The 232,983-nt window shown below is 38.2% G+C and overlaps 1 protein-coding gene and 1 long non-coding RNA gene across 3 annotated transcripts; one reads left to right on the forward strand and one right to left on the reverse strand.

Annotated features, from left to right (window-relative positions):
* Positions 1 to 4,386: 4,386 nt before the first annotated feature.
* On the forward strand, positions 4,387 to 156,609 carry LOC126818818 (uncharacterized). Of its 2 annotated transcripts, XR_007679340.1 has the most exons (6): positions 4,387 to 4,725; positions 72,483 to 72,664; positions 118,460 to 118,581; positions 136,182 to 136,395; positions 147,775 to 147,804; positions 156,336 to 156,609. It is a non-coding gene; the product is annotated as an uncharacterized LOC126818818 (long non-coding RNA). The 2 variants fall into 2 exon arrangements; XR_007679339.1 differs by lacking the exon at positions 4,387 to 4,725 and having other exon boundaries at positions 72,269 to 72,664.
* Positions 156,610 to 205,773: 49,164 nt separating this feature from the next.
* Positions 205,774 to 231,651, reverse strand: LOC126818809 (tyrosine-protein kinase JAK2). The gene is made up of 16 exons (XM_050546395.2): positions 231,330 to 231,651; positions 229,805 to 230,842; positions 228,827 to 228,937; positions 227,460 to 227,611; positions 226,368 to 226,666; positions 221,575 to 221,724; positions 220,952 to 221,067; positions 219,590 to 219,817; positions 218,639 to 218,790; positions 217,522 to 217,669; positions 215,990 to 216,173; positions 213,403 to 213,578; positions 212,102 to 212,306; positions 209,779 to 209,906; positions 209,344 to 209,519; positions 205,774 to 208,685 (listed from the first exon to the last, which is right to left on the reverse strand). The coding sequence occupies exons 2-16, from the start codon at positions 230,834 to 230,836 to the stop codon at positions 208,394 to 208,396; spliced, it is 3,549 nt and encodes a 1,182-aa protein (XP_050402352.1). The 5' UTR covers positions 230,837 to 230,842; positions 231,330 to 231,651; the 3' UTR covers positions 205,774 to 208,393.
* Between the last annotated feature and the right edge of the window lie 1,332 nt (positions 231,652 to 232,983).

Here is a 232,983-nt window from a genome sequence, read left to right on the forward strand (position 1 = left end):
CCCCAACAACCGAATACAACTCTATAGATCTAACTATCACCATGGATATAAGTTTATAACTAACACCATGGATATAAGTCTATAACTATCACCATGGATATAAGTTTATAACTACCACCATGGGTATAAGTCTATAACTATCACCATGGATACAAGTGTATCCAGAAAGAACTTGTGTACTAATTGACATGGATGATAATAAAATATAACAACAATTGACAATTACATCATCAATGGGTTGCACGTTTTACCATCATTATTAAATTTGATGAACGAGAAGTTTTTTTGTGTTTAATATGACTTTGATCTTTAGAACTCTCTGTCTTCCTCGCCATCATAGTTGATATAAAACTCAATGGTTTATTGTCATATCACGTGTAACTTTCTGATAGAAAAGGCGCTATTCACGTTTTTATTTTCTTTGTGGCCATATTGAGATAAACGACTTCATGATTATTTTCTAATTTGCCATGAAATTTTCTCTTTATGCAATTTCTCTGTTGTTACTTTTATCGTGTGTAAATTTTTCTTTGGTAATTTTTAACAACTCTTTTCATTTTAGCTAGAAAGAAATTGAATTTGCACCAACTTGGAAATCACTCACCGTGATAACTATCTTTAACGGAATGAAAGGCTATAAAATTATAAATAAGGGTCTTTGTTTTGAAGTTTCTTGATTTTTATCAATTAAAAAATGGATCTTATTATTTTGAACTATACGCAGCAATCACCTGATGTAAAAGTTGTGCTCTGTTAAATGAACAAGGGCCATATACTTAGAACTATATGACGACGCAATCACCTGGCGTCAAACACATGCTTTGTTAAACGTGGAGAATAAAAGGAAGTGAATTATCTGACTGAAAGTACTAGAGATAAAACGATAATGGACAGGCAGCATCCGTATTTCATTTAAAAGCCGGCCATTGCTAAAAGTCAAAACATTGAAAACGTTTTAGTTCCAAGGGCGATAACTGCGTAATTGAACAAAGCACGAGATTCAGTCTAAGCGGTCTTCACTTCAGAATGATTTTAACGGGAGCTCTAATAATCCTCGCTTAAAGGACAATATTGGTGTCATCCATTATTACATGTGATAGAACTGGTTAAACACATTCCAGATATAATTTTAACACATAGATGACTGCTACGGTAGATGCGTAACGAACAGTTGAAGAAACGGGAAGTGAGCGATTACAGACACACGGTCGAATTTCATTTCACTGATAATTCCATTGACGATGAAAAGTTGTTATATGAGACTGTGTGAGGATATCTGACAATTCAAAAAAAAGAATTGGCTGTCACTAGATAAGAGAAAACGAGAAAAATAGAAGAGGCCCGTACATTCCCTTGTTTTAATTCATTCTGTAATGCACCGACTGTTTTCTAATTTTTTTCAATTATATTTGTTTCGTGATCAATAGTTCGAAAACTGCCAGATGCATACGTGTACGGATAATCTTGTCTATAAGCTTACACAATGTAGTTGTCGAGATTATCATGTCTTTCATTTCATGTAAACAATATAACATTAATTATCTGAGCTACGTCAAGTCGGTGGTAGTCATTTTAAAATCTCTTGTAAACTACAAATGAAATGAAATGGGGTTTAACGTCCTACTGTTATGCTCCTGCTAATGAAGACGGGCATACGCCATACAGTGTAAGGGAAATTTTGCCCAGGCAGCGGCGATACGGCTTACTCTTATATCGAATTCCAACTGCTAAGGGATCTTTTACGTGCACGCCAATGTGTACACGGGACCTCCGTTTGTCGTCCCATCCGTACGACTAGACAGCTGTCCTCCGTCCTACATCACTGACAAGGGGAAACCACGCCGGAAAATCTGGATGAACTTTCTCGGCTAATGCAGGGATCGAACACCCGACCTCCGGGCTAGCGAGCCAGCGTCTTACCCACTTAGCCACCGTCACCCCCTTGTAAACTGCAATATTATAAACGTTGAATCTATTATCAGTCCACTCAATGTGTAAAATTCATTCAGTATTTACTCTTGTCTTTCGCTAAATCTAAATGTTGAGCCTGCTTTTAATCCGCTCGAATCCGGGGAGAAGGGTGTGTGTGTGTGAAGGGGGGAGGGGGTATCTAGCGTTGATATTTTTAGTTTGTTTTCTTAATTAAATGTTAAATAATTAATCTGAGTATACATATTAGAGTGGATTAAGCTGTGAGAATTTTGATATGTTCTGAAATATGTAAATCACGCACAATTGCTTTAACCTCGGTTTAACAATTTTGGCATTCTTCTTATTTTTAGGGGGGTGGAGTTCTAGTTGTTTAATGCGTGCGCGTGAAATCGCAAGGTCCATCGCCAAGTGTCCAATCTCGTCGGTTTCCTCCAGGCCTCCGGTTTCCCACTGCTAAAGACCCCAACGCGCACGCGAATTATTGAAATGACCTAGTTTGTGTCGAATGGACGTTAAATCCCATTCTTCCCACCCTCTCTCCCTATTATAGGCCTATAAATACATTTATATGGCTAGACTCACAGTGAAGTTTGCTGCTTTCACCATTAGCATATTTGTTGGTGATAAGTTTTAAAAAGGATGAAGATATCTATGTCTTATAGATGGAATATTTGGCACGTGTTAATATTATTGAATGATGGAAATACATTAAGATGTGTAATGTTAGATTCCACGATAAACTTAAAGCTGTCATTCCACCTTCTTCTGTAAATCTAGAGCAGTGATTCTCAACCAGTGTACCGTGAGATCTTTCTAAGTGTGCCGCGAAATTTTGAACGAAACCCTTAGAAAATTTCTCACTAAAGAAATCCTTTATTTGACTGATGATAATTCGAAACACCGCAATAAAGTAAGTTCATAACCGTGTTTTTCTTAATTTAGTTAGGGTTATTCTATGTGGCTATGGCTAATCTGTGTCTACGGTTGTATGCCGTCTAGGACTTGCCATGTTTTTATTTTGCAAAATACAAATATTTTTTGTATATACTTGACTAGGTGTGCCGCTATTTTTTTCATGTGTTCCAAGGTGTGCCGTTGGCAAAACAAAAAAATGTTGAGAACCACTGTATCTAGAGTAATACTTGTGAGTGGGATTACCTCGATTAAAACGTTTGTCTTGAGAGAGAGCGAGGAAAATGGGGTTTAACGTCCACTCAACACAAACCGGGTCATTTCGGGACGAACAAATGGTTCAATTTCATTACAATAATTCGCTTGCGCGTAGGGGTCTTTAGCAATGGGAGGAAACCGAAGTACCCGGAGAAAACCCACGAGGTTGGACAGGCGACCCTTCTCCTTGTCACGTACAACCGGGGAATCGAAACCCCGCCAGTTGACTCAATGACAGGACCGTTTGTCTTGAGACTTGAACCGCGGATCAGTGAGTAAATTCTCTGTCTCAATAAATAGGGGATCCCGGTTTCAAGTATCATCACATGCCCGGTGATTTCGATGCCGGTGAGGAAAGAGAAAGTTCCTCATTCGTTTTATGGTTTGTTTTTCTTTTGCAGCGTGCTTTCCCTTGTCAGTGATGTGGTGCAACAACTTCTAGTGTACGAATGGGACGACAGTTCACATAAAAAATGTGAAATTTAATGACAAGTAGGCGGAAATAACAATGTTCTGGTAAAATGTCTCTCTTAACACACTGCATGGTGCACGATCATCTTCATTAGCCCGGTTGGTAAAGAGAGTGGTGCGCTAAACTTCATTTGCCTAAATGCATCGTCATTATCTGATATACAACTGGACTAGTATGGTGTTTACAACCTAGGGTTAGAGTTAGGGCTAGAAAATACTTGCTCAAATTCCAACTGTCAAGGGTTCTTGTACATGGACGCCAAAGTGTATTCGGGTGGACAACGGGTTTTCATACCATCCGACCGACTAGGTTCCCATAGAAATCAAGAAATCAACATTAACATAAGTTTATCTCCACGTGACCGGCGTTTTAACGAGACGTTACATCACTTACTAATTAAATTTAACTTTAAATTAAACGTTTTGTTAAGATAAAGATATACAATTTATTGAATGCCACGTGTTAATTAGATAAACAAACCAAATAAACACTTCATATACACCTCAAAGCTCTATCATAAAAACCCTTCCGCTTTCTCCACGGGAGAAGAAAAATTCACTCAAATTTTACCACCATTTCGAGTAGAGAGAACGGCGTGATATGCCTTTGATGCGAGAAGAACAAGGCGATGGAATCGTAGCGGATGTCGATATACAAGTCTATAGCAAGCTATCCGCATGTCATTTTACTGGTTTGAGAACCCCATCCAACACAGTCTAACTTTAATACTCCTATACATACCATCCAACGTGCTCAAACTTCAATAGTCACACAGAAGCCACAGCTGCTACTAGATTTCTTAACAAGCTCGCTCAACCGACACCACAATATAGTTGACGAACAAATTTAACTATTGATACACCTATATTAATTAAACAGTGGAATAAGTCGGCTGGTTTTAAAAGAGTCTGTCGTTAGGTAGTTTTACTCGACTATATATAACGTACTGCTGGTGCAATTCCTAAAAATACGTGGCACTCAAATTGTCTATAAGGGTGGATTTATGGGTTAAAGTGCGTGGAATAACGACAGAACTTAACTTCCAAACATATTTGTGTTAATATTGTGTACTTCGTCACTTATCTTGTGTGTTATTTATTTGTGGGATACGTCAGCATAATTGATGATTACGTCAAAGGATATCTTAGTATGTAAGTTATATTTATTTTTGGAATCATCTTTAAAATATTTAAATTATTCGGTGATAAACTTGTTACATCAAACCCCTAGCCAGGTATGTTTGTCGTCCACCCCACCGGCCATTAATAGCAAGTATGTATCCATTATACCGAAAACAAATCATACACCTTCAGAAGCAATTAGTAACTCGATAGAGTGATAAACTACAACGCATACTTACGGAAGAACAATTACTAAATTATTTTGATAGTGGTTCGAAAAGTCCCTCAACGGTTACAAGGTAGAGAATACATCGTTCATATCGACTAAGTATAATACTTTTTAAAATGAAATTAGCAAGGCTAACAAGAACCTTTAATACCCCTTGATATCGTTTTTCCCAAGAAAGGTCTAAGGAACTTTAATACACTTCAGCACAAAGAGTCTCAAATACCTTGAATATCTTTCGAACTCACACGGGTGAGACAAGAGTCTAAAATACCTTTAATACCCCCGGACTCGGATCTCTTATCGGCCAAACAAGAGCCTAGAAAACAACCATTAATACCCTCCAATCTCGACAATACCCTCTGATCTCTTATGTACCAAACAACAACCATTAATACTCCCCAATCTCGACAATACCTCCGATCTCTTATGGGCTAAACAAGGAGGCTAAAAACAACCATTAATACCCTCCAATCTCGACAATACCCCCCGAACTCTTATGGGTTAAACAAGGAGGCTAAAAAAAACAACCATTAATACCCTCCTATCTCGACAGTACCCTCGGATCTCTTATGGGCTAAACAAGGAGGCTAAAACAACCATTAATACCCTCCAATCTCGACAATACCCTCGGATCTCTTATGGGCCAAACAAGAGCCTAAAAACCAACCTTTAATACCCTCCAATCTCGACAATACCCTGTCGCCTGTCCAACCTCGTGGGTTTTCTCCGGGTCCTCCGGTTTCCTCCCACTGCTAAAGACCCCTACGCGCAAGCGAATTATTGAAATAAAATTAAAACCATATGTTAGTCCCGAAATGATCTAGTTTGTGTCGAGTGGACGTTAAACCCCATTTCTCTCTCTCTCTCTCGACAATACCCTCTAACAAAACAATCATTAATCACCTTTTAGCCTCCGTGTACGGCCAATATCACATATTGTCAGCTTTATAATATTGTGTAATATTTACTGTAAAAATACATCGCTGGGTTTATAGGTTGGATTTGATTACAAATAGAGAAAGCTGTTGCACATTGACTTAGTAATAAAATTAGTCAGAAAAGTTTTTAGAAGTTAATGGGCCGTGAGATTATATGACATTGCTTTGAAGTTATTAGTCTGTCTTTATGAACGCCTTTCTCTTCAGGGAACTTTATGGCTTATACGATTCGATAACATGGGGAATATAACGAATCGGTGAAGTAGAGCATATTGTAATAAGTATCAACATTCCCGAGATCTGAAATAATTATTTTAAAATTGGTATTAATAATTCCATATGTTGGAAAATCGACAGGTTGCTGGGTTGGATTGGGGTTCTTTTCTGGTTGTTTTTAGATACCTTTATTACAATATCTATGCATAGAATATATATACGCATTTACAATTAAATTACAAAATATTCATTCACAGATAATATACACGATTAGCAGGGAGGGGAAATCGGAGGACCGGGAGAAACACCGCGACGTTTGACAGGTGACCCTACTCATTGTCACTTACAATTAAATTACAAAAAAATGCATTCACAATTAAAATACACGATTAGCAGTGGGAGGAAACCGGAGGACGGAGAGAAAACCCACGAGGTTTGACAGGTGACCCTCCTCATTGTCACTTACAATTTGACCCAATGGCAGACCTTATGCTCTAACCGCATAGGTGTCTTCAGCAGTGGGAGTAAACCGGGGGACAAGGAGAAAACCCACAAGGCCGAGCAGGTGACCCTACTCCTTGACAAACCTTATGATCTAACCGCGTAGGTATCTTAAGTAGTGGGAGTAAACCGGAGGACCAGTAGAAAACCCACAAGGTCGAGCAGGCGACTCTACTCCTTGACAAACCTTATGATCTTAGTGCACACACTAGACTACTCGACCACCCACCACCTCTCTCCGGATACTTCTTGTATATTATCTCGATATGAATTGTTTGTTCACGCTATGATTTGTTGAGCAGCCTTCCTTCTTTGTATATTGTATTACTAGAAGAACCCCCTTTTAACAAAATGTGAAACATGTGTAGGGAATAGAACTTGTTGTTTAATAGAAATAGATAATTATTTTTAAATTGGAGAATTTTCTTTTTTATCAACATTTCCATCGATTTTCATTATAATATATATTTGCCAAACAATAAGAAACTGAATATTTAATGAGGTACATTTCTCTATAATCATCATTCCTGCTTATTATTTATGTCTTTTTTGTTTTTTAATAATCTCATTTGAAATTGTTTTCTCGAAACAATGGTGTTCATAAGGAGCTTGCGTGAAATATCGCAGGTTCTTATTATTATGGTCGTTGAAAGAAAACATTTATTATCCCGTTTTTCTGTTCCATCCGAAAGAAGAATTTTCTGGGCACAAGGGTATCGTACGTAGGACGTGCTACTTCGCGGGCCAACCCAGAACTTACTGTGCCATCATGCCTCTACAGTACAATTATGGAATTATAATATAGGCCAGAATTATATATAGGCCAGAATTATATACGCCAGAGAATTATATATAGGTCATAATTATATTGACCAGAATTATATATAGGCCAGAATTATAATTATGGTCTAGAATTATATAGGCCAGAATTATAATATAGGCCATGATTAGTTACTATAATAATCATAAAGTTCTGAATTTCCAACATCAATTCTACTTATCTCTATTTACATGACTGTACAGGCACCAATCTTTATTGAAAAGGCTCTGGGACATATTGAAATTTATACGCATCTCGACTCCTCTTCAGCATCGGGAATTAGTTGGATATTTCAGAGAAAAAAAAGAGTATTTCGATTCGCTTAAATCAAACATGGTTTAGCTAAAGATTCCTTATTCGTTCGTGTAGTGGTTACATTTATAGAAAAACAAAACAACATTGGAGATCGATTAATGATTAACAAATTGGTGAATAAAATTAAAGAAAACAATTTCTCTTTACATGTATAAATATAAAACCACGCGAACTTGTTAAAATTCAAAATTTGAAAGTAACCACCGACACCGGTAATTAAAAAAAAATCTTTGTGTAAGTATATCCTTGTCTTGAAATTTGAAACATAATTATTAACGAAACAAAAAATAACCCACATAACGGAAATATATTTTCTGTTTTAGCCTAACATGCGTGGACCAGATGTCGCGTTCTCTCTACAAAATATTGTATAGTAAGCCACAATGATGAACACAGAATTCATAATAATTACACCAACAAAACAAACAATCGCATATTGAACTGTGACCAGTCATAACTCATAGGAATTATTCTACATAATCACGACTCAAGTATTTCTTATAAAAAGGCTCTATAAAAATACAATAATGGTCTTTGTGTAAGTTCAAATCCAACGTATTTATGATATCGACATTGATAATACGCTAGTTTTTATAAAGATTACCGATATACGGTTTTAACCTCGTTTTAAATCTCTTTGAACAAGTTTTAACGGCTACAATATGGAGAGTGTCTAATTTCATTAGCCCGGCTTGTGCAGTGGTACGTTAAAGGAAATGAAATGAAATGGGGTTTAACGTCCTACTGTTCTGCTCCTATACTGGGCTAATGAAGACGGGCATACGCCATACAGTGTGCTATGAGGGAAATTTTGCCCGGGCAGCGGCACTTTCGCCTACTCTTATATCGAATTCCAACTGCTAAGGGATCTTTTACGTGCATTCCAATGTATACACGGGACCTCGGTTTTTCGTCTCATCCGAAGGACAAGACAGCTGTCCTTGTCAGGCCCTCCGTCCTGCATCACTGACAAGGGGAAACCACGCCGGAAAATCTGGATGAACTTTCTCGGCCAATGCAGGGATCGAACGTACGTTAAAGGAACTATCCCGATTTGAACAGAATCTCGAAAATAAAAGTCCGAGTATGTATGACATTTAAGAGCCAAAATTTAGAGGAGTGGTGTATTTACCTTGTCTCAAAATTTCAGCTCAAAATATTGAGTCGTTTGGACGTGTACGCCAAAACTGCTTATCCGGCCGGACACTAACCCTTTTAAGATTTCGGGTCAATTTCTTCTTTGGGTGACCTGATATTCGATTCCCGTTCCTTTAGAGGTCTATACAGTGAATGACCTATGTGCTGTACTTGATAACGAAGGACAGGTTTAAAGCGATAATTTCGTATTTTTAAGTTATATTTTTAAAATGTATTAAAATAAAGCCTTAAAATAGATGGTTATAAACAGCCCTACCTTGTTAAAGAATAATCCTATAATTACTATTGCCAGTTAGGAAATTGGCAAAAATATCATTTTTAACTTCAAATTCAAACATTTGAAGATAGCTATTCCATGGGGTGGGGGGATAGGAAAACAAGGGAGGTAATTGTGTTATTATTTCCGGGGTGAATGATTTTTAAGTGTGAGAATGATACCTATGATCGTATAATAGTGAGTTGATAACCTATTGAGCAAAAGACATAGAAATAATTATGTTTTGACGTTTTTTTAGAAAATATGAAATTCTCGCTTTAAGTAGTTTGAAAACGTATCCCATATATTGAGTTAGTTGCTCGGCCCTAAGGTAGAGGAAGTTTTATTTTCCAAAATATTATCGGGACTGGCGCTTTAAACCCCATTTAATTTCATTGATAAGAAACTTACTATAAGAATAAAATATAATTTGACATAAATGGTATCGTGACCCGAGTCCATCAGTTTTTAGAGAAAGTAGGAAATTCCATATGTTAGTAAATGTTTTCTAGTTCCCAGCATTAATGGAAATGGTGGTGATAAAAATAAAATAAAACCAAGTACGAACAATCCAAACCATAAGACAGAATTCGAAGTCCTAAAAAACGTTATAGACAAAATAGTGTATTCAAGAAAAATAGTGTAATCAGCAAATGGACTGCTCCTCGTGTACAAATTACACGACAAACGGGTGACTAATATTATAAGCTGTCTCCTATAGAAGTGAAATGAAATGGGGTTTAACGTCCTCCTGTTCTGTCCCGACAGAACTAATGAAGACGGCCATTTCGAGACTAAAATACGATTCTATTTTATTTCAATAATTCGCTTGCGCGTAGGGGTCTTTAGCAGTGGAAGGAAACCGGAGGGCGCGAAGAAAACCGGAGGACGCGGAGAAAACATAAGAGGTGGACAGGCGACCCTACTCCTTGTCGCGTTGTCCTTGCTAGGCCCTCCGTCCTGCTCCATTCTCAAGGAGGAAACCACGCCGGAACATCCCGATGAACTTTCTCGGTCAACACCGGGATCGAACCCGCGACCTCCAATCTAGCGAACCAGCGTCTTACCCACATAGCTAATTAACTTGATCGTATCGGGTTCGGTCGGGATTATCATAGTATGATGAGGAGGAGGAAGACGATGATGATGATGATGATGATGACGATGATATTTTATATTGTTTTTGAGGCCCTATTTAGACGTTATGTTTATGAAGGTTATATAACAGAGTAGCTGCAGCTCTCAGTTTGTCATTTATTGTAGTTTAATATTATTCAATCATCCAGTATTATTGGCTCTATTGTAAACTTTATTGTAAACTAATATTCATGTTATTTATAAATAACGATCAATGTTATGTAAAGCAGAACATACCAATGACAATTCTGCTTCGAGTCAGCGTATAAATTTAATTTAGTTTGTTGAAATGTAATAAATGCTAGTCGACTAATTACAATGATCAATTTTCTGAATGGCATAAATGACAATGTAAATTAGTTTCCTTATTAGGTATGGAACATATTATAGACTAAACTCCACGTGACATGTAATAAATAATATTACTGAATTAAAATGACCTCTTTCTATTCTGACTATGACGAGCATATGTCATGCAATGTGCTATGGGCCTTTTCGTTTACCCCGACAGCGGCGCTACAGTAGGCCTATACTTTTATTTCGAATTTCACCTGTTAAGGGTTCATTTTTGTACACGTCAACGTGTAGACGGGATCTCAGGTTGTCAACCCATTCAAAAAGCCCACCCATCGACCTGTACCACTGTCCGATTCGAACGGAGAACTCGGAGAAAACCCACGAGGTTGGACAAGCGACCCTACTCCTTGTCAAATACAATCTGTGAATCGAAACCATGCCATTTGACTAAACAATAGACCTAAAGATTTAACATACACGCGTTAAACCAATAGACCACCTAGCCCAGTCCAGCCCACCCCACCCCATCTTAAAGGCACACAATATAAACAGATGGTAGCTAACTGTAACACACCACCGTACCCCACTAACTGCCCCATTCCACATCACCCTACCCCACTAACTGCCCCACCCCACACCACCAACTAACTGCCCCACCCCACACCACCCCACTAACTGTCCCACTCCACCCCACTAACTGTCCCACTCCACACCATTAACACACTTTGATCATTTTGTTTCAAACAACAATCTTCAAATCTAATCATCGAGTCTATCTAGTACGGGGGGGGGGGGGCTTAATGATTAGCATGTGCGCACTGTAACATAAAGTCTGTCATTGAGTCAACTGGCATGGTTTCGATTCCCCGGTTGTACGTGACAAGGAGTAGGGTTGCCTGTCCAACCGCTTGGGTTGTCTCCGGCCCTCCGGTTTCCTCCCACTGCTAAAGCGAATTATTGAAATAAAATTGAACCATGTGTTAGTTCCGAAATGACCTAGTTTGTGTTAAGTGGACATTAACCCCCATTACAAATCTTGCTAAACTTGTCAATAGTCATTACAAACTAAAACAAAAAACCCAATACTGGTAACAATGATGGTGGTATAATACTATGACGTAATGTAAATTAATCCAGTACATGTCTACCTACTCTGTTGTTTTAACATCTTGAATTCCTGCTAAACGTTTCTCTTGGCTAGACGTTAAATAGAAACATGCTAACGACTATTAATATACTTCAAAAAACATAAAAAAAAACATAAAAAATACATCATTTTCTTACTTGGTACACATGCACCACATCCGTGGTTTTCAAATATTTTAAACCATTCCTCGCTTTCAGTCCTGCTTGCCATCTACCCCCTCCCCCTCGCCCTTCCCCAACCTGCAGCCCACCATCGCCATGTTCCACTATCGAATAACATAAACGATCTCGTAATATTTTATTTCTACGGACACACGGAGCAAGCAATCGTGGCAAATTTGCAATTTTTAAAAGAAAACAAATTCTTTATTTTACAGTGATTTTCAAATCGATATGTCCTGAATCCACTGATCCCCATTTGAATAATTTTTAGTTCCCTGCAAATTGGAATATTGTGGAAGTTGGGTCTACAAAATGAACAATCTGATTACAATACAGATCTATATTTCGTTTCGGTTTTTTATACTTTCGATGGCCTACACTACATGAAGATCTGGCCGGTTGTAGCGATAGTTCGCGTCTGCGGTCATAGGAGCAACTTTTGACCCTATGACGTCAGACATTTGATTAACCAATCAGCATTGATGTTTCTAATTGATTACCCAACAGTTCCGTGCAAAACAAGTCTAAAGCTCGCCGTAACAGACAGTTTCATTGGCTTATCCCCAACACCATCAAGAAAACGTCGATGATAACAACTCTTCCAGATCCTAGTGTAGTAAAGAGAAGTAAAACGAAATTTTGAACTATAAAAAACGAAACGAAATAGGATCTATATTTTAATCAGATTGCAAAAATCGTTCAGTTCCGTTGAGTATTTACAACTAATATCATCAGTTGAAATTTGTCAACATACGTTCAAAACAACCAAGTGCCACACATAATCTTCACAAAAGATTTTTTAAACCGATTAAGTCCAAGTCGGGAAACTATCAATCTGATTAAAACACAGGTGCTTTTTCGTTTCGTATTTATAGTTCAAAATTTCGTTGTACTTGTCTTTACTACACCAGGATCTGGACGACTTGTTATCATTGACGTCTGAGGGATTAGCAAATGACACGGTCTGTTACGGCGAGCTTTAGGCGTGTTTTGCACGGAACTGTGGGTAATCCACTAGTAACATCAATGCTGATTGGTTAATCAAATAACTGACGTCATAGAGTTAAAAGCCGCTCGTATGACCTCTGAAGCGACTTGTCGCTACAACCGGTCAGATCTTCATGTAGTGTAGGCCATCGAAAATATAAAAAAAACGAAACGAAATATAGATCTGGATAATAATCAGATTGAGAAATTATCTACCGTTCAGATTGTTTTCTTAATTAAATGTTAAATAACCAACATTTTAAGTTGGATTATGTCGGGAAAAATTACATATTGTCAGAAAAATGACAATCAGCGATCACTGAATAACAAATAAGTTAAGGATATTTTTTCTCTGCCGTTGCAGTAAGGTGTTTTTGTTCGTCATTTCAATAGAAGAAGAAATACAATCCTCTGGTGTATGAATAAACTCGACTCTATTGATTCCCTGCGGGGCCTACGGTGGCTAGGTGGTTAAGACACTGGCTCGCTAGCCTGTAGGTCGGGTGTTCGATCCCTGCATTGGCCGAGAAAGTTTATCCAGATTTTCCGACGTGGTTTCCCCTTGTCAGTGCAGAACGGAGGGCCTGACAAGGACAGCTGTCTAGTCTTTCGGATGAGACGAAACACCGAGGTCCCGTGTATACATTAGAATGCACGTAAAAGATCCCTTGGCAGTTGGAATTCGATATAAGAGTAGGCGATAGTTCCGCTACCCGGGCAAAATTTCTCTCATAGCACACTGTATGGCGTATGCCCGTCTTCATTAGCCCAGTATAGGAGCAGAACAGTAGGACGTTAAACCCCATTTCATTTCATTTCATTTCTGATTCCATGTGTCTCACTTAAAACAGGATATTATCTCAAGGATCATCTGATAGAATTTAATTTCAAAACAGCCTTCTATGGAAATTCACTATGGAGAATATATCCCGATGTTTTATTAAACTTTTAATTTTTAATTTGCGATTTGAAGATTTTTAGGTTTTATATAATAAAGTCTCTTATTTTCTGTCGATATTATCAGAGTTCATATTATGCATGAGAGAGTATGTATTGTATATAATAACCCAGTATATCCAATATCCAAATAACTTGGTATGAGTTTATCATTCTATATATTAATCAGTCCCATCCGAAGGACTAGACATCCGTCTTTCTTGTCAGGCCCGTGGTCCTGAACCATTGAAAAGGGGGTGGAGTGAAGCCAGGCTAACACAGGGATCGTGGAAGGGACTTCCAGTTTAGCGAGTTAACGTCTTACTGCACATAATTTAAGGAACTCCCGTGGCTCCAAAACTATTAGGACTATTGTCTACTTTATGTCATGGTTAATTTTGTAAAAAGTAAATTGATACTAATAATTGATGACTTATAATTCAATTATACTTTTTTTTTCTCGCGTGTTCCCTTCCATTATTGAGTTATGTTTGACATATTTCACAGTGTATTAATTCTTGGACCAGGAGCTGGGTATCAAGCGCTACTCATCGTTCGTGTTGTTCTTTACTCGTCGAAAAAAGGTCCAGGACTCTCTCTCTCTCTCTCTCTCTCTCTCCAGGACTCCGCCCATTCAAGTAACTTGGAAAATTGCACATCGATTTGCGGATGTCAGTTTTTGAATTCCCAGATGACTGCTATTACTCGGTTCACTGTCCACAGTATAGTTGGACTTGGTATTTTACTAATTCAAATAAAAACTGTTTCTTAAAGGGACAATAACACCTGTTGTGTAAATTATCCATTTTACTTGTCCAGAGGGTTCAAAAATATTTTTAAATCCAAGTCACATTTGAAAAGTTTTACGTCAGGCTTTTCAAATCATTTAGTTAAATTTTTCCAATTATTTAAATTAGGTGTGTTAAGATGAAATTTGTATCATCAATTAATTGGAATATTGTAAAATAGTGCAATTGGTTGACCAGAATAAAGATTAGGACATATTATTCAGTTACAACATGAGTGGTATTGAGCCTTTAAACATATTTCACATTATATACTAATATTATTTATTTATTTTACTCATATAAAAAATGCTTGTTATATAAACAATGTTAGGTTTGCGTGCGTGTGAAACAGGGCATATCGTGGTAAAACTTTTAGGTGGTGATAATTGGTAATTTATTGATAATTAACTAGTAATTAAAATCTATAAAACAGACAAATTAAATAAATGAATGTTCTCGTGCATCCTACATCAATTTGATTTTGACAGGGTCGATTTCTACTATACGACAGATGGTCTGATAAACTTTGATTTTACCATGAAAATCCAGTTGTTTACTCTGCGTGCGAAAAACGTAGTACATAAAGAATATTGCACGTTCTTTGGCGTAGAGGATCCGTGGTGGGTCAGTGCGTAGGATTCGTGGTGGTTTAGAGAGTATGGTTCTCGGTATTTCAGCAGGGTTCTCGGTCAGTGAGTAGGGTTCTCGGTCAGTCAGTAGGATTCTGGCTCACTATCCAGGACGTTCTGGGTTTGAACACGGTGTTAATCAGCGTTGTTTCTGCTTGACAGTGGCGCAGCGTTTAGTCGTGCGGATAGAACGAACAAAAACGAGGGTCCGAATACGTAAAAGAGGCCTTGGCAGTTGGAATTCGAGCACAATTTCCCTCACAGCAAACTGTATGACGTAGAAAAGGTACCGGTGTACATGATTCACGTCCAACAACGGGATCGAACCCGGCATTTTGTGGTAAATAAGCCAGCATCGTATTACTCACCGACGTAAATAGAATCAGATACTAGCTGACAAAGTGAATTTAAACAGCATTTATTCAATTTTAAATAATTTATCATGATGAACGTTAAAATAAGTCTCTGCTTCTACTCAGGCAGTTGGTTTGAAGGGTCAGAAAGTAAACGATTACAGACTAATAAAGAAAAGGCTATTATATCATTGGTCGGTCTAGACTCGATCAGGTGTCCTCACCGTTAATCCCGTTATAAAGACAAAAATAAATATGAACGGTTAGTAAGCTTATAGACATGGCGCACACCTCAAGTGATAAAACTATCGCTTACCCACCAGCTAAACGACGCGAGTAATAATCACCATCTGAGACCAAGCCACATTAAGACAAGTCAAGATAATAGAACAAGACTATTATTTAACCATTAAAGCTCACTGCTTAGACAATTTTGACTGGAGATGAACTTTTGCTTTTAGAAACAGCTACTGAGAATTCCCCACGGTGACAATTAACCAACTTGTTAAATGCAGTTAAAGATATTCTATAGGAATCTAATGTTTCACATGACCTACTCGAAACTGTAATTTTTGAGTTACTAGTGTTGGGGAACATTGCAATTGATGATAAAATGAAATAAGCGGGTTTCAACTGATCAATGGGTTTCAGTGTACTGTAAAACGGAAGATCAGATCCTAGGTTAGTTGCGTCAAGTTTTTAAATTGAGGCAATGTGATATCTTGCAGAACAATTCATAGAAATCTAATTTAAAAAATGAGGCTATGTTTGTTTCGGAGAAAATCATATCAAACCCAGAATGTATTCTACGATGCGATAATAATTGAGACGTCAAAGTTTTCTATACGATGACGGAATGACTTTTTTTTTTTTTTTAAAAAAACAGAAGGAAAAGCTTGCAGTATTGTTACAGACAGCCCGAATTGCAAATCAAAAAAAAAATCCACAAATATATAAATTGAGAAATGAGGTTTTGATGAGCAAATAAGAATACAATTAGACCGGTTCATTTGGAATACAATCACATCTCATCCAAAAAAAACCCAAACAAATAAACATTTCAAACAGAAAATCAAAACTATTAGAACGTAATTACTGCTAGAAAATAGTCTCAATTATCGCCACACACAACAACGTCCGGGTTTGTAAACGTAGCCAGAATTAAAGATACATTCCCACGAAAGTATTTTTATGTAATTATTTCAAAATAAGTTTTCTAGCGATTAAAATGTTTTGAGATAGATTTGAAGCCTACGTTTGACAGAGAAATCAATTTGGATGTGTTTTTCGTCCAATTATACCATCAAAGCACGTAGTGTATAGGTAGGAAGTCATCTATTATTCTACATTAAAATCACCATAATGAATAAATTCAGTGATAGTTTGCGGCTCTCGGGAATTACAGAGAACAATTTGTGCCTGATATTTGAATTGAAAACAGTATTGCCATTAATCTACATATGACAACTCTGCTTTCAAACCACCTTTGAACAACAACAAAATAAGTTCAGACATTTGCAAATTTCCATTCACAGATATAAATAAATAAAATCTCTTGGCACTATTTGAATTGTTCGGACAATATCTAATAGTTCACGGTTTAATTTACACACTTGATTAATACTACTTCTGAATTTTATTAACATGCTACGTTTCAATACACATACAGGTATCGTTATCACGCAAACGTTTCAATACACATACAGGTATCGTTATCAAGCAAACATTTCAATACACATACAGGTATCGTTATCAAGCAAATAATGATACCTGTATGTGTATTGAAACGTAGCATGTTAATAAAATTCAGAAGTAGTATATCCATATAAGTGTGTTAATGATAAGATACAAATACTTGTATCTTTCTGTGAACATATAGCATTAGTGAAAAACCCCCAAAAAACGCCGTTTTCCTATTCCCACCATAGCCATCCTCTAATTAAGATAAGACATCTTGAAACATCCTTTTTATCTGATTTCTGTGATTTGTCATGCGCATCATTTCCTAATAAGGTAATTGCTAGATAATAATTATATTTCTCTGTGTTTGTGTAGTCGATCAAGTTGAACATTACACAAAAGATCGTTACACTAGACAGGTTTTTATTTGTTCAACATTCCTCGAGGATCGGACGTAAGATGCATGATCAAGTGATTCAATGCTAGAATAATAAATGTTTTATAAACTATTCAAATTAATTCTATTCTCGCCGAATTATCGTCGTTCAAATTATTGGTCTATCACTTGGTAAGAGCGTTCGCTTCTATCCACGGTGCTTAAACCTGAAATTGGAATGCCTATATCTTAGTAACTAGCCAGTTAATGGATCACACCCACGGTTTCGAACAAGTTTTTGTTTGGTGAGCCACGTCAAGCCAACTAATCTCAGTTATTTAACAATTTATTTTTCATTAAACAGCAGCGTAAGAATATGTTTTCTCGTAGAATTAGTCATTATAGAGAGAGGCGCGTGAATACAATATTATTGAGCGCATTGAATTAACAATGACGTCACATGACGATATGGCGTCACTGAAAAAAAACCGTAACGTCATCTAACACTATTCCACACTATTTTGATATTCAACAGCATTTTTATATTCAATAATTTTAAAGATACTATGGGAGATTTTAATAGGGAGTTGGCCATTCTTGCTATAACAGTTCAAAAATAGATGATGAAAGAAGAATATATAGAAAATTTCAGTTAAATTACTTTATTCTGAACAAAGTTATCAACATTTTAATTTTTGACTAGAAATAGGAAACAAACCCTCTCATCACCATCTCCGACAATGGCCGATCGTTAACTCCACCTACATAATTCCTATTATCAAGTAACGTTTTCAATGAATGTGGTACCGTTAGCCTATACGGTTTGAGACGGGGTTGCAATTCAATTCGTATCACATTTATTTTTACTACAAATTAAAAATAAGACTTTTAATATATAGATAAGAAGCGAAAGTTTGAAAGGAATGGATCAAATCAATGAGACATAATTATAGCCGACTTCTTGTTAGCCTGCGTGTATTCTTGTGCTGTAACTGGTAGGCCTACGTAACTCCTGAAGCAGACAAATAGGAAACAGTGATCCAATGGAACTGCAATTCAACTGGGGTGATGTTAGCTGCGATGTTTATCAATTTCCATAATTTTTCTGTAAACGCAAGTGACAATAGAGCGTATAATACCGACATCCAAACTCTCATTTTAACCACAACTAAACATAATATCAAGGCCGTGTATATCGAACTTTCAATCAAATTGACTGACATGCGGCCTCGCTCAATAGCGGCATCGCTTCGTACACTCTATCATTCAGCCTCGATTTAAAATTTTCGGTTAATCTCCGCTTACGACGTCATTTAAAAATCAATCAATGAAATCATATTTAAATCCAAGCCGAATCCAAGCCATCCGTGGGACTACAGAGTTGATTTTGTGCTTGTTGTGTAAAGAAAGATCTAATTTATAATGTCTATGACATCTGAAGCCTAAACAATTTCAACATTTTTATATTCAACAGTATTGTTTTTATTCAACAGTATTGTTTTTATTCAACAGTATTTTAACAATCAACAGTATATTTCATAATCAACAGGGGGCTGTGGATGGCTGAATGGTTAGCACGTGCGCGCTGTATCGTAGGGCCTGTCATTGAGTCAACTGGCGTGGTATGGAATCCCCGTTTGTACGTAACAAGGAGTAGGGTCGCCTGTCCAACCTCGTGGGTTTTCTTCGGGTCCTCCAGTTTCCTCCCTCTGCTAAAGACCCCTACGTGCAAGCGAATTATTGAAATAAAATTGAACCATATGTTAGTAACGAAATGACCTAGTTTGTGTCGAGTGGACGTTAAACCCATCTCTCTCTCCCTCTCTCTCTCTCTCTCTCTCTCATAATCAACAGTATTTCTAGATTCAATAGTATTTATAGATTTTATTCAACAGTATTTTAAGAAGAGAAATATGATTAATGATTTAATTTTTCTGATTATTCTATAAATAATGATGCGTTTCTCGTCAACAGTTTTGTGTGTGTTTAACTAGATAAAATCATCTTAAATATTTATTGTTGAACATTCAATAAAACAAACGAAGCGTCTTCTTTTTAACTTTGTGAGTAATTATTGATTGGATAATTACATGTAAATATTTTGTTGATTTCATGGGCCTGAAATTTGAGATCTCGTTCACGCAAACGAACTCGTGCCAGTCTGAAGATTAGGCGGTAACGCGGTTGTCCGGGCAAATATATACAACCGTATAGCACACTGTATGGCGCATGCCCATATTTCTTACCCGATTGTTGCAGCAAATTAGGACGTTAAACCCCACTTCAGTTTGTTTGTTTTCTTGAATTCACGTGTGTAGATATCTCTGATATTTTTTTTTATTTTTCATCAAGGGTGGGGGGGGAATGGTTAGCACGTGCGCGCTATTATAAGGTCTGTCAATGAGTCAACTGGTGTGGTTTCGATTCCCTGGTTGTACGTGACAAGGAGTACGGTATAGAAATAAAATTAAACCATATGTTAGTCCCGAAATGTCCTGGTTTGTGTCGAGTGGACGTTAAACCCCATCTCTCTCTCTCTCTCTCTCTCTCTCTCTCTCTCTCTCTCTCTCTATCTCTCTTATTTTTCATTAAAAAAATTAAAACTCCCTTTAGCATATATCCAGTGATATAAGGTCATTAAAATGTAAACCATGCATTCTAAGAAAACCAAGCTCGTCACTTTAAAGTATTTGAGTTATTTATTAGTTATTCACAGGTAAAGGCGTTGTTGGTGTTTCACCTGTATTAGGTACAACATGTTGATTAGTTATTTATTGTGTTGAATGTCGACCTGGCCAACAGGTTGTCACAGGTGTGACAATACAACATTCACTTGACTCATATCCAATATATTTATATCAATACAGTTAATTTATTGCTTTAAGTCAAATCTGGCGACCGCCATTATCAGTCGAATACGATTAGAATTTAAAGACAAATCCGTTATAATAAGAATAATTCGAACTATCTGAAGGAATTGGCTAATAATTATTTATTGAAATAAGGACGAACCAAAATGAAGCCGAGTTTTATGCTTTTCTTATTAAACAGGCATACACAATCTACATGTTTTTTGCTATGCGGGAAAATCCTTTATCGCATTTAAACTCCGCTGGTGGTTTTACGTGCACGAGGCCTCGGATTTTTGTCCCATCCGAACAACAAGACTATTTTCCGTGCACAACTGACCAGGGGACACGAGGTTATACAAGCATGAGGGAATTTCTCGTCAAACACCGCGGCGCCTAGAACTACTGTTACTACCACTACTCTATTTGTGCCCTTTGGTCTCGCCAGTGCACCTCAATGATTTTATCGAACCATACTAACAATTTCTGATACCTACGTACATACGGTCACCGATATTAAACAAGTGTACATATAAAAATTATCAATTCTGTACAAACAAAAACACCATTCGAAGCGTCTCAGACAATGAAATATTTTAGAAATGACATCTTGAGGTCCGGGAATCGACTATAACATGCACGATTGGTATAATATGATTTGTACCTTTCAATTATATATTTATTTTGATGTATTCCTCCCTTGATGAAGTAATAGTATCATAAGATATGATACATAATACATCAGTTGATCAAACCTGATTACATTCTCGTATAATTCATTATATTACACATGGTTCTTGGTAAACCCTGCGATGCAGGACGGAGGGCCTGACAAGAACGGCTGTCTAGTCGTTCGGATGGGTCGAAAAACCGAGGTCCCGTGTACATATTGGCGTGCACGTAAAAGATCCCTTGACAGTTGGAATTCGATATAAGAGTAGGCCATAGTGCCGCTGTCCAGGCAAAATTTCCCTCATAGGACACTGTATGGCGTATGCCCCTCTTCATTAGCCCAGTTCGGAGCAGAACAGTAGGACGTTAAGCCCCATTTCATTTCATTTCATTTATAAAACGCCGCTTACGTACATATATTTTTTAAAATTAATACTCAGTTTTGTTTAACTTTTTATTGGTTGTTGTATCTATTGCGTAGAGATGGGTTTACCCTCCAAATATCACTGAAATTATCCCGAATATTCTTCCTCATATTTTTCCCAAACATTTCTACCAAATGGTCTTGAAAGTAGACATTGCAGGGGCCGGGCGTAAAGCGTCCACTGTGCTGTCATTGTCTCTTCTACATCAGGTATCCCTTACTTTTTTCTTACCAAATATGTTTTCTTTTTTCGGTCTCATTCTTACGGGGGTTGGATGGCTGAATGGTTAGCGTGCACGCGCTGTATCATAAAGTCTGTCATTGAGTCGACTGGCGTGGTTTCGAATCCCCGGTTGTACGTGACAAGGAGTAGGGTCGCCTGTCCAACCTCGTGGGTTTTCTCCGGGGCCTCCGGTTTTCTCCCACTGCTAAAGACCCCTACGCGCAAACGAATTATGTAAATAAAATTAAACCATATGTTAGTCCCGAAATGACCTAGTTTGTGTCGAGTGGACGTTAAACCCCATCTCTCTCTCTCTCTCTCTCTCTCTCTCTCTCTCTCATTCTTACAAAGTGAAGAGAAAACAGTTATACTCTTGTCGCGGACGAATTGATACTAAGATCAATTCAATTGAACTTCGACCCGTTAAAACGCCACATGTTCTAAATGTCAATAGATTTGACTAGCCATTGTTCATTTAATGGTTTTATACCAACTGAACTCAGTATACAAAAATACAAATATCTCTATATGGATTGAATTTATTTATAAGGAATCGAATGCAAGGGAAGACGCCATCCCACCCCAACATTTATTCGTTTGTAGTTAATGGGAACATCTACAAGACACTGGTATTCATACATATCGAAAGGTAATTTTTTGTCGTTAGCGCATTCACAGGGTTCTACAAAGTGAAACAAGGAACATAACTAAAAATTATCAGATAAAAAAACAATGTAGTCTGTAGAGCTTTCACAAGAAATTGTATTCGACGGACAGGCGGGCGTAGTTGACGGCAATATACGACCATATTTCCATGTAGGCATATAAAAACAGTCAAAAGAATTAACTAATTATCGAGAAGCCGCATACACATTATCCTGCACGTATATAAAATTGACGTAGATATTCAATGACGAGTAGGCCGAAATTCACTGTACGGTCGACATTTTACTCATAGTTCAGCGAGGGCCACGGTGGCTAAGTGGGTAAGACGCTGGCTCGCTAGCCCGGAGGTCGGGTGTTCGGTCCCTGCATTGGCCGAGAAAGTTCATCCAGATTTTCAGGCGTGGTTCCCCCTTGTCAGTGATGCAGGACGGAGGGCCCGACGAGGACAAATGTCTAATCGTTCGGATGGGACGAAAAACCGAGGTCTCGTATAAACATTGGCGTGCACGTAAAAGATCCCTTGGCAGTTGGAATTCGATATAAGAGTAGGCCGTAGTGCCACTGTCTGAGCATAATTTTCCTCATAGCACACTGTGTGGCGTATGCCCGTCTTCATTAGCCCAGTTCGGAGCAGAACAGTGGGACGTTAAACCCCTTTTTATTTCATTTCATAGAACAGTGTATGGTGAGTCTTAATTAGCCGTGGTTAAACCCTATTTCATTTCATTCCATTGTTACAGAAACAATCCATGGAATAAACGTATTCATACTTGTCAGTCATGTCCTGCTCTTTTCTACCATTGATGACGAAACGTGCCTAATTTATAAATGTTTTGAAAGAAGTAACACAAATCGATATCAACTAACACCTGTGACTTCAACCACTCGAGTTTTAACCAAAAAAAAGTTTCTTTGTGCCATAATCGTGTCTGAAGTAATATCATACAAAAATCTACATATTTAATTTCTCTTACTCTACAACTAAAATCAATTTTACTACAAACCCAGAAAACAACACATTGAATTAACTCTCTACAAACTAGAAAACTCGATTGGATTTCCTGACAAATTTATTAACTTTCATAACATTTGGTGGAGCTGCTTCTATAAATATAATATTAGGTTGATTATATTTGTTTTTCAAAATTTTTCGTAAAATCGGTAATATCGATGATAGTTGGACGATAAATAGAAATAGAGGTTATTATTCCAGGGTTACTATGTCGCCGTAGATTAATTTAGAGACGGTTCAAGCCAATAATGTAGGATTTTTATTGGTGATATTTTAACTTTTATCAAACCCAATCTTAATAATACCCAGTTTTATTGATATAAATATTTCTATATTTATATACCCAGTTTTAGAAACTAATTTAAATACTAGAACTGATCTTGGATCAGTCTTATATTTTAGATAATTAAAACCAGAAATCGATTTGTGGATGTCGCAATTAGAAGTTCTGGATGTCGCGATTAGAATATGTAAATTTCACCATTAGGAGTTGTAGATATCGCGATTTGGTGTTGTAGATATCGCGATTTGGAGTTACAGATGTCGCAATTAGGAGTTGTAGATATCGCGATTAGGTGTTGTAAATATCGCGATAAGGTGTTGTAGATATCGCGATTAGGTGTTGTAAATATCGCGATAAGGTGTTGTAAATATCGCGATTAGGTGTTGTAAATATCGCGATTTGGAGTTACAGATGTCGCAATTAGGAGTTGTAGATATCCGATTAGGTGTTGTAAATATCGCGATTTGGAGTTACAGATGTCGCAATTAGGAGTTGTAGATATCCGATTAGGTGTTGTAAATATCGCGATTTGGAGTTACAGATGTCGCAATTAGGAGTTGTAGATATCCGATTAGGTGTTGTAAATATCGCGATTTGGAGTTGTAGATGTCGCGATTCAGAGTTCTGGGTGCCGCCATTAGTTGTTCTGGGTGTCGCGATTAGGAGTTCTAGATGTAGCGATTAGGACTTCTGGACGCCACGCTTTCCAGCTGTAGGTATCGCGATTAGGAGTTGTAGATGTCGCGATTAGGAGTTGTGGATGTCGCGATTAGTACGTCGTAGGAGATGTATTGTTCGCTGTTTCAACGTTTAACACATTTCATAGACATGTATCATAAGAGCAAACTAGTCATCAATATCCATTGACTTGATCTGATATGGCCGGTCTTTAGTTATTGCTTACATAATGTGGTTTTTGTGTTTTTGGTTTTCACATACTCTAGTATACCAAAATGTCAAATTTGGAAAGTTTGAATGTACAGAGTTTTGCCATATTAAACGGTTTATGAGATATACTTTGTAAACAAAATTGTAAATGAACAGCGAATCCGAGTCACATGTCGATCATGCTGCTAAAGAAGTGAATAATAAAGAACTTGTGACGTTGTTCTAACAGAGGATTAAACAGATCGTTTATTTTGTTCCAGACTGGAGTAGATTAATGATACCATTCACATAGTTTATAATGGAATATGATATCCCACGGGACTCCCACATCAAATAATGATGGCCCCTTTCTGTCTCGATGTTCAGCAACGGTCGACGTAGTTTTCTTGTCTTGCTCAATTAGTTCTGTGGTTAACAGGGGAGTAAGCTATGAACTTATTTTACTTATATAGTCCTGTGACCGGGAGTATTGCCATCAGACATTCTGCGTAGATTTCGATTCTGGGTTGTAAATAGGCGTTTGAGGAGGCCTCTCCGAGATTCAGGGGATCTTGTACCTACAATTGTCGGAAATGTGATAATATTGTTACAAACAATGGTTGTCTTACCAATTAGTAATTTCTAGCACTGGACAACTGTTTGATTTTTTAGGGGAGTGCAGGAAGTTTAACGTTCACTTGATACAAACTAGGTTATTTATGGACTAACATATTGTTCAATTTGATGGGGATAATTCATTTGCCTGTAGGGGCCTTTAACAGTGCGAGGAAATTGGAGGACCCTGGAAATGGAAACCACGCCACTTGGCCCAATAATAAACCAGATGATCTAAATCACACGCGTTAAACCATTCGAACACCCAAGCCCCACAAACAACAAGATAAGAAACGATTGGGACCCAGTTCCAGTTCCTATACTTTAAAAATCTAGTTTCGTTAATCAGTTTTGGTTCGGGTAAGGCATATTACACGGCAACGTTTCAACAAGTTGACCCGGAAGTAGCATAACTCAGAAACCGGAAGCGGTAGTCCATCACCACCAGGCCCATGTTACTACCCGGCCCGAGCTACTCCTATACACCACATTTCAGCCTCGGGACAGTTCTAGTATAGCCGCCATCACTGACCAGACATACAGACAGACAGACAGACAGACAGACAAACAAACGACAGTCTAAAATATAAGTATAGATATCAGTTCTGAGTCGAGTATTTTTCCATGATATAAATGACATCAAACTAACAAGGTCGTGTGTTTAATCGCTTTGTACTGTTATAGTCCATAGCCAGTTTTCTTTTAGAACATTAACAATAGACATATTACCATTTTGATATTGTCCGTCTGTGGTTTTATATACAGTTTTATCATCTATAACCAGACATAATAATTATTGTCTTTATCAATAAAGTCACCATAACCATCATAGAATATCAAACAGTTTGATCGTAACCCTCCTCCAAAATGTTTTATTTTCGTCTGTGTGGTTTTTTTTTTTGGGGGGGGGGGGGGGTTGGGGGGGGGGGGGCAGTAAACCATGTCTCCGGCCATTGGTCTCTGGAACCCCTCTCAATGCCCCTGTCACTTTAAATATCATGTTCCGTTGAATGTGTGTAGCGTGCGAGTAACGTCCCTTCTAGGTATTTAAAATAGAACTTAATGCATTAATTCTTCCTTTACAATTTAAATCAAGGTAGGTTTCTACCTGAAAAAGAGACTACCGAAAGAGCGTTGACTTTCTGTAAGCAACCCTGTCAAAACTGGAAGAATTCCATGAAAAACAATGTTTTATAATGTTAGACTATATGGTTTTTATCCTCTCTAGCTCAACAATCACTGATAAAAGTTGGAATTAATTTCACTAGTTAATGTGTAGCGAGATAGGTGAGGAGGAAGGCTTTTTCTTTCACTTAACACCTGACAAGACCTATTACAGCCGCCATGATAAACAGTAGCGTGTGCACATTCCAATACGATTTGCATTTCACGTACAAGTTGAAAGATAAGTATACACTGGAATGCATGACAAAGTGAAACAAATGCATTGTGCTAAGTCTCGTGATAGCAGACCAAATATTTGCTGTCGTATATCGCTTGTAAATAACAGTAAACGTATTTATATGTTTATCTGGGTGCACGTAAAAGAACCCTTGGTAGTCGGAATTCAATTGTATGCCCGCCTCCATTAGTCCTGTTGGGAAAGAAAAGTAAAACGCCATTCCATTCAATGTTTAAAGGAAGCAATGAAACGATTTGAAATGGTGTTTAATGACACAAAACCTGAGAATTATCCGAAGTTTAACCACCTACAATGTGTTGTGTCACTACAGACAATTACAAATGACGCAAAATCAATCACTATTGATGGTTATAAATTTTAAAATAGATATTAAATGGCTTTATCCGGCTTATTCCGTACGACATCGCAATGAATGAACCAACCGATTCGCATGGTGTAGATGGGGCTTTATCAGTTATTCAGAGTCAAACAACAAACATGTAATAACTAAATCTAGACTACAGGTATCCATTATAATGGAATGTCCTACTTAGTCCGTTATTAATTGTAATGGATGAGGCAATGTGGTAGCATAGTGTGGACTGGGCTTTACACGACAGTTATTAGGCCTACAAAGCTGCTAAATATGACTATATAAAACTTCAAACACAGTAACGTCACAAAGCTGGTTATTACCATTGTTTCACTTTATCAAGCATTCCGCAATACAAGTAATCCACGAACTCATCGGAGAGAAGCCAGGGATTTTTGATGGAGCAATCTAAAAACACAAAAACAACCCCACGAAAATAAAACTGCATAATGAATGACGGATTCACTCAGCATTAAGATAGCCTTGATTAACCAGGTGATTCATCGTGGTATCATCAATTCCTGAAATCCTGGGTTTCAAATGTCATCTAAATATCACTTAAAAACGCATCCTTCTTTTTTGAATTCAACGTGTCCATTTTGCCATATCGCTTGTCAAATTAGATGACTCCCGTTCCGTCTCCAATCTGTAAATTACGACATTTCTTTGCGTCTAGTTATTTTAATGAGGTTGATCATTTGACTCATCTCAAACCATCTCGAACCATCTGCCAATCGCGCGGGTAATTAATTTTTTAATCTGATAAAAATGTCACTTGGGTATGATTTTTATAATTATACGTCTGGATGTACACAGCTATAAAGTGGCTGATGTCTGACAATGGTATCGGATTTGGTCTTGGGAGCCACGGTGGCTAAGTGGTTAAGACGCTGGTTCGTTAGCCTGGGGGTTGCGTGTTCGGTCCTTGCATTGGCCGAGAAAGTGTCAGTGGTGCAGAACGGAGGACCTGACAGCTGTCTAGGTGTACGGATGGGACGAAAACCCGAGGTCCCGTGTATACATGAACGTGCACGTAAAAGATCCCTTGGCAGTTGGATTCGATATAAGAGTAGGTCATAGTGCCGCTGCCCGGACAAACTTTCCCTCATAGTACACTATATGGCGTATGCCGGTCTTCATTAGCCCAAATTCGGAGCAGAACAGTAGGTCGTTCAACCCCACATCATTTCATTTCATTTCTGATTTGTTCTTAAGGCTTGAATTTAAATTCGTAATATATTTCGTCGGATATGTCATTCCCTAGCGTCCTGTTGTTTCACTAAAAAAAACGTCCAAAGCGATGAAATGAAAAATTCACTCCTCCAGACAGAATATTTATTTGGCTATGTGATGTTCTTCGTGAATGATTGGTTTGGCCTCAGGCAATGTCTGACATCACAGATAAACTTTAGAACATTAAAAAAAAAAATACGAATCTTATTTGGACTAAATTCTCAGATTTACTGCCAGATTCACGTTCCATTATTTAAAATGTCGGATATCAGTATGACTTTAATACGGTTGACCCAGGTCATATTTGGCAGACGACAAAACGTGTTTGGTCAATTAAGTTTGGTTCCCTATGAAACTTTTCTTTTAAAAATCCACCCAGCTAGAATTACAAAGCTTGTTTGATAATTTTAAGCGAGATTGGCTTAACTTTCGAAAAGGCACGTATGTCAGCTGGCTTCGCTATTTAGATCTTCTTGCAAAAACAATGAAATGAAATGAAATGGGGTTTAACGTCCTACTGTTCTGCTCCAAACTGGGCTAATGAAGACGGGCATACGCCATACAGTGTGCTATGAGGGAAATTTTGCCCGGGCAGCGGCGCTAGGGCCTACTCTTTTATCGAATTCCAACTGCCAAGGGATCTTTTACGTGCACGCCAATGTGTACACGGGACCTCGGTTTTTCGTCCCATCCGAACGACTAGACAGCTGTCCTTGTCAGGCCCTCCGTCCTGCATCATTGACTTTTTTACATAAAATTTTGAACTTTAAGCGCATACATAACAATTTAAACGTTTAGCGAATGCACAACAATTTGAACTTTTAGGCAAACTTTACAATTTGAACTTGCCAACCCTAGTTTGTGTCGGGTGGACGTTAAACCCAGCATCTCTCTCTCTCTCTCTCTCTCTCTCTCTCTCAATTGACCATGTTAAATTATATATTATATCAACTGTGGGCAATACAACATGTTCTCATTATTTTTTTACTCGGTTTATTAAGATATCAAATAATGAAATAATGTGACGTTAATGTCAAACGATATAACCTCTAACGAAAACGGCTAACAAGAAGAACCCTATGGTTCCACGAGATAATAAAACATTTGTTTTTCAATGTTGGATATATTTCTTCACGAACCTGATTTTACTCATCAGAATGTCAGTTCTAAATGTAAATGAAGCACTAGGTTTTTTGTTTACTATTTTTATATTTTATTTATCATGTATTGTCCCCCGCCGTCTGCTTCGTTCACATAAGAGTAAATAACATACGATATTTAATCAGTCTTGTTAAGTGAATCGATAAAATGTTGGCAATATTTCTTAGTGTATATAGGACAGCAGATCTTGTATAAATATGACTCATTAATTAAAGATACATTATGGGAGATTCGATAACGAGCTGGCAGTTCTCACTATAATAGTTAAAAACTAGATAATGTAAAGGCAATTTGCTGAAAATTTCATTCAAATTGATCCACTATGAACCGGCAACTAAGTGATTGAATTTTCCGCCTAGCCTCGAACATCATTACTAAAGTAAGTACGATAAACAGCATAGTCTCGATTATCCAGTTAATCGTTAAATCGTGAAGGAAAGTTATGCAGTAAATCGGCTCATAATCCACTAAAGATCGCAGGCTAGCGATGCCATCGAGAGTTGATTATGCTCTGGATAGGTTAATTTATGTCTAATTAATAATTTAGAAAACATTTCCGGCCTAAAGAAAGACCTGCAATAGGCAGATTTAACTCTTGCATAATGTATTTTTAATAATGTACATTTATACTCTAATGATTTCCGCCGTTTAATAATTCCTCGATTATTTTACCCTGACAGTGTAGGTGGAAACAGGGGGCTCACCCTGACAGCAGGGCGTATATCGGTACTACCCGCACAGCAGGGCGTATATCGGTATTATCTTCACAATAGGGCGAGGGCGTATGTATTACCCCCACAGCAGCAGGGCGTATATCGGTATTACCCTCACAGGGCGGAGTATGTCGGTATCCTTTATCTTAGTTAGTAGGAATGCTTTATCTTGGCTAACAATAGTTTTAGTCAGTCACATTGATAAAGAACTAATTAATGGGAACTTACAAGAAGGAAATGAAATGAAAAATGAGGTTTAACGTCCTACTGTTCTGTCCCCACCCGGCTAATGAAGACGGGCATACGCCATACAGTGCTCGGGCAGCTGCACTATGGCCGACTCTTATATCGAACGTCTACCAAGGCATCGTTTACGCGCACGCCAATGTGTACACCAAACCTTGGTTGTTTGTCCCATCCAACCGGCTATAGGTTGTCCCTTGCCAGGCTCTCTGTCCTGCACCAGGGGGAACTACGCCGGAAAATTCCGATGAACTTTCTCGACCAACGCAGGGATGGAACACGGGACCTCCAAGCTAGACACCGTGGCCCCACTTAGAAGAATTCAATACAGCGTAATATTTATTGGAACTAGGGAGCCACAGGCCAGGGTTCGATCGAGAAAGTTCCTAACGTGGCTTTCTCTTGTTATCGGTTTGGTTCAGCGGTGTACACAGCTCCCGTCAAAAGGCAACACCTATAGTAACTCACGTTTTTCTTATTCTGACAAAGCAAAGGAAAACGTAATGAATGAATATTAAACCCCAGCTTATCCATTGATTTGACTATTGAGTTATTAGATTTATCTGTGGCATACTAGGCAAATGAAGGAAGTTGCTAGGTTGTGTCATGAGTGTAACTGCTTACAAAATCAAAAGATTGGAATATCTAGTACAGAAACAGGAAGCACATACCCTAGTAACTACAAATTTGATCATAACTCAATTTTGATTTGAAAAAAAGTGAGTTACTAGGTTTTGATATTTGACGGGAGAAATATAAAAGCCCCCCCCCCCACACACACACACACACACTCACACACTCACACTCAAAGCCGTTTCATTTTCCCTGTTGATGCAGAAAGTTAGGACGCTGAACCCGATTTCATTTGTACATGAAACAGAACTGATGTAAATCAGTAGTAGTATGTGGTAGACGAACCACCTGATTCCTCGATGTTTTTATATACACGATGTAATCAGTTTTTGTATGATAAAACTTGGTGTTAAACATATTTAGATAAACACCAACATTATAAAACACTTTATATCTTGATAAACACTGAATAAAAAAACTTAAATATTAGAAATACCCTGGGAATCTTTAAATGAATACATTCACACGTCACATCGATCAGCCGCCATTATATAATATACTCTACTGTTGTCTCTAAAATCATCAGTGGAATATTTTATTCTGGAGAGAGAGAGAGAGAGAGAGGGTGAGAGAGAGAGAGAGAGAAATGGGTTTAACGTCAACTCGACACAAACTAGGTCATTTCGGGACTAACATATGGTTTAATTTTATTTCAATAATTCGCTTGCGCGTAGGGGTCTTTAGCAGTGGGAGGAAACCGGAGGACCCGGAGAAAACCCACGAGGCTGGAAGGCGACCCTACTCCTTGCCACGTACAACCGGGGATTCGAAACCACGCTAGTCGACTCAATGACAGACTTTATGATACAGCGCGCGCACGCTAACCATTCAGCCATCCAACCCCCCGAGAAAGAGATAGAGAGGGAGAGAGAGAGATGAGATCAACTTCTACTCGTCACATTATAGGTCATATCGGGGCTAAATTATGATTCAATTTTTGTCATAGGGCTCATTAGCAGTGGGAAGGGGGACGGGGGCGGAGGACCTGGAGAAAATTCACAAGGTTCAACAGGCGATCCCTCTTCTTGCCACGTACACGCGGGGAATCGAAACCACCTCATTTGACTCGTTGACAGACCTTATGAGCTAACGACTTAGGCCATTGCCAGCCCCCACCCCCTCTGTTTGATTCTGGACACGCTTCCGTGGCAAATTAATTGTTGCTACGTCATTAATTGTTCTCGTCGTGTCTGGTATGACTAACGTTCGTTTGAAATGAGGTCGTCTAGATCCAGTAACGTTACACGCTAGTTTATTCCGTTAAAATCGCCACCACCGTCATGTGACCGAAACTCGTTTCAATTATCTTGTCTGGAACGAATGATCTCCTGAGAACCACTGAAGCGAGAGTCTTGTTACGAACTGGTATTCTCATGTGGCCTATCGTTAGCATTATGACCGACTTCGTTACGCCTCCTTGATCTTACTCTATTGAATAACGAGACCAAAACCCAAGAAAGCGAGCGTGACTCACATGCCATGTACGGACGAAATAATCATAGAAAAAGTTTGCAAGAAGAAAACAAACAATCCATGGGGGAATTTCAAACTACAAGATTCGTTGATGAAGTTGATCAACCCTTGCGTGACCTAATATCGCCAATCTACAAATTCTGGGAACCGGATTGACACATTTCTAATTGAGGCGGACTCGGATATAATTGGTTATTCCTGTTGGTTATAATCAGTGATAGACTACGATATGCTAAGTCGGGGGGTCGACTTGGTTATTTGAGGATATGATTAGCCGAGTTGTCCCACCGGAGTATCTGCAGATAAGACAGTTAGCTTCCATGTCTCGTTCGCTCTTCATCTGTGTGATTGGATTTCCACTTAAAGCCAAGGAATGACTTTCAACTGGGTAAGCTGATTGATTATCCGCTGTGAGCAAACAGTTAAACATCAGTGAACCTAATACCCTAGATAGAGATTAAACCGAGCAACCACGGGGAACAGAATCCATTACTCACAAAAAGTAGACCTAACTCAAAGAATTAAATGATAACAAATATTAACGATTACTGCCTTAGAAAACGTTGAAAATGTGCATTTTCTTAACATTAAAATGTCCATTTAAGTACAAAAGTACAACACTAGCTTACCAGTTATGTGAACCCCTTGTGATGTGACCAATCAACTGGTTAAACTCGTATATTGATTCTAGAACCGTCACCATGAAGATCTAAGTTTCACACCCGTTCATCTCTTTGCCTTGTTATGATACATGCAGGTCATTTCAGTTACACTTACACCCGCACTGCCTGTGTGGGGCGAGGGGATTGGGTGTGTGTGTGTGTGAGAGAGAGAGAGAGAGAGAGAGAGAGAGAGAGGGAGACGGGGGGGGGGGGGGCTAGTGGTCTGACGCTTGTGCTTTAGATTATAACTCATAAGCTCTGTGATGACAAGGAATAGAGACGCGTGTCAGACACTATCATCACCTGGCCACACACCCTCATCTTTTTTATAGAGTTAATTTGAATGTTGCTGTTGCTTTATCTATTAAGTTACCTCCCCCGGGGAACAAAAAGCGGAGAGCAGTATAAATTTACTGTGATATAAGTCAAATCACCAGTACACGTTATATTTCAACTACTCCTTCTTTTATTTGTTTATTGAGAACATTATAAATAATTTCTGCAGTAAATGTGGTTATCTTTTTCAATTTTAAACCAATCAATGCAAATATTACCCCGCCTTAACTTATATTAATATAACTTTATCTAAATAGATATAGGATAGGTTGCCAGTCTCAGTAGCATGCTAGTTCCATCAGTTAAGGGTGTAGTCGAATGGTTTAACTCGCCTGTCATTGAGTCAAGTGGCGTGGTTTCGATTTTTCTCTTGAACATGACAAGGATCTGTAGGTCGCCCATCCAACCTTGCGTGTTTTCTTAGGGTCGTCCGGTTTTCTCCCACAGCCAATAGGACCTCTATGCGAAAGTGAATTATTGAAATAAAATTGAACCATATATCGGTCACGAAATGACCTAGTTTGAGTCGTGTGAACGTTAAACCCAAGATAAACTGACTTTTTTGTCTTGCTGTTGTTTTGAATGCTTACTTGTTATTAATTCTTATAAAAATACACTGAAAACCATCATCAAAAAATAGTACCAAATAATTGAAAAAAAAGTTGCATCATTCTCCAAGTTTAAGCGTAATAATTTAACACATAATTATGTTATTATATTGTAATCTTTTAAGAAATCTGGTATCAATTTTCAATCCTAAACCTACATTTATTCTTCATTTCTGTAAGTTGAAATAAGAAATCTGAAATGGTTTAATCTTGAGCTATACAAGTCTTTAATTAAAGTTTACGATGGGAATGCAACCGCAGTTGAAATGAGCAATCTGAAAGGTTCATTTTAAATTGCTTCCTTATTATATACGCCCACATTTTAGAACTTTAAGGCTGAAAGTATCCGCTTGAGTAGAAATGTATACACAGTAGTTTTGGTTTTTTTTAATAAATTTATCATCACCAGTAAATTTATATTAGTTTTATAAAAGGTGAAACACATTTTAAACATTTCTGATCATTATTTCACATGCGTTTGTCCTCAATCTTAGTCCCGAAATGACCTAGTTTGTGTCGAGTGGACGTTAAATCCATCTCTCTCTCTCTCTCTCTCTCCGTCTCACTCTCACCCACTATCTCTCTCCCTCTCTCTTTCTCTTCCTATCTCTCCCTCACTCTAGCTCTCTCGCTCTTTCTTTCTCTCTCTCTCTCACTCTCTCTCACCCCTCTCTCTCTCCCTCTCTCTCTCTCCACCCCCTCTCTCTCTCCCTCTCTCTCTCTCTCTCCACCCTCTCTCTCCCTCTCTCTCACCCCCTTTCACCCACTATCTCTCTCACTCTCTTTTTTTCACTCTCTCTCTCTCTCTCTCTCTGTTCGTTGAAAGCAGGTGTAGTAGCTGCCAGTAGTTTTTTTGTAAAGTTAATATCGACCTATTATTGTTTATTTTTAAAACACATGATTTTTTTTCACATCTTGGATTTCGTTTATACCAATACATCTCATCAAAGGTTTCATTGTTTTAATTGACCCAGCAGTTGATTTTAAATTGAGTCTTTTACACCAAGTTTATATTCTGAACCAGATAAACTTGAACCATTCCCATTTCTCTTGGCTAGACAGATAACAAATGGGGTTTAATCTCCAATCGACACAAACTAGATTCATTTTTATTTCAATGCTTTGATCGCGCTTATTGGAGGTAAGGGGTGGTTGGGTGGGTGGTGGGCGGTGAAAACCCAGAAGCTGTATAAAACGGTTATGAGGGCGGACAAACGCTTTTATGTGTGCTATGAGAGATAGTTTGCCGCGACAGCACAGGTCAGTAACTAGTGGGGGGGGGGGGCGCAGCGCGGAAAAATTGTCGACCATAGTAGATATACATTGTCCGTCAATTTTACAACACTTCCCACCCACTCGTTGCTCTGAGCTAGTTGCGTCCCTGAGCTGGCAGCATTCTCGCCAACTCGTCGCCTTCATTAGCCCAGCCGGCTACACTAGGATCTGGAAGAGTTGTTATACAAGCCGCGTTCTGGTTGATGTGAGTGATTAGCCAATGAAACGGTCTGTTACGGTGACTTCTTGTCTTCACAACTCTAGGATCTGAAAGAGTTGTTATATGAGCCGCGTTCTGGTTGATGTGAATGATTAGACAATGAAACGGTCTGTTACGGTGACTTCTTGGAATTTGATGCACGGAACTGTGAGTCAACCACTAGAAACGTTAACGCTGGTTGATTAATCAATGTCTCACGTCATCAGTCAAAAGTCACTCGTATGACCCCTGACACGACCTCCCACTACAACTGGTCAGATTTTCATGTAGTTTAGGCCATCGAAAGAATAAAAAAAACGAAACGAAATATAGACCTGTATTTTACTCAGATTGGCGTTCTTAAGTAAATGGAGCCGCGGTGGCTCAGTGAGTAAGACGTTGGATCGTTAGTCTGGAGTTCTCGTGTTCGATCCCGGTGAAAGTTCATAGTTCCCCCTTTTCAGTGATGTAGGACGGAGGGTCTGACCACGGTGAACGTATAGTCGTTCGGATGGGACGAAAACCCGAGTTGAAGCGATATCAACTTCCACAATGGGTTTGCATGTACCTCAAAAGTTCGCGGCAGAGAAAAATTTCAAAAAACATAAAATCTTTGGAAAAGGTGGATCTTTTACTTTTAGGGATGAATGGAAATTTTCAAATCCGCGTGATATCAATTAGGCATTGCTCACAATTCCTGTGGCAACTGCAGGCTGTAAAATAAGGTTTAGTTGAGAAAAAATTATAAAAAAAAACAAATACAGAAATTCATTAAAAACAAATACACTGTGTAATTTATTGTTACTAAAAGTTGTTACCCCATGTGTTGAAAAAGCTTTTTAAAAAATGGGCTTCTGCAATGCAGAGAAGAATTTTGTAAATTGTAATATCATATGTATATTGTGTGTACTTTATGTAAATGAAAATTACTGAAAAAATCTAATACACATTTTTTCGTTTTCTTTTGGCGGAAAAAATATATGGCTAATAAATTCAAATGAAAAATTGGTATAAAAAATGGAACCCAGAGTGAGCACTGCACGAGTTCCCGTGTACACATTTTCATGCACGTAAATCAACCCTTGACAGTTGGAATTCGAATTAAGAGTAGATCATAGCACCGCCGTCAGGGAAAAATTTCGCTCATAGTCCATGGTACACGGTATGGCGTATGTCTTCATTGGCCCAGTTCAGAGCAGAAAAGTAGGACGTTAAACCCCATTTCATATCATTTCATTCCATGTCCGTCTTCATTAACGTGACAAGGAGTAGGGTCGCCTGTCCAACCTCGTGGGTTTTCTCCGGGTCCCCCGGTTTCCTCCCACTGCTAAAGACCCCTATGCGCAAGCGAATGATTGAAATAAAATTAAACCATATGTTAGTCCCGAAATGACCTAGTTTGTGTCGAGTGGACGTTAAAACCCATCTCTCTCTCTCTCTCTCTCTCCGTCTTCATTAGCCCTGTCGGTAAAGTAGAACATTATGAAACGTTATATTGTGCAGACTGTCTCATGACTAAAAAGAAAACATTATCACGAAAAGCGATATAGAAGAATTAGCGATATCATTTTACAAGTAAACCATTTATTATAAATATAAATATTTCCACTTCTACTTCCTACAGCTTATAACCGAAAATATCTTGATAATATTAGTCCACGATTGACAAATATAGAAAGCTTTTAAGATACCACTTAAACCTATCTGGTGTATCATCAGTAATAATATAGCTTCAAGGTACAGTTATCTTTATTAAATCAAATTAAAAATTAAAGTGACACCAGCTTCAAGGAACATTTATCTTTATTAAATAAAAGCAAGCATTAAAGTGACACCAGACCAGAAAATACACAATTAATAATAATCTTACTAACATAAAACAAAACAATTATTCAAACTGGTGACAACTGGCGTGGTTTCGAATCCCCGGTTGTACGTGACAAGGAGTAGGGTCGCCTGTCCAACCTAATGGGTTTTCTCCGGGTCCTCCGGTTTCCTCCCACTGCTAAAGACCCCTACGCGCAAGCGAATTATTGAAATAAAATTAAACCATATGTTAGTCCCGAAATGACCTAGTTTGTGTCGAGTGGACGTTAAACCCCATTTCTCTCTCTCTCTCTCTCTCTCTCTCTCTCTCTCTTTCAAACTGGTGAATTTTATAGTCGTTTGAAATGAAATGAAATGGGGTTTAACGTCCTACTGTTCTGCTCCGATTAGGCTAATGAAGACGGGCATACGCCATACTCTATAGCCATTTGAAGTTTGCATTAGTTTCGTTTCATCGCCACCTTTATGCGTCATAATAAAGTATATATTTAATTAGCATCACATCGTTGTAGGTTTTAGCCATTTGAAGTTTGCATTATTTATATAATTTAATTTATACCGCCATTATCACGGTTGGTACAGTAGGTTGTTAAACCCCATTTCATTTTCATTCTTCCTCGTCCTTGTTTTAAATCAGTGATTCTCAACCAGTGTGCCGCGGCACGGTGTGTACCGCGAGATCTTTCTAAGTGTGCCGCGAAAATTTGAACGGCACACTAAGAAAATGTGAAAAACCAAGTGATCCCAATTGTGTATTCACTGATGTCTACTGATACATTTATAGCTGTGTATTTCTTTATTTAGTTTGAGTCCTTCTATGTGTCTATGATTATATATTTAGCCAGGTGTGCCGCTATTTGTTCGTGTGTTCCAAGGTGTGCCGTTGGCAAAAAAAGGTTGAGAGCCACTGTTTTAAATATACAGCGCAATAAAAAAACACAGTCCTAATTTATTTTATACAGTCATTTTTATAGGTCATATAAAGTAAATAATAAGTGTAATATGTATTGAGTATCACGTCGTTGTTGGGATTAGGGCCATTTGAAGTTTGTATTAATTTCATTATTTATTTTACACCGGAGCATCACGTTGTTTCTAGAATCCGGGTGCTCTGTAAATAAATTTGTAACATTACATTACACCTTGTCTGTCTAATGTAATGTTTTTGTATGATAATAATGTGATATTTTTGTATGATAGTAATGTGATATTTGTGTATGATAGTAATGTGATATTTGTGTATGATAGTAATGTGATATTTGTGTATGATAGTAATGTGATATTTTTGTATAATAGAAATGTAATATTTTTGTATAATAGAAATGTGATATTTTTGTAATGTGATATTTTTGTAAAATATCTGATGTGTTGCCTCTTTAAAGTCAGTACTTTCTGTATTGAGTGATATTAAACACCAACCTCTGATATACCCCAGCAAGATGAAACACATCAATCAAACCACCAGCTCGTACATGTGTCTTTTATCAATTATATAAAACATTACAAGCGTCAACAATTTAATTTGTCTGCGATATCACCCGCGGTGGAAGCGAACGTTAACTACCAGTTAGATAGAGAAAACAATTGAATTTGTGTGCGATATGATCATCGATGAAAGTGGACGTTATGATTTTATGTATAACATAAAAGGTTTAAATCATATTAATATAAAGAGTAGAAATATCTTGGGTTTCACTGTTAAAAGAATGTATATTATTTATATCGCCTCACCTTGGCCCGGGGATAAAACACTTAACATGACAGACTGTACACGTTTACACGTGTAAAGGGGTTGGTCTTCTCGTCCAGAACCTGAGAAACATGATCAACAAGCCATGAGTGTGTATACAGTAGATTGAACAGTTGAAACGATGAGTCTGAAACACATGAATCTGTAGCTCAATGTGAATATCATGTATCATATTTACATTTACATTTATTTACAAATAACATGTTTCATTTCATATTTACATTTATCAACATTTAATTTACAAATAAAACATGTTTAATTTCATATTTACATGTTTCATTTCGCAATCAAATTTATTTTAATAAATTATATAAAAGTCACCAATCCAGGATAATATCTCACGGCTTTTACTACATGATAAATTGATTATTTAACATTTAATTGTTCTAAAAATATTTATCCTAACACGTTATATATGAGTGGGCTCGGCGAGACTACTGGTGCTGCTGCTCCGAGGTGGTGTCGGCGAAACTGCAGATGATGCTGCTTTGAGGTGGTGTCGACGAGACTGCAGATGATGCTGCTCTGAGGTGGTGTCGGCGAGACTGCATATGATGCTGCTCTGAGGTGGTGTCGGCGAGACTCCATATGCTGCTGCTCTGAGGTGATGTCGACGAGACTGCAGATGATGATGCTCTGAGGTAGTGTCGACGAGACTGCAGATGAAGCTGCAGAGGATGATACAAATGTTGCTAGATTTTCAATTGTAGTTATATATCTTCAAAATGTTTTCAGTCAGTAATATGATTATTCCCTTTTCTATTTTAAGTAAACACATTTCCTCTGAGCAAATGTGGAAATGCTATATTATACACTAAGGGAGGATGGGGAAGGGGAGAGGAACATAGATGGTGGGTGGGTGGGGCGGGGCGGGGCGGGGCGGGGGGGGGGTCTGGATAAGATACTGGGGAACAGAATTAGAATGGAGGTTGGTGCGCTGCCGTAATAGGTGGGGTGCTGGATTAGATACCGAGTGTTTAGAATCATTACCATTGTAAACGAAAACCATGTAATCCAATGTCGGGGTAAGGGGAGGGCAATTCATCAATTTCCCACCTTAATGTAAGCCTCTAGGGCGTTCTTGACTTTGGCTAGAATGACCAATGAGTTATTGAAATATACTATTCAAAAAAAGTAGGGGATATTTGATTTTTAAGTGTTATTAAAGTCACCTAATGAAACTGACGAAGAAACAAATGACAAAATGAAATGAAGTTCACATTCATCGATTTATTCCAAATGATCGTTAGACTAAGTAAGGCACAGACTGACCATTATAAGGGTAAAATGATACCCGGGGTCAAACAGCAAAGTTACCACAGCATCACAACCAAGTCAGTAACGGGTAAATCCTCCTCTGTTTGCCAAACAAGCATTGAACCGACGTGGCATACTCCTAATGCGACGTCTAAGGTCATTTTGGTCCAGATTGTCCCATTCCTGTTGCAACGCAGCAGCAAGTTCTTGGACATTGGCAGGACGTTGTTGACGTTGACGTAACCTCTGTCCAAGTATGTCCCAGACATGTTCGATGGGGGAGAGGTCGGGACTCAGTGCTGGCCAAGGTAATGTGGTGATGTTCTGTTGTTGGAGGTAACCTGTAACGATCCTGGCCCTGTGACATCTTGCGTTGTCATCCTGGAAGATGAAACGGCGGCCATGACGTCGTGCGAACGGCACAACATGGACTCCCAAGATGTTGTCCCGGTGGTACTGGCCTGTAACACGCCCTGCAACCACATGTAAAGCCGTTCTTCCAGCAACAGTGATGCCTCCCCACACCATAACAGAACCACCCCCAAATCGATCATGTCTGATGACGTTAACGTCTTGGAAGCGCTCGTTTCGACGACGCCACACCCTCCTACGTCTGTCCAAAAAATCAACAGTGAACCTTGACTCATCTGAAAACATCACATTGCTCCAGCGTCGATTATCCCAGTGTTGACGATCCCTACACCAACGACGTCTTGCCTGAATGTGATGATCTCTCAAACAAGGGATCACGCGAGGACGTCGGGCGCGAAGGTGACCCCTATGCAGTCGATTCCGAATCGTCTGGCCACTCACTCTCACACCAGTGTCTGTTTGAAGACGAGCGCTGATCTGATTTGCTGTGATGACACGATTTCTCAAGGCCAAGGTACGGATAAATCGATCCTGGGCTTGAGTTGTCGCCCTTGGTCGACCTGAGCGTGGTCTGTCCTGTACAGATTGTGTATCACGGTATCTGGACCATAGCCTGCTTATGACAGACTGAGAAACATTCATCGTCCGCGCCACAACCGCATGTGTTGTGCCGATCTGTAGCATGCCAAGGGCACGTAACCTTTCATTTTGGGTAAGCCGACGCATATCAAAATTTGTTTTCTGGTCACTAAAACAATTAAACTGATGTTTCCACCCTGGAATTCAATGCCAAAATGACTGTAACATTCAAAGTCAGAGTCGTGCAAATCTTGGGTTGGACCCCCATGATGATCCCAAGCATCACCTGCATTCCATGCGGTAGCTATTGGTGCGTTTGGGCGTCACATGTAACTGGAAATGTTTCTTCTGTTAGGTTCTATAGTGACTTTTTTCGTAGTCATTTGCATATTTTAGTATTATGTCCCCAAAATCAAATATCCCCTACTTTTTTTGAATAGTATATGTCACTTTATATGCAGACAAAATTCAAACCAACGATATAAGGCTATAACGTTTATTAATAAGCAATGTGTTTAAAGTATATATCCACGCCTGGCAATGCTCAAAGTCTACAAATATCCCCCCCCCCCCAAAAAAAAAAAAATTTTTAATTATTTAAAACAGAATCCGGTGTATTTGCAAATTTATTAATTTACCCTGGAGGAGGAAGCATGAGTTTTGACTACTCCTTTTTGCTCAGATACCAGATTTGAGCAGAAAATTCAAGACGGTAAAACTTGATTCACGTCAAAATAAAATGTTGAATTGGACTTATCTGCTGTGTTACGCCCCTCCTCACCTCCCCTTCCCCCGTTAGAAATGGGATTATATCTAAACAATTTAGATTTCGGTTCAAATGTTTAGATTTCGGTTAGTGAGTGCAAGTTTAAATTTAATTTGTGCCTTACTTACTAAGCCCCCGTTTCTCCCTTCTATAATTCTAAATATATCCAATTGACGGAGCAATAATCCCCGCCCCCTCGTCTCCACCCCCATATAGAATGTCACGGGGTAGGTAAACTGCTGAGATAGACATGAATGCGATAACAAATCCTTGTATTTGGGTATGTAGTTGTATATGAATAAGATTAAAAGTTTAGAGGGTTCAATGTTATATCAATGTTTGTAATAAACAGATTAGAGTTAATCTGATTTATTTCGACCTACAATAGGATTAGTGGAGATCTCTCTATATATCTATATAGCATGGATTACTCTAGTCGTGAATATACACTCAAGGTCATAGACATACAATTATTTCTACAGAGTGATTTCACATTATGGCTTACTACAGTCTTTATCCGTCATTTGCATTTTTCCTAAAATACCAAATTTTTCCACAGCTTAATTAAGTTAAACATTTAATTAAAGGCGAATTATGCTAAATCTACCAATTGCAGGTCTTTCGTTAGGCCTTGAATAGTATCTATATTATTAATTAGACATTTATTAACTTGTCAAGACCATAATCTACTCTCGATGCCATTTGATTTCCGGTCCAGCTATGAGGTTTCTACTGAAAGAACTCCTTATTTCTACATCAAGTGGATTCTTTTTACCTATGTTTTTTTTTCTACCCGCACGGATGATACCAAACATTAATCAGATGGACCTTCTGTTTTAACTTGATTTTATTATGACAAAAGGAAAAGATGACCCGTGTCTTCACACAACAGCGAATTTTAACACCGTGATTTAAAGTGACAATTTATTATACAAGAACTTGCTTTTTTATCCATTTGCTATTTTATATATATTAGGCCTTCATATGTAAATAACTTAATTAAATCAACCTGTCCATAATATCATATATTATTTATTGGACGTTAATCTCTTAGTCTACACCACTCCAATAATATGGGGGGAGGCGGGAGGGGGAGGGGAGGGGCTTCATGGTCGAATGGTTAGCACGTGCGCGCTGTATCATAAGGCCTGTCTTTGATTCAACTGGCGTGGTTTCGAACCCCCGGTTGTACGTGACAAGGAGTAGGGTTGCCTGTCCAACCTCGTGGGTTTTCTCCTGGTCCTGTTAAAGACCCCTACGTGCAAGCGAATTATTGAAATAAAATTAAACCATATGTTAGCCCCGAAATGACCTCGTCTGTTTCGAGTGGACGTTAAACCCAATCTCTATCTCTCTCTCTCTCCAATAATATAAAATATACGACGTATAAATAGGTACTGTAAGCTCAACAGGTTATATGTAATACAGCTAGAGATTGCGATAAGCCACGAGACACCCATAAAAGTAAATTTGACGGGCTTCGTATGAATAGAAGAAAATTGAATTGCTTTGTTCGATATGAGAATCCGTCGTGTCTTATTGTGTTTGATAGGGGGCGTAATAGTTCTCGTGGTACACTTCTTAATAACAAATCAACTTGACTTATTCAAATTTAATATCTATTCGTCATTTAATCTTGCAGCTTGGAATTAACACAGCAAGTCGAAACTTGAACAAGACATTCCACAATTGATTATTGCTCTGTAACCTTCACTCTCAGTGAAAGAAAATGATCCGACAAAGTGCCTAGTAGATCATTTTCACGTGCCATCAAATGTCTTGGGAAATTGACGTACTGCAGTTTGGCGCAACCACAGATCAACATATTTGCAATTATGATCCTTTATTCGTTCTATGCGTTCTTTATCCTTCGGTCTCTCTATATCCTGATGATTTCCATATGTAATGCATGTTAATACCAAGGGACTGTATTCACATGTTAAACTCTAACGAAAGGCGTGTATAGCTCAAGAATGAAGCTTTCAGATTTCTTATTCCAACTTGGGTTACATTTTACGATGCAAGTTTTTATAGAAATGAATAATAGATGTTGGTTTGTCAGACATTGATACAGACGCCCGAATTTGGAGTAAGCGAAAATTTCTTATAATATCTTAATTATATTATAAAAGTTGGACTCTGATGCAACATGTTTTCTATTATGTACCAAGCTAATACGACATATGTATGTGTGTGTGTGGGGGGGGGGGGGGGTATAGTGTGCCTTTATATAAATTAATAAGTTCAAGAATTTTTACATTTGAACCCCACTGATGCAACCTATATATTCTATTCTGAACCAAAATACGACGGCAAGAATATTATTATTTGAACCAAAAACCGAGTTGTAAAGTGTCATTGAGTTTTTGGTCTATTTTTGCCGGGCTTTGGGATAGGTGTGTTTGTTGGTCGAGGGGGGGGGGGGGGGTCATTAATTGAGGGGATTTTTTTTCACCTGATAAATCCTGCCTAGTTCATCAGACGATACAAAAACCGAGGTCCACCCTTCTACCCGGAAAATTACCTTTGACCCTTGTCACACCCTTGTACAGGAATTACAGTAGAAGAATGATGCGACATGTTTTCCATTCTGTACCAAGCTAAGACGACTGACGTGTGTGTTTAGGGGAGGGGGGGGGGGGTAAGTGTGCCTTCCTTAATATAAATTAATATAAGAATGAGTTTACCATAAATGGTTTCAATGATAGTTAGTATACACAGATCAGGGGCCTGTTTCACGAAATTTTAACTAAGATAAAATCCAAATTTTAGTAATTTGATTGGATAATACTAGATTGATTTTAGTGCTTAGCCAATCAAAATTGAAATATCTACTAAAATTTGGATTTTATCTTTAGTTAAAATTTCGTGAAACAGGGCCCAGTATTAACCAAGTAGTCTCGTTATATTTTATATTTTATCATTGCTTGATAAAGACTAGTTGAAACGTTGCTCAGTAATTGTATTCTATAGAATCGTGACCTGTATATGAGTTAACTATATCCCGTGCCGTGTGGTATAGTATTCCCTCATACATAGAACCATTTACTATAAAAATATAATGGTCATAGAACTATTCACTATAAAAATATACTGGTCATAGAACCATTTACTATAAAAAATATACTGGTCATATAACTATTTACTTATCCTGTATGAAATGTGTAATACAGTATATATAAACACGACAATCAATATGCTTTTGTATATATAAAACACAGGAGTAATTACTGAAACGTTCTTCCACGAATGCCTATTATACTAAACGTTTGTATATCTTATACCAGAATAATTGCCGAAACGTTCTTCCATACAATTCGTGACCACGTGTGCCTATTATACTAAACGTTTGTATATTTTATACCAGAATAATTACCGAAACGTTCTTTCACACAGTTTGTGACCACGTGTGGCTTTCTTGTAGCCTATTCTTTGTACTGTATTTTCCTCCATTGTTAATAAGTGATCAATTTCAAGTGACGTGATCACCTGGTGTTTTTCTACTAAATATTTTCTATATCTACTATATAGGTAATATATAATATAATATATAGATAATGTCTGTTAAATATACCCTAACAGTTCCCGGATTACTTACTATGTCATTAGTATATACATATATTGACATACATCTCATTTGGTCGTTTACTTCACTCTATTAGCATTGAAAAAAAATACAAGACAGCGTTTTTCTGTTCACTTAATGGACGTGTATTGTAAGCCTACACTGTACAGAATATTGGTGAATTATGAATTTTAGTGGTCGTTAGTGGTCAGTTATACCGGCGATCGTTTTGTGTTTTTGTCTCCATGGTCGAATCAAAAAGACAAATAAACACAGGGTTCGAATGTCGCCTTGATTTGAGTTTTCAAGTGAGTGTCTGACAAGTGTTGTGTGTGTTAAATTCAACAAACAGGAATATCAAATGGTTTCTATTTGTCCATAGCGAGGTAAGAATAACAATATTTCTTTCTTACGAAACGCTTATACGTTATTATAAAACAGAAATGTGTTGATATTTTCAATGATTTGTCAATGATATCAGGGATTGTTTGTAAATCAAGATGGCATAAGGGACCCTCGTGCTTCGTCTAAACCTTGTGAAAGAATTTCAAAGATGTATTACGGATCTCGTCTTGCATAATTGGCGCGTTTTCTTCTTTTTCTCCGGGGCCTTTGTGATACAGTATTTGACATTAATAACGTTACATGGTATTCCTTGGCCGACTCAAATAACTTCTGTAAATATTGAAGATTACACACGATGCCTTTTTACCGTTATTATCAACATATGCATACCACTTGCCTACTTTATTCATATTTTGTCCATATTCTCCTTTGTGTTGTTCATAACAAATACTTGAAATGTTTCGGGAAAGACTACAATATTGCTGTTATATAGTTTTTCTGTGCTTTGTATAGCGTGTCTGGCAACAGTCGGTTATTTCTGAAACATGGAGAATTGGTTTATTAGCGGAGAAAGAAACAAGCCGTCTCTTACATAGAACATTGTCGATCAAAGTATTCCTAGGACCAAGTCGCTTTTGATAAAGTTTCATCTTATAAATAAGCTCAGTTCTTTCTTGTAGGAGTTTTTCTTTTCTTCTTTTATTCTTTATCTTGTTGAAATAAAACAGACGAGACATTTATGTCTGCGAGCTGAACTCTGGCTGAATGACGACAAGAAATATCGTCATCGCCTTTATCGGGCAGCAAAACGGAAACTTGAGGAGAATGTTAAACAGTAACAAGAAAAAAAAACAACCGTCCAGTATTTCATTGTTCTATGGTTTGACTTAAAGGGGCATTATTCAAGAGAAAGAGAGAGATAGAGAGAGAGAGATGGGTTTAACGTCCACTCGACACAAACTAGGTCATTTCGGGACTAACATATGGTTTAATTTTATTTCAATAATTCGTTTGCGCGTAGGGGTCTTTAGCAGTGGGAGGAAACCAGAGGACCCAGAGAAAACCCACGAGGTTGGACAGGCGACCCTACTCCTTGTCACGTACAACCGGGGATTCGAAACCAGCTTTATTCAAGAGCTAAATCTGTCTGTTGCAGGTCTGTCTTTATGCTTTAAATGTAATATAAATTATTAATTAGACATTTATAAACATGACAAGACCATAATCAACTCTCTGAGCCATCAGGTTTAAATACGATTGACAGTCAATGATTTAATTTAAAAATGGATAATCAAGACTTTGTTTATTATCTTAACAACGGTAGCATTGACAATCGAGACTATATTGTTTTTCTAATGGTGGCAACTCGACTCCGAATGAAGTAATTTGACTGAAATTTTCAGCATATTCTCTTTGCATTATCTATTTTTGTAACTATTATAGCGAGAACTATCAACTCTTATCTAAGTCTAGATGAAGAAAATCATTCATCATAAGGACACAGATGCAGTCTACTTAGATCTCTTGTAGTTCTAAATACAGCGTCCATTGAATGAATTCCTCCATTCAATATTAATTACGTCTTCATGTTGTACTCCAACCTCGTGGGTTTTCTCCGGGTCCTCCGGGTCCTCCGGTTTCCTCCCACTGCTAAAGACCCCTACGTGCAAGCGAATTGTTGAAATAAAACTGAACCATATGTTAGTCCCGAAATGACCTACTTTGTGTCGAGTGGACGTTAAACCGAATCTCTCTCTCTCTCTCTAGAGAAGTTTTATAATATTCAGCAATGTGTCATAATCTTATAAAATCTGTTCCTGTCACAATCAATCAGACTGCTTCCAGGCTTAATTTATCTTGACACGATGTTAATACTTTCATGATTGTCTCGTCCAGATAATTTTACCAATATGACTTTACAAAACATCACCACTAATATGGTTTCATTTTCAAGGAACATACTGTACAAGATACTACCCTACAGTTATTGTTCTTTTGGTATTCCAGGACGAGGGAGGTGGCGGGTGGGGATCTGGTAATAGCTTTATATATCTAGTAGTTGGGTTGGGAGGAGAGGTGGGGGGGGGGGATAGGCGCCATGTTTGAGTGGCTAACGAACTCTAGAGTGTCTTGTTTAGTAAATTAAATTGGATTTAATTATTCTGCACTTATCAGGCGAATGAAGTCGGGCATGTTGGGTAAGAAATCGTACCAGGCGAATGACGACGGGGATGTTGGATGAGAAATCGTACCAGGCGAATGAAGACGGGCATGTTGGATGAGAAATCTTTCCAGGCGAATGAAGACGGGCATGTTAGGTGGAATCTGTGTATTGTCGACACTGATTGCAACCTGTTTAACTAGTTTCAATAACTGGAGTTCTATGTGTATTAGAATCACAAAGTAACTGGATATTTCTTTGAGAACGGCTGGTTACTTTCTTCCGTCAAACCGTCAGTGATTTGTTCTATAACACCACCATGGAACAATATTTTACTGCACATGATTGACATCAGTTCATTTATAAGTACGTATATATCAGGCTAAACCTGGGCATTATTCTTTTTCGCTTTTTTTGAGAGTGTGTGTGTTGTGGGGGGGGGGGGTGTTCTATCGGGGATTGGGGGATTATTTAATATTGTGATCCGGATATGATCAGCAATTAAAAGGACACGGATATGATCCGCAAGTAAACGGACACGGATAGGACCAGGACGTAAACGGACACGGATATGAGCAGGCAGTAAACGGACACGGATAGGTTCAGCAAGTAAACGGACACGGATAGGATCAGGACCTAAAAGGATACGGATATGAGCAGGCAGTAAACGGACACGGATAGGTTCAGCAAGTAAACGGACACGGATAGCATCAGGACCTAAAAGGACACGGATATGAGCAGGCAGTAAACGGACACGGATAGGCTCAGCAAGTAAACGGACACGGATAGAATCAGCAAGTAAACGGACACGGATCACGGATATGATTAAGATGTAAACGGACACGGATCACGGATATGACCAGGACGTAAACGGACACGGATATGATCAGGACGTAAACGGACACGGATATGATCAGGACGTAAACGGACACGGATATGATCAGGACGTAAACGGACACGGATCACGGATATGACCAGGACGTAAACGGACACGGATATGATCAGGACGTAAACGGACACGGATATGATCAGGCAGTAAACAGAATAGGGAAACCATCTGAGAAAATGGCGTTACATCCTACAGACTTCTTTAACCAGGCCTAAAAAAAACGAGAACATCACTTCCTCAATATTTTTTTTAGATGAAGATCATAGAAATATCTTTTTAAAATGTTATAGGTCAGAAAATGTCACGATCTTAATATGTAACCGGGAAAGAGAATCACTACACTTTATTTAGCTTTTTCCAAAATTATATCCGGATTATCGCCCTTATTAATGTTAAATTTTGTGACGTTCTTACTTAAGACGTTACATTACATCTTTCTTGTAAATTGATAGTGTTTTCATTTAAAGCGAAGCCTGGATTATTACAGGCCCGGGGGCCGGGACTGTACAGCGCAGTGGACGAGTACATCCAGCCCCCGGGACCCATTCACTTGAATTGATAATGTTGTTTATTTTTCTTGCAATGTTTGCGTGTTTCACCAGAATAGAAATATGGCCTGGGAGACAGGAAAATACAAAGCTATTTTTATATTTTTATCATCCAACTATAATTTGTAACTTGACGTGGTATTAATCTCACGTCTGATATACAGTTTAAAAGATTGTCTCGATAATTCATCAATGTTGTATGATTTAATAGAAGTCCAACACTATATTAAAGTTTCAGAACACTTTCAGAGAGAGAGAGAGAGAGAGAGAGAGAGAGAGAGAAATGGGGTTTAACGTCCACTCGACACAATCTAGGTCATTTCGGGACTAACATATGGTTTAATTTTATTTCAATAATGCGCTTGCGCGTAGGAGATATTAAGGAGTAGGAGGAAACCGGAGGACCCGGAGAAAACCCACGAGGTTGGACAGGCGACCCTACTCCTTGTCACGTACAACCGGGGATTCGAAACCACACCAGTTGACTCAATGACAGACTTTATGATACAGCGTGCACACGCTAACCATTCAGCCACCCCCCCCTCTTTATTTTGATTTCCAACTGTCATGGGGTCTTTAACGTGTTGGCATAGTTATACACGTTTCCTGGCCAGGATATCCAATAAAGAGAAAACCAAATTGGAAATCCCCGCAGAACTTGGATTTCCGACGCATGCTCAAACAGCCGTGAAATTATTGTAATTGAACAAGTAGCTTAATAGAGCAGAATTTGTTGGCTGTATGAACTTACTCGAGACAGAATGAAGAATAGAAGCCTAGTCTCGAATAGACATTATTAATATGGCATGGAGGACAATAGCCTAGATGATGGACAATAAATCACAAGAGCCTCTTCCTATTGCTTTACCGATTTTCCAATTATGGATGATAACTACTAGGGTAGCAATTGATTTTTTCATATCGCGGAGACTAAAAGTGATTTTTTTTTTAAGAACCAGTTATGGTAGATCAATATATTTTCATGTTATACATTAGCTTCCGGGATGTGGGTCGCAGACGAAGCATTTAGTGGGGTTTTTATCGTTCGTCTGCAGAAGTCATAACAGAAATATAAGTGTTAATTGTGTGTTGTGAAAACATAGCGGCGTAGGGTTACAATATGACCTTTGACCCTGCTGTAATAGAAGTAATATAACGGCGTAGTGTTACAATGATATGAACTTTAACCTTGCTATAATAGAGCAAATATAACGGCGTAGGGTAACAATGATATGACCTTTGACCCTGCTGTATAGGGGCAATATTATAACGGCGTAGGGTTACAATGATATGAACTTTGACCCTGCTATAAGAGGGGCAATAAGTAAACGGTAAAAGTTGTAATATATTATAAGTTGAAACTGTTAATTGATATATTGTTGCCCTTTAAAACACGTGATTAGATAGACATCTGTCATCACGTGGTAGCTGTGGTGCGGTAGATGAATTTCCCAGCAAGTTACGAGCAAGCCGTTCGGTTCAGTTGCTCTAGTAAAAAAAACGAATACAATATTTTACTCTATTTCTTATGCCTCTTCTGTAAGAGGGTTGTATCTGGAAACACACACATCACACACGATATGGGGTTTCATGTCGAACGTTACTGCACAATCCGAGATAATGAAAACGGGCATGACGTTTGCTGTGAGGGAAATTTTTCTGCCAATCGCAAAGGGTTCTTTATGTGTACACAGCGAACCTCGGTTTGTAGCCCCACCACAACGGCTAGACCCTTCCCCCCCCCCCTTGTGTCATGGGACCACTCGCCGACCCAACCCCCTTGTGTCATGAAACCACTCGGCCACCCAACTTCCTTGTGTCATGGGACCACTCGCCGACCCAACCCCCTTGTGTCATGAAACCACTCGGCCACCCAACTCCCTTGTGTCACGGGACCACTCGCCCACCCAGCCCCGTTGTGTCATGGGACCACTCGCCCACCCAACTCTCTGTGCCATGCGACAACTCGCCCACCCTGCCCCCATGTGTCATGGGACCACTCGCCCACCCAACCCCCAAAGTTTTGTATTTACCAATACAACAATACGTGTATGACTAACAATTACCTACAATGTGATAAGATAAGATAATTGTAGTGAGAATAACGGCTATAAATATATTTCTATTTTATCTTTACCATCTTGTCTTGTTAGACTCAAAAACACAGAGATAAAAAAAAATCGAAGGAAATTTCAGTTTAATCTGGTACACGTCTGTACTGACATCTTATTCACGCCAAAAAGCCTGTTAGCAGAGATTACGTCTCTGTTGCAGGGTATGTAAAACAATTTAGCCTCTTCTTGTCGGCATCATCAACAAAAGTCTAAACTTTGTTTTGACATTTCATGACAAACACTATTGTAAAACGTTTTCTAGAAATAACGGTTAATTAACAAAGTAAACGAAGATTTCTACTGACTGTGAGAGAAGCAAAAATAACGGTGGAACATCAACAAACAGTATTAAAACATGTTGTACAGATTTTACCTTTCTAGCTATTAGACATTTAGTTTAATATACAAGATTCTAGTTAGCTATTGTTTAATGGCATATCAGCGCCAACCGGGATATATTGGACCAGTTGATGTATGGAAACGATGAAGTGAATGTTGTGCACATCAACACCAACCGGGCTATATTGCCCCAGTTGTTGTATGGAAACGATGAAGTGAATGTTTTTAATGGCACCAACTGGTCTATATTGCTCTAGTTGTTGTATGGAAACGATGAAGTAAATGGTGTTTTATAGCAAGTCAGCAACAACTGGGTTATCCAGTTATTGTATGGAAGGGTACGTCATGCAGTCTGCTATATTGCTGCAGTTGTTGTATGGAAAGATACGTCATGCTGTCTGCTATAATGCTGCAGTTGTTGTATGGATAGGTACTGGTTGAAATAAAATGGCTGGCTAAGTTCCCACAGCATCCGCTTGGATAATGACGAGTGCCTGGCATACGTCATGCAGACGGCTATGCGGGGTATTTTGTCTGTCTCCTCTTCGTTGAATTTTAACTGACTAGGTTTCTTTAACGTGCACATTAAATCTCTTTTTTTCGTCCCATTCTAACGACTAGCTGTTGTAACTTGCCAGGCCCTGCAGCACCGACAATGGGAGACCACGCTAAAAATTTCGGAGAAACTTTCTGGGCCAACACCAAGGTAGAAGACTTTGTTAGCGAGTCAGCACCTTACTTATTGAATCAACGTGCAATAAAATTAAATGAAATGGGGTTTAACGTCCTACTGTTTTGCTCCGACTGGGCTAATATAGACGGGCATGCGCCATACAATGTGCTATGAGAGAAATATTGCCCGGACAGCGGCACTACGGCCTAGTCTTATATATCGAATTCCAACTGCCAAGGGATCTTCATGATGTAATGCTAAAGACCCTAATTACGCGTAAGGGGGATTCGATGGTTGAATGGTTAGTACGTACCCGCTGTATCATAAAGTCTGTCATTGAGTCAACTGGCGTGGTTTCGATTCCCCGGTTGTACGTGACAAGGAGTAGGGTCGTCTGTCCAACATCTTGGGTTTTCTCCGGGTCCTCCGGTTTCCCCCCACTACTAAAGACCCCTACGCGCAAGCGAATTATGGAAATAAAATTGAACCATGTGTTAGTCCCGAAATGACCTAGTTTGTGTCGAGTGGACGTTAAACCCCATGTTTCTCTCTCTCTCTCTCTCTCTCTCTCCTTACGCGTAAGCGAATTATTGAAATATAACTGTACCATATGTTAGTCCCGGAATTACTTAGTTTGTTTTCAACGTTAAAACCACACTTCTCTCTTTTTCTGTCTGACTTTGATTCTATTAATTATATGCAATGAAACGAAATGGGGTTTAATGCCGTACTCTTCTACTCCGACGGGAGATTTAAAATTAATCATATGCATTGGTGACTGTTGAGAAACCGAGGAGACAAATCTCTTGCTGATTACTGTTCGAGTAGATCGTCAAGTAGATCGTGTACCAACCAATTAACTGAATCAACAATTGTATCCACCATTTTATAATGATTACCTCGTCGTGAGTCAGCTACAGTCGGATTAACCGATACAACGTGGCTCTTTGAGATACAGATCTGTGATTTTTTAAGGGATTTCCTCATCTATTTCCCTGGAGTTATGTCAGATTACGTGTAGAATAATCCATGGCTTTTATTGGTCAGGAAGTGTTTTGTTTTAGGATGTGCGTTTTTATCTAAAGCTAGTGTATTTGATTTTATTATTATTGACGAATAAATATTTGATGTTCTCTTGGGGATAGTAAAGTTATATAAATGATAAGATATTATCTATCACTAGGTATTTACACGTCGAGTGGTAAACCATGTCAACAGGACAATTTACACAATTTAGACATCGGCTTCCACCGCGTATTGATTTCTACAAGTAGTTAATGATGCTATAGTTAAGGAGGTGGACCGTGGACTTAAAGGTAAAGTGGCACAACAAGTTCGACGCGTTCAGTCGTTAACGTATCTCTGAGAGAGAGAGAGAGAGAGAGAGAGAGAGAGAGAGAGATATTTGGTTTAACGTCCACTCGACACAAACTATATAGGTCATTTCGGGACTAACACATGGTTCAATTTTATTTCATTAATTCGCTTGCGCGTAGGGGTCTTTAGCAGTGGGAGGAAACCGGAGTACCCGGAGAAAACTCACGAGATTGGACAGGTGACCCTACTCCTTGTCACGTACAACCGGGGATTCGAAACCAAGCCAGTTGACTCTATGACAGACCTTATGATACAGCGCACACGTGCTACCCCCCCCCCCCCCCCGTTTACGTTTCTCTATTTAAAGGATTGTCTGTAAGCGGACGTTAAACTTCATGAACGAACCATGCTATACTCAATCGGTGGTTAATCATACTAAAGATACATTATGGGAGATTAGATAAAGATCTGGTAGTTCTCACTATACTAGTTAAAAACTAGAGAATGTAAAGGGGATATGCTGAAAGTTTCAGTGAAATTGCCCCTCTCTGAACCGATAATTTAGCGATTGAAATTTAGGCCTAGCCTCAATCATCATTACTAAAGTCGGTACGATAAAATACATAGTCTCGATTATCCATTGTTTGATTTAATCATCAATGAGCGTTGAGCAGCAGATTGGTCTCCAATCCAGTAAATATTACAGGCTAGCGATGCCATCGAGAGTTGATTATGGTCTGGATAAGCTAATTAATAATTTAGATAACATTTCGGGTCTAAAGAAAGACCTACAATAGACAGATTTAGCTCTCTCTTGCATAATGTATGTTTAATTACAGAATTCTAATTCTAATTGTTTATAGGATTCATACTGTATATAGACAATTCGAACATGCTCAACATATAGCACTATTAATAGCACATTAAAAATATGTTCGATACCTGCATTGGCCGAGAAAGTTCATCCAGATTTTCCAGCGCGATTCCCCCATGATAAGGACAACTGTCTAGTCGTTCGGATGTGACGAAAAACCGAGGTCCCGTATGCACATTGGTGTGCACGTAAAAGATCCCCTGACAGTTGGAATTCGATATAAGAGTAGGCCGTAGTGCTGCTGCCCGGGCAATATTTCCCTCATAGCACACTGTATGGCGTATGCCCGTCTTCATTAGCCCAGTAAAGGAGCAGAACAGTAGGACGTTAAACCCCATTTCATTTCATTTCATATTAAAAAATATACAAATGTTATCATTTTTCAAAATATCTTTAATTATTCAACTTCTCCCATTAACTCAGCATGTATGACGACACAAAATAATAGGTGGGTTAGTCACATCATCGTTATTTACGACACACGTCAAGCGGAATGATCCGGTGTTACAATCAACAAACGAGTGCCAATTTAGCAAGTCGTTTCGAACCATTAAGCTAAATTTTGATAATGGTTACAATCAAGCTATGTTATCAGATTGTGTAATGTAGCTGCCATTATGGACAATTTATGCAAACGAAATAATTAACTTGGATGTTCAAGTTGCCAAACGCACCCGACTAGTAAATGTAATGGTTGTGTTTAATAAGATAGATAGATAAGTGCAACCAACAAAATAACATCCGACAATAAATAGGTTTTTTAAAGTTAGATGGATTCCGAGCATGTAAATGCATTAATTTCATCAGTTTACAAGAGAAATGGTGTCATTTATAGGTGAAATGTACAACTTGGATCTAATCATTAATTTTGTCTCTTTCCAATTTTAAACCTGTTTAACAAATCCAGAGAGAAAGGGCAGTCACCCCCGCCACATAACGAAAACAAGATAGTTTAGTTTATAGTCAAGTTGTTGTTGTTGTTTAAAGATTTAACGTCCAATACAATGAATATGATATTATGGACAGTGTTATAGTATTGGTGGTCATATGTAAATATCAAAAATTGTTATTATGGTTCGATAAAAAGATCGGGGTGCAATGGTGAGACCGAAGGGCATACAACAATTGGCAATCGGATATTTTGCACAGAAATGATTTGGTTCATGCTGTGATAATGAGAGAGAGAGAGGGAGAGGGAGAGAGAGCGATGGCGTTAACAGTCTACTCGAAACAAACCAGGTCGTTCCGGACCATATGGTCCCATTTGACTTCCATAATTGTCTTGCAGATCAATTACAGACAGGAGAAAGAGAGAGAGAGAGGGGGGGGGGGGGGGTAACGTCCACTCAAAACAAACTAGGCCATTGAGGTCTAACATATAATATAGTTTTATTTCAATGATTCGCTGGGATATATAGGTGTCTTTTACACTGGCACATAAATAGTTTAGGTGTCTTTCACTTAGAAGTCGAGTCTAGTGGAATTTAAAAAAGTAACAGAAAGGATCGTAGATAAGTTAAATGTTAATCACAGTTCAGACACATCAAAATACAAGCCTCTTTCTTCCGTTAGACGCGATTTATCTCCTGCTTATCCTAAAACTCATAACCGACCAAATGTCATCTTTTATAGACGAACTCTTTGATAATATATAGATACATAGTTATGTAACAGCAGTGAAAGAAGAAATATTAGTAAGATAATTGTAGTGTCACGAAACGGCGTGACCTTTTTTAACATATTTTTTAAACGTCGAAATGGGGTTGGCATTTTCTTTTGAAGTTTAAATAAAGAAAAGATGTTTATGTCAGGTGAAATATTATGTATCAGTATTTTTAATATTAAAAATGTTTGTGGAGTTTGCTATCTACCTGTATATCTTTTATAAATAATGAGATTTAACAGCAACTTTTCGAAATGTTGGCACCGTTAGAAGAAGTAGATAACAGATAAAAATAGATTTTATTAGCCTGTATTTATGTAATGTTCATTATCGTACTTAGATAAGTATTAATAGTATTCAAATCTACAGCCCAGGTTTAGGTGATATCTCCATTTAAAAATGGAATGACTAAAGTTTCTAAAGTCATCCAGTCTGTGTTAAAGATACATTATGTAAGATTTAGATAAAGATCTGGTCATTCTTGCTATAATAGTTCGAAAATAGATATTGTAAAATTAATAATTTGAAAATTTAATTCAAATTACTCTGTTAGGAGCGAATATATTAGCCTTTAAAGGTTTGACAAGACGTGTGCAATAATTTCAACCATCGTACTGGTTGTTCGAAGCTAAATCTCGCTCCTCCATTTTTAGCTTAAATCAAAATATGGCTGAACTGTTGTAATCTATTTATAATCGGAGAAATCCATTGCCATCGAGAGTTGATTATGGCCTGGATAAGTTAATTAATGTTTAATTAATAATTTAGAAAACATTTCAGGCCTAAAGAAAGACCTGCAATGGATAGATTTAGCTCTTGGATAATGTATGTTTAAATACTAATATCCTTTAAATGTTTGTTTTTATTACGTTAGTATATTCGATATCTATTTTGTATAAAGTAGGGTGGACTAGGGGTTTCTATCATGCCTACCTGCGTGGGTAACATTAACAATAGTAATATCCTTTAAATGTTTGTTTTTAATACGTTACTAGGGGTTTCTATCATGCCTGCCTGCGTGGGTAACATTAACAATTTATATTCGGGGAACTTGTGGGGTCAATATTGCGACTATGTTAGCGCTTCAGGACAATTGCGGCTCTCCTGTCTCTCTTCACCACATGCGGAGTAACCCATCCCATATAGTAAGGAGAAATGCCCTCTCACCCGATCTAAACTCCTTTAATACATAGATGAAGAGACCCGGGGAAGAACGATCTAAGTCACCTTTTCAATGAATCCCAGTTAATGGAGCCATCTGGTAGCAAATTGTATAAGCTTTCTGTGGAACAATCTATTTCACGACCACAAGTCCATCGTATTTATTTGACCTTAATTTGGCTGAAAAGTGGAAGTCAGTTGTTGTACTGGTAATTATGATTTGTATTAAACATCATTTTGAAATTATAATTAAAATCACTCGTTGTTCTGTTCGCGTCAAGCATTCTCGTCCAAAAGTCTGTTTTACCTTTTATGCGAAAAGACAAAAATGTGACTTAGATCGTTCTTCCCCTGGGCTCTTCAGATATTCCGGCGTGGTTCTCCCTTGTCGGTGATGCAGGACGGCGGGGCTGACCAGGAAAGCTGTCTAGTCGTTCGGATGGGACGAAAAACCGAGGTCCCGTGTACACATTGGCGTGCACGTAAAAGATCCCTTGGCAGTTGGAATTCGATATAAGAGTAGGCCTTAGTGTCATTTCCAGGCAAAATTTCCCTCATATCACACTGTATGGCGTATGCCCGTCTTCATTAGCCCAGGTTAGGAGCAGAACAGTAGGACGTTAAACTCCATTTCATTTCTTCAGATACTTGTATAGTTTTATTAACTTACAATATATACCCATGCTTATTAATAGCATTCTCTCTCTATATGTAATAACCATTACTCTACTCGGGTTGAGTCTCAAATTTCAACTTTCAGCGATGCTTGACCAACATTTCATCGAGTTGTTTATCATATATATACTATGTAATATCCATTAAAGCGGCTCGTATGTTTTACTTTTAACCCAAAGTGTTAGATTACATATAGATAGACAGTGATATTTGACCCGAACGTCAACCATAAACAGACGCCTAAGTTAGTCTAACGTTCGATTTTATAACTTACAGTAGAGAAAGAGAGAGAGAGAGAGAGAGAGAGAAAGAGAGAGAGAGAGATAATAATTTTAATGACTTGCCAAAAAAAAAAACTAAAAAGAAAGAAACGAAAAAAAAAAATGCGAGCCAACTAAAATTTCACAAGAGAGAGAGAGAGAGAGAGAGATAGAGAGGGGAGAGAGAGAGAGAGAGAGAGAGAGAGAGAGGTTTAACGTCCACTCGACACAAACTAGATCATTTCGGGACTAACACATGGATCAAATTTATTTCAATAATTCGCTTGTGCATAGGGGGTCTTGAGCAGTGGGAGGAAACTGGAGCACCTGGCGAAAACTCACGAGGTTGGAGAGGCGACCCTACTCCTTGCCACGTACAACCGGGGATTCGAAACCACGCCAGTTGACTCAATGACAAACCTTATGATACAGCGCGCACGTGCAACCATTCGACCCCCGCCCCCCTCCACAATTTACAGTAGAACTTTGTTTATTGTGTGATCACCTCACGTAAGGGTACCGATCAGTGTTCTTCTAAGCATTGTGGTTATTCTGGATATCCCCTCACTCCATCAGTACTCGCTGCTTGTTGTACACCAAGTCGCCATCTAGAATCTTAATTTACTCATTATGTTATGTAATATCCATCATTCCACTCAGATGTGGTTTTCTTTAATCTCATGTTTTAAAGAAGGTGTAAATGTATTTATCTGTGTTCGATTAACCTTCCTCTACTTCACATAGTTTACCTCTTACTAACTTCTTTCTTTACTCCTAGGTAAATACCGCTAAAACAGTGGCCATATTGGATTTCAAAGAACTCTGCAAATAACTTGTTTGCCTCCGTTAATTGACTGAAACCACGGCACGCGCGTTAATAACAACTCGTCTTTTGTAAGTTTGGACAAATGACGAGAATGTCAACAAACAAGTCGATTATTAAAAACATGTTCCTGTTAATCACGCCTATAGCTACTTACTACCAGGTCAATTAGAACTTGGGATCCCTGTTAATCACGCCTATAGCTACTTACTACCAAGTCATTCAGAACCTCAGATCCCCTGATTAATTCGTTGTTTCGACTAACTACGATAAAACAGAGTAAGACGACTGAGGATTAAATTTATAAAGGCGTGAAAAGTATGAAATAATGTCGAAATTAAAGGAGCTAAGCCGCTAATATTTGGGACCTAGAAATTGACACAAATGGGTAGGAACGCATACAATAATGTAATATGAATGTATATAAATTGATTTACATTCAATCGTTTCTGTTTTTACTCTAATTTCTAATCAGTTAGTTTCGGCGACATACGCCAGTATTCTCAATCGAATTTCAATATCTAGCTTCTGGTTATTCCAGTCTACGCCGATAGTATTTATTGGGCATGCTCCCCAGATAAGAATATAGCGTCACCGTTTGACATGACTTGTGGAATATGCCTAGCCTTGTTTTTCGAGTCCCTTATTACACATAGCGCTGAAACGCATTATGGTACACGATTCGTGTACCAATTGTAAAATGTTTATTTTGTCTTAAATATTGGATATCAGAAGGCCATCTTTTCCCGGTAAGATCACAACATCAATGTTGATTTAAACCGACAAATAAATCGTGTTTTCAATGACGAAGATTTTGGATGATATTGAGTTAGAGACTTAGCTACTTTAACATACAGAGTACACATCGTGTTATATAGTATTCTGTGGAATCAGTACACATGGGGGGGTCGGATTGCCGAACGGTTATCACATGCGCGCCGTATCATAAGGCCTGTCATTGAGTCAACTGGCGTGGTTTTGAATCCCCGGTTGTACGTGACAAGGAGTAGGGTGGCATGTCCAACCTCGTGGGTTTTCTCCGGGTCCTCCGGTTTCCTCCCACTGCTAAAGACCCCTACGCGCAAGAGAATTATTGAAATAAAATTAAACAATATGTTAGTCTCGAAATGACCTAGTTTGTGTCGAGTGGACGTTAAACCCCAGTTCTCTCTCTCTCTCTCCCCCCCCCCCCCTCTGCTTTTCATTGTACACGTTCACAGTTGATCGTACCACCCGAAAGACTAGGGGCGTGTTCCTGCATCAGAAGGCCACACTGGAACATCCCGAGGAACCGTCTCAACAGAAATATAGGATGCTAAACCCCATTTCGTGTAGGGAATATTGAATATAACACCTAGAAATATAAAGGGGTTTATCAGGAGAATTAGCCTTTGTGGAATTTTATTAATATTGTAATGTAAAACGTTGTCGTGGTAGAATCCCAAATATTATATCCGTTCTGTAACACGTAACTACATAAACGTCAAATGTAATATAAATTGCATTATATCAGCCATGGGCATATCGTGACAACATGCACGATTTGTGTCTCCACAGACTAATTTAGGATTGCATCCTCTTATTGCGTAGTAGTATTTCTTTTCCTCCAAAGGGAGCCACGGTGCTTCGATGAATAGAACAGGACGGACGGACTGGCGAGGAAAAACAGCTAATAGTCCAGATGATGTCTCATGTATATCATTACTAACACGTTAAAGATCCACGGATAGATGATAGCACGTTAAAGATCCACGGACAGATGGATAACACGTTAAAGATCCACGGACGGGTGGACAGCACGTTAAATATCCACGGACAAGTGGACAGCACATTAAAGATCCACGGACAGATGGATAGCACGTCAATGATCCACGGACAGATGATAGCACGCTAAAGATCCACGGAAAGATGGATAGCACGTTAAAGATCCACGGAAAGATGGATAGCACGTTAAAGATCCACGGACAGGTGGATTGCACGTTAAAGATCCACGGACAGATGGATAGCACGTTAAAGATCCACGGACAGATAGATAGCGCGTTAAAGATCCAATGACAGGTGGATAGCACGTTAAAGATCCACGGACAGATAGGCAGTATGTGAAAGATCCACTGGCAGGTGGATAGCACGTGAAAGATCCACGGGCAGGTGGATAGCACGCTAAAGATCCACGGACAGATGGGCAGCACGTTAAAGATCCACGGACAGATGGGCAGCACGTTAAAGATCCACGGACAGATGGGAATCACGTTAAAGATCCACGGACAGATGGGAAGCACGTTAAAGATCCACGGACAAATGGTGATTGATATAAGAGTTGGCCATTTATCGGAATGTTCAAGAAAATGTTATAAGTCAGGGCATGTCATGGATTTAACATTAACGTCAACAGGGAGAGAAATACGAATTCATGTCCCAGTATATAATCTAAAGACAATGACAAAATGATATAGGGGAGGTTTTAATCCGTTTCCATGCGCAAGGAACCGATTCAAAGTAATGTGCCGAGTCAAACATCAGTTAAAAGACAATTTATTGGTCTCGATAAAGTTAATATTTAACAAATAACTGTTGAAAGGTTTTATAATGATATAAAAACTGTCCTGGTCTGTTGGTCTTTACAACTGTTTTATACCATAATTGACTTAATAATAAATTATAACGGTCTGGTCCAAACACTAATACAATTTCTACAACAATACCCACCCAATTATTAATTATCTCCTGTCTTAATTAGTTCGGGACTAACATATGGTTCAATTTTATTTCAATAGGTGTCTTTAGCAGCGGGAGGAAACCTGAGGACCCGGAGAAAACCCACTAGGTTGGACAGGCGACCCTACTACTTGTCACGTACAAGCAGGGAATCAAAAACAAGCCACTTGACTCAATGACAGACCTTATGATGCACCGCGCACGGGGGATGAGTTATCATAAGGTCTGTCATACATTTCATTTTATAACCCACCCACGTGCGCGTTGTATCATAAGGCCTGTAATACTTCTCATTTTATAACCCACCCACGTGCGCGTTGTATCATAAGGTCTGTCATACCTCTCATTTTATTTCATTTGTTTAACTGTAGTATTAACCAGTTACTCTAGAGTATTCAAATATCCACAAAAACAAATTCAGTAATTTAAAATATGACATTTAAAAGAACGACAACTTATACTAATTCTTGCTTATCCTGACCGATTCAACATTGTGTGCCTTCTTGTAATTTATAAGCTGCTCGTTCTACCGTTTTTAAAACAATTCTTAAATGTCAAAAAAAGGATTAACGATATTCAAAACAGATATTCATGATTTATAATAATTCATTATTAAAGTAGCTAAGACTCTAACTCAATATCATCCAAAATCTTCGACATTGAAAACTCAAATTATTTGTCAATTGAAATCAACATTGATGTTGTGATCTTACCGGGAAAAGATGGGCTTCTGATATCCAATATTTAAGACAAAATAAACATTTTACCATTGGTACACGAATCGTGTACCATAATGCGTTTCAGCGCAATTTGTAGCAAGCGACTCGAAGAACGAGGTTAGACATATTCTACAAGTCATGTCAAATGGTGACACCATATTCCTATCTGCAGAGCATGCGCAACAAATACTATCGGTGTAGACTGGAATAACCAGACGCTAGAGATTGCCATTCGATTGAGACTTCTGGCGTATTTCGCCGAACATAACTGCTTTGAAATTAGAGTAAAAACGGAAACATTGAATGTAAATAGGTTTATTTACATTCATATTAGATTATTATATACGTTGCGACCCATTTGTGTCCATTTCTAGGAACCAAACGATACCGATTTAGTTCCTTAAATGTGTATTTTTATATATGAACCTGTGGTTATTATCGGTCTATAAGATACCAGGGACGGACTAGAGGTCTCGATCATTGCTGGGTTAAGGGTTCCCACACTATGTGGGGAGGGGGAGGGAGTGGATTTCCCTCCAACCGGGGAGGTCCCAAATATCAGAGATTTCGCCCCTTTAAATCTTATGTTTCTTATTTATCTCTTATCGATTAACTCTAATGTTTTTTGGTTTTATCAACAAAGCCCCAGGGGAAGTTGGATCTCTCATATATTACATTCACCTCTGTCTTCCACACCGAGGTTACACAACTATACGGCTATATTTATAAACAATTTAGATTTAAATTGTTTAAATTTCATTATCTTGTTTCATTGATTTGTATAATTATAAGATGAGATAGAAATGAGGTTTAACGTCCACTCGACGTGCTGGGCTAAAGTAATTACTCGGTTAGGGAGGAGACCTCGATACCAGGTTATTTCGGGACTAACATACGGTATAGTTTAATTTTTATTTTAATAATTCTCTAGAGATGGGCGGGTGGGGATGGTATGGGGCTGGGCTTGAATAATTACGTGGTTAGGGAGGAGACCTGACACTTACAAATTAGGGTTGAAATAAAATGGAACAGCGTTTAACGACCTACCCTTCTTCACCAGCGGGGCTAATGGCGACGTGGAAATACTCCTTGCTCTGGGATAAATTTTCCCGCCTGGAGATCGAACCGATGACTGCATAAATAACAAACCATATCATGATTAACTGGAGGTCGGGTGTTCGAACCCTGCATTGGCCGAGAAAGTTCATCCAGATTTTCCCGCGTGGTTTCCCCTTGTCAGTGATGCAGGATGGAGGGTCTGACAAGGACAGCTGTCTAGTCGTTCGGATAGGACGAAAAACCGAGGTCCCGTGTACACATTGGCGTGCACGTAAAAGATCCCTTGGCAGTTGGAATTCGATATAAGAGTAGGCCGTAGGGCCGCTGCCCGGGCAAAATTTCCCTCGTAGCACACTGTATGGCGTATGCCCATATTCATTAGCCCAGGTTAGGAGCAGAACAGTAGGACGTTAAACCCCATTTCATTCATTCATTCCTTATCATGATTAAGGGAATGTTTACGTCACACCTCTATTTTGTAATTTTTTATCTCGAGAATACATCATATTGTGTAAGAGACCAAAACTTTGTATCGTTTTATTTCACAGTTTACTAGACGAATATTATTCATTATTCATTGTTACAGGAATCTGTGATGTAAGTGTTCACGCATGTTTATTTGGTTAGATATAGAAGAAAGAGTAAAATATCTGTTAAATATAGCGGTGGTCAATAAAACAAGTGAAAGACGCATTAGCAGTTAACCGTAAATATAAATAATGTAAAATAGAAACGGAGGAATTATGTCTGCGATGTAGTAAAGTGATATTTATATATTTATATATATATATATATTTCAACTTTATCAATATCATGAATATTATATGATTTAATTATATTACCCAGACGTTAATGTTATAGAACCAGTAGAGGGGGTAACTTACTCTATGTCAGACTTGTACCGATGTCATCTAACTTAAATTACATCCATTGGTTTCTATGTCAGACTTGTACCGACTTAAATATATCCATTGGTTTCTATGTCAGATTTGTACCGATGGCATCTAACTTAAATTATATCCATTGATTTCTATTTAAATCACATCGATATAATAGTAATGATTATTCTATCTCCAACTCTTGATTACACCATAGCAACAATCCTTGATTACACAATAGCAACACTCCTTGATTACACAATAACAGCAATCCTTGATTACACAATAGCAACAATCCTTGATTACACCATAACAACAATCCTTGATTACACCATAGCAACAATCCTTGATTACACCATAACAACAATCCTTGATAACACAATAGCAACACTCCTTGATTACACAACAGCAACAATCCTTGATTACATGATTACACAACAGCAGCAATCCTTGATTACATGATTACACAACAGCAGCAATCCTTGATTACACAATAGCAACAATCCTTGATTACACCATAACAACAACCCTTGATTCACGGAGGCTCACCAGGTATCCAGAAGGTATCGGGTTCGCTCCTGTTGTTGGCCGGTAAAGTTTCTCAAGATTCCCTATTGTGGGTTTCCCCCTTGTCCGTTTTGTAAGACGTTGCCCTGGCAAGCAACATATATATTTATATTTTTAATATATGTTAGAACGATCTGACTTTTTGTATCTGAACAAAATCAATAAATACCTTTTTTTTAGAATTGTTGGTAATTTGAATTGTCTAGAGACTTGTCAACTTCGATCATACCAAAATCTGCAACACAAAATTCACTTATTGTAGATAAAAAAAACCCCACAATAATGTTGAAATAGAATTGATGGAATATTTTATGTACTGAGGGGTTTGCAGGTGCCTCTTTATACCCCGGAGAGATTTTATTGATATTCGTGAAATTAGATCTTACAGCCTTCTATGTCTGGTGTTAGAAGTTACAGTAAAGAACTATTTGAAAGAATAAAGTACTAGTGGCCTAAGGGATGATCCGTTGACTTATCTAACACCTGGGTTTACAGCAGTACATATTATTATCAGTGTCCTGGAATCACTCGAATGTCGACCGGATGACTTCAGCTTATTAGTTAAGCCACCTGCGCACCCTAACGGCTATCCACGCATTTAAGTGGTGAATAGTCATATATGTTTTAGAAATATTTGTAATTTGTTTGCCTGCAGTAGTGCAAACCGTCATTAGGCGACCATCCACTACTAGCCATATCCGGGCTAATACTAACCATAACCAAGTGACATATTATATTAGCACTTAAACTACAAATAAATTAGATTTGATTTTGTTTACATTGTGGACGACCATAGTGTTTGAGATCGAATAAGACACAGTTTGCCCATGGATATGGAAGATGTGATGTCGAGTAATGAAAACGGGAATTGTCAGACTGAATTCATCAAACGGTATTATTGGACACTAGCTACAAGCTACGACACCAATTACAGGAAATCCCAACAAGTATACAACAATTACTTAGAGGTACCTTTTATAAACCCCATAATTTATTGTCCAATTCATCTACATGCCAATGTTAGGTCTCTGTGGTCACGAAATTTTCGATGATGATCAAACTCAGTCAGACAATGAAATGAAATGAAATGAAATGGGGTTTAACGTCCTACTGTTCTGCTCCTAAACTGGGCTAATGAAGACGGGCATACGCCACACACTGTGCTATGAGGGAAATTTTACCCGGGCAGCGGCGCTACGGCCTACTCTTTTATCGAATTCCAACTGCCAAGGGAGCTTTTAGGTTCACGGCAATGTGTATACGGGACCTCGGTTTTTCGTCCCATCCGAACGACTCGCAGCTGTCCTTGTCAGGCCCTCCGTCCTGCACCACTGACAAGGGGAAACCACGCCGGAAAATCTGGATGAACTTGCTCGGCCAATGCAGGGATCGAGAGATAAATGGTAATTATGTTCACTCGACGATTATCATATATATTATCATATTACATTACACCATGATGATATATTATCACATTACATTACACAGTGATGATATATTACATTACATTACACAGTGATTATATATTACATTACACAGTGATGACATATTATCATATTACATTACATATGACGTATCATATTACATTACACAGTGGTGACATGTCATATGACATTACACAGTGATGACATATTATCATGTTACATTTCGCCATGATTAAATTACGGTGGTTACAGTCTATATTTTAACATGGTTATATCACATTACACAGTGGTTACAGTCTGTATTATAACATGGTTATATCACATTACACAGTGGTTATAGTCTATATTTTAACATGGTTATATCACATTACACAGTGGTTATAGTCTGTATTATAACATGGTTATATCACATTACACAGTGGTTATAGTCTGTATTATAACATGGTTATATCACATTACACAGTGGTTATAGTCTGTATCTTAACATGGTTATATCACATTACACAGTGGTTATAGTCTGTATTATAACATGGTTATATCACATTACACAGTGGTTATAGTCTGTATTATAACATGGTTATATCACATTACACAGTGGTTATAGTCTGTATTATAACATGGTTATATCACATCACACAGTGGTTATAGTCTGTATTTTAACATGGTTATAGCACATTATGCCCCGTTCTGTCTATTCATCTTAATATATATGCACCTTGGTATGTGGGGTTTTATTTTAAAATATCTGTATTTTCCTTACCACCTCCGTCTTATGTAAACGTGCCCCGGTGCACAGATATGCTATTATCTTATTTAGGTAATATAAATATGTCTAAAGATCTGACATTAATTGAATAATTTTAAATACTTGGTTACGTCTGCATATAACAGAGTGTTGGTTGTTTATTATAGAAGTATTTAAAAACGTTGACGTGAACATTTACCAGGCCCTGAGTTCAAGAAGCATTCTCAGACTTAAACATACATTATGCAAGAGCAAAATCTGCTTATTACAAGTCTTTCTTTAGGCCTGAAATGTTATCAATTAGACATTGATTAACTTATCCAGACCATAATAAACTCTCGATGTCAAGGCTAGCCTTCGATGTAGGCTGGGTTAGATTCCTATATGCCGCTAACGGCCAAAGATAATTAAATCAGAAAAATTGGATAATCGAAACTATGCTGTTGATATTAATGATTTTAGTAATGATAACCGAGACTATGCAAAAATTTTACCGGCTTCTTTCTCGGCTCATAGTGGATCAATTTGACTGAAATCTTCAGCAAATTACCTTTACACTATCTAGTTTTTAACTATGATAGCGAGAACTGCCATCTCTTTATCTTATCTCCCATAATGTATCTTTAAGTTAAGAATTTACTCAAACTTGTTCACCTTATTATAACTAAAATATAGCCCTTTATAAAACTTTTGTTGTTTTAATGTATCAAATACATCAATAAGAACTATGCGCAAAGTTTTGTGTTTCTGGATCAAAGATATTTCTCATAAACAATGATGGAAAGTTGGGTAAATTCTGAGTCTGAGAATGCTTTGTGAACTCGTGGCCGGGTCCTCTATATTTGTCTTTATCACAATAACCGAAAACATTTATAAGACCGAGAAATCGATTGCTTGGTTGTTGTGGGGGGTTTTGTCAAGTAATAACCGTGAAGTGGTATCGCATGTTCTATGTCTCGTTCACGACACACGACATGGTTGGGAACAATGTATTTTATATTCCGTTTATATACTTCTAACTTTAAAATACACGTTTACATAGTTCTAATTTGAGAAATATGGACAATGTATTTTATATACACCTTTAAAATACACGTTTACATAGTTCTAATTTGAGAAATATGGACAATGTATTTTATATACACCTTTAAATAGATCTAATTTGAGAAATGTGGACATGTATTTTATATACACGTTTAATACGGGAGAGGGGTTTTACATAGGCTAAGCCTGTTCCCCAATCCCATTCAGTCAACCTGAATAAAAATATGGTTTAAAAAAAAATGGGCTTTAAAACACGAACAGAATATCACGAATTTGACATACATTCAGTGCATCTCAAATTATCCCTCTTCTAATAATAATACTAGTGCCATCAACTTTCAAAATATTTCATTCACGTCTTCATTCATCCCATTCAGCTGACAACCATAGAACGGGAGAGAGAAAACCATGTGAAATAATTGAATTGAATTAAGCTAACAAGAAAAGTGACAGAGTTTAAATGAAAGAATGAATGGTGGATTCCGACTCGAGTTTCTCGCCGCAACTCTACAAATTATTCACATTCAGTCTTGTTATGTTATAAGATATTGAATTGAGAATAGAAAGAAATAAAGTTGCAGTGGCTTTTTCGTACTAACATACATGTAATAGTAAATGGCCATTTCATGTAATAGTAAATGGTCATTTCGTACTAACATACATGTAATAGTAAATGGCCATTTCATGTAATAGTAAATGGTCATTTCGTACTAATATACATGTAATAGTAAATGGCCATTGCGTGATAATATTATAGTAAATGGTCATTTCGTACTAACATACATGTAATAGTAAATGGCCATTTCATGTAATAGTAAATGGTCATTTCGTACTAATATACATGTAATAGTAAATGGCCATTGCGTGATAATATTATAGTAAATGGTCATTGCGTGGTAATATACATGAAATAGTAAATGGCCATTGCGTGATAATATACATGTAATAGTAAGTTCAGACGGGGCCGCACTAAACACAAACAAAACAAATAAGACAAATCTCCTTCAAGATAAACTACACAGACATTGTAAGCAATATATACTTGGCCCAGGGTTAGGGTTAGCGCTAGCACTGTTTACATCTCGAGACTTTGACGAAATCTGCAGATCCTAACCCTAACCCACAATCCACATGACGCCCACATATGATGGACGTCATATGTGCTAAAATGTGCAGGACCGTCGCCGATCTAGCGTTCTCCTCATTTACCAGATTGAAGAACAAAAATAGGACGTTAAACTCTATTTTACTTCTGTAGAAATAGTAGACTGGATAACCTGCTCTAAATGACGTCAGGCTGGTTCCTACGTCACTGCGCTATTCTGACTTCAATACGCAAGTCAGAAAAGGAGTGACGCAGGAGCGAGTCTGACGTATTAGAGCAGGTCATCCAGTCTATAGAAATAGCTGTGTAGACTCCCCAATCAAACCATGCTAGGCTCGGCTTCAAACAGTTCTTTATTCTCAAATTAAAAATAATCATAATTGCTAGTCATTTGATGTGTTTTGGTAGGAAGCCATTTTTATTACTGCCAACTCGATTACACAATTCCCTAACCAAATCGGCACGTACTCTTGAGCTTTACATGTATCCCGATCAAACCGATACTATTATCAAATGGACTGTAGTCAAAGTTAACAATACTTTATTACGCTCAACAATCGGGGGATTTTATTTCACATTTTATCTCCAACTATTGCATGTTTATTTGACATAAAAGTTGACACGCCAATTACTTTTGTCTTAAGGCTAATCAACTGGATACACAAGCCAATAAATCAACCAATTTCACTTTTTAACTTGATTAGTTTTTGGGTAATTTACGCGTTAATGGTACTATTATTTGCTATAATTACAACAAAAAAACGTTATATCGCAATTTGAAATATTGTTTTAAAATAGCCCCACAATGTTTTGTTCATCCTATAAGCAGTGTTTTAAGGAAATGTAGAAATAATTGTATTTGGTAAAGCCAGTTAATGTTTTGATATTTGTCTAGATAAAACCGAGATCGATGTTATAGAACATACATTTATTTATGTTATCGACGTGGCGAGAGAGAGAGAGAGAGAGAGAGAGAGAGAGAGAGATGGGGTTTAAAGTCCACTCCACTCGACACAAACTAGGCCATTTCGGGACTAATATATATTTCAATTTATTTTAATAATTCGCTTGCGCGTAGGTGTCTTCATTAGTGGGAGGAAACCGGAGGACCCGGAGAAAACCCACAAGGTTGGACAGGCGACCCTACTCCTTGCTCGCCAGTTGACTCAATGACAGGCCTTATGATACAGCGCGCTCGTGCTAACCATTCGCCCCCACCCCACCCCCACCCCCGATAAAAACTTTGTTGGCTTCTGTCTAATGAGAAACGATGAACTATATAGGTAGTAACTAGATAGTAATTGTTGGAGAAGGAACCAAGCCAACCCGGCGCGAAAGCTGGTTACAATTGAAAAGTGTGCTACCCGCGGGATTAAGACAGGGGTGTGTGTACTAACCAAAAAACCAAGGTTTCGTTTACAAAATCATAGTTTACGCAAAAGATCCCTTATTAAAATGGAGGTTTCAAAAAATCCTAGGTTGATACGATCGTATCTGTACACCCGCAACGCCCCCCCCCCCCCCATCTACAAACACATACCCGCCAACACCCTGTTCTATTCCGATCCCTTTTAGTCATTCGGTATTTAAAATATTGTAATTTGAACAATCCCACAACTTAATGTCAAGCATAAAATACCACAAAAATACAGCTTTAACCAAATCATTATACTGTTTTAATAGCAAATTATTAATATTTTCAAGATTAGTTGTTGTCAGGGATCACATTTTAATTAGAATTGATTTATTATATGGATTTATTTTATATGATTCTTTATTAAAGTTATTCAAATAAATATGTTGATTTCCGTGGATGAGAGTTGTGTGACAGGTGCATGAATACTATATCATATGTATTATACTCGTTACGAGTTTATTGACTTCTATAAATATATTATATACCACATTACATGTATTATATATAATACTATATACCACATTACATGTATCATATATATATATATATATTAACTATATACCATTATTTGGACCATAAAGATTTTAACCATACTCTGTTCATCACCATTATTGATACAATAAAGATATTAAGCATACTCTGCACGACACCCATCGTGATATCGGGATTACCATTAAATCATTCTAACGGATGATGCTGATGTGTGGATGTGAAGTTTAACGTCCTACTGTTCTGCTATGGCTGAGTTGATGAACACGGGCATTCGCCATGTAGTGTGATATGTTGGACATTTTTGCCGGACAGTGACCTACGACCCTATGGCATACTCTTATATCGAATTCAAACTGGCAATACGAAGGAATAAAACCCAGAAAAAATAATAAAAGTTTAAAGTTATGCCCCTTACATGTATAAAAGCCTGAATCGATCCGTTCTACTGTATAGAAAAATATTGGACTGTGGAGTTATCTTTATTTGCCATACATATATAGTGGTGTATATAAAACTACAATAACATTGAATACATAGCTTTCCCTTGACTTAAACGACGATTGAACACTGTTTGTTGCCGCTTATAATACACGGATAATTTGTGCATGTTAAAACGTCTGCTACGTCGATTCCTGGTATTCACCAAGAAATGCCAATCATTCGTCTAGTGGCACTTCACCGTGTAGTTATCTGAGAAAACCGCGCCGCTCTTGTTTTGATGTGCGTGGGGCCCCCGAGATGCTATTCCACTGGATTCGATTCGATTCTATTATTTAACGATTGAATGTTTATAGGATTTGTTCTGTTTCTTTTCGCAGGTTGAATGAAGAAACGATGGAAGTGTTTTAATTTAAATGGGTGGCCTCAGGAGTACAATTATGTGTCATTTGGATTATTATTATCGGTACCAATAACAGTATGGCTATACCTAACTTAGTTTATAGAACATGTGTTACTATATTAACATTACTTAGTGTTTGGATTATAAACGCCCGACCTGGTAAGTTACTTTTTACATAAACTTTTACTTTTATTTTAATACAAAATATAAACAAAACATTCAAAGTTTTAAGTTACTAGCACTATTAGTTAGCACTATTAGTTGTATTTTAGTTTATTATACAAATGCAAAGTCTTGAGGGTGTGCTTAGCCCATATCATAAATGAAACATTCAAAGATTGAAGTTACTAGTACAATACTTTTTGTTTTATTTTAGCAGAAAATATAAACGAAAACAAATGATTCCGATCTGTAGGTTTCTTTTAGCCCATATCCTAAACGCGACATTCAAAGTTCTAGGTTTTTAAATGCTGACACAAACGCAAATTCTTTAGATTTGTGTCAGCCCATATCATAAACCGAAGATTCAAAGTTTGAATTCACAGTGCAATAATATTTGTAGTTTATTTATTCTTTACGTTTGATTTTAGTCCATAGAATAAACTAAATATTCAGTTTTGGGTTACTATTACAATATTTATTGGGATTGGTTTAAAACGCAACGGCTTAATTTAAAGTTCAAATCACTTTAATGTATGTCTTAGCCCATATTATGACATATACGAACGACTCAAAGTTTTAAATCATTTGTACCACATTTTAGGATTTGTAGCTAATGGAAGAAGCGAAATATTCTGAGTTGGAAGTTACTACAACAATATTTATAGTTTTACTTTAGCTCATGGTACAAACTCAGAAATTTAAAGACTTGAAATCTTACGTTACTTCTTTCTACAGTATATACTTTTGGGGGATTTTAGCACAAAATATAACCGAAAAGAACTAAAGTTTTATATCACTTTAATAGAAAGGAATAACGTTCCTTGGTGTTTGTTTTAAACCCCCAAAAGACACGAAAGGCTTTAAGATTTAAGTCACTTTTTACCATATTGTTAGGTTTTTAGCTATTGAACTAAATGGAAGACTCGAAGTTTTATGTTGTTTTGCTAACAAGGAATACAACGATTTTATCATAATAATGTTTTAAGTCATTTTTATCCTATCTTGTTTTATTCATGTTACAAAAGGACAGACTCAAAGTTTTCAGCTACATATATTTATTTTACTTATTTTAAGACTAGTCCGTCGAGAGTACAAATGGAAGATACATAGTGTCGACTCACTGCTGTTTACCGTTTTATTTTAGCACATTATATAAATAAAACACTCACAGTTTGTGTGGATCTATGAATAAGAAATGTGTAATAAATATTAATATTTGTATACCAGATCAAGACGTCGAATTAATAGATATTAAATTTGTGTAATATTAAAGTAGGGTATATATAATAGATATTAAAGTTAGAGTATGTACAATGTTAAAGTTAGAGTGTATATATAATAAATATTAAAGCTAGGGTATACAATATAGATAATAAAGTTGGAGTATATAATATAGATATTAAAGTTAGGGTATATATAATATATATTAAAGTTAGAGTATATATAATAGATATTAAAGTTAGGGTATATATAATAGATATTAAAGTTAGAGTATATATAATAGATATTAAAGTTAGAGTATATATATAGATATTAAAGTTAGGGTATATATAATAGATATGTATAATAGATTTTAAAGTTAGAGTATGTATAAAATATATTAAAGTTAGGGTATATATATAATATTTATTAAAGTTAGAGTATAAATAATAGATATTAAAGTTAGAGTATATATAATATATATTAAAGTTAGAGTATATATAATAGATATTATAATAGATATTAAAGTTATAGTATATATAATAGATATTAAAGTTAGAGTGTATATATAACAGATATTAAAGTTAGAGTGTATATATAAGAAATATTAAAGCTAGGGTATACAATATAGATAATAAAGTTGGAGTATATAATATAGATATTAAAGTTAGGGTATATATAATAGATATTAAAGTTAGAGTATATATAATAGATATTAAAGTTAGGGTATATATATATAATAGATATTAAAATTAGGGTATATATAATAGATATTAAAGTTAGGGTATGTATAATAGATATTAAAGTTAGGGTATGTATAATAAATATATACTAAAGTTAGAGTTCGTTCAATATAAAGTTTAAATATTTTCACTTGATTATATACTCCAATACAGTTACATATTATACTCAGTGTATTTATTTAATATTAAAGACTGTGGGTGTTATTCGAGACATTTTTAATCCCGGGTAAATTAAAAATTAAAAAAAAAATGAAAATTTGATCTCTGAAAGATATATCAATTCAAAAGGGGTTTGATTCCTTTCAGTATTTACAATATTTTGATAAATTAATCATTTTGTCAACATTCGTTATCCTCTATTACAAACGACATAAACGGGATTTGTGATAAATTGATCATTTTGTCAACATTCGTTATCCTCTATTACAAACGATATAAACGGGATTTGGTTAGCAAACGTCAGTACCATCTATGATATCCTCGCTAAACAGATTTTAACAGGTCTCTTTGTAATTCAAGGAATCAAGGCTTGGAGATTATCTACCAATGATAGTATGAAATATTTAATAATCTATTTTGTGGCCGTCATAATTTTAATGGATACGACCATTCGTAGTTTTAGCCTCACCGCGTTATAAAAAAAACAACATTTATTTGGTTCAAGTTTTTCTTTGTTCAATAAATATTTTGCATTTGACATTAAACGAAGTCCTGTAAATGATACTAAACAAGTCAAACACCTTAAATAAGTCCCAACATATCACGTCAAATTAGTCCAACATACCGCCAATTAAATAAATCCAACATATCACGTCAAATAAGTCTAACATATCACGTCAAATAATTCCAACATATCACGTCAAATAAGTCCAACATATCACGTCAAATAAGTCCAACATATCACGCCAAATAAGTCCAACATATCAAATAAGTCCAACATATCACGTCAAATAAGTCCAACATATCACGCCAAATAAGTCCAACATATTACGTCAAATAAGTCCAACATATCACGAAACCATAACCGTATTCCGAGACCGAAGATTAAGAGATTAACTCAAGATGCTTAATTCGGATGTTGCACTCGAACCGCTTGACCGCAAAATTGCCAAAAAACGACTAAGTACTGCATGCAGGAAGGGAGACATTAAGATTAGACCTGTGGAATTTGGTTTCTTATCTACGTTGAACTATGAACGAATTGTACTAAATGTTTGGAATGCGTACGGCAACCCAAAATATCATCTCCAGTAAGTCCAACAAATCATCTTAAATAAGTCCATCATATCACGTCAAATAAGTCCAACACGTCACCTCCAATAACGCCAACAAACTACGTCAAATAAGTCCAATAAAATAAATGCGTTATGCATATAAAAAAATTTGGAGTTTTAAAACTTTTTACAGTAATAAAACGTCTTCTTCGGAACATATATAGGTTTGGATACATTACCTGAGATTGTGTTTTATCTTCAAATTCTGAATACACATCACGTGAGATAGTGTTATATCTCCAAATTCCGAATATACATTACCCGAGATTGTGTTATATCTCCAAATTCTGAATATACATCAAAAGAAAATATGTTTCGCCCGGTTTGTGTTTAATCTACATTCAAAGTTTGTTTCTTTTAAACCTGTATTTTAGTTTTAATTAATATTTATTAGTAATCATAGGTTTTATACAATAACATCTCCCTGTCTGAATTATAAGAAGATTAATAAAGACATGAAGGGAGCGTTTATTGTATATATTCTATAATATTATTTATACGTCTAGACATTGTCAGAGGTTAATCGGAAATTATTTCTTCCACTTTTCTAACAAAGGATATACTCATACACCGATATACTTTATACTGACAGGTTGTGGCGTTAATTATTCTTTTATACCATAACAATACAGTGTCTAGTCGTTTGGATGAGACGAAAAACTGAGATCTACACATTGGGATGCACGTAAAAGTACCCATGGAATTCGAAATATGTGTAAGAGTAGACCGTATGATCGCTGTCTGGAGACAATTTCCCTCAAATTGTATTGCGTACGCCCGTCTCCAAGAGCCCGGTCGGAGCAGAACAGTAGCATTTTAAACAACATTTGATGTGTGTATGATCAATAATAAAAACAGTTATATGCAAGTTTTATTGAAAGGAATAAAACATGTTGCACTCAGTCACTAATATGTCTATAAATTGTCTGTTACACATTTTAACTATGTTAACTCCTCAAATATTAGAACCAAACATTTACCATATATTAGTGGGTTTATTTACCGTCTAGTCTAACAATGTATACAAATTGTTTTAATTATACGTTATTTAATCGCTATGTGTATTAGTTAATATAACTATGACGTATTAATTGATAAATGTGTATTCCCTATTTACCAGTACATAGTGGCTTGTTGTTTAATAATCGGTTCAACTAAGCTTCAAAGTGCTTTACAAATACCGGACGCCATGTCTATTGAATTGGAAACAAACGTTAACCAGCCGGTTTATATACGCTTCAAACCATCATTTTAGTTATTATCTAAATCTTTGTTTCTGGTCGATTCAAATGAATTTATATGTCTTTAGTAATTACCAATGATGTTTTAAGTTGAATCAAATGGTTAGCAACAATAAATCCAACAGTATATTTCAATGTGGTTTCTTTTATTCCACAAACTCAATATATATACATGGGACGGCATCATCACTGTTTTTCCTTTTGGTTCAATATTGCGTATAATATTCATAAGACGGAGTGCTTTTCGTTATTCAATGAATACATGATTGGGAGGATATGATCAAATTTAGATTGCTTCACTTGTTTTCGTGGTTAAAAGGTTATCGTTTTTATACTTCTTAATTAGGAAACTGTCTTTTGGGAATAAATAAGAACACTTGCAGATTTCGCGTTGTTTAAACATGAATCAGTTCTATGTAACTTATAAAGGTTTTAACATTCTGATATTATTTCACTGTGTCCATTTTTTTAATATTGATTGACTGTTAAGCGTGCTCGGTTCGGAAGGCTCAGTGTCTACAGTGGGTTTGATTCTACTGTTGGCCATGAACGTTCCTCCAGATTTTTCCAGCCCGTTTTCCCGTTGTCAGTAGTGTAGGACGGAGGGATCGAGTCATTCACACAGCAGGGGGTTGGATGAACGGAAAACCGTGTATGCATTAGCAATTAGAATCCCCACAGCACCCTGCATGACATATACGTGTCCCTGTCGTATAATGGAAATTGTTTTAGAACTTTTGTGGGTTTTCTTTATTTTGGTTAAATTCTCTGAAGGCCATGAACTGTTTTTCAAATTTTCTCATCACATTGATGTGTGCCCAGGCTGTATTAATGTACAGTTTGTTATGTGTGTTTTTTTGGGGGTTTTTTTTTTGGGGGGGGGGGGGGTGTGAGCAGTTTTCCTTCGTGGTTCATTACAGAAAATTCGCGTCGGATAAGTAAATACTCAACATTCGACAGGCTGGTGACCTGGAATTCCTGACTTCAAGACGAGCACTTGTCCTTATTGGTGGGTTCGTGTTACATATCGCTCCATTTCTTTCAACCTAAATAACTCGCCGCCTAATTCTCGCTGTTTTTATGAAAGTAAAAATATGGCGTCTCAAAAGTTTTTTCGACATTGATAAAGAAGTTGGCTTGGATTCTCAAGAACAAACAATGTGTCAACTAAATAGAGCATTGATAGTACAATTTGAAACATCGGTCTAATTTTTACCCGATCTTCATCGGTAAACCGGAAAACTTACATCTCCAATTCTTAAATAAATATACGACTTTGGATGAATTAATTTTGTTATTTTTGTATTTGTGTGTAAAAAGGTTTCTGTCTAGTACGAATCCCTGAGGGAAATGAGTTCCAATTTTCACATGCGTGTTCACGTTTGTCACTAGCCCATATTGATTCGTCTTGAATTTTTTTTATAACGAGCTCCGGTAAACCGATGGGACCTATATTAACTAGAAGTTGGAAAACCAATTCTAGGAATTTATTTATTTTTTGTTTTCAACTTGTGAAATAGCGTGGGGTGGAGTCCCGTTAGGTTTTAAAGTTGTGAAAGCTGTCGTCCATAACAAATTAACTTTCATCACTTGCTGTATTCAGCTGTGTCGTATAGATGTTATACGATTTGTAGCTCACTGATCGAAGTATAAGACAGTATGTGAAAAATTTGTTTACCATAAAAAAAAAGATACACATTGTCCGTCCATTTTACAGCACCCCCGAGAACACTTCCCGCCCCCCCCCCCCCTCGTTGCGTTGCTCTGAGCTAGTTACGCCCCTGCACGAAACTATGATGAAAGTTAAGTTGAACAAAGACCGATTTTGTAGTTAGATAATGTATCTGGTAGTTGAGCTAAGACCGATTTTTTTGTAGTTAGATAATGTATCTGGTAGTTGAGCTAAGACCGATTTTTTGGTAGTTAGATACCTGTATCTGGTAGTTGAACTAAGAACTATTTGGTAGTTAGATACTTGTATCTGGTAGTTGAATTAAGAACTATTTGGTGATAAGATTCCTGTATCTGGTATGGAATTCGGATAGAGATTTTACTCCTTAAAACTATATATTGTAATAATACAGCATGACGAATGTAGAATTTTACTCTTTAAAACCAAAATACAGTGTTGACTTGAGCTTATGTGATGTTTTAATTTATTGATCAACTTTAATTTTCCTTTCGAAAGATCCCCTTGAAGGTGGTTAGATTTCTAAGTTTACTAAAATAAAATCAACAATATCATATGTTGAAGAAAACCAGAGATGTTTATTCATAGGAACTTAATCCCACTTGCTACTCATCGTATTGTTCTTCTTCTTCTTGGAGCTGATGCTCTTCGTAAGAAACCTAAAGCTTCGACAATCCAAGAGACACGAAACTTGGCATGGTTGTTCCTTGAACAATTGTGCGTCGATCGATATACAATGTTTGATATTGGTAATGAGGTAACAATTCAAAGATACTGGTAATGACGTCACAATTCCAAGATAGTGGCAATGGCGTCACTATTCCAAGATACTGGTAATGACGCCACAATTCCAAGATAGTGGTAATGACGTCACAATTCCAAGAAAATGGTAATGACGTCACAATTCCAAGATAATGGTAATGACGTCACAATTCCAAGATAATGGTAATGACGTCACAATTCCAAGATACTCGTAATGGTCCATAATGCTGTACTTGTGTACATATTAAACGAATGAAAGAGATGTAGTCATTTTTAAGTTATTTTGAAACCGCCCTTACATTATTTCTCTGTATTCAATTATATAATTAAAGTGAAACTGTACACAAGTAAATGTCTAGGGTAATATAATTCTATTGTTGTTAGTCTCGACATTTATTAATCTATTTCAGTTATACCATCGGAAATTACCGTTATTCAGCACAGTGTGTGTCTGACTGGTCGTATAGATCGTGCTTTCAACTAAGTCAATGGATCAGACGAGTCCGCCATTCTGCATGTTCTCTAAGTCACCGGATTTCCTAGGGTAATTTCCCCAATATGGAATTATTGATTCATGAACGGTGCATGGTGGAATTTAACCCTTGCTATAATGTTACTACTGTACAAGCAATTAGTTCATCTCATTTGGTCATTTTGTTAGCAATTTGTCTCGTTGTTATTCCTTTTGAGTATATAACAGTTTTCTAATCTTACTGAGAAAGTCCAATTACAGTCTCGTCATTGTTGCTTTAAAGTTTAATATTTGGTTGCAGATGTTCTAGTTTCTGGTACAATGCGCTGACGTGGCACGTACCTTTATCTAAATAAGGCTTGTACAAATTTCCAGTAATGGAAAGCAGAATTAAGTTCAAACTTCTGTGTCAGAAAAGTGAAGCACCAGACTAGTTGTCGGGAATGCTAATTGATTATGCCCCCCAAAGAAATCTTCGGTCCCAACATGACCTACGTCTGGTGGTACCCAACTATAGACTTAAGAGATTCGGTCATAAATGCTTCACATACACGGTACCAAACCTTGACCATAAAGAATTCACAATCTCTTGGCTGTTTTAAGAATAAAGGCTCATCTTTTTTCGACTGCTTATTAACATTAATTGTGTTTTTATATTGTGATAAGTGAAGAGCTAAATGCACCTTGAGCATTAACCTTGGTGGCTCTTTGCGCAATATAAGAACTGACTATTATTATCATTATTATTATTGGATGTTGGAATTATAAATGTAGACAGAGAAAACTGGAATGGGGTTTATGCTACGTCATGGTGGGTTGGAGCGGGAAACGGGTACTCTTCATTGGTTTATTTGTAGAAACCCAATACCATAACAAAGTTAACTTTATGAAAGGTCTTCGATTTATTGAAGCTAGGTTCCCCCCTGTCAGTGGTACACGACGGTGAAAGCATCTAGTCGCATGCCAGTTGTACATGACGGAAGGTCGGTAAAGGAGAAGTCATTCAGTCGCTTGTATCAGTATTGACGTGCACTTTAAAAAACCTGTGACAGTTGAAATTTGATGAAGAGCAGGTGGTAATGGCGCTTGCTGGGCCAAATGTTCTCCATGGCTCACTGCTTGAAGCGTACCTGTCTTCGTTAGCCCTGTTAGTGAAAAAAGGTAGGATGTCAAACTGCATTTCGTTTCCAATTAAGTTAATTTGAAGGTAAGACATTAAATCCAATTTAATTTAGTTTCATTTTCAATTAAGCTACTTTGAAGGTGTAAGGTAAACGTAAGGTGCGCGCACATGTTTTATTTTTATACGTGGATCAAACACATGTTATCCTGTAGTTGATTTAGTTAATTATTTAACACGTGACTAATTTAACACGTTTTGTTTCAGCAAATTATTGTCTATATAACCCACACTCCACAGAACATTATAATTACACAAACTTTATATATATCTGGCCCCAAGTTCACAAAACATTCTCAGATTTAAGTTAAGAATTTACCCAAAATTGTGGGACATATTTGAACTAATATATAGCCCTTTATAAAACCTTTGTTGTTTTAATGTATCAAATACATCAATAAGAAACTATGTGCAAAGTTTTGTGTTTCTGGATCAAAGACATTTTTCATAAACAGTGATTGAAAGTTGAGTAAATTCTTAACTTAAGTCAGAGAGTGCTTTGTGAACTTGGGGCCTGGCATACTCCTCGCAGTGTTTCGTTTGATTAGAGCTAATCCCACTACTCACTGCTGTAAACAAAGCAAATTCTTTTTCTAAATTATGACTGGGCAATAGTCCGATTAACAACCAATAGCGTACTGCGTAACAATACCAAACAGAGCTCCAAATTGGACCAAATATGTTTACATAACGTTACGTCATGACTCACGATTTCTCGGGCCATTGCTTCAGGAATATGGGGGCCTGGATGATATTATGAGGTGGAAAACTCCGATTTACACCTGTTATCTTATCTTGTATAGTCAGTTTATGGATGTATATGAAAATATATGAAATGAGGTTTAACGTCCTATTGTTCTGCTCCGACTGGACTATCTTATATCAAATTCCAACTGCCAAGGAATCTTTTACGTGCAGGCCAATGTGTACAAGGGACTTCGGTTTTTGGTCGCACCCGAACGACTATACGTTGTCTCTTGTCGGTCACTCTGGCCTACACCACTGGTAAAGGGAAAACCATGCTGGAAAATCCAAATACAGGGATCGAACACGAGACCGCCAGGTTAGCGAGCCAACGTCCTACTCACTGAGCCACCGTGGTTCCCAATATTTGGAAGGCCATGGAATATATTCTATGATTGAATGTTAAATTTTAAAAAATAAAAAAAAAGCATTTCCACAATAAGTCCGGCAACACTGACGGAGTGATCAGACTGGGAAATCACAAAGATATTTTTTCCACCAACCCCAAAATGAAACCCTGTCGGTAACATACGATATAAAAGATATTTTTATTTAAGAGCAAGTTATATACATGTTATTCAATCCAGCATATAAATATCACAGATTTATCTTATTCTTAATTATCTTATGTCTAATTTTATTTGCTGTGACGTGGGCGTCAACAACGGTTTAAAAAATAGACTGATATTTTCTGCAGGAAAAAACTCGTTTTTTACGGTTATTCGTCAGATAAACGTTGCGGGGGTGTTAGATATAAATATATATTAATTCCGCCATTCTAACTGGAAAATGAATTTCAATTATTTCTCTAACGATATTTTATCGTCGACCAACAGCTATTAACAGTGTTTATATATAGCTATGTAACAGTGTTTATATACAGCTATGTAACAGTGTGTTTATATATACATCTATGTAACAGTGTTTATATATACAGGTATGTAACAGTGTTTATATATATATGAAACAGTGTTTATATATATATGAAACAGTGTTTATATATACAGCTATGTAACAGTGTTTGTGTCAACTGGCGTGGTTTTGAATCCCCGGTTGTACGTGACAAGGAGTAGGGTCGCCTGTCCAACCTTGTGGGTTTTCCCTTTGTCCTCCTGTTTCCACCCACTGATGTTATTCCCGAAATGACCTAGTTTGTGTCGAGTGGACGTTAAACTCTCTCTCTCTCTCTCTCTCTCTCTCTCTCTCTGGTTAGGTGTATCCCTCAGAGATAAATTGGCCCTTATAGTGCACAGCATTACGAATGTCCGGTCTTTATTCCCCCGGGTGATGTTAAAATGTATTATTTATTGAAATAAATATATATATATATATATATATTTATTTTAATAAACATTTTAACGTCGATGTGCAATCTGTAAAGCAAATACTTGTTGATTATATTTTGTTACAACCGTCATAAATCTTAAGAGTCTACTTTATTCTAAAAATATTCTCTGTTTTTTATTTCATTTTATTTTACTTATCTTGAATTCGTGTAAAACTATTTTAATGTGTTAAATGTTCTCAATAATACATCCCCGTTTATCATCGCCAACATTATTAACGCTTGTTTCACCACACAACTTCCACATTTCTTTTTCTTCTGTACCGATAAAATGTGAATTCCATTACGATTAACTTGGTAGATCATTCGTTTATTCTCTTAGTGGCGAGCCTATCTCGTAGAACCTGTAGGCCAAATGAAACAAACTTTAACTGTTCGCTTGTGCAGCTTAAATCTGCCAAACGCATTTGCGAGTCAATGAAAAATTGGATGCGTGCCGGATTAATGGTTTTTCCTTTCAGCTTCACACTTGACTTTCCAATCTTATTAAGCGAGTATCAATTTAGGTTTAATTCGCTTACATCACGCTTGTTGATTGGCTCGTGGACGAGTTGCGGCAGGTGCGCGGGGGATAAACACATCACAGCACATCAGTCGTTTCACATAAATTCACTATTTCTTTTCTATATAACGTATATCCTTACAAACATTCATTGCATATTATTGACAATTCGAGTCTTTAAAGAGAAGTTTCAACAAGATTATACCAGAAAATTTTATAGCATATCAATAAGAATAAAATTACTAAACTCCACTCAATATCTGAAATGAAATGAAATTGTGTTTAACGTCCTGCTGTTCTGCTCCGACTGGGCTAATGAAGACGGAAATGAAATGAAATGAAATGAAATGGGATTTAAAGTCCTACTGTTCTGCTCCTATACTGGGCTAATGAAGACGGACATACGCCATACAGTGTGCTATGAGGGAAATTTTGCTGGGGCAGCGGCACTATCGCCTACTCTTATATCGAATTCCAACTGCCAAGGGATCTTTTACATGCACGCCAATGTGTACACGGGACCTCGGTTTTTCGTCCCATCCGAACGACTAGACAGCTGTCCTTGTCAGGCCCTCTATCCTGCATCACTGACAAGAGGAAACCATGCTGGAAAATTTGGATGAACTTTCTCGGCCAATGCAGGGATCGAACACCCGACCTCCAGACTACCCACTTAGCCACGTGATCCCCTAATGAAGACCGGCGACTCAATATCGGAAATACGACCTCTGACGAACAAAGAACGATGCATTTTGCATGAACGTGAAATAAACTCCATGATAACCGCCATAAAATGTGTACATCAATTTGACTTTTAAAACGGCTTTATCTGACGTACCCAGAGAGAGAGAGCGGGGGGGGGGGGGGGCACGTCCACGTGACACAAACAACATCATTTCGGGACTAACATATGGTTTGATTTAATTTCAATAACACGCTTGCACGCATGGGTCTTTAGCAGTGGGAGGAAACCGGAGAACCCGGAGAAAACCCACGAGGTTGGACAGGAGACCTTGTCACGTACAACCGGGGAATCGACCTTGATAGACTAGATGAAGTGTGCGCGGAAACTCCGCTGTAGCACATGAAAAATCGTTTTTCACGAACGTTAGTTGTATTCCTTACAAACCGATATAAAACTTGACTTTTATAAAAACATCGATTAGATTGACAAATGTGAATAAGATTTTACATTTAATCTTATAATAGCTCTTTAAATATATACAGATAGATCACGTTTCCGTTCAGCCATTTTCTTCTTCCTTCTGTTGAATGTCGTCTGAAGTTTTGTTTTTTACAGTTCATCATGAAATGGAGAATGATTTATTCCTCCATTCATTAAGTGCAATGCATTTTAGATTTAAGAAAAAAATGGGTTGTTCTCTTTGTTTTTTTTTATTGATAAAAGAGGATTGTGTACGGATATTCTCCCCATAAATTATACTTGAAAAATCCTATAAATCTCCTCCGTTGTGACATGAATTCCCGTTTAAACGTCTCGCATGTAAGCAATGGTCGTATACTGCAGGCCAATTAAAGACAGTCATTTATTTTCCTTCCCCGGTTGTTGTTTTCTGATGTTACAAAGGTTGCGCGGGTTTTTTATTTAAAGATCTTTTTAAACTGTCTGTCTTCTTCTTAACAATGTCATTGGGCTTGTATACACATCTTCATTCTCTCTCTCTCTCCCTCTCTCTCTCATTCTCTCTTTGTATATATACACCAGTCGATAGTAATACTCCTCTCTCGGTATACATACACCAGTCGAAAGTAATACCCCCTCTTTCGGTATATATACACCAGTTGATAGTAATACTCCCTCTCTCTGTATACATACACCAGTTTACTCCCTCTCTCGGTATATATACACCAGTTGATAGTAATACTCCTTCTCTCGGTGTATATACACCAGTTGATAGTAATACTCCCTCTCTCTGTATACATACACCAGTTTACTCCCTCTCTCGGTATATATACACCAGTTGATAGTAATACTCTCTCTTTCTCTCGGTATATATACACCAGTTTACTCCCTCTCGCGGTGTATATATACCGGTTGATAGTGATACTCCCTCTCTCGGTATATATACACCAGTTGATAGTAATACTCCCTCTCTCGGTATATATACACCAGTCGATAGTAATACCCCCACTCTCGGTATATATACACCAGTTCTCGGTATATCTACACCAGTTGATAGTGATACTCCCTCTCTCGGTATATATACACCAGTTGATAGTAATACTCCCTATCTCGGTATATATATACCAGTCGATATAGATGTATCTCTACATTCTCTACGGCCACCGGAATAACGAAGACGTGACGTGAGGGAAAGATTGTCCAACTGGACGTTTAATTCCCTTCTCAAGTCGTTTGTCCTTGCTTCGCTTGCAGGATTGAAACCAGGACTTTTCTCTGCCAACTCTGGGATGGAAATCCAGGACCCATTAGTTAATGACACAGTGCCATACTGAATGAGCCACCGTGGCTCCCCACAGAAGGGCGTTTAAACCTGTGACTGAGCAGGGTGAGGTGGGAGACACTGGAAGCACAGGCTACAGGACCTAAAGCTTTCGAAGACTCCCAGCTTTGCTATCTTTCTTACCCCTTGCCCGTTAACATCAGCGCTGGTCCATGCGGAAGAAATATATCTCAAACGTTTTTAAAAAGAATAATCCACATAAAAGAAATCACCATTTGCATGAAACTGGTCAAAATAGAATGATTGATGAACATATTGCATTTCTTGTCTTTGTCTGTTATATCGTTTAAATATAGTGAGATATCTCGATTATGGTGTCTTTATTGTCTACTGCGATTTGATTGGTTAGTAATTTACTAAATGACAAATGATTGGCTATTTATCTTTTTTTTCTTGAGTTAAATAGACGCGACAGAAACCAATCAATCACCATCGTATTGAACTACAGATGTTTACCTCTCTAGTGTATCTAGATAAACTATGAGTGGACGAGTTCTCTAGAAATGAAATGAAATGTGGTTTAACGTCCTACTGTTATGCCCCGACTGGGCTAATGAAGACGGGCATACGCCATACAGTGTGCTATGAAGGAAATGGTCCCCGGGAAGCGGTGCTGCGAGCTACTCTTATATCGAATTCCAACTGCCAAGGGATCTTTTACGTACACGAGACCTCGGTTTTTCGTACCATCCCAACGGCTATACGTTGTACATAACAGGTTCACCGACCTGCACCACTTACAAGGAGGAACGACCCCGGAAAATCCCGAAGAACTTTTTCGGTCGGTCAACGTGAGACCTACAGTTTAGCGAGCCACCAAGGTTACCCCAAGTATTTTAGAATTTTAAGGGGGCTTACTCACAAAAATGTAACTAATATATGGGCTGATTACACGTTGGCGTGCACGTAAATGATTCCGTGACAGTTGGAATGTTGTATGCCCCCCTTCTTCATTCGCCCGATTGGGGGGATCACGGTGGCTAAGTGGGTAAGACGCTGGCTCGCTAGTCTGGAGGTCGGGTGTTCGATCCCTGCATTGGCCGAGAAAGTTTATTCAGATTTTTCGGCGTGGTTCCCCCTTGTCAGTGATGCAGGACGGAGGGCCTGACAAGAACAGCTGTCTAGTCCTTCGGATGAGACGAAAAACCGAGGTCCCGTGTATACATTGGATTGCACGTAAAAGATCCCTTGGCAGTTGGAATTCGATATAAGAGTAGGCGATAGTGCCGCTGCCCGGGCAAAATTTCCCTCATAGCACACTGTATGGCGTATGCCCGTCTTCATTAGCCCAGCATAGGAGTAGAACAGTAGGGCGTTAAACCCCATTTCATTTCATTTCATTTCGCCCGATTGTTGGAGTAAAATAGGACGCTAAACCCCATTTCAACCCACAAAAACGTTATTACCCTTCTCTTGTACTAGAAACAATAACCCTAACCCTTCTCGTGTACAAGTCTTGGTCCAGGTAAAGGAACCGAAATAACAACAACTTGTATCACCGCTGTCTGGTCACAATTTCCCACATATATAGCCAACTACATGGCGTATGTCCGTTTTCATTAGACCCGATGATGCAGCAAAGTAGAAGGTGAAACTCCCAGTACATTTCTCGTTCTGGAATCAGCTCCACTGTTCTCTTTCGCCCTGAACATCTTCAAGTGAAATCTTTCTGTCTGTCAATGAAGTCCTGAACATCTTCAAGGAAAATCGGTCTGTCTATAAATGTTCGTCCTGAATATCTTCAAGTGAAATCGTTCTGTCTGGGAATGTTTCGTCCAGAACATCTTCAAGTGAAATCGTTTTGTCTGGGAATGTTTCGTCCTGAACATCTTCAAGTGAAATCGTTCTGTCTGGGAATGTTTCGTCCTGAACATCTTCAAGGAAAATCGGTCTGTCTGTCAATGTTTCGTCCTGAATATCTTCAAGGGAAATCGTTCTGTCTGTCAATGTTTCGTCCTGAATATCTTCAAGGGAAATCGTCCTGTCTGTGTATGTTTAATTCTGTATATTGGATACACCCATACTCGTGGTATAATCACTATCCAATTGAACAGACGCAATCCCTGGAATACGATATCAATGAATAATGAAAAAAAGATAAGACAGATTCTATTGGGAGTGTTTTAATGTGTTCTGGCTGCGGTATAAACAATCTTATAAATCTAATAGCTAGCGGAAATAACTTATTGATAAATGTATATGAACATAGACGGGTTTTATTGTAGAGTTATGTAATGTATTCTTAAACCAACAAATTGTATCTACTACATGTTGTGTCGATTGCAGTCAGATAATATGGATGGACGGATGGATGAATGATGACAATGTCTATAAATATATTGTTAAAATATTAAGCAGACAGATTTATTACGGGGTATTATATTTAGTCTATTGCAGTCCGAAAAGATGGAGAGAGAGAGAGAGAGAGGTTTAACGTCCACTCGACACAAACTAGGTAATTTGGGGACTAACACATGGTTTAATTTTATTTTAATAATTCGCTTGCGCGAAGGGTTCTTTAGCAGTGGGAGGAATCCGGAGGACTAGGAGAAAACTCACGAGGTTGGACAGGCGACCCTACTCCTTGTCACGTACAACCGGGGAAATCAATCGAAACCCTGCCAGTTGATTCAATGACAGAACTTATGATACAGCGCGTATGTGCTAACCATTCGTCTACCCAAGTCTATTGCAGTCCGAAGAGATGAATAGAAATGGAGTTTAACACCTTACTTGTCTTCAACAAGGGTTAGGGTTATAATAAGTAAGCATTAGGGATATTCTGTCCTACCAAGGGTTTTTTTGCGTGCACGCCAATGTGTACACGAGTTTTCGACCCACGTGGAGGACAAAAATCTTTGCTTTATTAGGCAAACAGCTCTGAACCATTTTTGTCGACCCAGTGGCATTTCCCCCTAATCGTTATCGAACTTTCATGGGTTCTTTTGGTTCAGAAGAGTATGACATTAAAACCCCATTTCTTTTCATATTATGGTTAAACAAAACGTGGAATCGGCTTTATGTTGATGTGTTAGTCTGATTTATAATCAAATGAAATCCACAATTTTATTTATGACCCAGAGCGCCATTTTAATTATAGAGAATTGTCAATTAGTGAAAGTTCGGATGTTTTCAAATGACGATTGAATACCAATGATTTATAAACATATTCAGTAATTTTATAATTGAATCTATCTAGACAGAGTTTAACTCGATTATAATAAATCTTGTCAAATAAACAACAACCTAACAAAATGTAAATCATTAATTATCATTGTCTCTAGACTTTCGAGATCCCGGTGTGTAAGTTTCGTAATATACTATACGCGCGTAATAACCCTACCAGTAGTATAGGAAGTGACGTCACGCCACTGCCCCCCCCCCCCCAGTAATAAACACCTGATCTGTTCAACTACTGTTCATCTAGTGTGATTTAAATTGAATTTTTAATGTTCAAGGACGTTTTATTTTGTGTGTTAACCAATTTTAACCAATACGTTTGTATTGTATGCTTTTACCAATTTTCAACCCATTAAGTGTAAATAATTTAATTAAATCAACCTGTCCATAATATCATATTTCATGTATTGAACGTGAAATCTTTAATAAACAACAACAACATCAACTACTTTCTTCACAATCATCATTATAACACGGTGTTGACCAAGAAAGTACCTCGGGAATTTTCGGGCTAGTTTTCTCTTGTCAGTGGTGCAGGGCGTGGTTTGTTTGGGGTATTTTGTTGTTATTTTTTTTTGCAAGGATCACCGTCTAACTATTAGCTTAGTTGGTATAGAAAAGAACTTTTCATTTCTAATAATCTTAATAATCAAGACCTGAAACTGGGAAACAAGAAACATAAAAATAATCCATCAGATTAATTGGTTAACTGGCTGATTGATTGATTGATTGAGTAAACCATTACTATATGACAGAGTGACCCAAATATAAGACTGTCAACTTTGTGTGACAGTTGGACAGTTGGTATGTATATAACCTGGTAGAGTGCGTACTACTAGCCGTGTCTTCATGAATGTGACCATTTTTGTGTTACATAAATAGTGATCTTATAGAACTAACAACACATTAGACCTTCCCCCACCCCACCCCCAAAACCCCAGAGAAATGGGGTTTGACATCCTATGTTATTGCAACAACCGCGAAGAACTTTACAGATCAGAAATATTTAAAGGCTCTACTTTTCTCACCAAACCAGGAAAATCCGGACAACGTCATTTCCGCCCACCTTGCATCGAATTACACCTGACAGGATTATTTTACGTGTAGACCTCGATTTTTACGTGCAGGCCTCGGTTTTTACGTGCAGCCCTCGTTTTTTTGTCAAACGACCAGACGCTGTTACTTGTCAGCTCACTCGTCCTTCACCAGTATCAAAGGAAACCATGGTGACAACAATCTCGAGCAACTTTCATGGTCAACGTCGTGATATAAACCGGAACCTTTTGGTGTTTGAAATTGTGCATCAGCGCCTCGCTGACTGAGCCACCGCCACGTCAATTGTGCACAAGCGCCTCGCTGACCGAGCCACCGTCACGTTAATTGTGCACAAGCGCCTCGCTGACCGAGCCACCGTCATGTAAATCGTGCACCAGCGCCTCGCCGGTGCCAACATCACGTCAATTGTGCGCCAGCGCCTCGCGGACTGAGCCAACATCACGTCAATTGTGCACCTGCCTTACTGGGCCACCGTCACGTTATTAATTGTACACCAGAGCCTTACTGACTGAGCCATCGTCACGTTAATTGCGCACCAGGGCCTTACAGACTGATCCACCGTCACGTTAATTGTACAGCTGCCTTACCGAGCCACCATCATGTTAATTGTGCACCAGTGCTTTATGGGCCATTGTGGAATATATATAACCGATGATAAAAATAGATCTAGTGATGAAATAAGGCGGAATTACAAATTATTATTGTGTTTTTATAGTTCCCGTACAAGAACTTGAGATTAAAACTTCTTTGCTTTCTTTACATAATATCAATAATTGATAATAGTTCCGTGTTACAAACATTGAGCAATTGAATTAGTGTCGTCACTAGGTACGTTTTATTGGTGAATAATGACACGTTCTCGACACTATTTAATTGTACTGCAAGTTGTGTCACAATCAGTTTGTGGTAAAACCTTCATACAGCCGGATCAATAGTATTTAAAGCTTCTAGTCTGTCGTTATTGAAATAATGACGCAAAACAACATGGACGGGTCTTCTATTGGGAATAAGATATAAAACTCCAAGGATGTTATAAAATACAACCCACTCGGCAAACCTCGGCAGATTCCGGTACCCTACATCTAACCTCGGCTGTATGATAGTAATTGATATGTACCTACGCCCATACATTTGCGATGCGGCTACCGGTTTACTTTAACAGGAAAACGTGCCACTTTTACAAAAAAGTAACAAAATGGCGTCTTTTGTCGAGTGTATATAACTAAACGAGCAGAGATATTGTCTCAAGGCTGCTGGTTTGATATAATTCCCTGGCAATTCCCCAAACCCAATGCCAAACTTGACGTTTGTTGATATAATACACTCTCCACAGAAATCTCCATGGGCGCAGCCATTTTGCATCCGGGACCTTTAAAATAGTTTCAATATGGCGGAATACGTCATACAGCCGAGATTAGATGCGTAGGATTTGTCTAGGTTTGCCGTATGAAATACAACCAACACATGATACAGGAAGATTTGGCCTAATAGTTTGGATGCAGCTATGGCGGGTGTGGCGTCAGGCAGGGTAAGCTTACTCTTCCAGACACCTGTTACCACTGTTTATCGTGTATTTTGTACACGGTGAACAGTCTATATGCTGATTACACTATTTTGCCTGATTACACTATTTTGCCTATACCGTTTTTTAGGACTTCGAATTTTGTCTAATGGTTTGGATTGTTCGTACTTGGTTTTATTTTATTATTATCTTGTCATTTAGGTGAAATGATATACCGAGTCATGTAGACGATGCCCTAACAGATGTAATGTAGAATAGAAACATTTGAGGGCTGAATCTACCAGGCCATTGTACATTTTCAACCATAGAAATTTGAACAGTCATTGTGGTATTTTCAAAATGATCGCGGCGCTTTGTTGATGATGCGTCACACCTCACAGATAATCTTAAATCAACTATGTCAAGCAATCCTGGACAGCAACCCTCTCATGTCACGCCATCTATGGACAGAAACCCTCACATGTCACGCATTCCATGGACAGCAACCCTCTCGTGTCACGCTATCTATGGACAGCAACCCTCACATGTCACGCCATCTATGGACAGTAACCATCGTATGTCACGTCATCAATGGACAACAACCTTCTCACGCCCTCCGTGGACAGCAACTCTAACGTGTCAGGCCATCCATTGACAGCAACCCTCTTACGTCACGCCATCTATGGACAGCAACCCACTCACGTCATCCATGAACAGCATATGTCACGCCATCTATGGACAGCAACCTCTCATGTCACGCCATCCACGGACAGCAACCCGCACACGTCTCAATCATCAGCTACGTCACATGTAAGTCTGACTTTTCTGACTGTATGTATATAACAATGACCTAAAGACGGTAGTAAAAACACGAGTATACAGACAAGTGCAATATTTATATTTAACACGAAACACTTTTAAAACGACAGACGGAAATAAATGAAAATAAAACCACAATTTGAAAAAGAACACGTGCAGTGAATTTAATGCTACGTAACTACATATGTTCCAGGAATCAGCAAGCTATGAAATTTGGCACCCATATTTCATAGCAAATGTCACTGATGTGTGAAGAATTTTGACTTTGGTTTACTGATAAACGCTCGAGCATCAATTAACGTGATAGATAAAGTTTAAACATAAGTAAACTAATATTCGTGAATACATAAACAGGCAATTATCTTTATTATGGCGTCAAACTGGTTCATCTCGCGGCCCACATCTAATACATAATATCGTAATGCAACACGACGTTAATTTAAATAAACTTCTAATTCGTCAAGCCGTGAATAAAAACCGTCTTGTTGGAAACCTGTTGATTATTATAGTCATCTTCTGGTTTCAAGGAGGCGTTTTATAATATCAGCAACCACACCCCCACAGTCTTCTATAAGACTGAGAGAGAGAGAGAGAGAGAGAGAGAGATGGGTTTAACGTCCACTCGACACAAACTAGGTCATTTCGGGACTAACACATGGTTCAATTTTATTTTAATAATTCGCTTGCGCGTAGGGTTCTTCAGCAGTGGGAGGAAACCGGAGGACTAGGAGAACACTCACGAGGTTGGACAGGCGACCCTACTCCTTGTCACGTACAACCGGAGAAATCAATCGAAACCCTGCCAGTTGATTCAATGACAGAGATACATACAGACAGTTAGAGACAGAGAGGAATGGGGTTTAACAACCACTCAACACAAACTAGGTCATATGGTTCAATTTTATTTCCATATTTCGCTTGCGCGTAGGAAACCGGAGGACCTGGACAAAACCCATGAGGTTGGACAGGCGACCCTACTTCTTGTCACGTACAATCGGGGAATCGAAACCACGCCAGTTGACTCAGAGACAGAGAGAGAGAGAGAGAGACAGAGACCGACGGGGGGGGGCATGGTGTTTAACGTCCGCTAGGTCCTTTCGAGATATTTTATTCTAAATTTTGAAATTTGGCTCTGTACACAGCGACATCTGGACTTTTCAGTAACTTACCTCTTTTCGGTAACCAAAAATAAAATACAGTTCTGTAAATAATTGTTACTACCTCCCCTGTCCGTTTTTGGCCATGCATGTGTTATTCATTGTTTTGGTCTAAAGTGGTTGACGAGTCATTGTTTTTAGATTCTCTATTTCTGTTTGCTTGACAATCATGGTTGTGATAGGGAGAATGAAAATCAAAGATGTTATGAAAACAAAACTTTTGTCAGACTAGGATCTATGGGCTGATTTCATAAAACAAGACCGAGGGAACCCTATCAAATAGAGCCGAGGGAACCCTATCAAACAGGGCCGAGGGAACCCTATCAAACAGGGCCGAGGGTACTCTGACAAACAGGGCCCAGAGAGAGAGAGAGAGAAAGAGAGAGAGAGGGCTAACACATGGTTCAATTTTATTTCAATAATTCGCTTGCGCGTAGGGATCTTTAGCAGTGGGAGGAACCCACCGGGAAATCAAAACCACACCAGTTGACTCAATGACAGACCTTATGATACAGAGCGCACGTGCTAACCATTCGGCCATCCACCCCGCCTAAGCTTTGAAGAGCATCGCCCCACGACGAGGGAGAAGAAGAACACGATTACCAATTGTATGCAACTATTTTTTAGGTAGTCGCCTGCGTTCAAGATTGTTATTAAAATTTAACATTGAAGAAAAAAGAAAAAGAACTGTGGTCTGATCCCATCAATAAAAGTATGAATGGCCCTGACAAGCGAACAAATAAGATAATTGCCTCGTTATACCCACACCACGGGAACCATCGATGGCAATGAAAACCGACCGTAAGTAATCAGGTCTCCAAACATTACGACCTCTCCTAGCAATAGTTACACGGAGCCGGATGCAAAGAACGAAGTAATCAAATAAAGGGGGAGATGTATTTACACGGCCCATTGTTTACACGTACATGCGATCGATGAACAATTGCTAATTTTATACACAATTCTTGTTTCCTTCGTCATCTACAGCCATCTTTCTTTTCAGTATATCAGTTTTATCAATCGGGTGATCAATTAGGTCAATTGAGTACGTGTTTGACTAAATGCTTCTTTAAATATAGATCTACGCCATTATTACTTATGTCAAATATCGTTCTACGCTATTAATACTTATGTTTGTAGGCCCACGGTATATATTTTACAGTCAATTTGAGTAATTAGTCGATTTGTCTACGATATCACCCTAGGTAGAAGTGGACGTAAAACTCTAGAAACGAACGAAAAATGCGTAATCAGTCATTTCATGTAATGTCTAAACGAATCAGTCATTACGTGAAATGCCTGTGGGCGCAAGGCAATAAAATTCCAGTCATTACACGAAATGACTAAATATCATGGGCAGACATTACGCGAAATGACGGACTAAAGTACTGTCAAACCACAAAAATTCACTGAAATTTTTTTAGTCATTACGCGAAATGACTGATTACATAGATTGACTGTAACATATATACATACACTATGGAATGTAAATGAAATCAAATGAACTTATTGGTACGGTATAAAAATGTACATGAATAAACTTCTTACTCTTCTCGAACAACCGGGCTAATGAAGACGGTCATACACCATGCAGTGTATGTTGTAAGGGACATGCTGCCCTGATAATGACGTAACGACCTTATTTTATTGCCAGGGGATCTTTAACGTGCCACCAGTAGTATACACAGTCGTTCCGTCTGTACGAATAAACGCATTTCCACGCCAGATGGAGAAATAAATTTTCATGGCAAACACAAGGATCGAACTCTGGACCCCTTAGTTAGTGGGCCGGCGACATACTCACCTGGATTCCTTAGTTGGTGGGCCGGCGACATACTCACCTGGATTCCTTAGAATCTAGACACATTATTAAAGATATGACACAATATATCTTAACTTTACGTACAGTGCAGAAAAAGTATTATTGCAAATACCCAAAAAATATTCAAACATTGTTACCTGTATGAACTTAGCAAGCAGTATGATCTAGTCGTCTGGATGGGTTAGGGTTAGGTTTACGCATATTATATCTCCTATACCTTTTAAGATGGGGTGTAAAAGGGTTTCCCATCTCTCAGCAAAAAAAGTCAGTCATTTGCCTACTACCCCTGGAATTGGAACTGTCAAGGTTTCCGAATATCTAGAACAACATTTGTCTGCACAGTGTCGTTTCCATTCCATCGAATTCTAACTCTAAGGGTTCGTCCCATCTGAATAACTAGACACTGTTCCATGCTAGGATCTGCGTCATTCACTATTGACAAGGGGGAGTACCACCTGGAAAACCTTAAGAAACTTTCTCGGACAACACCTTTATGCAACCAGCCCCCCACCCCCACCCCGCCGCTAACAAATTTGTAATGCATACATATACAAAATAATAGCTCGATCGGTCATAATCTAGTAAAGCATGGTCGGGTGTAATCTGTCTAACTTTCTCGGACAACATCTTTATGCAACCCCATCACCCCCCCCCCCCCCACGCTAACAAATTTGTAAAGCATAAGTATACAAAATAATAGCTCGATCGGACATAATCTAGTAATGTGTAGTCGGGTGCAACCAGCCCCCCCCCCCCAACAAATTTGTAATGCTAATATACAAAATAATAGCTCGATCGGACATGATTCTAGTAAAGCGTGGTCGGGTTAGTTCTGTTTCTCGGGCAAAACCTTTATTCAACCAGCCCCCCCCCCCCCTGCCGCTGCTAACAAATTAATAATGCATAAATATACAAAATAATAGCTCGATCGGACATGATCTAGTAAAGCATGGTCGGGTGTAATCTGTCTAATAAGATTTCTTCAAATCGTTTATATCGTATCAGACGCAATGATTCTCATCAATGAGGAGCTTTATTTCCTCTTCTTAAACAACTTCGTCGATTTCTATTCTGTGTATAGCGTGAGTGTGAAATTTTAATTCGCAAGTGATATTTCTGTGAAAATTGTATAATCTGGAAATCCAAATAAATAGTCACGCAAAACAAATGTCGTGAGATCGTGCTGATGATTGGATCTGTCGTGTCGATAATCAGTTTGTGTTTAAACCTCTTCATTATACTAACTGGAAGTGAATGAAATGAAATGAAAAGGGGTTTAACGTCCTACTGTGCTGCTCTTATACTGGGCTAATAAAGATGGGCATACGCCATACAGTGTGCTATGAGGGAAATTTTGCCCGGGCAGCGGCACTATCGCCTACTCTTATATCGAATTCCAACTGCCAAGGGATCTTTTACGTGCACGTCAATGTGTACACGGGACCTCGGTTTTTCGTCTCATCCGAAGGACTAGACAGCTGTCCTTGTCAGACCTTCCGTTCTGCACCACTGACAAGGGGAACCACATCGGAAAATCTTTATGAACTTTCTCGGCCAATGCAGGTTCATTATGCTAACTGGAAGTGAATGGAATGAAATGACACGGGGTTTAACGTCCACTTTGTTCTGCACCGACCGGGATAATGAAGACGTACACACGTCATGTAGTGTGCTATGAGGGAATGTTGCCAAGGCAGCGCTTGAAAGGGGGTCTGATAAGGAACAACATCTATTTGATGGGAGAACAACCGTAAAAAAATTGGAATTCGATGACAAATGGTCGTTTTCATTCATCAAAAACCGTTTGGCGCGAAATGGTATGACGTTAAAACCATTTGATATCAAAAACGTTTAAATATCAGTTACAGTCGGGCACTTTAATTTCGGTATTTTAATATCAGTTACAGTCGGGTATTTTAATATCAGTTACAGTTCGGCATTTTATTGTCAATTATAGTCGGGCATTTTAATATCAATCACAATCGGGTATTTTAATATCAGTCACAGTCGGGCATTTTAATATCAGTCACAGTCTGGTATTTTAATATCAGTCACAGTCGGGCATTTTAATATCAATCACAGTCGGGTATTTTAATATCAGTCACAGTCGGGCATTTTAATATCAATCACAGTCGGGTATTTTAATATCAGTTACAGTCGGGTATTTTATTGTCAGTTACAGTTGGGCATTTTAATATCAATCACAGTCGGGTATTTTATTGTCAGTTACAGTCGGGCATTTTAATATCAATCACAGTCGGGTATTTTATTGTCAGTTACAGTCGGGCATTTTAATATCAATCACAGTCGGGAATTTTAAAATCAGTTACAGTCGGGTATTTTATTGTCAGTTACAGTCGGGAATTCTCCGGTATTGTAGACGTGTAGGTGTGTCCAAAAACAACAAACATGTTGTATGTTGGGTTGGGTGGTAGAGCGGTCTTAACGCGTGTACTTCCATCCCATGGATTAGAGTCGCCTGGTCAACCGCTTATGGTTTTCTTCTGTAGACTGGATAACCTGCTCTAAATGACGTCAGGCTGGTTCCTACGTCACTGCGCTATTCTGACTTCTATAATATGCAAGTCAGAAAAGGAGTGACGTAGGAGCGAGTCTGACGTATTAGAGCAAGTTATCCAGTCTATTTTCTCCTGATCCTATGGTCCTTCCGCTTCTAAGCAAATTATTGAAATTCAATTCATATTTCGGAAATGGTATAGTTCATTGACTAAACCTATTGTTTGCCATATATCTGAAGTCAGTTATTTGGGTCAAGGTATCGGAATGAAATGGGGTTTAACGTCCAACTGTACTGCACCAACTGGGCTAATGAAGATGGATGTAATAAAGGTGACATTGTCGCAATGATCATCAAGAATGAATAGCACCGTGTATAAATGTCTGTCTTCCATCTCTCAAGTCATCAAGTAGTGTATTAATAATTGTCAAGTGATTTATAATCAGGGGATATAGACGCGACTAAACCCAAGCTGTTATATCTTTAAGTATTATTTCATCAGTGAATCACAATACGATCAACTTGTAGTTTTATTAGAAGAAGCCATATACAAACCACATTTCCTTCCCCACTTAACTACTTAGCTGAATATTGAAGATGTTTATCTGCTTGATCGTATATTGGAGAGGTTTGATGGTCTTCACTCCAGTAGAGTAAACCATCAATACATTATTTATATGGGTTAGTATGGGTTTAAAGGCAGGTGTCTTCAGTCCTGTAGTGACCATCAGTACGTTCTTTATATGGGTTAGTATGGGTTTAAAGTGGGGGAGGGGCGACCTTCAGTCCAGTAGAGTACACTATCAGTGCGTTCTTTAAAGGGGTTAGTATGGGTTTAAAGGGGGGGGGGGAATCTCCAATCCAGTAGAGTAAACCATCAATACATTATTTATATGGGTTAGTATGGGTTTAAAGTGGGGGAGGGGCGACCTTCAGTCCAGTATAGTGCACTATCAGTACGTTCTTTATATGAATATGGGTTTAAATGATGCGTCTTCAGCCCAGTACAGTACACTATCAGTACATTATTTATATGCGTTAGTATGGGTTTACAGAGGGGGGGGGGATGTCTTCAGCCCTGTAGGGTAGACCTTCACTACATTCTTTGTATTGGTTAGTATGGAATTTAAAGGATGCATCTTCAGTCGTATGAACTATTAGTTCATTCTGGTCTGCCCTTGTCAGTAGAGCAGGGCGGAGGGTCTGATAAGAAAAAGGCCCAAGTCGGTCGGGTGGGTCTTGTTTGCACTTTAGAGTGCTACTAACATTTCTTGGATGCCGGAATTCGGTCGATAGTGCCCTCATTGTCCACTACATGGTGTACTCCAGTCTCTATTAGCTCGGTTGGTGCAGAAAGGTAGGATATTAACATACTAAAGAAGAAGTATAGTAAACCCAACACAGACGTATCCATCATGTATTTGGGTGTCATACAATATACATAAGTAGTCAATTCATGGAAAATACAATTTATCCTAGCGCTGTAAATATCGACCCTGAATTTGGATGCTCTGTGGTGAATTATAATTTAGATAAAGAGCTGGACGTTCTTGTTATAATAGTTTAAAAATATATAATACAATATGAATACATTCAACATTCATTCAAATTACTTTATTCTGAGCGATGTCACGTGTGTTGGAAGATGTAGCAACGATAGTGGACAATCTAGACTTAGTCTTGTTGGTCTATTTTATCTTTAAATTTTTAAAATCTCGCTGGATTCCTAATCCATTAAAATCTCTGCCATCCGATTGTCTAACAAGTTGATTATGGACTTGTCATGTTATTACATGCCTATATAATAGTGTATATAACATTTGAAGCGAAAATAGAGGGTCACGGTGGCTAAGTGGGTAAGACGTTGGCTCGCTATCCCGGAGGTCAATGAAAGATCTTATGATACAACGCGCACGCGTTAAACATTCGCCCGTCCCAGCCAGTGGCGATCACAACAGCAATGACCAAACTATTTAAAGCTAATCTTAATTTGCTCATTTTAATTTGTCTGTGATACCAATCTAGGTTTTATAGGGATCACGGTGGCTAAGTGTGTAAGGCGCTGGCTCGCTAGCCTGGAGGTCTGGTGTTCGATCACTGCATTGGCCGAGAAAGTTCATCCAGATTTTCCGGCGTGGTTCCCCCTTGTCAGTTATGCAGGAAGGAGGCCTGACAAGAACAGCTGTCTAGTCGTTCGGATGGGACGAAAAACCGAAGTCCCGTGTACACACTGGCGTGCACGTACAAGATCCCTTGACAGTTGTAATTCGATATAAGAGTATGCCGTAGTGCCGCTGTCCGGGCACAAAATTTCCCTCATAGCACACTGTATGGCGTATGCCCGTCTTCGTGGCAGAACAGTAGGACGTTAAACCCCATTTCATTTTGAAGCGAAAATAAAGACATGCTATATGCAGATTGAGCTGTTACCTACTGCATCTTTATATTGAGCTGTTACCTACTGCATCTTTAAAGACACTGTGATTTTCAATAAATTTTGAGTCTTAATTTACGGACACTAGCCTTCCGTGAATAATTTGCATTTTATTACAATCAATTAATAGCTTTAGATTAGTAAAAATATAATCCTCCTCTAGCAATGAGAAAACAAGTGGTGGACTTTATAACCTCATATAGAAGCCTTCTATATTTAATTGACTTAGGGAGATTTTATGTTTTTCGTCTAGAACACGAGCAATAAAAGAAATAAAATTACTTGATTGAAGACGATTTTTCGGTTTTACATATTGTCAAAGTAGTTTTGCGAGAAATAAATTTGGCTGTGTGGTCAATAAATGGGCATACAAGTCGTATTTGGACAATATAATGGTGAGGCATAATAGACATATCCAGGCTGTATACATGGATATATAGATGCTGTATACACGGACATATACAGGCTGTATACATGGACATACAGGCTGTATACATTGACATATACAGGTTGTATACATATACAGGCTGTATACATGGACATATACAGGCTGTATACATGGACATATACAGGTTGATTACCTGGACATATACAGGATGTATACATGGACATACAGGTTGTATACACAGACATGCAGGTTGTATACATGGACATACAGGCTGTATACATGGGCATACACAGGATGTATACATGGACATACAGGCTGTATGTATGGGACCGTCAAAATTTTCCCCATTTTGTGTCGATGCCTATTTTCTTTCTTCCCTCAAGCAGATGTGAATGGAATATTTGTAGTTCCCTGTCCATAAATTAATACCAAAAGTTTGATAGAACGTGGCAATAAGCAGAATATTACATACTGTATTACAACTTTGATAAATAGAACTTCTGTTATTAACAGTCTGTATTTTATAGGGGGGAGGGGGCCGAATGGTTAGCACATGCGCGCTGTATCATAAGACCTGTCATTGAGTCAACTGGCGTGGTTTCGAATCCATCCCTAGTTGTACGTGACAAGGAGTAGGCTCCCCTGTCCAACCTCGTGGGTTTTCTCCGGGTCCTCCGGTTTCCTCCCACTGCTAAAAACCCCTACGTGCAAGTGAATTATTGAAATAAGATTAAACCATATGTTAGTCCCGAAATGACCTAGTTTGTGTCGAGTGGACTTTAAACCCATCTCTCTCTCTCTCTCACTCTCTCTCTCTCTGTATTTTATATTCATCAATTATAGATAGATAGACCGTTCTGTTATAAAATGCTATTTTATTCAGCTTTGATAAAACAAAAAAAAGTGCCCACCATAAAAAGATAAATAATTGGGGAGATTTTTAGTACTAAAAGGTCAAGTCTATAAGAAACTAAATATTGTATGAATCTAACTAGTATTTTGTGTCATGTTTGATGGATTCTTCTGGTTATAAACAAATTCCATAATTACTGATATTTTCAATGATAAAATCAATATCGACATTTAAAATCGTAATTACTGGTTGCTTGTGTTTGAAATATAATGTAATAATGCAATAATGGCTGTTCGCGGGTTTGTTGTATGAGGTTTTTTTTGTGTGTGTGGTGTGGTCCACTTGCACTTACTAATTTCTGGACTGGATAACCTCCGTCACACTCGCTCCTACGTCACACCTTTTCTGACTTGGATTATAATCGTCAATGATGTCCTAAATGAAACGAAATGGAGTTTAACATTTTAATTTTCTGTACAAAGCTGGCTAATGAAGATGTTGCTGTGTGCTATGAGGAAATATCTGCTAGTACAGCGGCGTTTTCACTTACTCGTCGATTCCATGTGTAGTGTTTTCTTTTACGTCCACACCAATGTATACACGAGACCTCGGGTTTTCGTCCCACCGGATTGCTAAGACGCTGTTTCCTTCCAAGAGAAAACCGGCATGAAAAATCCAGAGCAACTTACTTGGCCAACACTGGGTTCGATCATGGGACCTCCTGGCATGAATGATTCAGAGCAACTTACTCGGCCAACACTGGGTTCGATCCTGGAACCTCCTTGTTATTGAGCCAAGATCTATTCGTTTAATTTTCTGCTCAGTATTTTATTATATTAAAATCAGCAAGATACCAATACAATCCACTATGTTGTGGTTATTGAATGATAGCCATACAATGAATTGCGTATTTGAGTGACGTTTTAACAAGCATCTTTATCCAGTCAGAACTATAATGGCCACGCATCATTCACGAAATGAGATTTTACAGAAACACTTTCTGAAGTCCATGACCTTGGGTCCACGACAGTTAATGGCGGTAAATGATTGTCTTAATTGAATTAATTACCATGTTGAGGTAATTAAGGAGGAACGTATAAATAAAATTATAATAATGGTGATACTAATAACGGTATTCATTGACTATAAATAATATGGTAAGGAGATCACTAAACGGTGTATTGACTATAAATGGTGGAGATGTTATTACAAACTGTATTAGGATCTATACATAAAGAGAGGTTGTCAAACTCTGGCCATGGTCGCCATTTGTAAGTTTAATATATTAATATCCATATCTGAACCAAACAAGTATAACATAATTAGTATCAATGAAAATGGACGGAATGATAATTCTGTATAAGATATAATGGATCAGAGACAGGAATGATAGATGTGTATAAGCTATTGTGGGTCAGGGGTTAGACACAGGACATGTTTAAGCAAAAAGGCTACTTTATATTGTTACCTCAGTGGAGGTATCATCGATAGCAAAACAGTGTAGTCACGATTGTCATTGCTACTGTTATCACGATAATAAACAAAATCTCGATTATCCATTTTAAATTAAATCATTAACTGCCAATCGTGCACGGTGTATCATGAGGCAGGTCATTGAGTCAGCTGGCGTGGTTTCGAATCGCCGGTTGTACGTGACAAGGAGTAGGCTGACCTGGCCAACCTCGTGGGTTTTCTCCGGATCCTCCGGTTTCCTCCCACTGCTAAAAACCCCTACGCGCAAGCGAAATATTGAAATAAAATTAAACCATATGGTAGTCCCGAAATGACCGAGTTTGTGTCGAGTGGACGTTAAACCCCATTTCTCTCTATCTCTCTCCCTCTCTCCCTCCCTGTCTCCCCTCTCTCTCTCTCTCTCTCAGATCTGAGTCGTTATTTCCACCACAAATTTACAATTTCCACATTATGATGATATTATGTGCAAATCTTGTAGTTTATAAAACTTGAAGACATTTAAGTCGTCCGATTTGCATTGGTGTGAACATTATATATATATATATTGATAAGGTTAGTAATTGGCTTGCACGTGATATTATGAATGATTGTACTAATTGAACAAAAGTACGGAGTATGATTCATTTAGCACTCAGATTTTTCTACACCAATAATGTTGATAAATAACTCTGTTTACAAAGATTATATAAATTATTGAAACACTATGAAAGTTGTTATAAGCCATCTTATAGATAACTATGTTGATTAGGATATTAGCTTCATTATTATAATTAACTCCCACAACGTCATTATGATGAACTTAGCTCGAGGGGTTAAAGTCAACAATCGGTATTCAATTTCTGTATAATATGATCTGTGTGGGTTATGATAGATGGTTTAGTGTGGATTATAGATGTGATTAAGATTGGTTGAGCGATTAATACCATTACATCCCTCAATTAACATCACTTGTTGGTACATTACCATAAATAGATTTGATCATATGAATAAAACTAATTGCTTGTATTAACTTACTATTATATTATATTCTGATTGATTGGTGTCTACTTGGACAGATGACCCTGGTTCTAGATACATACCCACAGAGAGAGAGAGAGAGAGAGAGAGAGAGAGGATGTATATACAAGCCTAATGACATTGTTAAGAAGAAGACAGAAAGTTTTAAAAGATCTTATAAAAATAATCCCGCACAACCTTTGTAACATCAGAAAACAACAACAGAGAAAGGAAAATAAATGACTATGTCTTTAATTGGCATGCAGTATACGACCTTTGCTTACATGCGAGACGTTTAAACGGGAATTCATGTCACAACGAAGGAGATTTATAGGCTTTTTTCAAGTAGAATTTATGGGGAGAATATCCATAAAAAAACAAAGCGAATAAACCATTTTTTTCTTAAATCTAAAATGCATTGCACTTAATGAATGGGGAATAAATCATTCTCCATTTCATGATGAGTTGTAAAAACTTCAGACGACATTCAACAGAAAATGGCGGAACGGAAACGTGATCTATGTGTATATATTTAAAGGGCGATTATAAGATTAAATGTAAAATCTTATTCACATTTGTCAATCTAATCGATGTTTTTATAAAAGTCAAGTTTTATATCGGTTTGTAAGGAATACAACTAACGTTCGTGAGAAACGATTTTTCATGTGCTACAGCAGAGTTTCCGCCCACACCTCCCACTGCTAAAGACCCCTACGCGCAAGCGAGGTATTGAAATAAAATTCAACCATATGTTAGTCCCGAAATGACCCAGTGTGTGTCGAGTGGACTTTAAACTCCGTATTTGTGTTTTGTTTTAAGCAGGGAGAGGAAACCAAGTCACTTGATTCAATGGCAGATTTTTCGATCTAAAACACAGGTGTTAAACCATTTCGGCCTTTGCACACTTTCCCTTAACCGTCTCAGATTATAGCTAACAGGTGGTTCGGATTTTATGAAAGGGAATTTAATGTCCACCCCGTTTCATGGTTTCGCCTGTTCCTAATAGTTTCACAAATTTCACCTGTATCCACTACGGTTTATATTACAGTGGTGACAGAATATCATTCTCTAGTGATTCTAACCCTTGGACAGTCTTACAGTTTAAAGGTGGCAAGTCTCTAACTCAATATCATCCACAGTCTTCCACATTGAAAACACGACTTACTAGTCAATTTAAATCAACATTGCTGTTGTGATCTTATCGTGAAAAGATGGGCTTGTGATATCTAATATTTAACACAAAATGAACATTTTACCATTGGTACACGAATCGCGTGCCATAATTCTTTCGAGAGCCATTTGTAATGAAGCAAATCGATGAACGTGGCTAAACATATCCACAACAGTGATATCGCAGACAAGAATCGAGAAACGTAGAAACATGGATTGAACAATATCACGAGATACCAAAACAAGATATATAAATGATATAAATATATATTATAATCAACATACATGTATGGAGGAGGTTACAGATAAAAATATAATCAAATCAAATTAAAGTCGATAGGCCTACTCCTCGACTGCATGGTTACAATATGAGTTGCCAATCTTTCCATTTCTTTTAAATAGCTTCTTCTTTTTCTTGGGATCTAAACATCGCAGACCAATAGTATCTTCTACTTCTTCTGTAAATTTACATCCGCTTGCACCTAGGGTGATGATATCACCGACTAAGATTTTCTGCTAAGAGACTTGCAGTAAAAACCAGTCGTGAATGAGAGACTACTCTAGCATGGGGTGAAAAAGTAGAAACATCTAACGTCTCCATTTTAAATGGGTTGATATTTTAGAATGAATCTCGGAATAGATCACATTTGTCACTAACCAGGTAATGGTCAAATTTTGGTTCTATTGGTCTTTATCATGTCCCAGACAATGTCCTATAGTGCTCTGTTAGGGGCATTCACATTTCATGGCTCTTGAATTAGACGAGTAATTCATTACCAACACAGCTCAGCAAAATAACCCAACGTTTTGGTCAAATCCAGCCATATAAGGACAATTAAGTGTTAATCAGTTCCTACGTCATGATATAGCCTATATCATGATTAATACCATACCTCCCACCCCCACACTTCGTTCGTTTACAAGAATTTCAACTTTGTATCTTTATCAAAATAATCAGAATTTGATAATGTTCTATGCACCACGTGTAAAATAATTAATGGCTGCAGTAGTCAAAGTGCACTGAAACCTATCTGAATAATTAATGGCTCCAGTAGTCAAAGTGCACTGAAACCTTTCTGATATTATTGACAGCAGTACAGATTGTTCGGAATTGATTAACTTTTCATCCATGTGAGTAGGTATGGAAATGAATATTTGATCTAATTATTCAACCTTTGATCTAAATTATTTGTACGTTTTAATCTCTTAAAAAGATATCAATTTTACAAATATTATTTTTTAAAAAATAGCAACGTAATAAATCACTAGAAAGGTTAATGACGTTTATAACTTACGCATATATGTTGAAATGAGTTTTAATTGGCTTGACTTGGTGTCGAGCCTAACGTCAACTTCAACCTAGATTGCGGTATCGCAGACAAATTAAAATGGGCAAATTAAGATTAGCTTTAAAAAGTTTGGTCATTGCTGATGTGATCGCCACGGGGTGGGAGGGGGCGAATGGTTAACGCGTGTCGTTGTAGCATAAGGTCTTTTATTGAGTCAACTGGCGTGGTTTCGATTCCCTGGTTGTACGTAGCAAGGAGTAGAGTCGCCTGTCCAACCTCGTGAGTTTCCTCCCAATGTTAAATAACCCTACAGGCCACCGAATTATAAAAATAAAACTGAACCATATTATTATGTTACTCTAAGAACTGAGACTCATTGCTTATCACTAAATAACATCCATGACACCCACACCCCACCCCACACACACCATTTAAACTTATTCGCTATAAGTATGTAGCGCGGGGGCAGTTTCGAAAAGTCAAAATAACGCTGTGACGTAGAAATAATCTTGACTATTGGGATTCGATGACGACTAAGCGGAAATGACGTCATAACAGGCATCATGGTGTAGCCCCCTTTTCATTATCCCCCGTCTTCATTTTACCCAGTCGGTACACATAAGTAAAACGTTCGACGCCATTTCATTTGGCCAGTCGTTGTCGAATAGTAGGACGTTAAATCCCATTCCATTTTATTTCATTATCCCAGTCGGTGCAGACAAGTGTATTAAACAAATGAAATGAAATTAAATGAAATGGGGTTTAACGTCCTACTGTTCTGCTCCTATACTGGGCTAATGAAGACGGGCTTACGCCATACAGTGTGCTATGAGGGACATTTTGCCCGGGCAGCGGCACTATCGCCTACGTGATCCCCCAGTATATTAAACACCATTTCATTTCATAGATATCAATGTTCATTCGTTTCTCTGGGCGGGGAGTTTGGGGGAGGGAGGTTAATTAATATACCTTTTTAATTAAATACACACATCCTTGCTATTCGTGTCAGTATGAGTTATTTCTAGTTTAATTTGTGTCAGCAGGAGTTATATTTCTGGTTGTAATTTAAACTATTTTATTCATAAAGTTATTCTAAATAGTTTATTAATCCCCTCCAATTATTGCTGTCATTCATTTAACTTCAACAGTAAAGGCGGGAAATTAATCCAGTGAGTAATTAGTGTATTTTAATGCGTTATACCTCAGATTATTTCAGATAGCTACTGGGGAAAGAGCATGCTAATATTGTATACAAATATATAGAATATTTAACATCACAGAATATCAAGGTGCCAAACCACGGAATCGTATGCCAACATTTAAATGCCGTGGTGTCAAAACGCCTTTTTCAAATATCGTAATGCCAGAAGCCCTAGCAATTATCAGTTCCTATAATGTGATGCCAAAATCGTCCAAGTTCTCGTAAAATTTACGTGATTTTCATCACCCGATTGCCTGCGGGTCTTGTACATTTAGTAGTGTTTAGTGCGGGGTTCACTTCACAAATCAATTTAGTTTGATGAAGATGATTATCTCACATTCTAGAAAATTTGTCCAACGGACTTTCTCCCATTTTAAATGTACGCTTGCAGTTTGTTTTAAACATTGTATTTACTGTGCCAGATATATCTCAGTCTCAAAGAATAATTTGTAGTGAGTTTATATTAATGGGTGTTAACCAAATCCCCTCCTTACAAAAAAGTACACATATGAATGTGTGTGTGTGAGAGAAAGAGAGAGAGAAATGGGGTTTAACGTCCACTCGACACAAACTAGGTCATTTCGGGACTAACACATGGTTTAATTTTATTTACATAATTCACTTGCGCGTAGGGCTCTTTAGCGGTGGGAGGAAACCGGATTACCCGGAGAAAACCCACGAGGTTGGACAGGCGACCCTACTCCTTGCCACGTACAACTGGGGATTCGAAACCACGCCAGTCGTCTCAATGACAGACTTTATGATACAGCGCGCGCACGCTAACCATTCAGCCATCCACCCCCCCACCCCCCAACATATGAATGTAAATTCAACAATAAATAACCTAATAAAAAAATCAACGCCATGGCCTTTCGGTAATTGTGTGGTAAATAAAACAATCTTAGATGAATGAAAGTAAATATCAAATTTAGTTATAGGTGCAAAGAGGGCGATATGGGGTTTAACCTCCACTCGACATAAGCTAGGTCCTTTCGAGACTAACATATGGTGCAATTTTTAATTTTATTTAAATAATTCTCTTGCTTATATCGTTCTTTGACAGTACAATTTTTAATTCTATTTAAATAATTCGCTAGCTTATATCGTTCTTTGACAGTGCGAGGAAACCGGTAAACTCGGAGAAATTTCCACGAGGTTAGGCTGGGGAACGTACTCAATGTTCATAAGGTCTTGTCAATGAGTCTCTCTCTCTCTCCCTCTCTCTCCCTCTCTCTCTCTCTCTCTCTCCTGTAAATTAGTTTCTGAACTAAAAAACAGAATATAACCAAGAATTAAAATTCAAACATATATAGATATATAGTATGTACATTTGACATTTTTGGTGCTAGAAACGCAATTAAAATTAAATTTGTCTTGAGCAAAAAAAAAACCCGGGTATTTTTTTAAAAAAAAAACAACCTGTATTTGTCTAGTTAGTTTGTTTAAATTACATAGATTCCAATTCTTCAATAGATTAGTTTTACAAGAAATATTTTCACTTTCCCCTAAAGATTACGTCTATATAACAATTCTACTCTTGGTGTTGGCGCGATTATTTTAACAATTTCTCCTTCAATCATCTCCAGGGGGAAAGTTTGTCTGGACCGTTTCCATCTGTATAAAACTGTGTCTGAATACTATCAGTCGATTGTTGTTGATTTGATATTGTAACAACAAAAATTAGATAACTCTTCGAATTATTAAAGTAAGGCTCTGAAATATAAACTGTTACGGCGTTGACTGGTGTCGTGCACATTAAACAGTGAATCCAGTGTTCTTCTTGGTTTTAGCCAACTTCCTTGGGATATTCTGCCGTGACTCCCGAACTTGACACAATAATAGGCATTTTAGCCACCATTTGATGTCAATTGATTTTGCGGGGGGGGGGGGGGGTCACGGTGGCTAAGTGGGTAAGAAGATGGCTCGCTAACCTGGAGGTCGGGTGTTCGATCCCTGCATAAGCCGAGAAAATTCATCCAGATTTTCCGGCGTGGTCCCCTCTTGTCAGTGATGCAGGACGGAGGGCCTGATAAGGACAGTTGTCTAGTCATTTGGATGAGACGAAAAACCGAGGTCCCGTGTACTCATTGGTGTGCACGTAAAAGATCCCTGGACAGTTGGAATTCGATATAAGTGTAGGCCGTAGTGCCGCTGTCCGGGCAAAATGTCCCCCATAGCACACTGTATCGCGTATGTCCGTCTTCATTAGCCCAGTTTGGAGCAAAACAGTAGGACGTTAAACCCCATTTCATTTCTGATTTTGCGGGTGACTTACAGTGTCCGCGATTTGTCTTATCAATGTTCGTGTGCCTATTTGTGATTTTTCCTATTTGAAATATATAAGTTAAAAATACACTATGTTAGATTTTGATAAAGAGCTGGTCGTTTTTGCTAAAATAGTTAAAAAATAGATAATGAAAAATGAATATATTGAAATGAGCGAATTAATCACTGTTTTAGTGTGCATTGATTGTTTATTATCGTAACTACATTGCTGGTTGTTAGAGGCTTGGTCTCGCTTCTCCATTTTAAATCAAATCATTAAATGGACAAACTGTTCTAATCTAGTTAAAATCTGAGCCATCGGATGACATCGAGAGTTGATTATGGTCTTTTCATGTTCATATATATATCTAATTTATATAAAATTTACGGCCTAAAGAAAGACCTGCAATAGGCAGATTTAGCTCTTGAATAGTACCATTTAACCTTGAAAGTAAAAAGTATTTTTTTCAGAAAACATGAATGATATATTATATGGCTTCCATTGATGGAACTGGATGTATAAAATGGACGACTTTATCCCAACTAAAAGCCAATATGCATGAAATAATTCAACCTATTATTAAATTATGCTTGTGTTTAGTTTCTTCAATGACTGGCTATATTTATACGTTAGTGAGATAACAACCAGTAGAGAAATCTATCGAACAAATGATTCAAGGATTTTAGCCTCGTAATCAAATCACCTTCTCCTGTAAACGGTTACGTCACCAATGGCTTTAGGATATTACGTTATTAGCGGAAGTGAGCGTGAAGTGCCAATCGTATTAGAGAATATAAAGATTGGAATGATGGGAGTTATTTAGTTACATCGTTTAAGATAATATTTTGATCTGCTGGCAGTTTGTGGTGGTAATTTGATTAGTTTAAAGTAATACAAGTAATAACAACTTAAACATGACGTTCGTGGCAAAAGTACAACAATACCTAAACGCTGTGTGAACTCGCTGCTTGTGAAAGTGGCATTAAGTGTTCTAGACTAAAACTTAAAATTGCAATTTCATATTTTTAAGTTATATTTTTAAAATTTATTAAAATAAAGCCTTAAAATAGATGGTATCTATAAACAGCCCGGCCTTGTTAAAGAATAATCCTATTGATCCTATAATTCGCTATTGCCAGTTGAGAAATTGGCAAAAATATCATTTTTATCTTCAAATTCCAACGTTTGAAGATAGCTACTCCATGGTGGAGAATAGAAAACAAGGGAGGTAATTGGGAGGTAATTGTGTTAATATTTCCGGTGTAAATTAGTTTTATGTGCGAGAATGACACCTATGATCGTATAATAGTAATTGACAACCTATTGAGCAAAAGACATAGAAATAATTATGTTTTGACTTTCTTAGAAAATATGAAATTGTAACTTTAAACATTGCGTAAAGGTCAAAAGTACAAGAATTAATAGTTATATGGGTTGTTGAAGTGGTATCGGGTGGTCTATACTAAAAACTAAAACATGGTGCTAAAGACAAATATACAAGCTATGTGCATTTAAAGGGTTGTAGATATGGTATCATGTGTTCTATAACCCACTCCCTGCCTCGTATACGACATCCACCATTAAGTAAAGTTAACGAAGTGATAGTTGGACTTTGGATTTCAGAAGATGATGATATGAAAGGAACATAATACGTTGATCATCAGAAGCTAACATGGTCACGTGTGCTACTGGGGAGAATTCTCCTTTGATAGTCGTGCTTCCACCTTCTCTTTATTCCATCGGTAGTCTGGTGGGCCTATAACGTGCACAACCACGCCCCACCCTTCCTAACGACTAGATGACACTGATGCGTGATAGTAGCAGGTGGGGAAACTTCGTTAATTTAATTATCTTCAAATCTAACCTTCATTTTAGGGAGGAATACCTTGTAAAATACAATATTCTGAAAATTAACCATTATTAAAGATTCACATTTACCAATAGTAAGTGCAGGAGGACCGCACTACACGCAAAACAAAAATCTACAAGATAAACCTGAGGACAAGACAGAAAATAGACATTACACCAAATAAACAAATATCAAATCAAGTGAATGGATCCGGGGGCAAGCCGTAAGCGTCCACTGTATAGTCCCGGGTCTGTAGTGGCACAGACTTCACTCAAATTTGAAAACAATCAGAAATACAAAAAAGACGTAACAGAAATAATGCGACCAAATCCTTACAGTGGTCGTCTCCTCTATGGCGATAGTCTGCCAAAGAGATTCGTCAGTGTTGCACGTGACGATCAGCGAATGTATTTATTGTGTCTTTGAATACAAACTACAATAGTACAATAAGAATGTTATGTCTTCGTGAACTCGGCGAATGAATTGAAATGAAATTAAATTAATAAAAAAAAATGAATTGTGAATATTGAAATGTTTAATTATTCAAGTTGGTATGTAACATATGGTTCGTCAGGAAACATGTCGTCGACGATAATAAAATTACAAATATTGATTCTGTAAGAATTTTTAAGACCAGTGACATATTGTTATTAATGAATGCAACAGCAGTAAAACATTAGATGTACGGGACTACATGAGATTAGACGACTGTGAAACACTAGATATACGGGACTACATGAGATTAGGCGACTGTAAAACACTAGATATACGGGACTACATGGGAATAGACGACTGTAAACACTAGATATACGGGACTACATGAGATTAGACGTCTGTAAAACACTAGACGTGCGAGACTACATGAGGTACGAGACTGTATGTGATTAGAGGACTGTAACAATAATAGACGTACGAGACTATATGACGTACGGGTTTACATGAGATTAGAGGACTATAACAATATTGTTTTGCCCCAACTGGGCAAATGAAGATGGGCATACGCCATACAGTGTGCTATGAAGGACATTTTGCCCGGGTAGCGGCACTATGTCCTACTCTTATATCAATTTCCAAATGCCAAGGGATCTTTTATGTGCACGCCAGTGTATACACGGGATCTCGATATAACAGTAGTCCGTAGCGCCGCTGTCCGGGCAAATTTTTACCCATAGCACACTGTATGGTATGCCTGTTTTCATTGGGGGGGGGGGGGGGGGTGTTGGATGGCTGAATGGTTAACGTGTGCGCGCTGTATCATAAAGTCTGTCATTGAGTCAACTGGCGTGGTTTCGATTCCCCGGTTGTACGTGACAAGGAGTAGGGTCGTCTGTCCAACCTCGTGGGTTTTCTCCGGGTCCTCCGGTTTCCTCCCACTGCTAAAGACCACTACGCGCAAGTGAATTATTGAAATAAAATTGAACTATATGTTAGTCCCGAAATGACCTAGTTTTTGTCGAGTGGACGTTAAACTCCATCTCTCTCATGATTTACAGTTTGTGTGTATAATGTAGATGAAATTTGTTAGAATGTGAAATGATTGAAAGGGGTTCCACTTGTATTGATGTGTTTGTTCAAGCATCGTGTTTAATGGCGTCTCTAATTAATTTCTGGTGTAAGGTCAAATCTTTATACAACACTAAATTTAGTGATGTATAATGTCGGGGGATATTTGCTTACACCCCGGATCAAGTCGAACGCGTTCAATCATAATACAACTCGTAGGTAGTGATTAATAACGATATTTTATATCTAAGACCACAACACGCTTTTCTCATCTTAGAAAACATTACAGCGGTTTGTCTTCGTGCATAAATCTGTCGTTTGTTTTAAGGAATAACAGATATGGCGCGGAGAACCGGAAACATTATCGGGAACGATTCGGGGTTATTGTTTGGTTATACTCATTAGTTTTTGTTAACAGCGTTGGTTCGAATAGGGCAAACACATCGCAATACTTTAATATTTTCCTGGTCTCAGTTCTTAGTAATTAAGGAAGTGGTGGCATCGAGTTAATTTGGGCTTACTGTTTACTCATCCTCGTTAGGATTTTTACGCACGCAGTTCGAGAGCGAGAGAGAGAGAGAGATGGGTTTAACGTCCACTTGACACAAACTAGGTTATTTCGGGCCTAACATATGGTTAAATTTTATTTCAATAATTCGCTTGTGCGTAAGGCTCTTTAGCAGTGAGAGGAAACCGGAGGACCTTGAGAAAACCCACGAGGTTGACTCAATGACATGCCTTATGATACAGCGCGCACGTGCTAACAATTCGGCCATCTTCGAAGAGAAAAAAAAACATATCGCAACACTTTAATGGGTCTATTATCTCAGTTGGGGTGACTCGTAATCAAGAAAGCTGTCCCGGATCAGAAGCGCGTGTGTGGTTTTTTTTTTTCTTTATAAATTGTTTTGGGTTACCGTTTACGCATCCTCGTTTTTTTTTTAACAACGCGGGTTCGAAGAGGGCAAAACATATTCCCGAAACGAGTTTGTTAATTTCTCGGTTCATGGTAATCAAGAAAACTATCCCGGGACAGAAACACGCGCGTGTGTGTGTGTTTGTAAGTTGATTGGTTTACCATATTTGATAGTTAAAACAAATCGTTTCTATGTCTATGAATGCTATCTTGTGGATTGGTTTCAAGTCCCTGTGGTGTATGTTAGTCTATATTATTCTGGATAGTACGTGTTTGCCTGTCCCAGATCGCCCTAAAATACAGTTATATATATTTTTTGAAATGAGAGTCTAGATTAATTCTGACATTATCCTTCTCCCCATCCTTTCTTTTCTGATGGTTTTGGGAATAAAAATTAACTTGATTAAGATTAGTGTCTCTTTGATAATTTTCAAGACTGGAAATGGAGATGAGGCCATGGAAGGAATTGGGGGTGGGAGACTACCATAGTGTTATTTTTAACGTCCACGGATTCACAGCTGACGAGTTGGACGTTACTCAGACAGTATTGTTTTCAACCGCAAAGGATTCTTTTACGAATTCCAACTGTCAAGGATTCTTTTACGAATTCCAACCAGCAAGGAACCTTTAACATGCACACATGTATAACTAAAAGAGCCCTCTTGTTCGTCCCATCCGAACGATTAAGCAATCCTTTATTCGTCCACCCCACAGGCGTCACCCCTGATAAATTATAAACATACCGGGATCCTTTCCAAACCCTTCTGGAATTTAAATCAGGACATTCTGGTCTAAAGTTTAGTTCTCTTACCACTCAACCACCGCCACTCCCTTACCACTCAACCACCACCAATCTTTTACCACTCAACCACCGCCACTCTCTTACCACTCAACCACCGCCACTCCCTTACCACTCAACCACCGCCACTCCCTTAACGCTAGAATAATCCTATCACAAAACCCTGACAATGTAAGCCAAAGCAGAAATATGGACTAAAAAAGTAAAATTTGACCGGTCCAGAGAGCCCATTCTGCTATACATTAATATATATATGACTCCGCGAAATATCATTCCTTACGCGTATTTTTGCAAGTACGATGCTGGATGGGGGACGATAATAGATTGAATCCAACGGACTGGGGTTGGGAATTACGCGGTGAAACTCTATTGCCACGCCGCATGGACACACCGTTAGCACCACCGCATCTACTAAAAGTAGTTCGCTGTACATGTAAGGGAGAGTGCGCTACAACAAAATGTTCCTGTCGTCGATATGGACTAGAATGTACGAATGTGTGTGCAAGTTGCAACGGAGAGACAATTCCACAAGCCCTGTCGTACTGGATGAAGATGAACTGGAACAGACAGTTTGGATGGACTTATAGAAATTGGACTCGCTTTTGGGTGTCGATTGACTGTAATAAACTAATTTCTGAATTTTACCGTAGATAAATTCTCTTTAATTTCGCCTCTTTTATTGTCGACATGAGCAAGCTGATGACGTCACAGTGGCATTGTCGTGTCAAGATAAGACCGTATTGAATTATGTTAATTACGGCATTTCGCCTCAGCCGATTTCGGCCGAATTTGGGTATGATGCTGTCTGATATATGTATGATCGAACCCAACTTCATTAGTTTCTTTTGCAATTTGTTTGGGGTCACTCCACATTTCGGTTTTATTTGCCCCGACTAATAATATATGACTGGATAACAATAGTCAGGAATTTGTTTCAAGGGGGTTTAAATACTACGTAACACTACTTTTGGGACCAGATTAACCCTAAGCCTATCCCAAACCCCTAGCATAAGGTAAAATTTTACTTTCATTGATTCGCGGCGGGGAAAACAGGAATAGAGTGAAAACTAACGATAGATGACAATAACGGCTTTGCACTGTTGACAGACATGTAGAACCACAACGCACGAGTAAAACGTGGACTACAGTGGACCCAAAGAACCATATCATCCAGCACAGCCCACGCACGTGCTAGATTATTCTCCACCCCCATCCCGACCTCCTTGTTTCAATATGGACAATTGCCACAGTGTAGACACAACCTATTATCATCAACCAATCCCACGCATTGAAACTCATCAAAATATCATTTTGTTTTTATTGCACGAATAAATGAACAACAATATTTGAATCAAGGGAATTCTATCATAATAACTACACTAGACGTTAAATAGAAGATCGTCCACTTTTATAATCATCAACAGATCATCGCACAACTGGTTTTATTACAGCTATATGATAGAACTCAATCTCATTAAAATACAGATCTATATTTCGTTTCGGTTTTTTTATACTGTCGATGGCCTACACTACATGACGCGATAGGTCGCGTCAAACGTCACACGAGCGGCTTTTGACCCCATGAGGTCAGACATTTGATTAACCCATCAGCATTGATGTTACTAGTGGATTACCCACCGTTCCGTGCAAAATACGCCTAAAGCTCGCCGTAACAGACCGTTTCATTAACTAATAGCTAACATCATTCAGAACACGTTAATTATAACAACTTTTCCAGATCCTAGTGTTGTAAAGACAAGTAAAACGAAACTTTGAACTATAAAAACGAAACGAAAAAGGATCCGTGTTTTAATCAGATTGGATATAACTCTAGTGATGATATACCATGGTTATATTATAGCTATATAACTCTAGTGGTGATATACCATGGTTATATTACAGCTATATAACTCTAGTGATGATATACCATGGTTATATTATAGCTATATAACTCTAGTGATGATATACCATGGTTATATTATAGCTATATAACTCTAGTGGTGATATACCATGGTTATATTACAGCTATATGATATAACTCTAGTGGTGATATACAATGGTTATATTATAGCTATATAACTCTAGTGATGATATACAATGGTTATATTATAGCTATATAACTCTAGTGATGATATACCATGGTTATATTATAGCTATATAACTCTAGTGATGATATACCATGGTTATATTACAGCTATATAACTCTAGTGATGATATACCATGGTTATATTACAGCTATATAACTCTAGTGATGATATACCATGGTTATATTATAGCTATATAACTCTAGTGATGATATACCATGGTTATATTATAGCTATATAACTCTAGTGATGATATACTAGCGATGCTTTCATGGGACCGATTGGTCCATAAAAGTTAAAACCCGTTTATTTCATTAACCAATATATTTAATCACAAGAAGGATTATTTACCACATTCAGCCATGGAATGCATGACCATTCGGACCAAAGTCCACTCGGACCAATTGATAGACCACTCGGACCAAACAAAAAGACTACTGGGACCACAAAAAATATGAATATTAGCTCTTATGTAAGGAAGGGGGACATTTTTAAATTATGTATAGATTCACCTATAAATTATTCGCTCCTTTGTATTGTTATTTTTTAATATTTTTTAATATTGGTCCGAGTGGTCTTCCAACATAAATTGATTGGTTCGAGTGGTCTTCCAACATAAATTGATTGGTTCGAGTGGTCTTTTGGGTTGGTCCGAGTGGTCTTTTAGGTTGGTCCGAGTGGTCTCAGTTTTGGTCCGAGTGGTCTTTTTTTTTTTGGTCCGAGTGGTCTTGGTCCGAGTGGTCTTTGGTCCGAGTGGTCCGGGTACCCAGCCATGATTCTTAGTCGACCATATTCTGGGTGGAGGAGGAGTATATTCGTGTGGTTGTTCTCTTGTTATCAGTTAATCTGTTTTATAATTCCTGTCTCGTATTTTTATAGTTTCAGGAACCAGTACTGGTCATCCTCTACCATCATTCCTCGACACACCCACTAATACAACATTTGGTGTAGGCGAAGAAGCTATATTACAATGTGCTATACAGAATCTAGGAACAAGAACGGTAAAATTATATACTTTTATATAGCAGATCTTTACATAATATTAATCCCATCTTACCCCATTCCCTCTCATCCATGCTCTACTATCCCCAGTCCCCAATTCTCTCTCTCTCTCCCTCTTGTTCTCTCTCTCTCTCTCTCCGACCCTATCTTTCTCAATCCCACCTTATGTGAATTCGAATACGACATACAAAAATACAACAACGTTTCTGATTGGTAGATATGATATTTGTAGAATATAAAAACCAATGAAAAACTCTCTTGCATGTTTCTGGACCTTGTTTGGCAATACTCACAGATTCTACAGTATTATTACGTATGGTACCGCATACATTTAGGTTAGCCAAGTTTTAGCATCGTGGTCTGGAAAAGAATCATCACTGTCTGAGTCGAAGTTTAGAAAAGGATCAATTTACCTAAATTAATCAAATTATAAATGAAGTCGAGTGAGAGTGTGAAACACTAGTGTTGGTCTGCCAAAAGCAAGACATGCTGTCGGATATATAATCTACTTGTAAAATAAAAAGTAAAAGTGATTGATGCTAATTGGACAGGTATCAGACCACTATGACAATATAAACTCTTCTATTAAAGAATTACGACAAAAATACATCTGACTGGATTTAATGATATTAAGATATCATGATGTCATTAATTCTATACCAATCTAAATATTAACATGTCTCGAGACATTTCCCCACGTGTAACGCCTGTCGGAATGACAACACATGTCCCCACTTGTAAAGCTTATTGGGTTGACAACACATGTCCCCACTTGTAACGCCTAGCGGGTTGACAACACATGGCCCCACTTGTAACGCCTGTTGGGTTGACAACACATGCCTCCACTTGTAACGCCTGTCGGGATGACAACACATGATGTCCCCACTTGTAACGCATGGCTGGATGACAACACATGTCCCAACTTGTGACGCTTGTCGTGTTGACAACACATTTAATTTTCGCTGAAATATTTTGAGAGACTTAGTATTAATCCCGCTCCAAAAATGGCGCAAATTCTTCCAATATTTACACAATTATGATAAATTGAAATCCCCTCGATCTTTGCTGCTTGCTATCAACACGAAACCTGATTGAATTCATGCCGAGATATTATCTAGCTTTGGTATTTTGATTTTGTTTTCTTAAAGATGCAAATGAAATGCGAGTAAGACGCAGGTTCGCTAGCCTGTAGGTCGGGTGTTCGATCCCTGCATTGGCCGAGAAAGTTCATCCAGATATTCCGGCGTAGTTCTCCCTTGTCAGTGATACAGGACGGAGGATCTGACAAGGACAACTGTCTAGTTGTTCGGATGGGAAGTAAAACCGAGGCCCCGTGTGCACATTGGCTTGCACGTAAAAGATCCCTTGACAGTTGGAATTCGATATAAGAGTAGGCCGTAGTGCCACTGTACAGGCAAAATTTCTCTCATAGCACACTGTATGGCGTATGCCCGTCTTCATTAGCCCAGTTCGGAGCAGAACAGTAGGACGTTAAACTCCATTTCACATCATTTCATATACCACTAGAATGAACGATGAAATATCTTCAATTTCACTATTTTTGAGAAATACAACTGTCACTACATGTGGTAATATTGTGTACAATACGTAATTTAAGTCATAGCTTTATGTTTATATTGAAAGTAATATTTATGTTTATATGTTGGGGTGTGTTTTGTAAATAAGACATTTGAATGGTGAGTAAAAACCTAGAGACAGGTGCGTGAACATCACGTGTGTGGTCATATGTACAAATAATGTATTGTATATCTTTATTTTGTGCGGAAGTTTGGCACGTGATATAAAGCTATATCTATTCAACACTGCAAACAACCAAAAACAATATGAATTCCGTTTTTAAATCCTTAGTTCCTGAAATTAATAGGGCAAAATCTGTTTCAGTATAACATTTTAATTCGTTTCGGTTTTTATAACATCATCTTATAACATGACGTCATGTAACAAACCTAGCAGCCAATAACATCATCTTATAACATGACGTTATGTAACAAACCTACAATATCACCATCTTATAACATGACGTCATGTAACAAACCTAGCAGCCAATAACACCATCTTATAACATGACGTCATGTAACAAACCTAGCAGCCAATAACACCATCTTATAACATGCCGTTATGTAACAAACCTAGAAGCCAATAACACCATCTTATAACATGACGTCATGTAACAAACCTAGCAGCCAATATCACCATCTTATAACATGACGTCGTGTAACAAACCTAGCAGTCAATATCACCATCTTATAACATGACGTTATGTAACAAACCTAGTAACCAATAACACCATCTTATAACATGACGTCATGTAACTAACCTAGCAGCCAATAACATCATCTTTCAACATGACGTTATGTAACAAACCTAGCAACACTTTTATAAACCGCCAATATCCCCATCTTTTAATATAAGTAATTTAAGCTTGCTATATATTGCGCAACGAATTCATATCAGTGGGAAGAACTTTGAATTAATCTTGTATATAATACAATTTACGCTTCAAAATAGTCCGATTTATCTTTTCTTTAAACAAAAAAAAACATGGCATAATACTGAAAACCATAATATATACAATTTTACACAACACAAAGATGAAATTCAGTTTAATATTTTTATTTAATCAAAATGGGATGTTTTTAGTAAGTTAAACTATAATATAAGTTGATTGATTTCTTCTAACTGAATCTGGATATTTCTTCTAAATTAAATTATATCCGCACACAATCCAGATTATCAATTTTAAACTTTTACAAAATCAGAATCTAAGCCGCTTATCGCTTTTTTACTTTCTTGCCACAAACTGATTTTTGTCAATCTAAAGATGCAAAGAAGTGATTTTATTTGATATATTTTCTTGATTTTCGTCAGTCGAAATAACGTTTTAGATTTTTTTCATAGCGACATGGGTTTTTTCCGGATTCCCACAACAACGCACAATTAAGCGAGTTATGGAAATAAAATTGAACCATGTGTTAGTCCCGAAATGACCTAGTTTGTGTCGAGTGGACGTTAACACTCCCTCTCCCTCCCTCTTTCTCTCTCTCTCTCTCTCTCTCTCTCCATTTAGATACCATAAAATGAATTATTTACATCGTGTCACATAACGACATGTCCTCCCGATCTGAGCGTGTTTTAAAATTGTAATATTCGACAATAAAAGCATTAAGTCTGGTAACATAATCAATAATTGTAATTTTATTATACCATTTATAGCTTCCTGTAGTATGACGAAACACGTGTTGTTTATTAATGGTATCAAAACATAACATTTCAATATTCTTTACTTTCTATTTAATTGGTGACAAAGGGAGTCCAAGTTCTTTGTTTAAACGGAGGGTTGGATGGCCGAATGGTTAGCACGTGCGCGCTGTATCATAAGGCCTATCATTGAGTCAACTGGCGTGGTTTCGAATCCCCGGTCGAATGTCCAACCTCGTGGGTTTTCCCCGGGTCCTCCGGTTTCCTCCCACTGCTAAAGATTGTTTTTTATCGTAGAAACGGTACTGGACAAACGAGACAATGTCTCGATTATGCATTTTATTGATCAATTTATCCAATATCCTGGGCGTTTAAATCCATTTAAATCACTGCCACCCGATGGTATAGAGAGTTGATTATGGCCTAGTGAATAAATGTCTAATTGATAATTTATAAAACACTTTAAGACAAACGAAAGACCTGCAATATGTAGGTTTAGCTCTTACATAATGTGTGTTTAAGTCAAAGACTCATCAGGTTAACATACAATTTATTCACTTGGTCTGATATATAGGCTTACAATGTGTGCGTCTTGTCCGCGATTTTATCTTCCGAATGTTTGTTTATGAAAGCTACGGCCCTCCTACCCCTTACTGATAGAGTTTACCACCAATATATATATATAACAATACGGCCCCCTACCGGTATCAGTATCTATATTATATAGATAGAACTCAATGACCATATTCAATGGTTCAGGAGAATGTATCCCTGCGCAAGTATTCCACGAGCGATATGCAAATGCAAATCTCAAAATACACTGTACTATCCAGATTATCAAAAAATAAATCATCACCAATAACGTTAGAATTCATCATAGTTTCCGTCCTTTTTTCTTACTTTTTTTTTACAAAAATTGTAGTTGCGTAGTGGTGACGTCATTACAGTTTGACGTACTTCTGAAAGTGACGTCATTCTGGACAAAAGTAGTACGTGTCCAAGCCATTGAATACAACTATAGGTTATTCAATGACTGTATTTAATGACTATATTCAATGACATTTGCTTGTATTTGCATGTAGTTGCAGAATAAATAACAATACAGTCCTCCTATCTTAACACCAGTTTATATATAACAATACGGTCCTAGTATCCTAACACCAGTTTATAACAATACGGTCCTAGTATCCTAACACCAGTTTATAACAATACGGTCCTAGTATCCTAACACCAGTTTATAACAATACGGTCCTCCTAACGCCAGTCTATATATAACAATATTATCAAAACCCATTCCTATAATTAAACAAATGGCGACCCGGCTGAGGACACTACACAGTCACCTATCATGACTTCATCAGTATCGAATTCTGACTCAAATAACTCTATTATAAGTTTAGGTCAATGTATTTGTCGATACAACACTTTCTAATAAATACGGCTAATGTGTTTTCTGTCAAATATCGCCATATCTAATGAGTTGCCGGTTTGACATCTAACACAGCAGTCGACTTATTAAAGTCCGGAGTGTATCGACTCAGTTATTGAACAAGGCGTCTGGAAGTTCATCAATATAAAACCCCGATATTTGATAAATGATCTGTCAAGAAGGAGGTCTTCTGTTTGAATAATTCAACAATTCAACTTGTAGCCATATTTTGACTGAGAGGTTAGAAGAGACCATTAAAGTAATTGTGGGGCAGTAGTTGGTTCTGGGTCTATGAGATATTTAGCTAAATGTATCAGGCGCGGATCCAGAGGGGGGGGGGGGGGGGTCCAATCCCCTCCAACCTGTTCAGCTACATTTGTAAAACAACCATTTTTATGAGAAAAGTGTCATAATTGTGCTTTATCCTTTATCGTCAGATGGTGCGACAGGATGGGCACTCAAAGCGCAAGATAATGATATAGACATATCACAATTAATGCTTTGCATCAATACAATTGAATCACAATGTCATCGTATTAATTCATAATAAAAATTGACGTCAAACGAGGTGTTGGATTTCTCTTTTTAAAAAGATCAATGTGTATGTATATACGCCAAAATGAAGATAGAGACCGTGTATTTCTCAAAAAAATTTCAAGTCGAGGGGTGTGGGGATACATTTTCTCAGAAACCAGGCTAACCCCCTCCTGCAAAAATTCCTGGATTCGCCCCTGAGTATGTGCGAGTTTCTTCCTATAAATCATTTGTATTTGAAAAATGTAAATATTGACCATCCTGTTAAGATCTTACAATAACTCACACTGAGTCTCGTGATCGCGAGACGTTAGGGGTAGCACATAGTCATGAAGCAATGGCCTGAGAAATTCCTCTCTAACCATTGCTGTACTGAGAGCGGAAACTTGGGGTTTTTGGTGGGGTGTGTGTATTTTTATTGTCCAATCAAATCTTCCATTGTACTTGATTGAATTCTCTCCATTCTTCGAGGGTGGTAATCGAGTAAACCTGAGAACCCCAGGCGACAAGGCATGCGCAAACTGATTCAATCATCATAGCGGAAACGTATGGTCACGTCACGGTTCTGCTCACACCACTACAGATATATAACCACAACAGGATTGAATTCCGTGTCACTCGGTCGAAGTTCCGTTAATTCGTAACGTTCCGACAATCTGGGACCCCAATAATATCCCCTATGTTATCACTAGTGCAGGGACGGAGTGGGCAGCTCTGGGCCCTCGGACCAATTGGTTTCCTTTGGGTCTTCATCCGTAACAGATGACGCTTCAAGAATGAAAAACAAAACTAGCTTATTTCACCTCTCACACAAACCCCTCACTTAGGCCAATATATATTTCGGAGAGAGAGAGAAGAGAGAGAGAGAGAGAGAGAGAGAGATGGGGTTTAACGTCCACTTGACACAGACTAGGTTATTTTGGGACTAACATATGGTTTAATTGTATTTCAATAATTCGCTTGCGCGTAGGGGTATTTAGCAGCGGGGGGAAACCGGAGAGCCCGGAGAAAACCCACTAGGTTGCACAGGCAACCCTACTCCTTGTCACGTACAACCGGGGATTCGAAACCACGCCAGTTGACTCAATGACAGGTCTTATGATACAGCGCGCACGTGCTAATCAATAGGCTATCCAACAACCCCCTATATATTTCGGTGTGCGAGGATGATGTTTTTGTCATTTTGAAAAAAAAACATATATTACATCATGTTTGCCCCTGACCCGTGTGGACAATCTGAAGGTCGAAACCCACCCCACCCCTTGCACTGGTGAACCGTGTGTGTCGATTAACCAGTAAACTGATAAACCGTGTGTGTCGATTAACCAGTAACCAGAAATGGGAATATGAAAACATCTAATAAATTAGGTAATTAAGAAAGAGTGAAGATTATTAAGAATTATCTGTTTATAGAATCACTATAACAACACGTGCAACACATAGCAACCATTATACCACCCAGTGTTAATTATACATCTATAGTTACCTCCCGTGTAGCACGAGATACCATGGTGATATCTCATCTAGGATGCTGGGTAATCCATGGATAATGATGATGTAACTTAGATATATAACTTGAGGTTCACTCCCTCACTCCATTATAACATACCAAACATAGTTCTCTATAAACGACAAAAGAGATGAAAGAAAAGGTGGGATATGTGCAAAAGGGCACCGATATTTGGCAAGCTGATTGTATACAGAAAGGAATGCGTAAATAAAGTGATAACGACAGAGAAGGGGCGGGGGTTAACGTCCGCTCTAAATGTGGTAAAATTTTATTTCGATTCATTTCTTGCGTTTCTAGGGCCTTTAGGAGTGGGAGGTGAGACGAGGACCCTGAGAGGACCCACGAGGTTAGGCGGGCGACCATGCTCCTTGTCACATGAAAGCCTTGGATCGAAACTTAACTCAATGACAGCCCTTATGATCTAAAGTGCATGCGATAGACCACTCGACCACCAACCCCCTACTACGCTCAGTTTGAGACCTATATATGGTTGACCGATAATGCTGATGTAAGTAAAATACCACATGTAATGTAACTTGGTTTAACGTCTAAGGTATTTAGTGCGCTATTTGGGGGGGGGGGGGGGTCCGCTACTCGTATTTTATTTGTATTGAATATTCAAAGATAACTAACAGGTTTTGTGTGGTTTCTGTGGCTTTGTGTTGTTTCTGGGGTTTCAAGAGTCATCAAGGTTTTGTGTGGTTCCTGGGGCGTCAAGAGTCTATCAAGGTTTTGTGTGGTTAGTGGGCGTCAAGTCTATCAAGGTTGTGTGTGGTTTCTGGGGCGTCAAGACTCTATCAAGGGTTTTGTGTGGTTTCTGGGGCGTCAAGACTCTATCAAGGTTTTATGTGGTTCCTGGAAGTGAGAATGGCACGGGTGCACTAACTACGGGGTCCAGAGTTATATGAAGATTTTGACCGAGAACGTTCTAAGGGAGTCCAGTGCTGCAGGATTGGGGGTGGGGGACAGGGAACGGTGTCTAGTCGGTTACGTGCGGCCACACAAAATAATTCACAGGGCATGCAATTCAAAGAACCCTGGAAAGTTGGAAATCGATAAAGAATAAATGGAAACGCGTCACCTATCACCTACTCAACAATCTCCTTATCCCGAATTAATCCAAACCGGGAGAATAGTTTCCAGATGGAAATTTGTATTTGTGTTTTCATAATTAAATGTTTTTAAAATATTCATTTTACGGTGGATTAAACATAATGATGTCATTGTACTAATCATATTAAACATACATTATTCAAGGGCTAAATCTGCCTATTGCAGGTCTTTCTTTAGGCCTGAAATGTTATCTAAATTATTAATTAGACATTAATTAACTTACCCAGACCATTATCAACTCTCGATGTTTATTGGATTAGGTTCCAATTTGCGGTTCGACTTCTATTTATAATGTAATCATGATATAGATAATCGAGACTATGGTATGTTTTCCATCGTGCTGACTTTAGTAATGATGATCGAGGCTAGGCCAAAATTCAATCGCTAAAATCTCGGTTCAGAGTGGACCAATCAGCTCTTTATCTAATCTCCCGTAATTTTATTTATAGAACAAGTTTAATCATGTTATAAAACAGCACTTCCTCTTTTTTCATTTGTTATAAATAGTGTTCATAATAACACAACTTTATGGATTTACTACTTCTTGGTTTATTACATGCAACGTTTCAATACTCTTACAGGTATCTTTATCAAGCAATAAATAGTGTGTATATAACTTATTTTATATGTTTTCTTCCCCATTATTTTATAGTATGTACATAGCAGATCTGTTTTATATTCTTTGTACGAGGAGAGGAGTAATATAGGCTATGCCTGTTCCCTGATCCCTTTACATAAATTTGAAATAAAATTTTGTTTACAAATAAATAAATGTATTTTTAAGCTGTGAAAATTAGAACAATGCCAATAACAACCAACCCCTTTAATTCAGTGGCTGTTTGACATTTCGACTGTTTATCGAGGTCCTGTAAATCAGAAACGTATTCAACCAAAAACATCATTTTATAAAATAGTTGATGATGGTTTTTTTTATATAAAATAGTTGATGATGGTTTTTTTATATAAAATAGTTGATGACACGTGGAAAGTCTAGTCATAGTAAAACTTGTATTATTTTATTTCAACAAGTTCAATATAAATACTCTAAACTTGTCCAGATTAGTTTTATACTGGGAACACTGAGGTGAACATAAACTGATTTAACAATTACCCATCAACGTCATGTGTTCTTCTCTCGTTTTATTTCATGTGGAAAGTTTCTAAGATAAAGGGTATTTCCCTTGGGGAATCTCTCCTGGTTCATTTCTCCACTTACAGATGACTGAAACATTTCACATAAAATAGACGAAATAATTTGGGTTGTTTGTCGTTTAACAAGATGGCAACATTATTATTTACACATTTACAACTAATAATGCCATTAATACATGTCGGGACACAAATTGAAGTTGTTTCAAAACCTACTAACAGCTATAAGCGAAATATTGTTAGTTAACTTCAGCAAATCAGAAAATAAATTGTTTATTCGGATATGAAATCGATTTAAATGTTAAAAACTACATACAAGGACAGACTGTCTCTAACTGTGTAATTCAGGTAAATCGAGTCGCTTAATTTCAATCTGGTCTCTGGTCCTTTCAATCTGATTAAAATACAGATCTATATTTCGTTTCGTGTTTTTTATACTTTCGATGGCCTACACTACATGAAGATCTGACAAGTTATAGCGATAGGTCACGTCAGGGGTCAAAAGACCGACTTTTGACCTATGACGTCAGACATTTGATTAACCAATCAGCATTGATGTTACTAGTGGATTACCCACAGTTCCGGGCAAAAAAGGTCAAACACTCGATTCGACAGACCATTTGATTGGCTGACCCCTCATTTCAAGCAGAACACGAGTTAAATAACAAGTCTTCCAGGTCAAAGTGTAGTAAAGACAAGTAAAACGAAATTTTGAACTATAAAAACGAAACGAAATAGGATCTGTGTTTTAACCAGATTGTGGTCCTTTTAATCCCCATCGGTAGTCAGCTCATCTGACACAGATATATCAAAACGATATGAAAGACAACCAACGGCTTTTCAGTACACTTTTACGTGTACACGAGTAGAGCCCAGTTTTGCGTACCATCTGAATGACTAGAGACATTTTCTGGTTAGCACCCCCCCCCCCCAACCCCACCCCGTCTTGCAACATTGACAAGGGGAAACCACATTAAAAGATCACGGGGAGAAATCTCGGCCAACACGGGTTCGAGCCCATAACCCGGTACTGTCCTACTGAACCACCACGGCTATCAAGTTTCAAAGACATATAACAGAGTGGGCCTTTAAACTCGACTGACGAACGCATTTTAAACACGTGTACCGTATTTACCTTGGGTTGATCTCGGCGAATCCCGAACCGGAAGTTTATTTTTCTTTAAATTAATCCTACACCTTTTAACTAACACAAATTATTTTTATTCAGTAACCCTGAGCCCCACGTGGTGCCAGTTTGTTTGTAATCATACACCGCCACTACTCCATGTATAATATGAACGATATAAAAACAACGATAACATCTGTTTTTATTATTTTTATAAACACATGAAATAAATTAACATATTTATCAAATGATGTAGGGGGATCAATAAGGCGTAAATACATCAGTAATGATGAAGTTTGAACGAGATAATATTTAAGGGGCGAATCTTGTTAATTTAAATGTTATATTATTATCATCTATAAGTTACTTTTCACACGCCTCTCTCTCTCTCTCTCTCTCTCTCTCTCTTCACTCGCGTGAAATAGGGGTTAACGTCCAGCGGTTCTTATTTAAAGTAGCCAAGTCCGTAACTCAATATCTTCCAAAATCTTCGACATTGAAAACACGATTTTTTGGGCAATTTAAATCAGCATTGGTGTTGTGGTCTTACCTGGAAAAGATCGGCTTCTGATATCCAATATTTAAGACAAAATAAACATTTTACCATTGGTACACGAATCGTGTACCATAATGCGATTCAGCGCCATTTGTAACAAGGTGCTCAAAGAATGAGGCTAGACATATTCCACAAGTCATGTCAAACGGTGATGCCATATTCTTATTTGGAGAGCATGCACAATAAATATACTATCGGTGTTGACTGAAATAACCAGACGCTAGAAACTGTCTTTCGGTTGAGACTTCTGGCGTATTTCGCCGAACATAAATGATGACAATTCACAGTAAAACGGAAACGATTGAATGTAAAAAAGTTTATATAAATTCATATTACATTATTATATGTGTTGCGATCCATATGTGCCAATTTCTAGGCCCAAAATATTAGCGATTTAGCTCCTTTAAACATAATAATTATAATAAAAACTTTATTTAATGAGGAAACGTATTTAGTTTGCAAAAAAAACAACAACAAAAATAATCTTCCATAAGTCTCTCCTAAGCTACAAAGACATATATAGTAATATCAGGATAAATTCAGAGAAAGAGAGAGAAATGGGGTTTAACGTCCACTCGACACAAACTAGGTCATTTCGGGACTAACATATGTTTTTTTTAAACTTTATTTACATAATTTGCTTGCGCGTAGGGGTCTTTAGCAGTGGGAGGAAACCGGAGGACCCGGAGGAAACCTACGAGGTTGGACAGGCGACCCTACTCCTTGCCACGTACAACCGGGGATTCGAAACCACGCCAGTCGACTCAATGACAGACTTTATGATACAGCGCGCGCACGCTAACCATTTAGCCATCCACCCCCCCCCCCCCCCCCAGGATAAATTCAAAATCATTTGAAATGCAATAGCATTTTAAAGTGGGAAGTTTGGGAAGTCACTCACAAACTTAATATAGAGCTAAATCTGCTTATAGCAGCTCATGAAATGTTATATAAACTATTAATTAGACATTTATTAACAAAACAAGACCATAATCAACTCTCGATGGCATCGGATAGTCGAGATTTTAACTGATTAAAACGGTTCGCCATTTAAAAATTTAATTTAAAAATGGGAAAGCGAAGCTAAGTCCCGATTATACCAGTGCCCTCGTTACTACGGTACACACATCTTGTCAAAACTACAAACAATGATAACCTGGCTGAGAATGAAGTAATTTGAATGAAATTTTCAATATTTTCTTTTTTATCATCTATTTTTGAATAATTATAGAAAGAATGACCAACTCTTTTTCAACTCTTAAAGTTACAATTTCATAATTTTTGATTATATTATTAAAATGTATTAAAATAAAGCCCTAAAATAGATGGTATCTATAAACAGTCCTACCTTGTTAAAGAATAATCCTATTAAATTGCCAAAAATATCATTTTCAACTTCAAATTCAAACGTTTGAAGATAGCTATTCTGTGGTGGGGAATAGGAAAACAAAGGAGGAAATTGGGAGGTAATTGTGTTATTATTGCCTGTGTCAATGATTTTTAAGTGTGGGAAATAATACCTATGATCGTATAATAGTGAGTTGACAACCTATTGAGCAAAAGACATAAAAATAATAATGTTTTGACTTTCTTAGAAAATATGAAATTGTAACTTTAACTAATGTATGGTATATCATTTTAAGGTTACTTTCTCACGCCTCTCTCTTCAGCGTGGTTTCCCCTTGTCAGTGATGCAGGAAGGGGGGGGCCTGACAAGGACAGCTGTCGGATGGGACGAAAACCCGAGGTCCAGTGTACACATTGGCGTGCACGTAAAAGATCCCTTGGCAGTTGGAATTCGATATAAGAGTAGGCCGTAGCCCCGCTGCCCGGGCAAAATTTTCCTCATAGCACACTGTATGGCGTATGCCCGTCTTCATTCATTCGCCCAGTTTAGGAGTAGAACAGTAGGACGTTAAACCCCATTTCCTTTCATTTCATTTCGCTGTATATATTATTTACAGTTTATGTTAATTTTACAATAACAGTAGCAATACATAATTTACAAAGCAACAAATTCGGAATATTAGCCATTTGGGTGGGACGAAAAATCGAGGTCCCATGTACACGTTGGCGTGCATGTAAAAGAACCCTTGGAATACGAAATAAGAGTAGGCGATAGTGCCGCTGCCCGGGCAAAATTTCCCTCATAGCACACTGTATGGCGTATGCCCGTCTTCATTCATTCGCCATTTCTTTTCATTTTATTTCTCTCTCCACTCGCTCCTCTGTCACTCACAGGCATAAAATAAGGGTTAACGTCCTGAACTATAACTAAACAGGTACCCGACAACAACGCCCCCTATACACAGAAGCTCACATAACCACGACTTTGTCCTCCTTGGATGGCCGAATGGTTAGCGCGTGCGCGTTGTATCATGAGATCTGTCATTGAGTCAACTGGCGTGGTTTCGATTCCCCGGTTGTACGTGACAAGGAGTAGGGTCGCCTGTCCAACCGCGTGGGTTTTCTCTGGGTCCTACGGTTTCCTCCCACTGCTAAAGACCCCTACGCGCAAGCGAATTCTTGAAATCAACAATTGAACCATATGTTAGTCCCAAAATGACCTAGTTTGTGTCGAGTGGATGTTAAACCCCATTTCTCTCTCTCCCTCTCTTGTCCTGCTTATTGACCTCATTTCAGTGCCTAGGTCTGTTTTGGTCAAAACACTTTCTCCTGTTCAGTCCCAACTAATAAAGAACTGTTCGGATATTGTTGTGTTAGATCCAGACTTGGGTTTAAATAAGCATTTGACAATTATGACCGTTTTTAAACACTGCGTGTTGAGCATGTTCATTATGAATATGTGTAAGACTATCTTAGTGATAACAGAGATCAGTTTAGTAAATATAGGATTTATTTACATCACGTATATAACACAACTACATCAATACTACATAAACTAGACTATACTAGAACTAGGCTACATTGAGGACTAGACTACGACAGAAACACATCTAACAATATTAAATCCACCATTCTGCCCCTCTGCCAAGGCAGTGGCTGAACTCGGGTGAGTCCATGCACTCGGTCAAGCCTCTCTTCTCCGCCCCTCTGTGGTCGTCTCTAGTCGACTGCTTAACTGTCAGCAAACTCCTCGTTATATACCTTCGGACACATGGTCATACATGCAATTGTCTCTTTTATCTCGTCATGGCATGTTTACTGGCCAGGAGCCTGTTTCATGAAATTTTAACTAAGATAAAATCCAAATTTTAGTAATTTGATTGGATAATATTGGATTGAGTTTAGTGCTTAGACAATCAAAATTGAAGTATCTACTAAAATTGGATTTTATCTTTAGTTAAAATTTCGAGAAACAGGGCCCTGTGCGTATTCCTTTGAAGTAAGCGGAACGCGTGCACAGATCACATGTAGTTTGCAAAGGACATATTGAATTAATTACATGTTTAATTACAACACAGACAATCGTGACTTAAGAACAGTGCATACAGAGTTAAAAGGTCAATATTATCAAGAAGCATGGCTGGAGGTCAATAAGTTCAATTTGATAAAAGTTATAGAGTACTTTGTTACATATGGTGCAATAGTCATTTACAGTACGTATATCTGGAAAACCATTTGTATTCGCCCACAATGAAATGTAATCATATATTTTCCGCCCATTTTTCCACAATTCGTGATTTTACTCACAACACTTATTACACGATCTTTGTTTTATTTTTAAATTTGTAAATGTTATCTCGATGAGCAGAGGAAGAATCCTATTGATTTCATCAGATAACTGTACTTTAATATCGTTTAGTTGCTTGTTATTTTTATTTGAACTTGTCGACTTGAAGAGCATGCACATTTTTTAGATGAACTCGTCGACTTCTGAAGGTTACAAATACACATTTTGTCTTGCTTTCAATATGATAACCTTTCTCAATTCGTGGACTTAAATACATTGTTTCAATATTTCTCATATTCACCGCCTTTACCGGTGTTTTTTTTTTTGTATTAATTGAACCGAATGGGTTGATATGAGAGTGAAATTAACCATATGTATTCTATCTGTTCATAAAACAGCTGTTGATTCACCGCCATTAACAATAAATTCCTCTCTTCATTATAATCACCAACAAACTTTCTTTTATTCCCGAATTATTTCTGGTGTGGTTTTTGTTGGGGATCTCGTAATAATTACGTGACATATGTTTTTGTCTGTTTGTATAACGCCATGTGAAGTCAGTCGTTTTCCATCAAGGGTTAGCATATTGAACCTGTTTGACTCGAGGTATGAGGTCCTCGTTTATTTGAAAAAGATTGAATAACAGACCTACAAAGGTAATTTGCTCAGGATATAAGAAAACAAAGTATACATTAGTGGATATGAACACCCAAGCAGGACCCAGTACTATGGTTACCACCCCCTCATGGGTAACAATAATGATAGCTTTACATAAGTCGGGATAATTATGTGTAACAATAATGATATCTTTACATAAGAGGTTATAATTGGAGAGTAACAAATGATATAATAATAATGATATATTATAATGTAACAATAATGATATCTCTACATAAGAGGTTATAGTAACAAATGGGATAATTATGTGTAACAATAATGATATCTTTACATAAGAGGTTATAGTTGTAGAGTAACAAATGCGATAATTGTGTAACGAAATAACAGGAATTCCCGATACCCACCAATCTGAAATAGCCCTCATTAAAATGATCCAAATTACAATTATTAAGTCCAAATCTGCATATGCGGGTATCATCTGAACATTAGTTGAAAGCTGGACGAGGGAGGAGAACGAATCCGGTCGTATCTGAATTCTTGGTATGGTCTGAACAATAATTATTTGAATGTCAACTTCTGGATAAAGATAGGTAGACGGGTATTTGGAGGTTGGGGGCGTGGGTATGTTATTTGTGTGTGTGTGTGTGGGGGGGGGGGGGTAATCCCGGTTCGTCTGTTTTAATTTCTGGCCACTACGGCTATATTGATATAGATGTTTGCTTGTACTCGAGTTAGAACCACACGCCCTGTTTTCGGGGGACAATCTGATTCCTGAAAGTACGGGCAGTTTTTGTACCTGAAAATCAGGGATTTCAAATAAATAAAAATGGCTTCTTGTTAATATTTGTTGATATTTGTTGTTTGTTACTTGCTATATGTTGTTGTTTTTTGTCAGCAAGTTTGTTTTGTCGGTTTATCTTGTCAGCAAGTTTGTCTTGTCGGTTTGTTTTGTCAGCAAGTTTGTCTTGTCGCTTTGTTTTGCTTGTAATCCGGTCCATCAGCACTTACTATTAGCTCCCATCCAGGGCCGTATCTAGTTCTGAGCAACGAGGGGGTGGGAAGTATTCTCAGGGGTGCTGTACAATTGACGGACAATGTATATGTATGGTCGACAATTTTTTCACAGGAGGGGAACTTTTTGCAGGGGGGTTACTCCCCCCCCTCTCCCTAGTTACAGGCCTGCTCCCATCTTAATAATTAGAGCACATTCGATCGTTAAGAATTCTAGATTTAAGTAGCAAAACCATTTTCGCAAAAAAGAGAAATGGCGTGAGGAGGACAATACATTAGGACGAGATGATTGTCTAAGATTTCCATTAAAGTCTTCGCAATATATCGGGTAGCGCAATTATCTATTCGTTTGCCGTGATCTTTACCGCTTCCATTTCTCGACAGATCAACGCTTTCTGACACGGTATACATTTTTAATTGGTACTTACACTAAAACGACCTCTGAAAAGAACATTGTCTGTAAATGGCTTGTGGGTTTCACTTAGAAAAAATATCTTTTTTATCCACGTGGGAGCCCTTTTCATCGCTGAGCACTCATAATAAAGACAGGAATTGTTCAGATCTATTGGATGTATGGGAGCAGGGGGTTGGACAACTGTATATCAACTAGTTACTATGATTTCCCTCGACAGAGATAAACCAACGAATTAAAACTTCATTCTGTTTACATATTAAAACGAACAGTAATTGTCCTTGACTTCTACATCTACTCTCCTAAAAGAATTTGCTGATGACATAAAAACATCATTTTATTTTGTCTACGTTGGGTTTTTTTTTTGTTTTTTTTTTTAGTTTGTTTTGTTTTCTTTTTTTTTGGGGGGGGGGGGTCGTTTCGTCTGTCTATCTGTTGGGTTGTTATCTTTGTTTTTTTGTTTTTTTTATTTGTTGTTTGTTTGCCTGGTTTTTTTTCTGGTTGGGTGGGGCTAGGGTGTCTCTGTTCTTAGCACCAATTTGCATTCTTCCTTTTGATTAACCGAACAAAGCAATTCGAACAGGTATTGTATCTATAGTATTTATTTTCAAAACATTGCTTTATCTCGACGAAATGTCTGATTTGTTCACCATGGAGTAGATTTAAATCCTATTCTTCACAAGAATGCTTCTCACTTGGTTGAAATCTACACAATTTGTTGATGTTGATGCATATATACGCATCACCATGGATACTAGTACACACTAGTGCACTAGAATAAAGGTTAAATATATATTTTAAGATCATACCCTGATGTTCTAAATTGTATAATTTCTATCTAAGAAGCTGAATGAGCAGTCGTGTTGATCAAACTGTTGTTGTTAAGGCTGAACTAATTCGACTATGATCGACACCTAACCTGACATACGTGTTCTTTGCGCATGGATGTTAGATGGCTGCGATGACGTCATAGTCGATTAGTGCGCTCGTATTAGTTTTTGTGATTCGTTTGTTTTTCTTTTTAAAACTCTGAATAATTATAATATTCGAAGATATTTTAAAAAAAAAACCCTGCTCAACAGCGGTTTATTCATCTTTATAACGTTTCAGGTTAAATGATCCTTTATCAAATGATTGTTTTAATGATCTTGTGACGTCATGGGATTTAAATATTTTTATTATGTACAGTAAAAGATTGTTAAATGTATCCATAGTGATTTAAAATATTGCTGATACAATTAAAAAATGGTTGCATACATTATATTATAAAAGTATATTTCTATTGCAGGTGGTTTGGCGACGTGCATCGGATCCCAATCCTTTAACAATAGGTGATAATACCTACGTATCAGACGACAGAATCCGGGTTCTTCACGAAAAATACTCAATGGAATGGAGTTTACATATAAGGGATGTGACGTTTGAGGACGAGGGTGTTTACGAATGTCAGATTAGTTCTAAATCTCGGAGCGTCAGAAGATTAATCATGTTACGAGTTAATGGTAGGTACATCTACTTTAATAATTCATACCTCTAGTTTTATAATGGTAGGTACATATACTTTAATAATTCATACCTCTAGTTTTATAATGATAGGTACATCTACTTTAATGATTCATACCTCTAGTTTTATAATGATAGGTACATCTACTTTAATGATTCATACCTCTAGTTTTATAATGATAGGTACATCTACTTTAATAATTCATACCTCTAGTTTTATAATGATAGGTACATCTACTTTAATGATTCATACCTCTAGTTTTATAATGATAGGTACATCTACTTTAATAATTCATACCTCTAGTTTTATAATGGTAGGTACATCTACTTTAATGATTCATACCTCTAGTTTTATAATGATAGGTACATCTACTTTAATAATTCATACCTCTAGTTTTATAATGGTAGGTACATCTACTTTAATAATTCATACCTCTAGTTTTATAATGATAGGTACGGCTACTTTAATAATTCATACCTCTAGTTTTATAATGGTAGGTACAGCCACTTTAATAATTCATACCTCTAGTTTTATAATGGTAGGTACAGCTACTTTAATAATTCATACTTCTAGTTGTATAATGGTAGGTACTGCTACTTTAATAATTCATACTTCTAGTTTTATAATGGTAGGTACAGCCACTTTAATAATTCATACCTCTAGTTTTACAATGGTAGGTACAGCCACTTTAATAATTCATACCTCTAGTTTTATAATGGTAGGTACATCTACTTTAATAATTCATACCTCTAGTTTTATAATGATAGGTACAGCTACTTTAATGATTCATACCTCTAGTTTTATAATGATAGGTACATCTACTTTAATAATTCATACCTCTAGTTTTATAATGGTAGGTACATCTACTTTAATAATTCATACCTCTAGTTTTATAATGGTAGGTACAGCTACTTTAATAATTCATACTTCTAGTTTTATAATGATAGGTACATCTACTTTAATAATTCATACCTCTAGTTTTATAATGGTAGGTACATCTACTTTAAATATTCTTACCGCTAGTTTTATAATGATAGGTACATCTACTTCAATAATTCATACCGCTAGTTTTATAATGATAGGTACATCTACTTTAATAATTCATACCTCTAGTTTTATAATGGTAGGTACAGCTACTTTAAATATTCTTACCGCTAGTTTTATAATGGTAGGTACAGCCACTTTAATAATTCATACCTCTAGTTTTATAATGGTAGGTACATCTACTTTAATAATTCATACCTCTAGTTTTATAATGGTAGGTACAGCTACTTTAAATATTCTTACCGCTAGTTTTATAATGGTAGGTACAGCCACTTTAATAATTCATACCTCTAGTTTTATAATGGTAGGTACATCTACTTTAATAATTCATACCTCTAGTTTTATAATGGTAGGTACATCTACTTTAATAATTCATACCTCTAGTTTTATAATGGTAGGCACATCTACTTTAATAATTCATACCTCTAGTTTTATAATGGTAGGTACAGCCACTTTAATAATTCATACCTCTAGTTTTATAATGGTAGGTACAGCCACTTTAATAATTCATACCTCTAGTTTTATAATGGTAGGTACATCTACTTTAATAATTCATACCTCTAGTTTTATAATGATAGCAGACTTCTAGTTTTTCTTCTATCGTTGTTTTTCAACTGCAATTCTCTGTGGTTGTTTTTATATTTTGAAATGAAAATGTTTCACATTCGACAAGGTGTTTATTTTCAAGCTTTTGTTTTTTATTTATTTATTTATGTTTGGTCCGAAATCACAGTGCCTAAGTGGGTAAGACGCTGGCTCGTTAGCCTGGAGGTCGTGTGGTCGATCCCTGCATGGGCCGGAAAAGTTCATCCAGATTTTCCGGCATGATTCCACTTTGTCAGTGATGCAGGACAGCTGTCTAGTCATTCGGGTGGGGCGAAAAACCGAGGTCCCGTGTACACATTGGCGTGCACGTAAAAGATCCCTTGGCAGTTGGAATTCGATATAAGAGTAGGCCATAGCGCCGCTGCCCGGGCAAAATTTCCCTCATAGCACACTGTATGGCGTATGCCCGTCTTCATTAGCCCAGTTCGGAGCAGAACAATAGGACGTTAAACCCCATTTCATTTCATTTCATTTCTTTATGCATTGTGCAAGGAGGGAAATTATGTCCGGTCCGTACAATGGCGTTTCCGAGCTAATATAGATGGGTATACCCCATGCGGGGTACTATGGGAGGAGATTTCGCCAGCACAGTGGTGTTTTACCCCCCTCGTCATCCACTTGCCTATAATGCAGGTTGTTAACCTACGTATAACTCAGGTTGACATTAATGCACCTGTCTATAACTCAGGTTGACAAACACCTGTCTATAATACAGGTTGAAATTAATGCATCTGTAACCATTACATCAATGAATTGAAAAGAGTTAATATATTATTTAATGTATACATGGGTATCATGTGAAGAGTATATATTATTTATATATCTTTCAACTAGGTCGATGTAATACACAGCGACCATTGCTATATAGTATTACAGTTAAGGCTGTGGCGTGCAGATTGGGGGCCGGGTCGTTTCAGAGGGGCATGGGTGTAGGGGGAATCAAATCAACAAAGAGAGAAATCGAAATTACGTTTTATGAAATTTGAAATTATCACTGTTACCTTTCCTAAAAGAATGATTATTTTTACATATTCAGATTGCCTTCCTTTCTGGGATCTGTGAGTACTGGGCCCTGTACTTGAGTTCTGAGAACATACACCCACTACACCCCTACATTTGAGTCTTGAGAACATATAATCACCACACCCCTATACTTGAGTGTTGGGAGCGTACAATCACCACGCCCCTGTACTTGAGTCTTGAGAACATATAATCACCAAGCCCCTGCACTTGAGCGTTGGGAGCGTACAATCACAACACCCCTGCACTTGAGCGTTGGGAGCGTACAATCACTACACTTCTATACTCGAGTGATGGAATCATACAATCCCCACACTCTTGTACGTCACTTGTGCGTTGGTAGCATACAATCACCACACCCCTATACGCCGTTTAGTTCAAGTCATTCATCAATATGCCTACAAATATAAACAATAGCAATTTCGGGTTTGGTAGTTTGCTAACGCTATTTAACCGTTCTGTTTCTTGATACTGTGCAGTATTTAACTGTCTAGTTGTTCGGAAGAGACAATAGACCTAAGTCCACCCGTGTACTAGCTGACGTACACATAAAATAATTCGATGATGATTAGACGGAATCGCCACTGTCCGGGCAAAATTACCCTCATAGCACACGTCCATTGCCTTAATGAGTAGCGTTGATATATTGCTTGTTCTATGATTTGTTAATGGTTTTGACTGGACTGTCTCGTACACACGACCAGCTGAATAGTGTACTGCCTAGTACAGGTCTTGTTTCTGGCTCAAATATTAGTCATTTATTCTCATGAAAAGCCCATAGCCAACTCTCTAGACCATCGGATGGCTTGGGTATGAAGTGGATTAGGAAATGTCTGCACTATCTTCCGTAAACGTTAAAATGGAAATTAGAGACTAGGCGTAGCAATGACACTTAACACTCGAGACCATTTACTCTGTTTCTTATCAAAACTTCATACATTTATAACTTTTCTCAGAATAAAGCCATTTGACTTAAATTTTCAATTCAGTTTCATTGGTTTGGACAAGAAATTAGGCCATCTTGTTGTTCTTGAGGGCGTCGCTCTTCGCAAATAGCCTACGGCTCCACTATTCATATATAATCGATGTGAAACTTGGCATGAGTGTTCCTGACACATGACGTCACAGGTCCAATATGGCTGTAATGATGCCATTCTCAATTGCTGGTACGCTTATACTTCTTGAACTATACACCAAGAACAGTCATCTGTTTATCTGTGGGGGGTTGGATGGCTGAATGGTTAGCACGTGCGTGCTGTATCATAAGACCTGTCATTGAGTCAACTGGCGTGGTTTCGAATCCCCGGTTGTACGTGACAAGGAGTAGGGTCGTCTGTCCAGCCTCGTGGGTTTTCTCCGGGTCCTCCGGTTTCCTCCCACTGCTAAAGACCCCTACGCGCAAGCGAATTATTGAAATAAAATTAAAACCACATGTTAGTCCCGAAATGACCTCTTTCTCTCTCTCTCTCTCTCTCTCTGGCTAGGTGGTTAAGACGCTGGATCGCTAGCCTGGAGGTCGGGTGTTCGATCCCTGCATTGGCCGAGAAAGTTCATCCAGATTTTCCGGCGTGGTTCCCCCTTGTCAGTGATGCAGGACGGAGGGCCTGACAAGGACAGCTGTCTAGTCCATCGGATGAGACGAAAAACCGAGGTCCCGTGTATACATTGGAATTCACGTAAAAGATCCCTTGGCAGTTGGAATTCGATATAAGAGTAGGCGATAGTGCCGCTGCCCTGGCAAAATTTTCCTCATAGCACACTGTATGGCGTATGCCCGTCTTCATTAGCCCAGTATAGGAGCAGAACAGTAGGATGTTAAACCCCATTTCATTTCATTTCTCTCTCTCTCTGTTTATCTTTAGGCTATTACACCAAGAACAGTCAGTATTCTATCAGAACAGTCACCTGTTTATCTTTTAACTATTACACCAAGAACAGTCAGTATTCTATCAGAACAGTCACCTGTTTATCTTTTAACTATTACACCAAGAACAGTCAGTATTCTATCAGAACAGTCACCTGTTTATCTTTTAACTATTACACCAAGAACAGTCAGTATTCTATCAGAACAGTCACCTGTTTATCTTTTAACTATTACACCAAGAACAGTGAGTATTCTATCAGAACAGTCAGCCGTTTATCTTTAAACTATTACACCAAGAACGGCCACTCTTTATCGGAATCTTACATAATGTATCTTTAAACTATAAAAAAAATTCAAATAACACAATTACGGGTCCATCGTAAAGATAATGAAGCGATTTAAAACGGAAACAACTTGAATTATTCTGTGCCATCTTGACTTTATTCGACTAACCACCCTCTCACCTCCCGTCTCAAAACAAGGTTAACAGAATCAACAAAAACATGTAATTGTTTGGCTTCCTCAAGGTCGAAATTTAAATATCTGGGAGTCTGTTGACGTGATGCTCTATATTCCCGCGTGGGGAGACATGTTACGTCTTATCTTAGTTGAAGTCCAATATTGACTGTGAGCCAGTAAAAAAAACCTCCCAGGAATCAACACCAACTAAATCTAGCGTTATATCGACTCTACACAATCACTCCTTGCTACATATCGAATTTGTTTTGAAATCATCTTTGTGTTCTGAGATGCAACTGATTCCATGAGTCGACCAGTAACACGATAAATTTAGTGCGGATAGTGATAGTAGTTTCTTTCAGAAATTATTTTAGAGAGATGGGGAGGCGGGGGAGGGTGGAGGGGGGGGATGTACACGTCCATTCAACACGTTTTAGAACCAACATAATATAATATATTTTTATTTTAATAATTTATTTTCGCTTCGGGATCTGTATCAGTGGGGGGAAACCGGGGGAATAGGCAGACAAAACTATTACGTGTAACTTACAGGCGGGAGATCGAAACCATGATTTTTGACTCATTGACAGAGAGAGAGAAATGGGGTTTAACGTCCACTCGACACAAACTAGGTCATTTCGGGACTAACATATGGTTTAATTTTATTTACATAATTCGCTTGCGCGTAGGGGTCTTTAGCAGTGGGAGGAAACCGGAGGACCCGGAGAAAACCACGAGGTTGGACGGCGACCCTACTCCTTGCCACGTACAACCGAGGATTCGAAACCACACCAGTCGACTCAATGACAGACTTTATGATACAGCGCGCGCACGCTAACCATTCAGCCATCCACCCCCCCCCCCCGACTCATTGACAGACCTTCAGTTATACAGCGCAAGTTTTATACTACCCCCCACCCCCACCCGCCCTAACCACAGCTCCATCATAGCCAACGTGCACACGGGATCCAGGGTTTTAGTTCCATCCGAACGACTAGACATTGTTCCTAGCCACACACCCCGTCCTTCACCACTGACAAGGGGATGCAGGACGGACGACCTGACAAGCACAGCTGTGTTCGGATGGGACGAAAAATCAAGCTCCCGTGTACACATTGGCGTGCACGTAAAAGATCCCTTGACAGTTGGAATTCGATATAAGAGTAGGCTATAGTGCCGCTGTCCGGGCAAAATTCCCCTCGTAGCACACTGTATGGCGTATGCCCGTCTTCATTAGGCCAGTTCGGAGCAGACCAGTAGGACGTTAAACCCCATTTTATTTCACTGACAAGGGGAAGCCACGCTGAACAATCGAAAGGAACTTTCTTCACTGGTTAGTGAGCAAGCGCCGTATTCAGTAGCTCTCAAATCAAACCATAGATTTATCCATTGTCTTACTCAGTAGCTCCCAAATTAAACGACAGATTTACCCATCAATAGATCGGATCTGTTCCAACCACGGCATTAACTGAACATAAAAACATGGTAAATGTTGTCCTCCTTGTCCAACCATCAACAAGCAACGTGGTAATGAAAGCTTGTATTTATATCCCATAATGTTCCAATAATTTTCACTTATTCTACGTTTTTAACTAACGAATTATTCTTTATTACTGACATAAAACTCGGTAAATCTATAAACCCGATCACTATGAGCAAACATTATTACTTCTAATATCCCTGAGCTCAGCATAAAATGCAAATGACAACATTTTAAGACACCCAGAAGAATATCTAAGACCTTTTTACCCCGGTCAATGAGCTCCGTATGAGTTTTATACCCCGGTCAATGGGTACCTTGTGAGATTAATGTTGCAATCTTATTGGGGTTTTTTATGTGATTAGAATATCACAATGTTTATTTCATTTCCATGTCGTGCAAATACATTAAAGGGGAAATCATAGTTTGCTCTGGGCCTCCGAAAAATAAATTTTGCGTAATAAAAGCCCATAATGGGACGAAATTGGTTGTTAACCTTCACCTCAAAAGAGTTTATAAAGCTTACTGTAACATTTAGAGCACTCTACTCCAGTTTCGCATTGCTTTCCTGGATAAATACAACTATTTGCGACTGTTCGTAAACATTACCAAGTGGTAATTAAAACGGAGCAATAACCTACTCGCTGGAAAAGAACAAAAACTCGAAACTATCGCGGGAGGTTGTCACGTAGTGAGCGTGTTTGAGTCAAGGGACACGTTTTTCTCGGCACAAAGTGATTGCTGGGCAAGAAGTTCGTCTCCAACTCCAACGGACAACTAGACTGCAATATCACATGGGTGGAAGCGGCTGTTAAATAAATCACTTCGGTTCAGATAGTTGCCGGGGGGTCGAATAAAGAGTTCCACCTAATATTAACAAGCTTAATTTGCGGAAATATGTATGTGATTTCTTACATTAAAATTAAAGCAAAGGTCAATTACGTCATGCGGAGCTTGTTCGTCACCCATAGTTAAACTTTACTGAAACGTTAACAGTCATATTTACAAGCATTGTTAAAAACAAATACATATGTACATACGTCATCACGCAACCATGAAGATAAAAAAAAAACCGACCGTATGACTGTCTCAATGTAAATTTTTTAATTTATTGTTAAAGGAAATGCCAGAAACATGCTGAGCTCACGAGATCATAAAGATTAAAAAAATGACCATATGTCAGTCTCAGAATTACCACCATTTAGTAAGTGCAGGGGGGCTGCACCACACAAAATTTACACAAAAACAAATACACGGACAAGACATCATACTTAGGAAAACACAAATAAACAAACAATTCAAAAAAGTGAATGGATCCGGGGGGCTAGCCGTAAGCGTCCACTGCGCTGTACAGTCCCGAGTCTGTAGTGACACAGACTTCACTCAAATTTGAAAACATATATAGTGTTGGCGAGACTTGAAACCCCATTTCACTCCACTCTATTCTAATAATAAAACTGTAGTCGTCTCTTTAAGAAACAATCCACTGGTTCCTAATGAGTTGACATTTTGAAAGGTGAGAGAGTTTGAAACGATTTACTCCCAGAGTATTGACGAAGTTGTACAGTTTGTGTCAGATTGGTGATTTATTGTTCGAGTCTCCAGAGATTTATTTTTCGATCATCCAGAGATTTAACCATCATCGCCCTCCATTGTTTATATTCTGTAATTTATTTTTGTACTGTATAAAAACCCTAACCCTAACCTGTCATTTCTCACCGTCCCACCATCTCCATAGAATGTTTTATATTCTTTATTGTTACACTGTAAAGAAATCATACAATGATCTAGGATGTTACTTGGCGATTAATAATATATCCTTTTAATCAAGATTTGAAGATTAACAAAGAATCACAAAACACGTTCAACTGTGGGCGAATTCCATCTTTCAGCAGCGGTAACAGCAAATGCTCTTCGTCCAAAGGTTGTAGGTTTCTACTTTGGGATCGCTAACTGATTGAGATTGTTTGAAGGCAACTGTCTTTTTGGAATATACCGTTGAATTAATTCACAGAGGTAATCAGGAGCCTCCCCACTGACCTATTGATATGTTAGAAATGAAATGAAATGAAATGAGGTTTAACGTCCTACTGTTCTGCTCCTAACCTGGGCTAATGAAGACGGGCATACGCCATACAGTGTGCTATGAGGGAAATTTTGCCCGGGCAGCGGCGCTATAGCCTACTCTTATATCGAATTCCAACTGCCAAGGGATCTTTTACGTGCACGCCAATGTGTACATTGGACCTTGGTTTTTCTTCCCATCCGAACGACTAAACAGCTGTCCTTGCTAGGCCCTCCGTCCTGCATCACTGACAAGGGGGAACCACGCCGGAAAATCTGGATGACCTTTCACGGCCAATGCAGGGATCGAATACCCGACTTCCAGGCTGAACATGTTAGCTGGCAAGCGAAGCCTTAAAATAACTCATTTCAACAAAAAGTAAGATTGGCGAGGATCGAAATCCAATTGGTTGATCAATTGCGAAGGCAGTATATTTATTAAAGAAATTCCAACATTTATAGACCTTTCTGCCCACGCTGTGGACAGTTGGCTTATACAGTCTGAAGAGGATGTGGATTTTTGACAGATTTTCAGTTTATAATATTTTTGTAAAATATTGGAATGATATTTCCTTTATAAGCTGACATTTCTTTTAATGATCTTTAATCACTCGATCCCTTTCTTCCGATAAACATGTTTATAAAATCATTATTATTACAGTATAATTTTAACATGAAATAATATTGATGAATTGGTTGGTTATTTTCTCGGAACCATTCGATTGGAAATATGTTGAACCTAAAACAACGATCATCCTGAATAAATGATGTGTTCTAAAAGCATTCAACAAATAGAGAATGAAGCGTTCGATTGGAAACTTGTAATCAACAGACAAAGTGCATCTTAAATTAATGATGTTATCTGATCATGCGCCATTGTTTTATTAACAGATAGACAATCTATATGCAAACATTATTAATAATATATTCAAACAAAAACGTAATTACAAATACAAAATATAAAGGGACTTCGTGTTGATCTACATATTGACTGGGGGCTTGACCAAGAACACAGGAACAGTGTCCAATGATTCATTGAAGAGTAGGTGGAAACGCCACTGTCCGGGCTAAATGTCCCTCACAGCATACTGCATAGGGTATACCCGTCTTCCTGTTAAACTTCACACGGACCCATATAAATGTCCCTCACAGCATACTGCATAGGGTATACCCGTCTTCCTTAGACACGTAGACTGTTAAACCTCATACGGGCCCATATAAATGTCAAACGTTATTGTGCTGTGTTATTCAAATAAAATTGAACCACCATATTTTAGTCCCGTGGACCCAGTTGGTGTCCAGTAGATGTCATGCCCCTCGCCCTCTCTCTCTCTCTCTCTCTCTCTCCCTCTCTCTCTCGATTCCCCTCTCTCTCTATCTCTCTCTCGATTCCCTCGTGGGTTTATTCCTCCTGTTAAATACCCCTACACGCCTCCGAATTATTAAAATAAAATTAAACAATGTTACTCTCTTCTCTCCCCTTCTCTTTCTCTCTCTCTCTCTCTCTCTCTGTTGGACATAATGTCTCTTGAAGTTATGATTGAATACACAGGTTAATTAGAAGACAGTTGATAAAAACACCAATTGATTTTATCATAAAAACGGTTCCAGGTCAGTTTCTTGTAATAATCTATATTATTATGATTGTTACTAATTAAACCATAGTGCCACGTCTGTCTATATTATGATTATTACTAATTAATGCCACGTCAGTCAATATATGAAACGTGTGTTGTAAGATTAAAGGAGATGAACTTCTAACTCCATATTAAACCATAGCCCCATCAGTCAATATATGAAACGTGTGTTGTAAGATTAAAGGAGATGAACTTCTAACTCCATATTAAACCATAGCCCCACCAGTCAATATATGAAACGTGTGTTGTAAGATTAAAGGAGATGAACTTCTTACTCCATATTAAACCATAGCCCCACCAGTCAATATATGAAACGTGTGTTGTAAGATTAAAGGAGATGAACTTCTAACTCCATATTAAACCATAGCCCCATCAGTCAATATATGAAACGTGTGTTGTAAGATTAAAGGAGATGAACTTCTAACTCCATATTAAACCATAGCCCCATCAGTCAATATATGAAACGTGTGTTGTAAGATTAAAGGAGATGAACTTCTAACTCCATATTAAACCATAGCCCCATCAGTCAATATATGAAACGTGTGTTGTAAGATTAAAGGAGATGAACTTCTAACTCCATATTAAACCATAGCCCCACCAGTCAATATATGAAAACGTGTAGTAAGCTAAAGACGAATGTATATATCGACATAACATTTGAAGATGCAATACCCAGAGAACCAATAAGCTTTTTCCTTAATCAGCAGAAATGAAATAAACCAAGATGACCAAGGTATTGTGTTGACGAGAAATTAAACCCCATTCCTGAAGAGTTAAGTTTGAATACAACCTTTGTCTCGATGTTCGTGGATAGTTATCGGTATAAAACAGCGTCGGGTAATTCCAAGTTAATAAATTATACACAAAAGTAACTCGTAACCCACGAGGATGAGGGGGGGGGGGCATCTTAGATCAATATGTGATGGCAACCCACGACGAGTTAAAGGGTATCTTAGAAATGAAAATGTCATGGCAACCAACGAGGGGGTAGAGGGCATCTTAGATCAAGATGTGATGGCAACCAACAAGGATGTAGGGGGAATCTTAGATCAGAATTTCTTGGCAACCAACGACGAGGTAAAAGGTATCTTAGAAATGAAAATGTCATGGCAACCAACGAGGGGGTAGGGGGCATCTTAGCTCAAAATGTAGCCGATTTCTATTCTTACTTCTTATTTTGTCTCCTTTTTTTTCTTCTTTCAGAAAAACCATCCAAAAATTCTAAAGGACCAGGTAAGCTGATTTTACCTATTATAAAACAAAATATGTGGAGTCGTAATGACGGTGAACAAACTGATCTGTCTCAAGCATTAAACCGTTTCTCCCTGTCTTGACATTAATAATCTCATATGATTAGGTCTTGGCAGCGTTAGGAATCACACACGAAGCGGTTTTACTTTCTTAATCTATTAAATTCACGTTTTTTTTTTGTTTTTTGTTTTTTTGACGAAATGACGAAATGTGCAGTTCTCACGTGAAGAAGTGGCTAGGGAATAGCAGTCCTTCAAAACTAATGGATAGCTTTTCTACATTCAGATTCAATGCGGAACTAGTTTTAAGTCAGGCGGATTAGTTTTTTTTATCGACGGAAGTAGTTTTATGTCGGTGTCGATAGATTTATGTCGACGGACGGGTTTAAGGCCAGCGGGACTAGTTCTACGGATTTAAGGCCAGCGGGACTAGTTGTATGTCGGTTTGTTTCCCTGTGTTAAATTTCAACATGAATGTTTGTTTAAACATGTATTATGCAAAACCTAAATCTACCTATTGCAGGTCTTTCTTTAGGACTGAAATGTTACCTAAATTATTAAACATGTATTATGCAAGAGATAAATCTGCCTATCTCAGGTCTTTCTTTAGGCTTCAGATGTTATCTTAATTATTAATTACACATTAATTAACTTATCCAGACCATAATCAACTCTCGATGTCATCGCTAGCCTGCGATGTTTATTGGATTAGGTTCCGATTTGTCGTTCGACTTCCATTCATGATTTAATCATGAAATGGATAATCGAGACTATGTTTTTTTTTATCGTACTGACTTTAGTAATGATGATCGAGGCTAAGCCGAAAATTCAATCGCTAAAATCGCGGTTCAGAGTGGATCAATTTGACTGAAAATTTCAGCAAATTGCCTTTACATTATCTAGTTTTTAACTATTATAGTGAGAACTGCAAGCTCTTTATCTAATCTTCCATAATTTATTTTTGAATGTCCAAAATGATGTCATTTTAAATAGCCCTTGTATTGTTTCTGTTCTTTATACGTACACTTTCGATTCCCCGGTTGTACGTGACAAGGAGTAGGGTCGACTATCCAACCTGGTGGGTTTTCTCCAGGTCCTCCGGTTTCCTCTCACTGCTAACGACCCCTACGCGCAAGCGAATTATTGAAATAAAATTGAACCATGTGTTAGTCCCGAAATGACCTGTCTCTCGCTCTCATACGTACATTCGATTCATTCTCTGTCCATTGAAACTTATGTAAAACACTTGAACGCCATCTTGACTTTAACAATTAGTGTTTTAAACGTCAATTGATTTCACTATGTCATCAGGTCTGGAAACTAATCAAACCCGATCGATCATATATATCGATCTCACCACCCACTGCAACCTTGTCCGTAATCGATAAACTAAAAACACCATGGCGATTTACTCTCATACCATGTTAGAATGAGGAAACTTAATTTTAATGGATTGGTTCCTTACGAAAGTAGGCTAGGAGTTTACAAAACGGTTCCCTGTGTCAGTGTTGTGGACGAAGACCCCGACAGGGTAAAACCGTCTAGTCGTTGGTGTGTACGTAAAAGATCCCTTGACGGTTGGATTCCGATGAAGAACAGTGGAAATGTCACTGCCTGGGTAACATTCCCCTCATATAAATTAGTCTTGTTGTAAGGTGGTTCACAGTCTCAAATATTAATGTTAATAAAAACTGACCTGCCTTGTCAGCCTGTTGCATCTATAATCACAACTACGGGAATGAACAATGTTCAGTCACTGGGTGATCGCAACCACACCACTTAACTCAATGGCAGATCTTACGATTGCAACCACACCACTTAACTCAATAACAGACCTTATGATCTTAACCACACCACTTAACTCAATGACCTAATGATCTAAGTCACGCCCCTTGATTCAGTGACATACCTTATGATCTTAACCGCACCAATTGACTCAATGACAGACCTTATGATGAAAAGCACACCACTTGACTCAGTGACCTAATGATTGAAACCATGCCACTTGACTCAATGACAGACCTAATGATCGAAAGTGCACGCGTTAGACCATTCGGTCACCAAACCCCCGCCTTTCCAAGAGGCAACACACTAGATTACTGGAATAAAAACAAAATAACCAAATTATTGAACTCCCTATACCCACTAGTCGTGTACAACCAACACAGGCAAAGTTTACACAGATAAAATTATACGAATCTACGAGACATGACCCAAGGACTTGTTGAGTGTTGATTAAATCTTTTTCCAATTGATCATGATCAACTTCCGGTTGTTGTCCGTGATGCTCGTTATTATTGTCTACAGGCGGAGTGAGGGGCTGTTCAACAATCTAAATAAAGTTTTATGGTCGGCGTCTCTCTGCCTTATGAATCAGTTTTTATTCGTTTCATTCCGTCGTTTTTATTTCGGTACGAGATGTCCACTTGTCTGGTTGGTATTAAACATACATTATACAAGAGCTAAATCTGCCTATTGCAGGTCTTTCTTTAGGCCTGAAATGTTTTCAAAATTATTAATAAGACATTAATTAACTTATCCAGGCCATAATCAACTCTCGATGGCATAGGATTATTCCGATATTAAATATATTAGAACAGTTCAGCCATATTTTGATTTAAGCTAAAAATGGAGGACCGCGACTTAGCTTCGAACAACCAGTACGGTGGTTGAAATTATTGCACAGGCCTTGTCAAACCTTCAAAGGCTAATATCTTCGCTCGCAATAGAATAATTTGAATGAAATTTTTAATATTTTCATTTTACATTATCTTTTTTCGAACTATTATAGCAAGAAAGGCTAGATCTTTATCTAAATCTTACATAATGTATCTTTAACGATCTGCGTCCATTCTTGTAACCTGCTTGGTCAATAACGAGGAGACACCCGGATTCGCGCCCGGTGTTGGCCCAGAAAGTTCCTCGGGGGTATTCCAGCTTAGTTTACCCTTGTCTCTTGAGCGGAAAAGTAGGATCTTAAAAAACATTTCATTTTCCTTCTAGAAATGAAATGATGAACTGTCTATAATATAGAGAACCCCGTGGGTTTTCTCTGGGTCGTCCAGTTTCCTCCAAATGCTAAAGATCCCTACGCGCAAGCGAATTATTGAAATAAAATTAAATCATATGTTAGTCCCGAAATGACCTAGTTTGTGTCGAGTGGACGTTAAACCCCATTTCTCTCTCTCGCTCTCTCTATAATATAGAGCAGGCGACCTAGGGTCGAAACAACGCCACCTGACTCTCTGACAGACCTTGTGTTCTAAAGCGCACACGTTAGACCACTCGACAAACCCAGCCACTAATCACAATACGCATTTATAAACCTATATATTATCTTCGGTGCCGAAATGTGTATTATTATTAAATGGTGATCACGTGGCTAAGTGGGTAAGACGCTGGCTCGCTAGCCTGGAGGTCTGGTGTTCGATCCCTGCATTGGCCGAGAAAGTTCATCCAGATTTTCCGGCGTGGTTCCCGCTTGTCAGTGATGCATGATGGAGGGCCTGACAAGGACAGCTGTCTAGTCCTTCGGATGAGACGAAAAACCGAGGTCCCGTGTACGCATTGGCGTGCACGTAAAAGATCCCTTGGCAGTTGGAATTCGATATAAGAGTAGGGGATAGTGCCGCTGCCCGGGCAAAATTTCCCTCATAGCACACTGTATGGCGTATGCCCGTCTTCATTAGCCCAGTATAGGTGCAGAACAGTAGGACGTTAAACCCCATTTCATTTCATTTCATTATTATTAATAGAATGATTTATCTATTTCTGTATTAGTTTATCATCTCTAATTTCATTTTTATATCTTGTTTTTGTCAACAAACAAAATATTGGGATTAATCAAATATTAAATCGTAATTCTCAGCTATTGCCCCTGGTCAGTTTAACTTGCTTCATCGACTCTTTCTTCGGCCATGATTGCCTTTAATGTAGCAATGATTACTCCCCCCTCCAGGGAGAGCTCTGTGCACATATATATAATATCATTTTCGACAACCACTTATTAAATGCATTTAGCGTTCATATTCAAACCCCACTATTAACAGGATATAGGATATGTAATTTTCACAGTTGCGTTCGTGACTGGAGCTAAATGAGTTTTTCAAAGCAGAGCTTTTAAATTGATACACGACACAGCTATTTTATATTAAGAAAATAAAGGTCTTTAGCTGCTTTTGTTCGGAAATGATATACATCCGCTGATGGGACTATCTTGGTAATTCTGTCAGGGAGAGGAAAACTTTGCTAGACTTATTTGTAATTTTTGGGCTAGCGTGACAGGGGGAAATGATATTGGTTAAGCTGGCAAGCGGATCGAAGAAGCTGTCTGTGAGATGGGAAGTAATTTCAGAATTAAACAATGGTCCGCTTGACGTTATAATTTAGTTATATTATTGTTGATCGCCGCTAGGGAGCTCCTCAGTAGTTATTGAGGCAATTGGTTCTGTATGACCAAGTAGCGCGTGATTATTGTCGCTCGACACACGATTACGATATGTTCCTCTGAATTAAATTCCGATTGCTATATAACCAAAGATTATATTAAACATACATTATGCAAGAGCTAAATCTGCCTATTGCAGGTCTTCTTTAGGCCTGAAATGTTATCTAAATTATTAAACATTAATTAACTTATCCAGACCATAATTAACTCTCGATGGAATCGCTAGCCTGCGATGTTTATTGAATTAGGTTCCGATTTCCCCTTCGACTTCCATTCATAATTTAATCATTAAATGGATAATCGAGACTTTAGTAATGAAGATCGAGGCTAGGCCGAAAATTCAATCGCTACAATCTCGGTTCAAAGTGGATCAATATGACAGAAATTTTCAGCAAATTACCTTTACGTTATCTAGTTTTTAACTATTATAGTGAGAACTGCCAGCTCTTTATCTAATCTCCCATAAAGTATCTTTAAAATTACTTCTTCAAAGCAAATAAATATTTAGAAGTCTTTACATTTATTTGCCTTGAAGAGCCTTTTTTGTTTGTTATTGTTCAAATAAAAATTACGGGCACATCCATAGTGACTTCCGAGAAAATCACGGGATGAAAGGGACATTTATAAAAATTTTGTTCAGATATATTACGACTGTGAGTGAGGCGATGGTGTTGTATATAATACATTAAGGTTTCCCCAAGGGGCACAATAATCCCACGCATGCAAACCAGATATATTGTAATTTAAGGTTTTCCAAACGGTACTATAATCCCACGCATGTAAATCAGATATATTATAATTTAAGGTTTTCCAAGGGGTACAATAATCCCACGCAAATAAACCAGATATTTCGTAATTTAGGGTTTGCCAAGGGGTACAATAATCTTACGCATGCAAACCAGATTTATTGTAATTTAAGGTTTTCCTAAGGGGCACAATAATCCCACGTTTGCAAACCAGATATATTGTAATTTAAGGTTTTCGAAGGAGTACAATAATCCCACGCATGTAAATCAGGAAAATGATTATTTAACTATACGGCTTATTTATGTGTTATTGTATTCCCTTGGGATATTGGGAAACATGCCAGATTGAAATATGATATCATTCAAGGAGAAATTGTAAAAAAAATAACATCTAAACTAATTGTCGTAATATTTGAAGTGATTATTCTGTAATTCTCTAAGGTACTAACGTGAATCGCCGCCAGAGGGCTCTTTTGTTACCGGTGATTGTGGCACCACTGACGTCAATCTCAGAGCTTAAAATAATGGTTGATTTTGCTTCATGTAAACGTCCTTCTCGGTACACGTAAACGTTTATCTTGGTACATGTAAACGTCCATTTCGGTACATGTAAAGTCCATTTCGGTACATGTAAACGTCCATATCGGTACATGTAAACTCCATTTCGATACATGTAAACGTCCATTTCGGTACATATAAACGTCCATCTCGGTACACGTAAACGTCCATTTCGGTACATGTAAAGTCCATTTCGGTACATGTAAACGTCCATATCGGTACAGGTAAACGTCCATTTCGGTACATGAAAACGTCCATCTTGGTACATGTAAACGTCCATCTCGGTACATGGTTGATTTTGCTACATGTTAACTTCCATCTTGCTACATGTAAACTTCCATCTTGCTACATGTAAACCAAACGTCCATCTTGGTACGTGTAAACCAAACGTCCATCTTGGTACGTGTAAACCAAAAGTCCATCTTGGTACGTCAATGTTGCAGCTTGACAAAGTTTGAAATCAGAATATCTTTAAAAAAAAATTATACATACAAAGCTTGAAATTTGTTATGAAACCATCTGCAAACAGAACTTTGACATTGCATATATTGACAAATTGACAAATAATCTGTTTATGTGGAATTTGTTTAACATTAGAATTAAAATAAATATGCCTTGCCTGAGTTATCTGATAAATGATCACAAATCACAGTTTGCTAGTTTATAATTGTATAATAATATAAATCATTAAGGTAGTATATATAAAACATCCGTTTATTTGCTTCAAGATGAGTTTTTTATTTTCTTCTAGGCGTAAAATCTCTAAAATCATTTGATAAGCCTCCTTTTAAACCGATTAAATCAGAGCCTGGAAATAATCTACCGTTGATTTTAAACATACAATATGACGTCACATTAATAATGATGTCATTGTAATAATCATATTAAACATACATTATACAAGAGCTAAATCTGCCTATCTCAGGTCTTTTTTTAGGTCTGAAATGTTATCTAAATTATTAATTACACATTAATTAACTTATCCAGACCATAATCAACTCTCGATGTCATCGCTAGCCTGCGATGTTTATTGGATTAGGTTCCGATTTGCTGTTCGACTTCCATTCATGATTTAATCATGAAATGCATAATCGAGACTATGTTTTTACCGTACCGACTTTAGTAATGGCGATCAGTTGCTAAAATCTCGGTTCAGAGTGGATCCATTTGACTGAAATTTTCAGCGAATTTCCTTTACATTACCTAGTTTTTAACTATTATAGTGAGAATTGCCAGGTCTTTATTTTATCTCCCATACTTTAATTAAATGTTTTAATAATCAACTTAGGGTGCATTACACAGTGAAACAGTTGATGATTTCTGAAAAATGCAAACGATGGACTGTAAAAAAATATTGTTTTGTTTATCATTTCTGGACTAAAATCACCATTTTATCTTCTGGGCATTTATAAACATCAGTTGTAAGAAATATAACATTCCCAATGAGACTCCGGGTCGACGTTCACAACATTTTGAGCTAGTAAAAGTTTATACGACTGAGAGATGAGACGGTTTATGGTCTATTAATACTGACAATAATTATTCTAGACCTAGCTATGTGGCTCTACAGATTCTCAGGAACAAGTCTGGTATTTTTATATCCGACTTTATAAAGAAAACTAAAAGCGGTGGGGGTGGGGGTAATTTTCTAGTTATATTAAATTGTTCTGTAAATATTACTGTATAAAATAGTCATTGTTTATCGACATGTCCACACGAATTGGTAAATATATTTTATAAAGCGTAATATCTTATTTTATTTTGATACATTTGTTTACTACTTCTTTCTCTATTCATGAGTCCAACCTCGTGGGTTTTCTCCGGGTCCTCCGTTTTCCACCCACTGCTAAAGACCCCTACGCGCAAGCGAATTATTGAAATAAAATTAAAACCATATGTTAGTCCCGAAATGACCAAGTCTGTGCCGAGTGGACGTTAACCCCCCTCTCTCTATATATATATAATATAGAGCAGGCGACCTCTCTCTCTCTCTCTCTCTCTCTCCATGAGAAAAACTGATATAGGCCTTTGTCTGTTGTTCAAAACAAATACTGTTTAAACTATATAATCCAACCATTCTGAACCGCTAATATTGGTGTGTAATATTGGTGTATGATATTGGTGTATGATATTGGTATATGATATTTGTGTATGATATTTTTGTATGATACAGTGTATCGGCTGCAGACGAGTCCTGGGACAAGGGATTACATCGCAGTTCATCTGAATATTTCTCTTGGGTTTTAATATTCTGTTATCAACATTTTCTTACTTCAACTTTCAAACGTCTGTCCATCCATCACGTTATCAGTAATGTCTGCCTCTTAAAATTCAAACTATTTAAATAAATGGGTTGCACTGAGGATAAAATAGGGGTTAACGTCCTACTACACACTACCAACGAGGGTAACGAAAACAGGAGTGTCCTCGTGGGGGGGGGGGTTAAAGCGTACGTGTTGTATCATAAGGTCTGTCATTGAGGCCACTGCCGTGGTTTCGATTCCCCGTGTGTACGTGACAAGGAGCAGGGTCATCTGTCCAACCTCTACGCGCAAGCGAATTATCGAAATAAAATTGAACCATATGTTAGTCCCGAAATGACCTAGTTTGTGTCGAGTGAACGTTAAACCCCATTTCTCTCTCTTTTGTCCTCGTGGGTTTTCCCGAAATCTCATATTATTCTCCCAGATCTAAAGACCTCTAATGCAGAGTGTCGAGTGAATGTTGTTAATTAATTCACATGTGCTATTATTTTTGTTTCAGAAATCGAAATCTCAGGACTGACGTTTGTGGAGAAGGGAAATCCCCTAAAAGTGACGTGTAACGCCACCGGAAATGATTATCCGCCTGAAGGTTTGGATTGGTTCAAAGATGGACTTAAAATAACGCCGAACGATCGAACGTCGATCAACATGGACGTATCGATATCCGATCGAACTATAATCAGTACCCTAGTTATTCTAAGGGCTGATATGTACGATGCCGGAACTTACGTATGTCGTACGTCAGATCTACAAATCACCAGTGCTAAAGTTAATGTTTTAAACAGTAAGTATTGATTTTATTAAATAGTGGGACTGGGGAGGGGGAACGCTAAAGTTTTTGGTTTTGATTTTTTTTTTTTTTTATTAAACGGGTTTAATGTTGCTGGTGAATTGTGCAGGGGTGGTGGTGTTGGGGCTGGGACGTCATTTCCAGTCCTCCAAAATGTTCCCCAAAACCCAAGCGCTATCGTTTATATTTCAAAAATAAAGATATATGTTTTCATAGTCAAATGACCACAAATCACCAGGGGCCTGTTTCACGGAATTTTAACTACGATAAAATCCAAATTTTAGTAACTTGATTGGATAATATAAGACTTATTTTAGTGTTTAGCCAATCAAGATTGAAGTATCTACTAAAATTTTGATTTTATCTTTAGTTAACATTTCGTGAAACAGGGCCCAGTTCTAAATTTATTGTTTAAATCAGTAAGTAATTGTGCTTCATGGTCATTATTAGTTGTTTTTGAACTGGTGTCGAGCAGTCACGACACTAAAGTCCACTCGACAAAACTAGGTCATTTCGGGACTAACATGTGGTTTAATTTTATTTCAATAATTCGCTTGCGCGTAGGGGTCTTTAGCAGTAGGAGGAAACCGGAGGGCCCGGAGAAAACCCACGAGGCTGGACAGGAGACCCTACTCCTTGTCCGTACAACAGGGGAATCGAAACCACGTCCGTTGACTCAATGACAAACCTTATGATACAACGCGCACACGCTAACCATTCGGCCATGCACCACCGCTCCCCTTGTGACACATGGGTTCTCAATTGAATAATAAATCAATGTAGAACATATGTACGCTTTGTTTCTGTTAAATGAATGATAGAATTCGACATGGCGGCCTAATAGATTAAATTACCTAAAGAAAGGAAATATGAATGATTATTTTGTTTATTGATTGTTCCCTATTATTGCCCAATTGGGAAATGTCATGATAAAGTCAAACGTTTGTTCATTTTATTGTTTAGTCTATTTATATTATATAAACCATCAGTCAGTTTGTTACTGGACAATGTTGTTAAAGCACGCGAATTCCGCGTGTCTCAAGTCAAAACGAATTATATATTGTATTGGATGTTATAACGTCTGATGACCAATTCGTGTAGAATTAAAACATTCGTGATAAAAGCCAGCTCGTTTAAGATCAGCCGCCAACATTTTTATAAGTTAAACGTTGAGCTCAGAAAGTTCAAATATTCATAAGACGTGTACTGAGAGAGAGATGGGGTTTAACGTCCACTCGAAACAAACTAGGTCATTTCGGGACTAACACATGGTTTAATTTTATTTCAATAATGCGCTTGCGCGTAGGGGTCTTTAGCAGTGGGAGGAAACCGGAGGACCCGAAGAAAACTCACGAGGCTGGACAGACGACCCTACTCCTTGTCACGTACAACCGGGGATTCGAAACCACGCCAGTTGACTCAATGACAGGTCTTATGATACAGCGCGCACGTGCTAACCATTCGGCCATCCAATCCCCCAAGACGTGTACTGAAGTCAGTAGATTGGTAAGAGTTCAAAATGTGAACAGACGTGTTGCAATCCAGGGTCTTAGACGGGCATATAAAAACGAACTAATCAAATCATTTTACGAATACCATACACTAAATTGAACCATTTGTTAGTCCCGAAATAATCTAGTTGGTGTCGAATGGACGCCCCTCCCTCTCTCACACACACACCCACACACCCACACCTACCACACACACACACTCCCACACCTATCACACACACACACACATACCACACCCACACACGCCCACACCTACCACACACACACACGCCCACACCTACCACACACACACACGCCCACACCTACCACACACACACACACCTACCACACACATACACACACGCCCACACCTACCACACACACACACACACACACGCCCACACCTACCACACACACACCCACACACCCACACCCACTCACACACACACGCCCACACCCAAACACGCACACACACACCCACACACACATCAATTGGTGTAAGTAAACTGATTTTATTTTATACGTTTATTACAAATGTCAAGTCGTCTTATGTCGGATCTTGCTTCATGATAAAAGATAATGTTCCCTGTATTTCTGCGCAATGAACCACTGTGCCGCAATTATGGAGCGAGGTTTCAAGAAGACAAATCATATGTTCAATGAACAACTAACCTATGCCAATATTATGGAACGAAGTCTCAAGAAGATAAATTATGTGTTAGTTAAAATTAGTTAACTGATCGATCATAAGAACTAGAATATATGAATTAGTTGAAGTATAATATATGAATAACTTACATCACTATATATCTCACACATGACAACTCTATCCATTGTGAATAATTCACACCCAATATTGACGTAGTTAACCGTATTCACGAAATAAACGCATTTTATTTGTAATAATTACCAGTAGGCGTTTCTGTTGTATGTTTTATTTTTAACGTTAGCCCTCACATTTCTATGCTGGGGGAGGGGGGCGAATGGTTAGCCTGTGCGCGCTGTATCATAAGGTCTGTCTTTGAGTCAACTGGCGGGGTTTCGATTCCCCGGTTGTACGTGACAAGGAGTAGGGTCGCCTGTCCAACCTCGTGGGTTTTCTCCGGGTCCTCCGGTTTCCTCCCACTGCTAAAGACCCCTACGCGCAAGCGAATTGCTGAAATAAAATTAAACCATATGTTGATCCCGAAATGACCTAGTTTGTGTCGAGTGGACGTTAAACCCCATCTCTCTATCTCTCTCTCTCTCTCTCTCACTCACACACACACACATTTCTGTAAGACTGTGTGTGAAATAGCTTTATTTAACGTCCGCTTCCACCGAGGCGATATCGCAGACCAGACTAGCAATTGCCTCTTTTGATACCAATTCCGGAGGGCCTGACAAGGACAGCTGCCTAGTCCTTCGGATGAGACGAAAAACCGAGGTCCCGTGTAAACATTGGAATGCACGTAAAAGATCCCTTGGCAGTTGGAATTCGATATAAGAGTAGGCGATAGTGCCGCTGCCCGGGCAAAATTTCCCTCATAGCACACTGTATGGCGTATGCCCGTCTTCATTAGCCCAGTATAGGAGCAGAACAGTAGGACGTTAAACCCCATTTTATTTCATTTTTTTGATACCAATTCTCTATTTCTCCCTTTCCCCCTTTTGAATGTCAGTTTTTGTTGACTTTTTGTTCTAGAATCTAATTGCCATTTTTTGTCAGGTTTTGTTGAATATTCATGATCAGTATGTAAACAGACTCCTTTCACCGGAACTAGCCAAAAAGAGAAATGGTCACAGATCACTAATGATTTCCCCATTGACTTTAATGTTAATTCTCGTCTCTTAGACCGGCTCTAACTTTTTCCCAAATATTCGTTGGGTAGATGGAGCAACATGTGGCAAACTCTTGTCTAAAAACATGTATGAGGTTCACCATGAAAAACTTGAGATAAACAAGCTGGAAGTAGAGACAAGTAAACATGCAATTTTCGGCCCTACGTTTCAACCAAACCAACCTCTCAACTCTTGTATCCTTCCGCCCGAAAATCATGAATATTCACAAAACACATGGCAGAAAATGTATTTTCAGACGCTTTTCTTCGATTCTACACCAAAAGGTCAACAAAAATCGCTATGCCAAAGGGGGGGGGGGGAGGAAGACTAGAAATAACTTTCGCCCTACATTCGTGACGGCGTAGAAATATTTGGTGAGCTGTGTCCAAATGGGCAATATTTTTATCTGTTGAGTGTCACGTGTTTAGACTCGTCGTGTTTATAAAGATGGAGATCGTGGGAATGCTAAAAACAATATTATAGACCACGAACTGCTCTAGAATTAATATTGGGGATCAATAAGTCCGTATCACTTTGAGAAACATTTTAGTAAATATTCGATCGGTCGCTACGGTCAATTGTGTTTTGCGCTAGTAATCACTAACTTTCTTGGCCTTATAAATTTCATCCAAACTAATCCAGTGTAAATTTTCTGTCCGGCGCTGCCGTCACTGGAGAAGGATATAATAGGTCTAGATTAATGTCGCGTCATTATAACTTTTTATCTCCACCGATTAAATTCTGAAACTATTTTTAATGTATGAATTAGTGTAGAAAAGTTGAACGTTATAACCAATTTCATTTCATTCCCGGTTTTACTTTACGTTAACGGACAATCAATATAAGGTCTGGATACAGTAGTCTACCGTAAAAAGACCTGTAACTAGAGTCTGGTAGACAGTGAAGCACGCTCTGTCTGTTCTACAATTGATTTTAAAACATGATCTGGTTAGTTAAACCATTATATATTCACCAATAGAAACACTTTTTAGGTTTAGTAAGGTTATTAGAACAGACACTGACCTCTTCCCGTACTATATATTAAGGTCCATATTTGGAAGGGGTTATAATTGGTAATTATACTGATCTCTTCACGTGCATATTATATGGAAGAGGTTATAATTGGTAATTATACTGGACCCTTCACGTGCATATAATATGAAAGAGGTTATAATTGGTAATTATACTGACCTTACGTGCATATAATATGGAAGAGGTTATAATTGGCAGTTATACTGATCTCTTCGCGTGCATATAATATGGAAGAGGTTATAATTGGTAATTATACTGGACCCTTCACGTGCATATAATATGAAAGAGGTTATAATTGGTAATTATACTGACCTCCTTACGTGCATATAATATGGAAGAGGTTATAATTGGCAGTTATACTGACCGCTTCACGTGCATATATGAAAGAGGTTATTTAAAACATGGTATATATGATTTTTGCTATTGAGGCACTCTATATAATAAACAAGCACAAAGACTATTTAGTAGGTAGTTTTAGGATTAGGGTTAGGTCAGCAATGCATCATAAATATTTGGACGCGGTTATTCATAAAAAAAAACTGTTCACGTATTTATGTAAGCGTGTAGTGTAGATTATAAAACGTCATGTGGGTGATCCCTATCTGTACGTTATTAAAACCCTATGTTACTTCAGAAATATAATAAGCTTACTCTTCCGGACACCTGTTACCACTGTTTGTCGTGTTTTTTGTATACGGCGAACGTTCCATTTGCTGATTACACTATTTTGCCTATACCGTTTTTTGGGGTTTTTTTTTGAGGACTTCGATTTTTGTCTATTGGTTTGGATTGTTCGTAGTGTGGTGGGGTGGGGGGGCGGGGGTAGATGGCCGAATGGTTAGCACGTGCGCCCTTTCCTAAAGCCTGTCATTGAGTCAACTGGCGTGGTTTCGAATCCCCGGTTGTACGTGACAAGGAGTAGGGTCGCTTGTCCATCCTCGTGGGTTTTCTCCGGGTCCTCCGGTTTCCTCCCACTGCTAAAGATCCCTACGCACAGGCGAATTATTGAAATAAAATTAAACCATATGTTAGTCCCGAAATGATCTAGTTTGTGTCGAGTGGACGTTAAACCTCATCTCTCTCTCTCTCTCTCTCTCTCTCTCTCTCTCTCTCTTTCTCTCTCTCTTTTTCTCTCCCTCTCTCTCTCTCTCTCTCTCTCCCCCTCTCTCTCTCTCTCCCTCTCTCTCTCTACCTCTCTCCCTCTCTCTCTCTCTCTCCTATCTCTCTCTCTCTCCCTCTCTCTCTCTCTCTCTCTCTCTCTCTCTTGGATTGTTCGTACTTGTTTTTATTTTATTTAAACCTTCTTTTTCTAACACTGTACATCCATCAAGCCTCCATCTTTAAAATTGATGATTGATTGCTTAAAATAATTTACTAATTGAAAACGTTTTTAATCTGATTTTCCAACTTAAAAACTAAACAAAACACGTCAACACTGACGAGTTATGTAACCCTCGTACAGGCAAGAAACGACGAATCCGTGAAAAACGTACCATAATCTAATTACGTTTGCCTCGCTGCATGGTTTGGCCTTGCTTTGACACAAGCACCAACTCATAGAGATGCAATCTCCTGATTCCATGCCAATTTTCTTGCTCATTGAATTCAGTGCTGTGAGACCAGTTAAAAGTGCCCGATATAAATTGCACTGTCGTTATTTCTACACAAGCGATCTGTTGTACGGTTTAACTAGGCCAGGATGGAATGGAGAGAGAGAGAGAGAGAGAGAGAGAGAGAGAGAGAGAGAGAGAGAGAGAGAAAGAGAAAAAAATGGGGTTTAACGTCCACTCGACACAAACTAGGTCATTTCGGGACTAACATATGGTTTAATTTTATTTACATAATTCGCTTGCGTTTAGGGGTCTTTAGCAGTGGGAGGAAACCGGAGGACCCGGAGAAAACTCATGAGGCTGGACAGGCGACCCTACTCCTTGTCACGTACAGCCGGGGATTCGAAACCACGCCAGTCGACTCAATGACAGACTTTATGATACAGCGCTCGCACGCTAACCATTCAGCCATTCAGCCATCCAACCCCCGAGGATGGAATGGAGTTGGGTTTGACATCTTGTCGACATTTTACATGGGATTTTATGGGAGTTTATATCGTTGTATCATAAGGGCTGTTATGGAGTCAACTGGCATGGTTTCGATTCCCCGGTTGTACGTGACAAGGAGTAGGATCGCCTGTTCAACCTCGTGGGTTTTCTCCAATTACCCCGGTTTCCTCCCACTGCTAAAGACGCCAAGGCGCAAGCGAATTATTGAAATAAAATAGAGCCATATGTTAGCCCAGAAAGTTAGAAACGACCTAGTTTGTGTCGAATGGACGTTACCCCCCCCCCTCTCTCTCTCTCTCTCCCCCTCTCTCTCTCTCTCTCTATCTCTCTCTCCTTGGAATTCCTAGTGTGTAGATTATATAGATTTCGGGTTTCAGTCCTGATCCTTCAAGTCGAAGTGGAAAAAATAGACTGGAGTTACCGAGACTACCCAGACATGCGTGTAAGCTCTTACAAAGAATTCAAAAGTTTTTCTTTAGGCTTCGAAAATTCCCGAATATTCTTTACGAATTTAGTCAGAATTAGAAACTTGAATAGCTCAAGTCTTTGCTGGTGCGGGGATTAGGGTTAGGAGCGTTTGGTTGGTTTTTGGGCGATGCAAAGGGGCAATAGCGACAAGACGGTTCCGTAGTATAAGTATTAGCGCGTGATGGCTTGTTTTATAGTTTTAGGGCGAGAAGACTATACTAGGGTTAGGGTTAGGTTTAAGAATGTGGTAGTTTTAGGGCATGATAACTTTATAATGATATAAGATTCCTGTCTACAACATGTGTTGATTCCGGTATAACAGGCCGCCATATTTCCATATCTTTCTATATTTACATATTGTACATAATAGATCAATTACTTTATAGATTAAAGCAACACCTTCACTGAATTAAATAGACGGATTGAAACACCTGAACGTTTCTATAGTTACACTAACATCTACATCCCAGACCCTTGTATACCAACACTTTAATAACCCTGTAGGTGGTCTATATTCTACATAATAACCCAGTATTAGATGTGTTAGACGGTCTATATTCTAGATAATAACCCAATATTAGATGTGTTGGGCGGTCTATATTCTACATAATAACCTAGTATTAGATGTGTTAGACGGTCTATATTCTACATAATAACCCAGTAATAGATGTGTTAGGTGTTCTATATTCTACATAATAACCTAGTATTAGATGTGTTGGTGGTCTATATTCTACATAATAACCTAGTATTAGATGTGTTAGGTGGTCTATATTCTACATAATAACCTAGTATTAGGTGTGTTGGACGGTCAATATTCTACATAATAACCTAGTATTAGGTGTGTTGGACGGTCAATATTCTAGGTAATAACCCAGTATTAGGTGTGTTAGGAGGTCTATATTCTACATAATAACCTAGTGAAGAAATCCTTCGTATAACCTCGTGAAGAAATCCCCCGCTTGAAGACATCCTCGTATAACCTCGTGACGAAATCCTCGCGAAGAAATTCTCGTATAATCTCGTGACGAAATCCTCGCGAAGAAATTCTCGTAAATCCTCGTGACGAAATCCTCGAGAAGAAATCCTCCGTAAAGGACACACCTCGGCCTTGATCTGTCTGTTTATTTTTGATTTCTGTAGCCTGGAGTTTTACTTTCTTCGGCATAAATCCAATTTGACTGTTTCCATCATAACAACGCGTCGTGCATTATGGTACATCTATAATGGTGGTAAATAATTTATGAACCGTTTCTATTTTATTCTTTCAATAATTCATCCATAGAATTAAACAGTTCTATTATTCTTACATCTCAGCTAATCCCTCATTTTAATTAGACGTTAAGCTACTAATCTATTGACAGACGCTTGACAGCTGACACATTAATGAGTTTAATTACTACCTTATTGTTTTATTTTATTGCAGTTTCTTTGGTATTTTAATCTTACCTCTTTAATTGTTATTAGTATAGTTGGGGTATATTGTTAATTCCTTAGATACTATCATTGAGTCAACTGGCGTGGTTTCGAATCCCCGGTTGTACGTGACAAGGAGTAGGGTCGCCTGTCCAACCTCGTGGGATTTCTCCGGGTCCTCCGATTTCCTCCCACTGCTAAAGACCCCTACGCGCAAGCGAATTATCGAAATAAAATTGAACCATATGTTAGTCCCAAAATGACCTAGTTTGTGTCGAGTGGACGTTAAACCCTCTCTCTCTCTCTCTCTCTCTCTGTTAGATACTATTTTATTATAAATACTGATTTGTACATTTATATAGTATTCTAGGTTTCATCCCGTTTCCACGACAGTTACTCTTTTCAAGGATAGTCCCAGTCTTTAGTTATTACCGAAGATTCCCACTTCTACACTTCATCCCATTCCCCTATTTTATTGACTTTATTTGTATTGTAATAAAATAATTTTTTGTATATTTTCAGCCGATACTGACATCGAAAAAAGAGGTAAGGATAAAGCCTAGATAACCTATCTGTTTTTTTCAATATTTTTGATTAAACTAAAGAATCGTTCTTAATTCGGCTTTGGACAAGTATGTTACTTCAACTGAAATGAAATTAAAATGAAATGAAATGGGGTTTAACGTCCTACTGTTCTGCTCCTAACCTGGGCTAATGAAGACGGGCATACGCCATACAGTGTGCTATGAGGGAAATTTTGCCCGGGCAGCGGCGCTACGGCCTACTCTTATTATATCGAATTCCAACTGTCAAGGGATCTTTTACGTGCACGCCAATGTGTACACGGCACCTCGGTTTTTCGTCCCACCCGAACAACTAGACAGCTGGCCTTGTCAGGCCCTCCATCCTGCTTCACTGACATGGGGAAACCACGCCGGAAAATCTGGATGAACTTTCTCGGCCAATGCAGGGATCGAACACCCGACCTCCAGGCTAGCGAGCCAGCGTCTTACTCACTTAGCCATCGTGATCCCCGTTACTTCAACTGAAGTACCGTGTGTTCAGATCTTAATTCAGCTGATGATACGTATCAAAATTCACTCTTGTACCGTTTTAAATCCAGCGAAAGTCTCAATCAAATTAAAATAACAGATGTATATTTCGTTTCGTTTTTCATACTTTCGATGGCCTACACTACATGAAGATCTGACCGGTTGTTGCGATGATTCGCGTCAGAGGTCATACGAGCGACTTTTCACCCTATGACGTCAGACATTTGATTAACCAATCAGGATTGATGTTACTAGTGGATTACCCACAGTTCCGTGCAAAACACGCCTAAAGCTCGCCGTAACAGATCGTTTCATTGGCTATTCCCTCACATCAACCAGATCCCAGTGTAGTTAAGACAAGTAAAACGAAATTTTGAACTATAAAAACGAAACGAAATAGGATCTGTGTTTTGATCAGATTGCTAAAGTCTCAGCTTAGCGATTTAAATTCTTCAATTTGAACCCGTCTTGATTCTAAGTTTTTAAATTGAAGAAGCATGTTACAATCGGATTGTTTCCTATTGATTGACTTTAACGATTAGTACTGTTACAACCCGTATTGTAATAACAACCCGTATTGTAATAACAACCCCTATTGTAATAACAACCCCTATTGTAATAACAACCCGTATTGTAATAACAACCCCTATTGTAATAACAACCCCTATTGTAATAAATGTAATAATTGTAATAAAATTTCAATTAACCCCTATTGTAATATCAACCCAAATTGTAATAAATGTAATAATTGTAGTAAAATTTTACTTACCCCATTGTAATATCAACCCCTATTGTAATAATTGTAATTAATGTATTTTACCATACAATAAATTCGACATTTATATTTACAAGTCTATGGATTTTGAAAACCCATTGAATATCAATATATAGGAGAAATGGTATGCCTTTATACTGTATAGAATATTATGAAACAACGCGACCGAAAACATGATTAAAAGCCGTTAACGAGTTTGGAGAAATTATTAAAATGATATGTCAACCCCTAATGTAGTCAATGATATTCAAATAAACGTAAAGTGTGGTCTCTGAAAATTCTGTCGTCTGAGGATTTTGAACATTGTTCCGGGTGCATATCAGATAAAATAATCCTCTTGATAGCATTTTTTAAAATTCTTCTCTACACTTAGACACATTTATTACAATAGGGGTTGATATTACAGCAGGGGTTACACGGTATAACCCATATTGTAATAAAATTTCTATGAACCCTCTCCGCCTCTCGCTCTCTCTCTCACTCTCTCTCTCTCTCTTTCTCTCTCTCTCTCTCAACACCATTGATTGGCTTGTAATAATAACATCAGACTTTCATCAAAGAAACCAGACGGATTTCACCCAACGCCCCTCAGCGAATTTGGTACTTTAAAAAAAAGACGAAGAAATGTGAATAAGCTGTTATTTTATGCTTCAACAAGGATTACTTTAGTACCATGCTGATTTAGTGGGGGTTTTTATTATTCCGTTGTAATCTAATGGATTCGAGCCTACGTTCTTATCTCCTGTGAAACATTGACATTTTTAACATGAATAGCTTGATTCGTCTTCAGAAGAAATACTTTAAAGTCGTCCATCATAAAATACCAAAAGGGAACTGAGTGAATGTGTTCCGTTATGATAACACGTGCAAGACAGTTTGACACTCGGTTTCATACTTGCTTCACCCTGAGCAAACATTGCTGCAAATCTTTTTTAATATTCTATCAGACTTTTAAAATTCTGTGAGAACAAAAAAAAAACAGAGCTGCTTGGCTTTACTCAACCGTTAAGGCTGATTTTTTAAAAGGCTCTTTTTTTTCTTTTCTCAATTGTGATGGATGCGAACAGCTGTGAAGAATAAAACTAAACTTCAAATGTTTCGCGTGGTATAAAAGGGATATAACATTCTGCTTGAATATTGTCGATTGGTTTGTCGTTAATGCATCTTTATGTATAGTAGTGGGGTTGGATGGCCGAGAGGTTAGTGCGTGCGCCTTGTATCATAAGGTATGTCATTGAGTCATTTGGCGTGGTTTCGATTCCCCGATAGGACGTGACAAGGAGTAGGGTTGCCTGTCCAGCCTCGTGAGTTTTCTCTGGGTCCTCTGGTTTCCTCCCACTGCTAAAGACCCCTACGTGTAAGCGAACTATTGAAGTAAAATTGAACAATGTTAGTCCCGAAATGACCTACTTTGTGTCGAGTGGACGTTAAACCCATCTCTCTCTCTCTCTCTTTCTCTCTCTCTCTCTCAGTGAGCCTCCTTATTTTTGTTTAATTTCTTAAAGTGGCGACACCAGTCTCTTCAAGAAACTTAATTTTAATAATAATATTCTCAACATTTGTCAAAATGGCATCCGTATTTTCTACCACTCTCCCAACAAAAATAGATTTTATCAACAACATGTAGGATACACCTTTAAACACGTCAAATTATCGAAGATTCAAAAACTCTTTTACTTAGAGTAAGGATACTTTCTTGGCATTGTGGATTTATCCAAAATTTTGCTAACAATCTGATTTGAAAATACTAGGCGTTACTCTAAAATCAAACGACGTCATATCGAAAATTTCTAATTTATTAGCCAACAGGTGAAAACCTCCAAATCACTCATATGGAGCAGATAACCCTCTCTTAATACGTCAGACTGGCGCTTACGTCACTCCATTTCTGATTTAACACCGTGACGTAGGAACAAGACTGACGTCAGAGCAAATTATCTAGTCGTCACTCTAAAGTCTAATCACTCTCATGCCTTTTCTAATCTCGTCTTCAACAAACAGTTGACTTCATTCAACAGAGAAAGAGAGAGATAAATGGGGTTTAACGTCCACTCGATACAGACTAGGTTATTTCGGGACTAGCATATGGTTTAATTTTATTTCAATAATTCGCTTGCGCGTAGGGGTCTTTAGCAGTGGGAGGAAACCGGAGGACCCGGGAAAAAACCCACGAGGTTGGACAGGCAACTCTTACTCCTTGTCACGTACAACCGGGAATTCGAAACCACGCCAGTTGACTCAATGACAGACTTTATGATACAGCGCGCACGTGCTAACCATTCGGCCATCTACCCCCCCCCCCCTCAACCTTTATTCAACAGTCATCACGAATAAACTATTATCTTCGTAGGCTTTCCTCCTTTTTTTTTGTATCATTAAAACCACTGTACTTTTAAATGAAATGAAATTATATAGGCTCTTCAACGTGTCAATTAGCGTCCTCACCGTCTATAACTCTCCTTCTTCCCAACTCATCTTTACAACCACGTCTTATCATTCCGAGGCGTTATGCTTGTTACCAGTCCAAATTGCCACTTAAAGGTCTCTTGTTTATGTTGAAGATTTCTGATAGACCGTTATGACACACGCGTGTCTTAATGCGCAATCGACGACGGCAACTTCCCGAATTATGTCGTTGTAAAATTATGTCGCTGTAAAGACTTTATTCAGATCATTTTCGTATTCCTGGTTGTCAGTTTGTCGTCATATTGTACGTCATGGGAACAAAATATGAATTACCGTAAGCCAGTCTCTAACTAAATCACCTGTACTGCTTCTTCCATTGATTGATCTATTGTAAGCCAGTCCTTAACTGAACCACCTGTATCGAGTCCTCCATTCATTAGTCTATTGTAAAATAAATTCGAAGGAATAATTTATTAGTTAAACAAAACTAGAACCATTATATGGGACAAGAATCACTGGTTTATTATCCACTGGTACGACGTCTTCTCTGACTATTTGAGATAGACTTCATATTTTGAAACTCGTTCAAATTTCATTACGAGTATTGCCATAAACATAATAATTCTGATATTTTTGTTTCCTATTTCAGATTTTTCATTCGATAAAAAACATCCAACAGCCAGTTGTTCTAACCCAATAAGTTTGTGGACGTTACGGTGTTATATTATAGGATATTCACTATCCATTATCATCTGGTTGTCTGGAAGTTGAAGGCGTTTGTTTTAAATTTAAAGAAAAGAAAAGCAAAGAACAAAATGGAAATACATCTATCTACCTTATAAAGACACAAACACGATTTAAACCTAAAACAACAAGAGAGAGTGGTTAATATCAACTGGTGCGTGTTTTCTCTTCACGTGCAACAACGGAAGTTAAATATACAACGGAGGTTTTAATTTACTCTTAATGAGAAGTTAAATGTGGAAATTTATCAGACGACATGCGACAGAAATGTTTCATTAACAAGAATATTGTGTGTTTCAAAATTAGTTTTTATTAGAAATACCAAGTTTAGTTGAACTATGACACGTGAGAGTGAGAGGGCATGATTGTAATAAATCTAAACACGGGAAAAGGACAAGTAGGGGCTGGTACTCTCGTAAAACGGCGCCTGTGTTCTAGAAATGACAAAAGAAATACAATATGGGTCGATCGACAAAAGAAACGTGGAATTAATTAATGATATTGTGATTTGCTGATGTCAACAATATTCATCTGTTTTTAAAGCGAGGCACGAAATTATTGTTTCTAAAATAAAGTACAATATTTATTTTGTTACTTGAAGTGAATATTTTAAGAAAAATAATTTCAAATTATAAATAGTGCCATTTCATTATTAGTTACGTGTTTATGTGTTTTTGTTATATTGAACACTTGTTGCCATTGTGTTATAATCACCATCTTCATTTGTGCAGGAAAAGCTAGCAAGCAGGATAAAGGATACCTAATAGACAATTGGTCTGCGATATCACCGTGGTGAAAGCTGACGTAATATACGACTAACTCACACATTAATATACAAAAAGCAGGACAACTGCACAAGGAAATCACAGACATAACAGATACTTAAATACTGGATAGTATTTCTTAAATATCTTTTGGATTCAAGATTCCTTTACGAACCTCTCTTTCTATTCAATGTACAGTGTTTATAAATGCAGGGTGTAGTGCGGCTGTCTGCACGTAAAGATATAGTTCTATCAACCACGTGACTGACGAGACTGTGACGTGTATAAAGCACGTGACTGACGAGATGTGTCGATTGTGTATAAACCAAAGTGCTAGAAAAATATTAAAAACTTGTTATTCTAAATTATGATGCTGAGAGTCGACATTGACAAGCAACAGACTCGCTGTTTTTGAAAAATATGTCTGGCATCAATTGGTGCGATCCATTACCATTAAGAACTCAAGTTAGAGTGGATTTGGGTTTTTTTTGTCAGATCTTGTAAATTTTTTCTCCAGTTTCTGTAACATTAAGACGTAGACCTCTGAGTGTACATATTGTATACTGCATCAATTCATCACCCTCATGAGATTCCGGTTCTTACATCATGGCGGAACACGTGCGATTATGACTTACAGGCGTTTGGCACCCACATTAAACATCGGTGAAAGAATGTGACATATTCCTTTATGATAAGCATATACAATGCAATATATGTTTAAAGATAGAATGGGTGTAATATTAGCAAGAACATATGTACACATTACTTCACTTTAACAGTTAGATTATATATCACATGATACACAAGGTGTGCACGCGTAGGCAGTTTGTGAGGTAGTTAGATTCTATATCACATGATAAACAAGGGGTGCACACGTAGGCAGTTTGTGGGATAGTTAGATTCTATATCACATGATACACAAGGTGTGCACACGTAGACAGTTTGTTGGGTAGTTAGATTCTATATCACATGATACACAATGTGTGCACACGTAGACAGTTTGTAGGGTAGTTAGATTCTATATCACATGATACACAAGGTGTGCACACGTAGACAGTTTGTGAGGTAGTTAGATTCTATATCACATGATACACAAGGTGTGCACACATAGACAGTTTGTGGGGTAGTTAGATTCTATATCTCATGATACACAAGGTGTGCACACGTAGACAGTTTGTGGGGCAGTCCAAAATGTCGTAGTCGTTTTGCTAACGTTTTGGTGATTGAAAAGACCAGGAGATAAGGACGCCAGGCTCAGATCAAAACGCAACAATTGTTGATGGTTGCGTTAAGACCTGATTTAAACACGCTTCTATTGTTTTACTGCTTACGTCTGTATGCATACTATCAATGAAACTTTCCCCCACAGCAAAAAAGCTCACGTCCCCAAAATTATAGGCCTATGTTTTATGAGACTGGGAAAATTTGTTGCTACGCCATTACAGAAAGCTCATAATATATTCATCTGGCGGATTGCTTTAGTATTGTCCGTTTCATCTTTTTTCATTTTAAATATATTTTATGTTTTGATAGGAGAACTTGAACGTCAAATTTAACAATTTATTGAATTCTTAGATTGTTGGAGGAAATGGCGTCACTTTTACGACGTCACAAAGACCAACATGGTCTGATTAATTGACGTCGTTTTATACGTCATACTGAATGACGTCGGGTGATATTTTGTAGGCCGAATGATATGATTTGTCAGTCGCTGTGGGGCGGATGAGAGGGTACGGTGATGTTACCTTTCATGTAATAGTAAAGGGCTAAGATAACCAGTGTTTCACCTGTGTCTTCTGTATTCATGCACGTGATATTTATTGAAGTTATTTTTGGTTGTTGATACACAAAGTAAAACTATGTCTTTGAAATGTGTGGAGGTGATTCCGGGTTAATATAGAAATTTCAGGTACGACTTTGTCAGGTGTAAATCGACCCGGTTTATGAGGAGAAATCTGTCTTTTATTTATCTTGTGATATATTCCGTACAGGTTTCCGGAAGTGACGACTAAAATACTCGCGAATGTAAAAATAAAATATATTCTTAGCTTGAATCATGCTGCCAAACCCCACAAAACTTTCAACTCATTTTGGATGAACTCTATTAGAAGGCAACTAGTTTGTCACGGACAGAAGAATTGGAGAAATAAACTTTTGTAAGAATTTTAGATTCAGGAGTGGCAAGTTTAATGTAAGGGTATAAACAAATAAACACGGCAACAACTAAATACAACCCACGTGGTCACCCTGTAAACATTACAGACAACCCGCATGGTCACCCTGCAAACATCACAGGCAGCCTGCATGACAACCCTGCAAACATCACAGACAAGCTGCATGGCCACCCTGTAAACATCACAGACAAGCCGCATGGCCACCTTGTAAACATCACAGACAACCCGCATGGCCACCCTGCCAACATTACAGACAACCTGCATAGCCGCCCTGACATCACAGACAACCTGCATGTCCACCCCTGCCAACATCACATACAACCTGCATGCCCCCCCCCCACCAACATCACAGACAACCCGCATGGCCGACCTGCAAACATCACAGGCAATAACCAAATTCAAACATCACAGGAAAGCCTTTTTATTTTACAATAAATATTCTCCTAAACTTTAAAATATCAGTTTGAACTCACAACTGGTTTATATTTAAAATGATATACATAGCATGATATGAAGCCTCTGAACATTAATTACATTATAAAATATTAACGAAACCCGACCTGTATGTTCGTGTTTAACTCAATACTTTGTAATTTATAAAATCCGGTGTTACGTATTTATAAAATACATTTTAAATCTGTTCTTGATTATAGATAGGATAGTATGGAAAACATAGGTTGTTTAGGTACACATCTCTATAATTAATAGGGGGCTTGGATGGCCGAATGGTTTACACGTGCGCGCTGTATCATAGGGCCTGTCGTTGAGTCAACTGGCGTGGTTTCGAATCCGCGGTTGTACGTGACAAGGAGTAGGGTTGCCTGTCCAACCTCCCGGGTTTTCTCCGGGTCCTCAGGCCCCCCTCACTCTTAAAGACCCCTATGCGCAAGCGAATAATGAAATAAAATGAAACCATATGTTAGTGCCGAAATGACCTAGTCTGTGTCGAGTGGACATTAACCCCCCCCCCCTCTCTCTCTAATTAATAAGTGATATACGATGTTCTAAAACATGATCATATCAACATAGTCCTTGCCACTTAGTATATATCAGAATCTATATGAAAACTGGACCATGTGACCATTTCCATGGAAGTTTAAACTCAAGTAGTTCAAGAGTGCCGCCCTTCTATTGGTCGCGAGTTAGTTTTTAGCCAACGAAAAGGCAGTATTGTTAAAATACTTTAAATTTTATGGAATAAACATTTTGGTAACAAGCGACTGAACTTTATGTAAAACTGATAACGGACAAAAACAAAAGGCCTATGGTCCTGAGCCTAAGTTGATCTGCAATTTCAATTTCATACCTTGACAGTTGTTTGCTTATTTGTTAGCTTGCTGCCAGATCTTAATGGAGAAATCTAGGGCATCATTTTTAATTACAGAGCGGATCGAGTGTCATATTCTTATCTTCGCATAACGTTTAACTGAAGTACTAAACGTCAAATACAACTTCATCGAAATGCTAAAAATCAAATATAAATAAAATGAAATACTTAAGGTCAAATATAAATTAAATGAAATATTTAAGGTCAAATATAAATTAAATGAAATATTTAAGGTCAAATATAAATTAAATGAAATACTAAAAATCAAATATAAATAAATTGAAATACTAAAGGTCAAATATAAATTATATGAAATACTATGGTCAAATATGAATTAAATGAAATACTATGGTCAAATATGAATTAAATGAAATACTATAGGTCAAAAATTAAACGAAATACTAAAGGTCAAATATAAATCAAATGAAATACTAAAGGTCAAATATGAATTAAATGAAATACTAAAGGTCAAATTCAAATTAATTAAATAGCACACGGCATGGCGTATGCCCGTCTTCATTAGCCCAGTCGGTGCAGGACATTAAACCCCGTCCCATTCCATTTCCATACGTACGGATAACTGGAAAACTAAGATTATAAATCCGACGGCATGTGCATTAACTGAAGAACGATCTTTGTCACGTGATTCAAACGTCATCCATGCATGAATAATAAAATGGCGCCCGAGATTTAATCATGATAAGATTTTCAAGGCAGCGAAATGTAAATATTTTACGAGGTAGTTTTATTATTTCAACAGACCAGATTATATGTCAGCTTTGTAAATAAAATATCTCACAGCGCACAAAAAACATATCATCTCCTCTAATAATATTGTCGATAACGTCAAGCTGATATAGGTCCTTCAAATTTTATTATTTTGAAATTATTTTCAGTACCACATTCTGTAGTAAAACTTGGATCTGTTAAAAATCGATTTGACTTAAAATGTAATGTCGTTGTCTGTGATGAAATACAAATTATGATCTTAATCGAGATATAGGATCTTATATTCAATGAATGAAACCTCCGATTAAAATTCATCTAAAGGTCACCTCATCGTTTTATCGTCATATTTCAGTAGAGTTTGTTTTGTTTCAATCTGATTAAAACACAGATCCTATTTCGTTTCGTTTTTTATAGTTCAAAATATTGTTTTACTTGTCTTTACAACACTAGTGTAGGCCATCGAAAGTATTAAAAAAAAAAACGAAACGAAATATAAATCTTTATTTTAATCAGATTGGTTTTGTTTCATCACCATTGATACTTTGTCGTTCGATCGTCACTGACAATTTGTAGGTCAAATAATTAGGTAGATTATTTTTGTCGTTCTAAGACGGAAAACACGTGTGCCATTACCTCTACCGATTGATCGTCACAATGTCAAGGTCGTGTATGTATTTATACCTTGACACTGTGAAGGTCGAGTATTTACCAGGACTACAATACGGGTGTTACTATATATAGAACAGTTCATCGACATCCGGTCGTAAATCACAAGTATCACCTTCTCTACAAATCCCATATATGGTATACTGACATGATGAACGTAACCATAGTAACAAGGAGTTGTGGAGATTTTAAGAGCAAGGGGGTGACGACCATCATGCAACAGCTTAAAGGGGCAGGACAACCTTGGATTTAGGTATAAAAAAAAGTGTTGAATTCGGACGTTGGCCTGCTGTTTTGTTTTTGTTTTGGGTTTTTTTTTGCCGGGGGGGGGGGGTAATTATTTTTCTTCTACGCGTTCTGGATGATGTGAGTAATTTGCCTATGACACGGTCTGTTACGGCGGGTTTTTGGCGTGAGGTGCACGTTACTATGGGTAACCCACTAGAAACATCAACGCCGATTGGTTAATCAAATGTCTGGCGTCATAGGTCGTAAAACGCTCGTATGACCTCTGACAAGACCTTCCACTACAACCGGTCAGATCTCCATGTGGTAGAGGCCATCGAAATTATAAAAAAACAAAACGAAATATAGAACTGTATTGTATTTTAATCCGATTCATTTTATATCGACACTTTCACTTTTCACCTAAATCAAAGGGGTTTCTGCTTCTTTTTTTACTTCTTAATGTATTTTATTTTGTAAGTGTCCATCAATTAATTTATTTGTTGTGTAATGGAGTCTGTAGCCGCCATGTTTGAATATATATGTATATATATGTAGCAACACTGTGTAGTGTATATTGTAAATTTACTTCCGGTCATTACGTCATATTAGTCATCAAATTGTGTATTTTATATTTATTAAAATTATATTATTCAATGAATGTAAATAATTTTTATTCTTCTAAATTTAACTTTTGAATGTTTACTGTATTTTTCGTTTCTCACTCGGCAAACCTCGGCAGATTCCGTTACTCTACATCTAGCCTCGGCTGTATGACGGTAAGTGACATGTACCTACGCCTAACAATTGCGATGCGGCACCGGTTTACTTATTAGGAAAAATTGCCGCTTTTAAAAAGACGTTATCAAAATTGCGTCGTTCGAAGCGTGCTTAATACTTTCAGTGTAAAGTTGCCGAGGCTAGATGTAGGGTACTGGAATCTGCTGAGGTTTACCGAGTGATACGTTTCTGTCAACAAACAAAATGGCCGAGTTCGATTAAATTGAATCTGACTTAAATACAACATCTGGTCAATTTGTTTCTGATAAAATTAGAAATGTAACCCTGGATTATTCATTTTTACGTAAGAATATTTCTTCATATTTAATAACCATTATGACATTAAATCGGGTTTAACTTTTGGGGCTAATGGTACAAGGTCCTATGGGAAAAGGGGGTGTTGGATGGCTGAATGGTTAGCGTGCGTGCGCTGTATCATAAAGTCTGTCATTGAGTCGACTGGCGTGGTGTCGAATCCCCGGTTTTACGTGACAAGGAGTAGGGTCGCCTGTCCAACCTCGTGGGTTTTCTCCGGGTCCTCCGGTTTCCTCCCACTGCTAAAGACCCCTACGCGCAAGCGAATTATGTAAATAAAATTAAATCATATGTTAGTCCCGAAATGACCTAGTTTGTGTCGAGTGGACGTTAAACCCCATTTCTCTCTCTCTCCCTATGGGAAAAGTTAGCCCGGAACTGGAGATTAACTTCTTCATTTAGCCGATTTCCTCCCACTGGTAAAGAAACCTATGCGCAAGCGAATTGTTGAAATAAAATTGAACCATGTGCTAGTTCCGAAATGAACTAGTGGAGGTTGTGGCGGCAGGGGCAAACTTTGTCTTCCTGCGGCACATAAAAATGACCCTCGGCGGCTCTGGATCCAGATTCTGTGAATTCAACGCTTGAGTGAAACCAGACAGCACCCAGTCGAAACCTGGGACATAATGGTTGATCCCTTAAGAAAAAACAATCGCCAAAGTTTGAATATAAATAATTATAATATTGTTCCAGATTCCGATTTTGTTCAATCAAATAAATCCTAATTCAACGCTTGAGTTCAAATCGTGGGCGTTTAACGGGAAGTCTACCCCAAAAAAATAAGATTTTCTAACGAAGCTTATGTAGATCAAAAAATGGTTGTTTTGCATAAAAAGAAACTACAGCATGACAGAATAGACGTGTTTTTTTGTCTGTAGTAGAGTGCTATGTCTTCAGGCTAAGTTTGTATAAGCCTTTAATCAAAATATCACAGTATATAAAATCAGGGTAACAATGTTTTTAAACTTAAATTAAAGATACATTGTAGGAGATTAGATAAAGAGCTGGCAGTTTTCATTATAATAGTTAAAAACTAGATAACTTAAAGGGAATTTGCTAAAAATTTCAGTCAAATTGATCCACTCTGAACCGAGTATTTAGCGATTGAATTTTGAGCCTAGTCTCGGTCATCATTACTAAAGTCGGTATGATAAAAATCATTTTCTCGATTATCCATTTTTTGATTTAATCAGAAGTAGCAGATCGGGTTCTAATCCAGTAAATATCGCAGGCCTGATTATGGTCTGGATAAGTTAATTAATGTCTAATTAATAATTTAGATTACATTTCAGGCCTACAGAAAGGCCTGGAATTGACAGATTTAGCTCTTGCATAATGTATGTTTAATAATTTAGATAGCATTTCAGGCCTAAAGAAAGACCTGCAATAGGCAGATTTAGCCCTTGAGTAACGTATGTTTAATATGATTAGTACTGAATGACATCATTATTAATATGACGCCATAAAGTATGTTTAAGTATTAAGTCGACATCTGAGACTACTTGACGTAGGATGACAGGTCGGTGGTTAAAATTCCACACAGGGGCCTGTTTCACGAAATTATAACTAAGATAAAATCCAAATTTTAGTAATTTGATTGGATAATATTAGACTGATTTTAGTGCTTAGCCAATCAAAATTGAAGCATCTACTAAAATTTGGATTTTAACTTTAGTTAAGATTTCGAGAAACAAGGCCCAGGCCTATTGTTCTACATTATATCACTCCAAGTTAAATATTCATACTGAATCTCATCTATAGACAATCTACATGTAATTAATGTCAGATTCCGATATCGATTCGTTTTCTTTTCTTCTTTGTTTTCAAACTCAGATATTGTGTGACCCACGCCCCGCCCCCCTTCTCCTCCTTCTCCCCTACAACCATCCCTTCGCCCCAGGAAAACTAAAATTTCATCGATAGACAAACTACATGTGTAATTAATATTAGATTTATGTTTCGTTTCGGTTTTTTATAAACCACGATATGCATAAAAATATATAAACAGACTATTTTCATATTTCTATGAAATTATTGACGATCATCACAAATAAAAGGAAACGAAATATCGTCAATAATTTCATAGAAATATACTAAACATCAGAATTAAAGCGAAACGAAATATCATCTGATTGTAATTCTTCTCGGATCGAATTTTGTTTTTTTCTAACTGTTGTGATGCTCGTACAGATTGTATATAAACATCTTTTATTCTGTCTGAATATAAACTATATTGTATCATATGATTGTTGAAACTGCCTTCATAATAAAATATATAAAAACATTTCAACTTAAAGACTTCATAGTTGATTCATGTGGCGGGGTTATGGTCGCTTGAAAATTTAATTCCAGATGGGCGGAAGACTCGAATATACGTGACAAGAAGTAGGGTCGCCTGTCCAACCTCGTGGGTTTTCTCCCGGGCCCTACGCGCAAGCGTATTATGGAAATAAAATTGAACCATATGTTAGTCTCGAAATGACCTAGTTTGTGTCGAATGGACGTTAAACCATCTCGCTCTCTCTCTCTCTCTCTCTCTCTCTCTCTCTCTCTCTCTCTCTCTCTCTCTCTCCTCTCTTCCGCCTACTCTTCCTTGAATTCCAACTGTCAAGGGGTCATACAGAAAAATAGAATGGTAAACCGTATTTCATATCTTTATTTGATTGTGTATGGTGTTCAAGTCAGTATTACCTGGTTGGTGTAGATGAGGACTGAACACTCCAATCCAATGATGACAGATTCCTGGTGTAGATGAGGTCTGAAGACTCTAATGTTGACACTGGTTGGTGTAGATGAGAACTGAAGACTCCAATGATAACAGAGTCCTGGTTGGTGTAGATGAGGACTGAAGACTTTAATAATGACAGATTACTGGTTGGTGTCGATGATGACTGAAGACTCCAATGATAACAGATTACTGGTTGGTCTAGATGAGGACTGAAGACTCCAATAATGACAGAGTCCTGGTTGGTGTGGATGAGGAGTGAAGACTCTAATGATGAAAGATTCCTGGTTGGTGTAGATGAGGACTGAAGACTCTAGTAGCAGTGATGACACATTCCTGGCAAAACAACCAATTTAAACTTAATAAACAAAAGATACCTGTTTAAATATATGATATAATTAATACTAAAACAACATGGAAGCTTACCTGAATTTAACAAGAGAGATGAGGTTTAACGTACACTCGTCACACAGTAGGGCATTTCGGGACTAACACATGGTGCAATTTTACATCAATAATTCACTTACGCGTAAGGGTCTGTATCTGTGGGAGGAAACCTTTTTTACCCGGAGAAAACCCACGAGGTTGGAAGGCAGTCCTAGAGTACTTCTTGTGACGTAGGGGTCGAAACCCCACAAATTTACAAACCTTATGATCTAAAGGGCATGCGTTAGATCATTCAGCCAGGAATTGGACCGAGTCAAATTCCAACTGGCAATTACGTGCAGGCCAATGTGTATACGGAACCTTCGAACGACTAGGTGCAACTGTCTTTTTCGACCAATACCGGGAGTGAATCTGAAACCTCTCGATCAGGTGATAACCTTTACATCTGTGGGATATTATTAGATGGTCAGTTTACATCTCCTGCTTCCTAGAGACAGGCAGTGTAATTTGGAATGCCTCTAGCATAGAGGATAAACTAGTATACAATCTAGTCTCCCGCTTCCTAGAGACAGGCAGTGTAATTTCGGAGGACTCTAGCATAGAGGATAAACTAGTATACAATCTAGTCTCCCGCTTCCTAGAGACAGGCAGTGTAATTTCGGATGACTCTAGCATAGAGGATAAACTAGTATACAATCTAGTCTCCCGCTTCCTAGAGACATTCAGTGTAATTTGGAATGCCTCTAGCATAGAGGATAAACTAGTATACAATCTAGTCTCCCGCTTCCTAGAGACATTCAGTGTAATTTGGAATGCCTCTAGCATAGAGGATAAACTAGTATACAATCTAGTCTCCCGCTTCCTAGAGACAGGCAGTGTAATTTCGGATGACTCTAGCATAGAGGATAAACTAGTATACAATCTAGTCTCCCGCTTCCTAGAGACAGGCAGTGTAATTTCGGATGACTCTAGCATAGAGGATAAACTAGTATACAATCTAGTCTCCCGCTTCCTAGAGACATTCAGTGTAATTTGGAATGCCTCTAGCATAGAGGATAAACTAGTATACAATCTAGTCTCCCGCTTCCTAGAGACATTCAGTGTAATTTGGAATGCCTCTAGCATAGAGGATAAACTAGTATACAATCTAGTCTCCCGCTTCCTAGAGACAGGCAGTGTAATTTCGGATGACTCTAGCATAGAGGATAAACTAGTATACAATCTAGTCTCCCGCTTCCTAGAGACAGGCAGTGTAATTTCGGATGACTCTAGCATAGAGGATAAACTAGTATACAATCTAGTCTCCCGCTTCCTAGAGACATTCAGTGTAATTTCGGATGACTCTAGCATAGAGGATAAACTAGTATACAATCTAGTCTCCCGCTTCCTAGAGACATTCAATGTAATTTGGAATGCCTCTAGCATAGAGGATAAACTAGTATACAATCTAGTCTCCCGCTTCCTAGAGACATTCAATGTAATTTGGAATGCCTCTAGCATAGAGGATAAACTAGTATACAATCTAGTCTCCCGCTTCCTAGAGACATTCAGTGTAATTTGGAATGCCTCTAGCATAGAGGATAAACTAGTATATAACCCGCCTCCTGCTTCCTAGAGACAGTACAGGCCATGCCTCTAGCATAGAGAATAAACTAGTAGCCTATATAACCAGTCTCAGTGTAATGGGGTTTAACTTTCTACCATTCTAAATCCCCGGTTGTACGTGGCAGGGAGTAGGGTCGCCTGTCCAACCTCGTGGGTTTTCTCCGGGTCCTCCGGTTTCCTCCCACTGCTAAAGACCCCTACGCGCAAGCGAATTAATTAAATAAAATTAAACCATATGTTAGTCCCGAAATGACCTAGTTTGTGTCGAGTGGACGTTAAACCCCATTTCTCTCTCTCTCTCCCTCTCTCTCTCTCTCTCTCTCTCTCTCTCTCTCTACCCCGTCTCGGCTAATGAGGATAAGCTGAGAGATATACGTTTATTATACTGGATATACTAGTCTTGTTGTGACCTGGATAAGCTGACCTGTACATTTACTAGTCCGGGTTATCCAGTCAGTTAATGTTATATGATGATATATTACTGATAAAACCTCTACATACCTTATGGCTGTAAAATGTGATTTTTTTTTTTTTTTGTTTTTCACCTGTCAGTCTAGCATTGTTTGTAAATTCTAGTATTTCATCCATTGTGTAATAGATATGATTTAGGGCGTTATCACCATACTGTAATAATCTCCATCAGCCCAGTGCTGCTTTGTTAGTTTCAGGTTCCATTATTAAACAGGTAAAAGGTGCAGATATCCAGGGAAAAAAGCTCACCTGTATCGTTGCACAGTACACAATCTCACCTGTATTTTTACACTGTAAAAAATCTCACCTGTATTGTTACACTGTAAAAAAGCTCACCTGTATCGTTACACAGTACACAATCTCACCTGTATTGTTACACTGTAATAAATCTCACCTGTATCGTTATACTATCAAAAATTCACCTGTATTTTTAGATGACTTGATTGATATACACCTACTCCTAAATATATGTACAAGAATGTTGGGGAAAATATAATTTTTTACAAATTATTTGTTTTAATATATTTTAAGAAGAGGTTTTTTTTTAAGAGAGAGTGGAGAGGCCGTATGTGCGTGCGTGTGTGTGTGTGTGTGTGTGTGTGTGTGAGAGAGAGAGAGAGAGAGAGAGAGAGAGAGAGGGAGAGAGAGAGAGAGATAGAGAGAGAGAGAGAGGGGTACCGATATGACAGACCTTATTTGCGCATGTGTTACACACCCACTACCCGACTTCGTCAATTAAACGGTAAACACACTAGGCGAGTTCTTGTGCCCGAATCATTCGACATCGCGTCTGCGGACACACTAGATGAAATTCGACGGCGCTGGATTCGCCTAGTGTATCTCTCGCTTTAGCTTCAACTTCCAACTGGTACTACCCAGTCTGGTTTTTAGAACACCCCATACTCCTATTTTCGAGATTACCGATTTCGATATCGATCAGAAACGTATAATCTGTAATCACGTGTAATCTGTATATCCACCTGTAATCTGTGAAATGAAATGAAATGGGGTTTAACGTCCTACTGTTCTGCTCCTAACCTGGGCTAATGAAGACGGCATACGCCATACAGTGTGCTATGAGGGAAATTTTGCCCGGACAGCGGCACTACGGCCTATTCTTATATCGAATTCCAACTACCAAGGGATGTTTTACGTGCACGCTAATGTGTACACGGGACCTCGGTTTTTCGTCCCATCCGAACGAGTAAACAGCTTTCCTTGTCAGCCCCTCCGTCCTGCATCACTGACAAGGGAGAACCACGCCGGAAAATCTGGATGAACTTTCTCGGCCAATGCAGGGATCAAACACCCGACCTCCAGGCTAGCGAGCTAGCGTCTTACCCACTTAGCCACGTGATCCCCCACCTGTAATCTGTATATCCACCTGTAATCAGTAATAACGTGTCATATGTAATCACGTATAATCTGTAATTACCTGTAAACTGTAATCATGTGTAACCTGTAATCATGTAATCTATAATCATGTGTAATCTGTAATCACCTGTAATCTGTAATCACCTGTAATCATGTGTAATCTGTAATCACCTGTAATCTGTAATAACCTGTAATCTGTAACCACGTGTAATCTGTAACCACGTGTAATCTGTAATCATGTGTAACCTGTATATCCACCTGTAATCTGTAATCATCTGTAATCTGTAAATTATGTGTAACCAATTGCCTAGTGATAGATGCATACACCCGTCTTCATTACACCTGTTGGTACATACCTGTTGATACATACTTGTAGGTACATACAGTAGGACGCTAAACCCCATGCTATGTGCATAACACATTTTTTATCCGCAGTGACGATTCCAAACATCAATCAGGTGTTTTATCTTGATTTTATTGACGAAGGCAGAAGATGGTCTGCTCTCTCTTCTTATGACAGCCAATTTTAACAACCTGTTTTAAAGTTACATTTTTATATACAAGACATTTTTACCCATTGTTTTTATTACTCCTTCACATGCAAATAACTTAAAGATACATTATGTAAGATTTAGATAAAGAGCTGACCATTCTTGCTATAATAGCTCAAAAATATTGAAAATTTCATTCAAATTACTTCATTCTGAGCCACGTTATCACTGTTTGTAGTTTTGACAAGATGTGTGCATTGTGGTAACCAGGACACTGGTATATTCGAGACTTGGCCTCGCTTTCCCATTTTTAATTTAAATTTTTAAATGGCGTACTGTTCTAATCTAGTTAAAATCTCGAGTATCCGGTGATATCAAGAGTTGATTATGGTCTTGTTTTGTTAATAAATGCCTAATTAATTGTTAGTTTATATAACAGAAAGACTTGTAATAGGCAGATTTAGCTCTTGCATAATATATGTGTAATTAAATCAACCTGTCCATAGTGTAACAACCCCATTTCATTTTCATTTGTCTACTTTTTAAATCGCTTGATTTTTTTTAAACATCAGTATTAACATTATAACTATAGACACTAACAAAGCCATCACCGAATTGATAAATTTTGAGCTCGGGTACACTTGTTACGTGAAGACGTTGTTTTTTCCATTTCTTCCATCTAACTGATTTTATGGGCCTCTTAATGCCCTTTTTTGATAATCGTTTAAACGTTTGAAGTTCTGTAGAAGACATTACGCACAGCACGCTAAAATAACTAAGATAGCTGAGAGGTTTGTTGAAATGTCGTTCATTCCACTAGTATTATACCAGACACACACAGTCTCATCTTAAAGAAACATATACTAGTTTCACGGCATCCGGTACATTCAGTCCAGGCAGTGGTTAAAATAACTAATATAGCTGAGAAGTTTGTGGTGGTGGGAAATATGTATTTCATTCTACCAGAAATATAGGTGAATACACTGACAGCAGTACAGCCTTTTCTCACACTCAACTTGTGTCATTTGTCCGATTATGTGCTGGGATCAATCTGATTCAAGTACAGATCTATATTTCGTTTCGTGTTTTTATACTTTCGATGGACTACACTACATGAGATCTGACCGGTTGTAGCAATAGGTCGCGTCAGTGGTCATACGATCAGCTTTTGACCCTATGACGCCAGACATTTAATTAACCAATCAGCATTGATGTTACTAGTGGATTACCCACAGGTCCGTGAAAATCATGCCTAAAGTTCGCCGTAACAGGACGTTTCATTAGCTATTCCCTCACATTATTCAGAACACGTCAATGATAACAACTCTTCCAGATCCTAGTGTAGTAAAGACAAGTAAAACGAAATTTTGAACTATAAAAACGAAACGAAATAGGATCTGTGTTTTAATCAGAATGGAGCTGGACTGTGAAATGTAATGAAATAGGGTTTAACGTCCTACAGTTGTGCACCGACTGGAGCAAATAAATACACGGATCACAATTCTATGGAATACAATTACTGCTTCTTATGAGCGAAGTTTCGGCTAGTCTTGATAGTCTTTATGAAGAATGGGTGAATATATTGACAGCAGAAGCATGGGTGAATACACCCACAGCAGTAGCACGAGTGAATACATTGAGCGAAGTTTCGGCTAGGATTTCCAGTCTTTATGAAGCAATATGCTAATGAAAATAGTGAAATGAAATGAAAAGGGTTTTAATATCCTGCTGTTCTGCACCGATTTTGATAATAAGGACTGTGAGGACTGTATACATGTATTTGGTATAACACCTATCTCTATCATGACGACTGTCATATACTAGACAGGGCATGCATACTCCGTCTAGATCACTCGACTGTCTTACATGAGACAGGTCATACTTACTCCTTCAAGAGCACCCGACTGATGCCAACTTCAAGGAGGTTGAGATTATTACTATTTTTGTTTCAGTTTCCGTTCCATCCGAACTACAAGACAACTCTGTCCTTTTCAGGCCATCTCATAGGACGTTGACCATCAACATATTTCAATACTTCGTCACATGTCGAAATGAATCAAAGAGTGTTAGCACCTTTAAAGACCAACACAGGAATCAAAGCGTGTTAGCACCTTTAAAGACGAGAATCTACAAGATTTTATCAGATAATTATTAGGTTTTGTTTTGGGTGTTTTTGTTGAATCTCTGTAGGTAAATATAGATGTAAGATTGGGTTATTTCAAATAAAAAACAACAACTCTAACAAAAGAATCCAGCTTCATGGTTCGTTAAACATTCTTTATGAGTTGTGTGGGGTTGGAAGAAACACAGCAGGTTAATTACAGTAATGTCTGAAATGGTGAATTCTCGAAATAAATTTTCTTTTTGGAATGAAATGAGTTGGGTTTTAGAGCAGGGCTTCGAACTCCCAACTGGGGGAAGCACGCCCCCGTTTCTGAAAATTCTGGATCCGCCCCTGAGTAAGACGTTAAACCCCATTTCATTTCATTTCATTTCTTCTATAGCAGATAATTTCATCTTTTAGAAATTGCACGACCGCGGAATCCAGAAACTGGGAATGATATAAGTATTACAATCATCTACCGATCATTCCTTTAAAAAAAATCAGTTTTACTACAATCCGGTGATTTTTGCCTACAATTTAACGATGTAAACAGACGTATAACGAGAGTCGAGAAGATATTTTACATGAACGAATGAATCTGATAGTCATCCGAGCACATCCTTTGGTTCATTGACAAACAGAAATGCAGAACGATCGTACAAAAGTATTCGTGTAGACTTTTGGGTAAACATCTTGGTTAACCCGTAGGTTAAAAGAGAAGACAGTACAACGATCTATATTGGAGTATATAATTCGCGCTTCAACCCAGCTATGACATGTAACTGACAGCTTCTAACGAATCGAGGATTGCGCGGGAAAATGAACGTGTTGTTTGATGTTATACAGATGAATGTGTGATGTCATAATTTGACAGACGACCATACAAGATGAGATGAATAGCCGACACTACCAAACAATATGTAGAAAGTTTTAATAAGACACAAGACTTATTACTTGGTCAATGGTCTAACATTTTACCATTTGATACAATAGAAAATTGACAACGATCTGTTATACGCTTTCTGATAATATCTATAGGCTACCCAGTGCGGATCCGTGACGATGAGATCTGGTATTACGTCATCGCTGGAGTAACCTGTTAATGTCTTAAGCTGCCTACCATCCGTACCTAGATTTTAAATCGCACAGAGGGTGGGGGGGGGGGTCCTTGATTTTGCGAATTTTAACAACGTGTTTTAAAGTGACATTTGTATATACAAGATTTTTTTTTCATGTTTTACCTTTTGTTTTTATTACACCTTCACATGTAAATAACTTAATTAAATCAACCTGTCCATAGTTTAATGTACTGGACATTAAATCTAGAATTTGTATCGCACAGATGGTGTGAGGAGTCCTCGAGTCCCCCCCCCCCCCCCAACCCCACACTCACAAACACACACAAATAAAATATACTTAGACTGTTTTTACACAATCTGATTAAAACACAGACCCTATTACGTTTCGTGTTTTATAGTTCAAACTTTCGTTTTACTTGTCTTTACTACACTAGGATCTGGAAGAGTTGTTATCATTGACGTGTTCTAAAAAGTGTGAGGTATTAGCCAATGGAACGGTCTTGCGGCGAGCTTTAGGCGTGTTTTGCACGGAACTGTGGGTAATCCACTAGTAACATCAATGCTGATTGGTTAATCAAATGTCTAACGTCATAGAGTCAAAAGCCGCTCATATGACCTCTGACATGACCTATCGCTACAACCGGTCAGATCTTCATGTAGTGTAGGCCATCGAAAGTATAAAAAAACGAAACGAAATATAGATCTGTATTTAAATCCGATTGTTTTTACAGTGTTGTCCTGATAAACTAATATCGTGTCACGTGTCTTGTATCCTTCTACTGTTCAGACAGAAAATATTTTTGTTAAAGTGCCCCCTCCCCTAGCTGCAATTTTTAGCCGTGATAATTTTTATCTACGGCTGCAATTGATACACTATTAAAGGCTTTGAGCAAGTAAAATTAGGTTCAATTGCAAAATTTTCAACACATATCTTCAGTTTGCATGGATATAAGTAATTTTGTTACAAATAGTGAAGAGTGGAACACTGAAAACATAATCTTATCTTACCGAACAGTTTTTTGAGTGACATGACACCCCGTGATTCTGGTTCCGCAGCCATTTTAAACTGAACAGAAATTTCGCATAGCAGTTGGGTTTAATCAAATCATATGATTATATGGTAAGGTTTCACCTTTATGTCAATGGGAATTGGTTTATTATATGTTAAGCTATGTACAGTACAGTTTGGGGTAAATGTAATTGGAAATTAAGGGAGTTATAGGCCAGTACCTTTTTTTTTGTTTTAGTCAATTGACTACAAAACTTGCTCAAATGAAGGCCTTAGGACGGTCCACTGCTGTGGCTGGAGCAAGAAGGAAGCCATCAGTAGTGGAACCATTTCTACCCCCTCCCCACCTCAAACAAAACGTACCGCCAGTTGCAGGCCGCCCCCTTCGTACCGCCCCAACTGTGTTATTGTTGTCTACTACCCTGAAATAACCAAACATATCTAGATTAATGACCACCCTTCAAACATCACAAGCAAAACTTTTTTATTTTATAATAAAATAAATATTCTCCTGATAACCCAAACTTGCCTCTCAATCATGGCTGACTCTTCTTACAAGTTTCAAAAGAAATATGTGCCTGCGATATCACCCTCGATGCAAGCGGACATTAACCCTAACTAACGAACGAACGAATGGGATAGATTTCGGGCTAAATCGATTTGTCAAGGCCGCGAGATGTAAATACGTTTAGGGCACGTAATTCTTGGCGAGATTGTAGGTTAGGATTAGAAGTATTGGGGTTAGGACCAGGGTTAGGGTTGGGATTAGCGCTAGCCCTGTTTGCATCTCGTGACCTTTGACGAAAAATTGAGCTGGCCTTATTATTTAACACTAACCCTGATTTCGGTAAAACGCCATTGCTTATCATTATCAAGAATATGGTGTGGTTTTGTGTGAACTTTATAAGAAATAATATATTTTATATTACAACAAAGGGTTGTCAGGGTGTCTTTAACCGGTCTTTAATTTTAAATGACTGCGGTGTTAGGATATCTTTTCTTACATCGACAATTTCTTTGACCGGTCTTTAATTTTAAATGACCGCGGTGTCAGGGTGTCTTTTCAGATTATTCTTGGAGTCCGTTTAGCATTTCCTTACATCGACAATGTCTTTAACCGGTCTTTAATTTTAAATGACTGCGGTGTTAGGGTGTCTTCAACCGGTCTTTAATTTTAAATGACTGCGGTGTCCGGCCATTTTTTCAGATCATTTTTGGTGTCTCTGTTTAGCATTTCCTTACATCGACAAATTTGCAAAACTGAAGTCGGCACCGGTCTTTAACTCAATTTAAAAATAAATGGTCGACAAACTGTTCAAGCAGAGGACGATGTATAATATCAAAGACATTATTTTATCAGTTTTTAACAAATTTTTCCCTGGCAATATTTGACAAATTTAATTTAGCATGTAATAATTTCTGAACCGGTGCAACATCCTAATCATGTCACAATGACATTTAAAATTATTTCAAGAAAAATATTTAAATCAATTTATCCCGTGGCATGATTATAACGTTTTATTAAATAAACGTTCACATGGTTACAAGATCATCAACTTGTGTGTTGATTTCTTTTATTTATCGTAAAGATGAACTTTATATCATTGTTCAAAAAGCCTTCATTGTTAGTTTTTATTTTAGTTTGATGGACCGATTTTTAATCCGATTGAATCCAGGTCGAGAGGTCATCTGTCGTTGGTATTTTGATTCTCTTTTTTTAATTAAAGATACATTATGTAAGATTTAGATAAAGAGATAGCCATTCTTGCTATAATAGTTCGAAAGTAGATTATGTAAAATGAATAATTTGAAAATTCCATTCAAATTACTCTATTGCAAGCGAAGATATTAGCCTTTGAAGGTTTGACAGACGTGTGCAATAATTTCAACCACCGTACTGGTTGATCGAAGCTAAGTCTCGGTCCTCCATATTTGATTAAATCAAAGTATCGCGGAACCATTCTAATCTATTTAATATCGGAGAAATCTGATGCCATCGAGAGTTTATTAAGGCCTGGATCAGTTAATTAATGTCTAATTGATACTTTAGAAAACATTTCGGGCCTAAAGAAAGACCTGCAATGGGCAGATTTAGCTCTTGCATAATGCACGTTTAAATGTTAAATAATCAATCGGAGTCATAGACGCAAACAAAATGAAAAGAAACGAAATGAAATGGAGTTTTATGGCACGTCAGCTTCAACCGGGCTATACTTTAGAAAACATTTCGGGCCTAAAGAAAGACCTGCAATGGGCAGATTTAGCTCTTGCATAATGCATGTTTAAATGTTAAATAATCATTCGGAGTCATAGACGCAAACGAAATGAAACGAAATGAAAAGAAACGAAATGAAATGGAGTTTTATGGCACGTCAGCTTCAACCGGGCTATATTGCGCCAAACATATGGTGAATTTAACGAGACAAATTAAAACATTATCACAGACTTGTATTCATATATGTAAATAAAAACAAATATCACACAAAGTATAATTAAAAACAAATATATCAAATCCTTTACATATATAAATATTTAAAATATAATATAATATATGATAGACTATATACAATTAAAATTTTGAATAAAAATATGTCTCTTTTAAAAATGTTAGAACTTTGCTATACATGTATATCTCTGGTTGGGAAAATAACTGACGTACTGGCTGGCAATGGTAATATTTAGATCTTATGGATTGGACTAAGAGTTGTCCGTTTGCATTAACCTAGAGGTGAAAAAAAGATAGTGTAGAAAATTGGTACGGTAAACCCCATCTCCCGCCGAGTTTCAGAAAGGCAAGTTGTATAATGGTAGTTAACAAACTTGGTATTTTTATGGCCTTGTGACGAAAATAAAAGAGGTATTTACACTCTAGTTAATGTCCTACTGTTCTGCGCTGACTGGGCTAATAAAGACGGGCATACGCCATACAGTGTGCTATGAGGGAAATTTTGCCCGGGCAGCGGCGAAACGGCCTACTCATCTTTCGAATTCCAGCAGTTCATAGTTCTTTAACGTACATGCTAATGTTGTGTACATGGAATACATATTATAGAGATATGGGATAGTATAATAGAGATATCCACTCGACACAAACTAGGTCATTTCGGGACTAACACATGTTTTAATTTTATTTCTGTAATTCGCTTGCGCGTAGGGTTCTTTAGCAGTGGGAGGAAACCAGAGGACCCGGAGAAAAACCACGAGGTTGGACAGGCGACCGGTACAACATACAATAGGAAAGGCACGTACATTTAAAACTCTTACTATTAGTCGACAGTGAAAGCATTCTACAGTATGGAGCAATATTCTCAGATATCATACGGACAGAAAATCTATCAACTGTGGGCGAATTGATAGTCACCACCCCCTCCCCACACATACACGAAACCTTTGGGCCTTTCAGTTAAGAGTTTATGTTTTTCCTCGCCACGCCCTTGTCATCTTCCAAGCAACTGATGCCACCTATCTGGTACCTGTCCGGCCTTGGTTTTATTTACTAACTGGATGCAAGTCAACAACTCATCACTCCGACCAACTAGCTGCCAGTCGACAGCCCATCACTCCACTGTCCGACCAACTATACTAGCCATCAGTTTACCACTGTCCGACCAACAAGCTGCCAGCCAATAGCTCACCACTCCGACCAGCTATACAAGCCATCTAATACCAACATCTATTTATCAACCATCCTATACTGAAGGACAACTCAATCGCCTTATTATCTGTTAATGAACCTATTAAATATATTATCATATAAATATTTCAAGTACTAGCACACCGCCATCTTTACAAGTAGACAACTGAATGCACATCACTCAATAATTCTACAACAAGTATACAACAGATATGTACAATCATAAAAGGGTTGGCGGATATTTTTTTCATCTCGAGATGATGGCATCTGTTATCGGGCGAGTTCTGCTACTTACCATACGAAACAAACAAACAGACAGCAAAATTTGGCTTTTGGCGCAGAAAAGCGGTTTCCGATTCCAGTCAACAAAATTCTTCGACTGGAGCAGACGTGGATGTATTTAGGTACAACCCGCCATCTTGTGAACTCGTCTTTCCTTTCATAAGTTTATTTTCATAGTTTGAACAAACATTTGACAACTGTCTTTTAATAGTTGTAGAATAAAAAAATCGCTTAAAGCGATAGTTTCTACAATATATAAATTAAAATCACTATGGTAACGTTTATAATGGGGAGGAGTCAACATAGGCCCAGTCTGTTCTCCAATCTTTTTCAAATGAAATAAAATATTGTTTACAAAATAAAAAAAATATATATATATATATATATATTATAATGTGATAGAAGAAAATTTTGACCCAACAATGGCGTTTTCTCCGACTATCTTTCGATTGCAATTGAGGAGCCGTGGTGGCTCCGTGAGTACGGCGTTGGATCTCCATCCAGTAGATTCAGTGTTCACTCATATCCCGTCTTAATGAAAGAGAGAGAGAAATGACACAAACTAGGTCATTTCGGGACTAACATATGGTTTTAATTTTATTTTTTAGCAGTGGGAGGAAACCGGAGGACCCAGAGAAAACCCACGAGGTTGGACAGGCGACCCTACTCCTTGTCACGTACAACCGGGGATTCGAAACCACGCCAGTTGACTCAATGACAGGCCTTATGATACAGCGCGCACGTGCTAACCATTCGGCCATCCACCCCCACGTCTTAATGAAGCAGATAGTTATATTCCATTCCATTTCCTTATTTCTCTCACCTGCACACCAAGTGTGTTTGAGCGGACATATTGTATTTACAGGAGATTCACACTCCTCTGATAATGATTAGAGAATTGAAATGATCTTTCCCTCTCTCTCTCTCTCTCTCTCTCAACTCTCTCAGGGGTGTGTGTGTGGACGTGTTTGGTGTGTGCAATATCACTTTAAAATGCAGACTAGATGGAATTCCATCACTGTTACGATGTCTGTTTAAGCAGGAGGAGTTATTTGAACCACCCTGTTTGATATTAATCTCCAATCTACTTTAGCATATAAACAATATCCCACAAATATGGAGAAATATGGGGTTAAACAGTTTGTATAAATAATTCGTTAACAGATTATATTTGTTCTATCTCTCTATCCGGGTATGCTTTATTGATGTTTGTATGTTTTACCTGGCTACCTGAGATTCTAATTTATTGTCATTAAATCTGACACCCACCTTTACCTACATACTATACCCATGCTTTACCTGTATAATATACTATATTGGTCAACTCACCTGTAAATATATTATACTATATTGGTCAATTCACCTGCAAATATATATATAATATAATATACTATATTGATGAACTCACCTGTACCTGTGTATAATATATACTCAGGTCTATTGTGTTACCTACCTGACTATTAAACCTACCTGACTATTATTGAACCTACCTGACTATTGAACCTACCTGAACCTACCTGACTACCGAACTCAGCATTGTATTATAACCTTCACAGACAATTCACAACCAGATTTGGTTTTACCTCGAAAGACACGGATAATCCACCGTCACATATATATTTTTTTTCTGTTTTACCAAACCGCCGAAGAATTGATTTAATCAACAAAATAAAACTACTTTCGGAAAGATGCCGCGATAAAAAAAATTTCTTATATTAATTTAAAAGAAATTAAAATATCTACAAACTTTTAATTTAAAGAACGGTTGACAAAACAAAAAAATATTCCAAAACAGATTTACAAAAAAAACAAAAAGAATATCCATCTATGGATTAACAAAAAAACCCAATAATAATAGATTATGATTTGATGTATATCAGAATAAATACGTAGTAAAGGTGGTTATTATTTCAACTGGACGCATTTCCAATTTTTTATGCACATAAAAATAACTTGAGACAGGAATCTAAAAACTCTTTATCCTTGATTTTAGTTTATTACTTCCTGTTTTTTACTGTAATCTTTACAAACGACAACAGACTTCACTAAAGAATGTCGACAATTCTAGCAAGTCAATGATATCATTTAATCTTTCAATTGTACGAATCGTCCCATAAAACAAATCAACAGAAACATAAATCAGCGCGCACCTGCTGATAAAATTCTCTTATCACCAGAATATAGACTAATAAACTTTTATACCACACCAAACACAGAAATATCAGCTACATTAAAAACAAAGCTTGATAAAATTCGAAGTTTGTTTTAAGGAAAATGAGAATTAAATTAACATATAATTAATTGTTTTTACATAATTAAATGGTGATTAATTTCAAGTCGACAAATGTGTAGTCACTCTCGTAGGGATAACGCTGTGTATAGACGGTGTATTCGTATTTCGTCGGGTTTTTTTAAGCATAAAACTCGCAAAAAGTCTCATTTTTTTTAGAATGCCTGTTGCTATTGAATAACTGTTAACTTTCTCGAATGAAAGAAAATGTGTATTTCGATAATTAAACGCTTAAGATAGTTTGTTGAAAATGGTCCATTACTTGTTTTTGTCGGCCTAACGTTTAAGTATGGTTTTGTAGTAATGAAATGAAATGGAATAGGGATAAACATTCTAATTTTCATGCACCAGCCGGGTTAATAAAGACGTGCAAGACAAGACAAGGGGACATCACCCCATCCTGCAACATTGACAAGGGGACAGCACTCCGTCGTACACCACTGGAGGCAGACCACCATTAATTTCTCCATTGACTTCAATGTTTATTCTGGCCACTGTGGCCACCTCCAACTTTTTCCCAAATTTTCGTTGGGCTGAATGCTTTTCACTACATGTAAATGGGCAGAAAAGAGACAGGGAGAGAATTGCTATAAATAGACGAACTACAATTTGTGGGTACCGAGATGGTGAAATTTAATGGTGGTCTGCCTCCCACTGACAAGGGGACGTCACATCAATGGGACGTCACGCCGTCCTATACCATTGACAAGGGGACATCACTCGGTCCTGTAACATTGACAAAGGGACATCACTCGGTCCTGTAACATTGACAAGGCGACATCACTTCGTCCTGTAACATTGACAAGGGGACATCACTCCGTCGCACACCACTGTCAAGGGGACAGCACTCCGCCCCGCACTGGAAAACCCCAACACTATTATCGAACCCGATATCTTCTGATTTGTGAACCAGCGTAGGTTAATAGCGGTAATAAAGTACTTTATGAATCTAACAGTTCACCTCATTTAGGTACAAACAAATACATATAGATAGCAGGCAAATGGGACATATAAAGTTTAATGGAGATTTATCTGACGAATAAACTGCAATGTTTGATAAAGAAAACTTTTATCTTTATATTGAGGATGAAAAGAAAAATAATCTATATATACAAACTGACTGGTTAGTTGATATACACGTAACAGATGCCCTGACTGACAATAAACTGGTAGTTAAAGAAACCACAAACATTTATATCACCGGAACAGTTGTATCGTAGAGGCGGGGGGGGGGGGGGGGGCGTACAGACCTTTCGTCCACGCTTGTCCTAAATAGTGGAATACAATACCAACATACTGTCCAGAAAAGCCTCAATCAACCTTCACGAAACGTTTAAAAAAAAACAGAATAATTTTCAAAATTAAATTTATGTTATATTTTGTGTATGTCTGATAATTTTGTTTTACTTGTGCTTGGTGTCACTGTTATATTTAGTGTATGAAACACGTCAAGTTTGTGTATGTCTATAATTTATGTTATATTTTGTATATTATTTATGAAATACGTCAATTCTGTGTATGTCTATAATTTATGCTATATTTAGTGTATGAAACACGTCAAGCCCGTGTATGTCTATAATTTATGTAATATTTTGTATATGAAACAAGTCAAGTCTGTGTATGTCTATAATTTATGCTATATTTAGTGTATGAAACACGTCAAGCCTGTGTATGTCTATATTTTTTGTAATATTTTGTATATGAAACACGTCAAGTTTGTGTATGTCTATAATTTATGTTATATTTTGTGTATGAAACACGTCAAGTTTGTGTATGTCTATAATTTATGTTATATTTAGTGTATGAAACACGTCAAGTCTGTGTATGTCTATAATTTATGGTATATTTTGTGTATGAAACACGTCAAGTCTGTGTATGTCTATAATTTATGTTATATTTAGTGTATGAAACACGTCAAGTCTGTGTATGTCTATAATTTATGTTATATTTTGTGTATGAAAGACGTCAATTCTGTGTATGTCTATCATTTATGTTATATTTTGTGTAATTTGTGTATGTCTATAATTTTGTTTTGCTTGCCCTTATTGTCTGTGGGGGGGGGGGGGGTTGGATGTATCACATAAGGCCTGTCATTGAGTCAACTGGCGTGGTTTCGAATCCCCGGTTGTACGTGACAAGGAGTAGTGTCGCCTGTCCAACTTCTTGGGTTTTCTCCGGGTCCTCCTGTTTCCTCCCACTGCTAATTAGCGAATTATTGAAATAAAATTAAACCATATGTTAGTCCCGAAATGACCCAGTGTGTGTCGAGTGGACGTTAAACCCCCCCTCTCTCTCTCTCTCTTTCTCTCTCTCTCTCTCTCTCTCTCCCTTGTTGTCTGTGTTACAATCCTTTGTAAATCGCCACAGAATACTCAAATTGACTGAATGTTCAGCGCTATAGAATGATTAATTATTTCAAAATGGCTGTTAATCAAAGTATCTGTGCTATATCGCTCTTTTTTTTATTTCCTAACCAAAATGAAATGGGGTGCGGTTTAATGTCCGTTTTCTTTTTCAGTCGAGCTAATGAAGAATGTAGTCAGTCATATTATATCATGACGTATACTATGACTGGAGTCTTGCCCCAACAGTGGCATTTCTGCATGCTCTTTATCGAATACTATCTGTCAAGGTTTCTAGTGTTCACGTGACCTCGGTTTTCTATCCCATCCGAACGACTAGATGTTGCCCTACACCACTGACAAGAGGCAGCCACGATAAACAATCCGCGGGAATTGTCTCGGCCCAGATCGAAATCGAAACCGTGACTTCTTGTCTTGGTTAGCGACCCAGTGTCTTGGTCAGCTGCGCCCCACCTCCACGCCAAGGACCAACCAGACTAATACGGACCGGTTAATCAAACATTTGTCGTATTAACTAGTCGTTCTGATGGGGCGAAAAAAACAGGTTCCATGTACACATTGGCGTGAATGTTCAGTGGGCGGATAGTTTTGTTTTGTTTTCTTAATTAAATGTTGGATCATCAGCTTGAATATATTTTAGAGTGGATTTTAATATTGTTTGAATATTTAGCGACTTTGAGAGAGAGAGAGAGAGAGAGAGAGAGAGATGGGTTTAACGTCCACTCGACCACAGCGGCTCCGAATAAATCGAGGGAGAGAGAGAGAGAAATGAGGTTTAACGTCCACTCGACACAAACTAGGTCATTTCGGGACCAACATATGGTTTAATTTTATTTCAATAATTACATTCCGCGTAGGGGTCTTTAGCAGTGAGAGGAAACCGGAGGACCCGGAGAAAACCCACGAGGTTCGACAGGCGACCCTACTCCTTGTCACGTACAACGGGGAATCGAAACCACACGACTTTAAGTGCACAAGTAAAAAGTCATATCCCACGTGTTTGAAGTAAAAGAATGCGCGAGTCATCAGATTGATTCTACAGACTGAGATGAATAGACAGCATTATACGCTTAATTTCAAACCCTAACTTGTCAAAAGGCGACCATTGATGAATTATACATATTCTTCACCCATCGTTCTATGTAATCAAAGATTGATAGTGTTTTTAACTTTCACTACATTAAACTATAATGGTTCAACCCCCAACGGCATCAATCAAAGAAATTCTTGTAAAATATATCAACGATTCGTAGAGAGATGCCGCCATTATCAAGTGAAGAAGTGGCCCTCCTCAGCAAGAGTTGAAAGTCACCGTTGAGTGATGATGTTAACTGTTGCCAGTAACGGGAAAGCTTGTGTGAAATAGCTTAATTATTACGTCCGGTCCCACGGGGGTGATATCACAGACAGGCTCTGGAAAGCTTAGCTCGGTAGGATTAAACCAACGTAACGCATTGTTTGTGTTTTCCATAGTCGTTTACTGGTAATGAATTTATCATTTGGCAGATATTTGGTGGAATCTAAATTACGAGAGAATAGGGAAGGAGGGATGGGGTCTTCTCGATTAGCGGAGCGTCAGAAATTGACGAGCGAAGCGATGCTTTAAAACTCGCCCTAAAAGATTAACATAGACGTTGGTAATTATATGCATAATGCATTGTTCTGTTTAAGGCGTGGGGGGGGGGGGTGGATGGCTGACTGGTTAGCGTGCAGTGTATCATAAAGTCTGTCATTTGGCAGATATTTGGTGGAATCTAAATTACGAGAGAATAGGGAAGGAGGGATGGGGTCTTCTCGATTAGCGGAGCGTCAGAAATTGACGAGCGAAGCGATGCTTTAAAACTCGCCCTAAAAGATTAACATAGACGTTGGTAATTATATGCATAATGCATTGTTCTGTTTAAGGCTGGGGGGGGGGGGGTGGATGGCTGACTGGTTAGCGTGCAGTGTATCATAAAGTCTGTCATTGAGTCGACTGGCGTGGTTTCGAATCCCCGGTTGTACGTGACAAGGAGTAGGGTCGCCTGTCCAACCTCGTGGGTTTTCTCCGGGTCCTCCGGTTTCCTCCCACTGCTAAAGACCCCTACGCGCAAACGAACTATGAAAATAAAATTGAACCATATGCTAGTCTCGTAATGACCTAGTGTGTGTCGAGTGGAAGTTAAACCACATTTCTCTCTCTCTGTTTAAGGCTGTTGATCGCCATTTACATGTTTCAAACTCTATCCAGGGCTGTCGATCGTCACTTGTAACATTTACATGTTTCAAACTCTACAAAGGGCCGAAAGCCAGATATGCCTAAATCCAAAATTGACATTTTCTGAAAATTGAGATTTACTATTTGACTGGATCTTAAAAATCAGGAAATCTAGTTCGTCCTGTCTGGATGAACGCTAACACAACTCAGATTTCCCTTTGTCGGTGGTTGGTGTGCACGTAAAATATCCCACGAAAGTCTGATTTCGAGGACGAGTTCACGGAAAACTGTGTATGGCGTACCCCTGTCACCATTAGCCCGGATGATACAGGAGAGTATGATATTACTAGAGTCCATTTTATTTTACTTACGATAATTAAATCAGGGGGACGCGGGATGACTTGTGGGAAAGATGTGTTTATCGTCCACCTCCACCGAAGTGATATCGCTAGATGGCATTGTTGTTGTAAATTGTAGATTTAACATTCGCTTCCACTCTGATATCGCTGACGAACCTTTATTTTAGTAAATTCAGCGCAGGAGAAGAGGTATTTACTGTGGCCGGGGTAAACCCACGAGGTTGAGAAGACGCCCCTATCTATCTCCAAGCCACGTTCTCATCACGATCGAAACGCGACCACAAGCCAGAGTTGACCCGCCAGCAAGGGATCAAAGCGCGACATTCCTGACCACTAGGTAACCCCCCTCCCCCCTCCATCAATTTATGGCAAAATGGTGTCTTTTTTTTTAATATCGACCCGTCCACTAGGATATCTTAACACTCCAACCCCACACCATATCAACCCGTCCACTAGGTATCCCCCGACACAACCCACCCGTCCACTAAAATAGCAACAACCATCCCACCCGTCCACTAGGCCTCCCCCGAATGACCCCACCCGTCCAATAGGCCACTCCAACCGTCCACTAGACCACCCCATCTGTCCACTAGGCCCCCACCGACACACCCCACCCGTCCACTAGGCCACCCCACCCGTCCACTAAGCCACCCCATCCGTCCACTAGGCCTCCCCGACACACCCCACCCGTCCACTAGGCCACCCCACCCGTCCACTAAGCCACCCCAACTCACCTACTAGTCCATTGATCTCCAAGGTTAGTGAAATGAAATGAAATGGAGTTTAACGTCCTACTGTTCTGCTCCTAACCTGGGCTAATGAAGACGGGCATACGCCATACAGTGTGCTATGAGGGAAATTTTGCCCGGGCAGCGGCACTATCGCCTACTCTTATATCGAATTCCAACTGCCAAGGGATCTTTTACGTGCACGTCAATGTGTACACGGGACCTCGGTTTTTCGTCCCATCCAAACGACTAGACAGCTTTCCTTGTCAGCCCCTCCGTCCTGCATCACTGACAAGGGAGAACCACCACGGTTAGATTTTAACCTATCACCTGAAACAGGTGATAAATATATACAGTATACAACTAACGTCACGAGACACTTCATCACTTACAGGTAGTTCACATAAAAGAAAGCTCGAGACCGCCTGAAGTGTGGAATTCTTCGGCTCCGAGCGGTTAATTAGCCACAACAACTTATATCAATTGATAAAATGGCAATCCTATCTTTTTATCAACACCTTTAACCACTTGTGTCTTATGAAGAATCCGGGATAAAATCAGTCATGCGCAACTCACGATTGGTTTCATCGAAACATTAACTCCGATATCAATCTGACGTCTGCTTTAAAACAGGTGTAGGAATTATTAAGATAGACAAAGTTTCGTATCTATAGATATTTTATAAAGACACGGTGCTGTTGGTGAGATTGAAGATAACTATTCAATTTGTATTTATATCTGGATTTGAGCCAAGCTGGAGATATTTAATAGAGTTACAGTGGTAGATATGAGACGTAGCGTTAAGTAAACAAAACACTTGAGGGTCAGATAAAATTTTAAAAATGTGAGGAAGTAGAGTTAATGATGGAACCAAACGAAATCAAACCCAGTTATTATAGCAATTACTATTCCAGACCAATTACCCTCGATTTATTTGGAGAGAGAGAGAGAGAGAGAAAGAGAGAGAGAGAGAGATGGGGTTTAACGTCCACTAGACACAGACTAGGTCATTTCGGGACTAACCTATGGTTTAATTGGACAGGCAACCTTACTCCTTGTCACGTACAACCGGGGATTCGAAACCACGCCAGTTGACTCAGTGACGACAGGCCTTATGATACAGTGCGCACGTGGTAACCATTCGGCCATCCACCCCCCCCCCCTCGATTTATTCGGAGCCGCTGTGGTTCAGTGAGGAAGACGGTAGCTGGCTTACAAGGGTGGCGCTTGTTCGATCCCGATGCTAACTGAAAGGATCACGGGATTTCCCACCGTGCCTGTGAGGCAGGCCCCTGAGTTTGACAAGTATACTAGCGTCTAGTTGTTCAGATTAGACAAAAAACCAAGGTCCCGTGTAGCCTACGAGGGTTGATTGATAAGTAGTGAGCCTAACACAAAAAGAAACAAGAAATTCAAATCAAATGCATTTATTTTTCAACATAGTCCCCCTTCAATGTAATACACTTCTGCCATCGGTGTTGCAGAGCCTTTATTCTAGTTCTGAGGAAATCTTTGTCTTGGGTGTGTAGAAAATCATCCACAGCGGCAATGCCGTCATCGTCAGACGGGAAATGCCTACCGGAAAGACATTTCTTCAGAGCAGGAAACAGATACAAGTCTGAGGGAGCTAAATCAGGATAGTAGGGTGGATGCTGAAGAAGTTGAAACCCACAGTCATGGATTGCTGACATGGCAACAGCAGATTTGTGCACTGGCGCATTGTCCTGGTGGAAAATCGCACCTTTGGTCAGCTTTCCTCGTCTTTTGGACTTAATTTCTTGACTCAACTGCCTTATAAGTGCTGCATAGTATCTACCGTTAATTGTTTGACCCTTTTGGAGGTAATCCACCATGAGAACACCCTCAGAATCCCAGAATACTGAGGCCATCACCTTTCCTGCCGATGAAACAGTCTTTGCCTTCTTTGGGATCGGCGACGTCACATGTTTCCACTGTTTTGACTGTTCTTTGGTTTCTGGCTGAAAGTTGTGGACCCAAGTTTCATCCATAGTAACAATTTGTTTTAGGAAGCGGTCAGGATCGGTTTCGAATAAGGCTAGATTCTCTTCTGACATGATGTGTCTTGAACGCTTTTGATCAGGCGTCAAAAGCTTTGGCACCCATCGTGCTGAAACCTTTGTCATTTCCAAAGTTTCAGTGATAATAGAATGAACTCTCCCCTGGATAATACCAACTACCCCAGCTATGAATCGTTCAGTAACTCGCCGGTCATTCATTATCAGATCATGGATTTTTTGTACCATTTCAGGTGTTGACACAGTTTTGGTCGACCAGGGCGTGGTTCGTCTTCAGTGCTGTCTCGGCCACGCTTGAATTCAGCTGACCACCTTTTAATTGTGGCATATGAAGGAGCATCATCTCCTAATGTCTCAACCATATCATCATGTATGGCTTTCGGTGTTAGGCCCTTTTTATGCAGATACTTCATCACAGCTCTCGCCTCGATATGGTCCATTTTCTGATAACAACAGACCCTACTTGATTGTTATGACCTGTCACAACCTGTGATGAAAGTTTGTGACAGAGCCCGAGGGACATAACAGTGCATGTGTAAAACGTGGTATCATTGTGTTGCACGGTTTTCAAATCGAGGCTCACACTTATCAATCACCCATCGTAAACGTTGCCGTTGACGTATGCTGTTGATTATGTAAAATTTCGCTCATATCAAACTGCACGGTATATGTCATTCTCCTTTGGCTTGATCGGAAAATTAGGACGTTAATCCCCCATTTTATTTTATCTAATACTAGCAGGATACCCGGCTTTGCTCGGGGGTCATAACTCCGAAACCGGAAGTGGTAGACTAACGCCACCTGGCCTATGTTACTCCCCGGTCCGAGCTACCCCTATACCCCAAATTTCAGACTCGGGGCAGACCTAGTGTAGCCGCCAACCCCGAACAGACAGACAGACAGACAAACGACAGTCACAAATATATATATAGATAGATAATAAAACTTCAGATAAATACGGGGGGTTGGATGGCCGAATGGTTAGCGTGCGTGCAGACATAGTGTAGCCGCCAACCACAGACAGACTTCGCTCGGGGGTCATAACTCCGAAACCGGAAGTGGTAGACTAACGCCACCTGGCCTATGTTACTCCCCGGTCCGAGCTACCCCTATACCCCAAATTTCAGACTCGGGGCAGACCTAGTGTAGCCGCCAACCCCGAACAGACAGACAGACCGATACCCGGCTTCGCTCGGGGGTCATAACTCCGAAACCGGGAATGGTAGACAAACGCCACGTAGCCTATGTTACTCCCCGGTCCGAGCTACCCCTATACCCCAAATTTCAGACTCGGGGCAGACCTAGTGTAGCCGCCAACCCCGAACAGACCGGCTTCGCTCGGGGGTCATAACTCCGAAACCGGAAGTGGTAGACTAACGCCACCTGGCCTATGTTACTCCCCGGTCCGAGCTACCCCTATACCCCAAATTTCAGACTCGGGGCAGACCTAGTGTAGCCGCCAACCCCGAACAGACCGGCTTCGCTCGGGGGTCATAACTCCGAAACCGGAAGTGGTAGACTAACGCCACCTGGCCTATGTTACTCCCCGTTCCGAGCTAACACTATACCCCAAATTTCAGATTCGGGGCAGACCTAGTGTAGCCGCCAACCCCGAACAGACCGACTTCGCTCGGGGGTCATAACTCCGAAACCGGAAGTGGTAGCCTAACGCCACCTGGCCTATGTTACTCCCCGTTCCGAGCTACCTCTATACCCCAAATTTCAGACTCGGGGCAGACCTAGTGTAGCCGACAATCCCGAACAGACCGACTTCGCTAGGGGGTCATAACTCCGAAACCGGAAGTGGTAGACTAACGCCACCTGGCCTATGTTACTCCCCGTTCAGAGCTACCCCTATACCCCAAATTTCAGACTCGGGGCAGACCTAGTGTAGCCACCAACCCCGAACAGACCGGCTTTGCTTGGAGGTCATAACTCCGAAACCAGAAATGGTAGACTAACGCCACCTGGCCTATGTTACTCCCCGGTCCGAGCTACCCCTATACCCCAAATTTCAGACTCGGGGCAGACCTAGTGTAGACGCCAACCCCGAACAGACAGACAGACCTATACCCGGCTTCGCTCGGGGGTCATAACTCCGAAACCGGAAGTGGTAGACAAACGCCACCTAGCCTATGTTACTCCCCGGTCCGAGCTACCCATATACCCCAAATTTCAGACTCGGGGCAGACCTAGTGTAGCCGCCAACCCTGAACAGACCGGCTTCGCTCGGGGGTCATAACTACGAAACCGGAAGTGGTAGACTAACGCCACCTGGCCTATGTTACTCCCCGGTCCGAGCTACCCCTATACCCCAAATTTCAGACAAATACGGGGGGTTGGATGGCCGAATGGTTAGCGTGCGTGCTGTATCATAAGGTCTGCCATTGAGTCAACTGGCGTGGTTTCGATACCCTGGTTGTATGTGACAAGGAGTAGGGTCGCTCCAACCTCGTGGGTTTCCTCCCACTGCTAAAGACCCCTGCGCGCAAGCGAATTATAGAATAAAATTGAACCATGTGTTAGTCTCGAAATGACCTAGCCGAAGTTTGCCGAGTGCTGATGAATAGTCTAGTCTGTGTTAGGGGAGGTAACTACAATATAGATCAAACAAAAATTGGATGCAGACCATTACTTCATTATAGGTGCGAAACTCAAGCGAAAATGAAAAATTGGAGAGTCTTTGCCGATTCTTGATAAACATGACAACAATAACAGCCATTTTATAATTACCCGTCTTAATCAAAATGACTGGAGATGTTTATTGGAATAAAATCCCTCTACATACTATTGATTCCGGCAGCATTATCAATTTTTATTTCCGCATAACTTTTGTTAGGGTGGGGGGGGGGGGTTGGATTATTAAATAGAACAAAATGTTATTTATTTAAACATACATTATGCAAGAGCTACATCTGTCTATTGCAGGTCTTTCTTTAGGCCTGAAATGTTATCTAAATTATTAATTAGACATTAATTGACCTATCCAGACCATAATCAACTCTAGATGGCATCGTTAGCCAGCGATCTTTAGTGGATTATGAGCCGATTTTCTGCATAACTTTCCTTCACGATTAAATGATTAAATGGATAATCAAGACTATGCTGTTTATCGTACTGACTTTAGTAATGATGATCGAGGCTAGGCGGAAATTTCAATCGCTTAGTTCTTGGTTCATAGTGGATCAATTTTAATGAAATTTTCGGCAAATTGCCTTTACATTATCTAGTTTTTAATTATTATAGTGAGAACTGCCAACTCGTTATCTAATCTCCAATAATTTATCTTTAATAGAACCATTTTTAAGTCAACAAGATGCCATTTATTGGTTTTACCGAACTCAGATATTCGATATATGCAAACATTGATATTCGATATAGCCAAAAACTGATATTCGACATATCCAAACACTGATATTCGATATATCCAAACATTGATATTCGATACATCCAAACGCTGATATTCGACACATGGAAACAAAACTTGGAGAAGCTACTTATCTGGCCATATTCTGACATTAGAGTTTCTATAATTCAACATGTATATTTTCATTTTTCATTTAACAATAACTTACATTTCTGCACCAACTGGGTTAATGAAGGCGGGACTAATACATGGTTCAATTTTATTTCAATAATTCGCTTACGCGTATGGATCTTTAGCACTGGGAGGAAACTGGAGGACAGGCGACCCTACTCCTTGTCAAGTACAACCGGGGAATCGAAACCCCGCCAGTTTACAAAGAAGACTTGAAGACGAGGTAAAACAGAATTAAGTAATAAACTATTTATTCAAATTGAGTAGGGCTGTTTGTATAAATTGAGCAGCACAGCATGTATAAATTAAATGAAATGAAATGGAGTTTAACGTCCTACTGTTCTGCTCCTAACCTGGGCTAATGAAGACGGGCATACGCCATACAGTGTGCTCGGACAGCGGCACTACGGCCTACTCTTATATCGAATTCCAACTGCCAAGGGATCTTTTACGTGCACGCCAATGTGTACCCGGGACCTCGTTTTTTTTTTGTCCCATCCGAACGACTAGACAGCTGTCCTTGTCAGGCCCTCCATCCTGCATCACTGACAAGGGGAAACTGCGCCGGAAATTCTGAATGAACTTTCTCGGTTAATGCAGGGATCGAACACACGACCTCCAGACTAGCGAGCAAGCGTCTTACCCACGTGATCCCCAACGGAGACAAACAGCTAACCTAATGTTTAAGGTCTGTTTCCATAGTAATATCCCAGACAAAAGCAAATGACTAATCAAGGTGATGATAACATATCATCATGTAAAATATGGGCCTATATCTAGACTATATACACCTACTGACATTACATGATATAGGCTACTCAGTTGGGAAATATTGGTGTAAAGAAACCATCCAGGGCCCTGTTCCTCGAAATCATAACTAAAGATAAAATCCAAATTTTTGTAGATACTTCAGTTTTGATTGGCTAAGCAGTAAAATCAATCTAATATTATCCAATCAAATTACTAAAATTTGGATTTGATCTTAGTTAAAATTTTGTGAAACAGGCCCAAGGATAGTCTGTATAACAAAACAACACAAACATACAGTTAAACCAGAGTTGCCATGCAAGCTACAGTTATATTACCAAAACACAGTTTAACAAGCGGTTACCATGCAAGCTATACATAACTACATATAGTTATAGCAAGGACAATTGTTTTCAGCGGGAATATCCTATGGTGTTTTACATTGACCGAAATAAAAATCTGTAATGAAATGATTTCAATTATAAAGTTGCAAAACCAGGATAGGGCCATTTTGTTTAGTCCAAGTGACTGGATAAGATTATCTTGAAGATCATATCCTTGTCAAGTATCACAGTAGCATCCAATCAAATTCCCCAATAAAACTTCATCAAGGCCAGGCCATTTTTAGAGTAAAAACAGGGAAAATACCTTCGGAAACATGATAAAAAAATATATGTCAAAAGGTAACATGATCAAAATATATGTAAATGATTTAAAAATAATTTGTTATATGTTATTAACCTAATAGATATTCAAATGAAATGACATGGGGTTTAAAGATGGGTTCCCAGAAAATTATTTATCGGGTGGTTATTTCCAATAAAAGTATGGCAATTTTGGTATATATGGAAAGTAGAGATATCCAATCTTACTAGAAAAATACTGGATTCCCTGAAAACATTCATGGAGCGTATACAGGACAAAAATGTAAGGGTTCCCCTAATCAACAGCCCGACGATTAGGAACTTCTGCACGCGTGATGTCAAAGGTCACAAGCGAGCATTGAGCGCTTCATGTACAAGATGATAAACTTTATGAAGAGTTAGACGTACAATACTTTCTGAGATAAAAATGACGGAAAAAGACGCGGGTAGTGTACAATCCGAGAATTTAATTAGGATTCGATATTTGTAATAAATAGTAAGTGATTAAAGACAACATTGTCTTATGTATGCAATGAATTCTCCTCTGACTCCGAAGACCTGACGTAAACTTGACCTGGTTTGATCGAATTTTAATAGCAGGGCATTCCTTCACAATTATAATGTTTGAGAAGGATTTGAAGCATAATTATAAAAAATTAATTAGTTTGAATATGTTTTTGGTCCATTAAATCACCCAGTTTGTACGCGGGAACCCATCTTTAATGTCCTACTGTTCTACACCTACTGTGCTAATGAGCTAATGAGTCATACAGTGTACTATGAGAGAGAGAGAGAGAGAGAGAGAGAGAGAGAGAGAGAGAGATGGGGTTTAATGTCCACTCGACACAAACTAGGTCATTTTGGAACTAACATATGGTTTGATTTTATTTCTATAATTCGCTTGCACGTAGGGGTCTTTAGCAGTGGGAGGAAACCGGAGGACCCGGAGAAAACCCACGAGGTTGGACAGGCGACCCTACTCCTTGTCACGTACAACCGTGGGTACTATGAGAGAAACGTGGCTAGGACAGTGGCGCTACAGTACTCTTATTTCAAATTCCATCTGCCAACGGTTATTTTACAGGAGCTGTTTTTCGTCCCATCCGAACGATTAGATATTTGCTGTAGTTATATTGTGTTTTTCATATAAATATTATTTCATAAAAGGGGGGGTTGGATGGCTGAATGGTTAGCGTGCGCGCGCTATATCATAAAGTCTGTCATTGATTTCGAATCTCCGGTTGTACGTGACAAGGAGTAGGGTCGCCTGTCCAACCTCGTGGGTTTTCTCCGGGTCCTCCGGTTTCCTCCCACTGCTAAAGACCCCTACGCGCAAGCGAATTATTGAAATAAAATTGAACCATATGTTAGTCCCGAAATGACCTAGTTTGTGTCGAGTGGACGTTAAACCCAATTTCTCTCTCTCTCTTTATTTCATAACATAAAGGGATCTATGACACTTATCAAGTGCTTTCGTATTTAATTTTTGAAGGTATATTTATAAAGTCTGGTCTTTGTTTATCATTATATTTCCAACATTCCTTTATAAGGGCTTGAATGAGTGTCGGCCATGTTGGAGAAATCGGCAGCCGTTCGTCATTCTTCAATTTTTTCACCAACTCTGTCAAGTTATTATCTTTGATTAATTTGGGTTCGTCACCCCGGGAAAATATTTCCCATAACACCACTCCATAACTCCATACATCAGATCGACTGCTGATAATATAACGATCACCTAAAGACTCTGGAGCAGACCTGAAAGATATAAATTAAATTTAAACATCATTTTATAACTTAAAAGATGAAATATAACTACTTCTCAATACTACCCAATACTAACTAACTACCACCCAATACTAACTAACTACTACCCAACTACCACCCAATACTAACTAACTACTACCCAACTACCACCCAATACTAACTAACTACTACCCAATACCACCCAATACTAACCAACTACCACCCAATACTACCCAATACTAACTAACTACTACCCAATACTAACTAACTACCACCCAATACTACCCAATACTAACCACCAATACTACCCAATACTAACTAACTACTACCCAATACTATCCACTACAACCCAATACTAACCACCAAGACTACCCAATACTAACTAACTACTACCCAATACTAACCAACTACCAGCCAATACTACCCAATACCATCAATACTACCCAATCCCATCCAATACCATCAATATTACCCAATACCACCAATACACCCAATACCATCCACTACTACCCAATACCATCCAATACCACCCGATACCATCCAATACTAACCAATACAAGATTAGACAGGCAATCCTACTTATCACTTGACTTAATGATAGACCCTACAATTGACCAACTAAACCCACTCACCCATAAACGGTAAATAATGAAAATAATTGAATATTTACCAATGCATTGGCAAGGCTTTAAAAAGGGATATCATTTTGTAATAATCCTTTTCTGGTTGTAGAATTTTAGCTAAACCAAAATCAGTGATCTTAGCTTGAAGTTCATTGGTTACACAGACATTTCGTGCTGCTAAATCTCGATGTACAATCTTTTTACTTGCAAGATATGACATTCCCTGAAATAATCAGAATTATATTCATTAACACAATAAATACAATATATTAAAGATGGCTTCAAAAGTTCAAATCTTATATAAATTATTATGTCCCTCTTGGTTAGCCTTGTTCCCGATTAGACACGGTTCCTTGTCAGACACCCATGATAAGGGGGAAACCACACCGAACCTGGGACACACTGTTTAGTGAACTAGCGCCTTAAGCACTGAGCCACCGTGGCCCCCAAACTAAAGTGAAAGGTTGATAGATTAGAAGTACCTGTGCTATTTCCAAACATATTCTTACGGAGATGTTATTAAATGAAGCTTGTGGGAGATTCACATTTTTCTTCAACCAATCTTTTAAACTTCCACGTTCCACGAACTCCATCACAAGAATCAACGAAGCTGTAAAACAATCAAAATGTAAGGTTTTGTTAAAATAGGTTGCCAGGTAACGAAACTAACTTATCCAAGTTGTTCTTTAAGTTTTGTCAAGTAAATAAAAAGCTAAAATCCTTATATGATCAAGGGCAATAACTCTATAAGTAGTTAAGGGGTCCATATGGACCCCAGTTATAATTCAAAGTTTTTACGTACAGATATATATGAATTAAAAGGCAGTGGTTTAGTTTTTATTTGCATTCATATTTGACAACTGAAAAAAACTGAATTATTATACAAAAACATTTTAGTGACATGGAAAAGATTTAATAATTCTCACAAAATTGCTACTTTGTGTACTATGTGATAAAGAGGTTAAATGGCAATTCACGCTTGATACAAAAACCATTCAATATTTGGAATTCATCATTTAATTCTTGGTATTTGTAACATGCAGATGTTAAAAGAGAGAATACTCTGGCATACACAATATGGCATCAGACAGCAAACACAATAGCAAAATACCTAATGTGAGTTGTATTTTAGGTGTCCGATTAGACCCCTTGTTCCCAGCAAGCGTTGGGCCTGATTTGCATATAACAGAACTCTGCATGTAGGAAGCAGATGAATACCGAACGCTACGTGTAAAATTGTATCAGAGACAAAGTCACTAAATTTCAGAAAGCAGTGCCCAGTAGTTATTACAAAACACAATAAAATGTGCATGGGGTCCACGGAGACTCCACATGCATCGACAAGGGTTAACAATACATCACAATATTCAAAAATTTAAAGTTAATTTTTCAGCTAAAGCATCAGGCGCGGATCCAGGATTTTTTGCAGTGGGGGGTCTAGGTTGGATAATTGCTCTAGGTTGGATAGGCGCTAAACGTTGTAAGAGGGGGGGGTATGGCGGCCCTCCCCCAGAAAAATTTGGTAAATTAGATTCAATTTGGTGCATTCTGACGTATTTCCGGAAGGTAAATTCCAAAATTACAGGTCTAAAAATCGCCAATAAAATCGCATAAAATGTCCTTAAAATGTTGATGGGGAATGCGCCCTTCACAGGGGAGAAACAAAATATCTTCAGATACCATATTATGGTTGTTCTTAACAAGCTTTATTAGAAGTATCAATTTACTATTAGAGTAACCAGTCCAATTAAGTATAGGAAAGTTGGTCAGGGTTTTCCAGAGCACAAACTTTCACAGACGAAAAGTCTATACACTTGGTTTACTGTTTTTACTTTCAGCGCATAAAAATAAATAATATAGCTTGCTATTGTTGCACAGGCTTAATCATAAATGTAGAGGTTTACAGGGAATTTTCACACAAAATTAAACAGATTTATCTTCCAAAAATTATGTGGGACCTTCACTTTAACTGTGCAATGCAGAGAAAAGTCGGCGTGGCTTTTTTCTGATGAACTGCCCAACGATATTCTCGACATTTAGCTGGAGCTTTCTGTTAACGTTGATGAGCACCAGGGCACTCAGGCGTTCTTATCAACGCTGCCAATAAAATTAAAAAGCAAACACAACAATATTCAACGTCAACAGGCGAACAGCGTTAATAAAACTCTTTAAATTTCAATAAACTTATATTTTCATACAGTACGGTATTAAAAAATTGCCGTCGTCAATAGGCGATTTGCCGTGGGGTCAATTGGTCCTGATGGCAATTTATGCTGTCAACGTTTTTGGCTAATTGCCAGAGCTGTATGTGACTATTTGTTTTTTCCCACAATGGAATGAAAGTCATGACTCAACTCAGTGTATACAAACTCGCAATTTTGGGGTCAGATTCAGGCTTTTAGATTTAAGTTTCTCGGACCCTTCAAATTTTCAAGCCTGAGCAGGGGGGGGGGGTTCAGACCCCCTGGATCCCCCCTCTTCCAAACTGTTTCTGTTTTATCAATGTGTATTTGTATATGTGTATTTAAAGTAGCTGTGCAGCCCCTTGTTGTTTTCCCTGGGTCGTCCGGTTTCCACCCACTGCTAAAGACCCCCTGTGCAAAAGCAAATTATTACAATAAAATTGAACGACATGTTAGTCCCGAAATGACCTAGTTTGTGTGAGTTGACAGTGGTTAATATCTCTCTCTCTCTGTCTCTCTCTCTCTCTTTCTCTCTCCTGACCTTGTGAATCACCCCCTCCCCCCACCACACCCCACCCCACCCAACACCGGCCCTATCCTACATAGAAAAACGACAACTTACGTTTATAACAATGGCCAACAACCTGAACGATATTTGGATGTCGTAATGTTGTTGCCAGATCGACTTCCTCTTTAAACATAGTTCTATGGTTTTGGATTTCTTTAGGTGATTGGGATGAATGTGTTCTCATCTCTTTATACGCCACATCAACAACTGTGCCATCTGGTTTAGTATATTTCGCCTGCCATACGTATCCATAATGTCCCTAAATAAAATAGTTCAAAATAAATTAAATGGGTTTGAATGTCCTCAAGTGAAATCTAAAATTTGTGAGAGAAGTTTTGCACATCGTGCCCCAACGTTATGGAATAAATCATCAATACAGAGAGAGAGAGAAATGGGGTTTAACGTCTACTCGACACAAACTAGGTCATTTCGGGACTAACATATCGTTTAATTTTATTTCAATAATTCGCTTGCACGTAGGGGTCTTTAACAGTGGGAGGAAACCGGAGGACCCAGAGAAAAACCCACGAGGTTGGACAGGCGATCCTACTACTTGTCACGTATAACCGGGGATTCGAAACTACGCCAGTTGACTCAATGACAGGCCTTGTGATACAGTGCTCACGTGCTAACCATTCGGCCATCCAACCCCCCCTCTCATCAATATAGACAATAAAGAAATCTGTGAAGACTGAACTTTTTATATCTGTTTACCATTAATGTTAATAACTATTTTGTTTAGTTAGCAGGACGCTGGCTCGTTAGTCTGGAGGTCTCCGGTTTACTCCAGGTATTGGCCAAGCCAGTGGTCCTAATTTCCTGTAACAAAGGGGTTGACAAAGACATCTTACCCAGGCAGCTCCATGTGATCCTTAATGTCACCAATTCAAATTATCATGGGATGTCCAATAAAAACTACTTGATGCAGTCCCTCTATCAGGCAACACAGACAGGGGTGGAAGCACGCTAGAAAATCCTGACAAAATGTCTCAACACTGATGGAAAAAGACAGAGAACTGGGGTTTAACATCCCCGCGACACAAAATCCTCATTTCGGGATTAACACATGTTTCAATAATTCGCTTGCACTTAGGGTTCTTTAGCAGTGGGAGGAAACCTGAGGACGTGGAGAAAACCCACGAGGTTGGACAGGCGACCCTAGTCCTTGTCACGTACAACCGGGGAACCACGCCAGTTGACTCAATGACAGACCTTATGATACAGCGTGCATGTGATAATCATTCGGCCATCGAACCCCCCCACATTGATGGAAATCAGGACCTCCTGTTTAGTGAGCAAGCACCTGGATCACTGAGTCACCATGGGTCTCCGAATATACAAAGTGTTAAACTTACTTCTCCTAGTTTTTTAATTAATTTTATATTATTCTTATCAATCAGCGCCGTTTTGCCGCCATCTTGCCATGTTGGATTATTGTCTGGTTTTAAAGGTTTTGGTAGCAATTTTTTAAAGTCAACATCTAATTCCTGCTCTAAATCCTTTTCTTCCATATCATCAAATTTTAAACTAACTGAAATTTACAAACATATTTTTTTCAAAACCAACCCAGATAAAACCTTGGATCCATGGTAGCTCAGGTGGTTTTGGGTTTGCTCTCGCTATTGACCGAAAAAAAAAACTCCTCATGTGCAGGACGGAGGACCTGACAAGGACGGTGTTTAGTCGCTTGGATTGGACGAAAAAACTGAGGTCCTGTGAACATATGTGACAACTGGAATTTGTAACAAGAGTAGGCCCTATTGCCATTAAAATAAACACAACAGTTCTATGGATAACAATTACTATATTTCTATTAAAGCTACGTTTCAACAATGATTCTCTTGTCACACAGACGTTCGTTCGTTCGTTCTTTCTTGGTGTTTAACGTCTGCTTCCACATAAGTGATATCGCAGACAAGACATAGGAGAGCCGAAGCTGATTCCTGTTTTTTAGAATATGATTTTGCAATCTTTCCATTTGGCCTTAGGCCATGGATTTGGTTTAGTGGGAAGTTCTTCCCTTTATTTAATACAAAACATATCGTTTGGTAGATGATCTCGTCTGCTTCTGGATTGGTAGATGTCATCGTTTGGGGTTAGTGTTTAGGTGCCAGGCCCGTCTTATCGTGGCCTCCCCTTACTCCACTATCCCACTCTCTGGGTTTGGTATCCGTTTTATTTGCGGAATAATGTTTAGGTGCCAAGTTCGTCTGAGCGTAACTCCCCCTTACTCCACTAGGTGCCAGGCCCGTCTTATCGTGACCATCCCTTACTCCACTATCCCACTCTGTAGGTTTGGTGTCTGTTTTTGGTGGAATAGTGTTTAGATGCCGAGTCCGTCTGATCGTGACTCCCCCTTACTCCACTATCCTGTCAGTTTGGTATAAATCCCCTATGTAGTTTAGTGTTTAGATGCCGGGCCCGTCTAACCGTGACCCCCTCTTACTTCACTATTTTACTTAGTCCAACTGTGTCCATTAGGGCGTGGATTTGTTCGAAGATTTGCAGTTTCAGATCTGGTCTCGGGAAGAGTAGGTCTTGAGTCCGAGTTGTCATTTTGGATTGAAATCAGACTGCTCAGAGAGTCGCTTGGAATGACAAACTTACTAGTCTTTTGATGGGAAATCCATGATATAGCGTCACGAATGGCCACAAGCTCTGCAGTGTACACCGAACAGTTATTGGGCAGTTTCTTGTGTGCTGCATATTAAATTTAACAATAACTTGATTTGTGATACATTGAACTAAATTGCTTGAAATAAGTAATACTCCGTGTGGGGAACATGGTACTATGTATATGAGAGTAACGTCTATGTTAATTTCCTGGTTTTGGTCTATTTGTGATTAATTCATCATAAACTCTGGGGATATGTTTCACTGAATGTTTGGATTGTACATAGTATATATATTTCATTCCTTCTGTCTGTATCAGTATTTTGATTGATAACGACAAGAGAATCATTGTTGAAACGTAGCTTTAAAAGAAATGAAGTAATTGTTATCCATAGAACTGTTGTGTTTATTTTAATGTGTTCAATTACTAAATGCTATTCAAACAGTATATCAGACACCTATTGCCATTGTCCGGGCAAGATTTGAATGCCCATCTTTAATTCCTGAGTAGCTACATCGCTGCAGAAAGAAGAACCTTAAACATCATTTCATTTGAAAAACTAAAGATGTTACCTCATTCAGGTCATACAAGGATGTCACCAGTTAGCGTACGAATGGAAAATTTTGAAGACCTTTAATCGGATAAAGCTTGATGGAACATACATTTAATAAGAGGGGGAAATGGGATTCACTTGAGAGAGAGAGAGAGAGAGAGAGAGAGAGAGGGGGGAGGGAGAAATGGGGTTTAACGTCCACTCGACACAAAGTAGGTCATTTCGGGACTAACATATGGTTTTAATTATATTTCAATAATTTGCTTGCGCGTAGGGGTCTTTAGCAGTGGGAGGAAACCGGAGGGCCTGGAGAAACCCCACGAGGTTGGACAGGCGACCCTACTCCTTGTCACGTACAACCGGGGATTCGATTCACTTGACAGAAACCAGGTCATTTCGACACCAACCAACCTAGGTTATTTCAATAATTTGCTAAGCGTCACAGTCTTTAGAAGTCGAAGGAAACCGGAGGACCCGGAGAAAACCTTCGACCATAAGCATGTACATTAGACCTCTAGTCCATTGACATGCATGTAAAGATCCCTTGGCAGTTGGAATACGATGTAAGAGTAGGCCATAGTATCGCTCTTCACGTGTCCAGCCAAAATTTCCATCATGTATACCAATCTTCGTTAGCCCTGTCAGAGCAGAATAATAGTACATTAAAGCACATTTTATTTCATAGCACACTGTATGGTGTATGCCTATAATCGTTAGCCCAGTCAGAGTAGAACAATAGTACATTAAAACCCAATTTATTCATTAACATACATACTTATATGAAGCTGTTTTGAAATTTCACTGATGTTTGGTCGATCTTGTGGGACAACGTTCCACATTTTAATCATCAGTTCCCAGATCATATCACAAGCCTCGTTTACATTAGACGTGTAGCTAGTGGTAATTTTTATAAAGTCTGGTCGGTCTAACTTAGGTCCTCGGAGAAAAAGAGCTTTTAACTAGAAAAAAAATAAAAAATTATGTTGAAAAGTCAATCTTTAATTTAAGGTAGCTAAATCTCTGATTAAGTCCCAACTAAGGCATATTCCTGAAGCAATGGCCCGAGAAATCCGTCTCTGGCCATTGCTGGATTGACTTCTGATACTTGAGGTTTTGACGGAGTTTGTCTATTATTCCCGTTCATTCAAAGCTATTCCAAGTACAGCAACATGACAGCCCTTCGTTTAAATCTGGGGGTCTTCCCTAAAACTTTGGACAGTGATTTAAGGTATTAAAAACGTGGAAAGTATTGTTCGTCTCCAAACAGTATTGTTTACATTGTATCCATTTTGATAGCCTCGTTTGTCACGCAATTAGTCTTTCTGCAATATTCTGCTATGCACTGGTTAATTGGGCGTAATAAAATCATGAGTCATGACGTAACATTAGGTAAACATATTTGGTTCAATTTAGAGCACTGTTTAAAGCGTAATAATATTGTAACGCAGTTAGCTATTGGGTGTTAATTGAACTATTGACCAGTCATAATTTAGAACAGAAATTTGCTTCCATTACAGCAGTGTTAAGTGGGATTAGCTTTAATCAAACGAAACACTGCGAGGAGTATGCCAATAAGGCCACCATTCAGGATGATGTTCTAAAATAAATAGATGACATTTAAATCTGAGCAAACAAAGGGGGAACTGACTGGCCTTCTCCTTTAAATCTGAGCAAAAAAAAGAAAAGAAAAAAATTTTTTTTTTGAAAACTTCCAGGTTTGGAAATTGAATAGTATAGAAACACAAAATCTGGGCAATTTCTAATTTTTAGATAAACACCTGACTGTTTCGAATTTCCTAGAATAAAAGTTTTCAGGTGTAGAATTTTTTGCCACTGCTAAGACAGTATAGTTCCCAGGTAATATCTATTCACAGTGAGTCGCCCCAGGAAATTTAGAGGACTGTTATACACATTCGATGCCACTTTTCAACCAATCAGAATCCAAGAAATGTCCATTTTGGGCTAAAATATTACATAACAAATGAGAGAAAAAGAGCAATGGGGTTTAAAGTCCACTCGACACAAACTAGGTCATTTTGGGACTAACATATATGGTGCAATTCTATTTCAAAAATACGCTTGCACGTAGGGGTCTTTAGCAGCGGGAGGAAAACCAGAGGACCCGGAGAAAACCCACGAGGTTGAACAGGAGACCCTACTCCTTGTGACGTACAACCAGGAAATTAAAACCACGCCAACTGACTCAATGACAGATCTTATGATACAGGTGCATGCACTAACCATTCAGCCATTCACCCACACGCCCCATTTCTCTCTCCAAATAAAATATGAACAATGTGTCCTCACCTGATCAATATTATGAATACCGAGAACAGTGAGTGGATTTTCACCAAATGATGCCGCTTCCCATATTAACGTTGATAAACTGTAAACCTCCGACTCAATCGTAGCTTTCTTTAAATCATCAAACAATTCAACAGCAATCCATGGAATTCTTGAAGAAAAACAAACAGAAAAATAGTTTTAAATTAGCTATCTAGAGAGAGAGAGAGAGAGAGAGAGAGAGAGAGAGAGAGAGAGAGATGGGGTTTTACCTCCACTCAACATGAACTACTTGGCATCGTATTCTACGCAAAATTTTACTCTAGAAAAGTTGGGTCTGGTTTTGTGTCCATTTGACGGACAACCCTCCGCACTGAACCCCCGGTCTACAAGGTTTCCATGAAATGTTAACGGATCGATCTCTATTTTTCGTGCCATCGGAACGACTAATCAGATTTTTCTTGTCAGCCTCACATGCGTTACCTCTAACAAGTGTGATTCAGGCTCGATGACAGATCCTATGAGTTAAAGTAAACATGTTAGATTATTAAGCCACATAACCCAATGTCCCAGATCAAGCATATTCCTTGCAATGTTTCGTTTAATTATACCTAATCCCACTTAACACTGCTGTATAGGAAGCAAATTTCTGTTCCAAATTATGACTGGTCAATAGTTCGATTAACAACCAATAGCTAACTGTGTAACAATATCATTATGCTTTAAACAGAGCTCCAAATTGGACCAAATATGTTTACATAACGTTACGTCGTGACTCATGATTTTATTGTGCCCAATTAACCTGTCCATAGCAGAATATTGCAGAAAAAGTAATTGCGTGACAAACGATGCTATCAAAACGAATACAATGTAAACAATACTGTTTGGAGACGAACAATACTGTCACCGGTACCGTTCTTAATACCTTTAATCACTGTCCAAAGTTTTAGGGAAGACCCCAGATTAAACGAAGAGCTGTCATGTTGCTGTACTTGGGATAGATTTGATTGAATGGGAAGAATAGACACACTCCCTCAAAAGCTCAAGTATCAGAAGCCAATCCAGCAATGGCCAGAGAGGAATTTCTCGGGCCATTGCTTCAGGAATATGCAGATCAAAAAGAGCGTATACTTATGATTACCTTTTGAAGTTGATCGTTTCTTGTAGACCTTGTTTATTATAAAATCCTATTAAACCTGGATCACCTATTCTAACTTTAATACATGTGCTAGTTATTCCATGAACTAGAATATTCTCACATTTCAAATTCCCATGTATCATTTTCTTTTCATTCTAAAAAAACCCCACATGTAATAAGAGTAAATACACAAAAAAACAGGACTTAAATCAAACAACCTTCAGTGTTTCCATGTTGGATCAATTTGTAGAATATGAATGGATTGATTAATGGGCTATTAATAGCACATCATCTGTGTCGGGTCTTTTCTGTACTGACTGGGCAATGTACATTGAAGGACATTTTGCCTAGGCAGTGGCTTTCTGTTTATTATTCATTGAATACCAACCGTCAAGGGTTCTTTTGAGTGCACAGCAATGGTAACACAGAATCTCAGTCTTTAATTCCATCAGATGTCTGACAAGGGAGAGGGGTTTTTACATAGGCTAAGTCTGTTCCCCAATCCCATTCAGACATCCAGAATAAAAATATAGTTTTAAGAAAAAAGACAGCCGTCTAGTTATTTGGATGGGATGAAAAACCGAGGTCCTATGTACACATTGGAGTTGGAATTTGATACAAGAGTAGGCCGTAGCGCTGCTGTCTGGGAAAAATTTCTCTCATAGCACATTGTATGGCGTATGCCCGTCTTCATTAGCCCAGTATAGGAGCAGAACAGTAGGATGTCATGGCTCTATGACTCTTAAAATATTGTGCGTAGGGGTCTTTAGCAGTGGGAGGAAACTGGAGGACCCGGAGAAAGCCCATGAGAAAATGGATTCCTTGTCACGTACAACCGGGGATTCGAAACCACACCACTTGACTCATGACAAATTCAGAAGAAAAAAAGAACAAACAAAAAACCCCAAATATACAAAACTGTAATCTAATTTTTATAAAAAAAAGTACACCTACCAAATACTGCATTCCAGACACTATCTTTAAAACTGCCTGTACAATCTGACACAGATTTATGTGCTCTTGGAATCCATTTTCTTTTATTCTGACAAGAAATTGGCAAAGATCCCCATAGTAAGGATATTCCACAATCAATCGTAAGGGTAGATTAATCGTGGAGCCGTAAAAACGAACGAACGCTACATGGTCAAATTCTGCAAGTTGACTGGCCAAAAATTGTAAGTCCTGCAAGAAAAGTCATAAAATAGCTGATAAAATTCATTATTTTCAGTGAATCGTTTTCTAAGATATACAGTATTGTCAGATGGTTTCAGACTGTAAATATTGACTCCCATGTTTCCGGTATTGTTAGATGTTTTCAGGCTGTTGAGCGGGGAAGGGGGGGGATATTCATCTTTAATCGTACTGAAACATGTATATTCCTGGACAGTCTAAAAGCATCTCACAATACCACAGTGATGTGAATAGCTCTCCATAATTAACGACAGTCTGAAACCATTTCAAATTGTCAGAGTCTAGTTGTTGGGGCCTGGGGCCACCACAACTATTGACTCGAGCTACCCATCCCTATACACTAAATTAGCTGCCAACTCTGAACAGACAGATATACAGATGAAAGACAGTCACAAATATTAGTATAGAATACATTATGCAAGAGGTAAATCTGCCTATTGCAGGTCTTTCTTTTAGCCTTAAATGTTATATAAATTATTAATTTGACATTTATTAACTTATCCAGGCCATAATCAACTCTCTAGATCATTGGGTTGTCGTGATTTTTAACGGATTGAAAAATAATCGATATTGAATAATTTAACTTAAAAATGGACAATCAAGAGGTTGGTCGAGAAAGTCCTCATGATTTTCCGGCATGGTTTCCCCTTGTCAGTATTGCTGAATGGAGGGCATGGTTTCACCTTGTCAGTATTGCAGAATGAAGGGCATGGTTTCCCCATGTCAGTGTTGCTGAATGGAGTGCATGGTTTCCCCTTGTCAGTATTGCAGAATGGAGTGCATGGTTTCCCCTTGTCAGTATTGCTGAATGGAGGGCATGGTTTCCCCTTGTCAGTATTGCAGAATGGTTTCTCCTTGTCAGTATTGCAGGATGGAGGGCATGGTTTCCCCTTGTCAGTATTGCTGAATGGAGGGCATGGTTTCCCCTTGTCAGTATTGCTGAATGGAGGGCATGGTTTCCCCTTGTCAGTATTGCTGAATGGAGGGCATGGTTTCAACTTGTCAGTATTGCAGGATGGAGGGCATGGCAAGGAACAGTATGTGGTTGTTCGGATGAGTTTCTGCATACAGTAGGAATTTGAAGCAAGAGTAATTATATATTTTAAAAAAAACCAATCAACTTACATCAGTACTTGGTTTAATCTTACTAATAATTTGAGGTTTTAGTTGAATCATGATTAATTTTTCTGCTTTCTGGGAACGTAACTCTACCTCACTAAATATGCTGTACATAGTTTCTCCTGAAACACAATAATCAAGAGGATATTTACTGGTCTGACTTCTAAATAAATTGAAACCTACTTGAAACCAGGTTCATCCTGGCAAGCAGGGCTCACGCTGTCAGTCGCCAAAGTCGCAATTTGAGATAAAAAAAAATGAAAATGGCGATTAGAATTTGATGTTGACGATAATATTGGTGATAACATTTTGGAGTACTGGTGAATATTTTTGAGAACTGGCGGCTCAAAAAATCTTAGAATTCTAATCGTATTTATCCTAGATTAACCATTACCTTGAGTGTCAATCATGTGGCGACATCGTATAAATTAATCAACTGGCTGATAATCCGGATTGTGTCAATGAGTAATACTAATCAGTTGTCTTGAATTAATGATTAGTTGATTGATTATTGCCAATGATCCATATAAAGCCTATCTCAGATCATTATTTACTACTAATAATTAGGAGGCCAAGGTCAATAATATAACTACGATGTAGAAAGTTTCAAGGTCATATTCTTAACTTACTGTAGAGTATTGGTTCTCTCACAAAATCCTTCTCGCGAATTAACTGTGGTCCAGTGGCTGTTTTTTCCCGAACTTCATCATGGTAGTAATCAATCTCGTTGGTGAACAGTCGTTTTATCCAGACGCAACTGTCCTTCTCTATAACATGAACTAGAAAATAAAAATAAAAACAAGATATCATAGAAAAAATACACGTAACTGTGGAACGATATCATCACATGTAACTGTAGCTATGGGACCATACCATCACATGTAACTGTAGCTATGGGACCATACCATCACATGTAAATGTAACTGTGGGACCATATCATCACATGTAACTGTAGCTGTGGGACCATATCATCACATGTAACTGTGGCTGTGGGGCCATGTCATCACATGTAACTGTAGCTGTGGGACCATACCATCACATGTAACTGTGGGAACATATCATCACATGTAACTGTGGAACCATATCATCACATGTAACTGTAGCTATGGGACCATATCATCACATGTAACTGTAGCTATGGGACCATATCATCACATGTAACTGTGGCTGTGGGACCATATCATCACATGTAACTGTAGCTGTGGGACCATATCATCACATGTAACTGTGGGAACATATCATTACATGTAACTGTAGCTGTGGGACCATACCATCACATGTAAATGTAACTGTGGGACCATACCATCACATGTAAATGTAACTGTGGGACCATATCATCACATGTAACTGTAGCTATGGGACCATATCATCACATGTAACTGTAGCTATGGGACCATATCATCACATGTAACTGTAGAACCATATCATCACATGTAACTGTAGCTGTGGAACCATATCATCACATGTAACTGTAGCTATGGGACCATATCATCACATGTAACTGTAGCTATGGGACCATATCATCACATGTAACTGTAGCTGTGGGACCATATCATCACATGTAACTGTGTTAACATATCATTACATGTAACTGTAGCTGTGGGACCATACCATCACATGTAAATGTAACTGTGGGACCATACCATCACATGTAAATGTAACTGTGTGACCATATCATCACATGTAACTGTAGCTATGGGACCATATCATCACATGTAACTGTAGCTATGGGACCATATCATCACATGTAACTGTAGAACCATATCATCACATGTAACTGTAGCTATGGGACCATATCATCACATGTAACTGTAGCTATGGGATCATATCATCACATGTAACTGTAGCTATGGGACCATATCATCACATGTAACTGTAGGTATGGGACCATATCATCACATGTAACTGTGGCTGTGGGACCATATCATCACATGTAACTGTAGCTGTGGGACCATATCATCACATGTAACTGTAGCTGTGGCTGTGGGGCCATGTCATCACATGTAACTGTAGCTGTGGCTGTGGGGCCATGTCATCACATGTAACTGTAGCTGTGAGACCATACCATCACATGTAACTGTGGGAACATATCATCACATGTAATTGTGGGAACATATCATCACATGTAACTGTAGCTATGGGACCATATCATCACATGTAACTGTAGCTATGGGACCATATCATCACATGTAACTGTGGCTGTGGGACCATATCATCACATGTAACTGTAGCTGTGGGACCATATCATCACATGTAACTGTGGGAACATATCATCACATGTAACTGTAGCTGTGGGACCATACCATCACATGTAAATGTAACTGTTGGACCATACCATCACATGTAAATTTAACTGTGGGACCATATCATCACATGTAACTGTAGCTGTGGGACCATATCATCACATGTAACTGTAGGTATGGGACCATATCATCACATGTAACTGTAGCTGTGGGGCCATGTCATCACATGTAACTGTAGGTATGGGACCATATCATCACATGTAACTGTAGCTGTGGGGCCATGTCATCACATGTAACTGTAGCTGTGGGACTATATCATCACATGTAACTGTGGAACTATATCATCACACGTAACTGCAGCTGTGAGACCATATCATCACATGTAAATGTAGCTGTGGGACCATATCATCACATGTAACCGTGGGACCATATCATCACATATAACTGTAGCTGTGGGACCATACCATCACATGTAAATGTAGCTGTTTGACCATATCATCACATGTAACTGTGGGAACATATCACCACATGTAACTGCCGCTGTTGGACTATATCATCACATTTAACTGTAACTGTGGAACTATATCATCAAATGTAACTGCAGCTGTGAGACCATATCATCACATGTAACTGTGGCTGTGGGACCATATCATCACATGTAGCTGTGGGACCATATCATCACATGTAACTGTGGGACCATATCATCACATATAACTGTAGCTGTGGGACCATACCATCACATGTAAATGTAGCTGTTTGACCATATCATCACATGTAACTGTGGGAACATATCATCACATGTAACTGCCGCTGTGGGACTATATCATCACATTTAACTGTAACTGTGGAACTATATCATCACACGTAACTGCAGCTGTGAGACCATATCATCACATGTAACTGTGGCTGTGGGACCATATCAGTTTTGAATGAAATGAAATGGGGTTTAATGTCCTACTGTTCTGCTCCAACTGTTCAATTTTGGACTGCAGTATAACCATAGGGATATGGATGCAGAGAAACTGTGGGCAACAAAGATTATAATAAAAATATGTTTTGGTTCGGAAATAGAGAGGACTCATGAGGCACCAAACACCATTTATTTTGTAGAGGAAACCTTATTAATATTATTACACATTCTACCACATAAATATACTCACATGTGCTTTATAAACATGTGCTTGATAAATATACTCACATGTGCTTTATAAATACATGTATATTATAGATCAAGACAATATTATATTTACATAATAAAAACAGATAACAGCATAAAAAAAAATATAAATAAAAATTAGATAAAATTACATGTAATTAGAAATTAAACATACATTATGCAAGAGCTAAATTTGCCTAATGCCGGTTTTTCTTTAGGCCTGAAATGTTTTCTAAATTATTAATTGGATATTAATTAACTTAATCAGGAGATAATCAACACTCGATGGCATCGGATTTCTCCAATATTAAATAGATTAGAACAGTTCAGCCATTTTCGATTTAAGCTAAAAATTGGAGGAGCTATACTTAGCTTCGAACAACCAGTACGGTGGTTGAAATTATTGCACACATCTTGTCAAACCTTAAAAGGCTAATATCTTCGCTCGCAATAGAGTAATTTGAATGAAATTTTCAATTTTCTAATTTTACATTATCTATTGTCGAACTATCATACCAAGAATGGGTAGCTCTTTATCTAAATCTTACTTTATGTATCTTTAAAATAGCTCTGAATAATCTAGTAAACAGATCACTGGAAAAAATCCTTTTTAAATAAATGTCTTTAGTTTTAAAGGACAATATTGGTGCCAGTCATTATCACATATGTGATAGAAATGGTTAAACACGTTCCAAATATCATTTTTTCATAGAGATCATTGCTACGATAGATGAGTAATCAATGTTTCAACAATAGGAAGTGACGAACGCAAAAGGAAAACATGAGTTATCCCTCTATAAAACTGGCTGAAGTGACGGTTGATAACAGATACATGGGCGAATTTCTGCTCACTAATAATTACGGAACTAACATGTGGTTTAATTTTATTTCAATAATTCGCTTGTGTGTAGGGGTCTTTAGCAGTGGGAGGAAACCAGAGGACCCAGAGAAAACCCACAAGGTTGGACAGGAGACCCTACTCTTGTCACGTACAACCAGGGATTCGAAACCACACCAGTTGACTCAATGGCAGACTTATGATACAGAACGCACGTGCTAACTGTTTGGCCATCCACCCCTCACCCCACCCCACCCCACCCATGCAACATCAAACATCATATTATGTTTTGTTAATTAGAGGCACCATGGAACAGCCAACATCAAATGTTTTGTAAGCTAGAGGCACCATGGAACAGTCAACATCATATGTTTTGTAAAATAGAGGCACCATGGAACAGTCAACATCATATGTTTTGTAAAATAGAGGCACCATGGAACAGTCAACATCAAATGTTTTGTGATTATGCGCTTAGAAACACTTCACGTGTAATGAAGCGCTATATAAATCGAACAATAATATAGAGGCACCATGGAACAGCCAACATCAAATGTTTTGTAAATAGAGGCACCATGGAACAGCCAACATCAAATGTTTTGTTAGATAGAGGCACCGCGGAACAGCCAGCATCATATGTTTTGTGATGTAGAGGGACCACGAAACAGCCAACATCAAATGTTTTGTAATATAGAGGCACCATGGAACAGTCAACATCATATGTTTTGTAAAATAGACACACCATGGAACAGCCAACATCAAATGTTTTGTAAGTTAGAGGCACCATGGAACAGTCAACATCAAATGTTTTGTGATATAGAGGCACCGTGGAACAGTCAACATCAAATGTTTTGTGATATAGAGGCACCGTGGAACAGCCAACATCATATGTTTTGTGATATAGAGGGACCACAAAACGGCCAACATCAAATGTTTTGTGAGATAGAGGCACCACGAAACAGTCAACATCATATGTTTTGACAAATAGAGGCACCATGGAACAGTCAACATCAAATGTTTTGTAAGATAGAGGCACCGTGGAACAGCCAACATCATATGTTTTGTGATATAGAGGGACCACGAAACGACCAACATCAAATGATTTGTGAGATAGAGGCACCGTGGAACAGCCAACATCATATGTTTTGTTCGACCCGCCTGTAACCATGTAACTATAGTGACACTTACCATCTGAGGGCTTTAGTTGTCTATTGAACCTCTCTTTACAGAAATTCAAAAATTCTAATTCAGAGTTAAAAATCTTTTCTCCATCTTTGGTGGGTAGTTTGTAAAGATAACCAGTATCATTATCATTGACACGCGTAAATCTCCAGGAGGTCACCTCCTTGCTAGGGTTACACACCATCAGTTCGTACATGTCGAATTCTTGTGTTGATTGTCTGATTAGAAAAAGTCGTTCCACTTGGATTTTGTTTGAGATACATTCCTCTACAGTTGACTTGAGAAGGTTAGCAGCATCATTCGTTCTTTAAAAGAGAGAAAAAATAAAGAGATTATTTATGCATGTAGGGGGGTTGGATGGCTGAATGGTTAGCTTGTGCACGCTGTATCATAAATCTGTCATTGAGTCGACTGAAATAAAATTAAACCATATGTTAGTCCCGAAATGACCTAGTTTGTGTCGAGTGGACGTTAAATCCCATTTCTCTCTCTCTCTATTTATGCATGTAGATATAATACTGCTGAAACACTAGAACAATTCATGAAGGACTGTAATTCACTAGAGCAGGTAGGCAGTGGAGAGAAAGAAATAGGGGACAGGGTTTAACATTCACTCGACACAAACTACATCTATATCATTATGGGACTATAACATATGGTTCAATTTAGATTAAATAGTTGGCTTGTGTGGAGGGTTCTTTAGCAGTGAGGTGAAACTGGAGGACCTGGGGAAAACCAAAGAGGTTCTCTCATACATGTAGCACACTATGGCGTATGTCCGTCTTCATTAACCCAGTAGGAGCAGACAAGTAGGATGTTAAACACCATTTTATTTCATTTACTCACTCATTTATGATCTCAGAAATGACAGATTTATGCAGACAACCATGTTTGAAACCACATCCACATACATGGACATTTTGCCAGGAGAGCAATTCAATTCCAACTTGTCAAAAGTTCTTTTACATGTACACCAAGGTGTACACAGGACCTCCGTTTTGTTGTTCCTTCTGAGTGAGTAAACATTGTGCCTTGCCAGCCGTGCCATGTATACATATATCAACAAAGAAGTTGTAATGTAGAAAAATAAAAACTTACAACATGGGTCCGAATGAATGTAGATCTTTAGGTAACGTTAAATCTATAAAACTGTCTTCCGTGAGATTATCATGATAATCAACCGATAGTTTACACAGACCGTCTAACATAGATATAAACGATATACCCTCTCTCCCATCAAATATAAAGATCTGCAAAATAAAGAGACCAGTCATTTCGGGACTAACACATGATAGAAAGGGTTGAAATGTAAAGATCTGGTTTAATGAACACACAACACAAACTAGTTCATGTTGGGACTAACATATGGTTTAATTTTATAGTGGTCTTTAGCAGTGGGAGGAAAACAGAGAAAACCCATGAGGTTGGACAGGTGACCTTACTCATGTACAAGAGCAGGGAATCAAAACCATGCCATTTGACTCAATGAAAGACCTTATGATACAATATGCACATGTTATCCATTGAGTTATCCAGCCCCCCTATGGCGCCAAGAAAAGAAGCTGGAAGTCTGTAAAGTAAGGAATTACAATAATCTAATCTAGATGTTATTAGTGAGTTAACTAGCTCTGAATATTATTATATCAGCTCTGATAAAACGCACTCTGAAATATCAGCTATGATAAAACACACTCTGAATATTATTACATCAGCTCTGATAAAACAGAAAAAGAGAAATGAGGATTAACATCTAGTGTCATCCTCACCACACAAACTATTTCATTTCGGGACTAACATACGGTTCAATTTGGGTGTAGGGGTCTGTAGTAGGTGGAAGGAATCCAGACGTCAAGAAAACCAACAACGTTGGACAGGCGACAAAACTCCTTGACATGTACTAGTGTGGGCAAGAAACCATGCCACTTGACTCAATGATAGACCTTCTGATCTAAAGTGCCTACTTTAGACAATTCGACAACCCACCCTCCTGGATCTGTAACAAGTATAAACAATATTATACAGCACATGTGAGCTCAACTTCATAACGTTCATGTGAGCTCAACTCCATAACTTTCTTGTGAGCTCAACTTCATAACTTTTATGCAAAATGCGGATATCGGCTGATCTACACATATACTTCTACAGGTGTACATGTATTCAAATGAAAATAGAAGGCTAAATATTATTATTTCAGCTGTAATAAAACACACTCTGAATATTATTATTTCAGCTGTAATAAAACACTCTGAATATCATTATTTCAGCTGTAATAAAACACACTCTGAATATTATTATTTCAGCTGTAATAATGATATTCAAAGTGTTTTATTACAGCTGAAATAATAATATTCAGAGTGTGTTTTATTACAGCTGAAATATTTATATTCAGAGTGTTTTATTACACACTCTGAATATTAGTAGGATGTAAAATGAAAGTAGAGAAGAGTATTTATTTGGTTACTTACTCTTGGCTTACTGTTTTTCAATATGAGAGTTATCCTCATTCTATCATCTCTAGTAAAACTAATAACATCTACTGTATCCAGTTTGATTCCTGTATATTCACAAGAATTATCCTACAATATAAACAAATAAACACTAATAAAACTTGTCTACTATAGTCAGATGCGTGTGTTCATGTGGGGTCTATACAGGAGAGATCAAGGATAGAGCCTATACATTTAAAAGAGCAAATTTCCTTCAGAAATGGCCTCGGATGCATGGATATTGAATTCAAAGTTTTCAGGGGGGGGGGGGGCGGAAACTCCCTCCAGGCTCCGTGGTCAGTCATACAGGTCATATTTCTGCACGCACCCCTGATAGCCTCCTTTAACCAGGCTAAATGTAGAAGGGATGTGGTGACGTGTCATTGTTCGTAATCTTGGAACACTTAGATTGTTCTTACCTGCAAATTTTCAACACTTTCAGCTAAACGAATAACCTGTGGAATTGTGTGTGTGGGTTAAACGACAAGGCGGATAGAAAATGATAAAGGGTTAGGGTTAGGGCTAATGAATCATGAGTGGAAATATGTCAAAATTTTCTTACAACATCTTTGCGGATGGGCAGGAGTGTGGATGGGACGATATATATATGTGTGGTAATATGTTGCGATGATCTCTAAGGCTATTCAACTTTGATCTTGTCAGTATGATTCATAAATAGATTATATGGTACAAACATATACAAAATAATACATTAAATCATAATATCATAAAATCATGAAATCATGAAATCATAAAATTATAAAATTATAAAATTGCAAAATTATAAAATCATAAAATTATATGCTTTATATCAAACATATTCATGAATCATAACTGATTTTGGGGTCCCAAAATAAGAGGCCCCAAAATCAGTTATGATTCATGAATATGTTTGATATAATTTTATAATTGCTGCACCCAGTCAGCCCTGCATTTAACGCAGCCCTGGCCACTCACCTTTGATCTAATCTGTAACCAGGAATTCATGAGATCTAAAGAGAAAACAACAGTTTGACCATCATCCAGACAAACAGCCTCGTATTTTTCTGTACAATACGACACAACTTCTTTATATATCGACCGAACATACGTGTGTTGAATTTGTTCAGCATTTTTAAATTCTAACGTATTTTGATTGATATACGTTCTCAAATTAAAGTAAAGTTTGGCATATCTCCATGGAAACACAAATGTCCTTCGCAAGCTCTTCGGCAATCTGTGATACAGCGATAAAAATTTGAAATTTCGCAGAGCTTCCCGAGCAGTGGGTAAACTGGTTTGATTTGTGGATCCGGACGATTTCTTGTTTTTCATTTCGTTATAATCGTGACTAGTACTCGGTATAAGTAAATCCATGGCAACGTAACCGAGTATAAGATCCTGTTGGATGTCAACATCATACATCTGTTTAATACGGTTGTTGATGAAGTCATCCCGACACTGTATAAAAAGATATTTAGCCGCCATACTATCAAAGACCGACAGCAACCTTAAACTCATCTCTTCTTTCAGACGGAATCGAAAACGGAAATAAAACAAGTTATCTCCCTTAGATATAAATTGGGGCGAACCCAGCCAAAGTTTGTGTTCGACGTCGATCAATCCGAAAATGGGAAAAGTCGCCGGAAAAAAGCCGTCATCTTTTTCCCCTGTTTTCATGAGCTCTCTTAGATGATCTGTGACCTTGCGACAAACTGTAGCTATGTTAAATGGTCTAATTTCCGATTTGAAGAGAATGCACGGAGGAAATGTTCCGTAAAATTTGACAGTTAATTGATCAGACGAAGATAAGGTGACATCTCCATTTTGTTCTTGATGTTCTACTGGGTTTGAGTCTTCAGGGACTCCAGGAACCGGAACCTCCTCAGGTACTTCAGCTACTGGAACCTCTTCAGAAGCCAATAATGTTGCAGGTAAACTTGTACCACCAACGGAGGTTCCAGCACTGTTGCCAACTCCTAATAAGGCTGTTGCACTTTCAGATGTCATTCTTGACTGAAATACAAAATTATACCGAAATCATGAATCACAAAACAATATTAGCATGTATGAAAAATGAAATAAAATGGGGTTTAATGAGAGAGATTTTGTCTGGATATGGAAATGAAATGAAATGAAATGAAATGGGGTTTAACGTCCTACTGTTTTGCTCCGAACTGGGCTAATGAAGACGGGCATAGGCCACACGGTGTGCTATGCGGGGAAATTTTTCCCGGACAGCGGCACAACGTCCGGCCTACTCTTATATTTATATCGAATTCCAACTGTCAAGGGATCTTTTATGTGCACGCCAATGTGTACACAGGGCCTCCGTTTTTTGTACCATTTGTGTCAACTTGTAGGTCCAAAATATTAGCGATAGTTGATTTCAAAGTTCTAATTCAGTAATTGCAGAAGAATACTATATACTACTACAAGTCATCCAGTAGCCTATTTCGTTAATTCATTAGATATAGTAGACTACACTTGTTTCAATACTTACAATATCTATCTCTCGGTTGTATGTCTTTTCTGTGGGTTTCACTTATGGATGGGTGACTATTTGGTTTTTGTTTGGTGCGGTTCTCCTTCACTTATTAATAGAGATAGGCGGCATCCATAATCACTTAATTAACTTTGTCTTTGACTTCAGATGAATAATAAATCGGTAATTTCACACAGGAATGTTGACACTGCTGAAGAAATGGTCAGTGGCGTATAAAAATATAGATTTTTCCTGGAATCATTTCTCCGAAGATTGTATTTTATATTGATCCGGTTGAATTCTCAGAAAATCTTTCTATTTCGCCGTATTTAGTATTTTTACGGGAATTTCCCTACTAAGGGAGGTAAATCTTCCCGGAAGTCCATTCGTTACAAAGGTAACTAATTTAAAGACGTTTCGTCAAATATTGATGTCCTTTTCGTCCCAATACGTAAAATGAGAGAGGGGATTTGTCTGTGAGTTCAGGCTCTAACTATTAAATTTCTCATACACTGCAACTTAAATTGGTGCTCATTTTGGTTAGTAACTGGGTGCTTGTTTGGTCGTACATAACTGACCTTCGAAATTGAAATGGTAGCCTAAAGCTAGCTGCAGGTAGGGTGGGTCAGTTGTTCAGATTGCTTGTTTGGTATGCTATCCTTAAGTAGAGACAGCAAGAGAAATGGTGTTAAAAGTCCACTCAACACAAACTAGGTCATTTTGGGATTAACATACAGTACAATTTTTTTCAATAAATTGCTTTCCCGTAGGGAGAGAGAGAAATGGGATTTAATGTCCACTCGACACAAACTAGGTCATTTCAAGGGATCTTTTACGTGTACGCCAATGTGTACACGGGACCTCAGTTTTTCGTACCATCCGAACGACTAGACAGCTGTCCTTGTCTGGACCTCCGTCCTGCATCACTGACAAGGGAGAACCACGCCAGAAAATCTGGATGAACTTTCTCGGCCAATGCAGTATGACAGACATTATTAACTAAAGTGTAGGTGTTAAACAGTTAGGCCAGCCAACTCTAAAGGCCTGAATGATACTTTTCCCGGCTCAAAACACCCCCAGGGCCTATATAGCCCTATACCCAATAATTTGTGCGTATCTGTTTGTCTTTAAAAAAAGATACAGAGAAACTAAAAATTGTGTAAAATCGATGTAAAGTCATGTGTTCAAGTATTCACTCTTTTATACCAAGTCAAAGGTTCAGAGTGAATTGAAAGTAGTGAAATGTGGAACAAATAGGAGCTAGCTAGATTCTAATGGTTACTAGTCCAGCTCCTATAAGGTATGCTTTTCTAAAAATAACTATGGCCTTCTGACTCAGGGGTATCCCTTTCTTGTAAAAACAAAGCAGTATCCCTATTTAAAAATGCATTTTTCTACGTGAATACAGAACAGATTCAGCTCAAATAATTTTGAGAATTCAGTAACAAATTAACACAAACATATCTTCTCCAAATATACAAGTAAATTGATGGTGTCATGACTTGTTAATTGATAGTGCCATGTCATGACTTGTTAATTGATGGTGTTGTCGTGACTTGTTAATTGATGGTGTCATGTCTTGTTAACGAGGCCTAGTTGTAAATGTTGGTGTGTGTGTATGTTAAAGACCCCTTCACAGTTGGAATTAGAGGTGGTCTAGGGGGAAAGGTCA

Source organism: Patella vulgata, chromosome 4 (genome assembly GCF_932274485.2).
Source record: "Patella vulgata chromosome 4, xgPatVulg1.2, whole genome shotgun sequence".
Classification (NCBI taxonomy): domain Eukaryota; kingdom Metazoa; phylum Mollusca; class Gastropoda; family Patellidae; genus Patella; species Patella vulgata.

Bases quoted from the DNA above. Each gene is read 5' to 3' on its own strand.
- LOC126818809 (XM_050546395.2), bottom strand. From the start codon at position 230,836: ATGACATCTGAAAGTGCAACAGCCTTATTAGGAGTTGGCAACAGTGCT. The intron at 227,612-228,826 runs GTAAGTAACCAA...TTTATTTTGCAG, and splicing joins TGAAAAACAGTAAGCCAAGA to ATCTTTATATTTGATGGGAG. The intron at 221,725-226,367 runs GTAAGTGTCACT...TTTATTTTCTAG, and splicing joins ACAACTAAAGCCCTCAGATG to TTCATGTTATAGAGAAGGAC.